Below are 268,898 nucleotides of genomic sequence, written 5' to 3'. Positions count from 1 at the left end.
CTTATTTTTTGGCCACGCTGTGTGGCATGCAGGATCTTAGTTCCCTGACCAGGGATTGAACTCATGCCCACTGCAGCGGCAGCGCAGAGTCCTAACCACTGGACTACCAGGGAAGTCCCATATTTTGCTTTCTTTTAATGAACCCCTGGGCTGCTTTGATGTTTTGCCGCCAGTGTTCAGGGGTAGGAAATAGTTTCAAGAGCTCAGACAAGTTCCCAGGCACCTTAGAATCGATTTGGCATATTCCTAAGACAGCTCCCAAGCCTGGCTGCGGGTCTGAATGTATTCCCCCAGAATGACCCACTGAATCAGAATCTCAGGGGCGGGAGTTAGAGGGTCAAGGAATTTACAGGGAGCACCCCCGGGGGTCCTGAGGCAGCAGGCTGTGGAAACCCTTGTCTTGAAGGGTCTGACGTCCACTGAGGGCATCTTTGTTCTCAGCTGTGCTGGCAGCTGGCTGGAGAGTTACAGTGCTGGGCACAGGCCTAGTGGACTCCAGGCCAGAGAGAGCACAGCAGTAGCCGGGGAGGGTCCATTGTGGCGTGCCTGAGGGTCCCTAGGACACTCTGAGCCATGTGAGTCCTGCCCACATTCGCCCTCCCTGTGGCCTTTGGATTTTTAAAAAATTTGTCACAAGCAGGTATCTTTTTAAATTTTATTTATTTAAATTTTTTTTTTTTTGGCCAGGCTGTGCAGCTTGCAGGATCTTAGTTCCCCGACCAGGGATTGAACCCAGGCTACAGCAGTGAAAGTGCCGAGTCCTAACCACTGGGCCACCGGGGAAGACCCACTGGTATCTATCTTTGCCCAGCATCCAGTCTGTCTTCTTTCAGTAACTTCCCTTCTTAGGCTGGGTCCCCTGGGAGCAGAACCTGACACTAGGATGTGAGGGCAAGTAGTTTATTTGGGAGGCGACCCCAGGAAGCCCTGCTGTGGGACAGAAAAGTGAGTCTGGGAAGGGAAGGCAGCCCGTACATGGTGCCTGAGTGAGCAGCTCCCACTGTGGGCGGCCAGGCTCAACCCCTGGGACCTTTGGGGGGTGGAGAGAACACCTCGGAGTTGGCCACCTGCTCACGGGGAACCGGGGGTGTTTATCAGCCTACATTCATTCATCAGGTTGAGAACTGCTCTTGGGGGTTAACTCCCTGGCACTTCCAGTCTGCCCTTCTCAGGGACGGGGGGATGCTCTAGCCACGAGAGGTAGCCATCAGAGAGAGAGTTGCAGGTTCATAGATCCAAATGTCCTCTGCCCAGGGAAGGTGGGCAGGGCATCGAGAGCCACAGCCGAGAGCCTCCCTCATGTTGCCTTTTGGTAATACCTCTCCCCCAGTCTCCATCCTTGTGGTTTGGCTGGCACTGTCACCTCCCTCCAAGTCCCAGGTGGTCTCAGTGGATGATTCAGAGATAGGCATCTGTCCCAATCGGCCAGTCAGAGCCCACCCTGGAACTTCTGCTGGAAGTGGGGGTGAGAAACTCTGCCAGGATTGTCCAGCATCCAGGGTGTGGGCCACATGGAGGAGAGTGATGCCAATATGGAGAAGAACCCAACCAAGAAAGGGGGATGTTTGATCCCCTGGATCCAGCTATACCTGAAGCATTCTTGGACTTCCCAGTTACATGGACCAGTAAATCCCCATTTTGCTTGAGAGAGTTTGTGTTGGATTTTGGGGTCTCTGGCAACCCCAAGAATCTGAAATTCATGACATGCCACCCCAGCAGGGGCACATTTTGGACTCGGGAATTTGCAGAGCTTAGATGGGACATGGAGCAGGAGGCAAAATAGTGTCTGAGATTCCAGTACCTACCTGTGGTGTTCGGGGAACACCTGTGACACGAATATACAGGAGCCTAAGTCATCGGTACTGCTGGTCGGGGGTTAATATGGACTAGTTATGGCAGTGCAAGTGTCCTTTCCCCACCCCATGGGAGTGATGGAAGACTCCCGGGCACAGAATGTGTACTAGAAGTCCTGGTGGCCTGACTTGGAACCCCAAGAGTTCTGTGTGTTGGGCAGTTGCCATGGTGACGTGTCTCAGCTGCTGCGCTGCTCCTTATCTAATTTTAGTATCTGGAAAGACCCCAGAAAAAGCTTCCAATCCTGGGGTCAACGGGTGGGCTCAGGGGCACTGAAATGGAAACGGGATTCAAGTGTGATGCCACAGCTTTCATTGGATTCTCGAAGGGTCTGTGTCCTGGCTCCAGGACTCTTAGGTCAGGGGTTTCAAATTGTGCCTTTTGAGGACCCGCATTTCTCAGCAGTGCCTTGGTGGGCACTGAAGGGAGGGGAGGGGAAATGGGCTGGGGAGAAGTTTGAGAGCCACCCCATGCCTTTCCTTCCCGCTCTTTCCAGCTCCTTCCAGGCTCTGCCCAAACTCCCACAAGAGCTGCTTGCACCCTGAGACCCGCCTCCTTTGCAGAGGCCCCCTGGCCTCAGAGGGAGACTTGGTCCCAGAGGAAGCCTCTGGGCCACAGGGAGGCTGTGTGTGTTGTGTTCTGCCCTCTCTGGACCGAAACCCCAAGGGGCCTCCCAGATGTCAGCAGTGGGACCTGACCCCAGCTCGCCTGCCGCAGGGAGCTCTTCGCCACAGAACAGCCATGGCGGCTGGCTGTTCTGAGAGCCCCTGCCCAACAGCTCCTGGGCAACCAGTGGAAAAGCAGCAGCTGATTGCTTCCTCTCGGGTGTGGGGGGGAGGGGATGGGGGGCGCCTAACGCAGCCACAGGAACTGCACCTCCTCTGCTCCCCCGACAGCCCTTGGCCTCCTGCCCCAAAACAAGGGACCCTTCCAGTGGTTAGGACTCAACGCTTTCACTGCTGGGGCCCCGGGTTCAATCCCTGGTTGGGGAGCTAAGATCCTGCAAGCTACACGGCTGCGGCCAAAAAGGGAATCCCACGATGCCTGTGACACCTTACTCCGTGTCCCAGGGGAGCTCGCAGGAAGGACAGGGGCCACCCCAGACAGGCCCCCGCCCCCTCCTGATGTCAGGACTTGGCTGTCCTCTGATGCAACTCTGGGACTTGGGTAAAACCCAGGGGAGAGGGCAGAGCAGCCCAGGAAGATGCACAGCAGGGCCCTCACCTTCACTTGGATACCTGGCAAGTAGAATCCAGGAGCCCACTCCCAAGACTCGGTGTTGGCAGTGATGAGTGGGGCCTAGAGGCCCACATTTAATACACTGAAAACTGCACGTGTGTCTGTTCATGCACTGTATGCATATGTGGTGGGTTGAATAGTGTCGCCCCAGAATTCGTGTCCACCCAGGACCTCAGAATGTGACCTTACATGGAAGCAGCATTCTTGCCAGTGTAATTGGTTAAGGGTCTTGAGATGAAATCATCCTGGATTTAATGGGCCCTAAATCCAATGACTGGGTGTCCTTATATAACAGGAGACACAAAGAGGTGACGGCCAGGTAAAGACAGAGGCAGAGACTGGAGTGATGTGGCCACAAGCCAAGGAACACCAGGAGACTCCAGAGGCTGGAAGAGGCAGGAAGGATCCTCCCCTAAAGCCTTAGGAGGGAACACAACCCTACCAACACCTTCATCTCAGACTTCTGCCCTCCGGACTGTGAGGGAATCAATTTCTACTGTTTGAAGGTACAACTTTGTGGTAATTTGGTACGGCAACCCTAGGAAACTAATACGCTATATTTGTGCTTTATATGTTAAAAACGTGATTTTTTTGTGCTCCCCTCTTCCCCCCCAAGAACCAATCTGCAGCCCCTTGAGGGTGTTGTCACCCGTGTTGAACACGCTCTTCAGTCTTTTAAACAACAGCTGAGTAATTCTTGAACAAACCCAGGGAAACCTCCAGGGTTCTAGGAAGTGGACAACAGAGGTATATCCAAATCTAAAACGTTTAATGCTTCTGGTTGGAGCAAACGGTCAGGTGAACAAGAAACATCGTGTTTTCCTGGCTGAAACAGACTGTGTGATCAGTTCATTTTACAGGGGGGAGAAATTCCAGACGCAGGGTAGGAAAAGTCTCAACCCATGGGGGGAACATTCTGTAGCTTGCTGAGGGAAATACCACTTGAAATGATGTTCTTACAGATGAGTGGATGTGCCCAGAGAACACAAGCAGTTTCTAAAAAGGGAAAGTCAGAGGTAACTAGTATCCCAATCTCCCACTTTTCTCCAGATGCACAGTGTGTAAAACAGTGACGGCTGTCCTCACAGGAAGTCTGGAGTCTTTGGATGAGAAGCATTAAATAATCAGAATAACCACTGACTCTTATCAAGAACTTTCCATGTGCCAGGCTGAGGACTTCACAGCCACTCTTGTTTCATCCTACTACAACCCACTGAATGAGGTAGGCACTGCTATCCCTATTTTACAGATAAGGATATTTAGGCAAAGAGAGGTTAAGTCACCTGCTGGAGGTCACACGGCTAGTGAAAGGATGGCTGGGGCTTGAACCCCACTTTGTCGAGATTTTACGACCCAGGCTCCTAAACCCAGTGCCTGGGCAGGTCCTATTGCTAATGGGCCATTTCTGTCCTGGCCACAATAGGTTAATGAACAAGATGGAGAAAGAAACCAAGCCAAGGAGCTTCCAGCCCTGGGGTCTGGGGAAATTTAGAAGCCAAGAGCTTGGCAGCGCTTCCTTGGATTTTTAACCCCAAGCCTCGCAAAGGTAAGAAGAATGGCTACTGATTGATGATGCTCCAACATGGGCCCCAGGGACCTCCAGCACAGAAGAACAACAGCAGATGCCACTGTGGTCACCTGCTGCTCCTGTGGCCCAGCTCCCTTTGTCCATTGGGTGACTGGCCCTCCCCTACTCCACTGTTGGCTTCTGGAGGGAATGTCGATCACAGGACCCCCAGCCTCTTGGCCAGTATGTCCACAAGAGTGAGCACGTGACTTGCCCAGGGCCAGTCAGAGCCTTCTCTGGGATTTGAGATGGAAAGAGTCTCTTTCTGGCTTAGAGATTGAGAGCCCTGTGGTTGTAGGCTAGGGGCTGCTGGCAGCCACCTTCCCCTGCAGGTGGAGGAGAGGACAGGCCAGCATGCAAAGTGATGCAGAACCAAGAGGCCTGGGTGAGGCTAAGGATCAGCACATGAGCCTGAGGACACTGGGCTCCGGGATGCAGCCATACCTGGAGCAAGCAAGCACCACCCTTGGCCATCCCAGTTACAGGAGCCAGGGAATTCCCTTTGTTGCTTAAACCTGTTTGAGCTGGGGCTTTCCCGAGGGAGGGAGGAGAGCAAACTCTCAAAAAGAGAGGGCTGAGGCTCCTTATCGCTGCTGCTAAGTCTGGACGGCTGATAGCCGACCTTCCTCTCTGGAATCAGCAGATCCAGGTACCACTTGTCAAAAGCCACTTATAACCTCAAGTGAAGGAAAGGCTTCTCCATCCTTCACTGGGGGCTAGTCCTAGACACTAAGTGTGCGGGGAGTGCCAGGGCAGCTTACCCCAAAATGCTTCTAGTTTGTAGAGACAAGCTAGAAATTCACCTAAAGATAGTTGAAAATACCGCAGATTGCTCCCAGCGATAAACGCCTGGTGACATGGGAGCAATTAGTTTTAAGAATGTCTCCAATCTTCCTCCCTCTCTCCCTCGTGCATGTACACATACACCTTAATGCAGGATGCAGAGTTTGGGATTTTGTTCCTATATCTGAGAAGTGAACTGAAAACCTTAAGGGTGGGCAAGGCTCCCTCTCTGCGGGGAGAAGGGGTTCTCTGAGGATGGCTCCTTCCCTCTCCTCCAGGTATGGGGTTGAGGGTGGCGTGGAAGTAGGTCCTTGCCCCGTCATGCCGAGCTTGCATGGAGGTGACATCCCCGTGGTTGTGAACTCACCCCTTGGGCAAGGTCCAGCGACTGGGTGTCAGCCAGAGACAACCCCAACTGTAAGCAAAGCTGTGAGATGAAAGTAACGCTGAGTCTCTCGCCCCAGACTGTGGAGCTATTTCATTGAAGTCCCTCCCAGGCAGATAATGCAAGTGAGTGATGTGGGCTAGGGGTGGGTTGATAGAGAGGGGTGGGGGCTGGGGTGGCCCCATCCAGGGGCGCAGCTGTGTTGTCTTTACACAGCAATAGTGGCTCTGTTTGGCCAACACTCCTATATGCCTAAGTGAAGCTGTAAATCCTGATTTCTGTGTGAAATGCCCCAATTTTTAAACCTTTTGTTTAGGCAAAAAACAAAAACACTAAAAGCAGGCCAGATCAGACTGCAGGCTGCCAGTAGTGACCTCTGACCTGTTGCCTTTTTGCAGGCCCAGGAAATGAAAGGAGAAATGTCCTCAGACCCCAAGGAGACCCACACCCCTCCCATGCAGGAACTTGGGGAAAGTCTTTCAATATTGGAGCTGGTTCTGGGGGTCAGATTTGCCCCAGGGCAGCTGCAGCAAAGTCATAGCCCTCACCCCACAGGGGAGTCCTGATGACACATTGAGAGCCTGGATCCAGCCTTACCTGAAGCAAGTCCTCCTACACTGGCCAGTTATATGCACCCATGAATGGTCACCCTTTTTTGTTTAAGCCACTGGGAGGTGACTTACAACCAAAAAAGTTACAATTAAACAGATTCCCAGGAGAGAAAGGGACCTCCAGAGAGTATAAAGATAGCCAGAGCTGCTTTATCACTGCCTGGAACTCAGCAGAAAAGCTGGGCCTTCCCACCCTCTTCAAGTCAGGGGTGGTCAGGGTTAGGCCTGCCCAGTGATGTGCTGGGAAAATGAATTTCAAGTCCAGGGTAGGCGGCTCCCCCACAAAGTGGAGCCTGTAACTCATATAACTGCTCACCAGCATATCTTGGGACCCAGGGCATCGCTACGGGTTTAGATGCTATGGTGAACACCCAACATTCCTGCTTCCTATGGGGGGAACCCCAATAGTCTTAGAAGGCCCCTGAGAAAGGAGGCTACCCCAGGGAATCAGAGCCAGAGGTGGCGGGGGGGGGGCACTGAGCCTGATGACATCCCTGAGCCCCCAAACCTGAACGTGGTTAGCCCACCCCTTGGCTTTTCGTACGCGAAGCCCCATCGGAGGTGATTCTGTTCTCACCACTTCAAGAGCCCACGGGGCTCCAGCCAACCCGACTTTGGCTATGTCCAGATCCAGGGCTGCAGCCCACACGGTCCCAGGCCTCGTGGATACTTGTGGATGTGGGAGGCGAGCAGGCTGCCCCACAGGGCTGGGTCCTGACTATCTGGAGACCAGGGAGCTGCTGTGGGACTGGCTGGAGGAGGAGGTGGTGCTGCTGAGCTGGGAGAAGCGGCTGCTGCAGGATTCCAGGCTGGACATGGAGCCCCTGGGGAGGGAGCACACAAAGGTTGCCTTCTGGTGGTGACACAGGCCTGGGTGCAAATGAGGCCCCAGGGCCCTTTCCACAAGGCTGGTAACCGCCCCAGGCACAGAGGGCAAGTGCAGAGGGAAAAGTAAGTGAAGCTGTGATGAGAAACGAAGCCCAGCCCATTTCCCTGCACCCCCTTCCCCGCAAGAAGAGCCCAGCCTTCCACCTACCATTCAGGGGCTTCCCTGACCCGGGGGCCTAGCATGGCCCAGAGGGGACCCCGTTATCTCCAGCCTCCCCTCTCCGCCTCCTTTCAGCTCCTCTGACACCTGCCTCCCATCTCGGGGCCTTGTGTGTCTGCACCTGCTGCCAGAAGCCTTTTTCTCCTGCCCAATTTGTCCAGTCAGATCCCACTCCAGACTACGGAGCAGCACTGTCCAGGAGACCTTTCTGCTATGACAAATAACAGATGTCCCATATCTGCGCCGTCCAACACGGCTGCCATTGGCCACATGGGGCTGCTGGGCATTCTAGATGTGGCTAGTGTGACCAGGAACCAAACTTTTAATTTTATTTAGTTCTAATCGCTATGTTTAAATTGTTACCTTTGGCTAGGAGCTACTGGGTTGGAGAGTGCAGCCTTAGGGCCCAGCTACTCAAAGCGTGGTCTGGGGACCAGCAGCACCAGTGTCTCTTGGAGCTTGTTGGAGCTGCAGATTCTCAGGCCCACCCCAGAGCTGCACAATCAGAGTCTGCATCTTGACGAGCCCTCCAGGTGATCGTGTGCACACTGCCTAGATCTCAACTCCAATGTCACTTCTCAGACACCTCCCCCACACCCCCGCACCCCTGCCCACCCTGTGCCAGGCCTGGTCCTGGGCTCTGACAGCGCCCTATGTTAAGGCCTCTAGCACCTCCTGGAGTGTGACCTTGAGCAAGGACCCCAGGCTGGAATAACTTCATGGCATCTATCGGTGCTCGGGTGTGGTTACATGGTCTCCTGCTCCATGATGGAAGACCCTATCTGTCTGGTCCCCCCCAGGGCCACTGGTTGCCCACTGAGAGCAGCCTTGAACTGGTTCTCTCTTGACACTACTGAAGGTCAGGGCAGCAAGGTTCCCCCACACTGACCAGACAAGACAGGCTGGCAAGCAGCATCTGGCCCACCCCTCAGCCTCCACCTGCCCTTCCGAAGGCAGCAGCCCCCAGATGCAGGTGTCTGTGTGTCTGAGTCCCTCTGGACCTGTCTCTCTCTCCCACACTGAGCCCCAATGGCCAAAACAGGCTGCTTCCCAAAGGGAATCACCACCCTCTGACACCCTGTTGGGTCTCCCTTTGGAGTAAAGATGCTGGCCCAGCATTTCTTTTCTTTTTTTGGGGGGGGGGGTGTGCTTACGGCTTGTGGGATCTTAGTTCCCCGACCAAGGATTGAACCCACATCCTCGGCAGTGAAAGCGCGGAGTCCTAACCACTGGACCGCCAGGGAATTCCCAGGTCCAGCATTTCCTGTGCCACCTGCATGTGCCCCTAGGATCCCTGGAGCTCTGCCTTGGATATGGGTCCAGACTCAATGCCCTCTTGGAGCCTCAAATTTACTCATTGGTAAAGAATTTAAAGCGTCATTTTTAGAAGGAAACTACACAGATATATCACGAAGCAGGATGCAAGATCACACTTGTTTTTAAAAGATAAAACACGAGGTCTGGAAGAAACCACTATTGAGTGCTTACTGTATGCTCAGGTGAAGGGCAGGCTTTCCCCAACCATCTCATCCTCAGCACAACCCCATGATGTAGGGGCTCCTATTTAACAGTTGGGGCTCAGAGAACTGAAGTGACTTGCCTGAGGTCACAGAGCAACCAGGAAGTGCTGGAGGTCTTAACCACTACACTTCCCTGTCCCTCTGACAGCAACACTTGGAGAGAGTCGTCTGTGAGGCATTATTCTAGAATGTTCTAGAGCAGTCCAAACCCAGTTTTATGGAATTCTAGGAGTGAGGGGAGGTACAAATCGGAGGGCTCAGGCTCCCCTTCTCCCCCCACCAATCAATCTGGTATGTTAGGCTTCTGTCCATCGTTTGATTTGAAGGGAAGGTTCTGCAGCTGAGGCTGAAGCAGCATAGTGATCTGATCGCTCATGAAAAGGTGCTGAGCCACTGGCAAGTTTAACAACACCCATGCCAGGGCCCCACCCCTGGAGAAGCTTGAGGGCAAGTAGAGGAGGTGAATCCAGTGTCCCTAGCCCAGAAGAAAGTGGCCTCAGGCGTGCTATGGGCCTGGCCTGGAGGGGAGTCCGGGGCCCCTCGTACCTGAAGTCCTCAGACGCCAGCACCTCGTAGTAGTAGAGGAGTTTGCACCTGGGGCCAGGGCTGTGCAGGGCCATCAGGACATCCTCCACGCCCGGGAGGCTGCAGGCCATGTGGCCAGGGGCGCTGTGCATTTGCCACTGGAGCAGGTAGACGCCAGGCCACTGGGTCACGTGGGAGCCCTGAAACACAGCAGCCACATGCCTGAGGCCCTGGTCCACCAGGAGACAGGAGCCCCTTTCTAAACCAGTCCACCAGCAAATCCTTCCTTTTGGGGTGTCCCAAAGCCACCTTTGCTTCCCCTCTGCTGTTACCCCATATCCCTGGCAATTGAGAGCCTTCCTCTTAATCGGGATGGGGGGTGGGGGTCAAGGCCTAGGGGGTGCGCCTATAGGACAACAGAGGTGTGGTTTGGTTAAACACCTGGATTTTGTTGGGCTCTTGTCCTGCCGAGTGGGATTTACAAATTGAGGAGACCTGGAAAGGGAGCTTAAATGTGCTTAGAGTTTGTTGAGGGCAGAGGGACAGCAAGAAAGGAGGGTGTTAGTTTTTATAAGAAGAGCAACTTTGAAAAAGGGCTGGGATGTTCAGTGGGACCCTGGGGCGGGGGTGCTGGTGTATGATGTGACAGCTGTCTGCTCAATTCCCTTAGGAAGCCTCCAGTAAGATGTGCACTGCTCGCCAGTGCGTGCATGTGTGCGTGTGTGTTTGAGGCCGGTGATGTTTGACCTGCAAGCACCGGCCTCATGGAGAATGTGGGGGTCAGCAGGGGTGGGTCATGTTCTGGTGACACGTCCGAGTGCTGTTCCCAGACCTACAGTTTCTCTGCTGCCTGGGTTCTGAAAACTTGTGCATAAGGAATCACGGTGAGAGGTGAGGGATACAGACACCAGGCCCCACGCCCAGAGGTTCTGAGCCGGCCCTCCTGCTGTGGGCCCCAGCAACCTGCATCTTTGACAAGAGTCTCGGGATTCTGAGGATGGGGTCCTGCCAGAATCTGTCTTTCTCCCCAGCTGTCCCGCAGGGTCTCTGAGGCCAGAGACCAGGTCCAGTTTGTCCATTGCTGTATCCCCAGAACCCAGCGCACAGTGGACACTCAGTCCTGAGTGATAAATGAACCAAAAAACAGAACCTGGGGACTTCCCTGGTGGCGCAGTGGTTAAGAGTCCACCTGCCAGTGCAGGGGACACGGGTTCGATCCCTGGTCCGGGAAGATCCCACATGCCTCGGAGCAACTAAGCCCGTGCGCCACAACTACTGAGCCTGCACTCTAGAGCCTGCGAGCCACAGCTAATGAAGCCCATGCGCCCTAGAGCCTGCACACTGCAACTACTGAAGCCCACGCACTCTAGGGCCCGTGCTCCGCAACAAGAGAAGCCACCACAATGAGAAGCCCGCGCACCGCAACGGAGGAGTAGCCCCCACTCGCCGCAACTAGAGACAAGCCGCGCACAGCAACGAACACCCAACACGGGCAAAAAAATAAATAAATAAATTAAATTAAAAAAAAAAAACACAGAACCTGGATGCTCTCCCCTTCCCGGCAGATGAGGGGGGCCTCCACACGGCTGTAATCTGCACCCAGGGCCCAGCCTTTGTCTGTCAGCTGCCCGCCAGCCCTGGCCCCAGGCTCCCAGGGGCCTGGCTTGGGCGCCTGGTTGGTGTGGTACAGACTGAACATCACGTCCCCTTGCAGGATGTCAAAGTCCCAGGTGATGACTGACTCCCTCTCCAGAATCTCCACTGCGACCTACATGGGGACAGGTGACAGGTGAGGTCTGAACGTCCAGTCTGGCGGGGGCTGGGGTGGGGAAGTGGGCTGCAGGGGTGTGGGTGCCCACCCCGGTCTCCATTCCCTCAGCCCCGACCCCAAGTCCAAGAATTGCTCTGGACAAACAGACCCACCTCTGTCTGAAATGCCCGGGAGGATCCACCCTGAAGCAGGGTGACCCACAGCCAATGACTGGCTGATGTGAGGGTACAAAAGCCTGGCCCCCTGCCATGCTCTCCTCGTGGATCAGGCTGGGCTAGACGGTGGCTGAAACCGTCTCTTGGCTTAGCTTCTGCCCCCGCCCTCCTTACAGGTTTCTCCTGAGCCCTCAGCCTCTGCAAATCACTGGCACAAGAACCCTCGTCTCAGACCCCACTTCGGGGTCCCTGACCTAAGATGACACCCAGCCCAGCAGGCCCTCCCAGGCCAGGACCCCGGCACCTCATGCGGGGCCGCACGGAGCACACTGGCCGCCTGGTAGGTCTCTCTCCACTGCCGCAGCTGGTCTCTGTGTTCCTGATCCTCTTCCGTCAGATAGAGGGACTTGGGGACCAGCCCTCCTTCAGGGACGTTACACTGGGGGACAAAGACACCAGAGACAGTCAGGGCCCAGCCAGGCCTGGCTGACCCACAGAAAGGTGCTCTGTGACCCCTGAAGCCACACTTATAACATGCATACATATCCTGACCATTGGGGAGGCCTGGGTAAGCTTGGCAAAATTCCTAGGAAACGTCTCTCTTTACCCTGAAATCATGAAAGCTTGCTGTTTGAGATTTCTGTTGGAGAAAGGAAAAGGCCTGCCCTCCCACAGTCATGAGATAGGGTCACCCCTGCCTATCATCTCACCCCCCAGGGCAGGCAATAAAAGTGGTCTGGGGGGAAAAAGGGGGTCTGGGGCCACCTCCCCTGGAAGCAGTTTCCTGATCATCGTCTGCCATGAGGCTGTGGGTTAGGGATAAGTCCCTTTGGGTACACCAGCTCTGGGGTTCAGGCCGCTGGGACATTTGAATCCCCTCCCCTTGCAGCAGAGGGTGCAAAGCCAGCAGCTAAACTCTAACTGCTGCCTAGCAACGTCCTGGATGGGAATACAGAGGGGTAAGCCTTTGCCTGGCCTGGTCTCTGAGCTTTTGGGAAACTTCTGTTTCGCTCACTATGTATGAAAGAACGAAGGTCAGGCCCCTCCTTCAGAGAGGACAAGCTCTGCCCCAAAGAGCCAGCAAGGCCCTCCCCAGGTCAGAGCACACACAAAGGGCCTGCCCTCCTCCCGCCTCCTTCCATCGGCAGCCCTGCGTCTCCCAGGCCACAGACCCTCCCCGTGCCGTAAGCACAGGGCCCGCTGGGGCCTTACCAGGCACTCTCCCCCGAGGAAGTCAGGGATCACTTCTTTGTCCAGGTAGTCGACAAGGCCTCCGGGGCCCTGATAATTGCTGCCGCTGTAGATGAGGAACTTGTGTCTGGTGTTCTCATTGATGAAGGGGCTGATCTGAGAGGGGGAGATGAGGCAAGATGGAACATGGTCTTTTTTTTAATTGAAGTGAAATTCACAGAACATAGAGTTAACCATTTTAAAATGAACAATTCGATGGCTTTTAGTTCTTTCACTATGTTGGGCAACCATCACCTCGAATTCCAAGACGTTTTCATCCCCCCAAAAGGAAACCTCAGACCCGTTAGCAGTCACTCCCCTTTCCTTTCTCCTCAGCCCCTGGAAACCACCAATATGCTTTTTTTTTTTTTTTTTTTTTGGCCTATTCTGGAGATTTCATAGAAATGGGATGACACAACATGTGGCCTTTTGTGACTGGCTTCTTTCACTGAGCGTCATGTTTTCAAGGTTCAACCACGTTGTGGCATGAGTCAGAACTCCCTTGTCACCTAGAGATTGTCATACTGAGTGAAGTAAGTCAGAGAGAAAGACAAATATATCACTTGTATGTGGAATCTAAAAATGTGGTACAGATGAACTTATTTACAAAACAGAAGCAGAGTCACAGATGTAGAAAACAAACTTACGGTTACGAAGGGGGAAATGGTGGGGGAGGGATAAATTGGGAGATTGGGATTGACATATACACATCACTATATATAAAATAGATAACTAATAAGAACCTACTGTATAGCACAGGGAACTCTACTCAATACTCTGTAAAGACCTATATGGGAAAAGAATCTAAAAAAGAGTGGATATACGTATATGTACAACTGATTCACTTTGCTGTACAGCAGAAACTAACACAACACTGTAAATCAACTATATTCCGATAAAAATTAATTAAAAACATAAAAAGAAAACAAAAGAACTCCCTTTTCATGGCTGAATAATATTCCATTGTGTGGATGACCATGTTTTGTTTATCCCAGATTGAAAGTATTTCAACACCAAGCTCTAAGCTGCACGTCAATCTGGTTTTTCATGGCATCCCAATACTGGGGTGGTGTCTGACTCAGGAAATAGTTGGGAAAGGAAGGAAGGAAGGAAGGAAGGAAGGAAGGGAGGGAGGGAGGGAGGGAGGGAGGCGGGAGGGAGGGAGGAAGGCACTTAGCACAGTAGAGCACAAGCCAATTCAGCAAGGAATGCCACAGGCAAAAGATCATTTAGGGGACTTCCCTGGTGGTGCAGTGGGTAAGACTCCGTGCTCCCAATGCAGGGGGCCTGGGCTCAATCCCTGGTCGGGGAACTAGATTCCACATGCATGCTGCAACTGAGAAGTCTGCATGCCGCAACTAAACATGCTGCAACAAAGACCCCGTGTGCTGCAGCTGAGACACGGTGCAGCCTAAACAAATAAATATTTTTAAAAAATCATTTGGGAACTAGAAATCCCACCTGCGTGGGTCACACTCCTTCAGCCCCCACCCCGGGAGGTGGTCCCTGTGGGCCTCAGCAACCTGGCTCTGTGCACTGGCTTTCATCTGGTGTGGGCAGTGGGGGAAAGGGGGCGGGGGCAGCAGGAGATGGGAAGTGGGTGCGTCTTCCCCGCTCCCTCCCTGCTCCAGTGCCCCTGGCAGCCGCCACCCTCACCTGCTGCAGCTCTCTCAGGGATCTGGTAACAAGGACATTCCCTCATGTCCCTCCAGCCCTGGGGTAGTCAGGGCTTATGGCAGCGGCCAGCCCCTGGGGCCTCCCCATCCTGCCCACACCCCTGCGAGGAGTTCTGGTGTGTCACACCCCCACTGGAGTCACCTGGGTGAATCTGTTTCTGTCCAGGACCCCGACCGACTGGCTCCCACCTGCACCTGATGTGCATCTTCTTAGGAAATCTCCAGACAGCAAAGAAACTTAGTTTTCACAAAGATCAGGATATTTCAAGATAAAATGCTACAGCAGCAGATCCTGCCTGTGCCTCCCACAGCTCCTGCTCCCCAGCCCATCCCCAGCAGAGCTGTAAAGCAGCCCAGAAGCTAGGGAACCTTCTGCCCCAGAAGTCTGCTCACGTCCTCTCCTCCAACAGTCCTGCCATGGCTCCCTACTGCCCCAGGACAAGGTCCCATCTTCGCCACAGCCTGGACTCAGCAGGCACTGGGCCCTGGGCATCTTCCCAGCCTCCTCTGGCCACTGGATTTTCAGTCCCTCAGAAGCACCCAGCCGGGTCCTGCCTCCAGGCCTTTCTTTGTCCGTGCTGTGCAGGTTACCCACCACACCCTTCCTCCCGCCCTTCTCCCGCTTGACTCCCACTCCTTCCTCAGGTCTCAACCCATGTCACCTTCTCAGTGGAAGCGTCTTCAGCTCCCCAATCTAAATTATACACCCCCATCGCCCCCTGACTTAGTCTCCCCAAGAACCCTGAACGTCCCCAAGCCCATGTCACAGGGCATCGTGAAGCAGTTACTCACATGGGGCTATCGGGTTTCTCTCCCACACACACCCCGTGACACAGGGGTACACACTCTGCATCCCCAGGGCCTGGAGAGGTGCCTGGCACACAGCAGGCGCTTAGTAAAACACTGAATCCATTTAACTTTCAACTCACAAATCTACCCTGATTGAACCTCTAGGTACAGCAGAGATTCTCAGGCTTTCCCAGGCACCGAATCCCGAGGGCACTCGGTAAGATGCTGACCCCGAGTCTGTAGGATGGAGAGGGACCTGACATTGCTCTGGCCTGCAGACCACACTTCGGGAGCAAGGCCTCGGGGCAGTGGTTTTCAGCTGCAAGTGACAACCCGGTAGTGGCTGTGAAATCAACTTGGTACTGTGACTAGCCTATCTGGAGTGGAGTGGACTAGAAAAGAACAGCGAAGAGCATGCTGTAAATAGTTACGATCACCGTCACTTGAGAATCTGTTGTTTCGGGTGTGTGTAGGCACGAGCCACACGAGGGGACCAGGTGGCAACATAAAGTGGGTTGTGGGCAAAAAGTTTTAAAATCCCAATAGCACAGGATCCCAACGCTCTTCGGAATCAGCTCCCAGGAGTCCCAGGAACGTTATACAATTCTAAGTGTGGCTCTCCCGTCCACGAAGCAGGACAGTAGATATGTAAAATGTGGTCCACCCATACAATGGAATATTATCCAGACATGAAAAGGAATGAAGAACTGATTCTTGCTACAACATGGATGAACCTGAAATCATTATGCTAAGTGAGAGAAATCAGACACAAAAAGCCTCATATTGTATGATTCCACTTACATGAAATAGCTAGAACAGGCAAATCCACAGAGACAGAAAGTAGATGAGTGGTTGCAGGGGGCTGGCGGGAGGAATGGGGAGGAACTGCTAATGGGGACGGGGCTTCCTTTTTGGGGTGATGAAAATGTTCTAGAACTATCTGGTGGTGATGGTTGACACAACTCTGTGAGTATACTAAAAACCACTGAATTCTATACTTTAAAAGGGTGAACTTTTTGTTTGTTTTTGATTTTTTTTTGGCTGCGCCACGTGGCTTACAGGATCTCAGTTACCCGACCAAGGACTGAACCCGGGTCAGGGCAGTGAAAGCCCAGAATCCTAACCACTAGGCCACCAGGGAACTCCCAAAAGGGTGAACTTTATGGGAAATGAATTATATCTCCATAAAGCTGGTCATTAGAGGAAACGATGCAGGATAATCGGGCGGAGCAGCTCACAGAGGGACCCCCTCCCGTCTCAGCCTCCTGCTCTCTCTTACCAGCGTCCAGAGCACAGGGAAGACGCGGGGGGCTCGCACGATGAGCAGCCGGCCCAGGGTCTCAGGATAATTGTCCTCCACCACCTCGATCATGCGCAGCAAGGCCTTTATCCCCGGCCGCCACAGGTGCCGCAGGCTGAGACCCTCCAGGTCCACCAGGCAGGTCCAGGAGCTGCGGCAAAGAGGCCCCCTCACTCCACCTCGCTCGGCCACCTCCCAGGGCCCCCAACACCATCCTCAGGGACCTGGGGGCCCACAGACAGGGATGGAGGGAGAGGCTCAGTAAGGCAGCGCTGGGAGCGGAAGGGGCAGGGACCACAGGGCACTCTTGTGGACCCTGCCACCATGGGGAGGCCACGTGGCATGGAGGTTCTGAGTGTGCACACCGAGGCTGAGCACCCAAATTCAAGTGCCTGAGAGCCATGTGACACGGGCAACTTCCTCATCAGGACAGCGGCAATCACAGTAACAGTCCCCATCTCATCCACTGTTAGGATTGAATGAGATGGTCTATGTAAAGCTCTCTGCAGAGACAGACACGTAGCACATGCTCATTAAAAGCCAGTTTTTACTACTAATTGCTGAGAAGATGCTGACTGCTAAATAGAGCACACACTCCAGAGCCAGATGGCCTGGGTTCAGATCCCAGCTCTGGCATGTGCTGTGTGGCTTTGGCTAAGTTACTTAACCTCTTTGTGCCTCCATTTCATTAGAACCAATTCATTAGGAAAAGGACTGCTTGGCTGCAGCAAGTGGTCCCTGGGAGCCTGTCTATCAGCTTCATTCCCTTCACCTTGCCCACCCACTCCTAGGAGTGCCTTCATGACACCCTGTCATCTGAGCCATCTGGGGGGCATTCCGCTTCTGGCCAGGATGCTGATGGATCGATTCCCCACTCCAACCCCAATGGACGCCCCTTTAGGAAAGCTCTAAATAGCAAAGGAACTTAATTTGCACAAAGGTCAGGATAGTTCAGGATAAAAACTTCAGTAGCAGGTCCTGCCTGTCCCTCCCTTGTAGGCTGTGGTAGGGTGACATGACTCAAGGAGCTTGGAAGAGTCCCTGCTACACAGGAAGTGCTATGTGGTGTTTGCATTACCTCTTAAAGTCATGGCTTGCGGGATCTTAGTTCCCTGACCAGGGATTGAAGCCGGGCCCCAGCACTGAAAGCGCCGAGTGCTAACCACTAGACTGCCAGGGAATTCCCATTAAGTCATTGTTTTTTGATAAGCCATAAAGGAACCCTAGGAAGGGTTTACAGAAGCGGAAGCCACAGCTCAGAAAGGTTAAGTGCCTTTGGGGGCAATGCCACCGTAAGGACTGGTGTGGGAAACTCAGCTCAGGAATAGGAGTTTGGGGCAGCCCGAGGAGGCGGTGGGTCACTGGATGTGCCATGACACCTGCGAGGTCCGCCTGCCTGGGAGACTGGCAGGGTGGCTCTTGGGGTGGGAGAGCTGGTCTCGAAAAGCCAAGTCCAGGAGGCTGCATGGCACGGGGAGAAAGTCCGTGAGCCCGAGCCAGATGGGACCAGGTTCAAACTCCAGCTCTGCCCCTTCCCCACTCAGCAGCCTTGGATGACCTCACCACTCCGAGCCTCAGTTTCCCCTCCATAAAGAACAGGGATGCTGAGAGTCCCTGCCTCGTAGGGTCACTGTAAGAACTAGGTGAGGACATTTCCGTAAAGCATCTAGCAGGCTGCCTGGCACGGCGTCCATGCCCAGTGCACTTTGGCTGTTTTTACTGTTTGGGGGAGTTTGCCTGGGTTCTTGCCTGATGGGACGGCCAAACTGTTTTGTGTTCCCTTCACACCGCTTCTGTCCTTCCTCATTGACGCAAAGAACCTGGAAGGCAGAGAAGGTGCTGGCGAATGTTCACTTGGCTGCTCCAGCCACAGGCAACCCCGGGGGCTCCCAGGAGCGGGGACCCCAACTCACATGCTGCAGCAGCACCTCCTCCCCCGCGGCCTTCATCAAGCCCTTGGTGTCCATGTGGCCCAGACGCAGGATGTACAGGGGGCGGCCATCTTTGGGGCGGGGCCGAGCAAGTGGAGGACAAAAGGGAAACAGAATTACATACTTTTACATAATCCTTCATATATATTATATATGTACCATCAATTCTTGTTATTTGCGGTAGTTAATTTCTATAAAGTCATCTCGAACACTGGATCGAGGAACTCAGAACCACTGCTTCTAAGGGGGGAGTAGGAGGTTAAGTTTCCGCCAGCCTCTGGTCGTGACATTTTTGTCAGTCGATCGATCAGTATGTAACTTTGTCCTGCGTGTGTTTCTATTTGAGGACACCTTGTTTAATTTACATTGTTGATTCATTAACATTGAACGCATGGCCAGCAGCAGTGTAACTCGTGCCTGAATGGAGTTTATCTGACATGAATTTTCTCCATAAGGTGCGTCACAGCCTTCTTGCACTTAGGAACACAGTGCTTCTGCACGATGCAAAATCAACGCAAAAAAGCACAAAATGCGAAAAAAAAATGGCACTAAATAGGCTGCAGAAAGGATACTCATTTACAGTAGGAGCTGAAACAAGGAGGCAGAAGGACACTTGTTCAACTTCAGCCGGGGATGGATGTGCACGTCGGGTGACACGGATTTTTCGTCACTCTGTCCGTGAAGGACAGTGAAAGCGCCCTGAGTATTGATTTGGGAGTTACAAATAAATTTTAGTGAGTAGGCAAATTCACAAATACAGAATCCATGAATAACACAGACCGACTGTATATTGAAAGCAAGTGTGTCAACCGGTTCTTCAGGAGACTCAAGCACTTGCCCTAATCAACACATATGAATTTTTAACTAAAGGACATTGAAAAGCATAACAGGCGCTGGCGTCAATGGCAGATTAATACAAAAATCCAGAGATGATATTTGTAGTGGGTTGAATAGTGTCCTCCCCAAAGTTCATGTCCATTCAGAACCTCAGAATGTGACCTTATTTGGAAATAGGGTCTTTGCTGATGTGATTACTTAAGGATCTCAAGATGAAATCATGCTGTATCAGTGTGGGCCCTAAATCCAGTGACCCGGGGTCTTTAAAAGATGAGGAGAGGACACAGAGAGATACCGAGAGGGGAGGCTGTGTGAAGACAGACGCAGAGATTGGGGTGACATGGCCACAAGCCAAGGAACACCTGAGGCCACCAGAAGCTGGAAGAGGCAGGAAGGATCTCCCCCAGAGCCTTCGGAGGGAGCACTGACTTGCTGACACTTTGATTTTGGACTTCTAGCCTCCAGAACAATGAGAGGATAAATTGCTATTGCTTTAAGCCACCCAGTTTGTGGTAATCTGCTAAGGCAGTCCCAGGACACTAATTCAGTCAGTATTAATGCAGCCCAAAAGTAATGGTGGGCTGACCCAGCCCCTGGGAGAAACAGCTTGTCTCCAGCCCAAACGTCTATTCCAGCTCCACCTTCACGGCTGGGTTGTCACCTCAAAGGCATCTCCAGATGCCCAGAAGAGCCAAAAGGAAAAATAATAAGATGCTAAGATGAAAAGGGGCATTCAACGTGCATTCGACCCAAGTGTACACTCCATGTTATGTAGGTAAAGAGAAGCACCTATGTCCTGGTAGTGCCAGCCCCCTGCATAGAACTCCTCCAGGAGGGCAGGGGGTCGCCAGGTCTGAAGGAGGAGGTCCACCTGGTGCCGCTTTCGCCAGCTCAAGGACTGGCACAGCATCTCCCGGGCCCTGTCCAGGTGGAAGTCTCGAGCCCGCAGGAACCTAAGGATGTGCTCGTCTTTGGGGATCTGAGAAGAGAAGGAGGAGAAAACCTTTAGCATGGAATTCCCTAAGCCGGGCGGTGAAACTGGAAAATGAGTCTCCTGTCTTATCTGACAAACACTTAGCTGGGAAAAGGACGTTACACTCAACCACGACGCAGCCAAGGGTGGACTGCAGTGAATGTCTGTGTTTGGGCTTCCTAACCTCCCCCTCCTGTGCTGGGGGTGACATCTCTTTTCTCTTGGGGAACTGCTTTTCCTGCCCCCTTCCCAACACCAACAGTGGTTTTAGTTAGCGTTGCCAATCACAGGACCCCACTCCCACGGCCTCCGGTGGACTAAATCCATGCCAGGCCAATCAGAGCGTTTAGACAATTTTCCATCTGAAGAGAGGGGCATGAATCCCTTTCTCTACGGAGGCAAAGGGGAGACTGAAAGCTGTAAGCAGTCACAGATCCAAGCTCAACAAGGAAGCGTGTCTGAGGGGATGAAGCAGACATAAACGGATACAAGAACTAAGGGGTCCCAACAGCATTTAAGTCCTGGTTTTGTGGGACTTCCCTGGTGGTCCAGTGGCTAAGACTCCGCACTCCCAATGCAGGGGGCCCGGGTTCGATCCCTAGTCAGGGAACTAGATCCCACATACTAAAGATCCCACGTGCCACAACTAACAAGATCCTGCATGCTGCAACCAAGACCCGGTGCAGCCAAATAAATAAATAAATATTTTTAAAAAAAAAGTCCTGGTTCGGGACATCCCTGAGACAGGCTGTGTGGTCAGCTGAATGGTGTCCCACCAAGAACATGTCCACCCAGAACCTCGGAATGTGACTTTATTTGGAGATAGGGTCTCTGTAGAAGTAATTAGTAAAGATGAGGTCATACTCTATTAGGGGGCGCCCTACTCCAATGTCTGCTGTCATTATAAGAGGGAAATTTGGACACAGACACAGAATGTAAAGAGGGGAGAAGGCCACGTGAAGACAAAGGCAGAGACCGGAAGTGACGTATCTACACGCCAAGGACTGCTGACAGCCATCAGAAGCCAGGAGAGAGGACTGGAACGGATTCCCCCCAACCCACCCAGCCTCCAGAAGGAACCAACCCTGTAGACACTTTGATTTCAGACATCTGGCCTTTAGAACTGTGAGAATAACTTTCTGTTGCTTTGAGCCACACAGTCTGTGGTATTTTGTTTCAGCAGCCCCAGGAAACTAACACACCCCACTTAACAGTTTGTTATATGAGCCAATTAAACCCCTACCCCTGCTTTTTTTGTCTGGTTGATTCAATCTGCATTCCTAACACATATAACCCAGACTCTAACTAATGTGCAGAGGTGACAAGCTAAAGCCCACCACTCTCCTTCCTTCCATCAGGCAAGTATCAACAGTCAAGGGAAAACCAGCCCCCATAAAAAGTGCACTTTCCTGAGTGCTGTGCTGAGCCAGACACGGAGTGGATTGTCCCTTGTAATTCACTCCGGGGGCAGGGGGTGTGCTCACATTGTACCCATTTTACAGGTGAGGAAACAGGCAAACAGGTTACATCCCAGCCCAACACTAAAGTAACTCCCTTGTCTGCCCCCCGGTGGGGGGAGGGGAGGAAGGGCAAGCAACTCACGACTAGGCTGGAAGCTCTTATTCAACAGAGCTGAAGGTCAGGCCCGTGATTGGGACCTCCATGCATGGTGGACACTCATGTGTGGGGCTTAGAGTCTAAAGGCAAAGTCCATGTGCAGTCAAGAATCAACCCTCGCAAATCATTAAATCTCTTAGAAAAGAACAGTATGCATGGTTTTGTGTGAACACGGTGACTGTGTGGTGACACGGTGACTGTGTGGTGACTGTGCTCCCCAGGGGACATTGGTGATGTCTGGAGCCACTTTTGGTTGTCACAGCTGGGGAAGAAGAGCTCCTGACCTCTCATGGTGGGGTCCAGGGACACTGCCCAATGCCCTATGGTGCACAGGACGGCCCCCCATAAAGAACTGTCCGTTCTCAAGTGTCAACTATGCCGAGGATGGGAAACCATGCTATCAGTGCTACGTACAGAATGCATGAGACAGGATATAATAAAAGAAGGCAAAATAGAAGTGTCCTGCATTGCTGATTACACAGACTTACTTACCTGGCCCTTCCTCCCCCCGTGCCTGAGGCTGAGTCGCTACAGCCCCAGCCCTGACCCACCTTGCCTCTGTGGGTCTCCTGCAACCAATGCCGCAGCTGGATCAGGCAGCTCTCCTGCATGGGTGTGAGATGGCCCAGGCACCTCTCAATGTAGTCCGCATCCAGCTTGTCCCCTGGAGGAGAAAAGGGGGTTCAGGACAAGCAGGAGATGCTGCATGGTCTACCCTTTCTGAAACCCTTGCCTTACTGGCCACCTTGAATCCAAAACGTAGCTCCAAGCGCACGGTGACCCTTTCACCAAATAGCCACTGGTCTTCAGATCATCTGGTGTTTCCAACCCATTTCCAAGGTGATTCTAAAAACTCATGCTGGGGCAAGCCTGGATCTCACTGTGCTGAGTGATATGTCCCTTTGACCCTCAGAAATCAAGATAATTCCTACCCTCTGGGAATGTAAGTTGATATAGCCACTATGGAAAACAGTATGGAGCTTCCTCAGAAAACTAAAAACAGAGTTATCATATGATCCAGCAATCCCACTCGTGGGCATATACCCAGACAAAACTGTAATTCAAAAAGATACATGCACCCCTATGTTCACAGCAGCACTATTCACAATAGCCAAGATATGGAAACAACCTAAATGTCCATCAATAGATGGTTGGATAAAGATGTGGTATATATATACAATGGAATATTACTCAGCCATAAAAAAGAACAAAATAATGCCATTTGCAGCAGCATGGATGCAACTAGAGATTATCTTACTAAGTGAAGTGAGTCAGAAAGAGAAAGAAAAATACCATATGATATCACTTATATGTGGAATCTAAAATATGACCCAAATGAACCTATCTACAAAACAGAAACAGACTCATAGACATAGAGAAAAGACTTGTGGTTGCCAGGGGGAGGGGGAAAGGGAGAGGGATAGACTGGGAATTTGGGGTTGGTAGATGCAAACTATTACATTTAGAATGGATAAACAACAAGGTCCTACTGTACAGCACAGGGAAGTATATCCAGTCTCCTAGGATAAACCATAATGGAGAAGAATATTAAAAAAAGAATTCATATGTGTATAACTGAGTCATTTTGCTGTACAGCAGCTTGGCAGTGTGACTCTTTCCTACTCCCGTGCTGTATTGAAATGATGGGGACTGGGCTGTGTTGCAAATAAATCATTTTTTGTTGTTAAAAAAAAATCATTGTAAAACATTGTAAATCAACTATACTGCAATTAAAAAAAAAATTCCCACCCTCTGAAGATTATTGACAATATGAGCTCATGTCTACTGACATGCGTCATCTGAGCCAGCTCCCAACAGCCCTGGGAGGCGGGTGTCACTATTGTTCCCACTTTAGAGAAGACAAAAACTGAGGCCAAGAGAGGTAAACAGGTAAATATGCCTGTGGTGTGCCCAGCATAAAGGAGGCAGCGGATAAGTACCAGTTCTGTTTGCCTTCCCACCTCCCAGCCCCCTTGTGGGGTTCGAGGTTTTGGGTAGACACAGCCCTGACTCCAAAATACAGCCTGGGAGCTGCATGGATCATGCCCACTGTTCAATCCCGTCTCGCACAATTGGGCTGTTTGAGGTCAGCATGTGCCGGCATTTAGAGGCGGGACTCGGAGCTGAGGTCCTGTTGCCCACTCTGAACTGCTGTGGTGGCAGAGGCTGGCATGGTGAGGCATCTCGGCATCTTAGCATCTCAGCCCTGGGTGCAGATGGTCCACAAAGAGCAGCCTTCATGGGTATAGACTGTTCTTTGTGTGCAGAAGGCACAATAAGAAAACAAATAGAATGTCTGCACATCCAGCAGCAGGACCCAGCGTTTCCCTCCAAAACAAAAAAAGCCCAGGACTGGTGGTCATGGCAACTGCACCAGTAGCCTCCTGGGTAAACAGAGTCAGGAGGAATGCTGTGGAGGGACCGCCCAGACCGTGCAACACCTCAGAGTGGTCAGAAGCGGAGATGCTGAAGACAGGGAGGGGGCAAGGAGGGGATGAGGGAGGAAACACGAGGGAGGCAGTAGACGCCAGCTTCCTTCCGGCCTCCAGGCAGATGTGAGGCCCCTTTCTCCTTCTGAGCACAAAGGCTCAGTGACACAGAGCAGGGTGGAAGGGGCATGATCCTGCCTCCCTCCAGCCATCCTGAGTACTGGCTCTGCTGGTGGACAGCACAGACAGAAAGGGAAGGGAAGGCCTAGTGCAAAATGGGGAGGGCACAGGGCATGACACGCAGAGTGTGCGCACAGAAAAGGGCAGAAGAAGTGCAGTAAAAAAAAAAAAAAAAATTTAATATTTTAAAAGCATATGTACAACAGCAGCCATCTAGTGCACATAGTTGGTGCAGAATAAATATTTGTTGAACAAATGAATTTTGTTCTCCCTAAACACAGCCCCAGATGTATTTTTGTGGCATATCTCTGTGTCAGGCAAGCGCTTACACTTCAGTGGTCCCAAAGAGAAAACAGTCATTGCGGGCATTAGTGCACATGGTTAAAACTGGATTCATGGGGCATGTGCAATTGTGTGTCCTAGGTTTTTTCCTTTATCACTATATTGTGAATATTTTCCATGTCGATGAGAGTCTGAAATATGACAAAGGGCTAATTGCCTTAATATGCAAAGAGCTCTTACAAGGCAATAAGAAATTGATGGAAAAACAGGAGAATGGACATGGGACAAGAACAGGAATTCACAGAGAAAAAAAAAAAAAAAGAAAGAAAAGAAAAAGCAGTTGCCAAACATGAAAAAATAAAACGACCTCACTCATAAAGAAAGAAATGGCCACTAATCTACCATTGGTCACTCTTTGCCCTTCAGAAGTTTAAGACATTTACTAATAGTCTCAGGGTAGCTGGGGTAAAGTCCGGCATAGATGCAGCTACACATTTTTGGTGGGAACATTAACTACTATACCTCTTTGCAGGCCTAATTGGTAAATCTACCAAAATTTTAGTTGCATATAACATTTGACTCAGCAAATCAACTCAAAATTAGGTGTTTTATATATATATGCTCATGAAAATATTTTTTAAAACCTTAAGTACAAAGAGGTACCACATTATTTGTATTTTAAAAAAGAATGGAAACAATCTACATGTCCATCAATTGGAGACTAGCTAAAAAAAAACTAAAATAATAAATCTTTATTAATAAATAAATAATGGTGCAACCACACCACAAAATAGTGCAAAGTGCCAAGACACATGCACTGATACAAAAAGCTGTTCAAGCAACATTAGTAAGTGAAAAAAAAGCAAAATATCGAATGGAAGGTATATATGCTCTTATTTGTTCAATGTAGGTTACACATGTGTGTATGAGTGTATACACGTGTGTGCATATTATGTACGTATATAGATAATTTCAGGAAAAACTGTAGTTGCCTCAAGTAAGAGGAAAGGAGTCTTACTTCCTACTTCACATCTTCTGAGCAGTTTCAGTTTTTTTTCTACCATGATCATGCATTACTCATTTAATATAGAATATTAATAAAACAGAGGAAAGGAATAAAACAGAGGAAAGCCCTGAGGCACCAGATCAGTCAATTCCTGATCTAGAAATAAGTCACTTCTGGCTCTTGGGCTGGAGCACAGAGAAGGCAAAGCAGCCCGGAGAGGGAGGAAGCTGAGTCCCAACACCAAGGGGACCCTTGGCAACTCTCCCCACCCCTACCTCCTCCCCCCAAGAGTGAGCAAACACGCTGCAGACCCCAGAACAGACCCGGCTGGCTGGCTGAGACCTACCATCAGTACTGACCATCTCGGGAGCAGGGCCCTGGGCGCTGCCAGGCCCGCAGACCTCCAGGGAGCCAGGATCCCTCAGCCCAGCCTGGGAGTGGGTGTCCTCCTCTGGGACTGGGGCAGGTGTCCACCGGGGAATGTGAGAGGTGCCCTGGGAGATGAGCTCGTTCAGGTAATGCTCGATCACCTCCTTCCCCTGGAGGTCAGAGAGACACATCAGTACCGCAGAGTTCAGCCTGGAAGTCGCCCCCACCTGGCTCCGGCCCCAGCCAGCCTGACATGTGGCTACTGAGCAGCTGAAATTCAGCCAGTCCAAAGGGACATGTGTTGGGAGTGTTAAATACACACCGGATTTCCAAGACATGGTACCAAACGAGGACTGTAAAATAGCGCGCGAATAAGTTTTATATTGATAACACGTGGATAAAATATATTATTATTAAAATGAAGTTCACCTGTTTCACTACACTAACAGGCCTCCACTCAGTGATGGGTCTGAGATCTTTAAACCAAGCAGCGCACAATGTCCCTCTGTCTAGATAGTTCACTGCCCAAGCCTAGGAGCTTTGGGACAATGACTATGGTGCCCCCATTATGGACCGGGTGTTTTCCATCCATTATCTCATATGATATGACTTTGATTAGAATACCCATTCTACGGATGAGGAGACTGAGGCTGAGGAAGGTTAAGGGTCTTGGGGTGGCAGATCGGGATCTGCAGGCTCTGAGGTCTGTGCACCTTCCTCTGCATGACCTATGGAACCCGTCTCTTACCCTCTTGACGTTGGCTGTGTACTGCTTCATGGCGATCTTCTCCAAGGCACTTTCGAAGCCAAAGAAGGACCGGATGTCGAGCGAGGCAGATTGCTCAAAGCATGTCCAGTCTTCATTCTCAGGGTGGACCTGAAAGCCAGGCAGGGGCAGTGACATGGTCTCAGTGTGGAAGACGCCATGCCCTCCCCAGGGGGCTCTCTTGGAGACCTGGACCAGCCAGAGCATGCAGTGGACAGCACGTCACAGCCTGGCAACACCCAAGGGCAGCAGCAGTACCAAAGGGCCCTGCCCAGAACAATGCAAGGTCTAAAGCCTTAGAGAACAGAGAGCCTTCTCAGGAGGGACCAGAAGAAAATGAGACCAATGTTCTCATCCCTTAAAAATTGTACATAGTGATACATTTAAATAACATATTTAATATATCATTATAAGTAAATTATACATAAATACTATATTTTAAAAATATGTATTTATATATCATATCTTTATTATAAATAAATATGCATATATATGTAAGCAAAGACAAATTTCATGGACAGAGCTACTGTGCAGACCCAGGCTCAGTGCCTCTCAAACTTCCGTGGGCAGAAGCATTAGCAGGGCATCTGTTAAATATGCAGATGCCTGGGCTGAACAGGTCCAAGGTAGGGCCTTAGAATCTGTATTTACAAGCAGCCTTGGTGATACTGCTCACCAGCTGTTGGCAGAACTCACTCTAAGAAACACTACACTAAAAGTGACTTATAAAAAACTACCACCAACACCTCCCCAGAGGTAAACATCCTGGACCCAGTTTCCAGGAGGCTCCAAGAGGAGCTGAAAATGTGGAAGGAAAAAGCAGTGTGAGCATTTACTGGATGCCTGCTGTATACGAGGCATCACACAAAGTGTCTAGGGACCAGACAGATGAATGAGGCAAGGTCTCCCGTACAGGAGGCTGGGCAAAGACACATCAAAAACACCCAGGGGACTTCCCTGGCGGTCCAGTGGTTAGAACTCCACGCTTCCACTGCAGGGGGCGCGGGTTTGATCCCTGTTCGGGGAACTAAGATCCCGCAAGCCACGCGGCACAACCAATTAAAAAAAAAAAAAAAACACCTGTAATGGGCCACATTTTTTACCCTGGAGTTACCACCTTGAGCCAACCATCTGGGATGTAGCGTCAGCTAAGGGGCTTCACCTGCGTTACCTCATTTGCTCCTCCCAGTGCCCAGTGACGCGGGTTCTGCTGCATTTTACAGATATGGAAGGGTGGCCCGGGGAGGGGAAGCAATTGCCCAGTGTCACTCAGCAAGAAAGTGGCAGAGCTGGGTTCATCCCAGCAAATGCCTCCAAACTCCTCACTGCAGCCCCGAGGCCAGCAGTACTCGGACCCCGCAGCCCCCATTCTCAGACCTCGCTCATCCACCTCAGGGTCTTCACACATGCTGTTTCCTCCTCCAGAACTCTGTTCCCAGCCCTCTCAACCTTCCGATCTCAGCTTCAACGGCATGTCCTCGGAGAGGCCTGGGGGACACTGTTACCTAAGACACTGTCACCTCCTCTTATTTTCTGTAATTCTGGATCCCTTCTTAGCACTGTGACAAAGTCGTAAGTATATATTGATTTTTTTTTCTCATCTGTGTCTCCCACTGGAATGGAAGTCCCGTGAAGGCAATGGTCAGGCAGATTGGTCCACTGCTGGGTGCACAGGACTTGTCAGGTTGCCTGGCATATAGTAGGTGCTCAATCAGTATGTACTGGGGAATAATAATTATCATTAATTATATTAAAAGTTAACATGAACTCTACTCATTACTCTGTAATGGCCTATATGGGAAAGAGTCTAAAAAAAAAAAAAAGAAGAGTGGATATATGTATAACTGATTCACTTTGCTGGACACCTTAAACTAACACAACGTTGTAAATCAACTATACTCCAGTAAAAATTTTTATAAAAAGTTAACACATATACAGGACTTAGTATGTGCCAGGCACTGCTCTAAGGGGTTCGGATATTTTACTTCATTTAATCCTCACCACAACCTATGTGGTAGGTACAATCATTAACCTCATTTTACAGGTGAAGAAACTGAGGCACAGTTTCATGAAGGGGGTGGGGAGGCAGGGTTGCCAGGTTTAGCCAATAAAATACAAGATGCCCAGTCACACTTGAATTTCAGATAAACACGAATAATATTTTAGTAAGTATGTCCCAAGCAGTTTTTGAGACTGCTTAAACTAATACATACATATACATGTGTATATCAGCTGTGTATGTGAACTGCTGATAGAAAGAGCTTCCCGCATCCTAGCTGACATCGCCGTGGAAGGGCGGAAGTGGGCGGAAGTGGGCGGGACCGCACGGACGTCAGCGCGCAGCCCGGTGCGGGCGCCGGGATTCCGGGCCTTCCAGCCCGCTGCTCACCGTGTAGCTGCAGTTCTCCTTGACCACCACGCGGCTGGCGAAGGTCTCGTTGTGTGCTTCGATGAGGAGAGTCCTCTCCTTCCAGTTCAAGACGTTTCTTTGCACGAAGACCACGTGCTCGACGCCTGCAATCTGCAGGGAAAGGGCAGCAGGGACGTGCGTGCTGGACGTGAGGTGGCAGCTGGGGGCGTGAACCCGGAGGGTTGGCCCCTGTCACCCTCGGACCCCGGGACCCCCGGGCCCCCGTCCCGCGCCTGCCCACCAGCCAGAGCCCGGATCCCCGACTTTTCCCCCTTCCCCCGACTTCCTGGACCCTGGGACTCCCTCTTGGCCCTGGTCCTCCTACAGTCTCAGCCCAGCCTCCCGGCCCTCATCTCTCCTGGACAGGGGAGGCCCCCAGCCCAGAGCGCCCTCCGGGTACCAATACACACTCACCCCAACGCCTGAAAGCACCCCCTGGTCCCAGGTCCCCCGCCCGCCATCCCCCACCACCCGTCCGGTCCCCTCCCCTGCGGGGTCCCTGGTTCTCCAGGACCCTCTCCGCGCCCACCTTCCGCAACAGCCGCGGGGCTTCCACGCGCAGCCGGCAGCTCCGCTCCACCAAGTGCACCGCCCCGTCGGCGCTGCGGGACTCGCGTAGGACCTCGCTGCCCAGGAAGACCGGGATCTGCGGGCAGGTGGGGAAGCGCTTCTCATAGGCCTGGGGACAGAGGGGCAGGGGTGAGCGCCAAGGGGGCTGGGGGCAGCCGGAGCACAACCCTTCTCCTTCCAGCCCTCCCTGGGCTGTTGTCTCAATTCCGAGAGGGGGTGTCCAGAGAAGAGAAGAGCGTCCTGGCCTGTGGAAAGAGCAGTGACCACTGCCTGTATTACCAAGACCACCGTCTTAACATCTGTTCTAGAGCAGTGACGCAGGAGTGCCTGAGCTATGACTTGGCAAATCACGTTTTGACTCTACATTTGAGTTTTTGCCCTGGGAAGGTAGAGTGGGCTAGCTTGGGGCATTTTATTTAATTTTTTGTCTTTTATTTTTTTATTTTATATTGGAGTATAGTTGATTAACAAAGCTGTGTTAGTTTCAGGTGTACAGCAAAGTGATTCAGTTATACATATACATGTATCTATTCTTTTTCAAATTCTTTTCCCATTTAGGTTATCACAGAATATTGAGCAGAGTTCCCTGTGCTATGCCGTAGGTCCTTGTTGGTTATCTATTTTAAATATGGCTTGGGGCATTTTAAAAGAAGATATCTTTTAGAAAAAAACAATCGACAAAACCAACACCCCTTCATGATTAAAAAAATAAAAAACAACACTCAACAAACTCGGAATAGAAGGGAACTTCCTCAGCCTGATAAAGGGCACCTACAAAAACCCCAGCTAACATCATACTCAATGGTGAAAGACTGACACTTTCCCCCTAAGATCAGGAACTAGGCAGGGATGTCTGCTCTGGCTGCTTCCATGCAACATTGTCCTGGAGGTTCTAGCCAGGGCAGTTAGGCAAGTAAAAGAAAGAAAAAGCATCCAGATTGGAGGATGAGAGCTCAATTCCAGAAGTGCCAGGGTCAGAGCCGCGGGGGGGCATACCAGCATCCGTAGCTGACTGTATTCAAGCGGGGTTTGCTCCAAGAGCCTGTCACAGCCACGGGACCCAGAATCAAGGATCAAAGTGAGCTCCAAAAGTAGTGCTGGCATCTGAGGACACACACCTCCTTCCCATCCCTCCTGGCTCCTGGCAGGGAGGTGGGACCACCCAGCTCAGAAGGGCAGAGGCGCGGGAGGAACAAGGAAGAAATGCTTGGTGCTCTTGGTGTCACTCAAGGCCCCACGAGGCCAGCCCAGCGCATCGTCCGCCAGGGTCAGGAGGACAGGGCTGCCTCCATGTGTAGAGGCTGGTTGCTTTGTACAAACACACCAGGGTTAGAATAACTCTCCTCAGGGGAGAATGCACAACGGCACTCCTGGGGGCCTAGTCTCAGGGCTGGCAAGGGAGGCCCCCTGAGAACTGTGTCTCCCCTACACATCTCAGGTTGCCTTGAACCCTCTTTCAAAGGAAGGCATTTCTCCACTGAGGAAGGAGCTGCATAGCAAAGTAAGCAGAGCTTGGGGTGGGGTCAGGCACCTGGCATGAAGCCCAGCTCCACCTCCAGGAGAAGCAAGTCCCTTCTTTTCTCTTAGCCGTTTCATCATCTGGAAAATGGGTATATACCAGGTTGAGTATCTCACGCAGAGCCTGGAGCATAGTAGGCACCCAGGGTTTTTATTCTCCAGGCAACAGGACTCAAATGGTGGCACAGTGCACATTTGCAAGAACTGCGAACAACTCCCTCCCAGCCCCTTCTGAGCAGAGGGAGCCAGAGGAGCTGGGCTCTGCCCCACCTCTGTGATGGGCAGAGGGATGCTGACATTTGTTTGAAGGTTTATGGAGGGAAAGGGGTGCATGTGTCAGAACTGGTCAGACTCAGTTTGAGTTCCTGCTACCTTCTCACTGCGTGACCTTAGGCAAGTCGCTTGCCCTCTCTGAGCCTCCGTCTCATCATCTATAAAATGGGCTGGTGGTAAGGATGTCACTAGATCACGTCTCAGAGCAGTTGGCACACAGTGAGGCCTCGACTCTGCTCCTCCAGCTGTGTGCCTTCTTCCATTTAATCCTCTGTATGGCGCCCCCATTTGACAAATGAGGAAACTGGAGCCCAGAGACACTAAGTAACTTACCCAATGTCACACAGTGCAAAATGGTGAACCTGGATTTAAATCCCAAGCCGGCCCAGCCCCTGCTCCCTCAGGAACCCCTTGCTCAGCAGCTTGGAAACAGCCCAGGCATTTTCCGCCGGGGCCATGTGGTCTTGATTTCTCCACCCTCAGTCCTTCAACTCCTGCCAAGCAGTGGCCACACTGCCCCTGAGCATCTCCAATTCCTCTGTTCTGCAGTCTCTCTCCTGCTCCCCAGATGGAACGACATACTCAGAACAGGCCTGGATGCCCGGAACAAATCCCACTCTTACCCTTTACACTCCTTACTCTGTGCCACCATCCCACCTCCCACTGCAGCCTCCTTTTCTCTGCTCCAGCCTTGCTGTTTTTGGAACATGCTGTCATAGGTTGAATTGTGTGTCATCCACCCCTAACAAAATTCATAGGTTGAAATCCTAACCCCCCCCCCAGTACCTCAAGATGTGACCTTATTTGGAAATAGGTCTGTTGTGGATGTAATTAATTAAGATGAAGTCATATTGGAGTAGGGGGGGGGCCCTAATCCAATAGGACTGGCGTCCTTTTAAAACAGGGAAATTTGGACACAAACACACACACACAGAGAATGCCACGTGAAGACGAAGGCACAGGTTGGGGTGAAGCCAAGGAACACCAAGGATTTCCAGCCACACCAGAAGCTAGGGGAGAGGCATGGAACAGATTCTCCCTCGCAGCCCTCAATAGGAACCAACTCTGCCGACACCTTGATCTCAGGCTTCCAGCCTCCAGGACTATGAGGTAAAAAACGTCTGCTGTTTAAGCCACCAGTACCAGTTTGTGGTACTTTGTTATGGCAGCCACAGGAAACAAATATACCCACCAAGCTTGTTCCTGCCACAGGGCCTTTGCACTTGCTGCTCCCTCTTCTTGGAACACTAATCAATCCACTTGACATCAAAGGGGGAGAGAGGTTTGAGTCACAGGGGCTTCCAGGAGGTAGGAGACCTGGATTGGAGGCTCAAGAGATGTTCTGGCTTCAGGGACTCATCTGTGCTGGCCCCCCTTCCTGGGACATCCTCCCCTACCTTCATCCCTGCAAGGCTGCCTCCTGTACTGTTCTCTGTCCTGTTCATTTTCTTGGTAGCACTTATGGCACCTTCTAACCATATACTTGCTTGCACATGGCATACCCAAGGCCTGGGCTATGTGTTTTTTTGCGGCACTGAACTCAGACCTGTGCCCATCTCAGTTCTTGGGCTAACTAGGGCTAAAAAAGAAAAGCCGATGGGCAAGGAAAGAAAGAATGCAAACTTGCCAATGGCCCAAAAAGCCCCAAGAAAGGGGTCCAGGGAGAGGAATGACAGGCCGTTAGCTCAGTGCACACAGCCAACCGAGCTTCACCAACTTCCTCTTGTTACAAACCTCTTGTTGGAAGAACCCTGTCTGGCACCCCCAGATAACGGCAGAGCTGATCAGCAGCAGACGGGCTCTTGGACCCAGCTTTCCCTGACTGTGTGAGGGAAGGCACTGCTGTTTCAACAATGGTGCCACCCCAAGCACTGAGGGGACCCCAGAGCCCAGGCTCCATCTGGAAGGCAGGGGGCCCCAAAATAAGGAGTCTACCCCAGTGCTAATTCTCCAGAGTCAGAGGCTGTCAGCCAGAGATTCCTTGGGGTTGTGAGGGCTGGTGTTGGACACTGTTGTTATGGTGACATTTACAGAGGGCTGACTGCACCATTTTGTCCTCATGACATCCTGTTGGGATGGAAACTCGTATTTCCCCATTTTACAGATGAGCAAGTTGAGGCTCGAGAAGGCAGAGTGACTTGCCTCTGGCATCACAGGGCCACTAAGTGGTGGGGTTGGATCGCAGGTCCATCTGACCCAGCCCCCAGCCCTGAACCTCCCAGTCCTGCCTCTCAGGGGACACTGGCTACATCACAAATATCAGTGTTTTGGAAATCCTGCATCCTGCTGGCCCAAAACCCTCAGATCAGGGCCCCTTTGCCTTTAGCAGGTGACAGGGTCTTACAGGATCATGTAGTTCATAGGACCCTCCCTGTGTTGGAAACCAGCTCACACAGCTAGTTTTATCCCTACCTGAGAGCCTCAGACACTGACTGCTATCCCCAAAAATCAGGCCTGAGCTTCTCCCAGTTGGACAAACACATGCTGTGGCCTCCTCAGGGACACAGGGTAGCAGAAGGATTCGGTTTCAGCCCTTCCGCCAAGTGATTGGAGAGGGACACCCACGCGTGCCAGCTCAGAAAGGGAGCTGGTCCAAGGCCCAGAACTTGCCCAGGCAGGGACAGGGCTGGGGCAGGCAGAGGCCAGTGGAAACTTCTATTGAAGGTCTCCTATGAGCTGCCCATCCTGCAAAAATCCACATCAACACACTAAGCATGTGGAAAGGGGAGCCTGGATTCCTAGCCAGACTTGCCCATCTCCAGGCTGGGTAACCTTGAGCACAGTACTTCCTGTTTCTCCCTGAGAACATGATTAGTCTATAACATGATTACTCTATAAAGGGGAGTAATCATGAAACCTCCCAATGAGTGCTCAGTTGTGCCTCTTTCCTTCTTTCCCGTGTCACAACTGCTGAAGTAAAAACTCATCAGCCCTGAATCCCTAGTGCTTAGCAAAATGCCTAGCGTGCAGTCGACACTCAATAGACATTACATGATAAAGGAGTGAATGACAGTGCAGCTTAGCCATGAAGGGTGTGGACTCTGGGGCTTGGGTTCGAATTTCTGCTCTGCTTACTACCAGCTCTGTAGCCTTGAACAAGTCATCAAGCTCTCAATTCCCTCCTTCCTTCATTTGTTAAAAGGAGAATAAGAAAAGTAGCTCTCTTACTGAGCCATCAGGGGAATAAAGGAGTCTGTTTTGGTTAAGAGCTGAGAACAGTGCCTGGCACATGGTTCGTTCTACATAAGCATTTGTTCAATAAATTTAAATTTTAAAAAAGAGTGAGATTCTATAAAGTACAGAAAAGCTATTTCTGCTAATCACTTGGCAGCTGCTCCCTCCTCCCCTCCCCTCCCTCCTTCCTTCCTGCTCTTCCTCATGCAAATTCAAAGGAAGCTGGAATGCTGCTTACCCCAAACCTTCCGCCAAAAGTGGGAAAAGAGTATCCAAACCACACCAACATATTCTAGCCCAACACTTCACCTTCTCTTTCCGTGCTGCAGGCTTGATTCGGCACTGACAACCGTGACCACTGCACAAAGTGTACCCTCCCTGTCACACTCCTCAGGGGACTTTCCTGTCCACCCCCAGCTTCCCCGGCAAGCCTGGGAGACCCCAGGACAGACGTATCAATCCTCTCAGCTCCCCCAACTCTTTTTTTAAATTGCGATATAATTCTCATACCATAAAATGCACTCTTAAAAAGTGTACAGTTCAGGGACTTCCTTGGTGGTCCAGTGGGTAAGACTCTGCGCTCCCAATGCAGGGGGCCCAGGTTCGATCCTGGTCAGGGAACTAGATCCCGCATGCCGCACCTAAGAGTCCGTATGCCACAACTAAAGATCCCGCATGCCGCAACAAAGATCCTGCGTGCCTCAACTAAGACCTGGCGCAGCCAAAATAAATAAATATATATATATGTATTTTTTAAAATAAAAATGTACAGTTCAGTGGATTTTAGAACATTCACAAAGTTTTGCAACCATCACCACTCTCTAACACCAAAACGTCTCATCACCCCACAGAAACCCCACACCCATCACAGTCACTCCCCTTTCCCCCCAACCCAGCCCTAGGCATCCACTAATCCACTTTCTCTCTCTATGGATTTGCCTTTTCTGGACATTTAATGCAAATGGAATCATATAATACGTGGCCTTTTGTGTCTGGCTTCTTTCACTGAGCATTATGTTTCTGAGGCTCATCCATGTTGTAGCCTGTGTCAATGCTTTATTCCTTTTCACAGCTGAATAATATTTCATTGTGTGGATCCCCCAGCTCTTGGCAGAGTTGCTCAGAGTTGCTGAAGGAGCCATCAGACACCCGATGGCAGTAGTTACATCCCCGCTGATGAAGGCAAGCAGACATGGGTGAACCAGGGCAACATCACTCTGGAACCTTTTGAAATGACTGCTGTATACAATCTATAGAAACAGCTGTACCCAGATGGCCCTGTAGCTGAGAAACCTGCTGCTATTCTAGTCAAAGGCAGCTCAGGAGACAAAACGATGGAGACAAAAAGTCAGAAGGACCCTGCAGGGGGCAAGGCTGGGATATGGTGAAGTGGCAGAGACAATGCATGGGGTTTAGATGCTGCCTCTGCCACCTGCCAGTGGGGTGATCTCACCTTAGCTTCTCTGAGACTCAGTTTCCTCAGAAAAAAAAGGATGATGATGATGACAATGATACCGACTCTGTAAGGGTTGCTGAAAAGATTAAAGGGAGATAAGATGTGTGAGACATTTAGCACAGTGCCAGTCACCACATAGTAGATTTCTTTTTTTTAATGGACAAGGGTAAACCAACAGGTTCTTGAATTGATATTTGTACACCCATGTTCACAGCAGCATTATTCACAGTAGCCAAAAAAGTGGAAACAACCCCAATATCCATTGACAAATGAATGGAAAAACAAAATATGGTCCAGCCATATAGGGGAATATTATGCAGCCATAAAAAGGAATGACATACTGACACACGCTACAACATGGATGAACCTCGAAAACATAATACTCAGTGAAAGAAGCCAGACACAAAAGGTCAAATACTGTATGATTCCACTTATATGAGGTCCCTAGAGTCGTCAAATTCATCGAGACAGAAAGTAGAATGGTGGTTACCAGGGACTGGGGGAGGGAGAGAACAGGGAGTTAGTGTTTAATGGGGACAGAGTTTCAGTACGGGAGGATGAAAAAGTTATGGCAATGGATGGCGGTGATGGTTGCACAACAATGTGAATGCACTTAATGCCACCAAACTGTACCCCTAAAAATGGTTAATTTTGTGTTATGTATATTTTACCACAGTTTTTTAAGAGGGTAAGCCATCTTCTGGATGGTTTATAGCCCTACCAGATCGTGATTTGGAATAGGGTATCATGTCTGTGTTTATTTGTTTATAGTCAATGCCTCTGTCTCTAGGTCTGTTTCCTTCCCCACTGGATTCCCCAGTGGCCTCGCAGCACACCTGGGACACCATAGACACCCAGCCAATATTTGCTTAAGGAGGGAAGGAAGGAAGGGAAGGAAGGAAGGAAGGAAGAGGAAGGAAGCTGGCCTCCCTTTGCCTGGCTGGGACCTGGTGTCCTCCTCGGGAGGTCATGCTAGGGGAACGTTTGGCCTCTTCGGCCCTGCGGGAATGTGCAGCCCATCGGCTGGGCCAGGGCACTGCACAAAAGCCTGCTGTGGCTTCTTACCCACTCGCGGGGAGCGGAGTGGGGAGCAACCCTCCTCTGAACATGCTCCGCACCCACGGACTTCCGGGATCAGCTGGTACCCCTGATGGTTCAGGGAGAGGCAGGGCGGCAGCGAGGCCAACCTAGAGTGTCTTGACACTTAGTGCTATGTCAGGATCATGATGGGAGGGAAATGCTATTTTATTTTTATTTTTATTTTTTTATATATTTATATATATATTTATTTATTTATTTATGGCTGCATTGGGTCTAGACAGCGGCGAGCAGGGGCTACTCTTCATTGCAGTGCGCGGACTTCTCATTGCGGTGGCTTCTCTTGTTGCAGGAGCACGTGCTCTAGGTGCGTGGACTTCAGTAGTTGTGGCACACGGGCTCAGTAGTTGTGGCTCACAGGCTCAGTAGTTGTGGCACATGGGCTTAGTTGCTCCGAGGCATGTGCGATCTCCCCGGACCAGGGCTCGAACCCGTGTCCCCTGCATTGGCAGGCAGATTCTTAACCACTGCGCCACCAGGGAAGTTCCGAAATGCTATTTTAGGTTTTCTAAGTGTCTCAGGAATGCACCCGGCCTTGGTTAACTCTGCTTCCCCAAGCTCTCCCCACCTCTGGGATGGAAATCCCCCCTCCAATCCACTTTCCACACCTTCCCAAGCTCCCAAAGTCCTTGAAGAAATGAACTGACCCCGCCAGCCACTTTCTAAATCACAGGGGCCCAACTAAGCCACATTCATTTCTTCAAAGAAACAAGTTCTGCCCCAATTACAAATCCTGCTACATGGCATTGCCTGGACTCTCTCTCTCTCTGTCTCACAAACACACACACACACACACTGCAAGCTCTATGAGGGCAGGAAGGGATCATGTCAGGAGAACCAGGTCAAGACAGAACGAGAACAAGACAGACCAGGTCTCCCCCTTTCTGAAGCTTAATGTAATGAAAAAGACCCATATAAACAAATAAACAAGCAAATTCCATATAAACAAGTAGGCAAGCAAATTAACAGAATAATGATGCATTTCAAAAAGTGCTAAGAATCACCTAGTCTGTAGCCCCTGCAACCTGGCACGGTGCTTGGCACACAGTGGAAACTCAATAAATATTTGTGGAATGCATACGTGCAAGAATTAACACATGCATAAACTAATGAATGAGGGCCTAAAGTTGATTTCAGGGCCCTCTGAAATCAGATTACTTTGCTGGGAAGTGGATCACCCCCGTTCTCCCAGCCCAGATCAGAGCCCGTCAGGGCCCTGTAAGAAATCCAGGGTGGAAAATGTTGCTTCCCTTAATCTGTTAGCAACAGGATCAGATGACAGGCTCCAGGGAACTAATTTAAACTCATTTAAATAAGGCCCCAGCTGCTTTATTAAAACCACATCCATAACAACGATTCCAACTTTAACTGCCTGCAGCTGGTCTGGGCTGCAAGGATTTACCTTCAGAGGCTGCTCCTTATTAATAACCCATCTGCTAAATTACAAGCTGTTCATCAATACAAAGTCCAGGTCTTTAAATATTTTAACACTTAATTGCACCAACAGCCCTCACCTCTATAACCGTTCCTCCGGATGAACAGCCAGCCTATTGCTTAGGAAATTCTACTCCGTGCCGTCTTCCTCCTTTAGGTTTGCAGAATCTGAGATGACCTGAAACCACAGGGCTTTGAGCCCCACAGGGACCCCTGGGCAGTGGACGGACAAGAGGCAGCCAGGTCATTTCTGAAGCCCCCTCAGCCACTGGCACACAGAGGTTTACTGAACGTCAGAGACAGAATCCAGAATGTCTGGCTGTGAGCTCAGGCTATGGGGTCAGATTCCCTAAATTCAAATCTCTGCCATTTACTAATGATGCCAGTGACTGAGAGTTATGGGCTGAATCGTGTCCCCCAAAAAAGCTATGTTGGATATCTAACCCTGGGTACATCAGAATGTGGCCTCATTTAGAAATAGTCTTTATATAGGTAATCAAGTTAAAATGAGGTCATTAGGGTGTCCTTATAAATCCAGGATGACTGCTGTCCTTGTAAAAAGGGGAAATTTAGGGAATTCGCTGGTGGTCCAGAGGTTAGGACTTTGCACTCTCACTGCTGAGGGCCCAGGTTCAGTCCTTGGTCAGGGAACTAGGCTCCTACTAGCTGCGAGGCGTGGTCAAAAAGAACAAAACAAAACAAAACAAAAAAAAAGAAATCTGAACATAGAGGTGCACACACACAGGGAACATACCATGTGAAAGTTGGAGTTATGCCGCCACAAGCCAAGGAGCTCCAGAAGCCAGGAGAGAAGGCTGGAGCAGATCCTTCCCAAGCACCTTCAGAGGGAACACGACCCTGCTGACACCTGGATCTTGGACTTCTGGCCTCGAGGACTGGGAGGCAATACATCTCCGTTGTTCTAAGCCACCCAGGTGCGATGCTTTGTTACGTGGCCTTAGCAAACAAGTACACTGACACAGGGACAGTCTCCTTAACCTCTCTAAGCCTCAGTTTCCTCTTCTGCTGCAGCTGAGGCTGCTATTAAAGTACTTGCCTCTGAGCTGGCCTGAGGGGGTGGGCACACAGAGTGTTCATTAAACCTTTCTGGGCTGTTGTGATCAGCTGCCCTCCAAGAAGCCAGGGACTGTAGGTTTTGGCTCTGCTCTCCTTTGCAGGGTTCTGATGGGGTGTGGACATTCCAGACACAATCCTGATGGTAACTGCCCCATGGGATGGCTTACTCGGCCCAGAGGCCACCCCAATAACTTCAGATCCTCAGCCCTGAGAAACAGCAGGGCTCATGGTTGGAGATGTAAACTCTGGAGCCAAACTGCCTGCAGTTAAGTCCACACCTGCCATGTGTTCGCTGTGTGGCCTTGGATAATCCATTCATCCTTTCTGTGCCTCAGTCTCCTCAACTGTAAAATGGGGCTACCCACCAAACCTAGCTCATGGGGTAGTTCTGAGAAGCACATGAGTTAATATTTGAATGAACTCAAAACTAGTAGGTGCTGTGTACATGTTTGTTAAATAAAATTTAAACTAGAATCTGCCTAAATATTCTAAATAATAACCACCATTCACAGCAGGGGTTTCTTTGGAAGGAATAGGTCCACACAAAAACTTGTGCATCAGTGTTCACAGCAATGTTATTCATAATAGCCCCAAATTTGAAACAATCTAAATGTCCATAGGCTTGTGAATGGATAAACAAATGTGGTCTATCCACATAATGTGAATATTATTCAGCCACAAAAAGGGTTGAAATACTGATAGATTCTACAACCTGGATGAACCTTGAAAATATTATGCTAAGTGAGGGAAGTCAGTCACAAAAGGCCACATAGTGTATGATTTCATTTATATGAAGTGTCCAAAATAGGCAAAACCATAGACAGAGAGTAGATTAGTGGTTGTCAAGGGCCAGGCGGGATGGGGAAGTTTAGGAGATAATGATTAAAGGGTATGGGGTTTCTTTCTGGGGTGATGAAAATGTTCTAAAACTGACAGTGGTGATGGTTGCACAACTCTATGAATATACTAAAGACCTTTGATTTGGACCCTTTAAATGGGTGAATTGTATGGTAGGTGAGTTATAGCTCAAAAAAGCTGTTAAAACAGTAAATGATAATAATACACTTAAGGGATATTTCATGAGCATTAAACAACGTGCCAGGCTCTGTCTGGGTACACATGTCCCTTCACTTAATCCTCACTTCAGCTCTCTGAGGAGCAGCGGCCTTTATTATCTCCATTTCACAGCTAAGAAATTGGAGCAGGGATCCGGCCTGGAGGGTCTGGCTTGTAACCTCCACCCATTCAGGAGAAGAGCCCAGATGAGCTGGAAATCATTCACAATGGGCTGTAGGCTGACCAGAGAGTGGCCTTCAGGGCTTAAGTAACCACAGTCCACAGTCCAAAACATGGTCTTTGTGCTCTACATACTGGGATCTCCACAAAGACCCCCCACCTTCGGGGACCCCACATTCAAAGGGACAAGGGATTCTCTCCAACCCTGGATAGGCAGCTGCCTCCATTGTCTTAATTGTATTCCTCTGCTTACCAAGATAATACAAGCTCATTGTTTTGAACCCAATAATACAGAATACTATCAAGAAAGGAGAAAGCAAAGGTCCCTAGAATTCCATCCTTCAGAAACAGAATTCATGTCAAGGAATTTGGCCCAAGGAGAGAGATACCCATTCAGTGGATTAGTTACATTTTTGAAATGAAAGAGAGAAATCATTTTTAAAAAAATTTAAGCTGGCTCTAGAAAGGTTGCCTTAGTACTATTTTATAACCAATTCCACAAACCCAGTTTCAGTGGTTTGTGAACTTCAGTGGTTTGGTGGATTTCTGAAGAAGTGAAGGGATGCTTTGATTCTCAAGTCAGTTTTGTTAAACAGAAAAACCAAAAGGCCAGCTTGTCTGGTCACTCGGATATGGTCAAAATAGCTGAGTTCATCCGAAACTTCCCTGGCATCTGACCCAAACTGAGGGCAAGTGTTTAGCTGAGAAACAAAGACCGACATTAAGTGCAGAAAAACCCTTTTGTGCCCACACAGCGAGCAAGTTATGTTGAGTTATGCAGCTATTCTGGGGACAATGCTGTTTTGTAAACAGTTGGCAAAGCGGCTTTGTCGACAATGTTGGGGCAGTTTGGGGCCCTTTCACCAACAAGGACTGTATGGAGATAAGGTGACATAGTATTTGAAAAATACAAATGACAAATTAGTACAATACAGATAATAAATATCTGAAAACTTTTGTTTCCTGTTGTACCCACAAGCATTTATCCATCAACCCCTAGAGATTGTTAACAGCTAGGGGAGTAAACTGAGTCAATTATGGAACTCAAAGCTGACAAAATACACTTCACATATTCCAACAGTCCTATTAATACAGTCTTAAGTGCTAAGTCTTAAGTCTTAGCAGGCATTTTTATTTTAAAATGCAATGATTGTAAATATTTTTTTGAGAATCCTAAACATACTAAATTAAATTTACATTTATTAAGCCCATGCAATAATAGAAATTTGCTAGTTTTCCATTCTATAGTCATTTGTCTCAGCTTCTTGGCTTCATGGCTCTCTGGGCCATAGGTTATCCCAGAAAAGTGGGGACAGTGTCTCTCTTCTATTGAGTGAATGAATGAATGAATGAGTCCTAGGGTCAGAATATGTGAGCTGTCTGGAGCCTTAGACAGAGGATGACTATTTATATTTAGCTGCCATTTATTGTCCACTAAGTATGGACCAGGCCCTGTGCTGGCCACCTCCCCTCCCCACCCCCCACCACACATGCACTCTAATCACCTTCAATCCTAATTACAACCTTATGAGGTGCATATAACCAGTCCTATTTCACAAAGGAAGAAATGGGGGCTCAGAGAAATTCAGTGACTTTCTAAAGACACACAGTCAGAGCACAGCCAGGCAACGGCAGGGACGCAGCACTTCTGACTGCACATCCCTAGGTCTCTGGGGTGTCCCACCCCCATTACAAATGAAGGAAAGTCACACAGCCACAGACAACAACACAATAACAGTAACAATAACAGTAATAGCATTTGGTCTGTGCCAGACCTTGTACCGGGAGCTTTACATGTGTTGACTCAATCCACAGCAGAACCCCAGATTTGGAAACCATGTAATCCTCATTTTAGAGATGGAAAGTGCAGGCTCAGAGAGGTTAAGTAACTTGCCCAAGGTCACCCAGCTTGTCAATACAAGCCCAGGCCTGCTCCTGCTTCTTTCCTGACCTGGAACCATCTACACATTACAGCACGACATGTATGGATTACTGCAATGATGCTTTTTCATCTTTTACGTGACTATAAACACATATGTAGGTAGATTCATAGAATAGGTTAGGGGAGGACACACACACAGAGCCGTCAACTGATATGAAAGTCCTCGGATAGTAGGCTGGGATTAAGCAACCAAGGGTGGGATGAGGACGATGGGGGTGGATTTTGGTGTTTCTTACACTTTCAGTACAATCATTTAAAACACCATGTGGTGTAATAACAGGGACAGCTGCATTTAGTGAGCACCTACTGTGTGCCAGGCACTGAGCCAGAGGCACCAGGCACTATTTCATTCACTCCTCACCACAGCCCCATAGCATTGCTTCTGTTTTACTGGGGAGGAAAGCTCTGAGAGGCAGAGTGATTGGCACCAAGAAGGAAACCCACGTCTGCCTGTCCCCCACACCTGCCCCACAGTGCACAGACCATTGATCCAGGAGGGCCTGGGAGACAGTTCTATGTTGCATAGTTAGACAACTGCTCCCAGACCCTTCCTGCCCACTCGCGCCCCCTCTCCCCCTGGTCTCAGCTTCCTTGAAGGGGAGGGGGGGGCGTGTGAGCAGAGGGAGGACATGGGGGGCGTTGTGGTCCTGGAATCCCCACCCCCACCCCCACCCCCGCCCACCGTGCAGATCCAAGCCTGGCTCTACCTCTTCCTGGCCACAGAACTTAAGGCCATTCCTTCACCTGTCCAAGCTTTGGTTTAATGCAGGTAAAATGAGAATAATAAGAGCTTCTGGGAATTAAACAAAACAACGTATGTAAATTTAGCAAACCCTCAGTGAATGGCTGCTGTCATCATCCTCATTAGAATATGTACCATTATTATTATTATTATTACTAACAGTACACAAAACGACAGCCAGCAAACAGCTCGGCCCTTGATAGCCTTGTTTTCTGACAAAGGAGACCAAGATGCAAACAGATAAGCTTCAGTAAGGAAAAGAAAGAAAGACCTTGTGTTTGGGTCAGTGGGCAAGCGTTCTAGAAGTTGTGGGGAAAGGTGGGATGGCCTGGTTAGAAGCTGGACCCACCAGGTTAGTGGAGTAGCTCATTAATTCCTTCTGATCTGGGGATCCGAGGGTCTCCGTCTCCCTCCCATCATAGCTGACCTCTTGTTTCCCTCCAACTGTTACACAAGGGGCCCTAGGGTCAGGGGTCACTCACCGCCATGACCAACTCAAATGGGTACTTGTAGACGCAGACAGGAGACTGGTACTTCTGCACCATGTTCTCGCAGGACCACCAGCGGAAGCCAGCCAGGCAGGAATGGGCACAGAGCCTGGGTGAGGGCATCTGGTGAGGGAGCAGCTCCCTGCACGGGAAGCAGGAACCCTGCCCACTGCACCCCAGCAAGGGGCAGGCCCATCCCTTTGGCCCCATCTGCACATCTCCCCAGCCCTCAAAGCAAAGAGGCCGATGTGATCCCCAAATTACTTTGGGCCATGCCCCAAACACTTGCCCTGTCCATTACTCAATGCCCCGGACCACACTCGCTCCTCAGGAGCAATCAGTACCCCCAAACGTTCCTCCATCCTCGTGCTGAGGGCCCCTGGAAAACCCCATAAAGCCACCCACCTGGAAACACACACATTCGCAATTCTTACACTCCCACAATTCATTCACCCACTGCACCCCACAGCTTACCATGGGCGTCCCGACCCTGCAGTCCCCCCAAGAATCATTGCACCTGCCCTCCCATTTTCCTCCAAGACACCCTAACATACGCACACAGTCTTCACCAAACTTCACACGCACTGTCTCTGCCACACACGCGCACACATGCACGACTCCCCTCCCACACGGGACCGCCCTTGCACACGCCCTCAACTTTGCACACAAGCCCAGCTCCCTGGAGCGCGCACCTACTCAACTCCATGCTCGCACATAGCTCCCCGGATGCGCATAGAGATGCACACACACGCACACACACTGATGCATGCGCCCACATGCATGCAGGCACAGGCCCCCCGAAGCCCCGCTCACCCTAGCCCTCGGAGTCTCCGGGACGCAGCCCCGCGGCAGCACGGAGCTGAGCCCGCCGGGATCCCCCGCGGCCGACTGGCCCAGAGCGCAGCACCGGGGCGGGGCGCAACCGCGGTCGCTGGACCCTGCAGTCCGGGCCGGCGATCGCCGAGCGTGGGGCGTCCTGACCTGCACACCCTGCGTCCGGGCCGGTCAGGGAGGGGCCTGCGGGAGGGGGGAGCGCTCCAGGACCCAGGACAGCGGAGATCCCGCCCTGGCCTGGCCCCGCCCCCGCCCTCCCACTCCGCTCAGCCCCGGCCCCGCCCAGATTTACCCTCTGGACAGGCCCCGCCCCAGACTGGCCCCACCCAGCCTTAGCCCCTCCCTTCATTTTATGCATCCTTGTTTGACCACGCCCCCACCCCGGCCCTTTCTCCAGACTGGCCACTCCTCATGCCCGCCACGCTTCCATAGGGTCCCGCCCCTAAAGCACGCAGCCTCGGGGGTGGCTCAGCCCCAGGAAGACCCCGCCCCAAGGCTCCAACCCCAGTGTAGCTCTGCTCCCAGGCGAACCCTTGCCCCGCCCAGCCCTGCTGGCCCTAGTACAGTTCACGTTTGGCCCCCTTCCCTAACTCGGGTCAACCCCCTCCGCCTGGGCTCTGAGTCTGCTCCCTCCACTGGCTACGCCCCAGAGCCCTTTTGGCCCTGCCCTAAGCCGCCAACGTGCATCTTTCACTCACATGCTTGCATTTACAGAGCTCCTGCTAAGTGTCAGGCCTTTCTAGGCGCTGGAGAGTCATCAGTGAACAGAACAGGTAAAAAATCCTTGCCCTCGTAGAGTTTACATTTCAGTGGGGGAGACAGACATTAAATAAATAAGGCAAATATATAGTACTATGTGAGATGGGGGAAAATACCAAGGTGAAAAAATAACCAGGGAAGGGATTCAAGAAGCGAGCGGAGTGAGGGTACAATTTAAAACAGGGTGGACTGGGGCTTCCCCGGGAGGGTGACGATTTCCCATCCTTCTCATTTTAGCTCACACGTAAACCCTCCCGGCCCTCCCAGGATCCCGGGGACCCAGCCTTCCTTCCATAGCCCTCCCTTCCCTCTCCGCATCTGTTTGTCCTGGAGGAGCCAAGAAGCTGGCTCTGGACAGCCTTGTCATCCGTGTATTCATTCACTTGACATTTACTAAGCACCTACTATGTGCCAGCACTGTGTGACTTCACCCATCTGCAAGAGAGAGTCAGACAAGCTGCCTGCCCTTGCGTGGCCCACAGTTCTGGGCAGGGAGACTGTGTACAGGGAGACAGACAGCGCTCTGTTTAGCAAATATATCGTTGCACCTTGTGATAACCAGCCTGTTTGCTTCCTTCCTAGCGTGTGTCACACTCTGTAATCACCTTATTTATTCATTCATTTTATTTATTTGTAGGTCTGACCCAGGAGACTGTGAGCTCCGCAAGGGCAAGAGACCATGTCTGTCTTATTCATCTGCCCCACGTTCGCAGGATCTTACTGGGGACATGGCACACGGTAAGTACTCAGTGCGTTTTCTTAAGGTTATCAAGAATTGAAATGGAGCGCACGGTTCCCATCCCTGCCACAAGGTGGCAGCAAACGACAGTCCATGGCTCCTGGGGTCGCCACCAAGGGGAATTGTCGCGCAACATGGGAGTCCGGGATGTATAGCTGGACCCGGGTTTCATCAGGGAAACTCATGCTCCTCCTGGGCGTCAGTGCAGGACGCGACACTGTTGGCTGTTGTTACAGCACGAAAGGCATTGAGTTGGCACAAAGTAACCACAAATTGGGATGTTTACACCTGGAAAGGTGGGGCGGAGCAATCTATCCCAAACTCTCCAGCTCCTAAGACTTCCCTCAGCAGGGTGCATGTTGAAATGCAGAGTCCCGTGCACTGCTCGAAGAGCCTGGGAACGTGCTTGTTTAACAAGCTCCCCAAGTGGTTCTTCTAAGTGGACAGGCCTGGCAGTGTGGGGGGATCTTGGAGGTCATTCCTAGCGCCTGGGGATCCCAGGATGTTTGGAGTAAATGCCAGCCCTGGGGAGGGAGCTGGTGCGCTCATAAGTGGGGGAGGTCCGCTCGCAAGAGCTCCTCCCAGTTGTGGGCGTGCTCACGCTCCTATTATTCTCTTCCACCCCGGCTGAATCATCCTGGCCACCCCACCCGTGTCTCCTTGGCCACAGAAGGTGGCAGCTTTGGGGAGTAGGAGCTGGCGTGGGAGATGCAGGGGTTGGGGGCAAGAAAAGTCACGAGGAGCAGAGGAGAGGCCCTGAGACTGCGGGGAGGCTCCAGGTCTCCTGGCTACCATCAGCGCCGCCCCTGCCCGCAACCGGTGAGGAGGCCACTGGGTGGGGGGGAAGGGGTGCGACCGCTGCGTGGGTACAGAGAGCTCAAAGTGGAAAATGGGGCCTAGAAGGGAGTGAGAGCCTAACTCCCTCCTCCTCCAGCCAAGGGAAGCGAATTAGTAAGAGCACCACATGCCACGTGCTTCCTATTCCGTTTTCCTATCAATCGCTCCTACAGTTTATTGAGCACTTACTTGGCACGTGCTGTATCAGGCACAGTTCGAAGGCTTTACAAACATTCACACATTTAATCCTCAAAAATAACCCCTGTAGTGATGAAAATGTTTTTGCACTCCACAGAGTTGGTGGTTGCACAACACTGCGAATGCGCTAAATAACACTAAATTGTACACATTAAAATGGTTAATTTTATGTTATATAACTATACCTAAATTAAAACAAACAAAGCAAAAAACCTTTTAAGGCCAAAACTGTTAATCCTCGTTTTAAAGACAAGGAAACTAAGGCACAGGGAGGTTGAGTAACTTGCCCTAGGTCACACAGCTAGTAAGGAACTCAAACCCAGGACTTCTTGCCCCAGGGCTGCAGCGGAAGTACCCAGAAGATGTTATTTCCCAGCCTGAGCTGCAAAGATATCCAGGCATCCTGGTTCGGGACTGAGGAGGTACCAAAAGAATGGGCTGATTCGATGGGAACACTGGAGGCATGAAGTCAGTCTCAGGGGCAAGACGTTCAGCCTCTATCTGCCGCTTCCTTCTTGCCCTGTGAGAATGACCGAGCCACAGCTGCCTTTTGGTATGGTGGGTTTTGAAGACTCCAGAAACCACCTCGCATGTTTGAATATCTTCCCACAGGTGGGCCACTGCCACAGGAAACTCAACCATCAGTAATGCATTTATTTGAGTAAAACACTGGGCCCGATCCAAACACAGATGCCCCCAGAAGGCATCCTGCAGGGAAATGTCCTCAGAAAGCTCAATGTGACACTGCGGGAAGGGGGCAGGGGAGCTGGTGGGGAGTGAGAGGGTCCAGAGTCCAGACCCTTGTGGGGACACAAGTGGCCCTTGATCTGGGCCCTAGAATACATAAAGGCCCTGGGAGGGTGCTGAAGCTGGAGAGAATGGGACATTTTTTTATTATGATAAAACATACATAACATAAAAATTACAAATTTTAACCATTTTCAAGTGTACAATTCAGTGGCTTTTAGTACATTCACAGGGCTTTGCATCCATCACTGCTATCTAGTTCCAGAACATTTTCATCACCCGAAAAGAAAACCAGTACCCATCAAGCAGTCACTCCTCCTTCCTCCCTCCCCCCAGCTCCAGCAACCCTCAGTCTGCTTTCTGCATCACATCTCATTTGTCCCGGGCTGCTCCTAATCCTGTTCCTTCTTTTTTTTTTTTTTCCCTGTTCCTTCTTCCTCCTCCCAAGAGCAGAGCGCAGAGACCTCCTAGATTGGGGACCTTCCAGGGCCATCAGGGTCATTGGCAGGGTGGCCATGTACAGGTGTACAGGTTGTAGCCTGCACAACTCTGTGTGGTTGTCCTGGTCATTGGGCAACTTTAACTGAGCGGAGGCTGAGTCCAGGGGAGCCTCACCCAGAGGGCCACACAGCCAGGCCCCACCCACCTCAACCCCCAGCCCACCCCCAAGTCCAGTCACTTCCATACACGCTTTGGGATTACAGCAAGCGCTACATGTGGAGTTGGGGTCCAAAGGCGAGTAAAGCCTCTGAGCCCCAGGAGCTCTCAGCGAGGAGGGGAGGAAGTGAAAGGAAGGTAGGATACCCCAGGGGAGTCAGCAGGGAGCTAGGGAGGGGGCTGGGTGGCAGAGTGGTGAGCGCTGGGTGCTGGAGTCAGGTTGGCCTGGGTGTGAGCTCTGGCTCTGTTACCTTCCTGTGTCCCTGCAGTGTATGTGGCTGCAGTGTCCCCTCCTATAAAATGGGGATAATGCGGAAATTATTCAGCCTTAAAAAAGGAAGGAAAGGTTCATGGATGAACCTTGAAGACATTATGCTCAGTGAAAGAAGCCAGACACAAAAGGACAAATATTATATGATCCCATTTATATGTGATACCTAGAGTTGTCAAGTTCACAGAGACAGAAAGTAGAAGGGTGGTTGCCAGGGCACGGAGAGGGGGAGTGAGGAGTTAATGTTTAATGGGTGCAGAGTTTCAGTTTTGCAAGATGAGAAAGTTGTGGAGATGGATAGTGGTGATGGTTGCACAGCAGTGTGAGTGTATTTAATGCCACTGAACTTGCACTTAAATATGGTTAAAATGGTAAATTTTATGTTATGTATATTTGATCACAATAATAAAAAAAATCACATTGGAAAAGTCTGAAACAAAATAGTGGTAAATAGTGCCAGCTTGGAGAGAGGGTCCATCTCCCACGAGACTCTGTTGAGAGCTTGGCGTTGAGATGGAAGAGGAAGGAGACACCCACTCCCCGACCCCCTACTCTCCCACCTCCGCCCATGACCTTCCTTTGGCCCAGAGTCACCATGATGGTGGCAGATAAAGTCCCCTGTGGGGAAGGGAAGAAGAGACCCCATGTATGAATTTCCCACTGCTGCTGTAACAGATCAGCACACTCTTTAGTGGCTTAAAAAACAACACAAATGTATTATCTTACAATTCTGGAGGTCAGAACCTGAAATCAGTCACGCTGGGCTACGATCAAGGTGTTGGCAGGGATGTGCTCCTTCTGGAGGCTCTGAGGGGAGAATCCGTTTCCTTGCCTTTTCCAGCTTCTGGAGCCTGTGTTCCTTGGCTTGTGGCCCCTTCCTCCTTCTTCAAGCCACATCTCTCTAATCTCTGCCTAAGTCGGGCATCCCATGGCCTTCTCTGCTGATGTGTCTCTGTCTCCAGTCTCCCTCTGCCTTTCTATTATAAGGACTCCTGTCATTGGATGCAGGGCCCATGGTAAATCCAGGATGATCTCATCTTGAGATCCTTAGTTTAATTACATCTGTAAAGACCCTTTTTCCAAATAAGTTCACATTCCCATGTTGCAGGGGGTTAGGACTTGGTCTTGTTGTCTTTGGGGGACCACCATCAGCCCACTGCAGGGCCCAGCTTGCGACTGTACCCTGGGTTGATTTGCCTCTCCTGGGGTGCTCTCCCCCATGTCCCGGCTCCTGTGCCTGAGGGTCACTTCCAAAAGCAAAGCCCCTGCACCCAAGCTCTGTGTTCAGGGGGACCTGGGCCAGGACCACTGTGGCCTCTGACTCCTCTAGGTTGAAAGGAGGAGTGTCGCTCTTGCCTTTCAGCAGATTAGATGTTATGCCAGCCCCCCATCCAAGTCAGAACAGCACCAGGGAGTAGGGACGAGCAGAGGGAGAGGTAGGGCTGCGATTGCGTTGAGTCAGAGGTCTGGGAGGGATGAAGGAGGCTGGCCCATGGTGCTGGAGACGGTACTCCAACATCAAGAGGTCAGCTCGGGTCATGATTCTGCCCCCCAAGCTGGGTCAGACCAAGGGGCTAGGGGCAGACAGCCTCAGGCTCCAAAAGCTAAACTTGGCCTCTTCAGCAGACCCCAAGTGACCCCCACAGCTCAGTCCCTGAGGCCCTAGCTGCCCAACCAGCCCCTACCCCAAGCTGCCCCTGCTTTGAGGAGAGGCCAGAGTTCCAGGCCATCCACTTCTCCCCTCTGCCTGGGGCCACCCAATGTGACAGTCACCAGTCACAGGCAGCTAGTTATTTATTTATTTGGCCACACTGCACAGCATGCGGGATCTTAATTCCCCAACCAGGGATCAAACCCACGCCCCTTGCAATGGAAGTGCAGATTCCTAACCACTGGACTGCCAGGGAAGTCCCAAAGGCAGCTATTTAAATTCATTAAATGGATATGAACATGTCATATATTCATGTAAATAAAAAAATATAAACAACAAAATTAAACATCCAGTTGCACAAGCCACGTTCCAAGTGCTCAATAGCTCCATGTGGCTCGTGCCTCCCTTAAAATACAGAATATTTCCAGCATTGCAGGAAGTTCCTTTGGCCGGGGCTGCTCCGAGTCATCCCTGGACCAGCAGAGGCTGGGCCCTTTCTTGGGAAGAGGATGAACTGGGTGGGTGTGGAGTAGGGACCCCAGGGCCAGGAGGAGGGGTGTTTGTCCAGAGCCGGCTTGTGTTGACTCATCGGTTCCGAGGCCTGAGCCCCGGTGAGGGATTAAGACTGAGCCAGTGACCAGAGAATGGCCCGGGAGGGCAGCCTGTGGTGACTGGGCCTCCTGGGTCCAGGGCAGGAATGTTTGACCTCAGCAGAGAGAGTGGACAAAGGGCCCGGGCAGGTCCAAACTGGGGTAGACAGGCAAACTCTCGGACATAGGGGCAGCTCTAGTTTAAATCACAAATGGCAAAAACACAGCACCTACTGGTTCACTGACTACAGCCTAGACTTCCTTTCCTGCAAGGCCTATGGACCCCCGCCTTCCTGACCCCCATCCGCCTTTCCAGAGCCTGATGCTTTCATCGTTCATCTGCCACTGCCCCGTGGATGGGCATTTAAGTCATTTCATTTATTTAAATGTGGTTGTTGGCTTGCTTTTCTATCCCTTTCTCTTCCCAGAATGGGGTATACAGGCTGTATCTTGTTAGCTGCTGTATCCCCAGGACGGGGTATACAGTAGGTGCTCCATAAATGGATGGGTGAACATGTGGGAGGCACTTTGGGGGCAAGAGGTCAAGATCCTCCCCTCGGGACAGGGAAACCTGATTCCCATGGAAACATCAGTGATGCTCAGGAGGGAGGAGAAGGAGGAGGGAGCCTGGGGTCCCTGCCTGCCTCCAGTGAGAGGCTCCAACCAGCCTCAGCCTGGGGTCTGGACACTTTCCTCACAGTATCCCCGGGACCCCCAGTCTGTGACTTTGCCTGGGGTGCTCCATCCTTGGGGACATGGGAGAGGTGCCATCATCCACCAGGGACCTCATACTTACACCGTCCCCCACCCCAATCCTCTGCCACCAACTCCCTGAAGGCAGGAACATGTGTCCATTGTATTCCACTTGTATCCTGAGTGCCTAGAGCAGGACTTGTTACATAGTAGGTGCTCAATAAATATTGGACGAATGGATGAATGACTCCCTTCTCTTCCACCATGGTCCTGACTCAGGACCTACTAGCCCTTGGTTGGTCCTCCTCTGGGGATCTTCCCCAGGACCATGGTGCAGTGACCCTCTCATTCACTCATTCATTCATTCATTCAACATGACACTGGGCACCTACTCTGTGCCTGGCACCTGCTGAATGGTGGTGGAGGTGGAGACAAGGGTGCTGGCTCAGACCACAGGGTTTAAATCCTGAGGCCCCTCCTGACCTTCCTGAGCAGGCATTGAATGCCTTGGAGCTTCAGTTTCCACATCTGAAAAATGGGGAGAGGAAGAGGGCCAGTTTGTCATCTTTGTTGTGGCGATGGTTTCACCATTGTGTGCTTGTGTCAAAACTCATCAGATGGTACACTTTAAATATACACACTCTGTTGTACGTCCATCACACCTCAATGAAGCTAGAAAACACAGTGCCGACCCTCTGAGCCAAGCACTTAGCACAGGGCCTGGCATATATTAAACGCTCAACAGAAGTTGTTATTATCTGTCATTGTTACGTGTCTTACTTCACTGAATCCTATTAAGACTCTATGGAGCAGGTGCCAGAGAGTCCCCATTTTGCAGATGGAGAAACCCAAGTTCAGAGAGTTGAAGACATTTCCCCAGGGTCACACAGCTAGGAAATGAAGAAGCTGGGATTTGACATCTTAGCTCCCTGGCTCTTCCCCATTTTACAGATGGAGAAATTGAGGTTCAGCGAGGTTAAGCCCCCTGCCTAAGATCACACAGCTGGGCGCATGGCAGAGCCAGGATTCAAATCCAGGTTGGCTTCAAGCTAAAACCTGACTTGATTTCATATTCTCTCCCCTGTGGCCTGGCCTGGCCAATACTCAGGCCCCCAGGCGCAGGAGGGAATGGGGTCCTGACCTCCTGACCTGGGCCATTCCCAGGGGCTGTAACACACTGGCCCCAGAAATGTAGCCCCACCGGTCCGGGCAGCATGAGCCCTGGCAGGCAGGGCAGGAGGAAGTAGGCTTGGTCGTGGGGAGGGGAGTTTTGGGGTTGGGTTGGGTAACCTGTCCTGCGAGGATCCCAGGCCTGGCAGAGCCTGTCTGGCCCCATGGCCCCACCCAGCTCCACTCTCTGCCTGACAGCGTGACCTACCTCCTCACTGGGTGGCCCTCACAGCTTGATCTGAGAGGCCCAGGGATGGGCTTGAAATGAGGTATCCAGAGATGTGGAGTAGGTTGTGCTGGAAAGCCACCCAGGGTTCAAGATGAAGCCTGGATCTGCAAGATGCGATGATGGGGCAGTCTGGCTGGGCCAGAGTGGATGCCAGCCTGTGGGTGAGGCCAGGTCCAAGAGTTCCCCTGCTGAGCAGAGGGTTAACCCCTCAGTGGCTGGGTCCTGGGGCAAGGGCCAGGGTGGGCAGGACCACTGGGGGCTCAGCGTAGCCCCTATTCAACCACTGGTCAGGAGCTGTTTGAATACTTTGACAGCAGACACAGGTGTACAGGTGCACACCTGCATCCAGAGAGGGCCAGCAGGAAGGTCATCTGAGCAGCGGCTCCCTTGGGGAGCAGCTGAGTGGGGCTGCCTGGCAGGCAGTGACGAGGTGGCCAGGCTGGGGCAGCCTTCCAGGGGCCCTGCGCCGGTGGGGGCCTGAGGCACATTCTTGGGGGATGACTCAGGGGCAGGCCGAGTGGGTGACTCACCACGGACCCTCTCCTGTCCCTGCTGCCAGGGCCCAGCCTCCCCTCTGGTCCCAGGGGGGCTGTGGGGAGCTCACCAGGCCCCCAGACCGGGGCTGAGTGTGAGTCAGCCCACGTGGGCTGGAGGGCCAACATGATTTTCCATCCCCTGCATTGTTTTGCAAGAAAAGTAGATACATGTTACAGAACACAGGGTGAAGCTGGGCCTGCCCACTCCTGTCCCCTTGGAGGGCAGGGAGGAGAGGGACCTCCATGCCAGGTGCTCTGCACACATCACCGAGCACTGGCTCATCCCCATTTTACAGATGGGGAAACCCGGTTCAGAGAGGTTAAGCCACCTACCCAAGGTCACACAGCTGGATGTATGGCAGAGCCAGGATTCAAACAGAGGTTGGCCTCAAGCTACAGCCTGTGGGTTCTTCCCAGGCAGGTATAGACCAGGGCCTGAGCATATGCTGCATCTCTTTCTGTTCACAGCTGTGTTTCTCACAGTGGCCCAGAAACCCACATGCTTCAGCATCCCAGGGACTAGGTGTTTGTTAACATGCAGATTCCTGGGCTCTACCAAGACCCACCCACCTGTAATCTCAGAAGACGGACCCTGGAATCTGCATTTTTAAATGCTCCCCAGATTGGGGTGAGGCCATACCACTGGAGATGGGAGAATGACTGTCTCCAGGAGAATGGGCTGGGCCTCCGCCCGGGGAGGAGAAGGCTCTGTGGTAAGGAGCAGGCCTCTGGTCCTGCACACCCCTCTCTCCAGAACTGGGGCAATGCTGCCCTTCTTGTTTCAAACTGGTTCACAGAAACACCCGAGCCAGCCAGGGAGTGAGTGAGCACCTCTCCAGCTGCTGGGGAAACAATGACAGCAAATAGGGAGGGTGTGGGTGACCCTTCAGAAGGTGGTGGCCTCCTGGGAGCTGGCAGCCTGGCCCAGCTGTAGGGAGGGGACAGAGTTCAGGGGCCAAGGATAGCCTGGTTGCCAGGGAACAGGATGGCCCTACAGGTACCATCTCCGTGAGGTTAACCATCACGTAAACCTCAGGAAAGCAAACACTCTCCCCGAGACCCCACCCCACGGCACAGGCAGAGCAGATGAGTCACTTGGCATAAGAGGGCTCCGTGGAAGCAAACAAATCCCATCTGCCCAGAGGAGGATTCACGGGGCCAGATCACAGCTCCCACCCCATCCGGCCTGCCCACAGAGCAGCGTGCACACGTGTGTACACACGTGCACACACACACACATACACAGCAGCACCAGCTCAGAAACCAGATTTTAGAGACTGGAGGGAGGAGGGATGGTGCAGCACAACTCAAATTCCTCCCTAAATCTGCTAATTCTCCCTGAAGCACCTGGGCTGGGCCCAGCCTAGTCAGCGGAAGCCTGGCCCCGATGCCCGAGCCCAGGAGGGTGGAGGCGGGTGGGGGTCTGAGAGCTCGGGGCCAGAGCAGGCTAATCCAGGAACCAGCCCAGCTGGGCACACGGCCTCTGAGTGCTCTTCCCTTGAACATGAGATAAGAGAGCTTCCTCCTGTGGGGGAGGGCTGGGAAGGCTTCACCGGTACGGGTCCCTGGGGAGAGTCAATCAGCTGAAGCATGTTGGCCACATGCCATGTTGCCTGGCACGGAGTTGGTCCTCAATAAACAAGAAATGGCATTAAATCATGTGTCACAGCTGTCACTCAGCAGCTGAGCTACAAGCCTGCTAACCTGAAGGTCCCTACTTAGGTTCCCTCCCAAAAGCCAAATTTCACTTTTCTAGGAGGTGTGGAGAAGGAAGATATGAAAGTTTGAAGTCGAGAGTTCTGACGCATTTTGGAGTTCCTGTAATTGCTTGTGACACTCAACCCCACGAGCATGAGCCTCCAGCTGCAGAGGTAATCCCCTCCCATTTGTGGAGCCCTCACTCAGTGCCAGGGGGCATACCAAGTGCTTAACACATGGGATCTCACCCTAGGAGGTGGATGCTATAGTTGTGCCCATTCCACAGATGAGGAAAACTGAGGCTCAGAGAGACAAAATGACCTACCCACAAGCTGTCCACATAGCTGAAAAGGACTGAGCGAGGACTCCACCCCAGGGCTCCCCAGGCTGCTCCCCCTCCTCCCCATCTTCAGAGCCCTGATAAGGCTCTTCTCCCCAGACTCATCCCAGTTGGTTTTGTTGTTGTTTTTTAATTAATTAATTGATTAATTAATTTGTCTGCATCGGGTCTTAGTTGCGGCATGTGGGATCTTCGCTGCGGCCTGCAGGGTCCTTCGTTGTGGTGCACAGGCTCAGTAGTTGCAGTGCGCAGGCTCTGTAGTTGTGGCGTGTGGGCTTAGTTGCCCCACGGCATGTGGGATCTTAGTTCCCTGACCAGGGATCGAACCCACGTCCCCTGCGGTGGAAGGCGGATTCTTAACCACTGGACCACCAGGGAAGTCTGGCTTTGTAGTTGTTGTATCTTTGTCTCTGGCCTTAGACTATCAGCAACTTGAAGGTAGAGAGGCTTCTTTCCTCAGCATGGGTTCTATTTTGCCCAAGTGTTATATCTTCCATAATCCTTATCAACCAGTATCTTTCAGTCCAGTCAGAAAGTCCGATTACCATAGAGTGTGGTACTGAGTGGGCACTGACAGAGGGGCACAAAGTGGGGAGGGGGCAGGGGAGGGGGCGGCAGGGAAGGCTCTGGGAAGAGGGAATGCCAGGCTTGGGTCATTTTGAAATGAGTTTTTAAAGAGTAGCTGAAAAAAGCCATTGGAAAAGCAATCTAAGCACATATAAAAATAATATCCAAAGGAAATTTTAAAAAATAAAATAAAATCCAAATACTATAAAAGAGCGTATAATGAAAATTCAGATTTCTCTCCAGAGGGGGCTGATGGCTAACAGTTTGTTGTGGATCCTTCCAGAAGTTTTCTGTGTGTATATGCACAACATTCCCTGCTTCTCTCTCACACTTTGCTGCTGGTGCCTGACTACATATCTGGCATCTCATTCTTTTCCAGCTGCATGGTCTTCCCGGTGTAGATATGCCCTGGGTTATTTAACCACCTGACCCTGATCCCAGTGGCCAGCAGGTTGTTTCCAGGGCCTCCTCCCTGGCAACACTACTGCCATGAACGTTCCCTAAGGTAGGTTTAGCCTCCAAGGGAAAGGTAATCAGGAGAAGGAAGGAAAAGGATTTCCACGCAGGGCTGTGCCATAAAGCAGGGTGATGGACAATGTTCCTTCCTGAGCCCTTTGGCTCACTTGGGGTGCAGGAAGGGGTCCTGGGTGAGCACGCTTTGTCCACAGTTCAGGCTTCTGTAGACCCCAGGTCCCTACGCCTGCCCAACCTGTGCTCTGAAGCCTGGGCTCCTCCCTGACACCTGCTCCCAATGTCGGCTGGCTGGACTTGCAGTCTCTAGGTGCCTGCCGAGCCCCATCCTAACCTCAGACTTGGGAAGGGAAGCCCCTTCAGGATGGAGGGAATTGCTCAAGCCTTCAGCTGCCTTGTGAGGAACTCCCCGCCTAGGAGGGGTGTCTGAGAGAGGAGCCAGGCAGAGCCAAGTTCAGAGGGGAAAGAAAGGTTAGGTTTGACTGGAAGGTCTGTTCCGGGTTCTCCACCGGAGCAGGTTGGGGGCTGCAGGCAGGATCCCTCAGTCCTGGCTTCTCATAAGAGGCCAGGGACCACCAGGGGGACTTGCTAAAAGTTCAGATTCCTGGGACCCTTCCTGCGCTCCCCAGTCAGGAGCTGGGGGTGTGTCAAGGCCCTGGAATCTGCATTTTACAAACACCCCTGGAGATCCTGAGCTGCGGCACCCCCCAGGGTCCTTTATCCTTTTTAGGTCCCCAGACCCTTTTGAAAAGTTAACAATTTGAGGTCGTCAGTTTATTATTACTATTATTATTAATATGTGTCGTTCCCCCTCCCTTAAGAGAAAGGCTCTTTGCTGTTTTTTTGGTTTTTCCCTTTCCTCATCAACGCAGCAGAACCAGGCAGCCAAGGCTGGGAGAGTGTTCATGTCTGTTGAATGAGTCAATGAATGAACCCGTTGAAAGAGATAGACCCTCCCCCCAAAAATGCACATTTGGACACACACATTTTGAAAGCAACTGTAGGAGGATCCACAGACCCGCTTAAGCCCATCTGCAGATGCCCCCTTAGGAATAAGGTTTTCCTAAAGTCTCTGTAACACTTCAAAACTGAAGTCCTTTGGTGGCAGGGACACTAGTGGCCTAAAGGACATTGTTCTCAGATGCTCTGGGGTCTGGGACAGGAAAAGCCTGTAGGCATCAACTTCCCCACCAACCTCCTTATTTTTAAAATAAAAAACAGCTGGGGAAGGGACTGCCCTGAGGACTCTGGATACCCAGTGGGGGCCCCTTTTTCCCTGCCCCTCAGACCTCATTGCTCCCCATTTGAGCCCTTTGGCCATAGCTTATCTCCGATGCCTTCTGGCATCTCCCGGGGGACTGTGTGCTCCTCCTTCCCAGCTGGGCTCAGAACCCCCAGCGCCCTCCAGAGTGGTGCTGAACCCTCCCCACTGCCAGGGCCCCACTCTGGCTCACCGCCAGACTCAGTTCACTGTCTGCTAACTGCAGCCTTCTCTACTGGCACAGGGCGCAACGGGGCCACGGTCTAACCTGGACTCGTGCTGGCACAGAGTCTAACTTGGCACTTCCGGCGCTGTGCTAAGTGCTTTGTGTGAATTAACTACAGGAACCTCCTATGGGATGGGGGCAGTTGTTATCACTGTTTGACAAATAAGGAAACTGAGGCTGGGAACGGCAAGAAGCCTTGCCAAGGAGTCAGCTGACTGTAGCGGCAGGATTTGAACTCAGGCAGGCGCACTCCAGAGCCCCCTTCTCTCAATTGCCATCGACACTGCTACCACCTGAATGTAATTCGCTAGCTATCCGAGGCATAGAGACCCATCCAGTGTCTGCCACACCTGGGAGGTGGGCACCCACCTGGGTTCAGCCAACGAGAAGGGAGCGCTGATGCCCAAGAGGGGCAGCAGAGAGCCAGATGGGGCCCTCAGTCAGGGGGGCGCCAGGCCAGGAGTCGGGGGATGAGGGGGTAATGAGCACGCTCGGGAAAGTGGCCAGTGAGCCCCCGCCCGCCTGCCCAGCATCTCGAATGTCCGTGCTGGGCGGTGGGCTGCGTCCTGACAAGACCCGGTGTCCCCACCCCCAGTCCAGAGCGGACGCCCTACTCGCTCTGGCCCGGCGCCGCACGAGCCTGGAAGCCCCGCCCACCTGGTGCCCCTCCTCCGGGAAGGTAAGCACCACCTTCTTGGGAGCGGCCGGGAGAGCCCGTGGCCTGCGAGCGCCCCGCCCCCCGCGAGTAGTGACCGCGCGACGCCGCCGCACAGCACTCGGGGCTCCACTATCGCCGCTCTCGCTCACCTGCGCCTGCTGCCCGCCCCTTGGTGCGCGCCGGGGCCTCCGCAGCCCAGTGCCCAGCCCGCCGCCGCGACCCGACGTCCCACCCGCCCACCCCGAGCGCCACCATGAACTCACTCTTCAGGAAGAGAAACAAAGGCAAATACAGCCCCACGGTTCGGACCCGCAGGTGAGGAGGCGCCCATGCGCAGCGCGCTTGGCGGCGCGCTGGGCCGGTATGCGCCGCCCAGGGCGTGGGGGGCACAGCCGGGCCTCGAGGGCTGAGGGGGATGGGGGCTGCGCAGGAAGCACTGCCCTGGGAGGCCCAGGGAGCTGGGAACCCAGCCAGGAGTGTGCGACTCGCGGGAACGCGGGGCCCGGGGGCCACCCTTGAGCTGGGAAGCACCGCCAAGGTGGGGATGCGGATGGGCTGGGGGAGCCGAGGGAAAACACGCTCTTTGGCACCGGAGAGTTCTGGCTTGGGTGCTTAGAGGGCGAGGAACTTAGCTGGAGGTACAGGGGACCTCGGTGTTGCGGGGTCGCCCTTGCGCCAAGGGTCCTCCTGGGCCAGGAAGCACCGCCAGGGTGGAGAGTGGTGTGTTCTCTGGAGGACGCTACACCCAAGGCCGGGGAGTGGGGTGCGCAGGGGACCTAAGAAGCATCGTCTAGGGGCGCACCCGGGCCGTGAAATTGAGCTGGAGCGTGAGGCGTTGAGTGGCGGGCGTTCACCAGTGCTTCTTGGAGAGCGCGCAGGTGCTCCTGGCGTCAGGCAGGCGTGTGGGGGGGGGGGGCGCCTGGTGGGGTTGTGCCACCTGCGGCAGCACTAACCAGCACCTGCCATCCTGCGCTCCAGAACCTGGTCCAGGGGAACCGGTGGGTGTGGGGTCGGGTTGGGGGAACCTGGGCTGAGGCACCCCTTGTCCACCACCCGCCCCGGGGTCTGCGCATCGGCTGAGAGACTATGGGGCCTTCTCCCTGCGTGATTTCTCAGGGGCGTGGCTGCCCCCTGAGAAATCACAAAGCCCCGAAACTGGCGGCGTCTCTAAGCCTCGGGTTCTCAGGGCTGCCTGGGAAGGGAATAACGTGTCTCAATGTGTTTGCTTTGAAACGGCAGTCCACGTCGGTTTTAAGCCTAGTGTATTCACTTCATAACTGGAGATGCTGAGATCGAGAGTGGGGGCAGAATCAGACCCTGCCTTGTCCTCTCTCTAAGGAAAATGGGGCGGGGCCTCCTAGCTGGGAGGGAGCCTTTACCAGACTTCTCTCGACAAGGGGCTTCAGGCAGGTGGGGAGCTCAGCAATTGCATAGCCCACCTGCCTGGGAGTATCCACGCCGAAGTGCCCTCACCTGAGACACCCCCTCCACCGGAAGCAGTCCCTCACTCCTTCCCAGGCCCCAGATGAAAGCAAGGACACTCTGGCCTGGGCTCCCACCCTGCCCCTGTGGTCCAGTCCAGGCAGACCTGTCTGACAGGTGCAGGTGGCCTGGGCACTGGCATGGGGAGTGTGGGCCTTCCATTTTTTGAGTTCCAGTCCTTTCAGAAACTCCCCTGTCCTGTGACCCCACTGCCCCCTCTCTCCTTTGCATTGTTTCAAGCTCAGAGACATTTCTTCCTCTCCCCTCCCAAGATTCCCGCCCCCCCCACACACACACATACACGTACACACAAGCCTCCCTGGTCTTTCACATCCACAGGGAATGGGCAGGACCCTGCACGCTGTTCCTCTGTGGCTGAGTCCAGCTGGCTCTCAAACCCAGCTGGGGTCCCGTCCAGTCCCTGAACTGTTCTTTCAGACGTTGCACAATCAAATGCTCCGTGCCAGGCACGGAGGACTATTCTGTTCTCCCCCCACCAAGACTGGGGCCCCTCCAGTCCTTCATACACGCACACACCCACACACCAGGAGATGGGCCAGCCTCGCCCTGCCCTCTGCCTCCCCCATCCCTCAAGCTCCCCCTTCCTCCAGCTCTCCATCCATCCAGTTCCCCAAGGGCTGGGCTTGGACCTAACAAAAGTTATAATGAATCCAGACAAGCTGGGAGGGTCTTGGCCTTCCCAGCAGAGGGAAAGAAGGAAGGAATTCCCATCCTTTACAGCTTCGGGGACTCAGGGTGGCAAGGACACAGGTCCTGCTCCTCTCAATACTCCTGGCCCAAAGCAGCCACCTTCTGCCCCTGGCTGAATGACTGATCTCAGCTTAGAGATCTCTTTCTCCAGGAAGCCTTTCTGATTCTCTCCCCAAGATGGGGTGAGAGACTCTTCCTTCACACCCCCATGGCCTCGCACAGTCACAGCCCTGGGTAGGAGCCAGGTGCCCATGGTCGTACCAGCCCAGCATGTCCCTCTGCCCCTTCCCCTTGGTGGGGACAAGTTCATGGACCAGATTGCGGGGTGGGGGGTTGCCTCTTGCCCAATTCTGTCAACAAGAATCTCTTGAGTGTTACCCAGTGCATAGCCCTGTACCTGTAACTCTAAGATGTGGTCGCTGGTCACAGGGTGCTGACCCCCAAGTTATTCTTGCATCCTGAATTTTCTGGGGCCCTCCTCCTCTGTCTGGGGGAAGGCGGGCGGGGTTGCCAGTGAGATTCAGTATTGAGGAGGGTAGGAGCTCCTCACCTCTGGTCCCAGCTCTGCTACATCTGCTGTGGGCAGAAACCTCTCTGAGCCTCAGTTTCCTCGTCTGCAAAGCAGGGATGGTGCTAATATCTTCTGCATAGGGTTGCTGGGAGGAGCACATGTAACAACGGAGAGAATGCCCCCAGCACATAGGAATTACCCAGGCTGAGGGTCAGCATCCCTGTCCCCAGCAAAGGGGATCCAGGAACCAGGACTTGCGACCTTCACACCCAGCAGTCACGGGCTTTGGACTGCACAAGTGAACAGAAATTAGTGAATGGAGAGCCCCCTTGGAGAAAACCACCCCTCCCTGTTTGTCAGCCTTTTAGCAGCTGAAACTGGGTGTGAACTCAGCTGCTCTCATTGCCCTGGTTCCTAATGACAGGTGTGGGAACTGGTGTGCACACCTGAACTAATGACAGGGTCAGGCCTGATGGTGCAGGTCACTGAGGATAGTATCCAGCTTAGCAGGGAGGGTCTCGAGGGGCCCTGGTCCTACCGCCCTGCTTTGTGGCTGAGAGTACAGCTCCAGCCAGCCCCTGCTTCCCGGCTGTGCGACCTAGGGAGAGCTGCTTGGCCTCTCTGAGCCTCTGTTTTCTCACCTGTAGAATGGGCATAAAAGTAGTACCTGCCTGGTGATATCGTTGGCATGAGGATTAAATGAAATAATGCAGGGAAGGGTTGAGAATTATAGGAAGCCTCAGTCCACGGCAGCTATGATGATTATAACTATTGAATAAATTCGAATAGGCACCTACTATGTGTCTGGGATTGAGCTGGATGCTGTGATGGACAGGCAGTGCACTGCACAACTCCAGGGGTACCATTCCCGGGCGGTGGGGGTGGATGTGGAAGAGACATTGACAGTCTCTCTGCACTTGATGGAATTTTGCTTAATTACTAGTGTGGTTACAGGACTGTGTTGTGGTGGTGATGGGAGCCTGGTGCGGGGAGACGTAGAGCTGGACAGATGAGGTCTCCAGCCTGATGGCTCTGGTTCTCCCTGACTGGTCTGAAGTGAGGGCTGTCAGGGTTACGGGGAGACCTGGGCTATCAGGGAGGACTTCCTGGGGAGGTGTCTGCCCTGTCATCAGGAGAAATGGAGTGGTTAGCTCCAGCTCTGGAGTTAGACTGAATTCTGCTTGTGTTTGATTTTGGCAAAGAAATTTGGCCTCACTGTGAGCTTCAGCTTCCCTATCTGTAAAATGGGGCTAATTTTGCCCCTCCACACAGGCCTGGGCCCCAATAAGCACCCAGCAGCCTCGCCTTGCTTCCTGACCTCACCTGGGCACAGTCCTGCAAGAATAGCCCAGTCCTAATGGGGGGGGGTGCCCTATGTGGGAGGCAGGGCCCAAGGCTTTGGAGGCTGGTGAAAGAGGTGCGTGTCCTCCTGGAAGCCAGCCGGGGTACCCTGAGCCTCTCGGTGGTTAAAAGCATAGAGTTTGATGCCATCCAGGTGTGAGTTGAAGCCCCAGCTCTGTCTCTCCTAAGCTGTGTGACCTTGGGCAGGTCAGGTAACACCTCTGAGTCTCAGTTTCCTCATCTGTGAAATGGGAGTGATGCAGGAACACCCAGCTGGTGAGGTCACTAGTGGATCAAGAGCAAGATAATGCATGTGATGGGCCCAGCCCCAGACCAGGGCTTACAGTGAGTGCTCAGTAAATCATGGCAGCCAATATTGGTAACCACACACTGCTATTAAAGATGAGGTTGGTGCTAAGACCAGAGGTGCCCAGGCAGCTGGTCTTCTTCCAGCTGTGGAGGCTGCAGCCCAAGTGGGGCAGGAGGTCAGCTGACTCTCATTCATTCACCCCAGCATTCACATGGACCCCCGCTTAAGAAGACACATGGAGGGGGATTTCCCTGGTGGCGCAGTGGTTAAGACTCTGAGCTCCCAATGCAGGGGGCCCGGGTTCGATCCCTGGTCAGGGAACTAGATCCCACATGCATGCCGCAACTAAGAGTTCGCATGCTGCAACTAAGGAGCCAGCGAGCTGCAACAAAGGAGCCCATGTGTCACAACTAAGACTTGGCGCAACCAAATAAATAAATAAAATATTTTTTTAAAAAAAGAAGATACATGGAGGGACTTCCCTGGCGGTCCAATGGTTAAGACTCTGGGCTTCCAATTCAGGGGGCGTGGGTTCAATCCCTGGTCATGGAACTAATCTCCCACATGCCGCGCAGCACAGCCAAAAAAAAAAAAGAAGACACATGGAGAGACACTCATGCACTGATCAGTGACAGTGGAAAGCTTGAACAGTTTGGGGGAGGGCCCGTCAGCAAAGCCCACCTCCCACCATGTGGGTGACCAGGACCGAGTGGTCCACGCAGCCATTTCTCAACACCTACTGTGCTCCCAGCATGGCCATGGACATTATAGCATCTCATTCTGACACTGAGCCTGCCAGGCTGGTGGTGGTGTCCCATTTCACAGAGGGTAGCACTGAGGCCAATAGTAAAGACACTCACCTTGGGCTTACAGCTCACAAATGGCTGATGCTGGAGGCTCAGGGCCCCTGAGGAGGGAAACTAGGTCTCCCCACCTGTACTTGGGGCTGGGGGCAGCTGTCTCTGGGGACTGCTGCAGGCCAGATGGTGGAGTCATTGGGTTTTGTATCCCTGACTCCGCCCAGCAGCCCTTTCCGCCTCTCCTCTCTCTGGCTTTGCCCTCACTTGCCCAGTTCGCTTGGCAGAAGGAACGAGACCTAGTAAATTAGATTCAGAACAGAACAGAGCTGAACCTATAACAATGGCTGCTAATGGTGGCATTTCAGGCACGGTCAGGGCACTCATCTGGGGACAGGGAGTTTTGTGCGGAGAGGCTGAGCTCAATTCATACCTTTTGGGCAATACTCTAAGGAGGCTGAGGGACCTCTGGAGGGCCCTGGGGGCTGGGGGAGAAGCTGCCTTTGGGAGTATTTCCAAGGCTCTTTGTCAAGGGAGGAGGACCCAGGAGTCCCAGCTCCTCTCCGCTCTAGGCAGGGCTGTGCGGGGCGTTGCCAGTGCCACCTGCCACTCTCCCAGCCTGCCTGCCCTGGCCTGTCTCAGGAGTGGGAAGACAGAAATGGTCCTTGATCTTTGTTCTCTCTGCTTTTGATGAGTCTTCTGTCTTCCATCCTCCTGAGCCTGGGGAGGGAGGCCCCAGGTACCCCTTCCTGCCTCCAGGCAGGTGGAGCCCTTCCCTTTCCTGCATGGGAGGGCCTGAGCAGAGAGTCCCCTGTCCCATCCCCCATCTTCTGTGTGCTCCATAAACAGGCTGCAAGGGCTTCCTTGGCGCAGTGGTTAAGAATCCGCCTGCCAATGCAGGGGACACGGGTTCGAGCCCTGGTCCGGGAAGATCCCACATGCCGCGAAGCAACTAAGCCCGTGCGCCACAACTACTGAGCCTGCGCTCTAGAGCCCGTGTGCCACAACTGCTGAGCCCACGTGCCACAACTACTGAAGCCCACGCGCCTAGAGCCCGTGCTCCGCAACAAGAGAAGCCACCGCAATGAGAAGCCCATGAACCGCAACAGAATGGCCCCTGCTCACCGCAGCTAGAGAAAACCCACGTGCAGCAGCGAAGACCCAACACAGCCAAAAATTAAATAAATAAATAAATTTATTTATTTATCTTTTTAAAAAATGGAGGGCAAGCCAGAGGGTTCTGGATGGAGAGACACACAGGGAGAGTCTCAGAAGTGGGAGAGGGGACAACAGGATGGGAACTGGGAAAGGTGTGAACACATGACAGCCTCTGAGGTTGAGTCCTAGCTTGGAACAACCTCCCTAAATTATGATTGTATTGTCTTTCTTAGGTAATACTACCCTCATCTCTCTTTTCCAGGTGAGGCTCAGAGTTTCAGAGTCTCAGCTGCTATGAGCTGGGAGCAGGCGAGCTGGCTGGTAGGGTGTCCCAGCTGGTCGCCAGCCCATCCTTTCCTGGGCAGAGGGTTTGTCAGGTCTTATATGATAAATGCACAATGGGCCGCTCGCTGGCCAGTAGCTCCACCCCATCAAGGCCTGCTGACCCTGGAAGGCTGAGCAGCTGCAGGAAAACAGTCACGTGCAGAATTCTTTGCTGCGCCAGCAGCCTGGGCTCAGATTTCAGACTCATGGCTTTTAAGGTTTTCACTTCTCCATCCTGGGCATGGAGACTTTTTGGTTCTAGTTGAAGGTTGAGGAAGGATTCTGAGTTTATGCCACCAAGAACAGAGAGGGCTGCAGTCCTGCTGCTCCGGATAAGGAGCTTGACTCTTCTCAACTATAAACTGGGCAACAAAACCCCCATGTTACTGAGAGGAAAGCTGAAGCTAAGGGCAGGGATGGAGGGCTTGGTGGGTAGAATAGAAAGAGCCTGGGTTTGGGAGATGCAGACCTGACTTCCAGGTCCAGCTGTGCCTCTTGTCAGCTGTGCTGCTGGCCACATTCCTGCCCCACTCTGGACTTCATGAAGGCAGGGGCTTTGCAGGCTGTGTGGTCACTGCCACATCCCTGGAACGATGCCTAGCACACAGCAGGTGCTCAGTAAGCAGTGGTGGGAGGTCTGTTTTTTTGTTCTTTTTTTTAATGAGGAGTCTTTTTTTTTTTATTGATTGATTGATTGATTGATTGCTATGTTGGGTCTTCGTTTCTGTGCTAGGGCTTTCTCTAGTTGCGGCAAGTGGGGGCCACTCTTCATCGCGGTGCGCGGGCCTCTCACTATCGTGGCCTCTCTTGTTGCGGAGCACAGGCTCCGCAGCTGTGGCTCCCGGGCCTAGTTGCTCCGCGGCATGTGGGATCTTCCCAGACGAGGGCTCGAACCCGTGTCCCCTGCATTAGCAGGCAGATTCTCAGCCACTGCGCCACCAGGGAAGCCCGGGAGGTCTGTTTTGAATCTGCAAATCAGAGGCATGTAGGATAATGGAGAGAACTGGAGGTGACATGTGTGAAGCATCAGGCACATAGTAGGTGCCTCATAAACCAAGGCCAGTACTCCTTGTCCACTGGTCTCAAACCCGGAATGACGTCGTAACAACCAGGAGTGTTGAGATTGGCTTGAGCCCCATTTAAACCTTGCAAAAATCTCCAAGACACGCCTTGGTGTTACCCAAAGTGGCTTGAACTTCTGTGTATGTGTCTGTAATGAGAGCCCAAAAGCACATGCTTTTGGGGAGGTCTTCCCTGGGCAGAAACAGATTGGGCCATGAAACGGAGCCGGAGTTACTATACCAGCAGCCCTCTCACTTTAGAACCTACTTCCCCAGGATTAATAGACAGTAAATTCATCCACACCCAGCTAATTACCATGGAAGTTTCTAGTAGGGAACCTATCAGTCAGTTGACCAGTCAATCTGGTATTTGTTGGGTGCTTCCTGGGTATTGCTTTCTACAAGACTTCCTTCCTGCAGAGACCTGGGGATTCTTCCTCAATCTGCTCCCCTAACCCTGTAACACAAGACCGTGATTCGTTCCCTTGTTCCCATCCCTGCCTCCACATTAGAATCATCTGAGCTTTGAAGGTGATGCCCAGGTCCTGTTGCAGACCAGTTAAGTCAGAATCAGTGAGGCAGGGCCCAGACTTCAGTCTTTTGATGTGCAGCCATCAAACCCCATGTTTTCACTGATTGTCTTAAGTATATGGGCAATATAACTTGTCCATAGAGTTATATGCACCTTGCTCTTCCTTTAAAAGAGCTAAAGCAGCAGTTGCCTAGTCTGTCGCACTCTATTCTTTTATTCTCAACCTTCCTGTGTTATTTTGCTTTAGGTACGTGCCTTATAAAATGGCATAGAGCTGGCTTTTTTTTTTGTTTTCCTGTTCTCACCTGAGAGTCTTATCTTTTAGCAGGTGAATTTAACTCATGCACATTTATTGTAATGAATGATGTGTTTGGACCTACTCCTGCCATATTATTTTGTATTTCCTATTGTCATGCTTTCTCTTTGATTCCTTCTTGCTCTTTCCCTGCATTTTATTGGACTGAGCTGTATTTTCACAATTAAGTTAAGATACAAGGCCTAAATGGGGTAGAATGGATGAAAATACCCTGACCCAGGCAATCTGAATCTTTGGAATTATAGTTATTGGTGTGCTTTTCTTAATCCTGCCTATTAGACCATAAACTTCTGGACAATAAGGACTTACTTATCTTTTGGTGGGGGCTCTTTCGTAGCCCTTAATTCCAGGCCTTGCATAGGCTTGGGGCTCAATAAATAGGTGTTGAATTGAGCAAACATTTTATATATTTATTTATTTATTTATTTTTGGCTGCACTGGGTCTTTGTTGCTGCGTGCGGGCTTTTCTCTAGTTGCAGTGAGTGGGGTCTACTCTTCGTTACGGTGTGCGGGCTTCTCATTGCAGTGGCTTCTCTTGTTGCGGAACATGGGCTCTAGGCGCACAGGCTTCAGTAGTTGTGGCACGACTTGGTAATGGAGAAGGGCCTATCCCCAGGACCTGTAAGAGGGGCAGAGAGAGGACAAGGATTGGGGGGTGGGGGTGAAAATTTATTCAGCAATTACTGAATATCTAGAAATATTGGCCATCTGGAAAACTGGCGGGGGGTGGGTGTGGCAGCAGTCACCAGCATAGATGCTGACCCTCTGGCTCCAGACAATTCTCCCTTCCTCCCCAGGCTCAGTTTCTTTATCTGCACTGCAAGCAATGATAGTACCAACCGTGATGATGGGTTGTTAGGATCAAAGCAGGACTGTGTGTTGGCACTGGGGGAAGGCGTAGCCCAGGGAGGGGTTTCTTCATACCATTTCATTCCCCACAATGGCCTGTTCAGAGGGACAGGCTGGGAGCCCCTTGTGGTGACATCTTAGGAGAATGACTCACCCTCAGCTACCACCACTGATTGTTACTCAGCCACTGGGTTTAATTATACTGATAAAGATGCCAACAAGATGTAAATCACCACACCTCCCCTGGGTGGTGCACGCCTTACTGCTTTGTCCCGCCTCCCCAATATCTCCCGTCACTTTGTTTGTGGAATAGTATTGACATCCCTCATGTTCTGAGGAGATGGCTCTGGCACCTGTTCAAATCTTGGCGTTACCATTTTTCAACTGTGTGACCTTGGGCAGGTTTCTTAACCCCTCTGAGCCTCAATTATCTTCATCTGGAAAATGGAGCAATAAGAATTGTTTACGTGCTATAAAATGTCTGCTCAATTCAACACCTATTTATTGAGCCCCAAGCCTGTGCAAGGCCTGGAATTAAAGGCTACAGAAGGGCCAACCCAAGAGATGAGTAAATCTTTTTTGTCCAAAAGTTTATAACCTAATACACAGAATTAAGAAAAGCGCCCCAATTACTATAAGGGTGCCCTTCTCCCAGGGCTGCGAGATTTCAGCAGATGTTGCAGGAAAGGGCTGAGTGGGTGACGGGCACCTAGTGAGTCCTCTCAGTGTTTGGTTGTTCATATTCAGCAATCATTTCTTGCACCTACTGTGTGTGCCTTTGTGGCAGGGACAGGGCAGGTGTCCTGGAGTGATAGCCTTCGCTCTCTCAGCCAGGCGGTGTTTAAAGGAGGTGGAGGCTGGGAGCCACCTAGCCCCCAAGATGAGCTTGGAGGTTGCCTGGGAGCCGCTTAGGGCCTGGCTGGCCCTGGAGGCAGCCTGCCTACATGGACGGTAGGAGGCCAGACCCCTTCTCTGGGCTCTAGGAGGGGCGAGGCTGGGGAGGCTGGTTCCTGGGAGAGGTGTGGGCTCCTGTGCATTCCAGGCATTCCGAGACTGATCCTCCCCGCTGGCACCTACAGAGACAGAATTAACCCCAAAAGGGAGGAACCATGGACATGATCAAGGGCCAGAACATGGGGATTGACTCAGGCCTGGAAGGTGAGGTGGCCCTGGCCAGGGAGGAAGGGCCGTCCCCATCAGACACACTCTTAACCTGCCAGTTCCCATCTCTACACCCGGAAAGAGAAAGCAAGTTGGGCTGTGACCGACGGGGCACGGTGACAGCTGGCGTGGGGGGTTATGGCAGAGCTGTGGCCTCTCCGTGGTGTCTGGGGTGTGAGCTGCTCCCTGGAGTGGCAGGTCAGGAAAGAGGCCGTTCTCTCAGGCAGGAGGGAGGGATGGCTGGAGCAGGCCACGTGCCCCTGGCTCTGCCCCATGGCCATGGGCAAGGATGCTACAGCTCCAGTGGCCTGGGAAAGGGTGTGGGGCTGTGGTCTGTGTGCCCTGGCACTGCACACCCAGGCATCATGCTCTGATGGGCACAGCTGGGAGCCCTGGATTGTTTTGAAGTCAGGCAGCCAGAGACCCATAGATGAGGCCTGGCCTTGGGCAGGTGTCTGGCCAGCCTGTGTGGGTCTGGTGGGAGAGTGGCAGGAAATGACCTTTTATTACATGTCCCTAGGTACCAGGCACTAAGTGAAGTGGATAGATGCTCTGAGCATCTATCAGCTTCATTATGGCAGAACTGATGGGCTGCAGTCACTATGGGCTTAGAGCAAAGCGGTCCAGAGGCCCCAGAACCACCCAGAACTGTGCTGTCCTATTTGTTAACCACCAGCCACATGAGATGTGCTTAGAACAAACTGAGATGTCCTGCAAGTGTATACCACATGCCAGACATTGAGGAACTTACTGTGAAAAAAAGAATGTAAACTATCTCACTAATAATGTTCTATTCACTAGCTGTCAAAATAACATTTTAGCTATATGTGGTTAAATAAAATGGTGTATAAAAGTTAAGTTCATCTGTTTCTTTTTATGTTTTTCATGTGGCTACTAGGAAGACTTAACTACAAATATACTCATATTCTGTTTTTATTGGGCAGCGATGGCCTTGAAAGCAAAGTGACATAGAGCCAACCCCACCTGCTTCTGTTTGCTACCCGGTCAGTAGATGCAATAACCTCATTGTGCGGACAAGGAAGTTAAGCGTAGGCAGGTGAAACAAACCTGAGCCTTCGTGGTGTGACAGCCACGTCCAAGGTCCAGAGTGCTTTACAAGGATCATCTCCTTGAATTGTCTCAGCCCTCTGGGTGGGGCTGATTCTTATACCCATTTTGCAGATGAGAAAACCAAGGCACAGAGAGACTAAGGAACCTGCCCAAGCCCAAACTCAGTCTATGTTCTTTCCCTGGTCCAGGCTGACTCAGTTTCCCTCCCTGCAGGCAGGATGGAGAGGAATGGGCCAGTTGGTACAAGGTGACCAGGAGAGGGAGAGCTGAAGGCAGCAAAGGTTGGGGCGGGAGAGGCAGGTCCTGGGCAGGAGAGTGAGCTCTCTTCTGAGAGTGTTTGGGAGCATTGGCAAGTTTGAGGCCGGACAATGGTGAGATCTGGTTGCATCGTTGAAAGATCTCTGATAAATGTGCCAAAGCTGGCTGGGGGCAGCGAGAGTCAGGGTGCAAGGAGATGGTTGGGGGTGGCTATTGCATTGGTCCAGGTGAGAGGTGATGCTCTTGATCAAGGTGAAGACCTTAGGGCCCGAGAGAGGATGGGAGCACAGGGGTCTGTTCCTAGGTAGAAGCAGGGGAGGGAGAGGCAGGGATCTGGGGTGGTTCTTGGGGTTCTGCTTAAACGACCTGGTAGATGAGGCCTCCCCACCCTTCCATCCTGTGGTTTCCCGGATGGAGACAGGGGAGAGTTCTCAGAGCAGCAAACTCATGGTAGAAACACCCTGAACCTCTCAAATCCCCAAACCTAGTGACCTGATCCTTAGTCCAAACCCAAGGTGGTTCAGCCAGACTGGGCCTGGGAGCTGCGTCCTCCTTTCAGCCTCATTACCTGTATATGTGCACAGCCTCTCCCTGCAGGAGTTGGAGGAGACATTTCCAAATATTGAGTTTACTTGTGAATTCTCCACGCCCGGGCGAGGTGACATCCACAAGGTGGAAGCAGAGTGCGTCTGGGCTTTTGCACAAGGATCTGTGTGGATGGTGTGGGTGGCCCGCGGTCTTTTTTTAGCTCTCCGTGCCCGTGGGTTCTCACATGGAGCCTTAGCTGCTGGCCTTTATCTCTCCTTAAAAGGAGCCCAAATCCCTGGGTGGTGACTCCGGGTGGAAGCAGAGAACCCCGGGCTCCCCCTGAGGCAGCACTTTGTATCCCCTCTCTCTTTTTTTTTTTTAATAAATATATTTGTTTATTTATTTATTTTTGGCTGCGTTGGGTCTTCGTTGCTGCAAGCGGGCTTTCTCTAGTTGCGGCAAGTGGGGGCTACTCTTCGTTGTGGTGTGCAGGCTTCTCATTGCGGTGGCTTCTCTTGTTGCGGAGCACGGGCTGTAGGCGCGCGGGCTTCAGTAGTTGTGGCGTGCGGGCTCAGTAGTTGTGGCTCGCGGGCTCTAGAGCGCAGGCTCAGCACAGGCTTAGTTGCTCCATGGCATGTGGGATCTTCCCAGACCAGGGCTTGAACCCGTGTCCCCTGCATTGGTAGGCAGATTCTTAACCACTGTGCCACTAGGGAAGTCCTCTATCCGCTCTCTCAATTAACCGCCCCAGCCCTGAGAGGTGTGGACTGCCATGACCCCCAGTGACAGATGGGGAACCTGAGGCCCAGAAAGGCTAAGTAACTGACAGCTTAACAAGGACTGAGTCAGGATCTGAATCTAGGCTGCCTGCCATTGGTCTGGGTGCTTAACCATCAGGTTATACTGCAGTACAGCTATATCGTGGGGAAGGGCCAGGGGCTCCCCACACAAACTATAGCAAGAAGAAGTGACTAGTGGTGGGTGGGGCTGAGGGTCCTCTGAGACGCCTGTGTTCTCTTTCTTTCTGCTCCATATGGAGCATCTACAGAGTCTGGGTGACCTGGAGTGCCACCTCTGTCCTCACTTCTCTAGTTGGCATCCCTGCTGGCCCGCTGACCAGACCACAGGCTGTCCTGGGCTGCCCCCTGGACATCACAGCACTGGGTTCCAGCCCCAGCTCCCCACTCTGCAGCTGACCTCCTGGGCTGTGAGTGGCCACCTGCAAAGCAGGTTGGGCTGTGGTTATTGAGTTTCTAACTCCCGGTGACAGAGCGAGCGTACCCGATGCCACTTGAGGCTCCCAGACCGTCTCCCCACAGTTCCAACACTCAGAGTACATCCTGAGATACAAAGAGACGTCTGTTCCAGGCTGGTGCCTGTGGGCTCAGACCCAGAAAGCAATTGTTTGTCCCTGAGTGTCCTCAAACCCACCCCGGGGCTCTGAGGCAGCCCCCTCGGGTGGCCTGCACCCCGTTTTCCCTCCTCTTACCAGGAGTCTCATACACAGACCAAGTAAACTGGGCCCCTTGTCGTGCCTTGGATGGGACCTCGACCCTCCTGGACCCTCGCCAGACTCCAACTTCCTCAGCCCTGGAAAAGAAAACAAGGGCAGGTTCTCTGGAGAAACAGCCCCAGTCTGCTGGGTGTGACCATACCTGGCTTGTGAAACCCACTCTCATCCCCTGACTGCAGCCTGGGCTGGGCTGAGAGGGCCGTTTCTGGGGACAGCCTAGTCTTGGGTCCCCGTCAGCTTTTACCAGATGGGGTGTCAGGCCGCAGCACCCACTGCCCTACCTGTCCAGGTGGGCATCCTGGACACACCATCACCCAGAAGCATCCGTTCCTATAGGGTTTTGCTGGAAAACCTGGAAATCTAGAAGGAACCTTTTCTTAGAAAACTGAGCTATGAACTTTGTTCTGCCTCCCCAGTTCCCCCCGATGCCCTCTCTGTTCCAGGACCCCAGGTTGCATTTAGTCGTCAGGTCTGTCATCTAACCCTTAGTCTGGTCTTTTGTGACCTTGATACTTTTGAAGAGGTCTGGTCAGGTGTTTTGTAGACCGTCCCGCATGTGCATTTGTCTGCTGGCTCCCAGCGATGACGTGGAGGTTGTGCGTTATTGAGGATTCCGAGGGAGTGCCGTGTCCTCCATGTAGACGCACCTTCTCCCTGGCATTGTTCACCTTACTGTCCCCAGCGCTGTGAAGTTACTGGTTTTTATTTTTATAAGAATTTTTTTTAACATTTACTTCTTTTTTTAAAATTAATTAATTAATTTATTTATTTATTTATTTATGGCTGCGTTGGGTCCTCGTTGCTGCGTGCAGGCTTCCTCTAGTTGCGGTGAGCAGGGGCTACTCTTCGTTGTGGTGCACGGGCTTCTCATTGCTGTGGCTTTTCTTCATTGCGGAGCACGGGCTCTAGGCACGTGGGCTTCAGCAGGTGTGGCACACGGGCTCTAGAGCGCAGGCTCAGTAGTTGTGGCGCACAGGCTTGGTTGCTCCGCGGCACGTGGGATCTTCCCAGACCAGGGATTGAACCCGTGTCCCCTGCATTGGCAGGTGGATTCTTAACCACTGCACCACCAGGAAAGCCCCCAAGTTACTGTTTTTTTAGAAGGAACCTATTTTACAGGACCAGGCACCACTGGCAGGAAGGGGTTCCCAGAAGAGAAAGGGGGTCCACAGGCAGAGCCCCATGCACAGATCAGGGAGCAGTGTAATGGCTCAGTCTCATTTGAATGGCAAGCCCTGCAGGGAGTAAAAGTGCAATGAATAGGTGTTTCATGAATAGTCTTTGTCACCATTTATGGGGCCCCTAAGCTAGGTGATTAGAATGGATATTTGTTTTTGTTTTTGTTTTTTTAATTTTTATTGGAGTGTAGTTGATTTACCATGTTGTTAGTTTCTGCTGTACAGCATAAGTATTTGTTGAGTGTCTCCTGTGTGCCAGGCACTGTTTTAGGCGCTGGTAAAACCGGTGACACTCCACTTGTGAGCTTACATGATGTCTAATCTGCTTATGGGCCCCCAGAGGCTGCTCCCAACCTCCAGCTCAGTCCTTGAACCCCAAAGTGGTCTTTGAAGCTTGAGATTCTGGTGTTTCCAGAAGTGACCCTGACCCTCCCTGCCCACCTCACTTACCTAAATAGGATGTATCTCGCCCATTTGACAAATGATAAAACCGAGGCCCAGAAATGTAAAGTAGCTCCTCCAAGGTTACACAAATGGATTTGAACCTTGTCTGACTAAGGACACTGGCTGCCCACCGTGTGACCTTGGGCGGGTGTGTTCGCTTCTGAGGGCCTCAGTTTGCTCACATATGTAATGAGCAGGTGGGGCTGGATGACTTCAGATGCAACTACCAGTGCCCATGGTCACTGCCCGCAGCACCTGTGTCCATGTTAAACTTCTGAGTAAGTGGAGGGAGGCTGGGCCTGTCCCTCTCTCAGCCTGTCACTCAGAGCCACTTCCCTGGTCCCTTCCCTTCTCTGGGTGGGTGGGGGCACCTCGGCTTTCCTGGCTCAGCCAGGAGATTTTCATCTCCGTGGGTGGGACCAGACTCAGAAGAGGTTGCTAGGGAAGGGCTGTATCTGGGCCTCCATCAGTTGGGCTGACAGCCCCCTGGTGCCACGTCTGGCTGCCTTAGTGTGGCTCATTAGCCAGATGAAAAGCTGGACCGGCCCAGCCAGTTCCCAGCCCTCTTGGGATCTGCACCCCCTCCCTGCGGATTCCCAACCCACCCACATTCCTGTACTACTGGTGTGGGGCTCTGCAGCTCTCAAGGGGACACACGTTTGCTCCCATGGCCAGCTAGATGGCAGGAGGAATGCAGGACCCTTTGGGGCCACTCATTCAGGACTCCAAACCCAAAAGGCAAACGTTCTCCAGAGGGCTGGATCGGAATCCCAGCTCCACCCTGCTTTCTGGCAGTGAGACTGTGGTCAAGTTATCTAACGGCTCTGTGCACTCAGAACAGTGCTACTTCGGGGGTGGTAGGATTAATGAGCTAATCTATATGTGATTTGCTTAGCACCAGCTGGGCACATGGTCATCCCTCTGTGAGTGTTTAACTAGCATCTTCCAGGCAGCTGGGCATAACCCAGAGCTGGCCCAGCCTCCATGGAAAACAGGATAAAAAGGCAGGGACCACTCGAGGTGGTGAAGGAAGAAGAAACAAACCCCTATCACTTACAAATGGCACTTGCCAATGTTTTCGATAACAGCTTTATTGAGATATAACTCACATATCATATAATTCACTCATTTAAAATGTACAATTCAGCCGTTCTGAGTATATTCACAGAATTATACAACCATCACCATAATCAATTTTAGAACATTTCATCACCTTAAAAAGAAACCCACACCCTTTAGCACTTGCTCCCCTTCTTCCTCCCCATCCCAGCCCCTCGCGACTACTAATCTACTTTCTGCTTCTAGGAATCTAGCTATTCTAGACATTTCATATAAGTGGATCTTTTGTGACTGTTTGTATCTGGCTTCTTTCACTTAGCCTAGTGGTTTCCGGGTTTCTCCCTACCGTAGCCTGTATTAGCGTTTCATTCCTTTTTTGGCTGAGCTGTATTCCATTGTATGGATATTCTGCATTTCATTTATCTATTCATTAGTTGAACATTTGTGTTATTTCCACTTTCTGCCTGTTGTAAATAGTGCTGCTATGAACATTTGTGTACAAGTTTTTGTGTGGACCTATGTTTTCATTTTTCTTGGTATCTATCAAGTAAAATTGCTGGTTTCCTCACTTGTAAAGGGGCACACAAACCTCCCCCAGGGGCTTAGGGTGAGGACGCTATCCAGGCAGTGCCTGTGAATGTGTCTGATGTCTGGTGAAGCGTGTGCACTAAGTGTCCAATTACCACGGTGACTCTGTGGTCATCCCCAGTCAACAGATGGAGAGACTGAGGCGCCTTGAGGGTAAGGTGCTTACCTGGGATGGTCCAAGCAGTAAGTGGTCCAACAGGACTTGGAACCCATGCCTGTCTGACCACAGCTCCCACTGAGCTGTCCTTTGTTCTCCACCAGGAGCACCAGGTCCCTGGGGCTGGCTGTCCCCCCAACCCCCACCCTGTGTCCCCTTCCAGTGCTGGGCTTCAGCTGGAGTAATGGGCTGGCCAGGGTGGGGTCCAGGAGGCACTTTCCTCGAACCTGCCCCAACCAGTGAAGGGGCTGGTTGAGAGCTGGCCCCATGCCCTGAGGTGGAGCTGCGTTGGACCTGACAGGGATGAGGCCCCCACCTAACCTACACTGCAGGTTCCCAGTGGTGGCCCCAACTGTCATGGGTTAAATATTGGGTTGAGACTCAACACGTCTGAGTGCTGAGGCCAGGCTGGGGTCAGTGGCTGGGGTAGGGCTGAGGGCAGAAGTGCTCGCATTCCCCATGTGCTCCACCCAGCCAGGGTGGGGGGCAGTGGGGGTCAGCCCATGACCTGGCAGCCTTATCCCTCCTTACCCAGATCCCCCACCCACAGTCCCCTCTTCTGAGCCTTCCTGGATGCTCCACTGAATGCCAGCTTTCTCCACTGCAGGACTTCTCAGAGCCTTTACTGGCTCCTGAACTTATTGAGGAGTTGGGTTTTCCTAACTGCCTAGACTGACAAAGCCTTCATTCCAGGAGTGATTTACAGGACTGGGGTTCCTGGGGCCCCACTTTGGGAAAGGCTGCCTCCTCGGTTGACTTTGCAGAGGGTGTGGCCTGGGTCTTATTCCCTAAGACCCTCCCCTCTTCCCCCTAGTTCCTGTGTGTCCAGACCTGGCACAGAGCAGGCCCTCAGGCAAGGTTTGGGACATGGTTGGACAGACTCACGGCTTCTGTTTGTATGCCTGTTTCCACCCCCCTCCAGCTTCCCCCCATGCCAGCAGTACCTGCGGTGTTGGACCTCAAACCCTGGAGGGTACCAGGGTCCCCTGGGGAACCTGTAAAAACAATAGTAGTAATAATACAGCTTCCTGGGTCCATCTCTGGAGATCCAGATTCAGAGGCTCTGGGTTAGTGCCTGGGAATCTGAATGTTTCATGCCACAATAGGTGGGTCCCAGGCCTTGATTTGAGGAATTCCACTCTGAAGAGCTGGCTGCCCTGTCTGCTTGACGGTCAAGAGCCCTGCCCTGGCCCACCCCAAGGGACACACCCAGGACCTGCCTCTTTTATGGCCTCTCTTCATTGGAGCCTTCTGCCCACAAACCCCAACTCCTCTTCATCCTTCAGAACCCAGCCACCACCACCTCCTCTAGGAAGCCTTCACTGACCACCCCCATTCCTACCAAGCTGGTCAGGAGGCTTGCCTGGTCATGCCTGCCTCAGTCTCGTGACTATTTCTATAAATGCTGATTTCCTCCCAGTCTGGGGGTGGCTGTGCCTGTGTGCATTACTGGGCCTGGCACATAGTAAGTGCTTGAGTGTGGGCAGAATGATGCTTCTGGGTGCTTAGCTTCTCAGGCCCCACTGTGGAGCTGGTATAAAAGGTCTTTGATGGAGATTAGAGGACTAAGTACTAATCTTGACCGTTGCTGGCCAGCTGGCTGGCTGGCTGTGTGACATTAACCAAGTTGCTTTCCCTCTCTGGTCTTTGTTTCTTCCTTTGTTTAAAGAAAACAAAGTCAGAGCTGGATCAGTAAGGCTCCTTAACGACTGTAATCATGAACCTTTGAACCTTTGTGAGATTTATTGGGCGCCCAGCTCTTTGCCTGCATAACCTCACTCCCATCCCTAACACCCCACTGGGAAAGGTCCATCTGACAGTGGGAAGCAGAGGCACAGAGAGGGACAGCAGCTTGGCCAAGTCGCACAGCGAGAACCCACATCTGAGTCCAAAGCCAAGGTCTTCAATCCCACAGTAGTGTTTGCCAGAGTGGTCTGTGGTGTGATTTCGGGGGGCAGACAGATGTGACAGGAGGACACACAGAAACACCAAGTGAGAAAGCCGTTCTGATTTCAGGTCTCTCTCAGGTGCTCTGAGAACACCCAGGAGGTCTCAGCCTGGTGCCAGCACAGCTCTAACTTGGCTGCAGTATGTGCCAAGCTCTGCTTTTAAGCAGGTGAGGGCAAGGCTCAGTTTCAACGTGTGCAGGCGGCCGAGTGTCTGGCTAGAACTTAATGCCGTCCTTTTATTTCTGTGGAATTTATTTTGGTGGTTACCTCCATTGATGGCAAGGACTTCTGGTTTTATGTTTGCAATGGGAAGAGCAAGTTCCCTTTTTTAGTAAATTTATTTAAATATAAAGAGTGAGTAGATTAAAAGTATCAGGTATTTAATAATGCCGCTTACACAAAAACTTGTACCGGAATGTTCATAGCAGCCTGATCAGTAATGACCAAAAGGTGGAAACAACCCAAATGTCTATCAGTGGGTGACTGGATATATAAAATGTGGGATATTCAAGCTGTGGAGTATTATGCAGCCATAAAAAGGAATGAAGCACTGACACATGCTGTAACATGAATGACCCTCAAAAATATTGTTAGGTGAAAGAAGTTAGACATGAAAGGCCTCACTCGTATGATTCCATTTCTATGAAATGTCCAGAATAGGCAAATCCATAGAGACAGAAAGTGGATTCGTGGTTGCCAGGGGCTGTAGGGCAGGATGGTGAGGAGTGAGTACTAAAGGATGCGGGGTTTCTTTTTGGGGGTGATGAAAACATTCTGGAATTACATAGTGATGATGGTTATACAACCTTGTGAATACACTAAAAACCACTGAATTATACACTTTAAAAGGGTGAATTTTACATCTCAGTAAAAAATGTGGAAAAAAAGGGTAAGTGTGCTCTGCCAACATGGTAAAATAGAAGCGTTAGAGTGATGGCCAGAGCGAGGGCTGATTCCCTGCCAGGTGCTGCCTCTTTTCTGTGCCTTTAGTGACGTAGCCCTGAGGGGACAACCAAGCTCCATCTGAGGCTCACTGGACAGCTCCTGCTCCGAGCCTGGGGCTGGGGACAGCCTGGGAGGCTGGGTGCTGGTGGGAACCCGGCCCTTGCCCTCTGACCCTCGGCCTACCTCCCTTCTTCCGCCTGCAGCATCTCTATCAAGGAGCTGTCAGAGCTGATTGAGCAGCTGCAGAAGAATGCCGACCAGGTGGAGAGGAACATCGTGGACACGGAGGCCAAGCTGCAGAGCGTGAGTGCCCCATCTCCCACCCCGGTGCCCCCTGTGCCACCAGCCCTGCTCAGGACCAGGGGCTTGTCTGACCCCGTGGTTCTCACCTGGGCGTGATTCTGCCCCCAGGGGACATGTGGTCACATCTGGAGACATTTTTAGCCGTCACAACTGGGGGAGTGCAGTGGGCGGGCGTCTAGTGGTGGAGTCCAGGGATGCTGCTATACACCCTGCAGTGCACAGAACAGCCCCGTACACGGAATGATCCAGCTGCAAATGTCAAAGTGCCCAGGTGGAGATGCACTGAAGAGGAACCTCATTATTGCTGGTAATAGCAGCTCCTCCACCCCGGGTACTAAGTTGCTGCAGCTGATTGGCCCCAGCTGGAGGAGAACCACAGACTCAGGATCCAGGCTCTGGTTAGGATCCCAGCTTTGCCACTTGCTGTGTGACCTTGAGGAAGTCACCTTACCTCTCTGTTCATGCGATTCCCTCTGAAAGGATAAGAGCGATTGTCCCCACCTGCCGGGCTGCTGTAAAGATTCGATCAGATTATGCAGTTGCAGTGCAGGGCTCACAATTATTATCAACATCATCATCCTTACTTCTCCTACCATTGCCACTACTCAGATGCAGGCTGGGCAGATCACTTTCCCTCTCTGTGCCTCAGTTTCCTCTCCTGTAACATGGGGATAACAACCGACCTGAGCCCAAAGGTTCTCCTGGGGATCCTGCACCGTGGGCCACACCGGAGCCCTGCTCACTCCTGTGAGCTGCTAAAATGACCATCTCCTCTCTGAACCCTCCACAGCCCAGTGCGGTTGAGTTTATATGTTTTTTTGTAGCTGGAGAAACTGAGGTTCAGAGAGGGCCAGGGCGGACTATGTCAGTGACAGAGCTGACCCCAGAGGCATCCCACAGGTGGGGTTGCCAGATTTAGCAAATAAAAATATAGGGTATCCAGTTAAGTTTGAATTTTAGAACACAATTTTTTTTTTTTTTTTTGTATAAGTATATCCCATGCACTACTTGAGATATAATAATATTATAAAATTATCCATTGTTAATCTGAAATTTGAATTTAACTGGGCATCTGTATTTCATCTGCATTCCAGGCATGACTAAGAGGCCGGTCCAGAGGAGTGGGTGGCTGAGGGTGGCCAGGTCACGAGAGAGGTCAAGGTCCGGCCGGCCCCGCTGCTGTCCCCAGGCCCAGACGTGGCTGCCACTCCTCTGACAGCCAAGGGATCCACCCACCTGAGGGCCAGTCCCCCTGAGACCTGAGGGACAGGGGTGGGCTGGGGATGGCACAGCTGGGAGGGTGAGAAGTGGGGACATGGGGAGAGTGGGGCAAGAAAGGCAAGAGGGTCCCCCCTCCCCCAGGGTCCCCCCTCCCCTCTCTCATTCCTTTCCTGCCTCCACCTCCCACCTTTCTTTCTGGCCTCAGCCGGCCCTGCCAGCATCCTTCCCTCTGGCCATGCCCTTGCCCTGGTACCTAGCTGCTTTGGCAATTTTTTTGTCCCCTCTCTTGTGACTGCCATGGTGGCGTGTGCTTTCCTAAATGAAAACAGCTTTTTGGAGTGTGTCCCTTTTTCCTCCTAATAAAAGTAATATGTGTTCGTTACAAACATTTCAGGACCGATAAACAAGTATAACGAAGCAAATTAAGATGGCGTATAATTCCACCACCAGAGAGAACGATCATCCATTAACCTTCTGGGGTATCTGTGACCTTTTCCTGTGTGTGTGCGTGTGTGTGAATAGCATCCAGCTCTCTCATTGTATTTGCTTAGAGTAATGACTCAAAGTAACAAGGATGTTTTAGGGAGATAATTTTGAACTATTTTCTTTTCATTCAAATGAACAAACTTAAAAAAAGAAACCACGCTTTGAAGACTGCATGGGCTAATCTTTCTGTCTTTTCTCTTCCTTCCTTCCTTCCTTTTTTTGGAAGGAAACATCATTATTAATTTTACTACCCAAATGTTCTCTTGAACTTTCCTATTTTTTTATGGAAGTGAGATTCACATAAGATAAAATTAACCACTTAAAGTGTACAGTTCCGTGGCATTTTGTACATTTACGATGTTGTGCGACCACTGCCTCTATCTGGTTCCAAGGCACTTTCATCGCCTCAAAGGGAAACTCCATGCCCATCAGCAGTCACTCCCCATCCTCCTCCCCACAGCCCCTGACAACCACTAATCTGCTTTCCGTCTCTTTGGATATACTTATTCTGGATATTTCATATAAACAGAATCATACAGTATGTGACCTTTTGTGTCTATCCCAATTTTTAAACGCCAGAAAAGTTGGAAGAATTGAGAATATCCATATCCTCACCACATCTCCTGGATCTGTACCAGTAACATCTCCTGGATTTGCTTTATCCCTCATCTGTCCATCAGTGTGTGTGTGTCATTTACAAGATATGTCAGTCCCTATGACTTTTTTTTTTTTTTTAACTTTAAAAAACTTGTCTATGGAAAGTGTCCAGATTTTAAGAGCTCACCCTTGTGAGTTTTTGCCTCAGTAGGTACCCATGAAACCATTACTCAGGTCAAGATAGAGGACATTTCCCGAAGGGTCCCAAGGGACCGTCCCAATCAATATCCCCCAGAGGTAACCACTGTGCTGACCTCTGTTCCCATTGATCAGTCTTGTCCAACTGTTGACTGTCGAACACCCACGTGGCATCTCTCCACTAGATGTTCTTTCTTGGCTGGAGAGGGCTTGCGTTCCCACACAGCACCTGCACCTGTGTGAATTAGGAAATGATTAATTTACTTCCTCCTTTTGCAAAATTAATCTTTGACACTATAACTGCCCAGCAGAGCTTCAGATCAGCTGGTGATGGTGGAGCTGATAAAATTCCACCCAAGCCAAGAACCATGACATTTTGTTGCAACTTTTTAACTGGCCAGACCCACCCATGGTGGGGCGATGGCCCAGCGCCATTGGACTTCTGCCATGTCGACCTCACCCCCAAGCCCCTCAGGGCGCTGGGCCCACTTGCTGCTCAGCCCTCCCGGCCCAGGAAAGACCTGGAAGAACGGGCTGGATACCTTCTCTTCCTCCGAGAGGAAGTTGAGTCGTTTGACACTGTACCAGGCACCACATCACTTCTGTTCACTTCTTTCTCCTTTTGCCATTTCTTCCTTTTTCTTTTTTAACATCTTTATTGAGGCATGTTTTACAGATGAGAAAAATGCACCCCCTTTAAACGTACAGTGCAATGATTTCTAGTAACATCACCAAGTGGTGCAGTCATTTCTATAGGTTGGTTTCAGAACTTTTTCATCCCTTCGTAAGATCTCCTGTGTCCATTGACTGCAGATTCCCACTCCCATCCAGCCCTTGGCAACCACTCATCTCCTTTCTGCCTGTGGATTAGCCGACTCGGGGCAGTTCCCGTAAACCAGTCCTGCGCAGCGTGGCCTTCCGTGTCCGGCTCCTCTCACTTGCATGGTTTCGAGGCTCGTCCCTGACGAGCCCGCGTCTGTGCTCCCACCTTCTCGCTGCCGAGGGAGAGTCCTTGGGTCACTTGGATGCCTCTTCTGAAGCAGGGGTTTCTCTTACTCCCATTGCAGAGATGGGGATGCCGAGACCCAGCGAGGGGAGGGGACTGGCCTCGCGAGTTCCCCCATGTGACCCCCGTCCAGTCTCTGGACCCCCAGTCCAGTCTCTGACTCATCCCCCCTGGGCCTGGGGTCCCCCGGGCCTGGCACAGTGCCCAGCCGTGCTCCCTGAAAGTCCACTAAGTGGATTCATGGGCTGTGTTTAGAAACCTGCTGTACCCGCTGCCCATTCATTGTTCTTCCCTAAATAAGCAGAGACCCTGGGCTCATCAGCGACTTATCGATTGTACCTCCCAGATGCCCACCCACTTTGTCCATTCTTGCCATTTCACTGGTGACACCCCAGCATGGGCCACCCTCAGCTCTCACCCGGGCCCTGTCACAACCCCTGACTGTACTCCCAGCTTGTACCCTGTTCCCTGCAGAGCCCCTGGAGGAATTGCCCTTTCAGGATAGGTGGGACCCCGTCTCCCACTTCCTCCCCCGTCCCTCCTTCTGGCCTCAATCACAGCCATCCTTTCCTCCCACAGGACCTTTGCACAGACTATTCCCTCTGTCCAGAGCACTCTTCCCTTTCTTCCTTCCTTCTTAGCCTGTGTCACCACCTCAGAGGGGCCTCACTGACCCCCAGAGCTCAAGCAGGTCCCCCATGTTCCACCTCTGCTGTGTTTCCTTGGTAAGCACCAACTTGTAGGAACTTGCAGTCACCTTTGTGAGGTTTATCTGTGACTTGCCTTTCTGGGGGTCTTCCTCTCCCCTGGGCTGGGCGGGGGCCATGTCTCTTTGTGCACAGCTGTGTCCCGCGCCGGCCACAGCAGGCACTTGAGCAGAGGCTGGGCAGGTCTGGGGGAGGCCATCGCTCGCCCTTCTCCTCCCATCCCTCCCATCCCAGCTGTGCCCACTGAGTCCCTGCCCACTCTCTCTCCCCTCCCCTTTCTTGTGACTCTCACAGGACCTGGCCCGGCTGCAGGAGGGCCGGCAGCCAGAGCACCGGGACTCGGCCCTGCAGAAGGTTTCAGACTCAGAGAAGCTGCTGTATGTGCTGGAGGCAGACGCGGCCATCGCCAAGCACATGAAGCACCCCCAGGGGGACATGATCGCCGAGGAGTAGGTCCCCTCCGCTTCGGGTCCTGAGGGACCTGCTCGGGGCCAGGGCAGGGGGGCTGCAGCCACTCAGCATTCAGGAACCCGAGTTGGGGTTTGTTGAGGGTTAACTGGATGCCAGCACGAGCCAAACACTTTATGTTATCCTCACGACAACCCATTTTTCAGTTGGGGAAACTGAGGCTCGGAGCGCTGGTGTCTCCTGTCCTGGTCAGAGTGTGACCACAGCCCCCTGACCTCCAAGCTTGTGAACACATTCTCTCCTGCCTAATGCCCAGCTGGCTTCCCGAGCGCCTGGCTCTCGCCTCAGCTTAGATGTGGACAAAGCACTCTCACTGTCACGGCCCCCACCACCCTGTAGCCCTGCTGGATGGTGGGCTCCAGAGAGCAGCAGATCTGCCTGTTTCTTCTGGAACCTCCTGTGGTTCTGGGCGCAGAGTAGGGCTCTCAGGAAACATTGGTGGGGGAAGGTAGAATGAAGGAAAGTGGACAGGAGCAGGGTGGGAGTGATTGCCTGGACCCAAGGCCACAGTCACCCTGTCCTACCAGGCCACTGAGCAGAAAGCTGAGGCCAGGGGCTGGGGTGGGAGGCCCCCCCTCGTGGCATGGGCAGTGCACCCGCCAACCAGCCCCACTAACCAGGGTGGCCACTCTCCCCGCTCAGCATCTGTCAGCTGAAGGAGCGTGTGACCAACCTCCGCGGGAAACACAAGCAGGTCTACAACCTGGCAGTGAAGGAGGTGGACCCGCAGGTCAACTGGGAGGCGCTGGTGGAGGAAAAGCTGGTATGGACCCGGGTTCAGCTGGGTGGGGCTGTGTGTGGGCCAGGGGGACCCCTACCATTGAACGGGCACCACAGTCCTGCCAGGGAGGGAGTTGTGTTCCCGGTGTTTCCTGATGTTTGTGTCAATGAGATGAGCAAGGCTCAGAGAGGTGCAGTGCCTAGCTGAGGGTCACACAGCAGAAGTGGTGGAGATTGGGACCCTCCCGGGCTCGTTGGAGCCCTGGCAGGCTGGGGGCAGTGGCCAGATTTCTGGCCGGCCACTGCCCTTCCTGTGCCCTCACCAGCCCATCTCCACCATGGAGAAGCCCGGGCACTGGGTGACCCCAAGCAAGTGACTCCCCCCGGCCGAGCCTCTGTTTCCCCATCTGTGAAATGGAAACAGTAACCGTGAGGGCCTCTGAGGTTGCTGTGAGATTAAATGAGTTGGGATGTGACAGCCTCTCTCTGCGTCCCTCCGGGGCCACTTCACTCACTCCTTGGCCGGCACCATGAGGAGGAGAGCCGAGGCTCCCGGGGTATGGGGTGCTGGGTAGGCTGCGAGTCCCGAGTCCCCGGCCCACCCCCATGCACGTTGTCCCTCCGCCCGCCCGGCCAGGACAAGCTGAGCAGCCAGAGCTTCGGGTCAGACCTGCCGCTGGTGGACCACCAGGTGGAGCAGCACAACATCTTCCACAATGAAGTCAAGGCCATCAGGCCCCACCTGACCAAGGACGGGGGCAAGGTACGTGCACGGGGGTGGAGGGGGCCCCGGGGAGGAGGGGCTCCCACCTGCACTCCCGCCCTAACCCATGCCCTCGGCTCCGTCCTCAGGAGCAGAACGGCGAACTCCAGGCCAAGTACCAGAAACTGCTGGTGAGACGCCCCCGGGCACGGGATGGGAGGGGATGGGAAGCCGGGCACGTGGGGACAGACGTGTGTGCAGTAAACACTTCAAACAGGATGGAGGGGGATGAAGTGGGAAGAGGCAGTACCCCGAGCCCCTACCTGAGAGGCGCCCCTGTTTGCCCTGTGCTCGTGGAAAACCCCAAGAGACCCCATGGATACAGTTCATCTTACTATTTGCTTCTTAATTATTTATTGAGCACCTACTGTGTGCCAGATACAATGCCACATGCTTAATAAATGGAAGTTTTTCTATTTCCTTTTTCAAAACCTTTAAAGAATGTCTTCTTTTTAAAACTGCACAAGTGATGCATAAATGTTGTGGACGTTGCAGACGCCTCAGATGTGAGAATGCAGGGACGGTGATAGTAGAGCCGGTAGGAGGCTCTGGAGCTGGGCTGCCTCCGCCCCTTTTGGTGGGGAAACCTTGAGCACAAGCTGCTGAGCCTCTGGGAGCCTCAGTTTCCTCATCTGTAAAGCAGTCACTTCCAGTCCCTGGCTCATAGGATGCTTTGAGGATGGCATGAGTTGATGCTGGAGAAGTCCTTAGCACAGTCCTGGCACGTGGTGGGCCCCATACGTGTGTTCACTGCTGTTCTCATTTGCAGAGTGGAACGCAGACATCCCTCCTCCTTCCCCTCCTCCTTGCCCTGTGGTAGTTTGCCACGATCCCCCTAGCACCATGACATGTTAAAGAAGAAAGTGGAAGTGTAGCTGCTGATGTTTATTGAGCACCAACTGTATGCCAGGGTTGGTGCCCTATGAGATCAGTGCTGTCGTTATTCCCATTTTGCAGACGAGTAAACTAACGTTCCACAAACATGTCAATTCTGTGAGGGTTTTGTTTTGTTCACTGCTGTATCCGCAGGGCCTGGAGCCGTGCCCAGCACTTAGTAGATTCTCAGAAAACATTTGCTGAACGAATGAAGGGGTTTCGGGGTGGGGGGGCGGTCAGGTGACTCATCCAAGGGAGTGCAGTGGAGCAGGAGGCGTGGAGGGAGGCTCTTGCCGGCAAGGCCACAGCCCTGTCCGTGCCCGCCCACAGGCGGCGTCTCAGGCACGGCAGCAGCACCTGAGCTCGCTGCAGGACTACATGCAGCGCTGCACCAATGAGCTGTACTGGCTGGACCAGCAGGCCCAGAGCCGCATGCAGTATGACTGGAGCGACTGCAACCTCGACTACCCCAGCCGCCGGCGCCAGTACGAGGTGAGCACTGGGCTCTGGGGGTGCAGGCCAGGGGGCTGGGAAGGAGCACGGGGCTGCCTGACTGGACAATGAGCCCCTCCACTGCCCCTGCTGCAGAATTTCATCAACCGGAACCTGGAGGCCAAAGAGGAGAGAATTAACAAGCTGCACGGCGAGGGTGACCAGCTGCTCGCCGCCAAGCACCCCGGAAGGAAATCCATTGAGGTACGTGAGCCCCGGGAAGGGACGCCTCCTCCAGGCTGCCCTCCGGGTGGCCTCTGCTCTGGGCCGCCTACACTCAGGCAGGCCCCAAGGTGGGTGTCCTGTGTCCATCTGTCTGTCTCTCCATTTTGCTGACTCCTCTTGCTCTGTCTGACCCTGCGTCCTCTCATTATCTAGATGCCCTGCCCTCAGTCCCTGGACTTCTGAAGCCCATGTGGTGCCCATATTAGTTTCCTATTGTGGCTGTAACAAATGACCACAAACTTGGTGGCTTTAAACAAAGGAAAGTTATTCTCTCATAGTTCTGAAGGCCGGAAATTCGAAATCAAGGTTTTGGCAGGCTTGTTTCCTCTGAGGTCTCTAGGGGAGAATCCTTCCTCATCTCTCCTTGCTTCTGGTAGTTGCTGGTAATCCTTGGCATTCCTTGGTTTGGAGCTGCATCACTCCTGTATCTGCCTCTGTGTCTTCACATGGCCTTCTCACCTGTGTGTCATCGCCTCTTCTCATGAGGACACCAGTCATTGGATTTCAGGCCCACCCTAAATCCAGAATGATTTCATCTTGAGATCCTTAACCAATTACATCTGCAAAGACCCTATTTCCAAATAAAGTCACATTCTGAGCTCTGGTGGACCTGAATTTGGGGAGTACCTTTGTGAGATTTTTTAAAAAGCACTACTTTGTCTGGGCAGACACAGCCCCTACTTGTCCCTTGTGCAGTGTACAACCTGAGCACCCGTACACAGCGGCCCTGCTTGGTGCCTCAACACGTTCCCCTCACTCCTCCTCCCACCCCTGGGCGGGAGGTGGCTGGGAGCCACACATACACAGAGGCCAGATACCCCCTCCTCTATCCTTTCCTGGTCTGGAATCCTGCCATCCCTCCCTTCGTGTCCCCGGTGCTTGGCCAGCAGCAGTCTGCCTCCTTTCTCCTGGCAGGCTCACATGGAGGCTGTGCATGCAGATTGGAAGGAGTACCTGAACCTGCTCATCTGTGAGGAGAGCCATCTGAAGTACATGGAAGAGTACCACCAGGTACCTGCCAGCCCAGGGCCCCATTGGTGGGAGCACCCAGTGCCTGCTTGGCTCACTCATGGCCTCAGTGCTACTTCCTCCAGGAGCCTTGCAGGGCTGCCTGCCCAGGCCTCCCAGTACTTACACTTCTGATGACGTGGGCGTGCCCCAAGCTTGCTGGGCCCTTGTCTGCCTTCCCTGGGGGCTGGGGCTGGAGAGTCTGACTCACCAGGATAGCGTAGGCACAGGAGTAGGTGTGTGGAGTTTTAATTTTGGTAAAATATATATAATATGAAATTTGCCATTTTAGGCTTTTTTAAGTGTACAATCCAGTGCATTCATTACATTCACAAAGTTGTGCAACCATTGCCACTGTCTTTCCAAAACTTCTTCATCACCCCAAATAGGAATTCTGTACCCAATGAACAATCACTCCCCATTCCAACCCCTGGTAACCTCTCATCTACTTTCTGTCTCTTTGGATTTGCCTATTTTAGATATTTCATAGAAGTGGAATCACATGATATGTGGCCTTTTGTATCTGGCTCTTTCACTGAACATAATGTTTTCAAGGTTCATCATGTTGTAGCATGAACCAGAACTTCATTCTTTTTCATGGCTGAATAATATTCCATTGTATGCATGGACCACATTGTGTTTATCCATTCACCTGTTGATGGATGCTGCATTGTTTCCACAGGAATTTGTGTTTTTAACAAGAGAGCTGCACGTGATTCTTATGAGTAGGTGGTTTGGGGACACTTGAACTCAGACGATACTATTGTAACTAACTCCTGGTTCAGTGTCAGCCCTTCTGGGCTATGAGCTTCACAGGGATCCCAAAGTCATGTTCATAGCTGCAGCCCAGGGGACGGCTGACAATGAATGATTCCAGAGCTAATGGGCTGAAGAATGGGCAAGAGAGTTTTCTAGAACCAAGTGGGGAGGCTTATCTTCCATGTACTAAGACTTAGAATAAGTCAGGGTGTCCCTAGCACAAAGAGAAGAGTGGAATAGAGACGAACCCTAAGCTTACTGGTGTATACACATGAAAACAATACGTCATAGAGGTGGCATTGCATGGATTGATGGGAAGGGACCTGGTTTTTCCCTGTGAAGCCCCCCAGGAAGCTGGGCTGGGGAGGGTTGTGGGTGTCCCCAGGTGGCAGAGCCCATGGATTCAGGGTGAGTGGGAGGCCCAGCCCCACCTGGGAATGGGCTTAAAGTCACAGCCAGGATTAGCCCCAGGTGTCCTAGCACTGTCCTGTCCGTGACAGGGCCCCCCTGGTCTCCTCTAGTTCCACAAAGACGTGAAGGATGCCCAGGAGCTGCTGCGCAAGGTGGACTCAGACCTGAACCAGAAATACAGCCCCGACTTCAAAGACCAATACCAGATTGAGTTGATGCTGCGGGAGCTGGACGTGAGTGATGCCTGAGCAGGCCCCTCCCCAGCTCCCTGCCTGCTGACCGGGGGAGGCTGCGTGATCTCACCTGGGCACTCCCCCCCATGTTTAGGACCAGGAGAAGGCTCTGGACAAGTACGAGCACGAGGTGCAGGGCCTGCAGAAGCGAGGGCAGCAGGTGGTACCCCTCAAGTACCGCCGGGAGACACCATTCAAGCCCATCTCCGTGGAGGCGCTCTGTGACTTTGAGAGTGACCAGGTGAGCCCCTGCCTGGTGCTCCAGGTGCCTCAGGCAGGCTGGGCCCAGATCTGCCTCTTCTCATGTCACTGAAAGGCCTTAGGAGTGACATGGCTGGATGCAGGGTCTCAAATATTTCAGGAGCCTGTGTTCATCTCCATCATGGGGTCCTCTCTGCCAATGCCCCTGCATCACCCCACCTGCTGCCCTGGCCTTTTCTGTCCTACCAGCTTAGTGGCCCCAGTCATTCCAGCAGAAGTCCCAGGGAAGGTTCTCACTGGCCCGCTTTGAATCATGTGTCCAGCCTAAACCAATCACTGTGGCCAGGGATGCCATTCTCTCATTGGCCAGACCTGAGTCACATGTCCACCCCCAGAAGTCAGGGAATGGAGGGACGAGAACACATGGGCTGGGACTGCACGGGGGCTCCCCAAAGGGAAATCCAGGTGGGTGCTCGGCCGGCAGACCCGACACATGTTCTCTTGGTGCTGGCCCCTCTCAACTCTCTATGATGGAACCTCTTGGGGAGGGTCTGAGAAACACACTAAGACTCCCCAGGTCCCAGAGTTAGGGGTGGGGCTGAGATGGTGACTGGGCTCCTGGCCACCAGGTGGGGCAGGTCTCTCCATGTGTTCTGACTGGCCTGTCCCCACCAGGGCCTAATCTCTCGGGGCTACAGCTACACCCTGCAGAGGAACAACGGGGAGAGCTGGGACCTCACGGACAGCGCAGGGAATGAGCTGACTGCCCCAGCTGTCTGCTTCATGATCCCTCCCACCGACCCTGAGGCCGTGGCTCTGGCCGACAGGTACAGGGGCAAAGGAAGGAGCCAGCATGGACTGGCCGCACCCCCTGGGCCCCTCAGGCCACGTTCACAGCCCTGGGCACCCCAACTCAACCTCAGGGTGCCACTAACATCCCCAAACCTGCGCCCCCTTGGAGGCTCAAGTGGGACAGCAGCAGATCCCGTTGGCCGAGCTGACTTGTGTGTGAATCTCTGGCTCTGGGCACACATCAGGGAGTGGTTTTTCTGCAAGGGCATCTGGGCCTTTGCACATACTGCTCCCTCTACCTGCACACAAACCCACCACCTGTTGGCTCAGGCCTCTTGGTTTGAAGACCCAGCCTGGGGGTCACCTCTTCTGTGAAGCCTTCCCTGATTGCCCCCTCATCCTCCACCCTGGCTCCAGGAAAAGGGCTGCTGCTTCTTTCTCAAGCACCTTCTCCCACTGCTCATGCTGCTCTCATTAGGGTGCTTTGCATCTGTGTCAGTTTCATTGGGCAGGGGCTCCTTGAGATTTACTCTTTTCAGGGCCTTGTTCAGTACCTGGTGCAAAGCAAGTACCCAAGAACTCTTGTTGAATGAGTGATTCAAGGAATTCCTTCATTTATTCATTCAGCAAATATGTATTGAGCACGTACTGTGTACTGCTCCCTCAGGGGTAACATCTTGGTGGGGAAAACAAATGAGCAAACAAGATTATTTTATAAATTTATTTATTTGTTTTTATTTTTGGCTGTATTAGGTCTTTGTTGCTGTGCGCGGGCTTTCTCTGGTTGTGGCGAGTGGGGGCTACTCTTTGTTGTGGTGCGTGGGCTTCTCGTCGTGGCTTCTCTTGTTGCAGAGCACGGGCTCTAGGCTCGCGGGCTTCAGTAGTTGTGGCACATGGGCTCAGTAGTTGTGGCTTGCAGGCTTTAGAGCGCAGGCTCAGTAGTTGTGGCGCACGGGCTTAGTTGCTCCGCAGCATGTGGGATCTTCCCGGGCCATGGATCGAACCCGTGTCCCCTGCATTGGCAGGCAGATTCTTAACCACTGTGGCACCAGGGAAGCCCAAGATAATTTTAGACAGTAAGACTTGCTATTGAAGAAAAGAGAGACAAAGAAAGGAAGGAGGGAAAGAAGGGGTCCGTTGAACCCAAGAGCAAAGAAAGACCAGCGTTTCAGCAAATCCTTCCTACGTGTGTCGTGTTAACTTTTCAAAGCATTTTGATGAGCTTCCCGACTCCTCGAGGCGTCTGTCTAGCCAGAGGCCAGGGTCCTGTGTCAGTGGGCAGTAGGGGCAGTGGGCTGCCCCAGGTCCCCAGCCCGTTTTTGCTGTCACAGCCTGGGCAGCCAGTACCAGAGCCTGCGGCAGAAGGCAGCTGGGAGCAGAAGGGCGCTCCAGCAGCGGCATGAGGTGCTGAAGGCAGAGAACTCTGGAGGTGGGTACCAGACGCTGCCTGAGGCTCTGGGGGGACAGGGAGGTGGGGCCGGGCCCAGGGTCTGTGCTGCAGATGGGACAGTGGAGGTGGGGAGGCTGGCCCTCCTACGCCCCCTCCCTGGGCCTCAGGATCCCCACTGCCACCCGACTCTGATTTCCCTCCGGCAGATGCCTCTGACCTGCAGGGCCGGCAGCTGCTGGCCGGCTTGGACAAGGTGGCCAGCGACCTGGACCGGCAGGAGAAGGCCATCACAGGGATCCTGCGGCCGCCACTGGAGCAGGGCCGGGCCGTGCAGGACAGTGCTGAGCGGGCCGAGGACCTCAAGGTACCCCAGGCTGGGGGCACAGGCTGGCCCGCTGGCTCCCCGGGGCCCCTCCTCAAGGTCTCATCCCCATGGGGTGTCTTGGCGCTCAAAAGGGACCACTTGCCACGTGTAACAGGAAGTCGTGAGTCGTGGGGACGGGGGCTGCTCTAGGCCGAAGACTGAGGAGGTCCCTGAGGCCTGGTGCCCCCAAGACACACCCCCAGGAAAAAGGGCTCGTGGCAGAGCTGACAACAGCAGGACTGCAACCCGAGCAGATCAGCACTGAGCTGAGTGAGAGGCCGCGGTGCCCGGCAGCACATGGGCTCTGGGGCGACAGGGCCGGCTCACTCGCCTTGAGCACAGACACACCATTCAAGCCCAAACCTCAGTGTCTTCAGTAAAATGGGCTGATCCGCACTCAGGGGGCCTCAACAGGATGGGGCAAGATGAGCGGCATGGACACCATCTACTCCTCGCCTCTTTTACACACACACACAGTTTCCCGGGTCCTCGGCGCCCTCCACGATGGGCGTGACCGTTCCCGGTTCACAGGAGAGGAACGGGGCTTGGAGAAGTGCCATGGCCCTTGGCGGGGCTCACACCAGGGCTGGTCTGGTTGGAGCCGAACCAAGGCCAGAGGACGCCTGATACAGGGGTGGGGTTGGGGCTAGGCCCCACCATGTCCCCTCCTAAGCTGCTTGGAGTCGCACCCACCTCATTGGAGTTGTCCCCAAAGATGAGTAAAGCTGTGTGAAGCAGTGGGAACAGGAACCTATTCATATTCATCACTCATGAGTCACCATCCAGTGTGTCAGAATTCCCAGGGATGCTCATTACAAACACGGCTTTACCCAGATCCCCAGTCAGGCCCCCCAGGGGAGGACATCCCTGGGTGGGGGTGGCTGCCGGCCGTGGTCAACGCGAGGGGCTCTGGTCCCCACAGAGCATCACCAAGGAGCTGCTGCGCATCGAGCCCGAGAAGGCGAGCAGCACAGCCGAGGGCGAGGCGTTCGTGCAGGCCCTCCCGGGCAGTGGCAGTGCGGCCCTGCTGAGGACGCGGGTGGAGGACACCCAGCGCAGATACGAGCGCCTGGTGCAGCTGCTGGACGCGGCCCAGGAGAAGTGGGTGCAGGCGGGCAGTGGGGAGGCTGGGCGGGGTCAAGGGCCGGCACCGCCCCCCAACTCCTGACTCGTGTCCTCAGGGTTGACGTCGCCAACCGCCTGGAGAAGAGCCTGCAGCAGGGCCGGGAGGTGCTGGCCTCATACGAAAACCAGCTGGCCCAGGAGGACACGGTGCCCAAGAGTGGCCATGCCCTGGACAGCAAGAGGCAGGAGCTGGCAGTGAGTGTGGGGACCCTGCGCCTCAGGAGCCTTTCTCTGAGCTGGGCGTGGGCTCCAGGCGCCCCTGCCACCCCACCTGTGGACAGTCGAGGGGCCCGAGGCCCAGGGCAGCAAGTCTCTCCAGGTTTGGAGTCCCAGCCGTACACAGGGTTTCTGTGGCCTGTGGAAATCAGGTGCTGTTATCTTAAAATCGAATGTCCACATAATCCCCCCAGATTCCCAGTGTCTCTGGACAAGCAGATCTGGCCACCTGGGCCCACATGCCTGCACAGCGCGTCCGCTGAGCACAGGAGCCTCTGCCCCAGCCCAGCATCTGCCCTCTTCACCATTGCCGCTGGGCCCGCTCTAAGCATTGGGGTCTGTGAGCCCGCGGGAGGCCCCTTATTCACAAAGCACCTCACAAAACCCTTGCCCTTTGTGGTGAGGGCCTCACCTCAGAGCCCAGGAAACGGGCTCAGAGACCAGAGCCTTCTCCAAGGCCACTCCAGTCCCGGGCACGGCGTCATAGGCACGTGCCGTGTGCCGCAGGGTTTTAGAAGCTAGTTTTCCCAGGGTACTGGTCATTGTAACAAAATGGAAGCTGCAGAAATGACCACGGGTTTGAGGAGAAACTCAGAGGCAAAGCGCCGGTCCCCGCCCAGGTCCAGGCCTGCCACCCGCTAAAAGCAGGCAGCCCCAAGAGCTCTGGGTAGCGCCATCCCGGGCCCCGGGGCTCTGGCCACAGCACCTGCCATCTGCCTCTCCGCCCCGGCAGGCCATGGCCTCCGAGCTGCAGGCCCGGAAGGCCCTCCTCAGCGAGGTGGAACAGAATCTGCAGGCCGCCAAGCGGTGCTCTGGCTCGCTGGCCAGCCGCTTCCAGGAGCACTGCCCGGACCTGGAGCGCCAGGAGGCCGAGGTGCACAAGCTGCACCAGCGCTTTGACAGCCTCTGCCAGCAGGCGGAGCGCAGGTGAGGGGGCGGCGGGGGGCCTCGGCTTAGTCTGCCTTAAGGCACCAAAGTGGGATTTCTGTGGACAACACTGAAGGCTGTTTGATTTCTAAAGAATTTCCTCTTTCTGAAAAAAGCAGTACATATACAAGATAAAAAACACAAAGGGATTATAATGACCAAACCCTTCCCCCAAGATCAGCACTGCTACCAGTTTCTTGTGTGTCCTTTCAAAAACATTCTCTATGAGCTGGGGTAGGTGATTGACGTACGAATGACAACACACCACATACAGTGTGTCTTGCTATTTTCCCTGTCATATATTTTCCTGGCCTGATGAGTCAGTAAGTGTTCCCTCCTCCTCTTCTGTTTTCTGGAAGAGTTTGTGTAGACTGGGTGTTAATTCCTTAAATGCTTGGAAGAATTCACCACTGAAGCCATCTGGGCCTGCAACTTGTTTTTTTGTGTGTAAGAGGGTTTTTAACTACAAATTCAACCTCTTTAATAGATATTGGACCATTTGGGTTATCTAATGCTTGAGCAACTTCAGAAGTTTGTGTCTTTCAAGGACACATTGTCCATCTCATCAAGTTGAGTTTATTGGCATAAAATTGTTCATAGTATTCTCTTATCCTTGACTATCTGCAGGATCTGAGGGAACGTCCTCTCTCTCATTCCTGATGTTGTATCTTCTTCTGTTGTATCTGTTTATTCTTCTTGCCCCCCCTGATCATTATGTCTGAGGTTTATCACGTCATCGACAGTTTCAATGAACCAGCTTTGGTTGCGGTGATCTTTCTCCTGTTTTCCTGTTTCCTGTTTCACTGACATCTGCTCATTATTATTTCCTACTGCTGCTTACATTAAGTCCAATTTGCTCTTCTTTTTCTTTCTTAAGGTAGGAGCTTAGATTGTTGATTTGAAAGCTTTCTTTTTTTTCTAATCTAAGCATTTAAAACTACATACTTCCCACTAAGCACTGCTTTCGTTGTGTCCCACAAATTTTGATGTTTTTATTTTCAGTGAGTTCAAAAGATTTCCTCACCTCCCTTGTGATTTCCCCTTGGATCCATGAGTTATTTAGGTCCTAGAATTCACAGTGGGCATCCCTGTGAGTCCACACAGGCGGGCCTTCCTGCGTTTTACAGAGGCCGCACAGTATTCCAACACAATATTCTGTAATTTACCTAACTACTCCCTTCCTGGTGAACGTTTAGGTTATTTCCACTTAAATTACTTTTGATGACCTCTTTAAAAAGGGATGGCAGGCAGCTCTCAGTGAGACCTGAGAGCTCAAAGGCCTGACGGGCTTTGCCCCGCAGGGTCCAGAGCCTGCAGAGCACCCGGGCTGCTCATGACGCCTTCTGTAGTGGCCGCGACCACCTGCTGCAGTTCCTGTCCCACATCCCCAGCTACGAGCCCCAGGAGACAGACGGCCTCGGCCAGATGGAGACCAAGCTGAACAACCAGAAGGTGAGAAGGCCACTTCCACGTTCACAGGAGGATGGTCACAAGGCGGGGTCGGAGGTTAGCAAGCCCCTTCGTGGATGGGGGCCTGGCAGCGGTCCTGGCCAGGCGGGCTCCCAGCACCCGAGTCTCTGACAACAAGGACGGGGTCTCCCTCACCTCTCCGTCCTCAGTGCCCAGCACAGGGCCTGGCCCAGAGTGGACACTCCGTGCAAGCCAGCTAAATAAGCAAATAGCTACAGGGACACAGGGGAGCCCTCAGGGGGAAAAACCCATTTCCAAAGCCCGGAGTCCTGGCTCTGCAGAAGGCAGCAGGGCCTTGGGGTGAAGGCGAGGAACGGGAAGCCCAACAGCCTGGTCTCAAATCCTGCTCCCACCCCCATTAGCCATGAGCCCACGGGCCAGTCACTGCGCCGCACTGTGCCTGGGTTTCCTCGTTCATAAACTGGAGGTGAGGACGGTGCCTACCGCACAGGATGTTGGGAGATTCAGTGAGATAATCTAAGAAAGATACTAGAACAGTGCCTGACATTTCGATGCACTCAATAAACACAACTTTCCTGCCAAAGATAATTATCTTCTTGGCCCTTCTTCACAGGGCCTTAGAATTGCCTTTTGTAACAAACAAATGTAAACAAGGAAGCCATTTGTTATACTTTGTGCTACGGAAGAATTCCAGACTCCCAAGGAATCCAGCTACTCTATCTAGGTTTTGGATTTTTTTTTTTTTTTTTTTAATTTTTGGTTTTCAAAGTCTCTGTTGTTTTACAGAACCTGCTAGATGAGATAGCAAGAAGGGAAGAGGAAGTACAGAAAGTCTACGCCCACTCCCAGCAGTACCAGCAAGCTGTCAAGGTGAGACGTGACACCCTGCCCGGAGTGTAAAGCAGCAGGGCCTCTTCCCACCAGCTGGTCCGGCGGGGGTGTCCTCAGGCACTGCTGGCGGCCACGCAAACCGGCACAGGCCTTTGGGAAACAAGATGGTACTGGGCATCGAATACCAGAAAAGGATTTTCTACTGTTTAAAGCAGTAACTGGGGGAATTTATCCTAAAAGAAAAAATATGAAAGAATAATAACGTGGGATTAACAAAATCACTGTACAACAGAATTATTTACAATAGCAAAACAGACAAACTAGAAATAACCTAAATGTCCAATAGCAGAGGAACGGCTAGTAAATTATCATCTAACCACACAATGGATGTTAAAGTCATCAAACTGATCCACAGGAGGATTAGGAGGAGGCAACGTGAGAAAAGCCATAACTCTTATGGTACGGAGTTAAATGAAGAAAGCAGAATGCCATGGTCTCTAGGCCAGGGAGGGCCTGGAAGGAGCATGCTTTGGGGATGGAGGGGGATTGTGGGCCTACTTTTTCTCATCGCACATGTTATTCAGGGATGTAGATATGTACCACTGATGGATCTATGGTTCTCAAAACCTCCTGGCAGTCAGAACAGGGTATGGCTGAGCGGAAGACCTTTGCAGTCAGCTGGAAGGGGTATAAGAACATTTCGGTCTCACCTGCTCTTGTCTGCCCTCTGCCACGTCTCTCTCACACAGGACTATGAGTTGGAAGCAGAGAAACTCAGGTCCCTCCTTGACTTGGAGAATGGAAGAAGCAGCCACATGAGCAAGAGGGCCAGGCTCCAGTCCCCTGCCGCCAAAGTGAGGGAAGAGGTGAGCTCTGCAGGCCAGGCCTTCTCGGGGTTCCCTCGCTCCAGAGAGCATGGCATGCAGGCCTCAGAGACGCACACACAATAGGGAAACTGGCCCAAGAGCCCTCCTGGGTGCCAACAGGTTCAGTAAGAGGAGATAACAACTTATTCTGGGGTGGCGACATTGATATGCCTAGAAAGACAGCCTGCTGGGCTTATCTGAGCCAGAGCCACGGACTCCCCCTGCGCCCCGTAAGTAAGTACACACACACAGAGGGCCGATGTTATCAGCTCCTTCCATACACGAACGCGCTAAGGCTCAGAGACAGACTTGCTCAAGGTCACTCGCTGGGGTTTAGGCTTCTGACTCTAAATCTAGTTTTCTCTCCTGTAGATGAGACTGTAGTAGAACTCCAGGTAGGAAGGGGCAAGAAGGTACCCTCTCTCCCCAAATGTCAGACTTTTCAAACACCGTCCAGCTCACCTTTGCTTAGTCTGTTGACTCCTGTCTGCTCTCCTGTAGGAAACAGCTCTTGCTGCCAAGTTCACGGAAGTTAATGCCATCAACAGACAGAGGCTGCAGAATCTGGAGTTTGCTCTGAATCTCCTGAGACAGGTAATGGATCTCAGTAAGGCATTCTACTCAAAACTATCCCAAGAGCTGAGAAATAAGACTCATTGTGCCTCAGAGAAACAGCCTGTGAACCAGTGGGCGTGTCCCCCTGCGAACAGGGTTGGGTGGCACCAGTGCAGACGCCAGCCCATGCCTGTGCCCCTGTGGACATGAGTCCAACCTACGTGTCCCATCCCTCAAACATTTGCTGAGTACCCAGAAAAAGGTAACTTATTTTTAAAAGCCCAAAATGTTAACGACAACATTGTAATAGTTAAGAAAGTGGAAGCAACTCAATATTCACCAGCAATGGGTGTGCGACTGAGCCAGGGTCTGTCCACACAATGGAAAATGACGAAGCTGTCACACGACGGGGTGGCGCTCTCTGTGCCGCTGCAGATTCTCCCATAAGTGCAACAAGCAGTGTGCAGAACAGGCATCACCGTTAGTGTGGAAAAAATAAATACGTGTCACACGCAAAAACATACGTGTCTCAAAGGTGATAGTATCCTGTAGGAACAGGACCAGAGGTGACAGACAGCCTCTGCTTCACACTCTTCTGTGGTTTTAAAATATTTTCCCAGATGCATTTAAACTAGTTGTTTTACCATTTTCAAAAGGAAGCCTAGGACTCCAGTGAACCCGGCACTGAGCGGGTCTCCTAGGGACCGCAGGACAAGCAGTCTGACCTCTGGCGGGTGGCCAGGTGGGGTCGGGCCGTGCAGAGTCCGGCATTAACCCTGCGCTGTCTCCTCCTTCCCAGCAGCCTGAGGCAGGCATGAGCCATGAGGCCCTGCCCGGGAGCAAGCCGGGCTCCGGAGCAGAGGAGACGTGGAAGATTCAGAAGGAGCTGGACGAGGAGGCGGAGCGGAGGCAGCAGCTGGAGAATGAGGTCAGGAGCGCCCAGGAGGAGATCCGGACCCTGCAGAACCAGAGCCCGCAGAATGCGGTGGTGAGGAAGGAGGTGCTCAAGAAGGTGCCAGACCCCATGCTGGAGGAGAGCCTCCGGCAGACGCAGCAGACCCTGGTGGAGGAGCAGCGCAAGAACCAGCTGCTTCAGGAGGAGCTGGAGGCGCTGCAGCTGCGGCTGCGCGCCCTGGAGCAGGAGGCCAGGGACGGGGGGCAGGAGTACACGGTCAAGGAGGTTCTGCGCATCGAGCCGGACCAGACCCAGGCCAGCGAGGTCCTGAGGCTGCGGGAGGAGCTGGAGGAGCTGCGGCGGCAGAAGGGCAGCCAGGAGGCAGAGGCGCTCCTCCTGCAGCAGCGCATCGCAGCCCTGGCCCAGGAGAAGAACCAGGTGCGGGAGAAGGTCACTGAGAAGGAGGTGGTGAAACTGCAGAATGACCCCCAGCTGGAGGCAGAGTTCCGGAAGCTGCAGGAGGACGGGCAGCGGGAGCAGCAGCTCAGGGAGAAGCAGGAGGAGGAGCTGAGCTTCCTCCAGGACAAGCTGAAGAGGCTGGAGAAGGAGCGGGCCATGGCCGAGGGCAAGATCACCATCAAGGAGGTGCTCAAGGTGGAGAAGGATGTGGCAACCGAGAGGGAGGTGAGTGACCTCACACGCCAGTATGAGGACGAGGCCGCCAAGGCTCGTGCCAACAAGAGGGAGAAAACAGGGCTGCTCCGAAAGATCTGGGCCTTGGAGGAGGAAAACGCCAAAGTGGTCGTGCAGGAGAAAGTGCGGGAGATCGTCCGGCCAGACCCCAAGGCAGAGAGTGAGGTGGCCAACCTCCGCCTGGAGCTGGTCGAGCAGGAGTGCAAGTACCGGGGGGCCGAGGAGCAGCTGAAGGGCTACCAGAGCGAGCTGGAGGTGCTCCGGAGGCGGGGCCCCCAGGTGGAGGTCAAGGAAGTGACGAAGGAGGTCATCAAGTACAAGACCGACCCCGAGATGGAGAAAGAGCTTCAGAGGCTCAGGGAGGAGATCATCGACAAGACCAGACTCATCGAAAGGTGTGACCTGGAGATCTACCAGCTGAAGCAGGAGATCCAGTCCCTGAAAGAGGCCAAACCCCAGGTGCAGACCAAGGAGGTGGTCCAGGAGATCCTGCAGTTCCAGGAAGACCCCCAGACCAAAGAGGAAGTGGAGTCTCTGAGGGCCCAGCTGTCCGAGGAACAGAAGAAGCAAGTGGATCTGGAGAGAGAGAGGGCGTCCCAGGAGGATAAAATCAAACAGAAGGAGGAAGAGCTTTCCCAGGTGAAGGAGAAGACGGTGCAGCAGGAGGTCGTCAGGTACGAGGAGGAGCCGGGCCTGCAGGCCGAGGTGAACGCCTTCACCGAGAGCATCGACGCTGAGCTGCAGCAGATCGATGGCCTCCGCGGGGAGCTGCAGCAGCTGCAGCGCAGGCGAGCGGAGCTGGGGCGCCAGCTGGAGGAGCTGCAGTGCGAGCGGCAGGCACGCAGGGAGGCCGAGCTGGAGGTGCAGCACCTGAAGCAGCGGCTGGCCCAGCTGGAGGAGGAGGCGGGGGAGGCCCGGGAAAAGGTGACCCTCAAGCAGAAGGTGGTGCTGCAGCAGGACCCCCAGCAGGCCCGGGAGCACACCCTGCTTGCGCTGCAGCTGGAGGAAGAGCGGCACCGGCGGCAGGTCCTGGAGCGTGAGCTCGAGACCCTGAAGAAAAAGCTGGAGCACCTGGAGAAGATGGAGGTCAAGGAGAAGGTGGTCTTCTCCAAGAGCATCCAGGTGGAGAGGGGCGACACCGAGCAGGAGATTCAGAAGCTGAAGAGCAGCATGGAGGCGGAGAGCCAGAGCAAGAGGGCGCTGGACGCGGAGGTGAACCGGCTGGAGGCCAAGCTGTCGGAGCTGGAGTTCTGTAACTCCAAGTCATCCAAGGAGCTGGATTTCCTGAGGGAAGAGAACCACAAACTGCAGCTGGAGAGGCAGAGCCTGCAGCTCGAGGCCCGCAGGCTCCAGTCCGAAATCGAGATGGCGGTGGCGGAGACGCGGGGCCTAAGGAGCATGCCGGTGGCAGCGGATCCCGGGGCGCAGCTCGACTGCCGCCTCCGGTCCCTGGAGCAGGAGCTGGACGACCTCAGGCAGCTCTCCAGAGACAAAGACCTGGAGATCGATGAGCTGCAGCGGCGCCTGGGCTCCGTGGCCATCAAGCGGGAGCAAAGGGAGAACCACCTGCGGCGCTCCATCGTGGTCATCGACCCCGACTCGGGCCGCGAACTGTCCCCAGAGGAAGCCCACCGGGCCGGCCTCATCGACTGGAACATGTTTGTGAAACTCAGGAACCAGGAGTGCGACTGGGAGGAAATCTCCGTCAAGGGTCCCAACGGGGAGTCCTCCGTGATCCATGACAGGAAGTCTGGCAAGAAGTTCTCCATCGAAGAGGCCCTGCAGAACGGAAGGCTGACCCCTGCCCAGTACGACCGCTACGTCAACAAGGATATGTCCATCCAGGAGCTGGCCGTCCTGGTGTCCGGGGAGAAGTAGGCACGGCCCCACCCTCACCTTCCTGGAAGCAGATGCTGGCTCTCTCTCCTGCCCAGTACTCTCCTCGGTATCTTTTCTCCCTGGCCCCGTGCAGCTCTTAATCCGTGCAGAACCAACCCCGTGTGTCCCCCAGCTGCTCAGAGCACAGCTCAACCACAAGCGGGACAGGCACCTGCTGAACCGTCATCCAACCAGGTGAGTGACCTGCTTCATCTCCCGATGATTCAAACCCGCAGTGCCCTTCTCCTTTCTCCTTTTCCCACACAGTCCCATAAACAGACTCCTTGTGTGATACCTGGAAGCAACTGAAAACTACTAAAGCACACGACGACCAACAACTGGGGTGGACAAGCCCGCTCCATGCAGCACTGGCCTCCACACCCCAGCAGGGGAAACTCTAGGGCAGAAAGGCCTCCCTTCAGCAAAGCAACAGCTCCCCGGGCCTGTGACCTGCATTCACACCCCTCGGGATTCTGGCTCAGCCGACTCTTCGTCAGAGGCCTTCTGGGGAGACGGATCTGGGCTCTATGCCAGAAAAGGTGCAAAGAAACCAGAACAGCATCTGACCCTGGTGCTCGAATGAAGCTTAACTGTCAAGCCAGACTGTCCCAAGAAAACGCACCATCAGGGAACGTTTCATGTTCTGAAATTAAAGTACTTTCCTAGTGGACTGTGTTGCTGTTAGCCTTAGATTTGGTGCCTAGTCCTGCTTCTTATCTCACTGCCATTTAGTAAACTCCACGGTTGATTTTCTACCAAACAAATTTCGGGCCCTCTGTATCTCACGTATTATGTAAGAAAATGGGAAGTAATAGGGAATTCTATTTATAGCGCAAAAATAAACAAACACCTGGTGGCTTGATTCTAATTTCATGGTAAGTGTGTTTCTTCCTCTTTTGCATGTGAGGCTTATTCTCCAACACCCTCTTGGCTTTTAGCCAAAATGAATGTTCCCTACATACCAGCTCCTAAGGGAGAAAGAATTACTTGCAAATATGGTAAAAGGAAATAAATGAGAAACGATGTTTTGGAAACCTTGAAACAATTTATTGGGTGGTTTTATACAAGATTAACAATTTCCACACCACCCCCAACACCAACATAGTCGCTGCATGAAAGCCACAGCCCTTTCACACCCAAGAAACGCCGGCAAGGAAAGCCCTGCAGCGCCGTGGCCCATGAGCCTGCTCCGCCAACAGACCTGCCTTGCCGTGGCTCTTCAAGTCATTCACTCCTTCGTTACCACAAATAAAGCATCCACAAGGAAAAGAAACCTCATAAACTCCCCATCAAAGAAACGTTTCCCTGAGGCAAGAGGCATCACTAGATTCCTAAGAAATGAGGGTACTGCTCCAGCCGCACACTCAGTGGTGCTCGGGGAGGAGGGAGCACTGCAGGGAAGGGAACCGGGGTGTTCTCCTGCTGCTCAGTGTTCACGGACGGCCTCTGCGCGGCTCTGAGCTCAGCAATACAAATCTCTTCTTTGGCTCTTTTGCTACTACCTAAGACTATTCTGTAAACTGGAAATCCAAGTTGCAAAAAATAGATATAATAAAGGGATAAGGAATCCACTTAGCCCAATGTGAAACATATGTTGGTTTTTATGTAAAAAAGAGCACAGGCCTGGCCGACTAGCTGGCAGAGGTCTTGCTCCCCCTGGAAACCAGGCAACCTCTGTGTGAATCGTGAGTTACCAAGCATTGTATCCTGGGAGTCAGGAACCAAGAGAGCTGCCCGTGTCTCCACACAGGCGTACATTCTGAGGAGGCTGTTTACTCTCAACGTATCAGAAGTCACTTAGCTAGAGCAGTCAGTTCAGACTGCACAGGACAGGCAAGCGCCGTAAAATCTTTGTGAAGCAGCCACTGGGTGAGTGGGAACAGTGGGATGACTTGAGCTCTGGGGTAACTGTCCCAATCTGTCTCTGACGTGCTCTCCAAGCTCGTCAGCATGTCACCCTGAAGTCAATGCATAGCCCTGCTGCCTGGAGAGCCAGGACCTCCAGGCCTGTTTCTACACGGCAGATGCTTCACAGAGGCCTGTTCCTGCAGCTCTGCCTGAGAATGGTTTTTAAATAAACTGGAATGTCTACCTGTGACTTGGAACCCCTCATATCCTTGGCCCTCGAAGAGATGAAGAAGGGCTCTGGGGCTCTGCAGTCCACCTGTATGAACTCTGGAAAAACAAAGTGGGGGCCCTGGCTGAACTGGGGCCTGGGATTTGTGGGCCCAGATGACCTTCAAGTCAGGATGGCACAGATTATGATGTGCAACCATAAAAAACTCAAACTGGCTATGTCTTAAATACAGACATCTCTTTAAAAAAGGTCTTCATCTGAGATCCACTCAGAGGGCTGAATGGATGTGTGTCTAATTCTGCTCCACCATAAAGGCACTGGAATTATGTCTTCCTAGGAACAACATGACTTGCGAAGAATAGTCCCATTCTATCCAATGCATTTAATGGTAAGGATGAAAACTGAGCCAAAAATAAGTGTCTTTAAAAATCCTACCACAATTGTTGAATCTACAAAGGTCTTTTCTCTAAAAGAGCTTCATTGTCATGTTCAGTGGAGAGATGGGCCCCCACGATGAGCACACATTGGGTGTATTTTTCAAAGAACAAGGTACATCTCCCAGCTGTGATGTTAGCTGGGTTTGTCCTGTTGAGCACACAGCCTGAGGATGGACGGACACCGTGACCATCCAGGGAGCCCACTGTGGCCAGAAGGAGCCCGGACCAGTAGGGTGCCATGAGGTACTCTGACCAAATGTGAGGGGGGTCGGGCAGATGTGAAGCACAGGTGCGCCACCTGCTCTGCCCCGCCACCAGAGCTCTGAACACGACCCGGCACACTCCCCAGCCTAGCGCTGCCCCTCCGACGATTGTCTGCAACAGAGCTGAGAGGCCTGGAGCACCAGGCTGGTCAGGGCCTCCAGAGAAGCACGGGGCTGCTCCCCTAACTGAAGGCACATCACACGTGCCAAGAGACGCTCCACTTAGCACTCATGCCTTCTCCAGAAGAAAATCAATGGCAGAAAGAGCATAGTTATTATCCGACTTCCGAGACCTACTCGTTCAGCTTCCAGCCTTTCCCTTGAAAGTCACAATTTCCGTGGTACACTGGGCCCTTTCCCATGAAGCTGAGAAGCATCTGAAAAAGAGTAAGCAAAAACAGAGCATAAGATTTTCAGGAGCTCTGATTCCCTTAAGGCACCAGTAACCAAACCTCAAGGGGATCACTTCTTAAATAGCAAAAGCCCCTGAACACTGAATGTTCTAAGGCTCAAAGGAGCCGGACACACTGGCAGGTTATCTGAGTGTGCTGCTCCTTGCGGTGCGTGCAGAGTGCCACGCGCTGGGAGGGCAGCTGCTGGCTGAGCACCGTGTTCACAGAACCGCGGCTCTGCTGTGCAACACGGGCCACTCCAGTTCTCAGCCACAGCTGTCATCCCCGGGCAGAGCCGGACTCCATGGTGAGGACTGAAAAGCACAGTGAGCAACCACACCATCAAAGACCCTCAGGTCCTAAAAGGACAAGCTCAAAGGCACTGGCATTCTGAGTCCACGTGGGAAAGAAAGCAAAGCAGATACAAGTCACAGCTGGAACAAGCAGACAGCTTTTCACTGACAATCACTCAATGTAATCCTACAACGCAAAGAATGTCTAAAAGAGAGATATTCAAATAGCCTGTTTTAGCATAGATGCTTTTCAGATAGCGTTTCAACACCCAGAGGAAAAACAGGTAGGAAATGGTACAAGAAAACGCTTTTCCCTTTTTTGCTGAAAATACCACAGACCAATGGTCATGTTTTCAATGGCTCTTCAATTATTTTCTGTTTGAAAGAGTGTTCTGGAAAGCAGAAAAAGTGCAATCTTTCAACAGCCACAAGCTCTCGCCTGGATGGCTCTGTGACCACCAGCTTGTGGAATGAGTCCCTGCATCTGACTGCTTCTCCAGAGGAAAACAGAGTTTAACTGCTGATACAGGCTTAGCCCCCCACTTTCTTTCTCTGAAAAAGCAACATTTCCATCTTGGGGATTTACAGTCCATTCTTGCACCCAGCTGGCCTCTGGCAGTCACTATGAACATGTCAGCCTCAGGACACAGGGCCAGGGACCCACAGCACATCTGGAGGCGGACACGGGGCCAGGGACCCACGGCACATCTGGAGGCGGACACGGGGCCAAAGCTCTCAGCACGGCAGGTCCCAGGCACGTCCAGCTGGGCAGCTCCCCGCCTCACATCTACCCAGGACCCGTCCACCAGGGCTACCCAGGTTCAGCTTCCTCAAGAATGGCTCTCCCCTGAGCAATGTAGCCCCCAGGTCGTTTCTGGAACAGGTCTAGAGTAGTAAGAAGAGCAGCAGGCCAAAACCAAGATCCCGTGAGGGTTCCCAGCAGCACTGCATTACGTGTGCCTAAGGGCCAAGGTCCCAGGACAGGGCAAGGCAGACCACTCACTGTGCAGGTGCTGGCTCAGGGCTCTCTTCTCACAGCTATGAACCTAGGGCCGTAGGCCAGTCCCTGTCTGAAAGCCACTGCTCTATGGAGAGGAGACCCAGGGAAGACAGGGAACGCTGCCTCAGTCGTGTCGTGATCCCAAATCTCTGTGTTGACACCTGGACTGAAGTGAAAGCTGCTCCTCTCCTGGACACATGCTGACACCAGGGATAAGGGTCCCTCCCGAAGCCTTGCCACTGTCACCTGCTGCTGCTACTTGGACTTTCCCTTTTACTTAAACTAAATTTAGAGTCTTCTGTTAGCTGGTACCCCCTAGAAGGGGTAGCAGTGTGAACCTAAAGGCCGGTAGTGCCCCAACTAGCCCTTGGGAAATCAGCACCATTACCCTTCTAGTTTTTGTTAATTAAAGAGGAAATGCTGAGCTATGGGTGGGAAACTCCTCAGCCTTGTACACAGGCCATCATGACTTCCTCTGTGATCAGAGAGGGCAAGGCTGACCCGGGAGATATCACAGCAGTAGACAGAGCCTGTGTACCTCAGTCTGAGTACCCACAGAGCCGAGCCTCAGAGGACAAACCCACACAACATGGTGACAATGAGAGGCAGACACTTACGTCCTTGGCAGCAGACAAGGCCTCTGATGGGGGAGGGGAATGGCCCACAGTGCATGTGGCACTCTGACCACCTGGAAATTACCTGGCAGACTCTGCGGGATGTGGGTAGACACGGCAGCGTGTGGGAGAGGCGCTGCGCGGGGCGGGCTGGAGTGCAAGCCAGCCAGGAGACCTGAGAGGAAACAGGAAGGGAGAGAAGAACGAAGCACACATATTGAAGACAGGAGTGGAAAGCATCCTCGGCGCTCCAGAGCCCCAGGCGACCTACTGCACTGGTTCTGGATGGAAACCCCTAGGGGGTGGCTCAGCAGGGTCCCCGGGAAGGCTGCCCACGGTCACACACCAGACAAACACAGGAACCCAGCACATGACAACAGAACCTGTGGGTCACACAGAGGCACTGGGGCACCTTCTTTACCTCCAGTGTGGGGAGGAAGGAGACACTTACTGTGGCCGAGGCCGTGGTGGAACGTCCCAGGGGCAGGGCCTGTGACGATGGCATCCTTGGAGACCCCTGCTTTAGCGGAGGAGTCAGCACTAAAGGAGATTACGTGGAGGGGGAGCTGGGAGATAATCCCCAAGGGGTTCGAGTTCAAGGCCCCAGGCAGCTTTGGGCTGCCTGCCTTGTAGGATGAAGACAGTAGATTTAAGGGTGAGGAGCTGGTCAGCAGCACAGCCCCACTCGTTCCTTTCTGGGGAGGAAGCACACAAAGGGATCAGCACTCCAGCCCCATCCAGAGCTCACTCACAAACCAAACCTGTTACCATACCTGGGGGGACACATGCACGTCAGCCGCCCCTTGTGAAGGAACCCCCTCCACTGCAGCCCCAAAGGGAGGAGGAAGACAGTCTCTGTGAACTGGCATGGAAGGGCTCCCAGAACAGAATTCATTTTAAAAAGCAGGTGTTAAATATGCCTTCCTTGTGCAAGAAAGAAAGGGAAGGATACCCACAAATATAAGTATATAGGAATATGTGTATGTGTATACTTATATCCATAAAACATACACACATACACATTTGTAAGTATTAATCTTTGTTTTTAGAAAGAAACAGGAAAAACCTGGAAACTAAGGAACAGTTACAGGGGGTGTAGGAGGAGGGCACAGGCAAGTGAAACTTTGCTCAACACACCTTTCTACAGTTTTGTCCTTTCCAACCACATGGTTGTCTTATATATTGGAAAAATGGAGAAAAAAATAAGCTCGCTCTCATTTCCCCAACCTGCATCCAAACTTCTTGTAATCACCTACAGGCAAACCTCATTAACCACTGGACTCTGTCAAATCGCCTTTGTCTGACCTACAGAGTCTTTCCAAACCCAATCAAAGGATCATTCTTAGAAGGTACTGATCTTCCTAGGGCATGAATATCTCCACATAACTAATGATCTGAGAGACAGTATGCATTTCATTTACTTGCTTGGAGAGATGGACAGGCAGGAGGCTATGAAAGGAAAGTTTTCTAGCTCATTCTATGCCACCCAGATCCATAGCCTCCCTGCAAACATGGTGCTGACCAGTCCTTTCCCTCCACTTGTCCTCCCAAGGAGAAGTTTCAGGCTCTACTGGGAGTCCTGCCACCAGAAAAGTAGAAACCTGGAAACAGGAAGCCCGGTCCTCCTTCCAATTTCCGGGCTCTGTTCCTACCTGACCTTCAGCGTCAGATCTCACTCTCTGACCAGAACAAGGCCAGCGGCCCTGCCCACAAGGCCCACGAGGAGAGGGCTGCTTCAAGATACTCACTGGCAAGGAGGTAGACGATGTCACGCTGCTCACCGCACTGGGCTTCAGGGAGGAGGTCAGTAACTTGGCCACTCCCTGGGTCCCCCCACTAGAATCTCCATTTGGACCACCTGGAGGGGCCACCAGGGTCAACTTCTGGGAAATAGGTGGTTTTTTCACTGCAGAGCCTGGGATGGGCCGGCTGGCGGACTGTCCTGTGGAGGGAGGCTGCACAGCAGGGAGCAAGCTCCCGGAAGCAGAGCTCTGGACTGGTGCTCCTCCAGAGGAAGAGCTGCCAGAAGAAACCCCGTGCTTGGAGACAGAGCCGGCAAAGGGACTGTTCTTGTAAGACGGCCCTGAAGAGCTGGCTGAGTGCTGTTTTGCTGGATGGCTCAGGGCAGTGGAGGATGAGGCTGGGGTCTTATGAGAGCTGCTGCTGGAGGCTGGTGTGCCTCCTGAAGACACTGGCGTGGAAGGATGGAAGCTCTGGCTTTTGGTAGCTGTCTTGACGAGCTGGAGGAGGGAACGGTGACACTGAGGGGAGGCAGGCTTTGGGCCCTGAAGCTTATTGACAAACGGAGCTGGCGGGGTGAAGCTCTTCTGCTGTTGAGCGCCTGCATGAAAGACTTTGACCTGGGGGCTGGGCACAGGAGCTCCTGCCTGGGGTGCGTGAGACGTCCGTGGCAAACTGTGGTGCTTTGCTTTGGACTGCTGCACTTCTGGCAGGCCCTTGCTGAGGGTAGCCTGACAGGACAGTTCTTTGTAGCCAGAACTCTCTGGTTTTTTCTCCTGAGAGGACTGCCCCAGTGCCAGAGCCTGTTCAGCCAGAAAATTGAGGGGTGACTGCAGGGAGCTAGAGGGTGGTGGGGCAGAAGAAGGGCTGGGCTTCGGAAAGTTCCTTTTTTCTTCCGTACATAAAACACCTGCGACTTTCTCTGCAGGCACTTTTGAGGGTGCAGGCAGTGTGAACTCAGAGCTCCCGCTGGCTCTGCTGTTCAGTACAGCCAGTTCCTTGGACACAGCCTCCAACGAGGAGGCCGAATTACGGATCAAGTCTCCATCCAACGAGTCCTCCACGTTGATAGGAGCAGGATTAGCAAGGCTGCCAGATGCCTGGGATGAGAGCTCCCTGTTTGCAGCCCCAATGCTCAGGCCTCCTCCCAGGTGTTCTGAAGGCAAAGCAAGGGGGCTGCCAATCTGGCCTGATGGGACGGAAACCTTTTTATCAGGCTTAGTCAATGATTCCTAAAGGAAAGCAGAAAGGCCGATGTTTACAAATGTCCAAAGATGCCAACACTGGCCCTCCTGACAGGACATACGCATGAGAATACAAGACAAAGCAGCAGGCTTTCCTGTGGATCACAAAGCCAGGGAAGAAAGGAGCAGGTGCCAAGCATGTGTGAACTTGGAAATGCTGCAACCCCGCCACCCTCTGCCCATGCCTGGGGCTGGGGCTGGGCTGACCCAGGCACACACACACACCTCCAAAGGGAAACTCTTTGCTCTGTTTCTGAAAAACTACAAGACTCGAGCAAAGAGATGTTCTCCTTATTGGCCCTCATACTACCTCAGTGCTCCTAGCCACAATCAGAAAATGACGTGGGGCAGGGGAACTGCCTTAGTTTTCTTTCCCTCCTTGGTTTCCCGGCACCTGTCTCCTCCGTGGGCTCAGGAACAGGGTCTGTCCTGTCACTCCCGCCTCCCGAGCACTTGGTGCAGTGAGTCTTAAGGATGTTGGAGGAGCTCAACAGACTCTTAGGAATAACTAATCTGCATGCTTGTTCCCTCGGACTGTTCAGGTATGGTGAAGTGCACTACAAAGCCTCAGGAACTGGCAAGAGTTTTGGTGAAATGGCAATTTTTACTACACTGAGATCTCTGCCACATCAAAGTCGTCTCACAGTCTCTAATTTCCAACCGTCGCGGTCCCCTCCGCGTCTGCTAGCCAACTGGACAAAGCCTCCCGCCCTGCCCGGGGCAGATCCAGGCTCACCTGCTCTTCACCAGGATGGTGCTCCTCCATAAGAGATTCGGACAATTCACACTGTGACGCTTTCACATTTGCAAAGGCTCACCACTCCTCAGAGGGCTGTCAGGAGGACCTCACCTGACCCCCAACGACCCCAGGAACTGGCCAGGTGGGTGCTGTTTCCTAGAACTGGGGCTGAAGGGCACTAGTGGCCCGACTCAGGTCTCTGCCCTGCCGACCCCAGGCCACTCCTGTGGGCCAGGCTGCCTCTTGGTACAACCTAATCCCAAAGAGCTATCCCCACAAGACCAGCAAAGTTCAATGAGCTGCCAGGAGCATGGCTGCAGAGAGATGAGAAAAGATGACATGTGACCTGGGCAGGCTGACTCACCTTCACCTTCATTTTGGAAGAGGCCATTACTTTCTTCTTGGCCCTGTTCAAAGGAATGAACACAGGAAAGGTTCAGAGGAGATCCACGAAGGAGATAAAAATGCCAGTAGTCCTGACAAGTGAAAAAACACTGAGACACTCACAGGATTGACGTCAGGTGCCCGTGGCCTCGTCTGCTCTCCTTAAACAGAGTCCTGGAACAAACAGAGAACACTGGGAAGTGTGCACCAGCCCCCTGAAAGCAGACTCTGCTTTCAGAGCCTTGTCACCTCCCTGGTACTCAGCGGCTGTCACTCATTAAATGTCAGTGGGCTGGTGACAGGGCCTTAGTAGCTGCACTGGCCACCTGAAAGCCAAGGAGCTAGAATTCACCAAAACAAGCTATGGGTCTGCCCCCAAACCTCTCACAGTGATTTTTCCCTAAAGTCAGGAGCACTTTCCTTACTGCCTATTCTCATCCCTCTCCAAAAGTAGAAATGTGAAGTGACCCATGGCATTATCTTTTCCCAGAGAAACAACAAAAATTTCTTTACGCCCTCCCCTATGTACCTTCAGGAGTCCAATCTATAAGTGACAAGAGCAATTCTATTTACAGGGACACTGAGACAAGAAAAGGCCTGCCCAACCAAGAACACTCACTAGCTCCAAGAGGAGGGTGCTGGGAACACGGCTGAGTAGGAAGCACCAGGAATGGTCTGCCCACCTGGACAACACTACCCTGGCAGAATCCACCTGACGGAACTATTCTGTAACTCTAGAGGCTGTTCAAGGCTTACAACTTCCAGGGGAAGACTTAGATGAGTAAACTGTGGTTAATTTCAGGTCTCAACACAGTAGCAGCTGCCCATCCCCCACCCAGCGGCCTGTGCAGGTGTTCCTGGAGCAGCGTGCACACAGCTTGTGGAAACAAGCATGGGCAAAAAGGACCCTGGTCTCCAAAGATGAGGGATCTGTGCTCTGATGGCTGATCACTGCTTCTGATCACAGAGGTGGGAGGTGCACTCAGCTGTTGTTGTTGCACCTCGGGCTGAAGTGACTGCCAGGGGATTTAAAGGGCTGGCACCACCTTTTAACCTCCTCTTTTTCTGATTTTCCCCTTTCTGGTGTCAGACATTAAAGAAAAAAAAAAAAAAAAAAAAACTACCTACATGGGAAAAATTAGAAAGTGACTGCATGTACCAGCAAAAAGCTCAGAAATGACCTAAGAGTAACACACTAAGTTCACACATCAGGCTGATCCTCAACACAGCGACAACCTACAACAACAACAACAACAACCGATGAGCAAAAACAGTATATAAAAAAAAGCAATCCCTATAGAAGTGGGAGAATCTGATTTCCAGAGTTACCACAATATTAGATTCAAATGTCTGGTGTTCAACAAAAAATCACAAGGCACACAAACAAACAGGAAATATGGCCTGTTCAAAGGAAAAAAAACAAATCAACAGAAACTGTCCCTGAAAAAGACCAAATGGCAGCACGGAGCAACTAAGCCTGTGTGCCACAACTGCTGTGCCTGTGCTCTAGAGCCCGTGAGCCACACTATAGAGCCCGTGTGCTGCAACTACTGAAGCCCACGTGCCTAGAGCGCGTGCTCTGCAACAAGAGAAGCCCCAGCAATGGCCCCAGCAATGAGAAGCCCGCACACCGCAATGAAGAGTAGCCCCCACTCGCCACAGCTAGAGAAAGCTCTCGCGCAGCAACGAAGACCCAATGCAGCCAAAAATAAATAAATAAAATTAATTTAAAAAAAAAAAAAAAAAGACCAAATGGCAGATACACTAGACAAAAACAACTGTATTAAAGATGCTCAAAGAACTAAAGGAAGATGTGGAGAAAGTCAAGAAAATAACACATGAACAAAATGGAAATATCCATAAAGAGACGGGAAACCTGAAAAGAAACCAAAAAGAAATTCTGGAGCTGAAAAGTACAGTAACTGAAGTGAAAAATTCAGTAGAGGGGACTTCCCTGGTGGTCCAGTGGTAGAGAATCCACCTTCCAATGCAGGGGACGCAGGTTTGATCCCTGATCAGGGAACTAAGATCCCACATGCCACGGGGCAACTAAGGCCGTGTGCCACAACTAATGAGCATGCAAGCCGCAACTAGAGAGCCCGTGTGCCGCAACTACAGAGCCCACACGCTGTGGAGCCTGTGCGCCACAAACAGAGAGCCTGTGTGCTGCAACTACTGAGCCTGCTCGCCACAACTAGACAGAAGCCCGTGGTGCATCAAAGATCCCGTGTACCGCAAAGAAGATCCCACGTGCTGCAACTAAGACCCAATGCAGCCAAAAATAAAATAAATAAAACAAATAAATATTAAAAAAAAAAATTCAGGGCTTCCCTGGTGGCACAGTGGTTAAGAATCAGCCTACCAATGCAAGGGACACAGGTTCGAGCCCTGGTCCAGGAAGATCCCACATGCCGCAGAGCAACTAAGCCCGTGCGCCGCAACTACTGAGCCTGTGCTCTAGAGCCCGTGAGCCACAACTACTGAGCCCACGCGCCTAGAGCCTGTGCTCTGCAACAAGAGGAACCACTGCAGTGAGAAGCCTGCACACCACAACAAAAGAGTAGCCCCTGCTCACCACAACTAGAGAAAGCCCGTGCACAGCAATGAAGACCCAACGCAGCCAAAAATAAATAAAATTAATTAACAAAAAAAATTCAGGAGAGGGATTCAAAGGCAGTTTTGAGCAGGCAGAAAAAAGAAACAGTGAACGTGAAACAGGACAATGAAGATTATCGAGTTTGAGGAACAGAAAGAAAAGACTGAAGAAAAGTGAACAGAGTCAAGGGAACTGTGGGACAGCATCAAGCAGACAAGCACACACCAGCACAGCGTGGATGTCCCAGAAGGAGGACAGAGAAAGGGGCACAGAGAATAGTGAAGAAATAATGGCTGATAACTTTCCAAATGTGAAAGCAAACAATGTAAGTGTAAATACATGAATATAAACACCCAAGAAGCTTAAAAAACTCCAAGTAAGATGAACTCAAAGAGACCCACACCAAAACACATGATAATCAAACTTTCAAAAGCCAGAGGCAAAGAGAGAATATTGAAAGCACCCAGATATTATTGAATCATCACACACAAGGGATCCTCAACAAGATTATCAGCAGATTTCTCATCAGAAACTCTGAAGACCAGAAGACAGTGGGCTGATATATTCAAAGTACTAAAAGAAAAATACTGTCAACCAAGAATCCTATATCTGACAAAACTGACCTTCAAGAGTGGGGGAGATATAAATCAACTATACTTCAATTAAAAAAAAAGTGGGGGACAAATTAAGACATTCCCAGATAGATAAAAGCTGAAGGAGTTCATGATCAAAAACTTACCCTGTAGGGCTTCCCTGGTGGCGCAGTGGTTAAGAATCTGCCTGCCAATGCAGGGGACACGGGTTCGAGCCCTGGTCCGGGAAGATCCCACATGCCATGGAGCAACTATGCCCATGCGCCACAACTACTGAGCCTGCGCTCTAGAGCCCGCAAGCCACAACTACTGAGCCCGCGTGCCACATCTATTGAAGCCCGCGCGCCAAGAGCCCGTGCTCTGCAACAAGAGAAGCGACCGCAATGAGGAGCCCGCACACCACAAGGAAGAGTAGCCCCCGCTCACCACAACTAGAGAAAGCCCGCGTGCAGCAACGAACACCCAACACAGCCAAAAGTAAAAATAAATAAATAAATTTATTAAAAAAAAAAAAAAACTTACCCTGTAAGAAATGCTCAAGGGTCCTAAAGGTGAAATGAAAGGACACCAGACAGCACCTCAAGGCTACATGCACAAATAAAGGTCTCAAAAAGGTGAATACATGACCATTAGAAAAGCTAGTGTTATAACAACAATGGTTTGTAACCACACTTTTTGTTTTCTACATCATTTAAGAGACTAATACATTTAAAGAAAAAAAATTAGTTTAAGGGACTTCCCTGGTGGTACAGTGGTTAAGAATCTACCTGCCAGTGGAGGGGACGCAGGTGCGATCCCTGGTGGGGGAACTAAGATCCCACATGCCACAGGGCAACTAAGCCAGCATGCTGCAACTACTGAGCCCGTGTGCCTCAACTAGACAGCCCGCGGTGCCACAAACTACAGAGCCCACGTGCTCTGGAGCCTGCGTGCCACAATTAGAGAGAAGCCCATAGGCCACAACTAGAGAGACGCCCTCGTGCCGCAACAAAGAGCCCGCGCGCTGCAACGAAAGATCCCGCATGCCACGAGGATCCCGTGTGCCACAACTAAGACCCGACGCAGCCAATAAATAAAATAAATATTTTTTTAAAAAAAATTAGTTTAAAAGCTATTATTACTGTAACTTTGGTTTGTAACTCCAAATCTTGTCTTCTACAAAACTTAGGAGGCATTTAAAAAACTATTAGTTTGGGCTTCCCTGGTGGCACAGTGGTTAAGAATCTGCCTGCCAATGCAGGGGACACGGGTTCGAGCCCTGGTCTGGGAAGATCCCACATGCCGCGGAGCAACTAAGCCCGTGAGCCACAACTACTGACCCTGCGCGTCTGGAGCCTGTGCTCCGCAACGGGAGAGGCCGCGACAGTGAGAGGCCCGCGCAGCGCGATGAAGAGTGGCCCCCGCTCACCGCAACTGGAGAAAGCCCTCGCACAGAAACGAAGACCCAACACAGCCATAAATAAATAAATAAATTAATTAATTAATTAATTTAAAAAAACTATTAGTTTATGTTTTGGGGCACACAATGTATAAAAATGTACTTTTGTGACAGCAGCAGAGCTGTTAAGGGGGCAGAGTTTTTGTATGTTGATCAACTTACAGAAGTAAGTCCCTTCTTATCAGTAATTACTTTAAATGTAAATGATTCAACACTCCAATCAAAAGACAGGGACTGGCAGAATAGGTAAAACGCATGATCTAACTATATGCTATCTACAAGAGCCAAAGACCTGGGACTTCCCTGGTGGCGCAGTAGTTAAAAATCCGCCTGCCAATGCAGGGAACATGGGTTCGATCCCTAGTCCTGGAAGATCCCACATGCCATGGAGCGACTAAGCCTGTGTGCCACAACTACTGAGCCTGCACTCTAGAGCCTGTAAGCCACAACTACTGAGCCCGCGCACCCTAGAGCCCATGTGCCACAACTACTGAGCCCACACGCCGCAACTACTGAAGCCCACATGCTCTAGGGCCTGTGTGCCGCAACTAATAAGCCTGCATGCCCCAACTAATAAGCCCACATGCTGCAACTACTGAAGCCCACGCACCTCACAAGAGAAGCCACTGCAGTGAGAAGCCTGCACACTGCAACCAAGAGTAGCCCCTGCTCACCAGAACTAGAGAAAGCCTACGTGCAGCAATGAAGACCCAATGCAGCCAAAAAAAAAAAAAAAAAAAAAAAAAGAGCCAAAGACCTGAGATCCAAAGACAAGAACAGATTAAAAGTAAAAGGATGGAAAAAGATACTCCATGCAAATAATAACCAAGAGAGCAGAGGTGGCTATCTTAATATCAGACAAAGTAGACTTTAAATCAAGAAAGGTTACAGGGCTTCCCTGGTGGCGCAGTGGTTGAGAATCTGCCTGCCAATGCAGGGGATACGGGTTCGAGCCCTGGCCTGGGAAGATCCCACATGCCGCGGAGCAACTAGGCCCGTGAGCCACAACTACTGAGCCTGCGCGTCTGGAGCCTGTGCCCCGCAACAAGAGAGGCCGCGATAGTGAAAGGCCCACGCACCGCGATGAAGAGCGGCCCCCGCTTGCCGCAACTAGAGAAAGCCCTCGCACGAAACGAAGACCCAACACAGCCAAAAATAAATAAATAAATAAATAATCCTTCCCTCTACTTAAAAAAAAAAAAAAGTTACAAAAGATAAAGAAGAATATTATATATTAATAAAAAGTTCAATACAGCAAGAAGATATAACAATTATAAACATTCATGCACCTGACGGACCATTAAAATACAATATATGAAGCAAAAACTGACGGAACTGAAGGGAGAAATAAACAGTTCTACAATAAAAGCTGGACAGATACAGACAGATAGAGAACATTCTACCCAACAACAACAGCACACACATTCTCAAGTGCACATGGGACATTTCCCAGCATAAACAATATGTTAGGCCACAAATGAACTCTCAATAGATTTTAAAAGATAGCTATCCACTGGGAAATCAGCTCGGTGCTTTGTGACCACCTAGAGGGGTGGGATAGGGAGGGTGGGAGGGAGATGCAAGAGGGAGAGGATATGGGGATATGTGTATACATATAGCTGATTCACTTTGTTATACAGCAGACACTAACACAACACTGTAAAGCAATTATACTCTAATAAAGATGCTAAAAATAAATAAATAAATAAATAAATAAATAAAAGAAAGCTATCACAAAAAGTATCTTCTCTGTCCACAAAGGGATGAAGTTAGAAATCAATAACAAAAGGAAAACTGGAAAACTAACAAAATTGTGAGGAAAAAACAAATGGCAGATACACTAGACAAAAACAACTTTTAAGAACACACTTTTAAACAATCAATGGATCAAAGAAGAAATCACAAGGAATATTAGAAAATACTTAAAAGACAAATGAAAATAAGAACACAACATACTAAAACCTATGGGACAAAGTGAAAAGTGGTGATAAGAGGGGAAATTTAGGGACTTCCCTGGTGGCACAGTGGTTAAGAATCCGCCTGCCAATGCAGGGGACACAGGTTCAAGCCCTGGTCCAGGAAGATCCCATATGCCACGGAGCAACTAAGCCTGTGCGCCACAACTACTGAGCCCGCATGCCACAACTACTGAAGCCCGCACGCCTAGAGCCTGTGCTCCGCAACAAGAGAAGCCACCACAATGAGAAGCCCACACACTGCAATGAAGAGTAGCCCCTGCTCGCCACAATTAGAGAAAAAGCCCGTGCGCAGCAATGAAGACCCAATGCAGCCAAAAATTAATTAATTAATTAATTTTTAAAAGAAAAAAAAAAAGAAACAAGAAAGGTCTCAAATCAACAACCTAACTTACAACTTAAGGGAGTGGAAAAAGAACTAAACCTAAAGCTAGCAGAATGAAGGATATAATAAAGATTAAAGCAGAAATAAGCAAACTAGAGAATAAACAATAAACATAGTTATAGGTCTATTCAGATTTGCTATTTCTTTGTGATTTAGTCCTGGTAAGTTTTGTGTTTCTAGGAACTTGTCCATTTCATCTAGGTTGAAAGACACTATCCAAAGAGTAAAAATGCAACCCACAGAACAGAGAAATATTTGGTAATTATGTATCTGATAAGGGATTAATATCCAGAATATAAAGTGAACTCCTAAAACTCAACAACAAAAAAACAAGCAAACCAATTAGAAAATGGGCAAAGGACTTGAATAGACATTTCTCCAAAGAAGATATACAAATGTCCAGTAAGTACATGAAAAGATGCTCAACATCACTAATCATTAGCAAAGCGCAAATCGAAACTACGAGACACCACCTCATACCCATTAGGATGGCTACTACCAAAAAAACAGAAAAAAGTATTGGTGAGGATGTGGAGAAATTGGAACCCTGTGCACTGGTGGTGGGAATGTAACAAGATAACAGCTGCTATGAAAAACATTATGATGAGGCCTCAAAATATTAAACACAACATCACCATATGATCCAGTAATTCCAGTTCTGGGTATATATGTAAAAGAACTGAAAGCAGGGTCTAGAAGAGATATTTGTATGCCCATGTTCATAGCAGCATTATTCACAATAGCTTAAATGTGGAAGCAACACAAGTACTATCAACAGATGAATGGATAAGCAAAACGTATACATACAGTAAACATTATTCAGCTTTAAAAAGGAAGAACATTCTGACACATGCTGTAACATGGATGAACTCTGAGGACATTATGCTAAGTGGAGTAGCCAGACACAAAGACAAACACTTTGTATAATTCCACTTATATGAGGTACTTAAAGTAGTCAAAATCATAGAAACAGAAGAATGGTGGCTGCCACCATCTGTGGGGAGAGGGAAATGTGGAGTTAGTGTTTAATGGGTACAGAGTTTGTTTTACAAGTTGAAAAAAGTGATGGAGATGATGGTGGTGACGGTTGCATACCAAGGTGAGTGTATTTAATACCACTGAACTGTGCAATTAAAGATGCTAAACTTACATTAAGTGTATTTTACCACCAAAAAAAAAAAAATTTTTTTTTTCTAAAGAACACTAGTTCCAGGTAACTTTCTCTGTGTATTGCAGACATAGTCCATTCGTGGGAAGCTATATAACACAAAGTAGCCTGTGAGGAAAGTCTGGCACTTAACTCTAAGAAGTAGTCACCCCTGCCAGTTGCAAATAAGAATTCTGTTCAGAACATTAAAATGTTCCTAACATGAATCTGTCTCTCAACTTCTTCTAGTAGGAGCCATTATCTCAGGAAAGGGCAGGTTGAAGTGGGATAAGCATACAGCCAACTTTGAACTGAAGTGGGATAAAGAATGACAAAGACAAAACCCCACAGATAACTTCCCTCTTCTAAGGGAGACGGAGAAGCCCCCAGTCGCTCAGGTGAAATCAGAGTCGAGTCCACTAGCTGGTGACTCTCTGAGGGTGGGGCTCTGGGGCCTGGTGCAAAAGAATCACTCAGACATCTCTTTACTGCAAGAACGCTCCACCCTATGGTCACACTGACCACACTGGCTGCTCGTGGGCCCTCACCTGGCCTGCATCCAGCCTTTGGGCCAGAGAGGTTTGACCTCAGCATCCAGAAACGCCTTCACGTAGTCCTCCCAGGATTGGGCCTTGTTCCTCTCCAGGTCATAGCTCTCCAGTTTGATCTTCACCACCTGACAGAGTAGCTCCCTGAAGAGTGGGCAGAAGTCAGAACCTTTAAACTACCCCAAATGCTTCTTCAAGGTTTCAATCATGTGCTTTCACCAGCCCTGATTAAAGTAAATGATTCTAACCTTCATTAGAAATACGGGAACATGCTCAGACACTGGCCCCACAAACCCTCCACTGAGGCAAGGTCCCAGTTTGGGCACACCTGATTTCATCATTCCACTGGAATTTCTTCCGGGGTCCCATTATCCTCCTGCCCCCCTTTTCTTCATCTTCTTCCTCATCAGAACAAACCCGTTCTCTCTGCTCCTTGTCTTTCTCCTCTTCCAGCATCCTAGGAGGTAGAAAGAATTAGGCGGGACTCTAAGGTCACTGCAGAACTGTTTCCTTCTGCCCACCATCTCCCCCCACCCCCCAGGACTTCTAAGAAAAGGAGGTCAGAATGCTGCAGGGAGTGATGGGACACACTTACTTAGCGACCTTGGCTTGCGTGTGTGCCTGGCATTCATCCTGGTACTTGGCCATCTGTTCTGGCATTGCCCTGCCAATGGCTTCCTTAAGCTTCTGGAGAGGCTCCTTCAGACGCCCCCCCTGCGGAGAGCAGGACATATCATAAGTCTGGTTTATGCATCACTTCTTACACTGAGCACACACTATAGGAATAATCGCACGGAGGCAGCGCAGCAGCAGATGTGGCATCTATGAAGACTCCATCACCCACTCCGCTGCACCCCGAAGCCAAGGGGCTCCACTGCAAAGTCACCCACCTGTTCACAGAGGTGAAGTTTTCGTGCGCGCTTGACCAAGGTGTCTTTGCTGCAGGGCAGGAAGGAAGCAAGGTAGGCGTATACCCCGGAACGGGTCTGGCTGCTCAGCTCCCGGGTCTGCGCCTCTATGCTGAAGAACAGAGCAGAGTTATTCACCGCAGCTCCTTTCGTCTGCAGGAGCCAAGAGCAAGCCAAGCCTTATCTCGCCTGTCACAGTGTAAATGAGCAGCCAGCACAACAGACCTCCAGCAGTCACCAGACCCAATAAGCTTGGTTAGGTAGAGTGGGTCAGGCTCTCAGGTCAAAGACAAGACCAAGTCAAAGGTGTCAAGAAAACAGAGCCTAAAAGAACAAGGTCTGAATTTCTGAGTTTCATAAATAAAGAAAGCATAAATGCTTTCAAACTGGAAGGTAATTGAGTTACTTGGGGTCAACAGGAAATACCTTCCAGCAGAGTTTCTTTTTTTTTCCATTTCCAAGTTCTGTCCCTGACTAGGTGGTCAGGGAAATCCTCATCCCTCCAGTGTCCCCAACTAGATGAGCAGAACACAGTCTGTCTTCAATCCCTTGAGTTCTCTGTATCTGGCACGCTCCAGGAGACAAACCCCTCATCTGTGCTGACTCTCAGGTGCTCCCTGACCCAAGTGGCCAGTCTCCATTCTGGGTAGGCAAGGTCCTTTGCTAGAACGTTCCCTAGTCTTGACAACTGTTCTTACATGTGCAAAATCCTCAGCTGTTGAGCAATAAGCTTCCTCTGCTACATGATGCAACCAGGAGAGAAGGTGGCAAAGCTGGAGGGCCAGGTACAAAGAATCTGGTTTGGATTTATACACGTGGAGGTTTTTTTTGTTTTTGTTTTTGTTTTCTTTTTAATCCAATTCATACAGTGTGATGTCTCCGAGGTTGGGGTGTTTGTTAGACGGGCTACGGGATGATGAGCACTGGCCTTGGGAGCAAAAGTGAGAATAAGAGGAGAATGACCAGGTATGCTGAGGAGTGCCCCAGGAGGGCAGGGCCTTGCCTGCACCAAGCTGTCTCTTACTTTTCCCAGAGATGGGCAAGCAACACCTTCTCTCTCCTCTCATCTCACGCGTAGCACAAAATCCTCTTCCAGCACACCATGACTATTATGTACAGTGTTCTAATAATGTCTGCTGCCTAAGATTAGTATGGTCTATCATTTCCTAGAGACAAACATTTGATGTCCCCCGCCACTGACCTTTTTTATTTTTGTATTTATGTATGTATGTATGTATGTATTTATTTTTTGGTCTTGCCTAGCGGCATGCGGGATTTTAGTTCCCCAACCAGGGATCGAACCCATGCCCTCTGCAGTAGAAGCTCAGAGCCCTAACCACTGGACTGCCAGGGAATTCCCCCGACCCTTTTTAAAAGAATAAGAATAAATAAAAACCAATTTTTAAAACTCTCATCAGTGCTTTCCTATCCCATACATAGTTGAATCGTACTCCCAATTTCCCCCAGACTGCTGAACCCAGGCATGGTAACAGCAGATACAAAGAAACAAGATACTCACTCTAAGAGGATGCCATTAATATCCTGGGTGAAGAACTTCTGTCTGCTTTCTCCCTCAGCAGCTCTGGCAGCCTGGTTCACAGTAGACAGTAACATCCGTTAGTGCACTTTCCCCGCAAGGCCCTCACCCTCACCCACAGGCCTACAGAACACCTGATGATAAAATCCTCACCATGCCCTTCCCTACTGAGCCCTAATCCCAGATTAAGTTCACCTATGATCTCTGTATGCTCCAGAAGTGGTACATCCAGCTCTTTTCACATGCTGCTGAAGCATCTACGGACTGTCCCTTCTTCCCAGGACTTGAAACAACAGTCACATAAAAGAAAATCAGAGTCAAGGGAATCATGAAGCATCTGATGCAGCCAGCAAGCTAACTCCTGTGCCCAGCACTCTATCATCTAAACTGTGAGCTGGAATCTCCATACATCTACAGTACCAAACAATCAAGAACTTTAACAAACCTGCAGTATTTGAAGGTCTTTAGCAAACAAAATAATGATAATAGTAATAATAGCAACAATAATAATATGCTGCTTTGGCATTTAAGGACTATAATTCTTTGAAAATTCATAATCTAATTAGGGTATATCATGAACTCTATTACTCAGACCACTGGAATGACTAACATACCTGACTACCTATTAACACAAGATAGAGCAGGTTGCTATACAGTGTTTTGCTTCCCATGAGTACACAGTTAATAACACCCTGGATGGCAAGCCTGGAGACTCCTGAAGCAACCACAGTGGGCAACCAGGGCACCAAATGCACAAGTGAGGAAAGCAAACTGCAAAAGCCTGAACCAGTGGTTCTCTATTTGGCTGCACACTGGAAGTACCTGGCAGCTTTCCCCACCCTAGACCCATCACATCAGAATCTCTGGGGAATAATGTATTCCTTAAAAGAGGCCTAAGCATCAGTACTTTTTAAAAAGTAACTCTGGTGACTAGCATGCAGAGGATCGAGAACCACTGATCTAAACCCAAGAGTTGCTGGTCCAAAGTCTTTAAGCAAAATAAAATTTCAGGCTTGATATATAACAATGATGGCAAACAAAGACAATAAGGTGATTGTCTTAAATGAAATGATCAATCCTGATCAACCCTCTGAAACACCCACCTTCCTCTGGCCCCACTGGCCTTCCTCTCACTGCATCCTCTGGGTCCTCTCCTGACCTCTTGACTGCACCCTGTCTCCTCCACTAGCTCCTTAGCTGCAGATGGGCTCCCAGGTTCTATCTAGAACCCTCTTCACCTGATAATGTCTCCCCCTCAGCTTCAAAATAACATAAACACACACAGGTCTCTCAAATCTAAACCTACTCTATACACTTTTTTCTAAGCTCTGGACCAGAATCTTCAATTACTTCTATGAATGAATGACCCTCTAGTATACAAACTTGACTTGTCCAAAACCTAACCTACTAGTTTCTGCTCTTCCTCCTCCTGTGTCTCTACTTCTAATAACAGCACTCCACCCTTCTTAAATCCTTCCACTCTTCTTTAGAACCCTTTGGCAGCCCTTCCCAAGCCTAGAATCAAACCCAAACTCCTCCACCTGGTATTTAGGGTCCTTTAGGATCTGGCCCCAGCCATCCACTCCAGCCCCTCCCACCACATACCAGGAGTCTTCATTATCCAACAACTTGCCCATCCTCAGCCCTGTGCCCTGGCTTACTATAAGGCCTTCTCTCCCATGAGGCTGGCCAAGCCTGCTGCCTCCAGTCCGATTCCTATGTACCCCCAAGAGCTCCTCTTTCACTTCCTCAAGTCTGGCTGTTCACCTGACCATCTAGTTGGCCATCCAAACACGACAGAGCTTGTTTCATCCTACTCTGTCCCACAGCCCGTTGTTTACATGGCTACCAATCCATCTGTATAACAAGCTCATGGAGAAGGACAACTGCATCTTACTCATCAATATATTTCCCACAGCTGCCTATCACATAATGGCTACTTAGTAAATGTGAGCTGAGTGGATGAATGAACAAACAAATGAACAGATTATCACTGAAAGAATGAAAACTCGAGGAAGAAAAGCTTAGTACCAAACAAAACTTGCAGAGGATATGCAAAACTCAAGCATGGCTAGAGGAGAGCGCAGAGGCCTGAGATAGCAGGTGGAAAGGGAAGAAAGAAAGGGTGTCACTGTAACCCATTCACTTGCCCTTTCTTATACTGTCAGAGGATTCGGAATCCACTGTGGCACCTTTAGTGTACTGGGATTATGACTTCAGTTTGAGAGAAAACAAAACTGAGTCTTTCTGTTGCTTTAGCTTATACACTGCTAGTTATAAGATGCAGAAGCACCTTCATGTTAATTCAGCCTAATTAACACGTATTTCAAATACCTGTTTGTCAGACCCATCAACAGCTCAGGTTTCCAATCAATTTTTTTTTTTTTTTGGCCGCACTGTTTGGCTTGTGGGATCCTGGTTCCCTGACCAGGGACTGATCCCGGGCCCTTGGCAGTGAAAGCGAAGAGTCCTAACCACTGGACCTCCAGGGCATTCCCGCCAATCAAATTTTATCTTTAGATATCAGCCATATCAGAAGCTTTCTGGCTGTAAAATTTTTTTAAGTTTTTTTTTTTCCTGATGCCTTTTGAAATGTGTTTTTTTTTTTTTTCTGATGCCTTTTGAATCCTGTAGACCAGTATCTCTGAGGATTTGGTTTTATACTGAAGATAATTAGTCAAGTATAAAACAAAATCCTCAGAGATAAAATTTAAAATAAATCTAATTAAAAGAGCAATTGGATATATATTTGATAGTCTGCCAGAAAGAAGTGACATCCCTCAACCCTAAAGACAGACACCCTTGCCCAAGGAGTTGTATGAATCAATCAATCCTAGATTAACTAGGAAATGAAGTTAAACCAAACAGCCAGATCATGCTGATTTACAATAGTTCCAATAGCCTTTTAATGAGCTCTTTTATTCATTATAAGAAGAGCCACTTGTAGCCTTTCAGCACTGAGATCACAACCTTATATACTGTACCTGTTTTTGCTGAACAGAATGAAATCTGGCATGATTTTCTTTTTTAAAAAGACCAAACAAGTTGTTATTTTTTTTCTACCTTATTCTCCTTGGATCCATGTCTCCCTGGTTTTGCAATGCAAGGGTTCTAACTGTATAGGAGGGTAAGCAGTGAGCAGGTAGAATGGTGGGTGACATGGGGTCTCTGTTTCTTTTCTATTTTTAGTATCAGTATCATTTCCATTTTATGCTGGATTGACGAGGACCAAAACAGAGCTGGGTCATCTGTATGGAGCAGGCTGAGTAACTGCCAAACCACATCACGACAGTAAACTGAAGGCGCAACATACCTGAACTTTTCAACAATCAAGACAAAAAACACAACCAATACATATTAAGAGAAGACAGGGGTAAGGCCATCAAATCAAACCACTGGGTTCCCTGGGGCCCATAAAAATGTACAGTACAAGAAAGTAAGAAGTGGAAAATGAGCTAATATGAGAAGAAAACAGTAACATTTCTGGAGTATCCAAGGTCGCCCTCTTGGAGTACCTCTTTAACATACATAAATTTTCAAATGTTTTTTTAAAAGTTTTAAGTATCACATCTACTTAGAAGTCAAATCTAACTTTTGTTTCCAACAGCAAAAACTTCTCCCAGGGAGACTGATACACGTAAGAATAGAATCTGCTTAAGTACAGTGGTGGACTGCAAACAGGACCACAGATTCCTCGCCTCCCAGTACATGCATTCCCCCATGGAGAGGTGGCCTCTATAGTTGGTGACTTGCTTTACCAATACACTGTGGCAGAAGAGATGTGGTGCATACCACTTCTAAGGCTAGATCATGAGGGCCTTACAGCTTCCACCTTACAGCTCCCTCCTGAAATGCTGCCCTGAGACTGTCGTGCCCTGAAAAAGCCCAGGATGAAAGACGGGAGGAGAGAGAGGCCCTGCCATCCTGGCTGTCCCAGCGCCAGCCCCCATCTTGCCCGATGAACACAGCCCCGAGAGCGAGTCCAGGCAGGACCAGAAGACAAACCGCCGGCCAACCCACAGTCAGGAGAAATGAGTCACTGTTTGAAGCCACCAAGTTTGGGGGCGGGGGGGGTAGATTTTTAGACAGTGGTAGAAACTGATACATGTATCCTCTAGGGCCAAGATTTAAAATCTAAACAAACTATTACAAAAATAAAAGAGGGTAAAAAAGAAAAAGAAGGGGAGTGAAATATAAAGTGAGAAACACATAAACACTGCTAATGTTATAGTTATATACATCAAGTTTCATTTAAAATTTAAAAATGCAATGTCCAGTTCAAGATCTAGGACAGGGCCTCTTATTAAGGATCCAAATATCCATGCGTGGCTTTTGAAATTATATGCAATTTTTGTGTACATAGGTGTTTCTTCCCTGGGAGGAATCTCTTTGCCAGAAGACTCTCAACAGGGTCTGGGTCTAGAGCACTCATGCACACATGCAGGAGGCTCCAAGTGCCCCAAGCGGAGGGCCCTGGTGGGAACGGAGCAGCTGGGGATCTTTTAGAGTGGCATTAAGTAACTTTCTAAATTAAGCCTTCTTTTTCATGCAACCATTAAAAGTAATGAGGGCTTTATAAATAATATTTATTAAGTGAAAAAAACAGGAAATTATTCACAACTATAATTACAACTGCATGAATACATATATACAGAGACTAGAAAAGAATATGTAAATTGAAAATAGTTTTCAGATTGGCGGGATGGTGGGTAATACCCACTTCCCACTTCATTTCCCAAATTTCTTAATGCTGTTATAGGAGAAGGGGCAGGTGATGACTGAAGTATCAATTTCACATTTGAACATATTTTCAAGCCAGTATGCCTCCTGGTCACCACCTCCTCACCAGGACCCGAGCCTATCTTACCTATGGCATCCTGAACCCTGTCTCCACCGTGCCCAAGAGACAACCAAGACCTGGCAGTCACTGAGGAAGGACAGCTTGCTCACTGTCCCCCCAACAGACTCCAGAAAGCGAGGTTTTCGCAAATCACAACCCAACGCCATTTCACATTAAACCACTGTTTCCACTAGATTTGTCCATCTTTCCCAAGAAAATGAAATAATGAGTCTAAGTTATCAGACTAGAACACAGTCTTTGGTGGGAATAGGGACACATCCAAGAGCCATTTTTACTTTTCTCTAAAAAATGACTGGCTACTGCCACATAGATCTTAGCTCACTCAACAAGGCTTTCAGAAGCTACAAAATAATTTGATTACAAACCAGAGGACTGAAAAGAATAAGGAGTAATGTTTTCTAACATAAATTCTGAGAGAGAGCACAGGACAGTATGCTCAAACATGCCAAGTTCAGATTCAACTATTTCCACCTTAACATCCTGTTAAGATATACTCTGAATCCTGACATGGCATAATTCATTTAAATGGTTATGTTCAAACAGAATACTGTGCATGTTCTACAAGGATGAACTAGAGCTCTGAATAAGACATTTGAATTATTTCACATGTTGTGTTCAAGTGTTTTTTGGAAGTGAGAAAATCATTTGTAGCAGTGGTTAACATTTCACCCTGCCCTAAAACACAAGGGATATTATACACAACAGAGATTCTGAATCACTGGTTTAAAACTTAAGCTATAGAGTGTAAGTACCACCAGAGTTGTGTCACAAGTCATGATGTCCACGGTAAAATGGTATTTTAACTAAAAGTCATCATAACTAACGACCCGTGCTTGGTTTATAGTCAGTATTCATGTATCACTGAATTGACAGTCCTTAGTGCTCTAGGGATCAATTCCCAATCACCAGGGGGAAAACAGGAGCAGTGTCTGCTATTTTCTGAAGACTGTTATTGTTTTTAACATGGGGCATGGACAGCATTTATGGTTCAGCTCATTCTTATTTAGCACAATTTAGGATTCCTGTAATCACTACCTAACACTGGTGACGTGCAAGTCCAGGGAGCAATTAAACCCAGTGGCAACTAAGCATTGCCCCACGTCCAACATATGACTGCAAACTTCTGTGAATTTTCAAAACCTTCAGAAGATTACTAAAAATATGGATCTCTGCCTCAGCTGCCTGCTGCCAACATTAGTGTCAGTCTATCATACAAAAGGAAAGATACTCTGACAGGCAGAAAGTAGGAAAAGAGAAAATCTCTCCAGAAGACAGTAAATTCTCCAGGAGTGAAGGAACCATGAAAGGCTGAGAAATGATGCCTGACAGGCAGAGCTTCCACTGTTCCCTCACTTGGGATAAGAAGAAAGCTTGGAAGAGCTGACACTGGAACTGCCCACTGACTAAGGGTTGCTCTAGGCCACGAGCTTCGAGTGGTTCGGGACCAGCATCAACTGCCCAAACTGCTTCCAGGAGAGCCCGGCCATTCCATGTCACCATACCTGAGCCAGCTCCTTAACGCGCTTCTCCAGGGGCGCAGGCAGGCCTTCGGGAAGGGAAGAGGGCTGCCTGAATTCCTGGTCCAGTCCCACCCCAAGGGAATCGCTTTCATCATCCATATCGCGGAAGGGGCTTCCTTCTGGAGACTCACTGAGCAGCTGCTCCAAGTCCAAATCAGTCAGCGAGTCCATGGCGGTGGCCGCCTGCAGCAAGTCGTTATCAGAAGTGGAGCCGAAGAGCGAGAGCAAAGGGTCAGAGGTGCCCTCCAATTCCCGCAGGCCCTGAGCTTCCACCGACGAGACTGCTACGGGCTTATGCTCTTCGTCCCTCTTCCTCTGAGCCTCTTTCTCCTTCTGAAATTTCTTCAGCATCTCTTTAACGCTCAAAGCCCCAGAATACTTCTTTTTCTTCTTCTCCTTACTGGCATTGAGGGCTGTGAAGCTGCAAGCAAGGGGGAAGTCAGTTACTAAGGCTGCAGTACACCTCAAAAGGGAAATTCAGAGGGGCTTCAGCCCTTCTCCCAGCGCAATGGTCTCCAGGAACCTCAGTCACAAGTCCACCCTGTTACTCCTCCTCCCTCCTCTTGGCATACGGAGCTCCTTCTTGCTGGGACCAAAGCTTGAGATTTAATATAGGTTAGCAAAACAGTATCACAAAATGCTACATATCCGATGGGTTTTTAAAAACCACTGCCAGGCTGAAATAAAAGGTTGCAAAAGAGGGGGGGGGTAAGAAAAATATTTAAAGGGAGAAAGCAGGAGCAGCAGAGAGCAGCAGCAACTTGAAGGGTGACTGGGGTGAGACCAAGTGAGGCAAAGGAAGCAGGACCGGAGAAGACAAAGGGGGAACACAGACAGGAGAACTGGGGCAGAGGAGGGGTGCCCAAGAGAACAGGAAACATCAGCAATCACACACTGACAGAAATAGCTGCCAACACTGACAGTGGGACAGAGAGAACTCTGATGTCTGACACACAGAGATGTGAGAGTACAGACTATGCCCACATGGCACCGTGGGAGGCATGACGGGGAACGCAAGGCCAGGCCCTGCTGCCTCTTCTGAAGCTGTGAGGAGGAGGGCGAGTCAGCTCCCAGGTGTCCTGCCCTAACAGTTCAGACGTCATCCTAGCAAAGAAGCTGCTGCCTCTCACCCGGCTTTGGAAAACTTGGACTTTTTCGATTTCTTCTCCTTGTCATAAGTGTCATCTTTTTTCTTCTTCTTTATCTTCTCACCACCTTCCTTCAACTTCCGCTTCTGAGAATTAAAGACAAGGCACAGTTACACAGCTCCCTAACTCTGGGAGCAAGTGCACTACACAGCACCGGCCTTGCTCCGCCCAGGGTACATCCTGAGAGCTGTCTTACTTCCTTCACGAACAAAAGCTTTCCGCTCAGTCCTTGGACCACAGACCCACAGGTCAGGACAGCATTCCCACTGACAGCGGCTTCTGGGAAACCCGGGCCTGAGGCAACAGAGGCCATTCTGCAGCCTGAACAGTTTCTGGTTTAAAATGAGCTATGTGTGGGCCTACCTTGCATTTTAAACACACAGGCAGTGGTAGGTAGCTTTCAAAATAAACTTATCTTAGGGCTGACTTGTTTTCGTTGGGGTGACAGCCCTGGGAACTGAAGTCCTCTACATGTCCACAGAAGAGACACAGCAAGCTGGTGCAAACGCCCCTCACTCCACACCCTTCATTGCCCTCGTCCCCGCCCTGGGACCACCTCGAGGAATGAATCCCTGCTGAGCCTGCAAGGACACAGGCATGGATACAATGACCGAGACCTCCAGGTTCACGGCACCTCGCCACAGCACACGTGTGAGAAGGGAACCGCCAACCTCGGCACAGCTGGTGCCTTTCCGCCAATCTCCTGAGTCATCCTAAACCAGCACGTATTCTGACAAGTCACCTACTGATCTCATAAGGTCATGTAAAAAAGCACTTCTGAAATCCAAAAGCGAGCAACGTTCTAACCTTTGGAGATTTTTTCTTCTTTTCTTTAATGAAGTCATCCTCAGATTCCGACGCCTGTCTAAACTGCAGCGTTCCCGAGTTAATGTAAAATCCTCCATACTTTGTAGTCAAAGAAGCAGGAACAAGCTCATCGTACTGAAGGGGGGAAAACACACGGTCAGCTCCAAGGTCTGTACTACAGTCCAAAGGTGCAGAGCGCGTCTCGAAAGAGCAGATGTGACCATGTTTCTCTGTCACATTTCAGGCAGCATGCTAAGACATGTTTCTGGTCAATCACCAATGTCCGAGTCAGAAGGTGTTTTGGACATCTCTGATCACCGTTTTCATAAAGGGAACCAAGGCCCAGATCAAGGTGTCACTTCCTCTCCCTTCAGTGAAGCTCTTTCCTCGTGCTAAGGGCACATCCACTGACTCCACCCCCAGCCTCCAGGCGCTGTCGGTAGATGCTAGGGTGCAGTGGTTCTGGTGGTCTCAGAGGTTTCATTAAGTACTTACCGCCTCAGAGTTATCGATGAAGGAATCAGATTCATCATAACCATAACCCATATCAATCAAGTCCTGTATTCGGTCTTTTCTACGTTTCTTTCCACCCTAAAATTTAAAATTGATCACATGCTTTTTTGTACTTGTGGTAAGAACACATAACATGACCCTTTTAACAAATTTCTAGGTCTAGGGTCACAGGGTTTTTTTTAATACACAGAATTAATTGTTGCCTTGAACTCCATCAGCTAATGACTAAAGGTTATAAAGCACTGGAACAGTCTCATACACACACACACACCAAAACCTCATTCCCTGAAGACCTTTCAAAATAGGACAGATTTGTAAATGCATAGAGTGGCCTAAGACAGAAGAAAGAACTAAATGGCTTCATATGCTCTGCACCAAAATGTTATTCTCAGGATAAATTCTAAGGGTAAAAGCCCCTTATTTATTCATCCGTTTAGCTCCACACATGAGTTCCTGCCGTATGCGTTTTCTTATCTTAATGCATTTGTTTAGTAACTTCATTCTGTTCTCTCCAAGGTCTACACTTGTTTCCACATCAGTGTTGATTAGATGATAAACCACTAAAGGAATATGGAAATGTCTGAAAACCTCTCCCACCCAACAAGGTTGTTTTGTTATCCAACAGAGAAATCTTACATATTTTTCTTCAAATTTCCGGGCAAGGGCCTCCACTTTATGCCTTTCCTTTTCTTCATCATTGAAAGGATCCGAGAGATCTTTCTTCTGTAAAGAGACCATTCCACAAAAATAGGAGTCACAAAAAAATTCCCACAATGCTATTCCTAGTGCCTGCACTGACTCAACACCTATAAACTGCATAATAAAAACAATTGTTTTTCAGAAAAGACAAGGTAGAATACATGTTACCTTCCCATCAGTGTTTACCTTAGCTGTGTAAGAAAGTAAAATTTCCATTCACAAGATTCAAGAGAACTTGACTAAATGCCTACAATCGCCCATCACACGCAGCACTAGGTCCTATAGGGCTCCAAATATGGCAAAGGGACTTTAGTCAGGGGATGCTCAACCCGTGTAGAACTGTGTTCCAATATAACTGATTTCCTTTGTAATCCTAAAAATTATTTTATGCATTTAAAAACATTATTCTAAGAAGGGGTCCATAGGCTTCACCAGACTTCCAAAGCAGTCAATGGCTCAAAAAGGTTAAGAACCCACTGAGCATAGGACAAGCTCTTGACAGCTATTCAGCCTTATTGGTTAGAAGAGTGGTATGAACTTGCACTTCTCTCAGAGCTACAAACAGTCAAACCCAAGTTCATGGCATTACCTTTCCTTGGAAGCCTATCTTGAAGGATCAATAACCTCCCTTCCCTCCCAATCTCAATACTCCCTCCAGATACTTTCATGCGGTTTTCCAAAGTTTATTTATATTCCATAAACTTACTCTTAGATTTTTCTTGAGAAAAATTTTCAGAGTTGGACCTTAAGCTTCCATGGTAAGGAATCTTAATTTTAATAAAAAACTCCTGTACCAAATACACTTAAGACTTTGGAGTCCAAAAACACTAAAGATCAGATGCTTGTTTGAAAACAAAATTCTCCCATCTCACCCTCCCATCTCTGCCTACTGAAACTCCACTTACCCATAAAGGATCAGTTAAATGATTTAGGACACACACGTACAATGGGACGTTACAGAACATGTACATACCATAAATGGGTGGTCTTTAAAACAGCTTGTCTGTATCTTCTAATTTTTCTACAATGATCACATGTAACCTAAGTAGTTCAAATAATTTTAAGAAAACCCACCCACCTAGAGCAGCGCTGGATTTAATGCATACTCCTTAATGCCCTGCAAACAGCAGTCATCCACTATTTCCTGAATGTATGAAGGTCCAGCTCTGTCTCAACACAGCATCTGGAATGTAAGCTCCTCTCTGTCTAAGCCCTCCGGGGCCTGTATTTGTACCAGACTTAAACCATTACCACATTGTGACTTCTGCTACCTGTGCTGGTGTAATCCTCCTAAAACATCTACAAGAGCGCAAAGTTCCTGTAAGGTTGGGATGACAACTTCCCCACGTTTACATAGTCCTCAGCGTAGCACAGTGCCTTCACTTTCTAAGATATACATGCTAAGTGAGTTAATACATGAATGTGTCAGATTACATTATGCTTTGAACACTGCAGAGTAGACATGTTAATTCAGGAGTTCTGAATCTGAAGGCCAGGAGTGAATCCCCTGAAATTGGATCCAAAGTTCTCTGTGTAAGCCCCATGCATTTTTCTGCAATTGAGGAGGGCATGTGAACCCCCAAAAAGGTGAAATCAGAGCACTGGAGTTCAAATTTCAGTTGACCTACTAATTTGGTTTGAGCCCGTAAATAAATACTTTAACCAATCCCTGCTACTCTGTATTCCTCTCAAGGAAGAAAATCCTGTTCCTACTTTGGAAAAGAGTTTATGAATGGATATGAAATTACTTTTTCTCATCCTGACCACTGGCCCTCATACAACAGGCTGACCCTTGGCACAGACTGAACTGGTTTCCATTCAGCCAATCAGATCTTTACCAAGGAAACACATTTTTATCTGAGTAAAGAAAAGTGGATAATCCTTCTAACCAAAGGCACTCACTCCAAACAGCACAACCATGGATTAGACTGCTGGAGCACTGGCTCTGAGGCAATCTGCTAGAAATCATGCACCTGCATGATCTCATCCACACACCCCGCCCCCCTACCCCGCAGACACACTGTGGGCCAGGTACTAGCCTAATCCCCATTTCACTGAGAGCCACTCTAGAGATCCAAATGCTGCAAATGCAGGACCCTACTCACCTTTCCCTCAGAGGCCAGCCTAGCACACAGGTATACAGTAGGTGCTTATAAATAAATGCTCTTGACCTAGCTCCTACTCAAATTGTATGATTCCATTTATATGAAATACAAAAACATGCAAAACTGATCTCAGCTGTTAGAAATCAGAACAGTTGTTACCCTTGAGGGCTGAGGCAGTATTTTGGGAGGGCAGAAGGAGGGTTTCTAGTGTCCTGGAAAATGTTATATTTTGTAATCCAGGTGCAGATTACATGGGTGTTTGTTAAAATCCATCAAACTGTATATTTATCATATGTGCACTTTCCTTATGTACATAATTCAGTTAAAAAGTTTATAAAAAATTTTTACAATGTTAACGAATTGCCAAAGTATCAGTAATAACTGAAGCTGGGTAATGGGTACATGGGGGCTTGTTATACTATTCTCTCTACACTGTACATGTTTGAAACATTCCATACTAAAAAAGTAAAACAGTCTGCCAGGAAAATAAATAGATCGTTTAAAAAACATTTAAGAAATCAAACTGGGACTTCCCTGGTGGTGCAGTGGTTGGGAATCCGTCTGCCAATGCAGGGAACACGGGCTCAAGCCCTGGTCCGGGAAGATCCCACATGCTGCGGAGCAACTAAGCCCGTGCGTCACAACTACTGAGCCTGAACTCTAGAGTCCGAGAGCCTCAGCTACTGAAGTCCACACGCCTAGAGCCCGTGCTCCACAACAAGAGAAGCCACCGCAATGAGAAGCCCGCACACCGCAACGAAGAGTAGCCCCAGCTCGCTGCAACTAGAGAAAGCCCGTGCGCAGCAACAAAGACCCAATGCAGCCAAAAATAAATAAATAAATAAACTAATTAATTAATTAATTAAAAATCAAACTGATTCTCAAAAGCCCTAAAGGCTGCCCAATTCCAGTGGGGAGTGGGGGATAAGAAATCCCAACAAAAACAAAACCCACAAAAATAGGATTCTATCCATCCAGGTAAAGAAACTATCCAGAATATTACTTTTCAAAAGAGATGAGCAGGCTGTGTCTTTTGCTTGCCCTCATATTAGGCACAGTGAGATTCCCTTGGAAAAGAAAAATATCCAGCATGAAATTCCAGCACTGGAAAAGCCAGGGACTAGTCACACTTACATGTAACATTTATAGACTTGGTATGAAAAAATTTGGTATTTATTCATATTAGTTAGCCATAATTCAAATTAGCCTTGGATGTGCCATACATTTTCTCTAGCATAAATCAGGAGAATGGTTCTAGAAACAATTCTATCCCTTCCTGCCAGAGGAAAAACCAGCAGACCTTGTACTTGCTTTGGGGGGGAGCCCAAAGCCTCTCTAGTACTGCTTCCACCCTCCGGAAGCCCCATCCACACACGCTGTCCAGAGCATTAGATCTGCAGAGTGAGCTGGGGTCACTCGGGTATACCTTGTCTGCAGGCTGAGGTCCTTTCACCTTCCCTCGTAAGTTCTTCACCAGCTCTGGGTAGAAGAACTCTGGGCAGCGCTTGTGATCTGGCTCAAAGAGAGTAAGTGTGATCCGAACAGCTGCTGCAGCCGGCTCAGAGTCCTGATGCTGTTCTGCTCCCCCAACCTCCTCTTTCCGGGATTTCTTCAAAAATGCAGGATTCAAAGAACCTGGGAGAGAGGTGAACTGGACCCTGTGGGGCTCCGACATGGCTACCAACAAGTCTTACCAGGTGTCACTGCATGGCTTCTGTTAACATTGAAAAGAAGAGCCAGGTCAAACCGAGATGATAAAAATGGTGATTTTTCTTGTTCAGTTACACCGATTTAAGTTTAGAAAAAAAATTTCACTGTCAAGAAGAATCACTGTTAAATTTATCTTATCATTTACTGCTTTTTTCTTCTTAAATACTATTTATTTTAAATATAAAAAATTTTATATAGATATGAAAAGCACCCCAAATCCTATCATTCAGAGATAATCACTGTTTAGCATACTTCCTTCCAGTCTTTTTTTTCTATGTATATTCACTAGATTCTCGACACTAGAGAACCCATGCTGATAGAGCCTTAAAGAATCCTCAGAATTGCAAAGAATCCTAGAGAAAATTGGTTTTCATTTAATTTATCCAATACATTTTTTTTTACTCCTGGCTGAGAATAACCTCTTTCTTAATACCTCTTTATTTTCATCACCAGCAGTTTACTTTCATGTAGGGCCATTCTTCACAATGACAGTTTTCATCAGTTCAGAGAAGTACTGCCTACCCCAGGATAAGTAAGACTGCTGTCTCAGAAGCAGTATGGCTAGGCTCACTTCTGAACACCAGCCTCTCACGACCCAAACTTGGGCCTCAGCAAAGTGACAAATTATCACAGGCCAAAGACCTTCAAAGTTGCTTGGAAATGATCAAAGTATATTGTGAACTCCAGAATTCCAAGGATTTACAGAATATAAACATGTAAATCACACCATATATTGTGTGTGTGTGCTTTATGTGTAATTTTGTGTCCTACCTTTTAAAACCCACATTCTACCACACCAATAAGAATATTCATTGTAGCCTTGTTTGTATATGAAAAATGATAGAAGCAACCTGAGTGTCCAACATTAAGGGAATGGTTGAAAAAATCGCAGCTTCTTTATTGATTTGTAAGGGCTTTTGACTTGTTATAGATATATAAATAATAAATATGTCATGCCTGTCATATCTCTCATACTTTCTCCTGCTTTGCTATTTACTGTTTAATTTTGCATAGAGTGAGGTATGATGAAAGAAATTTTAGCTTTTTATGCAGTTAAAACTAGGCTCTTTTCCCTTATGGCTTCTTCCATTTCTTTCATGCCTAGAATGTCCTCCTCCAACCAAGTAATTCTTGTAAAAGAATTTACCCATTCTTGTTTTATAGATGCATTTTTCACATTGAGCTCTTTAACCTAAACTGAATTTACTATAAGGTGAGAGGTGAGGCCCTAACCTGGTTTCTCCCCAGCATCAATCACCAAATAATCCCTCTTTTCCCTGCTGATTTGGCATATATTATACATGTCTTTAGTATCTTAAGGTCTATTTCTGAAATTCATCCTGTTATATCCATCTAGTATCTAGATTCCTGAACCAGTACAGCACTGATTTGAAAAATTCTATGGTATATTTCAACAACTTAAAGATTCATTTTTATTATTCTTTTAAAAGTAATACTTTGCTATTCTAGCCTATTAATTATTTCAGATCAATTTAAAAATCATTTTGATAAGTTCCCCCAAAAAGCTCACTGCATTTTGAATGTAAATGAATCATAAATGTGAATTAGTTCAGGAAGATTTATATATATCTTATATATCCATATACATCATGTGTATCTGTATACACGCAATATTCACTTCTTCTATCATGACCATAAAATTGTGATCTATAAGACCAGGTAAGGGAGTAAAATATCTAAAAATGAAGAGTTAAAATAATTCTAATTAGAAAACAAAGCAACTGGCAGCAAAACAGGTTGGTGATGCAAAAGACCATCATGCACTAAGATGTCAAAAGAAATTCCCCTAAAAGAAACTTTCAAGGCCCCCACAACAGTCGTGATTCTCTGGATTGTGGAAATAAATCCCAGCTGAAAGGGATTTCATAAAGGTCCCCCACTCATAAAAGCAGGCAAAGTGAAGGTGAAGGTGAAGGTATAAAGGTCCCCCACTCATAAATGCAGGCAAACTCTCACTGTAAGAAGAGAATCTGCATGTTAACTGATGGGATGCAGAAAGGTCATCTTAGAAGTGGGAACTAGGTCCCTGCCCTTGACCAGGCAGTAATTTTAAAATGTAACCTTATCTCGGCCCAAATTTTAGATAGTGTAACTTCAATCAACCCAGATGGTAAAAATTCATCTCTTGGTTGTGTAAGTGACTTTGCAGGCCTGAGAAATTACAGTAGTAAGACTAGAAAATAAAGTAAATCAAACCTACAGCATATTAACACTTAGATTTTGGTTTAAGTTTTACAGTCATCGTGATAATTGCTGTTGCTTGTTACTAAGTCATTTCAAACATTTAAGAGAATCAGACATTTTAATGAATGATGTTAGACTTACAATTTTAATCTGAAATGCTTAAGGGAACATAACTAAATTTGAAAGTGTGCTTTTAAAAGACCTTACATTTACACGTTTATTAGACTTAAAAGAGTTAAGTCCTTGGAAAGATTTAACTTCTAGGTTTACAAGTTCACTGTTTTAGAATTTTGAAGTATTTGAGAGAACAAGCATATAAAGCTTTAAATGCAGTGTAAAACATTTAAGGGAATTTAATTTCGTAAAAAAGAGCTCATTGTTTATGGGAATTTAATCTATTAAACTGTTGCCTTAATTGAAACTTTGTCAAAAATCAAACATTTATTTTTACGTAAACATTCTTAGATTTATAAATAAAAGATCTGTCGACAAAGCTTAAAAGGCTTTAAAAAAGCTAAGCATTTAAATACTCAATTTTAATGAATTGACCATTAATTCTAAATATTTATTTATTTATTTATTTATTGTTGGCTGTGTTGGGTCTTCGTTGCTGTGCGCGGGCTTTCTCTAGTTGCGGCAAGTGGGGGCTACTCTTCATTGCGGCGCGTGGGCTTCTCATTACGGTGGCTTCTCTTTGTTGCAGAGCACGGGCTCTAGGCGTGCAGGCTTCAGTAGCTGCGGTGTACAGGCTTCAGTAGTTGTGGCTCACGGGCTCTAGAGTGCAGGCTCAGTAGTTGCGGCACACGGGCTTAGCTGCTCCGCAGCATGTGGGATCTTCCTGGACCAGGGCTCGAACCCGTGTCCCCTGCATTGGCAGGTGGATTCTTAACCACTGCGCCACCAGGGAAGTCCCCATTAATTCTAAATAAAAGTACAGTATTCTACAAACAAAAGCATCCCTCTTAAAAAACTTCAAGTGATGTTATCCAAGAAATACTAGTCTCCTTTTCCATCTCAGGTTATTCCCAGGAATAGTACTTTTTGTTGTTGTTACATATCCTCTTAATCATATATTCAAAATGATTATTGGTGAAACGTAGAAAAACTGAATTTTGTATGCTGATTTTATAATTAGTCTGTTCAATGAACTCTTATTTATTTTAATGGTTTTCCCTTAACTTTGTTTTTTAAAAATAGGCTGTCCCATCATTCACAGACATGAGAATTTTGTCTTCTCCTTTCTGAAAAATTATGTTTTATTTTTGTTTCATGTCTTATTGCATTGGCTAGAACTGCCAGGATATCAGACAATATATTCTTTACCATGTTCCTGACTCTAACGGAAATGTCTCTAGGTCCAGTGTGAAGCTGATTTAAGATTCATGTATTTTATGAAGTCATTCAAGTATGCTTCAATTCCTCAAAAATTAAGAATTTCTAAACTAAGAGAGTGTGCTGAATTTTATTAAGGTATATCCTGGAAACTCAAATACGCTTTAAATGACCAACTCGTCTTTAAAAAAACACAAAATAGTTAACAGTAAATGACAGTTCCTGAAAACAGCTGACGGTACTTCAGGGAAACTGAACTCCAAAGAGAAACCAGACTGCGGACAAGCCAGTTCGCTAAAAACCCGCTTACAACCAGTCTCCCTGTAACAAAACGCCCATAGGAAACGGCGTGTGGACCTGCCACCTTTTCAAGCAGGCGGTGACTCAAGAAAAGTCCGGTTCTAAGTTAAGTCAACACCTGACTTAACTGTTTGGGTTCTGGAACTGGGATTGGGACCTTTAAATTTTTTTATTTTCTACCTGGGATGTTGACGTTTAGGCAGACGCTGTGTTGAACTGCTGTTCACAGTTCCCCATTCAATGGTTTAGTTTTAACGTACTGAAACTACGCCTAGCATCTGCCTTCCTGCTGTCACAACAGCCTGCTCCCAACTTCCCTAAAAGTGTCAAACTACAACAAGGCTTACATGAGAGCCCGGTCCCGACAAACACACGCACCTTTGTCACCGGCGCAATGCAGGCTACGGCCCCGCGGGCCGCACTCGTCCCCCCGCGGCCGTCCTCATGCCGGCCCGGGAGCCCGGGCTGCGGCGCTGCTAGCGGCCGGCCCCCGAGCCATGCCTCCCGGCGGGCGGCCGGCCCGCGTCGCGGCCCATGGCCGGGTCCCCGCGCGCCCGGGGGGAGCTTCGCCGGCCGTGCCGCCGCGCCGACCCAAGAGGAAGCGGAGAGACGCCGGCTCCACGCCGGCCAGACAACTCGGAGCCTCGGGGCGGGCAGCACTTCGCCCCTGGAGAACTTGGGGCGCGGACGCAGGCTCGGAGTGGCTCCCCGGACGCCGGCCTTTAGAAAGCGCGCTCCGAAGGACCTGTCCGCCGCCCGGGGGCGACCACGCAGAGCCCGCCAGGTGCGGGGCCCCGGACGCGGGCGGAGGCTGTCTTCCAGGCCGCGCTGAAGTCCGTCAGGGCAGCTGCCGGCGCGGCAACACGGCCGGCCCCGGGGCCCGCGAGGGACTAACGGCCGTAACGGAAGCGCCGAGGGGGAGGGAGCTGGAGGCCAGGGCCCGGGGGCGGGGCGGCCACAGGGCCGGGTCCCTAGCTCGTTTGGCCGGCCGCACCGTCGCCGCCGCCTCAGACCCCGGCGCTTCGTTGTCACAAGCCGGAAGGAGGGGGAAGGAGCCGGGAGTCTCCGGGATCCGGCGCGCGGAGACCGCTGCTCCCGAGTCACGTGCTGCTCGACCGGCCAATAAGTCCCGACGGGCGCGGTGACGTCAAAGCAGCGGCGTGGCCGGTTACGGCCGGCCCCCGTCATGTGACAGGGCTCACTCCAATGGGCGGCGCCGGGGCGACCTGATGTTCCCGACGGCCCGTGCGTCGGCGGTGGTTGGGTGGTAAGATGGCGGCTGTGAGTCTGCGGCTTGGCGATTTGGTGTGGTGAGTCCGGGCTGCCAGGGCCAAGCGAGGTTCGCGGGGAGCTGCTTCCCTAGGCGTGAGGTGCACGGCCCGCCTCGAGGCTGCTTTTCTATGCGCTCCAGGTCGTGGAGAGAGGGCGAGACAGGTGCCGGCGCTGGGAACGAAGCCGGGCGGAAGGGGCAGCCTGGCCCCGGGGGACTGAGCCCGAGGCTGGCCGCAGCGGGCCCGGCTCTGAGCTCCGAGGCTGCCCGGGGAGGGCTGCGCTCCGGACCCGGACGCCGGCGGCCACCGTGCGGGGAATGCCCGGTGCCGTGCGGCTCCGGGGGACGCCCGGTTCTCGCCTCGGGGTCTGGCTGGGGCTCCCGGGAAAGGAGGAGAGCCGGAGAGCCCGCGGGGCCATCTCGTCCGGGCAAGCCCGTCGAAACCTGCGTTGCGATGGAACTGACCTGTGCGGGCGGCTCAGCCGGGGGTGTCGAAACCGGACTGCTGGCGCTGCCCTGTGAAGAAATGGAAGGGGGAGTTTTCCTTTACAACCGAAGGGTTGGCAGTGACCAGTACCTTCTTGGGTGCCTCTCGTGGTCTGCTTCTGTGTCCCAGACAACCGCCCGAACCGAGACTGACTGTCGCCGCCTCCCTCGAGCTGCGTAGCTCGTTTCTCGACCCAGAGGAAGGGCTTCCATAAGCATTTGTCAAAGCCGGGCTGGTGAATTAAACCAGACTTTGTAAGGGGAAGTCTGTGTTTACAGAGCGAACTGCCCCCCCACCCCCGTCACGTCACGGAGAGGCTCTAGACAAACGACTCTTGGTGGTTTTGTTTTTCTGTGTTCCTTCTCACCAGCAGAATGCCCATACCTTATGCACATAAGTCTACAATTTTGCATTGCATTTCTAAGGGACTTGGGCCTCTTGGGCCTAGCTGTGGAAGTCACGTTAAGAACTCCGGGTTGCCAGCTTTTGATCTGGCACTTGAGGGTGGAAGTGGAGATTTAGGAAAATAAATTGCATGTTGAGTGAGTTGAAGATGGACTGGCTTTTCCAGGGCAAATGCTGACTCTCTGTGTTTTCTCTAGGGGGAAACTCGGCCGGTATCCTCCTTGGCCGGGAAAGGTGAGTGTCTTGCTACTAAGACGTCTGAAGTCGGGTTTGAGGAAGGGGAGAATGTAAGATGTATTCCCCCTCAGTTACTAGCATTGAGTTAAACTGGACTTATTTAAATAACACTCGGAATTTTTTTTTCTTTAGTATCAGTTTATTTAGAAACGACAGTATAATATAAACCAGGTCCTTTAATCTGCAGTAAGTTATTATTTCTTGAATCAGAGGTGGTTTGTGATAAAGTCTTTTAACCCTGAAAATCCATTCTAACTTGAATTTAGCTTTGCACTTAAATCTAACAAAAGGAGAAGCAAATAAATTTTCCAGGAAGAAAAATCTAAATGTAGGTTAGTGAAAAGTCAAAGTATTTTTGTCCCAACTAAGTTTAAATCTTTTTTCCATTTTACCATATGTGCTACTCCAGTGCATCTTTGCAGAAGTTGGCATTCCACATTTTGCATGAGGCAAGCCCTCATAGCTTTCCAAATGTTCTGTTTTTATATTCTTGCTAGGAGCCCAGGAAATGTCTTTAGACTGTCTCTTTGCAATATGGCATTTTCAGTGCCTCAGTTGTTCTTCATTGTCGCTGTTACCTGTCTCAACTCTTCCTGCACAGAAGTATTTTTAAGAGTATTCTCTATGTTTCTTCAGTGATGACAGGCTCACATTGCAGGGGGTAATGACGTTGGCCTTAGTTTTAACTGCTTTTAAAACAGGGTCATTTTAGTAAAAAGTATATTGTATCTGCTGAACACTGTAGATCATAGTAGATGTAGGGAACTCCTAGAATATTTGCACATTTCCACATATCTCAGTAGAAAAATGACAGATTTGGACATAAACTAGGCCCTGTGTTTGGCTTTGTTTTTTAAAATGTATTTCTTTTGTTTTATTTCATTTTTTTTCTTACCAACTTATACTTGTGGAAAAAAGCCTTTTTTTCCCTTTCATCCTCTAGATTGTTAACCCACCCAAGGACTTAAAGAAACCGCGTGGGAAGAAATGCTTCTTTGTAAAGTTTTTTGGAACAGAAGATCAGTGAGTAGTGCTCACCAACAGTTTCACTTTCCCTACGTTTGGGAGTTGCCCTGGGTTGAAGCTGCCTTGTGAATATTCTATGGATCCTAGTTCAGTCTCATTGTAGTCTATAAGAATGGCATATCATTCTGGCTTCATACCTAAGTAAAAGGTGCTATTCTTATCTCCCAGAAATTGTCCTGGGACCAATAACAATGTCAGTCAGGTGGGAAGTGGAGTGCCACCTTCCAAATATGATAACCTCATTGAGATCAGTTCTCACGTCTCTTTACCCAACCCCACAGGCAGTTCCTTTTATCAGGAACTGTTTGGTTCTCTTTTAATGGTTGTTTATCGTGGCTCAGGCATGAGGTATACAGTGAAAGCTAAAATTTCATTCATCTTAAAGTAATTGTTTAGTCTTGTTCTTGTAAAACTAGATGATTTGATCTAGCGTTCTAACAATAAAGCTTTTTTTTTTAATCTTTACTGGAGTATAATTGCTTCACAATACTGTGTTAGTTTCTGTTGTACACCAAAGTGAATCAGCCATATGCATACATATGCCCCCATATCCCCTCCCTCTTGAGCCTCCCTCTCATCCTCCCTATCATCCTCCCTATCCCACCCCTCTAGGTCATCGGAAAGCACCGAGCCCATCTCCCTGTGCTATGCTGCAGCTTCCCACCAGCCAACTGTTTTACATTCGATAGTGATATATGTCGATGCTACTCTCACTTTGCCCCAGCTTCCCCCTCCACCCCATGTCCTCAAGTCCATTCTCTATGTCTACATCTTTATTCCTGCCCTGCAACTAGGTTCATCAGTACCATTTTTTTTTTTTTTTTTTGGTTTCATATATATGTGTTAGCATACGGTATTTGTTTTTCTTTTTCTGACTGACTTCACTCTGTATGACAGACTCTAGGTCCATCCACCTCACTACAAATAACTCAATTTCGTTTCTTTTGATGGCTGAGTAATATTCTATTGTATATATGTGACACATCTTCTTTATCCATTCATCTGTCAATGGACATTTAGGTTGGTTCTGTGTCCTGGCTATTGTAAATAGTGCTGCAATGAACATTGTGGTACATGTCTCTTTTTGAATTATGGTCTTCTCAGGGTATATGCCCAGTAGTGGGATTGCTGGGTCATACGGTAGTTCTATTTTTAGTTTTTTAAGGAACCTCCATACTGTTCTCCATAGTGGCTGTATCAGTTTACATTCCCACCAACAGTACAGGAGGGTTCCCTTTTCACCACACCCTTTCCAGCATTTATTGTTTCTAGATTTTTTGATAACGGCCATTCTGACCAGTGTGAGGTGATACCTCATTGTAGTTTTGATTTGCATTTCTTTAATAATTAGTGATGTTGAGCATCTTTTCATGTGCCTCTTGGCCATCTGTATGTCTTCCTTGATGAAATGTCTATTTAGGTCTTCCGCCCATTTCTTAACTGGATTGTTTGTTTTTTTGATATTGAGCTCCATGAGCTGTTTGTATATTTTGGAGATTAATCCTTTGTTTGTTGTTTCATTTGCAAATATTTTCTCCCATTCTGAGGGTTGTCTTTTTGTCTTGTTTATGGTTTTCTCTGCTGTGCAAAAGCTTTTAAGTTTAATTAAGTCCCATTTGTTTATTTTTGTTTTTATTTCTGTTATTCTAGGAAGTGGGTCAAAAAAGATCTTGCTGTGGTTTATGTCAAAGAGTGTTTTTCCTATGTTTCCCTCTAAGAGGTTTATAGTGTCTGGTCTTATATTTAGGTCTTTAATCCATTTGGAGTTTATTTTTGTGTATGGTGTTAGGTAGTGTTCTAATTTCATTCTTTTACATGTAGCTGTCCAGTTTTCCCAGCACCACTTATTGAAGAGGCTGTCTTTTCTCCGTTGTATGTCCTCACCTCCGTTGTCATAAATTAGGTGACCATATGTGCGTGGGTTTATCTCTGAGCATTCTATCCTGTACCATTGATCTGTGTTTCTGTTTTTGTGCCAGTACCATACTGTCTTGATTACTGTAGCTTTGTGGTATAGTTTGAAGTCAGGGAGCCTGATTCCTCCAACTCCGTTTTTCTGTCTCAAGATTGCTTTGGCTGTTCGGGGTCTTTTGTAACAGTAAAGCTTTTTAACCAGATCTGTTTTAGAGTTGAAATCAGGACTATTAATTTGAGATTCTTCAATAGGCCATATAAGAAGTCACAGTGAAACGAAGAATGTATATTTGAGTTTCCAGCAACTTGTTTAGCTTTCTCATCACTCCATCAAGTTGATTGCCTGGGTCTCGCTAGATGGTTTGATTTAAGTAGTTGTGTTTCTATTTATGATTCTTACAGGAAAACGTAGCTTTGGGTTTGAAAAATGTCTGTGACTTTTCGGATATATCTAATACCAACATTTAAAATATACATTTCTAGAAAGCGATATATAATATTCCATAGGAAAATCTCTTACAACAGTATTTTTCACTGGCAAGCTTATGTGTCAGAGTGCTCATCCTGGTTTAGAGTTTGCATGGCATGTCTGTTTTCACCAAAAACATATACAGACATACCCAGCCCCAGTTCTTGTCACAAACCAACTCAGCAGCCTTTTGGTGGCAATATTTCAAGGGAGTCACTGGCCCAGAGCTGTGAGAGCAAGAGACAGTCTGGAAGAGGGAATGTTCTGGTAATGCCTTGAATTTCACAGCAAAGATTGTCTGGATGCAAACAAGTATGATTGTACAGCCACACTCCACATTGCTGGACACCAAAGGGAACTCCCAGGAAAGCAAATGCTGTGGTCCCCATCTTCCAGGAACTCAGGACAAGACATAAACTCAGGTGACGAGACATAAACATTTTAGATGGGATTAAGTGCAGAATGAGTGATGTGTAGAATTATTGTTAAAGGGTTCTAGAACAAGGAGAGATTGGCGGAGAACAGCTAGGTCAAAGAAGGTTGCTGGAGAGATGGGATTTAGGTCAAACTCTGGAGGATGGCTAGAATTTGGACAGGCAAGAATAGTAAAGGCATTCCAGGCGGTGGGGCTACTGTAAACCACTGGGAGTTAAGTTGGATGTGTGGACAGAGAGAGCCTTCCTGTGTGAGGTAAAGAACTTGTGCTTGGGGAGAACAGGGGCAACGTGGTTGGCCCAGCTTGGTTAGCTAACTGAAGAAGTACACAAGTCTGAAACACATATGGGACCTCATAGAAAGTGGGGAGTTAATCAGCTTACAGGAGACCTGAAAGCTATTGTGTTTTTATGATAATTTTTTAAATGCTGGAAGGCTAGAAGAATAAACTGTCGTCCCTATGTATACGAAATACTACAAATAGGACACAGGAAATTGGAGCTGAGGGAATCTCAGCACTCAAGCACTCAACCAGGCAAACCTTTGAAGCCAGTGAAAAGGATGAGTTTCCTGGACACAAAAATAACGTGTTGGTGGTGGTGATGATGTGATTTCTAACTAAAGTTCTTTGAGGAGATTCGTAAGCAAGTGGATACACAGCAGTGGCTAGATATAATATCTTTAGTCTTCTAAACCTCCTTGACAGTGTTCGTAAAAAACCATTTAAAAATTAAGCTACCAGGGAACTAACATGTTAACTTTTTGTGGCTAAGCAGTTGCCTTCATGAAAGGAAACAAAGGGTAAGGATCTGCAGTATGTCTCTAAAGGGAGAAGGGTTCTTAGTGATCAGTGTTAGGCAGATTTTATTTAGAATCTTTGTATTAACTGAAGGCAAAATCGCCAGATTGTTTGGTAGCAGCGAATTACTTTGGGGAAAGAGCTCTGGCTTGTTACCAGCCTAATGTATATTCAGATACCACTTTTGCGTGCTCTGTGATTTGGGCTGCTTCACTTTTCTAAGACTCTGTGTCCTCATCCACATGTGGGGATAACACCCCCTACCTTGTAGTTATGAAGAAGTAGCATCACTTACTCATAATATTGGTTGGCAAGAGCAGGTGTTCGACAAACATCAGGTCGGGGTATAGATCTGTTACGAAAGAAGAAAGCTGATAAGAAGCAGGTGGCTTTAAGGAAAATGTGTGAGAGAGAGAGACAGACAGACCCTGCCCATGGTAGGGCAGAGTGGGAAGGATCTGTGTTTGAAAAGAAAGGCATCTGGGAGTTGGAGATTCCTAAGGATGTCAGCCAGGTCTGTTCTTTTGACCATAAAGGCTTTGAACACAAAACAGTACATTGTTCCACCTTTTTTTGTTTGGTTGGTTTTGTTTTTTCCTTGTTACTCTTTTTTCTTATTTTTACATCGTTCCACCTTTATGTAAAAACTGTATCGTGCCTCACCAGGAGTACTATGTGCTGTCTAATCTATCATCCTAATGGGATCTGTTGGAACTAGTCAGCATCGGGAAAGGGGACTGAATCAGGTGAAAGAGAGGACTCTTTAATGTGAAAAAGCGAAGACCAAGAAAAAAACACCATCAGAACTGGTGAAATAATGAGCGGCCTTAAAGAGATAAACACTGACTTGTTCATAAATCCTCAGGTGTTTTGACAAGGGGCACCGTGAGTAGAATAAATGTTGTGTGACCTGTGTTTAGGACATATATAAGGAGAACTGTGTGAGACGTGGTTTAGACAGGAAATGCAAGTGGATTTTTTAGGGATGAGAATGACTTTCTATGGGCAAAGCTGTAAGTGGCTACAGCAGAGGCTGGACTCTACCTCACCTTTAACGCTTGATGCCAGGGAGAGGGTCGTGTGCTCCTGGCACGTTCTAGGGGCTCCGTTGGTCACTGGGCCCTGACCTCGGTGGACATGTTCTGACCCAGTGAGGCTGTTCTTGTATTCCTGAGGAACATAGGATTCAGTCAGGGATGTTCAGTTTCAAAGCTGACATGCTACTTAAAATACAGAGAGAGATGTGATTTTTTTATGTTAAGCAGGGACTTTTATTAAAGAGTAAAAAGGGCAGCTTCTTAAGATCAATGGTGATTTCAGTCTTTTAGAAACCTGATTTTTCTCTCTTCCTCTTCCAAAACATCTAGCAAATTATGTTGACTTCCCACTGGAAGAGGGAACCAGGAAGAGAGGGCCAGGGGTGATGTCACCTGGATGGCAACATAGTTCGTTCCTGACTTTGCTCCCCCTCACAAAAAGGAAGTGAGGAATAGACCTTCCCAACCAGCCTCCCCTGTGAGGGGAAGGACTTAATATAAAATGGCTGGATTCAGCTGAGCCTAGGTGGCTACATGGGAACTGCCCACAGTCCATTTCTATTTTGCAAAAATTCAGAGGGGAAAATAACTTCAGTGTAATTTTGCCAACTCCACCACATGACCACAACCAAAGATTAAGTCTCAGGCACATGATGGCCCACTTCGAACAGGTGGCTGCTCATCAGAGAAGAAACTGAGCTCAGGGTTTAAAAGTTTCATCAGTGGCCGTGAATGGCAGAATGGAGGGAGTTCATTTAGTTTGCAGGTGCTCAAGAAACCACCAGAAACAAACCAGTTCAAAGAATACCGTGGGCAAACAATGGGTAAATCCCAAACAAGAGTTTCTATAGCAGTCTTTGCATCTGATCCTCACAATAGCTCTTTCAGGAAACGTAGTTTTTCTGGTTCTTATTTTTCAACAGATGTAGAAACTAAGAGTCAGGAAACATAAGGATTTAAGTGATAAGATGTCCAAGGTCCCAGCTTGAGGTACTTTTTACATCAAGCTAGATATAAGGTGGGACAGCCTGGTTGTGAGGTGTCTGAGTGAGTGCTAAAGTAACTTCTAGAGGGAATGCCCTGGCGGTCCAGTGGTTAGGACTCCTCGCTCTCACTGCCGAGGGCCTGGGCTCAGTCCCTGGTCGGGGACCTAAGATCCCACAAGCCTCGAGGTGCGGCCAAAAAATTTTTTTAAATAATAATGACGTAACTTCTAGAAAAGTTTGTGGCTCGTAATTAGAAGCACAGCAGATTGGAACCATCTGAGCATCCCCTTTTCTTTTCACCTGGCACCTGATTGACCCACTTTCCCTGCATCCAACACATGCAATGGTTGGAGAATTGAGCCAAGCAGATAGTGAGAGCCACTGCTCCAGTATCTGGAGTGAGCCAGCAGTGTCCCTCTGCCAGAGCTGAACAGTAGTTATCCTAGAGAGCTCTGAGCAGATTCTCCCCTCCCAGTGCCAACAGCAGCTCCTGTCCTACAGGTGACTCCCTTCGTGGCTGAGGCAGTGGACCCCAGGAATAGGTGTCATGCATGAAAAGAAGTGGCTGGCCATGTTGGTGTTGGCAGTGCAGCTTGAGAGCCTTATCCAGCATTTGGGAATGTTTTCAAGTTTTGGAAACAAAAATCTTCTAAATCTATTTTCTCTGCTAGTCTTTGTTTTTTGGGGGGTTTTTTTAACTTTTTTTTTTTAATTTATTTTGGCTGCGTTGGGTCTTCATTGCTGCACACGGGCTTTCTCTAGTTGTGGCAAGCGGGCTTATTGCTGTGGCTTCTCGTTGCAGAGCACAGGCTCTAGGCGCACGGGCTTCAGTAGTTGCAGCACGCAGGCTCAGTAGTTGTGGCACACGGGCTTAGTTGCTCCGCGGCATGTGAGATCTTCTCGGACCAGGGCTCGAACCCGTGTCCCCTGCATTGGCAGGCAGACTCTCAACCAGTGCGCCACCAGGGAAGCCCGGCAGGCGGATTCTTAACCACTGCGCCACCAGGGAAATCCCTGCAAGTCTTTGTTGATGTCTGTATGATAATCAGTTGCTTGAAATTAACTGAAATTGTTAGTTATTTGTTTTGTGGCTTTTTTGGTTGTTTTGTTTTTTGATTTGCATTTTTTTGGGTGTCTTGATTTCTGAATAGCTTAGACTTGGACCTGTAACACTTCAGTAATCCTCAACCTCTTTCATTGGTTTAAGTGGGGAGGGGGCAAGCATAGAAATTATTTATTAAGTACTACGGTACTCACCAAATCCAGGTGGAGAGGTGAACACACATCTCTGACCTCATCCTTGTTCTCACCTGTGGGCTGTGCTTGCGTGTGTGTACTCTCTCTCTCCCGCCCAGGTTATTGTTGCTGTGAAGTCTGAGACACATAGACGAGGGTGCCTGAGATTGTTCATAGACTGGCTTCTTTACTATGATATCATAGTTTAGTTTTAATTTAAGGGGAAGGCAGGTCAGAATTATGGAAGTGTTTGAAAATGTGAAATTTTAAAATTTATTTTGAGTGTATGATCGGAAGGTGGCTTAGTGGAAGTTTTATATTCTCAAATGGAAGGCATTTGTAGGAGGTGTATCAGAATACCAGGGTAAGTTTGCTGCTCTTGGCCGTGTTACAGGTGCTGTTACACAGGCAGCCAGGCAGTAGCTACCCACCTGAGCAGACCTACACAAGGAAGTCATGGGGGAGAACCCTCTGGGCAGTCAGAGTAGCCCATGTGCTACAGCAGAGGCCTGTATCGTTGATACGTTGTTTTTTAGGAGTAATAGATATTCATGGTTTCCCCGCAAATCAAGCTGTAAACCGTTGAAACAATTCCATTCATCCTCATCCCTCAGACAGCCAGTTTCTGGCCCATAGGCATCCAATTATACTAGTTTCTTATGGCGAGTCCCTCCAGAGACACTGCACATCATCAGGAAGTTACATGTTCCTTTTTCCTCGTCTTTACACAAGTGCTTGTATACTACACACACTGTTGTGTATCTTGCTGTTTTCCACTTAGCCAAGTATCTTAAGGGACCTTCCATTTCATTCTTTGTAATGATCTCACTGATTGCCAGTTAGCTTGTTTTCGAGCATTTACTTCTACAAACAACGTGTAATTAACTTCTTTGTATATAGAAGCAAAGCCGGTTGGTTAGACACAACTTGACTAAGCCTGATTTTTTTGACTTCCCAGCCCACAGCAAATTGGTTGGAAAAGGTACAGCTCCACCTAGGCATTGGGAGCTCATTAAGAGGGAAATCACAAATTACAGCTTATATCAAGCAAAGAAACAGAACAGTCACTTTAAAAACATACAAACAACAGCAACAACTACAAAAAGCCTCTGCAACCATACATTATTTAACCCAGAGGTCGGCAATCCAGCCCCCCTGAACGTGCCTAGAAGGTGTCATTTACTAGGTGATTATTGAGCACCAGTTGCATGCCAGGCCCCACCTGATGGGCCTCAGTGGATGAAGAGTGGGGCTTATTGAAGCTCCAGCTGAAATTCAAGCTTGCCCTTTTTAAGGAGAGAGAGTTTTGCAGTATAGCCTTCAGAGAGAAAATTATTGAGATGGCCAGAGTGAATTTCAATTCACCTTGCTTTCAAGAGATAATCTTCCTAGGGCTCCAGTGGGCTGGCTTTTTTTTTTTTTTTTTAATTTATTTATTTATTTATTTATTTTTATTTTTGGCTGTGTTGGGTCTTCGTTTCTGTGCGAGGGCTTTCTCTAGTTGCGGCGAGCGGGGGCCACTCTTCATCGCGGTGCACGGGCCTCTCACTATCGCGGCCTCTCTTGTTGCGGAGCACAGGCTCCAGACGTGCAGGCTCAGTAATTGTGGCTCACGGGCTTAGTTGCTCCGCGGCATGTGGGATCTTCCCAGACCAGGCCTCGAACCCGTGTCTCCTGCATTAGCAGGCAGATTCTCAACCACTGCGCCACCAGGGAAGCCCCCTTTTCTGGCTTTTTATTTACTGTTTTTCTGACGTGACAGGATGTTTCTCCAACAAGAGGTTGATTTCTTAAGTAGATTAACATTTCTTGCATTTATCCTATTGAAGTCCTATTTATACTGTCAGTTCTTTTAGCAAACTATTTTCACTTTTCAAAGATGGTCATAAGAGGAAAATTTTAGTATCTCAAATGCCAGTCTTTATTTAGGATGAGTGAATTTTGACTATACTGTTCTCCTGGCAGAAGTCAGTAATGCACTTAAAATGCTTCAACTAACAGGCATGGATTTTTTTTTTTAATTAATTAATTAATGTATTTATTTATTTACTTTTGGCTGTGTTGGGTCTTCATTTCTGTGTGAGGGCTTTCTCTAGTTGCGGCGAGCGGGGGCCACCCTTCATCGCGGTGCGCGGGCCTCTCACTATCGTGGCCTCTCTTGTTGCGGAGCACGGGCTCCAGACGCGCAGGCTCAGTAGTTGTGGCTCACGGGCCCAGTTGCTCTGCGGCATGTGGGATCTTCCCAGACCAGGGCTCGAACCCGTGTCCCCTGCATTAGCAGGCAGATTCTCAACCACTGCGCCACCAGGGAAGCCCGATAGGCATGGATTTATTAGTGCTTCCTCCACAGATGTTCTCACCTTTCCACTTGAATCAGAGGTTCAAGTGAGGGGGTTGAGGAAGAGGGAGTTAGGGGTTCTTAGAGTCTCTTGTCCCATCTCAAGGGACTCAATGAAAACCACCCAGTCTTTCTTATGCTAGGAACTTGGGCAGGTCTCAGCTTCTGACCTGAAGCTCGGAGAGGGTTGAGGCTTCTCCTGAGGACTGTGGGACTTTAAGCTTCATCACTGATACTTGTGTCACCTTAGAGCTGCCATTTAATCTGAAAGTTTGACTTGCTTTTCAGGGTGTGTCTGGCTTTTCTTCTGATTGCTCTGGTGGTTTGTCCTTAGAAATGCTACAAACGCACTTGCTAAATAATGTGGGGTCAAAATTTAATTCCATTTTTCCTCCTTGTAGATCAGACCCATTGGGTCTGTTGTGTCCAATTTCAAACCTCAAGATGAGTTGGTCACTAGGAAGGTACCTGCTTACTTCATCTCACTGGAGCTCTGTGCAATAAGACCAGCGTCTGAGTGCCCGTTCACTGTTTCATTCTCTCTAGTCTTGTTTACTCATAGATAACATGCCTAGTCCTAGTTTGCAGACTGATGGTTCCAGAGATTGTGCTTGTGCAGACCCATCATCACAGCCATTAGCACAACCACTCAAAGCACAGGTGGCTGTTGCTGGGTTGGTAGCTCTATTTTTATGTGCAGAGGTTAGCACTTTTACTGTTATTAGTGAATATTCTCTAGCTTTCTCTAAAGGAAAGAATCCTAAGTTAGTGTGATAGCCCAGTTTCTATATCCTTGACTTGACCCACTTTTTCTGAAGGTTATGCTATGAAACCTCTGAGTATTACATGGTAAAATATGTAAATCAACTCTTACCTTGCCAAGCCTATAAAATTCTCTCCATTATTACTGGTGTTCTGGAAACTGAATGTCATTTAGAAAAACCACAAAAGCCAGCTGGGGCAGATTTATGCAGGTTAGTGTGGTAGGCCAGTTATTCCAGAGTTGATGGCTTTTTTCATTTTCATGTGTTTTGCATTGGTGGTAAGAATTAAAAATCGGAAGAGTATGTTCCCCTTCCTTTAATCTCAAGTAGAATCTTGTTTTTAAAAGCCTGCTTTTGTGACTACTGCCCTTGTTCCAATGTGTCACAAGTTTTGTGTGGTTTAGTAGCCCTGGGTACAATCATTTATGAACAAATATAGGCTCCAAGGCTGCAAACATTTGTAGAAGCAGCAGATTTTTGAAGATGTTGCCTTTCTTTAGCCCTCGTAGCATCCCACGTTCTCAGTGGATTGACAGGTCATCGTTCTGGCTCAGGCTCTTGACGGACAGTGATGCTGCCGTGGTTGATAACGCTTCCAAGAGCCCTGATTCCCTGGGATCCACGTGGGGCCATTTGTACTGTGTAGTGAGAATGGGAGCACATCTACAGGTTTCCTCTGCCCTGAGCTAGTGGCAGAGTGTGTGTGTTTCAGTGTGGAAGGCTGGTGAATAAGAGTGGAAATAACCTGCAGTGCAGTGATTTTATTTGGAGGATGCTGATTTTGGTGGTGGTGGTTTGACTTGTTTCAAGAAAACATACTTTTAGGCTCAAGAGTTTGGGGTGGTCAATAGCATGTTTTGAAAAAAAATGGCAGGCCTGTTTCAAAGTCCAGTTAAACCAAACAGGTATTTGCATTCTGCTGGGGTGAGGTCTTTGATACTTTTGGGCATAGGCAGTGTGGATCATATCCTTTCTCTATGTTTTCTGCCAGTGCCTGGATCAAAGTGGAACAGCTCAAGCCATATCATGCACATAAGGAGGAAATGATAAAGATTAACAAGGGGAAACGATTCCAGCAAGCTGTGGATGCCGTAGAAGAGTTCCTCAGGAGAGCCAAAGGGAAAGACCAGGTGAGAGGCTCCACAATTCTCACTTTATGCCGACTCCAGACTAGTTATTTTTGCATAGTAACTGACAGATTAAATATCGCCCGAACCCGAAACTATTCTTAATGCAATGCCAGTGGAGAGAGAGCTACTTCAATTCTAAGGTATCAGCGTTTTGCTAATCAACTTGAAACTCCACGCATGTGGCTGACCTTTCTGGAATAGATTGTTGCTCTTAGGAAAGTCTCTTGGACCCAGGAGAAATATCTCAGCTTTTGAGTATAGCACAGGCCTTCTCCCTTTTATAGCATGGAGATTAGGAGCACGGCCTCTGGGCTATATCCACTCCCTGGATGTAAATCCAGTTTGGGGACTGTGGGCAAGTGACTTGAATTTCTTTTTCAATCCACTTCCGCAAATATAAGTGGAGTTGACAGCAGAGCCTACTTCATAGGGTTGTTGTGTGGGTAACACACGTAAAGCACTTATCACAGGGTGTGGCTCCTGTAAATCGTGGTAGTGATGGTGGCGGCTGTTGTGGTGGTTATCATTATTATTATTAAACTTTCAGACATCATCCCACAGTTCTGCTGATGACAAGAATCGGCGTAATTCCAGTGAGGAGAGAAGTAGGCCAAACTCAGGTGATGAGAAGCGCAAGCTTAGCCTGTCTGAAGGGAAGGTGAAGAAGAACATGGGAGAAGGAAAGAAGAGGGTGTCTTCAGGCTCTTCAGAGAGAGGCTCCAAGTCCCCTCTGAAAAGAGCCCAAGAGCAAAGTCCCCGGAAGCGGGGTCGGCCCCCAAAGGATGAGAAGGTTTGTTTTATCTCTGTAGCTTCTGGGGTTAGTGACTTTCTTTTGTATACCGGAGAGCTGAGCTCTACGGTATGCTTCAGCTCCCTGAATGGACATAGAGTCCTCTGCTATGTGCTGCCCTAAAGAATTCTGCAGACCAGGGGAGGGGCACGGCCTGGATGCACGGGTGGACCAGATGGTCGAGGGAGGAGAAGAGTCCACCTGAGCCAGCGTGCAAGGGCTGGCACTGGAAAGGGCTGAGCAGGAAAGAAGGGAAGGCCTTCCATACATGAAGGGCACAGCCCACCTGGGCTAGATGTTGGCATGCAGAGTCTCAGTACTGGTAGAAGAGCTGACAGGTAAAGATAGGTTGTCACCCGATTGTGAAGAGCCTTGAGGTCTACTTAAGCAGTGTTATACTATCATGGAGTCAGTAGGGGGCCGTGAAGGTGTTTGAGCTGGATGTGGAGGTGGCAGTGTGCGCCCAGCTGTGTGTTAGGGATCATGGCGGGCAGAGAAGAAAGGCTCAAAGCCAACGAGAAGGGTAACTTCAGGTGTGCGTTCATAAGGAGCTTTCCTTGGCGGGGGTGGGTGGTGGGTGGGATAGCAAATATTGAAAGGAACTGTGTGAGAGGCACTTCAGAGGAAGAGTTCATAAGATTTGGTAACTGGTTACATATAGGGGATGATGGAAAAAAGGGAAGGGAGATGATTTCAAGTCTGTGCCTGGGGAAATGATGATGCCTTTTTTCTGAGCAGAGGAGTAAGGAGAGGAGCTGGCTTACGGGGCAAGAGGACCAGTTCTGTTTTGAGTGTGATGCATTTGGAGTGATGTCTGGACTGCCAGGGAGGCTTCCAATAACATAGGATGGAAATGTAGCTGTGGAGGAGCGAATATCTAGAGAGGACGTTGGATCCATGAGACCAGATAGGGATTGTCTTCGGGGGAAGCAAGGAGAGAGAAGAGTGAAGGGCAGAAGTTGGCTTTGCAGAGAGAATGCACACAGCTCAGGGTTGGAAGAAGTGGGCAGAGCCGGCAAAGTAAAGTAAAGCAGAAATAATATACCTCTCACCTTCTTCCCAAAAAGATTTGTGTATGAGTCTTAGAAGCCAAGGGAGGAGAATTTGAGGTGAAGAGGGTAGTCTGTCAAAACACAGGGGAAGATTGTTAGAGCAGGATCAAGGGGTTAGAAGCCAGATGGCTGGCACAGACGGGTGATGAGGCTGTGATGAAACGCTGAATGTCAGATCAAAACTTGCAAGTTCAGACACCAGTGAGACCAGGCAGGGAAGGGAGAGAGTGCTCAAGCAGGAGGTTGGGCCGAGAGCATTAGGGGTGGCAGCGGCTGCTGTCTGGGGAGGCCAAGGCGCCCCCCTCAGGGTTACAGCCAACTTTTGCCAAATCGTCTGGTTTTTCTCAAGAGAAGCTGGAAATACAGATTTTTTTTTTTTAAGTGAAATGTTCCAGTTTTAAATGTTAGAAGCTAACTCAAATTTTTAAAACACTTTTAGGTCCAAAGGAACATCTCTCTGGACTAGATTCAGCCTGTCAGCTGCCACTGTGCAATCTCTGCGTTAGAGAAGGTCCTTCTCGCTGTTAGATGACCTAAGACAGAGAGTAGATGAGAGCAACTGTAGCGGTGGGGACAGCCCGGGTGACCATGAGTGCAGGGAACCTCCAGCCAAAGGTGGAAAAAGTTTAGAAATTGCCAGGAGCAGTGCGTGAAGAATTTTTCAGGGGGTATGATCTGATTTGATCCAATTGAATTCATTTCCTGGGGACCCACAGAAATCTGGGCTATCAGGTTTTATACTGTTCTCCAAATTCATGCTGTCTGGTATCTTAAGCCATGGATCTCACCAACTCCTGTGCTCGCCCTGGAGAGAAACAACTTCTTTTTGGATAAAGGGAAGTATAAAGGAGAGGTTAGGAGGAGGACCTAGAGTTTGAATCATGACTCCGTGACTTGTTACAGCTGTACAACCTTGGCCAACTACCTTTGCCTCAGTTTCCTTGTCTGGTCATTGAAAATAATAAAGCCTCTTAGGTTTAAGAATTAAATGAGTAACACAAGCCAAGTACTTAGTGCCTGCGACACTATACATTTGATGAACATTGTACATTTATTATTTTTTAGCAGTAGCCTGTTGTGCAGTGAGAGTGTGGTGGTTTTAGTGCAACCCCAGGGGCTGCTGCCAGGCTTACTTGTAGGGACTCCTCACAAAAGAGTGTGTGTTGCTATAGTAATTGTCATTTGGCTGGCGAGCTCCTCTCTGGAACAGCACAGTAGCCTAGCTTATAACTGGGCGGAGCCCCAGATGATTGCCGTTCTGGGCCATAATTCTCTGTCCCATGAGGATTAACTGAAAAGCCTGACCTTGATGGCAGGGGTGTCGATTCTGTGCGGGAAGGCGAAGGCTGGGTTTGTGTCTAGACTCTGTGTGGGAGCCGTGTGACGGGTGCACACTCACCCTCTCTCTGGGGCTCTTATTTCTGAGTCCTGAGCTGAGAACTGCAACTCTGGGCACGAACCATCCGGACAGGACAGAACTGTCCGTGGCTCTCCTAAGATCCAGACTTGTGCAGAGAGCAAGGAGCCAGGAGTCGAGGCCTTTGGTCAGTACTGGACAGAGAGCTGTGTTCTCGCCTTACTCCCTTCTGTTGTTGTGGCCTTAGACCAGTCACTAGGCTGGTGACCATTGACATTTAAATTAATTTACATTAAACCCAAATTAAAATCCAGTTTCTTAGTCACACTAGCAGGTGCTCCATAATGACATGTGACTTGTGGCTACTGCACTAGATACAGTGGAGTCAGAACGTGTCCGTCATGACAGAAACTTCTCTGAGACAGTACTGCACTGGGCCTCTTTTTTTTTTTTTTTTTTTTGAGCGTCTCCACTGCGGGCCAGGTGTCTAGGGATAAAGCTCTACAGCTGATCTGCTCTTGCCTCTCCACCACAGATTTGACCTCATGTCCCTCTCCCCGTTTGCTGTCTTCCAGCCTCGGTGGCCCTCCTTGCATTTCCCCTCGGCTGTCTAGTGGAGATCTCAACATGCCCCACTGAGCTCTTGACTCCCCCACCCAAATGGTTCCTACCTTCTGTCTGGGGAGAGAGCAGGCTCCTGGCTCCTGACCATCCTGGGTTCTAATTCTGGCTTTGTCACTTAGCAGCTGTAAAAAGTTGGGCAGATCTCCTCACTGCTCCATGTGGCTTTCTTAGTTTTTTTTGAGATATGGTGGATTCCTTCTGAAGCCAGTACTGTTGTCTTAATGTTCATTATTTGTCATAAGGAATTTTCTCTGTGACCTGCTGACCACACTACAGACCACAATTGGGCTTTCTCGTTACCTCCATCCTTATGAAATTTTGGCACAGGAACACATTTGTTACTTCCAGAACAGAGAAGAAGAAAGGCTCCCTCTGTGTTGACAAGAACTTGCCCTGTTTCTCCCGATGGACAGTCATCAGAGCCGTGCCTGGGGAGACCGTGGAGCCGGCAGGGCTGGTTCGGGGTGGAGTGTGACTCAAGGGAGCAAAACAGTGAAGAGGTGCTCCCCACGTTAGGCGGGAAGACACCTGCTCCTGAGGCGCCACAGCGCTTTGACCATCTGCCTTTCCCTCTGTAGGACCTCACCATCCCCGAGTCTAGTACTGTGAAGGGGATGATGGCCGGACCCATGGCCGCGTTTAAATGGCAGCCAACCGTGAGCGAGGTAATAACCTCTCCCGTGGGCCAGGAAAAGCCCAGCCTCGGAGCTGGTTTCCTGGCCTGACTGTGTGATGTGCTTTTCCTTTCCCCCACTTTTCTTGTGTATGAGGCTTTTTTTTTTTTTTTTAATTGCCAAACAGTACAGAAGTGAATGAGTTAAAAAGCACAGGTCTCCACCCTGGGGCATCCTGACTGTTAAGCTTGATGTAACTCACTCCAAACCCTTTGGCGCACCCACTTAACCATCATTTATATAATCACATACCCATGTTACAGTTTTTACTTTCGGGAGTAGTGTTGGTTTTCACAAAAGTGGGATCATTCTGCAGATTTTTTCCACTTGGTACTTTATAAACACCCTTTCACTGTTTATACAGCTTTGATGTTTGGTAGCTGCACACTACCTTATCCTTGGGGTGGATGCACTGTCCCCCTGTTGCTGGGCCTACTTAGGAAAAGCCCTTGACAGTCCTGCAGTTGTTGTCTCATTTCTGTTAATACTGATCCTCAGTGAGTCAAGACACTCAAGGGTCTGGCACCAGGCACAAGTGGGCCAAAATCCTAAGATCAGAAAAGTCTGAGAATTTGGTTTGGTCTGCTGGGTCATCCGAAGTGACTGGTGGATGATGGATTTAAAAAATAGTATGCTTTTTAAATATTATTCCAGTGTTTGGGAATAACTTATCCACCAACCTGGCAGAAACGTTCATTCTTTTCCACTTGAAACTTATCCACCAACCTGGCAGAAACGTTCATTCTTTTCCACTTGAAACCAGTTTTCCTCCAGGTAGAATGGGCATCATTTATGAAAGGCTTAGACCAGCAATGGGAGAAGAGTTTCCAGGCAGTTGTAAGAATGAGCCCAGCTCCCAGAGGTGTTTCAGCCAGAGGAGAAGCTGGTTATCAGGTAGAAGGAGGTGACCTTTGTTGGAAGATAACTTGTTTTATTAAGTCATTTTCTGGTTTCAGCCTGTTAAAGATGCAGACCCTCATTTCCATCACTTCCTGCTCAGCCAAACCGAGAAGGTAAGTTGTTCTTTGAGGTTCTTCATCCTTGGTCAGGAGCTGGCCTGAGGGGAGAGTCCTGCTCCTTTGGAACCTCACCCTAGTCTGAAAAGTTAGACTCTACCTGTACTGCTGCCCAGAGCAACTAGTTAAGTTTAAAAGTTACATAGAGGACCACTCGTGAATCAGGCACTGTTAAGATTAAAAATGAACCCAAAAAAGCTTTTAAAACTTAGTGGCTGTGTGGTTGAGACATTTGCGGTTGCCTTCAGAGTCTAGGATGGAAATGAAACCTCAGGAGATGTCGACCACGCACAAGGTAGCCAGTGCTGCTGGATGAAGGCAGTCTCCATGAGCCCTGAGAGTGTGGGAGGAGTTTCCCCAAGTGTCTACAGGGCTATCGGTTAGGCTGAGCCCTGATAGGATCTGCTGCTGGTATGTGGCCTTGGAGTTGGACAGATCTGTATTCCAGGCCCAGTTATACTGACCAGGTCTGTAATTCTGGGCACATGACTTAACACCTCTGATTTTCAACGTCATGATCAGCAAAAGCATCTTGTAGAGCTGCGTGAGAGCTGAATGAAGTGACGCAAGTTAACTTTTCATGTGTGGTTTGGAATTCAGTAAGGTTGGAAACCAAATAAGTTTTTGTTTTTTTTTTTCCCAAATAAGTTTTTGATGTTAACTTCCCGCTTTGGACCTAACCTTAATAGGGAAATCGTAATGAAGACCGGTTAAATGTTCAGTTTAATAAGTGGTTTTCTCACTTCTTCTTTATTAGCCAGCTGTCTGTTACCAGGCAATCACAAAGAAATTGAAAATATGTGAAGAGGTACGTAGGTTCCATGCCTCCTCATTTTTATTTTCATCAGGGCCTCACATGGACAGGCTGACCTGACGACTTGTGCTTCCTTCCCCTAGGAGACTGGGTCCACCTCCATCCAGGCAGCAGACAGCACGGCTGTGAATGGCAGCATCACACCCACAGACAAAAAGTAGGACCTTTGATGAAGAGGCTTCCTGTGCCTCTGGTTCTGCTGGGGCCAGAGGGTGACCTCAAGGTGGCTTGTTAAGGGTTGTGTCCCAACCGTTGCTGGGACTAAATGGAAAGAGAAAGGGAAAGTTGTAATTCTTACGACTTGCCTAGGAGTAATTTGACTTGTGGGAGACAGAAGCTGCCCTATAAATGTACTGTGGATTTGGCTTCGTGCTCACTGGTGAGTCTCCAAGCAGGGAACACTTGGATCAGTGCTTCTCAGACTTTCCTGTGCCTCAGAATCACCTTGGGGAATTCCCTGGCGGTCCAGTGGTTAGGACTCCGAGCTCTCACTGCCAAGGGCCCAGGTTTGATCCCTAGTAGGGGAAGTAAGATCCCACAAGCCTTGCAGCATGGCCAAAAAAATAAATAAATAAAACAGCTAACTTAAAAAAAAAAAAAAAGAAACACCTGGAAGGCCGCTCGTAAAGCACCGATTGCTTGACTCCACCCCTAGGGTTTCTTGATCAGTAGTTCTGGGGTGGACAGATTCCCAGATAGCTGCTGGTGCTCATCAGGAGACCACACTCTCAGAACCACTGTCCTTGGTCCTGGTGGGGGCAAAAGATGAAGGCAGCGCGTTGTCCTGCCTTCCCTGGCTCTCCCTGCTGTCACCTCCCTGTCCGTCCTGCGCACCTGCCTGCTGCCCTCCGCCTCAGCCAGACAGGTGGGGGGCTTGACTGTGGTCCCCAGGCCTTAGCTTGCATCCACACTCGCCTTTCCCTCGATTCTCACAGCCAGTTTTGTTGATGGAAAGGGTTCTTGAAGAAGGAGCATTCTCTTGAAGTACGTAGCTAAGTCTGAATCTCCCATCTGAGTCTTCTGTAGGGTTCTTTCTCAGACTGAAAACAGTGTCTTTTACATTATTCATCACTTTTTGTACTGTTGAAGTCACTTGTTCTGTCAATTATACTTAGTGAACTTCTGTAGTGGAATGAAGGAGCTAGAGGCATGTTATATGCTAATAAAAAGAGGAATGGGTATTGCCCATTAAATTAATGAGGATTTTGTTGGCTTTTTAAAAAAATCCAACTCTAGGCCAAGGACAGAGTCCAGTGTTTTCTCCCATCCGTCAAACCCTTTGTTAACATGAGTGTAAAGCCAACTGCAGAGCCGACCAGCTGCATCGTACCCAGTCCACCTGGTCCACATTGTCCATCTTGCCTCAAGGACACCATGAGGGGCTGTCAGCTGCTGTGTTTAAAATGCATAAACTTGGGCTTCCCTGGTGGCGCAGTGGTTGAGAGTCCACCTGCCAGTGCAGGGCACACGGGTTCGAGCCCTGGTCTGGGAAGATCCCACGTGCCGCGGAGCAACTGGGCCCGTGAGCCACAACTGCTGAGCCTGCGCGTCTGGAGCCTGTGCTCCGCAACAGGAGAGGCCGCGATAGTGAGAGGCCCGCGCACCGCGATGAAGAGTGGCCCCTGCTTGCCGCAATTGGAGAAAGCCCTCGCACAGAAACGAAGACCCAACACAGCCATAAATAAATAAATAAATAAATAAAAGCTTAAAAAAAAAAAAATGCATAAACTTTATCCCCAGGTCTTCTCGGTGTCCTGGAACACCAAGAAAAGGAAAGAGAATTAGTCTGTCATGATTTAGAATCATAGGGAAAACTTGTACTACCCAGATAGCTGTGAATGACAAAAGATACCTCCTTGTTTTTAAGCTTTGGCTTGAAACTTAGTGGTCAAGGGTGCCATTTGGTGAGGAAGGTGGTGGGTTCCATTTTCAGCATTTGATTCAAATGACTTAGAGCAGGCTGGGACAGAGTATGAGAGTGCATATTCCAGCAAGGATAGGGGAACCTCTGAGCCAATTTGCAAAGGTGGCTGCAGATATGACTTCCAGGAGACTGAAAATACTGAAAGGATAAGACAGGTCAAAGTGGAGAAGCTGCAGAGGATCCTAGAGCTGAGAGAAACACAAGCTGAAAACAAGAACATGAGGTAATAAATGAAAGAGGGCTTCCCTGGTGGCGCAGTGGTTAAGAATCCGCCTGCCAATGCAGGGGACATGGGTTCGAGCCCTGGTCCGGGAAGATCCCACATGCTGTGGAGCAGCTGAGCCCGTGCGCCTTAGAGCCTGCGAGCCACAACTGCTGAGCCCACGTGCCGCAACTACTGAAGCCCGCGCCCTCTAGGGCCCACGTGCTGCAACTACTGAGCCCATGTGCTGCAACTACTGAAGCCCACGTGCTGCAACTACTGAAGCCCACGTGCTGCAACTACTGAAGCCCACGTGCTGCAACTACTGAAGCCCACGTGCTGCAACTACTGAAGCCCACGCACCTAGAGCCCATGCTCCACAACAAGAGAAGCCACCGCAATGAGAATCCCGCACTGCAACAAAGAGTAGCCCTGGCTCGCAGCAACTAGGGAAAGCCCACGTGCAGCAACGAAGACCCAACGCGGCCAAAAAATTAATTAATTAAATGAAGAAAGAGGTATTGTTTAGCCATGTCTCATGCAAGGAGAGTTACAGAAGTGCAAGAACCAAGAAGAGACATTTGGGCAAGGTAAAATCATCTATAAAAGCATGTAGCAGCTCATAGCCCCCAAGTTCTAGGGGTTGTAGGAAGGAGCAAGCTGTAGGAAGTGAAGGTAAGCCAAACATACTGTCCACCTGAGTGCTTCAGTCACAGAAGGATCATGATGGGCCTGCAGTTAGAAGGCGTGGTGGAGAGAAGGACGGGCCAGGGTAGAGCAGCAACGGGGGGAAAGAGGTTCAGGAGAAGAATCCATGCACTGAAAAAGATTGGTTCCAAAGCTCAGGTGAGGCTTTGAAGAAGCGGGGCAAGCCCTGTCCCTGCTGACGGCAAGAGGAGTGCAAAGGTGGTGCAGGGCGTGGAGCTGGAAGGGGAGGTGAGCACCAGGATGCCGACTCCTGCAGTCGAGGAAGGTGGCTGGCTCCGCACTTATTGCTCCTGTTACTTGTCATGGATCCCAAGGTGCTTTAAATTGGCATCTCAAGGCCTAGGACTCGAGGTGGCTGATCGGGAACTGTTGCAGGATCTGAAGATAAATGTCTGCCTTCTCACTGTAATGGAATTGTAAGCTCAGACCTTCTATCAAAGCAACAAGGAAATGATTTGGAAGATTTGCCATAAACCGTATGAGTCATACTTCTTGCAGTGGCAGTTGAGGATTTAAAAATGCCTGTTTAAACTTATGAACAGTTTTGAACAGTGGCATAATAAGAAAAGGCACACTTTGCCTGCACTACCTCTGGCTCTGCAGTGGTGGTGTCAGCACACCACAGAGCAGTGTTCCTGTGGTCTGAGGTGAGGCTCCCCAGGTTTATGAGGAAGCGGAGCCTGTGTGGCATTCAGGATCTCACCCTGTCCTCCCCCACCCCACCCCCCACCTTGAACTGATCAGTCTCTCTCTTTTTCAGGATAGGATTTTTGGGCCTTGGCCTCATGGGAAGTGGCATCGTCTCCAACTTGCTAAAAATGGGTCACACGGTGACTGTCTGGAACCGGACTGCAGAGAAAGTAAGCATTCATAGTGGTGCTTGTTGGGTGGGGTGGGACAGAGCCTTGACCCTTGGGGTAACTGAGGATAGGAATCTCGCTCCTGTGCTCTCTTCATCGTTCTGCATGCCATGGAGTAGAAGCCAAGCTCTTAGTTCAGGCAGGTGGGGATGTAGATATACCAGTGTAGGATGTTATCATAAAAACTAAACGTTTAAAACACCCAGGGGTATAAAATGAAGTGGAAATTTTCCTCTCTCTGCCAGTACCTGAAATAAGTAATAGGAAAAAAACCTGTCAGGTTTTTCCATGCACATGCAAGAGTTTGTGTGTGTGTGTGTGTGTGTGTGTGTGTGTGTGTGTGTGTGTGTAATGAATTCATTGATATGGAGAGTGTGTTATCAACAGATCTCCTTCGTCCTTGTTAATGGCTGCACTATGTTCTGTGTTTGGATTGTATTAACAGCACCGTGCCGTAGAACATTCTGTGGTGAAGGAGATGTCCTATATCTGCACTGGCCTGTGTGGTAGCCACTGGCCACATGTGGCTCTTGAACACTTGATTCATGGCTAGTAGACTGAAGAATTTTAAATTTTGTTTCACTTAAAAATAAGCAGTCTCCTGTGGCTAGTGGCTACCATATGGGACAGGACAGGTTTAGAAGTTCTTAACCTAAGGTGGTCCATGGATTCAAGGGGTCTGTGCATGCCCTGAAATGGAATTCCAAGTCTTTTGTAATGGAGAGAGGCCATGGCTCCCATCAAGTTCCCATCCAGGAAAAGGTAAAGAACCATAGTCTAGGACTTACCTGGTTGTGCAGTGGTTAAGAAACCACCTGCCAACGCAAGGGACATGGGTTTGATCCCTGGTCCGGGAAGATCCCACATGCCTCGGAGCAACTAAGCCCATGCGCCACAACTACTGAGCCTGTGCTCTAGAGCCCACGAGCCACAACTACTGAAGCCCGCACGCCTAGAGCCCGTGCTCTGCAACAAGGGAAGCTACCACAATGAGAAGCCCGTGCACCACAAAGAGTAACCCCCACTCGACGCAACTAGAGAAAGCCCATGCGCAACAATGAAGACCCAACACAGCCAAATAAAATAATAAATAAATAAGTAAAATTAAAGAAAATAAAGAACCATTGTCTAAGTACCAGAAAACTAAAGCACTGTACTTGCCAGGAACAAAGAGACCAAGAAAGAACCAGCCTCTTGAGGAACAAGGTGTGGCTAAGCATGTATTTGTGAAATGATGGGGTGAGCATCCTGTGTGTGCAGCAAGGTGAGAGCTGGAATGAAGGGAGGTAGTAGAGCTGGTGGATTTGAATTAACAAAAATGTTCTAGGCAAAGTAAGAAGTTCACTTTGTTAAAACAGTCCTTTTCAAGAATAATAAGGAACTGGTTGGAGAGTTGAGGGAGCCTGGGAGAAAGGAGACTGAAGGCCATGCTAAGAGATGTGGGCTTCAGGTGCTGGGCATTGGGTAGGTGCTGCGGGGCCCTGAGTCAGGAGTGAGATCTCAGGGGCCCTGTCGGCAGATATTTCTGATTCAAGGCCAGGGTAACCAGGAAATCTAGACATGCATACTTGCAGAACATCGGTAGAATTTAAGGGTTTGCATTATAAGTATGTTCCCATTTGATAGAAGTGCCTCCGGTCATCCTGTTTTCTTGATTGGAAAGCTTAATTGTTATAAACATGGCCATTCTTTCCAGATTAATTTATGGGAAGACAGTAGAGCAAAGCAATTATGAACTTGGGCTTGGAATCAGACAGCTCTGCTGCTTACCGTCCTATTTCTTTCAAAAGGAAAAATCAGAAGAAAACAAAATTAAATATTAACATAGATCTTTTAAGTCTATCTTTTTAAGTCACCAAAGAAAAAGGTGAATTTTTTTTTAATAAATTTATTTATTTACTTATTTTTTATTTTGGCTGCATTGGGTCTTCATTGTTGCACACAGGCTTTCTTTTAGTTGCGGCAAGCGGGGACTACTCTTCGTTGCGGTGTGCAGGCTTCTCATTGCGGTGGCTTCTCTTGTTGCCGGACCACAGGCTCTAGGCGCACGGGCTTCAGTAGTTGTGGCTCACGTGCTCTAGAGCTCAGGCTCAGTAGTTGTGGCGCATGGGCTTAGTTGCTCCATGGTATGGAGGATCTTCCCGGACCAGGGCTCGGACCCATGTCCCCTACATTGGCAGGCAGATTCTTTTTTTTATTATTTATTTATTTATTTTTGGCTGAGTTGGGTCTTTGTTGCTGCATACAGGCTTTCTCTAGTTATGGCGAACAGGGGCTACTCTTCGTTGTGGTGCGCGGGCTTCTCATTGCAGTGGCTTCTCTTGTTGCGGAGCACGGGCTCTAGGCATACAGGCTTCAGTAGTTGTGGCTCGCAGGCCCTAGAGCGCAGGTGTAGTAGTTGTGGTGCACGGGCTTAGTTGCTCCGTGGCATGTGGGATCTTCCCCAACCAGGGCTTGAACCCCTGTCTCCTACATTGGCAAGAGGATTCTTAACCACTGCACCACCAGGGAAGCCCAAGATGAATTTTTTTTTAATTAATTTTTATTGGAGTATAGTTGTTTTACAATGTTGTATTAGTTTCTGCTGTACAGCAAAGTGAATTAGCTGTATGTATACATATATCCTCTATTTTTGGATTTCTTTCCCATTTAGGTCACCACAGAGCATTGAGTATAGTTCCCTGTGCTATACAGTAGGTTCTTATTAGCTGTTTGTTTTATACATAGTAGTGTATATATGTCAGTCCCATTCTCCCAATTCATCCCAGCACCCCCATGAATAGTTTTTGATAATACTCCTCACAACAACAACAACAACAACAACAAAAATGAAAGGTACGCCAACTAGTTTATTTTTTATTTTTTGGAATTTAAAAATTTTTTATTTCTAAAAATTTCCCACTACCCTAACAATTTTTGTGTATTTTTCCCTAGTTTTTGTGGGGGGTTTTGGGGGTTTTGTTTGTTTGGTTTTGGTTTTTTTGAAGTATAGTTGATTTACATTAGTACATTAGTTTCAGGTGTACAGCATAGTGATTCAGTATTTTTATGGGTTATATTTCATTTAAGTTATTATAAAATGATGGCTATATTTTTCTATGCTGCACAATATATCCTTGTAGCTTATTTAGTTTATATATAGCAGTTTGTACTGTCCCCTACTCCTATTTTGCCCCTCTCCAATTCCCTCTCCTCACTGGTAACCACTAGTTTGTTCTATGAGTCTTGTTTCTTTTATTTATATTCATTTATTTGTTTGTTTTTTAGGTTGCACATATAAGTGATAGTGTAGCGTATTTGTCTTTCTCTGACTTATTTCACTAAGCATAATAATACCCTCTAGGTCCACCCATGTTGTTGCAAATGGCAGAATTTCATTCTTTTTATGGCTGACTAATACTCCTCTATGTCTGTGTCTCTGTGTGTACATCTTTTTTTTTTTTTTTTTAATCAGTCATCAGTTTTATACACATCAGTGTATACATGTCAATCCCAATCACCCAATTCAGCACACCACCATCCCCACCCCACCGCGGTTTTCCCCCCTTGGTGTCCATACGTTTGTTCTCTACATCTGTGTCTCAACTTCTGCCCTGCAAAGCGGTTTGTACCACATCTTCTTTATTCATTCATCTGTTGATGGACACTTAGGTTGCTTCCATATTTTGGCTGTTGTAATGCTGCTATGAACATTTGGGGTGTGTGTATCTTTTCGAATTAGTGTTTTTGTTTTCTTTAGGTATAAAACCAGGAGTGGAATTTCTTGTTAAAGAAATAGTATAGTAATGATTTAAAGATTTTTAAGTAGCTCACAAAGAGGAAACAATGAATAAACAGAGGTATTAAAGAGATTCAGTAATCAGGAGTAATCAAAATATATCAAGCAGAAAGTTGCCATTTTTGTCTTGTTAAATCATCTAGTAGGACAAATTCTTAATGTATTTTTGTGTACTTATTTGTTGTTTTTAAAAAATGTGCTCTGTGTTGGTGATTTGAGACTTTGCCAGAGATCATTATAAATGGACACAGCCCTATTCGAAAGCCATTTGTCTACATTTTTTAAAACCATTTTCGGAGCCTGTTATATTCTACTTACAGAGATCTAAATTCAAAAAATAGAAGAGATGTATATTTGTTGGGGTCATTTATAATTAAAATCAGGCCAGATATTGAACTGCAGGAGAGCCATTAGGTAAATTCAGGTATATCTCTCAGTGGAGTATCCTGCAGCCATGCATTATAAACAATAATTATGAAAGTCTATAATATTGATAGATGTAATCATATAAAATATTAAAAGTTAGATGCAAAATAATAGGTCCAAATTATTCTAAATACTTTTTTTAATGCCTTTAGAAAAAGGAAATACAGCAAAATGTTAATGATGTATTTTTGTTATGAGATGTTCTGGGTGATTTTAATTTTCAGAAAAGAAAAGTTAGTGCTTATAGACCGCCCCCAGAAACAATTCAGTAAGGAATGGCAACCTGTTAGCCCCAACCCTGCTTCCCCAGCTCACAGGGCACTGTGTAGATTTCACCACAGCCAAGATAGCGACAGCCACAAAGAGCTGCAGACAAGTACTATTCACATCCTGTTCTTCATTCAGGAAACCTTCAGCAGACGTTTGTTTTGTGCTTCCTGTGAAGTAGAACATGGAACATCCTCCTAGGCAAGACTGGGGACTTCCCTGGCAGTCCAGTGGTTAAGACTCTGCGCTTCCACTGCAGGGGCGCGGGTTCAATCCCTGGTCAGGGAACTAAGATCTCACATGAGCGCGGCCAAAAAAAAAAAAAAACACAAGACTGTGCTTTAGCGGCTCCCGTCCACTTCCCTGAGCAGTCAGACTACCCGCTGGGGTCCCCGGCTCACAGTCTCAGCCTCCTGCCTTGGAAGGCCACTCAGGAGGACTGGGCACTGCATCTCTGGCCTGGCTGGTGTGTGTGTTGTGCACTGCCTGCAGCTCACATTAGGATCTGTGACTTTTGCAGTGTGATTTGTTCATCCAGGAGGGGGCCCGCCTAGGAAGAACCCCCGCTGAAGTCGTTTCAACTTGTGACATCACGTTTGCCTGCGTGTCGGATCCAAAGGCAGCCAAGGACGTAAGGATCCCCTCCCTCCCCTCAGCGTCTCAGGTTGTGGCTGGGAAAACTGGCTGGCCTCCTCCCCTTCTCCCCTGAGCACTGAGTGAGTGTCTGCATTGGGGGAGGGGTGGGCGGTGGATTTCCTATTTGGGGGCCATCTCCCATTGTGAAGGGTGTTTGCATGGATTGAATACAGACTTCCTTTAATTCAGAACAAAGAATGAAACTGACTAGGGTCCCTGAGGTCTGTGCTGAAACGTGAAATGGTTCCTCACAGGCTCATGTATTCCTGTTGAGCTGGAAGCTTTGGTGTGCCTGTGGTCCATGTGACAAGTTCCTATGTTTAGCTATCGCTGTATTTGTATGCTTTAAAAGTTCAAGTGCAGTAGTCATCTTGTTAACTCATGACTGGACTAATCCAAGTAAATCCAAAGAAGCCAAAAAAAATAAATACTGAGGTTCCATCTTTTCAATGGGAGGTTTTTAATAAAAAGAAACACATGTTCTTTTTGAAGATAAATGGGAGCATACCATAAATTCTCCTCTTTCCCTTGCTTATTTACATGCTCTTCCCTTTTGAGCCTTAATATTTAGCTTCTATTTGGGAAATGAGCCAAAAAATCAACAGGACACTGACCTTAGGTCTAAGGGGCTCCTGGGTGTCTGGCTGGGAGCCTGGGCTATTGCTTCTCCCTTGTGTCCCCACAGCTGGTGCTGGGCCCCAGTGGTGTGCTGCAAGGGATCCGCCCCGGGAAGTGCTACGTGGACATGTCAACAGTGGATGCTGACACAGTCACCGAGCTGGCCCAGGTAGCGGCCTCATTCGGGCTGGCCCTCCAGCATCCTTTCAGTTGGAGCCCAAGACCCAGGCTAACCATGCCGAAGTGTGGGCAACTTAGTTACTCTAGAGCCAAAGCCAGAGACTTTGGGACTAGCCTGTCTTCACTCTCTGCCTTCAAATCTACAGCTAGTCTGGGTGGCTGTGAAAGGAGACTTGTTTCCTGGCTGGGATGGGCATCGGGTCCTATAGCTGCCAGCCTCTCAGAAGCAATCTAGGCTGCCAGCAGGGCCTTTTTGATTTAAGCAGCTTTCTACAGATACTAGCAGAGTATTCCACCACGCTGAGCCACTGGGCCCAAGTGAGGGGGTGGTGATTTGTGGCCCATGTGCCTTCTAAGGGTGGCTGAAATCAAGGTAGGACAGTGTCTGTAGGAAGTGTGGTCGACCACGCCATTGGCGTTGTCAACGTTGGTTGTAGTCTTTGGTCTTTGTGAGAAACTCCGAGTAAATGGGAGCCTGTGAGGACACCCCAGCTTCTCTCTGTCTACCGCATGTGATTCAGGCACCTGGTGGAGGACAGTCTGCTGACCCTCCCAGTGTCAGTCCAGCACCTTGGTACGGGCGTCAGCTTTGGGGCCTCGGCGTGGAGGGTCAAGTGCTCCTGCCCCAGTATGCTCCTTGCTTCCTGCCCAAGACCTTCGTGAGAGGCAAGGTCTCCAGAAGCTGTGACTTTCCTTTCCAGGTGATTGTGTCCAGGGGGGGCCGCTTTCTGGAAGCCCCGGTCTCAGGGAATCAGCAGCTATCTAATGATGGGATGTTGGTGATCTTAGCGGCCGGAGACAGGGGCTTATATGAGGACTGCAGCAGCTGCTTCCAGGCAATGGGGAAGACCTCCTTCTTTCTAGGTAACATGCCTGCCCACCTGTCGGGCCACTTCAGGCCTGGAGGCTGGGTGGGCCACATCCCCTCTAGACCGCCCTGATGACACCGTCAGTCCCGCACGGCCTCTCTGCCTGGGGCCCCCGTGGGAAGGTTTCCTTTGACTTGCACAGTCAGTGCCTGGAAGGAGGAAGAGCCAGAAGGGTCAGAGCCAGTTCTGTCAGGGGCAGGTGAATGGGGCCTCCCCTGGGTGTAGAGGTGGGTCCAAGCAGGGGTGAGGGTGGGCAGAAAGTCCCTCCCCACGGGATTCTTGGGACGTGACCACGATGCTTTGCCCTGGGCAGGTGAGGTTGGCAACGCAGCTAAGATGATGCTGATCGTGAACATGGTCCAGGGGAGCTTCATGGCCACCATCGCTGAGGGGCTCACCCTGGCCCAAGTGACAGGCCAGTCCCAGCAGACACTCTTGGACATCCTCAATCAGGGACAGTTGGCCAGCATCTTCCTGGACCAGAAGTGCCAAAGTAAGTTGCCTTTGGCCTCTCTTTTTGTGTTGTAGTTTTGGTTGAAGCTGGGAACTGGGTCAGGCAGATGTCACAGAACAGTGTCTTCTTCAGGGACTCGTTGTGTGTGAATGATGCACCCACTCCAGTCAGTCCAGGCCCCCAGTCAGAGAGCATCCAGAGACATGGTAGATAGGATTTGGGGCTACAGGCTGGGAACTTGTCTCTTGGGTGTCCGAGGGGGAGGAAATGCTAGGTATTGACCTCTGACAGGACTCCAGGTGGTTTCTTATTTAGGATCCTTTCAGTTCTTCTGATGAATGACTTTCCCTCCTCAGATATCCTGCAAGGAAACTTTAAGCCTGATTTCTACCTGAAATACATACAGAAGGATCTCCGTCTAGCCATTGCGCTGGGTGATGCCGTCAACCATCCGACTCCTATGGCAGCTGCAGCCAATGAGGTAACAGCAGGAAGCCTCGGTGCTAGTCCCAGCAGCCCTCCTTTGTTTCCCTTGCACTCCTCCCTCTGCTTACTTTGGCTTGGCTTGGCTCTGTGTCTAACCTCTCAAGGTGGAATCTTAGGTTGTTGATTTTAGACCTTTCCTAAGTATGTTTCCTCCGAGCCATGCTTACTTCCCTGGGAGTTCTTCTTTGACCTGTGGATTATTTGTCAAATACAAATAAAAACCCTGAAGGGTTTCCTAGATACCTAATGGTTATTGATTTCCAATGTATCTCTGTGATCCAAAAAAATATACTACATATGGCTTTTAACTGTTTGCATTGATTCAGACTTGTTTTGTGGCTCAGCAGATGATCTGTCTTGGTGGGTGTGCCATGTTCACTTAAGAAGACTGCGTGTTCTGCAGTTGGGTGCTGTGTTCTGCACATATCAATTAGGTCGAGATGGTTGGTAGTATTTTTTTAGATTATCTTTACTGACCTTTTTCTCTAGTTCTTTCAATTGCTAAGAAAGGGATGTTAAAATCTCCAGCTGTGACTGTGGGATCATCTGTTTCTCCCTTTAATTCTGTCCATTCTGCTTGATGTCTTTGTTATTGGGCCGTTAGCCGTTTATGATTGTTATGTCTTCCTGATGAATTTGCTCTTTCGTTATTAAGAAATGTCCATCTTGATCTTTGTCTTGAAGTCTGTTGTCTGATTTTCATATGGCTGCTGTAGTCTTCTCATGCTTACGGTTTCCATGTGATGTATTTTTTTCCATCCATTTATTTTCAACCTTTGTTTTAAAATTGTGTCTGTTGTAGACAGTCTATAATTGGGGCTTGCATTTTTATCCATTCTGACAGTGTCTGCCTATTAATTGGATTGTTTAGTCCTTAACATTTTTTTTGAATGACGTTTATTAAGCACCTACATAGGTACTTTTTGGAAACAGTTTTTTAGAAGTTCAGTTTTCTTATCTCAATCTGATAGAAGTATAAGCTTAAAAAAAAAAACAGCTGAGCAATATTTGTCTTTACCATAGAATTACAATAAAAACTACATTTTGGGCTTCCCTGGTGGTGCAGTTTTTAAGAATCTGCCTGCCAATGCGGGGGGCACGGGTTCGAGCCCTGGTCCGGGAAGATCCCACATACCGCAGAGCCTCTAAGCCCGTGTGCCACAACTACTGAGCCTGTGCTCTAGAGCCCGCGAGCCACAACTACTGAAGCCCGCACGCCTAGAGCCCGTGCTCTGCAACAAGAGAAGCCACCGCAATGAGAAGCCCACGCACCGCAAGAAAGAGTAGCCCCCGCTCGCCGCAACCAGAGAAAAGCCTGCACACAGCAACGAAGACCCAACGCAGCCAAAAAATAAAATAATAAAATAAATTTTTAAAAAACTACATTTTGTGAAACACGTACATACATGAATCACACAGATTCATTTATTTTAGAGACTCTGTCTTCCAAGTGCTATAAGCTATATGCATTTTTATTCAGGTTAAATAGAGGTCTCAAGTGGCTTGTTCTATAGAGACAAGAAGTAAAAATACACAGTACTGGGGAATTCCCTGGCTGTCCAGTGGTTAGGACTCCTTGCTTCCACTGCTGGAGGCCCAGGTTCCATCCCTGGCTGGGGAACTAAGATCCCGCAAGCCACACAACGCAGCCAAAACTAAATAAATAAAAAATACACAGTACTGTTCTTTTCAGACCTGCCTTTTCATAGTTTATAATCTTCTGTCCTTGAATTCTGTGTCTCTGTCCTTCCTTCGTGTGTCTGAACATCTCAGAGTACTTGTTTCACTTCCCAGTTTGCAGTACAATTTCAGGTTCCTCCTTTCTTACATTCAGGTTCTCTCTTGGCAGTGGAATTCCTCGTGTGTTATATAATTTTTCGTTGATGAGTTTGTTTGTAACTGTGGTTACTTCTGAAGGGTTCCATGGTGGCTTGTGTTGGGAGCACTTCTCTGTGAGGTGATTTCCACTTGCCTCTCCCCTGACTACAGGATTCGTTGGCTTGGAAACAGACATTTTGGTTAATTTCTTGATGGAGCACAGCACTTTCTGGCCACTGTTTGGAGTTCAGGATCTTGAGGTTAACTGGTCCATTAACATTTAGTCTTTGTCTTGAAGTCTATTGATATGTGGTTGGATTTAGAGCTACTCTTTTATCATTTGATTGCCATTTGTCCCCTCTGGCTTTTGTTTGTTTCTCCTTTCTTTTGGGATATCCTTTTTTTGGGATATTTGAATATATTTTAGAATTCCATTTTATCGGGACTTCCCTTGCGGTCCAGTGGTTAAGACCCCGCCCTCCCAATGCAGGAGGCCCGGGTTCAATCCCTGGTCAGGGAACTAGATCCCACATGTCGCAACGAAGATCCCGAGATCCTGTGTGCCACAACTAAGACCCAGCGCAGCCAAATAAATAAATAAATATATTTTTTTAAAATTCCATTTTATCTATTGGCTTTTTAACAGTGCATCGTTTTTCTTTTGTCTTTGCTCTAAGGATTGCTATACGCATCCTTAATTTCACATCCTAGATTAGACCTCTTTACATAAAATGTAGATCCATTTACCTCTCCCTCCCTCATCCTTTAAGGCAGAGTTTCTCAACCTGGGCACTATTGACATTTTGATGTGGGTGCTGTCCGGTGCATTGCAGGATGTTTAGCAGCATTCCTGTCCTCTACCCACTAGATGCCGGTTGCACCCCCTCAGTTCATAGAAGGTGTCTCCAGACATTACCAAATGTCACTCCAGGTGGGGAGCAAAATGACCCCAGGTTGAGAACCCCTGCTTTAGGGTACAAATGTCCTATGTGTTACATTTGTCTTTGTTTTAAACCCACCGTTGTCAGAATGTCTTGCTTTAAGTAGTCATATGTATTTTAAAGAAATTAAGAGAAAAAATAAGTTCATATTTCTCTAATTTACCATTTCCAGTGCTTTCTTTTCCTTTCTGAAGAATTGAATTTCTCTCTGGTATTGTTTTCCTTTCAGCTGGAAGAACTTGCTTTAGCATTTCCTGAATGCAGGTTTGCTGGCAATGATGAAGTTCTCTTTTATCTCAAAAGGTCTTTATTTAGTCTTCATTCTGAGTTGACAGCTACACCTGAGCTGTAGTGGACATCATGTTTAGAAAAAGAAAAAAATGCAGCCGGCCAACTGTGTGGGAGGAACCTGTGTCCAGCTGCATTTTTTCAACATGACTGGATGTTGTGCTGCCCTTGTTGAACGATGGCTTTTTAATTTTTCTCACACTCTTTCATATTCATCTAGTACCTTTGGGGTGGCTGTTAATTGCCAAGCACCATTCTAGGCTCTGGGGACACAGGGTGCAGCCCCTTCTTTTCCTTGTAGAGCTTACATTTTAATGGAAGGAGGCACAAAGTAAGCACATAAATGTTTAAACAAGTAAGAATTGCAGAAGGTTAGAATTATGAATAAAGTGGAACAGAGTAAAGGGATGGAGGTGGCTGGGTAAAGTGGTGTAGCCGCTGCTTCAGATGGGATGGTCAGGAAAGGCCTTGGAGCTGATTGGGAAGGAGCCAGCCAATGCCTGAGGGAAGGACAGGGACAGTGGCCCAGAGAATAACATGGGAAGTCCTTGGGGCAGGAAGGAACATGATTATAACTACTAACAATGCTGAGCCCTGCCTCTGAGCACTTTACATTCCTCACTCCATTAATCCTCACAATAACCCTGTTACCTTCTCCATAAAGTCAAGAAGCAGTAGTGAAGGCACAGAGAAACTGAGGCACTTTGTCCAAAGTTAGGCCAGTCAGTGGGGAATCCAGGAGTCACACCCAGACAGCCTAGACTCCAGAACCTACCTACCTAACCACATCGAGGACTGCCTCTCGGAAGCAGATCTGTGTCTCTAAGTCAGCTTTGTGGCCAGACTAAGCCCATGTCATTTTTTTCCAGGTGTACAAAAGAGCCAAGGCACTGGACCAGTCTGACAATGACATGTCTGCCGTGTACCGAGCCTATATACACTAAGCCCTTGACCCCACCCCCACCCCCCATCTTCCCTCTGACCCCCTCTTCCTCACATGGAGTTGGGGTCCTGGGACTTAACTCTGGACCAGTCCACCTGTCTCCATCTTCTTTTTTACAGACTTTGAGACTTGCCATCAGCACAGCACACAGCATCGCTCCTCCCCTGGAGGTTCTGGAGAGGGGAGGGGTGTCAGCAGGATTGGCCTGTGGGAAAGCTCTTGAGCTGGGCACCGGCCTTGGACTAGGTGGCTGTGTGTTCACACACACACACACACACACACACACACACATACATACACACACACAACCCACCATACTGGCTCTCGCCCCAGGATAGAAGCTGCCCAGAAACTGCTGCCTGGCTTTTTTTTTTTTCCCTTCTTCCAAGCTGTCTTATCTCAAACCCCTTCCAGTTGAGGAACTAGAATCAGCAGTGAGAAGTGGAAGCTTTCCCACTGCTTCCCTCACAACGAAGAGGCTGTGGTTCTGTCCACTGTCCCCCACTGGATCCCACGCAGGGAGAGGCTCTGGGCCAAGATGAGCCAGCAGACTGTAAACGGAGGGTCCCATGGGCCCTCCCACCTCAGGTGACCAGCTGATGAGGATTGTCATGTTTAAGCTACCAATGTGCAACCAACTCTCCATAAATGCCTTTGTGAGCTGAAAAGGGATTGGCAGAGTCAAGCGAAGACAGGGCTCTGGCTTTCCAGGGAAAGCAGCAAACAGCCCGCCCCTAGGTGAGCTTCACAGAAGCCCTCTCTCCTCGCTGCTGTTCAGCACCTGCCCAGAAGTCACCGCGACTGTGGAGCCTGGGCTGGGATCAGACTTCCTTGCTTTGGTGTAAGGGTGCTCACTCCTCACTAGGCTGTTGTAGTATTTGGATTTGCATTCCAGGCCTTGGGAAGGGGGTCCTGAGGGTCACCACTGAGGATTGAAGAGGGAGGGGGTATGGGGTTCCTTCCTGTTTCCGTTACGCCACAGACCCTTCACCTGGTTCTGAAGAGCCATTCTGACCCACATCCCCTCACAGCAGTCCCACCTTCTCCAGCCCATCCCTGCACAAGTCCCCTGCATGCCCACCTCTCTCCATTCTCCTTCCCTCCCCCTTTTCCTCTTATGGAGACAGTATTGCTTTCTGTCTCTTCCTTCTTTGGTCCAGACCCAACCTGACCAACGATGACCATTTCTTAGGCTCAGCTCTTGAAACAGGAATGAGTGTCTGCACTTCAGCCAGCAGCTTGGTTTTCGGTGCTTTCAGGGTCCTGGGGTCTGTCGGGAGGGAAGAGGAGAACTAGGCCTGACTGAACCAGAGCTACCTGACCCTCAAGAGGCAGATCTAAGACATCCTCGAGACCCTAGCATTTCTCCTTGGATAGGGGACCAAAGGGGCTTAGAATGTGGCATAAGAACAAGGAGAAGTTACCTAAAGGATGTCAGTGTTTTCTCCCTCTGCATGGGTTGGATTTTCCAAAGTCACACTGCAGAAGGTCAGCAATTATAGTGAATATGTGATGATAAACATAACGAGGTGGCCACGCTGTTGTGGGGCCCCTCCCCCTCACAAGCTTGGCCCTTTTCCACTGATCAGAACCCAGGTCAGGGGATCTCAGAAGACATGGGTGGAGGGCAGGGGAGATGCCCGTGGTTTTTGGCACAGTTGTTAATTTCACTGGGATTTTGAATTCTTTTCTGTCTGAAAACAAAGCCTGTTCTAGTCCTAGCCGGACACTGGGGGGTGGGGGTGGGGGAAGATGCTGTAATGAAACTGGTTAGTCAATGTTGTCTTAATATTGTTGACAATTCTGTAAAGTTCCTTTTTATGAATATTTGTTTAAGCTATTTCACCTTTGTTTTGAAATCCTTCCCTTTTAAGGAGAAAATGTGACACTTGTGAAAAAGCTTGTAAGAAAGCCCCTCCTCCACCACCCTTTTTTTTTTCCTTTAAACCTCCTTTAAATGACAAATCTAGGTAATTAAGGTTGTGAATTTTTATTTTTGCTTTGTTTTTAATGAACATTTGTCTTTCAGAATAGGACTGTGTGATAATGTTTAAATGGCAAAAACAAAACATGATTTTGTGCAATTAACAAAAAGCTACTGCAAGCAAAATAAAAACGTTTCTTGGTAACACAACTGTGACCTTGGCGGTGGTCTGCGCCCAGACATGGAGCGCCGTGCGGTGGTGGGAGGGGTAGGGCCAGGCGTGGAGCGGAGCGGCGGCCTCTTCTGCACGGCCATGGGACTGTAGGGTCCGCGCGTTAGTCCCTCCCGGACCGACGGAACTAGTGAGCCGTAGGCGAGATCGGGCGGAAACAAGGTGCCCCGTCGGCCAATCGCCGGGCGCGGCGAGAGCAAGCTATCGGGCCGGCCAATCGGTGAGTGCGCACGGAGCAGGGCGCCCTATCAGGGCCGAGAAGGGGCGGGACGAGCAGCCCTGGCGCTGCGGCCCGAGAGTAGCGATGGATACGGCGCCGGAGTACTCAGCGCCCGCGGCTGGTGAGGGCGGTGTCCGGGGTGAGCCGGAGCGGGCGGGTTCCGGGGCGTTCACAGTGTCGCGAGCTGGAGGCGGGGCGGGCGCCCGCGCAGCCAATCGGCGGCGGGGGGGGGGGGGTGGGCCCGGGCGCGACGGAGGACTGAGCGGGGAGCGGACGGCGGGCCGGTGATGGTCGCTGGGCAGCGAGCGGCGGCGATGGCGACCGTGATGGCAGCGACGGCGGCGGAGCGGGCGGTGCTGGTGAGGCGCGCGGGCGGGGCGGGGTGGGGCGGGGGGCGGCGGGCCCGGGCGGCTGACTGCGGGCCTGTTCCCGCAGGAGGAGGAGTTTCGCTGGCTATTGCATGACGAGGTGCACGCAGTGCTGAGGCAGCTGCAGGACATCCTCAAGGTAACGCGCCTTGAGGGCCTGTGCGGGCGCCCACCCTCCCTACCCTCCCCCAGCGTGGCTCCTTCCCCGGCCTCCCGCGGCTGCCGCCCGAGCGCCGACTGTGTACGCGATGCGCCGTGTTCAGACCAGGCCCTGCCCTCAGAGGACTTAGAGTCTAGCCGGGGGGCAGTAGCAGATAATTACCCAATCCACAAACAGCCCTGTGAGCGCGGCGGGCCTGGATTGAGCCCGGGGGTCGGAGAAGGCCTCCTTTGAAATTGACATTTAACCTCAGATCTGGACCCAGCATTTTGACCTCAGCCAAGTACTCGATCTCTCTGGGCCTTCCCTTTGCAAAAAGAAGATACTAGTACCGGCCTCAGGGCTGTTGTGATAAAAAAAAAAAAGACCATAGAATCACAAAAAAATGTCCAGGCAGTGCCTAGTAAAGCCAAAATTGCGGGTTGCCATGACTACTGTCTCCCCTGACTTTGCTCCCCACTTCCGAACCTTACCCAAGCCGGGAGGGTATCTCTCGGTTCTCTCTCCCGGGTTGGGCACACAGTAAGCTCCCAGGGAGTGTGGAAGGAGCAGGTATCGGCTCAGGTAGGACCTGAAACTCAGGCTGTGGGGGAGGGGCCCTGGGAGTGGGGCTTCTGGACACATGGCTAGGCTGGGGTGGGTGAACTCTACCCCACTCCCCTCTGCCCCGCAGGAGGCCTCTCTCCGCTTCACTTTGCCGGGCTCAGGCACCGAGGGGCCCACAAAGCAGGAGAACTTCATCCTGGGCAGCTGTGGGTGAGCCTGGGCTGGGTTGGGGAGGGGGGACACTTGGGATACCCTCTAGGACAGGTGGCACGGCCTTGCCCTGCAGACTGATTTCAGCTCCAACGTCCAGAGGGTATGCAGTGGGACAGGCTGGACCATCCTGTGACAGCCAGGGACAGCCTGTTGGGAGGATGGGGTGGTGGGAGGGGCAGCTGCAGGCGCTTCTCTGACCCCCACGTGTTGTAGCACAGACCAGGTGAAGGGCGTGCTGACTCTGCAAGGGGATGCACTGAGCCAGGCGGTGAGTCTCCGGGCCCCTCTCCCCTTCCCATGCTGCCACAGGACCCAGTGGGGAAAAGCGTGGGGCCTCCTGCTTATCCCAGCTCTGCCGCCAGCCAGCTGTGTGACTCTGGGCAGGATCCTTGACCTCTCTGGGCCTCAGTTTCCTTGTTTGTAAAATGACACCCTCCCTAACCCGCTCATGAGATTGGTGTGTGGCTTCAGTGACAGGTGCAGGAAGGGGGGAGGAATGCTTTGCACACAGCGCTACCCGGCCCTACCTGGATTCTGGGCCCCAGGAAGCGTGGGCATTGGCAGGATTAGGCTAGCCCCAGATCAAAGTGCAATCAGCCAACATCTGAGCTCCAGCTGCACTTGACCCTGTGGCAGGTGCCAAGGCCTGGGGGAAGGTCCCTCTCCTCGGGTGGGCGTTCCGTCCCTTGGCATGTATACATGTTCCCCGTTTGCCCACAACTACACGCCTCCTCCCAGACAAAGCCGCCTTCCCTTTCTTGGCTCTTTTCCCTTTCACTTCTCTGTGGTTCCTCTTGGGCCTGAGTTCCTGTTTCCTGACCTCCCTGTTCACTCCCCAAATGGCCAGGGTGTTGAGAGGCCCTCTGCCCCATGGAGTGGCTGTGGCCTGAGCCACCGTACACACCCCGTTTCTGCCCCCGGCTCAAGGGCTGAGTGGCCAAAAGCAGGAGGGCATCCTTCTGCCCAGCTTATCCCGCTCTTGCCCATCAGGACGTGAACCTGAAGATGCCCAGGAACAACCAGCTGCTGCACTTTGCCTTCAGGGAGGACAAGCAGTGGAAGCTGCAGCAGGTAACCGGGCCCTTCCCCGGCCAGGGCTCAGGGGCACAAGGGCAGGCAGGGGCAGTCCCTTGCAGCGCTGAGGCCTCCTGGGCTGGCCACTGTGGGGACCTGCAGCCGCAGCAGGCTTGGGAAGGTGTTTCCTAGCAGCACAGCTGTGGTGGGCAGTGCCTGGTCTCCTAGCCTGTCCTATGTGTAGGCCCCCAGCCCAGCGGGAGCCACAGGGATGCCCTGAACAAGTCACTCCCTGCCCAGAGCTTCCAGGGGCTTCCGCTGGCTCTTGGAGACCAAGTCCATGCTTCCTAACAACACCTATGTGATTGGGCCTGGCTTCTGCCCCCTCCCTCTCTCCTCTCACTGGTCACCAGCTGTTTCCACCTCAGGGCCTTTGCTCGGGCTTGTCCCTCTGCCTGGAGTCCACTCCCTCAGCTTTTCTCATCACACGAGCGTCAGCTCAAGAGTCGCTTCCCTGGAGCCTCCCCCTCACCGCCCTCATCACCCTGTTTGTTTCCTTGTGCAAGTTGCACAGTCTGTTACCTTGTGCCTTTACTCTATTACTCTCTGTCCTCCTTTGGAAAGTGAGCCACATGAGGCCAGGGACCAAGCCTGACTCACAGCACGCAGCCAGGGCCTGGCCCGCAGGCGGCACCCACCCTGCCCCTCCTAGGAGGATAGGCCCTCAGGGTGGGGGCCCGTAGGCTGGGGCCCCCAGGGACCGTGGCTGCTGTGAAGCTGGCTCCTCTCCCTGCCGAGGCCCAGCCCACTAACCGCTCATTGGGTGCTGTTTTTAGATCCAGGACGCCAGGAACCACGTGAGCCAAGCCATTTACCTCCTTGCCAACCGGGACGAGAGCTACCAGTTCAGGACAGGAGCAGAGGTCCTCAAGGTGAGCTTCCCGCAGGGATGGGAGAGCCAGGTTCCCTGACCTCTGACTGGGCCCCTGGAAAGCTCTGCCCCCACATTCTCAGGTGTAGCCGATGGTTGACCCTTCACCTCTCAGTGTATACATGTCCATCCAGCCACAGTTGAAAGGCTCACAGCCCAGGCTCCAGAAACAGACCTGGGCTCTGATCCCAGGGCCCCCACTATGAGCTGTGCAACCTCAAGTCACTTACTTAGCCACTCTGTGCCTCAGTAGCCTCACCTGTAAAAGGGGGACAAGCTGTAGTGACTGCCAATCGTGATGATGCAGGTAAAGTGGTCTCTAGTAAGCCCTTGGTAAACAGTAGCTACAGGTTTTAGTACCAGCAACAGAAAAACTTTTGTAATTAACAAAATGAATTCATGTGCTGTGGAGGGACAAGATAAAGCTCAGATGCCCTGAGTTCATGCTTTAGCTCTGCCCCTGACTTGCTGTGTGTCCTCAGGTGGTTCACCTATCCTCTCTGGACCTCATGAAAATTTGAAACCAGATGGACTAAGGTCTCTCTCAGAACTGTGACTGCCCTCTGGGGTGTAATGTGCAGCCCCCATGCCTCCACCCAGTAATTCTGCCTTTCCCTGGAGCCATGTGACCCCAGCGCCATGGCAACAGCTGGATGAATAGCTGGAAGCAGTGGAAACTGGGGCTCTGAGTTCGAGCCAAAGCTTTGCTCCTTGGCAAAGGGAAGGGATGAGTGCAGATGGTTCCACCGTTCCCTAGCTGTGTGACCTTAACCCTTTGGAGCTTCAGTTTCCTCACCTGTGAAAATGGGGCTGGTGTCCACCATAAGGCCTCAACTTAGCCATCCCAGTTCTTCCTTGAGGAAGCCCTCCCTGGCCCCTTGCACCCAAGCTGAATTAGGATCCCTTCTTCTAAGCTCCTTCATTGCCTGTACTCTCATCCACAACGCCCTCATGCCCCTGGGACTAACTTCTGGGATCTTCTATTCCCCATTGGACCAATACCCAGGATCCCATGCAGTAGAACCTTCTGTCCTGCCCCTGACCCCCAGCTGGAGCGCAATTACCTGCATCTTTAACAAGCCTCCTGCTGCAGGGGTTCGGGCCCTGAGACTGTGACCCTCCAGGGAAGGAGCTAGGAGCTACCATAACTTTGTTGCTACTGATACGGGCGTGGGGAGGGGGATGGGATCAGGACCAGGCCCCGCTGCCCTCACAGCAGCTATGACCAGCCCCCTTCTCCCAGCTGATGGATGCCGTGATGCTGCAGCTGACCAGAGCCCGAAACCGGCTCACCACTCCAGCCACCCTCACTCTGCCTGAGATCGCTGCCAGCGGGCTTACGGTCAGTGGTGCCTCAGGCCAGCCCCTGCTCCAGGAGAGGCGGTCCCCACAGAGGGGCCCAGCTCGCACCCGGGAGGGACACAGCGGTGCCAGGAGGTCCTGCAAGCCCCAAATTGTCGACAGAGTCCTATGTGCAGTTTTCTGGGATGGAGTCCTTGGCTTCCATTCTGCATCCCCCAGATACGTACCCCCCTGATCTGGATCAGTGGGTCCCAAGCCCAGTGGTGCAGGAAGCTAGCTGGGGTACCTGAGAAGACTCTGGAAGCCCCAGTCCATGGGATGGGGACTGGGAGTCCCCCAGGGTGGTTGGAGGGGCGGGCGTGGGATGTGCCTGCCCGGCCTCCCTCCCCACAGCGGATGTTCGCCCCTGCCCTGCCTTCTGACCTGCTGGTCAACGTCTACATCAACCTCAACAAGCTCTGCCTCACCGTGTACCAGCTGCATGCCCTGCAGCCCAATTCCACCAAGGTGAGCACCCCGCCCCCCCACCCCACCCCTGCCCGCCCCAGGCCCCAGGCCTGATCCAGTCTGATGTTCTTCTGCCTAGAACTTCCGCCCAGCCGGAGGTGCCGTGCTTCACAGCCCTGGGGCCATGTTGTAAGTACGCTGCCTGGGAGAGGTCCCTGGAGCACCCTCGCAAGTCTGCAACTCAGGGGATGGGGTCCTGGCCGGCTGAACTGCCCTCAGGGACACTCCCATCTCCCCGCAGCGAGTGGGGTGCACAGCGTCTGGAGGTGAGCCACGTGCACAAGGTGGAGTGTGTGATCCCGTGGCTGAACGATGCCCTCGTCTTCTTCACCGTCTCCCTGCAGCTCTGCCAGCAGCTCAAGGATAAGGTGGGGACATGGGGGGTCAGGGCCGGGCTGGGCCTCACGCAGATTAGGCCAGCCAAACAGCAGGTTGTTTAGCCCCTTCTTTTTTTGGGCGGCACATCTCTAAAGCGCCCCCTAATCTTAAGATCTGTCGTACCCTCTGCACACCCCAAACACGTGGGCCATGGTGTTGCTTGGCAACAGTATCCTTTTCCTGACACATGGCCCTTGGATGACCTTCAAATCTCACCTGGGTCACAGAGGGTGCAGCAGGGGCCAGATCCCCTAGCACCACCACTCACCATGTCCCCCCATCTCCCTCCTTCCCCAGATCTCCGTGTTCTCCAGCTACTGGAGCTACAGGCCTTTCTGAACAGAGCACCCAAGAGCCTGTCTCCCTCGGAATGGCCCCTGCCCAAGGAGTCCCTGTTCCCCCGCCCCACACACACACACACACACACACCCACACACACACCTACACACACAAAGTGCCGGCCAGAGCTCGGCACTGCGGCCTATTTATTTCCCTCTTCACCCTGCCCTGCCTGTCAACACTGGACACACCGGGAAGAAGGAACACTGGCGTGCTTTTTGTTTTGAATGGGGGAGGTCAGGAAGGCGGGGCTTCGAGGTAGCCTATAGTCCAAGCCCTGCCTTCCCCCCAAGGCAGGAACCTTTGGACTCTGGCTGGGGCCAGGCCCAGGGCTCTCCTTCCTCCCCTCTTCGCAGCCTGTCGAGCTCCTCCAGGATGGCAAGGGGCAGCCACACACCCCCTCCCACTGGAGCCTGAGGGGTGGGTGGTGGCCCTAAGCTCTGAGTTGGGAGGGAAGGACAGAAGCTACCCACCACGAGCTGTAGTGCCCTTGACTGTGTTCGCTCGGCAACCCTGACTGGGCCTTCAAGAAATAAAAATCATCCGACTTTGCCTGGAGCCCTTCTGTCTGTCTGTCTGTCTGAGTAGGGACCTGGCCAGGGGTCCCTGATAGTCAGGAGCTGGGCCGAGTACCCAGTGACTGAACCCCTGGCCTCCGAGGGGTCAAATGGGATGGTGAATGGGCAGCGGCTGGGTGGCTGCAGCACGTCACCCGAGGTCTCCTGGTGACAGTCATGCCATCTGAAGGCTGTGAGGGACACAGGGGTCATCTGGATGAAGCAGTGGGGGCCTACACTGCCCACCCTGACGGGAGGCTCAGAATACACTCCAGACTCAGGCTTTGGCTGAACAAGGCGTTGTTATTGCTGCCCAGCAGGACAAAGGCAGGGGAGCAAGGACTCTCCGCATTAAGGCTCCAGGGCAAGGTTATCAAATCCCACGGAGTGTTTCTGCAAGAGAGGCACAGAGGGGCTGGTGGCTTCACTCCTCGGCCCCCGGCCCGCCCCACCGCCACCTTCTCGGCCTGGCCCTGGTGCTCCGGGCTCACCTTCCGGGACCTGGAGGAGCGGCTTTGGCAGCAGCCACAGCAGCAGCAATGGATGCAGACGACCAGCAGCAGGAGTGCCACGACGCCTGCGGGCAGGGTGGGTATCCAGATATGGCCCTCGGCCTGGGAGGCTGACGGGGGCCAGAGGCCAAGCCACACTCACCGAGGAAGACGAGGAAGATGATGAAGGCACCGGTGTCCCACTTGGACTGGAACAGCTGGTGGCTCCACAGTTTCCCCAGCACTTGCTGGGCTGTGGCGCTCAGCTCCTGCTCCACATCCTCCGTTAACGAGGCCATCTCAGCTGGATGGTCCTGGGTACCACCTGCTCCAGCCCCCCAGAGGGCCACCTCAGAACCCTGGGCTCCTCTGGGGCTGCCACATCCCTGCCCTCCCACACCACCCCTCTTGGCCCCAGCCCCTACCCCAGCCTCGCTTCCACTTCTCTCCTGGCCCTGGCCTGAGCAAGCCCCTCCCCGCCCACTCCCCCCAGCAGCCCCACCCCTGGGCCCCCACCTGCCTTGGAAATCTCCCAGCCAAGCAGGTACTAGGTCCTGGGAATACAGACTACTTCCTGCTTCCGGGTCCACACCACCCGAGGCCTTGGCAATCAGCCCCGCCCCCCACCAGTCCCCCAGGGCCCGTGGGGGTGCTGACGGAGCTCCGGTGAGGGCGGGGCCTGTGCCCCGCAGGTGTACTTACTGCCTCCCAACCTCAGCAGGTGCGGCGGAAGGAGGAGGCCACAGGCCTCTTGGCCTCTTCATTCCAGGGATTTTTCACTTTTTCTCAATAGACCAGACAGCCAACCTGGAACACAGCAGACACTCAGCCGCTGTTGACTTCATGAATGAAGAAAAGACAGAAGAAAAATGGTGGCAGGTTGGAGGGAGGGAGGGAGGGAGGTGAAAAAGAAGAAAGGAGGGGAGGGGAGGGAGAAGTTTCTGTACCACCGCCCTTGCCTGGGCAGCGACTGTGTGCCTGGCAGCGCAGCAGCAGCCTTTGGGGTCCTTCTCTATTCTAATCCTCACAGTGACCCTTGTGAGACGATGGTTATGGTCGCTCAAATGAGCTCTCTCCCCAGAACTTGGAGCCGGGGGCCCCTGACACAGCACCTGGAGCTGCCTCGCCTCCCCCCTTCCCCCCAGAGCAGGGCCCAGGCCTGCTAGGCCCTTGGGACCGGCTGTAAATCAGGTGGACACACCTTCTTGTCCTTGTGGGGCTTACGGTCTCGCTGGGAAAACATGTTGGCTAATGTTAGGCTCTGTGCCTGACGCTATACAGGCACACTTTTCTTTACTGCACTTCACAGATGTTGCGTTTTTGATAAATTTAAGGTTTGTGGAACCTTGAGTTGAGCAAGTCTATCGGTACCATTTTCCAGCAGCATTTGGAAACTTTTTCATTTTTATTATATCTGTTATGGCAATCTGTGAGTGGTGATCTTTGATGTTATTATTGTAATTATTTTGGCAATTTTTAGCAAAGTATTTTTTAGTCAAGGTACGTACGTTGTCTTTTTTAGATACAATGCTATTGCCCACTTAATAGACTACAATATAGTGTAAACAACTTTTACATGCACTGGGAAAGCCATGTGACTCACTTTTTTGCAATATTCGCTTTATTGTGGCGGTCTGGAACTGTACCCACAATATCCCTGAAGGATGCGTGTACATACATACCTCCTGTATTCCTCATGGCAATCCTAAAGTGGGTATTATTGCTATTCCCATTTTACAGATGTGAAAACTGAGGCCTTGAGAAGTTTAGCAACTAGCTCAGGTCACACATGTATTCATTTCCTGTTCTTGCTATAACATACTACCACAAACTTAGTGGCTTAAAACAATGCAAGTTTATTATCTTACAGTTCTGGAGGTCAGAGTCTAAAATGAGTGGGCAGGGCTGTGTTCCTCCTGAAAGTCCTAGGGGAGAATCAATTCCTCAGCTTTTTTTTTTCTTTTAATTTATTTAATTTATTTATTTTTGGCTGCATTGGGTTTTCACTGCTGCGCGCAGGCTTTCTCCAGTTGCAGCAAGCGGGGGCTACTCTGCGTTGCGGTACATGGGCTTCTCATTGCAGTGGCTTTTCTTGTTGCGTAGCACGGGCTCTAGGCGCGCTGGTTTCAGTAATTGTGGCACTCGGGCTCAGCAGTTGTGGCTTGCGGGCTCTAGAGCGCGGGCTCAGTAGTTGTGGCGCACGGGCTTAGTTGCTCCACAGTACGTGGGATCTTCCCGGACCAGGGATCGAACCCGTGTTCCCTGCATTGGCAGACAGATTCTTTTTTTTTTTTTTTTAACATCTTTATTGGAGTATAATTGCTTTACATTGTTGTGCTAGTCTCTGCTGTACAACAAAGTGAATCAGCCACACACATACTTATAGCCCCATATCCCCTCCCTCTTGCGTCTCCCTCCCACCCTCCCTATCCCACCCCTCTAGGTGGTCACAAAGCACCGAGCTGATCTCCCTGTGCTATGGGGCTGCTTCCCACTAGCTATCTGTTTTACATTTGGTAGTGTATATATGTCAGTGCTACTCTCTCACTTTGTCCCAGCTTACCCTTCCCCCTCCCAATGTCCTTAAGTCTACTCTCTACATCTGCGTCTTTACTCCTGTCCTGCCCCTAGGTTCTACAGAACCATTTTTTTTTTTTAGATTCCATATATATGTGTTAGCATACGGTATTTGTTTTTCCCTTTCTGACTTACTTCACTCTGTATGACAGATTCTACGTCCATCCATCTCACTACAAATAACTCAATTTCATTTCTTTTTATGGCTGAGTAATATTCCATTGTATATATGTGGTAGGCAGATGCTTAACCACTGTGCCACCAGGGAAGTCCCAGTTCCTCGGCTTTTCCAGCTTTTAGAGGCCACACACCCACATTCCTTCGTTCATGCCCCACCCCCATCACTTCCACTTCTGCTTCCATCCTCACACCTTCTCTGGCTCTGCTCTTCCTGCCTCCCTCTTATAAGGACCCCTGTGATTACACTGGCCCACAGGATAATCTCCCCATCAGAATCCTTAATCACATCTGCAAAGTCCCTTTTGCCACATAAGGTAACATATTCACAGGTTCCCGGGGATTCGGATGGGAACTCTTTGCGCACCATGATTCTTCCATCCACACCTAGTGAGCAGAGAAGTCAGAACTGGAACCCAGGCATCAGATCCCAGAGCCCTTGACCACCATGTAATACAGTCTCCTGTGCTGGGATCCCCATCTTACACCCTCCATCCCCTCCATCCTGTTCTGAGATCTCAGATTTCTGTTGCCCAGGGAGGGTAACTTTGAAATGACTGTTCTATTGCAAAAGGGGGTAGGGACGCAGCCACTGGGGAAAACGGTCCCTTGAAAAGTTATGCATAGTGTTATCATAAGACCCAACAATTCCACTCCTAGATATATATACCCAAGAGATTAAATCATGTCCACACCGAAACTTGTACACAAATGTTCACAGCAGCAGTTTTCATAATAGCCAAAAAGTGGAAACACCCCAAAATATCCACAAACTGATGAATGAATAAACACATTATGGTCTCTCCTTGTGGTGGAATATTATTCAGCCATGAAAAGGAACAAAGCACCGACATATGCTACAAAGTGGATGAACCTTGAAAACATGATGCTCAGTGAAAGAAGGACAAAAGGCCACATAGTATGTGACTCCGTTTATATGAAATGTCCAGAATAGTCAAATCCATAGAGACAGAAAGTAGTGTTTGCCAGGGGCAGGGGGATGGGGATAGGGTGCTTAGTGGTAATGGAATTTCCTTTAGGGGTGATGAACATGTCTTGGAACTAGGTATCGGTGGTAGATTTGCAACATTGTGAACGTATCAATACTAAATGCCACTGATCTGTTCACATTAAAATGGCTAGCAGTTAATTTTATGTTCTGTGAATTTTACCTCAATTGAAAAAAAAAAGCGGGGAGGGGGGATGGTTTAACGACTGTGGCCCCTGCCCACCCCTTGGCCTGGCCCAGTGGGCAGGAGCCAGTCCTCTCCTCTCCCCACTGACCCTCTGTTTATCTGTCCAGACGCCCAGGTGCCTCATTTCTTGTTTATTCTCATTAAAGAAAATCTGGGATATTCCAAGTCATTAAAAGACAAAAAGCACCCTTAGAGCCCCTTGGACCTAAGCAGAGCAATGATGGGATAGAGGCCATGGCAGGATGCATTTCAGGCCGGTCAGACCTCGGACTCGGGTCTTGCTCCCAGCCCTTAACACCCACCCATGTGTGACCGGAGGCCCACCCCCTGACCCCTCTCTGCCTCAGTTTCCTCATCTGTAAAGTGGGTGTATGGAGAGTATCCCCCTCCTCAGGCTGCTGAGGATTGAATGGAATAATCGATGTAAACACTCCCTTGGCACAATGAATGCACTAAATGGTTGTGTATTACTCTCACCCAACCTGTGGGTACGATTCCCTCCAGTCTTGATTCTTTGGATACATTGGGCTCACCTGCCATCCGCACTCTGCTCTGATGACTTTACCCTTGGCTTTCCCCAGTCCACATGGCCAAGAGCGCCTTGAATGGTCCTGCTTTCTGCAGACCTGATCCTCCAGTCCGCAGTCCCCGTGGGCATCATCCCCCCAGGTTTCCAGACTCCTACATCACTCACGCGTGACACCTCTCCTGGAGAAAGTGTTTTCTGGGCATAGAGGCTTATTTCCTTAGGAGACATTCCCAGAGACAGAGTCTCCTCCCGTGCAAGGTGGGTCTCCATGTCAGCAGCGCTGTTTGGTCATCCGCACAGAACGTTCTCATCTGTGTTGATGAGGAGGCCAGCCTCTCCATGTCCCTCAAGAGCTGTGGCGTAGCTTGAGAGAGTTCTCCAGCAGGAATGGCACGCGTTCAGGGCAGGCTCTGCCTCCAAGCCTGGAAAGTGAAGTTTAAGCCTTTGTCTTCAGATGTGTAGAAAGTGGGGGAGCAGAAGGGCATGGGCAGGGAGGGACAGAGGCTTCTGGGGCTCAGGACAGTTGAGCTGAGCAGATCGGGCAGAGTTGCTGAGTCCTGGTGGGCAGAGTGGGGGCGGCAAACCACCACCTGCTTTTGTAAATAGTCTGACACGCAGCCACTCCTGTCCATCTACTTGTGGCTGCTTTCCCACTGCAACGGCAGAGCCAAAGAGTAGTTGCAACAGAGATGATTGGCAAAACTTAAAATCTATACTATCTGGCCTTTTACAGAAAATATTTGCCAACATCGGAGACAGAGGATTGCTTAGAGCTTGCAAACTCAGGTGCCAGGAAACAGGTGAGAAAGAAATAACTGAATGAGATGAACTTGGTATAGGAAACATCTTATTGGGGAGACATTAGGGAGGGGTGAGGACTTTGGCAAACTGGAGAGCACGTATCCCATCTAAAAAGGGCAGCTAGGGAGTTCCCGGGTGGTCCAGTGGTTAGGACTTGGCACTTTCACTGCCAGGGCCCGGGTTCAATCCCTGGTCAGCAAACTTAAGATCCTGCAAGCTGCGTGACATGGCCAAAAAAGAAAAGAAAAGAGGGCAGCTTGAGTCAGCTGTAGGCTGGACCCAGAGTTGCCAAGGCTTATAATCTCTAAGATACACCAGAAATCTAGAGGTTTGTGTGAACAAGGAAAGAGGCCACAGAGGGTGAGCATGTGGACACAGATCCCAGCCCTGCCACTTCCTCACTGTGTGACCTTGAACCACTCACTGGACTCTCTGATCTGGAAACTGGGGGTAATAACAGCACTTACTTCACAGGGCTCTGATGATTATTAACAAGTTAACATCCTAGGCCTCCTAAAACTGTGTTGTGCACAGACAAAACTCTGGCTATATTGGCAATTTAAAACACTACGATGCCAACAATGGACGGACCAAAGAAAACACATGGATGTTGTACTTTCTGGCCATGGGCCACAGGTTTGCTTCCCCAACAGAGTGGTTAAGGGGCATGAACTTGGAAGCAGAGGGACTGGCTGCTGCCCAGGGCTACCACTTACCAGCTAAGTGACCTTGGGCAAAGGCGCTTCCCCGGGGCGGGGGCAGGGGGTTCCTGTCTATAGAACTAGGCCGGGGTCATTGTGAGGGTTATAGGGCAGTGACCCAAAAGGGCCTGGTGGAGTAGCTTACCTGTCCCTGTTCTCAGCCCCCTGCTGCAGAGGAGCCCCCAGGTGGGGTCACAGGAAGGGGGTGGAGCTCAGGTTCTGCAGTTAACTGTCACCCTCTCCCCTCCCCCTCAGCACATAACCAGGGTCTGCCAGGACAGGACAGCCCCCCAAGGCTCCCACAGGGATCCAAGGCCACCAGGTGCCACATGAGGCTGCTTCTCTCCTTCTCTGTCCCCCATGGGTCCAGCCCCTGTGTTTTGACAGGCTGGCCACACTCTGCTGCGGGAGAGTCTGAGTGGGGAGAGACAGATCCCTGGGGCTGGTGCATATCAGAAAGCGGGTTCAGTCTCCCCTGAGAGGCAGCTCCCCCAGGCACCCCTCAACAAACCCCGTGGGCAGTGGGGACTTGTGGTGTGCATAGGTGAAGGGGCATGAAGTACGGGAGTGCCTGGGAGCAGGTCTCAGGAGTCAGGGTTCAGAAATGAGAACTCGGGTGGTCCCCCTCTGGAGCCCCAGTGACCCCCTTCTCCCCACCCCACCCGGATGACAGGAATCGTTGTTCCTCGGCCCCATGGACCCCCTGAGGCAGTCCCCCTCCCCCAGCTCGTCACGGGCCTCCAGCCCGAGGACCCTACCCTGCGAGATGCTTGGTTACGTGGGCATCGAGGCTGTGCTGGACCAACTGAAGATCAAGGCCATGAAGATGGGATTTGAGTTCAACATCATGGTCGTTGGTGAGTGAAGGGCCTCGGGCTCACAGGAGGACAGACCAATGGACGCCACCCTGTGGGCCTGGACCTGTCGCCTCTCAGAGCCTCAGTCTCCCCATCTGTAAAGTGGGCCTGATAGTCGTACCTCACAAGAGTGTTGTAGGTGGAAATCTGGGAAACTGAATTGTGAAAAGACAAAAATCACCGTGAAGCCCCAACCAAACGCAAACAAAGCAATAAAAAGGGAGGCCATGTGTGGCAGGAAGTAGGGAACACCGGACTCAGATCCTGGTCCCAGGCCTTAACGACCCCCAGTGTGTGACCTGGGGCAGGGCCTCTGACCCCTCGCTGCCTCAGTTTCCTCATATGGCTTAGCACAGTGCCTGGCATCTAGGAGGTTCCCCATGGGTCAGTTTTATCCGGAATTGCATTTTTGTATATGCAAAATTAATGTTGTAGGTCAAAAACTACACTTCTCACAAAATAAACTGTATATAATGGAACATAAAATGTCAGAGTGTGTAGCACCAATTAAGGGCATTATTCTAAGGTGGAGGTACCCGATAGAAATGTCATAGGAGGGGACTTCCCTGGCAGTCCAGTGGTTAAGACTCTGCACTTCCATTTCTGGAGGCCCGGGTTCAATCCCTGGTCAGGGAACTAGGATCCCGCATGCCACGTAGCACGGCCAAAAAAAATGAAATGTCATAGGAGCCACATACATAATTTTAAATTCCCTAGTAGCTTCCTTTAGAAAAGTAAAGAGAAACAGGACAACTTACTTTTTTTTTTTTTTTTAGGACAACTTACTTTTAATCGTCTTTTTTACTTAAACCAATACATTCCAAAAATACTATCAACTCGACATATAATCCATATAAAACATTATTCATCAGATCATTTACATTGTTTTTGTCATAACAAGTCTGTAAAATATGGTTTGTTCTTTTACACCGACAGCACATCTCAGTTCAGATTGGTGTATGGCCGTACTGCCAGTGGCAATAGCCAGGTGTGGCTCCCATATTGGATAGCACAGCCCAAAGGACAATTTCAGTTCTTCTTTAATTTTTTAAATTTTATTTATTTGTTTATTTTTGGCTGCATTGTGTCCTCATTGCTGCGTGTGGGCTTTCTCTCTGGTTGCGGTGAGCAGGGGCTACTCTTCGTTGAGGTGCGCGGGCTTCTCATTGCGGTGGCTTCTCTTTGTTGTGGAGCACGGACTCTAGGCACATGGGCTTCAGTAGTTGTGGCTCGCGGGCTCTAGAACGCAGGCTCAGTAGTTGTGGCGCACTGGCTTAGTTGCTCCGCGGGAGGTGGGATCTTCCCAGACCAGGGCTTGAACCCCTGTTGCCTGCATTGGCAGGCGGATTCTTAACCACTGCACCACCAGGGAAGTCCCAGTTTCAGTTTTAGACACAAAAGTGTGTCCTGCCCTGTGATGTAGGATGTTTCCTACTCCAGGGTGTGGTCCTCGGAGTTTGAGAAGCCTGCAAAGCAGGGAGAATGGACCACCTACAAGCTCAGGCAGCATAGAGGAATCTCACTAAAAGAAGCCAGACATGAAAGAGCACGTGCTGTGTGATTCCCCAAGTAGAGGGTGGGCAGCGCTGCTCCCTACTGATGAGGTCAGGAGAGTGGCTGTCCCTGGGGCTGTGTTAACAGTTACTGCGAGGAGGCAGGAGTGGTCTTGGGCGGAGCTGTGTGTTCTGTCTCTTTATCTGGTGCTGCATACATGGGTGGTTTAATTTATAAAAATGCATTGACCTGCCCATCAACAGATGAATGGATAAACACAGTGTGGTCTATCCATCTGATGGAATATTATTTAGCCATGAAAAAGTATGAAGTTCTGGCACATGCAACAGTGTGGCTGACCCTTGAAAGCATTATGCTGAGTGGGAGCAGCCAGATACAAAAGGACAAATATTGCGAGATTCCATTTATATGAAATGTCCAGGGAATTCCCCAAAGGTCCAGTAGTTAGGACTCAGCACTTTCACTGCCTAGGGCCCGGGTTCCATCCCTGGTCGGGGAACTAAGATCCCATAAGCCGAGTGCCGCGGCCAAAAAGAAAAAAGAAATGTCCAGAATAGGCAAATCCATAGATAGAAAGCAGATTAGTGGTTGCCAGAGGTTGGGGGGGAGGGGGAATGGGGAGTGAGTGCCTAATGGATATAGAGTTTCTTGCTGGGGTGATGAAAATGTTTTGGAACTAGATAGGGGTAGTGGTTGCACAACATTGTGCATGTACCCAATGCCACTGAATTGTACACTTTCAATGGTTAATGTTAATTTTTTATTATACGAATTTTGCCTCAATAAAAAATAGGGGAAGGCATTGGGCTGGAGACATGATAATACGTGCTTTTCTGTATTTGCTATACTTAGAAAACAGTTTACTTTCTAAAACAATTTATTTAAGAATTTCAGAAACATGCCTAACGCATCCACCATTGTTGCTGCCGTGTGATTACTCACAGGACAGAGCGGGCTGGGCAAGTCCACCATGGTGAACACACTCTTCAAGTCCAAGATGTGCAAGTCCACCATGCCGGGCCTGGGGGTGCCCACACCCCAGACGCTGCAGCTGCAGTCTGTGACCCACGGTGAGAGAGCACCCCCTCACCCCACCCCACCCACCCAGGCCCACTCTCAGCCCTCTGCTCTCCCCCTACAGTCATCGAGGAGAGCGGCGTGAAGCTTAAGCTGACCGTGACCGACACGCCCGGCTTCGGGGACCAGATCAACAACGACAAGTGGTGGGTCCTGGCGGGGAGGTGGGGAGGGCAGAGCCCTGGCTGCCCTGCCCCTGCCCCTCCAGTCTCTGGGAAACATCCTGGCCTGGAGCCACCTGGCTGTGGCATCTTTGAGGCTCAGTTTATTCGCCTGTACAATGGGTGTGTGCAACTGTCCCCCCCAAGATCAAAGGGAGTCAAGTATGTAAAGGTCTTTGCTTGCTGCCTGGAAGCACTCGATAGAGGCTATGGTATGGCAGGGGGATAGAAGCCCACACTCCAGAGTCAGGACCCCTGGGTTTGACCACTTCCCAGCTGCATAACCTGAGCCTGGCCACGCAAGCTCTCTGAGCCTCCTCTTCCTTCTTCGTAACTTGGGGATGACGACATCCCCCTTGCAGAGTTGTTCTAGGCTCTCAAGGAGATGAAACACACACACACACACACACACACACACACACACACACACATATAATCGGGACTGGCTGCACAACTTGTGGGACCCAGTGCAATGAAAATGTGGGGCCCTTATTTAAAAATTACTAAGAATTGTAAGACCACACCCGCAGAGCATTCAGCCCTGCGTGGGCCCTTCTTGGTTCAGAGCCCTGAGTGCCGGCTCCATCCACACTCCCGTGAAGCCAGCCCAGCACACAGCACCTCACCGAGCACTTAGTATGTGCAAGCTCTGTTCTAGACACAGGGATACAGCAATGAACAGAACTGATGAACATCTTTGTCTCCATGAAATGTATATTGTCATGGGTGTGGGGAGGCAAACAGTGAACAAAATTAATCAGTTATGTGGAGGGTGAACCTGAACTCTTTATCACCAACACAGGACACTTCTGGGAGTGAAAGGGGGATGGAGCTGTAGTTGGTGGGGGAGTGCAGTTTTAAGCAGAGTGATCAAGGCAGAGGGCGGCAGGTGCAAAAGCCATGAAGTGGGGTTGGGGTGGGGAGGGGAGGCAGAGCTCAGCAGTGGGATGGGGTAGGGACTTGTAGGGCAACATAAGGACTTTGGCTTTTCTTTGGCCACTGGAGGCTGAGCAGGAAAAGGATCTTTTTGGCCGCTGTGTTGACAATAGTCCTGTGGGGGGAAGGGACCCTGGCAACAATTGGGCGAGAGTCCCTGGTGGTTTGAACCAGGCTGCGGCAATTTCTCTCCTTTAATGCTCACTCCTCCCCTACAAAGTAGGCGCTCTCTTACTGTCCTCATTTTACGGAAGAGGAAGCAGGGGTCTCTCTGAAGATGCAAGGGTGTGGGGGGATGGTACTTGGGTGACCAAGGGCCTCAGGTTGTGTGGGACTGAAATTCCTGTGTCCCAGGCAAACGGGGCGATTGGTCATCCTAAGGGGAGAGCACCCAGAGGACCTAGGTTGAGGGGGGCTCCTGGCGAGGTTCTGAGGCTGAGCCATCTCCCACCCCAGCTGGGACCCCATCCTGGGCTACATCAGTGAGCAGTATGAGAAGTACCTGCAGGAGGAGATCCTCATTACCCGGCAGAGACACATCCCCGACACCCGAGTGCACTGCTGCGTGTACTTCGTGCCGCCCACCGGGCACTGGTGAGGTGGCTGAGCCGGCGGGCAGAGGGCCACCTGCGTGGGGAGAAGAAGAGGAGGAGGAGGGACCCCCAGGGTGGGCTGTGGGCTGCCACCCACTCATCGTATGCTCACTGCCATCGCTGCCCCGCCTGAGCAGCCTGCGGCCCCTGGACATTGAGTTCCTGCAGCGGCTCTGCCGGACTGTGAACGTGGTGCCTGTGATCGCCCGGGCCGACAGCCTAACCATTGAGGAGCGAGAAGCCTTCAGGCACAGGGTGATCTGGGCACCTGGGACAAGTCTGAGGTCAGTGGGGGTGTGGAGGCGGGGGAGAGTGCATAGGTGGGCTGAGGTCACCTGTGTGTGGTCCCCAGATCCAGGAAAACCTGAAGACTCACGGCATAGAGGTGTATCCACAGAAGTGCTTTGATGAGGACATCAATGACAAGATCCTCAACAGCAAGATCCGGGTAGGAGGCCATGGGAGGTGGGGAGGCTGGTGGGACCGAGGCTGGGTGATGTGCTTTCCACTCATCCTTTCCATCTGAAGATTCGTCTCTCTCTGCAACTTGGGGAAAGTTCATATATTTCTAGCAGGTATGAATCTCCACTCATCCACAAACTCAAGGTGAGCAAGAAATAGGTCATATCAACAACCCCCAGAATGGGAGAAAATGTTTGCAAATGATATATCTGATAAGGGACTTGTATCCTGAATATATAAAGAACGCTTACAAATCAACAATAAAAGACAAGTACCCCAAGTTAAAAATGGGCAAAGGATTTGAATAGACATTTCCCCAAAGAATTTATACAAATGGCCACTAAGCATATGAAAAATTGTTCAACATCATCAGTCATGAGGGAAATGCAAATCAAAACCACAATAAGACACCACCTCACACCCACTAGGGTAGTTAGTATCAAAATGACACACAATGACAAGTGTTAGTAAGGATGTGGAGAAATTGGAACTTTCACACACTTCTTGTGGAAGTGTCAAAGGGTGCAGCCATTTTGGAAAACAGTCTGGCAATTCTTCAAGGTTAGACACTAAGTTACTATATGACCCAACAATTCCACTCCCCAAAGAAATGAAAACCTATGTTGACATAAAAACTCATACACAAATGTTCATAGTAGAATTATTTGTAATAGCCAAAAAGTGGAAACATTCCAAATGTCCATTAACTTGTGAATGGATAAACAAATGTGGTCTATCCATACAAGGGAATATTACTTAGCCATAAAAAGGAATAAAGTTCTGATAGATCCTACCCTAACCCTAACCCTAACCCAATGTGGATAAACCTTGAAAATGTGATGCTAAGTGAAAGGAGCCAGACACAAAAGGCCAAATATTATATGACTCCATTACATGAAATGTCCAGAATAGGCAAATCTATAGAGACAGAAAATAGACTCGTGGTTGCCAGGGGCTGGCAGGTTTAGGGGGAAATGGGGAGTGACTGCTAAAGGGTACGGGCTTTCATTTTGGGGTGATGAAAGTGCTCTGGAGTTAGATTTTGGTGATGGTTGCACAACTTGTGAGAATACTGAAAACTACTGAACTGTACTTCTAAAAGGGCGAATTTTGTGGTATGTAAATTATACTCAGTAAAGTTGAAGAAAGAGAGAGGAAGGAAGGAAGGAAAGGAGGAAGGAAGGGAGGGAGGAAGGGAGAAAGAAAGAAAGAAAGGGGGAGGGGAAGAAAGAAAGGAAATAGCTCACATCTTCATTTTCTCTGAATCAACTGAATTTCACCTCCAAGCCCCCATCTTCCTGTCGTTGTGGTACATTCAATGTCAGTCTGTCTGGATCCTGCAAAGCACCTGGGTGAGGCCTGGGATTCTTCATCCATAGACACCTGGCCTCCACTCCCTCCCCCAGGGACCCTGCTAACCTACACAGCACTTTAGCTTGAATTAGAAAAAGGCAGTAGCTTCCTTCACAGAAGGGAGCCTGCATGGGATTTCAGCCCTACACAGCCTCATGGTGGGTTACGTTTGTGCAGTACACAAACTGCACATCTGTACATGGAAGCCCTGCTTCTTGTCTGGCATCCAATTTCTCCACACATTCCCTCTTTCCGCTCCCCATTGGAGCAATGAACAGTATTTCCTGTGAAAGATTCAAAGAGCCTTGACCTTCTGCTTTCTGTCCTGAGGCCAGCAAGGACAGCAGCCTGGTCACAGCTGGAACAGTGCTGGGGGAAATAAAGGAGAATGTATTCAAATTAACCTCTCAATAAATCATCCAGATATATAACATCTATTGAGGGTCACATACGGGCTGATGCATAATAAGTGTGCAAGAGACAGTTATTATTATTAGCATCAGTTTATTCCCCATCACAACATAATTCTTAGAAAAACAAACCTAACATGCAGCACTTGTGTGTTTAATCTCCACTTCCTGTGATGAATAAGTAAACAACCAGAATTTACAACAGGGCTCAGCAAACTTTTTTTGTGAAGGGCCAGACTATGGTAAGTATTTTAGACTTTGTTGCAATTACTCAACTCTGCTGTAGTAGAATGAAAGCAACATAGACAAGAGTAAATGAATGGCGGGGGCTGTATGCCAACGAACTTGCCTGCTTTGGCCCAGGAACCATAGGTTGCCAGCCCTTGGTTTACAGAATTCTCTCTGTTTTTTTTTTTCTTTTTAATTTTTTGACCGGTCCCCGCGGCATGTGGGATCTTCCCCCACCAGGGATCGAACACATGTCCCCTGTAGTGGAAGGGCAGAGTCTTAACCCCTGGACGGGCAGGGACGTCCTCTCTCTCTCTTTTTAAAGTTCTTCTATTGAAGTATAGTTGATTTACAATGTTGTCTTAGTTTCTGGTGTACACCAACTGATTCAGTTATATATATATATATATATATATATATATATATATATATACACATATATATATATAATGTATATGTATATATATATATTTATATATACATATTTATAAATATATATATATGTTCCTTTTCATATTCTTTTCCATTATGGTTTATTACAGGATTTTGAATATAGCTCCCTGTGCTCTACAGTAAGACTTTTTTTTTTTTTTTAATAAGATATTTTTTTAATTTTTATTTATTTATTTATGGCTGTGTTGGGTCTTTGTTTCTGCGCGAGGGCCTTCTCCAGTTGTGGCAAGCGGGGGCCACTCTTCATCGCGGTGCGCGGGCCTCTCACCATCGCGGCCTCTCTTGTTGCGGAGCACAGGCTCCAGACGCGCAGGCTCAGCAATTATGGCTCACGGGCTCAGCCGCTCCGCGGCATGTGGGATCCTCCCAGACCAGGGCTCGAACCCGTGTCCCCTGCATCGGCAGGCGGGCTCTCAACCACTACGCCACCAGGGAAGCCCAAGACCTTGTTTTTTATCCAGTCTCTATATAGTAGTTTGTATCTGCTAATCCCAAACTCCCAGTCCATCCCTCCCCCACCCCACCCCCTTGGCAACCGCAAATCTGTTCTCTATGTCTGTGAATCTGTTTCTGTTTTGTAGATAGGTTCATTTGTATCATATTTTAGATTCCCACATATAAGTGATATCATATAGTATTTGTCTTTCTCTTTCATTTTTTAATAAATTTATTTATTTATTTATTTTTGGCTGCATTGGGTCTCCATTGCTGTGCGCGGGCTTTCTCTAGTTGCCCCGAGCGGGGGCTACTCTTGGTTGCGGTGCGCGTGCTTCTCATTGCGGTGGCTTCTCTTGTTGGGGAGCATGGGCTCTAGGCACACAGGCTTCAGTAGCTGTGGCACACAGGCTCAGTAGTTGTGGCTCGCAGGCTAAGAGCGCAGGCTCAGTAGTTGTGGCGCACAGGCTTAGTTGCTCCATGGCATATGGGTTCTTCCTGGACCAGGGCTTGAACCCATGTCCTCTGCATTGGCAGGCGGATTCTTAACCACTGCGCCACCAGGGAAGTCCCTGTCTTTCTCTTTCTGATTTACTTCAATTAGTATGATAATCTCTAAGTCCATCCATGTTGCTGCAAGTGGCATTATTTCATTCTTTTTTATGGCTGAGTAATATTCCAGTGTTCGTGTGTGTATATGCCATATCTTTTTTATCCATTCAGCTGTCAATGGACATTTAGGTTATTTCCATGTCTTGGCTATTGTAAATAGTGCTGCTATGAACTAAGAAGTGCATGTATCTTTTCGAATTATAGTACAAAATTATCTCTTAACCCTCATGATAATGGTTGAAGGTGGTAAGAAACTGGGCATGAGCAGAATTATATCACTAGTATAGCTCTGAGTAACACTTGGTTTCCAAGACTTGTTCTGCTAACCCCTTCATTATGCTAAGCCCAAAATTATGCTTCCCAAACATTCACAGAGCCCTGCATCAGTATTGTCATGACTCCCATTTTACAGATGAGGAAACCGAGGCACTGATTAGACTTTGTGTCTTCTGGCTTCAGATATCTGGGTTCCTTCTATCACTTTCTCTCCCCACAAAGGACAGCATCCTACAGGTTCCTATCTCAGTGTCTTCTCTCTCTACTTCCCAGGTGGGGCCAACCCTCCGATCTTGTCCCTTCCCTGCAGGAACGTATCCCCTTCGCTGTGGTCGGGGCTGACCGAGAGCACATTGTGAATGGGAGGTGTGTCCTGGGCCGGAAGACGAAGTGGGGCATCATTGAAGGTCAGTGCAGGGGCCCTGGCGAGGGCTCAGGGGAGAACATGTTGAAAAGCGGGGCACGCCCTGTTGCCTTGGGCATCCTTACACCCACCACAGAGCCCGGCACAGGAAACAGACAGACCTGGGATCAAGTTCCTTTGTGCAGCTCGGAAGCCCCGGGCAAGTTCCCCGACCCCCTGGGCCTCAGTTTCCTCACAGTCAAATGGGTATCACTATAACATCAACCTCATAGGGTGGTTGGAGGGGGCAGAGCCTCCGCTTTGCATGATACCTGGCACCCAGGAGGCACCCTATTCATTCACTAGAATTGATTGTGGGCCTACTATGTGCCAGGCATGCTATGTGGAATTCCTGAAGGGATACAGTGAAAGCGGGACCAATAATATCCCTGTGCCCACAGAGCTGACCAGACAAGGACAGGTGGGAAAAGCACAGTGAAGGAAATGTGGGATGGGAGGGGGGTACCTGAGGGAGCAGAGGAAGGCCCTGCAGATTCAACAACTGTTTATAGGAGCCACCTGTACCAGGGGCTGGGACACAGCCGTGATGAATGAATGAACTAACAAACAAACGGGAGGTGGGCTAACACAGGGAAAAATGGGGGGAAGGGCTGGCGGTGGCAGGGGGTGTGCAGCATACAGCAGGCACTTACTCGGTGCTGGCCGAGGGCAGGACGTGGAACAGAGCCTGTGCTCAGGGGTTTGGTGCCGTATCTTGCAGTGGAGAACATGGCTCACTGTGAGTTCCCCCTCCTGAGAGACCTGCTCATCCGGTGAGCATGTGGGGAGCCCGGGGGGCTGTGGGGGCCCTGGAGGATGCCCTGGAAGTCCTGCTGACCTGCCGCCCATCTTCCAGCTCCCACCTCCAAGACCTGAAGGACATCACACACAACGTCCACTATGAGAACTACCGCATCTTCAGACTGAATGAAAGCCACGTGCTGCCCCGAGGGCCCGGCTGGGTGAACCTGGCCCCAGCCCCGGCCTCCATCCCTGCCCCCGCTGGCCCCCAGGCCAGCCCCAGACCCCCAAAGGTCTGCTGGTGGGCGAAGGACAACTCAGATGAGGAATGCTGAGCACCGGCACATCCCGGGCCCGCGGAGCTCCCCAAGTCCTGGGCAGCCCCCTGACACACACCTGTGTACTAGAGCATGTATTAAAGGGTGGACATTGCTTTTTATGAAAAGCTGTGCTTTGAAAACAAAAGGCGTTTTGTAAATGACTTCTTTGAGCTATCCTCAAATAAAAGTATTGTTCTTTTTAAAATAGTGTGAGACTCTCAGGCCCTCAGGGGTCTTGAAGACCTGGGAGGGCCTGCCTTGGACGACCAGCGCCTTCTGCCCCAGAACCAGAGTCAAGTTCCAAATCATGCTCTGCTGTCCGTATCAGGCTCTGCCGTCTGTCCCAAAGCCTCCCTCCTGCACGGGGCGTCGTAAACACTTAAAAACTCCTCATCTTTGCCATCTTCCCCAAACTCTGTGCCCCACACTCCTGCCTTCCCTTTTGCCCCACCCTGGCAGACCAGAATGGTGAGAAAACAACTCCAACTTTGGAGTCTGGCGAAGCTGATGTGAAAATCCCCGCCCTGCCACTGACCTTGTGCGATGTGACCTTGGGCAAGTCACTTACTCTTGTGGGCCTCAGTTTCCTCATCTATAAAACTGGGGTGATACTATCGCTCCCACAGTGTTGTTGTGTGGACAAAACGGAGTGATTCAGGGAATGTGCCTGCCACCCCTGGAGAAACAGTTCTCAGAGATGACAGGAACAGCAGAGACCACGGGTACAGGGCAGAGGCTGTGCCCACAGGGTGTGTGAGCACTTCCCAGGACTCTCTGGAACCCTCGAAAGGAAATGGACTTCACAGAAGCCCACATGGTACACCCAAGCTCCCCTAGGGCGCAAGCAGGCGGTGAGCATTCGGGAAGTGACCACGGGGAGCAGCAGTGGTATCCTAGCTGCCGGCCTGCACGCTCCTGGTCACTGGGGCAATCTTTTTTTTGGGGGGTGGGTATTCCAAGGACAGCTGGTCCTGCTCTCTGCTGATGACTTTACCTCCAGTTCTGGAAGCTCTTGCCACGCCCACAGTGATGCTGCAGCCCATGCTTGGCACAGATTCAGTTGTGTCCCCAGTAACAGCCGTGCACCGATTTCTTCTGCATTTCCTGACCTGGGTCAGCTGGGTGAGGGTGAAGGCCTCAGCTGACACATCTTGGGATTCCCCAGGCCCAGCAAGCACGGATTACAACTCCAGCTCTGCCGCTTTTTAACTGCAGGACTTTAGGACTTTAGACAAGTCACCTGACATCCCAGAATGCACTTCCTCCTTTGGAAAACAGGGACAGCATCGCTGACCTCCTACTTCAGGGTGTGTGAAGACAAGCCTGTTCACAGATGCCCGGGTCCCATAAGGAGCCATTTTACTGATTGTTTTGTTCCGTTTTGTAGGCACGGAGGGGGGCGGTGGTTTCTTTTATGTGGTACACTAATCAGGTTCATGTCATAATGATACAGTCATCGTATTAACAATAGTAGGCATCTTTTAAAATGGGGAATCACAAAATGAATTCCCATGTACCTGGTATAATAAAATATTCCCCCGATTTCACGCACGAGAATGTTCATAGCAGCTTAATTCATGATAGCCTATAACCGGAAACTGCAAATGTTGGGTGGCAGGAGAGTGGATAAGCTATGGTAGAGTCACACAATGCACCGCTCCTGGGCAATAAAAATGAACCTACTACTGATAAACACAACAGTATGGGTGAGTTTCACAGACCTAATGGAGAGTGAAAGAAGCCAGCCAGCAAAGAGAATGCACCCTGTGGATGCCCTTTTACAGAGTTCAAGAACAGGAAAAATCAATTGAAGGTGATGGAAATCAGATTTGTGCTTTTGGGCAAGGGCTGGGAGTGCCGACTGGGGTGGGGCATGAGGGAGCCTTCAAAGAATTGAAAATGACCTATATTTTGATCTGGGCGAGGTTACACAGGTGTACAGCTTTGTAAGGTTCTTTGAGACATACCCTTCAGATTTGTGCACGTTACCATAGCCAAGTTATACTGCAAGTATAAAAATCTTAGATGGTGAAGAGAAATTTTAAAAAATTAAAATAGGAACAGTATACAACCAATAATGCCTGCTTAAAAATTAGTACTGCAGTTATTTAAAATTATTTATGAGAATATTTGCTAGGTTTCAATATTTCAAGAATGCAAATTCCCAATAATGGCTATTTTGTTGTTGTTGTTGCTGCTGCTGTTAAAAAAGCACATTAGGGGCTTCCCTGGTGGCGCAGTGCTGAAGAATCCGCCTACCAGTGCAGGGGACATGGGTTCCAGCCCTGGTCCGGGAAGATCCCACATGCCGCGGAGGAACTAAGCCCGTGCGCCACAACTACTGAACCCGTGTGCCACAACTACTGAAGCCCGTGCGCCTAGAGCCCGTGCTCCACAGCAAGAGAAGCCACCACAATGAGAAGCCCCCACTCGTTGCAACTAGAGAAAGCCCGCACGCAGCAACGAAGACCTAATGCAGCCAAAAATAAATAAATAAATAGGGGGAAAAAAGCACATTAAGGGACTTCACTGGTAGTCCAGGGGTTAAGACTCTGTGCTCCCAATTCAGGAGGCCCAGGTTCAATCCCTGGTCAGGGAACTAGATCCCGCATGCCGCAACTAAAAGCCTGCATGCCTACACTAAAGATCCCGCATGCTGCAACGACGATCTAGCACGCGGCAACAAAGATCCCGTGTGCCGCAACTAAGACCCAGCGCAGACAAATAAATTAATTAAAAAAAACAAACAATCTCTGTGAGATTTATCCCTCCATCATTCTGTTGATCGACATTGAAACTGTTTTTAGGTTTTATCATTACAAAGAACACTGCTCTGAACAGAGAGGCAGTCTTTATTATTTACAAAATTAGCATATATTAAGCCTTTATTATGTGTCAGGCATTCTATTGCCTATTTAAATCACAACAGTACCTTTCCCAGGTGTTACTATCCTCATTTTACTAATCTGTTATTCTTACCTTCTCCCTCCTTCACCCCAACCGAATCAACCCCAGGGCCCTGTGTCTTCTGCTTTAGGAATCTGGGTCAGATCCCTCCTTCTATGACTACCACCATCACTAGTATTACCTCAACTCCGGGCCCCAGGAGCTTCCAGCTGCTCTCACTGCTCCCGTCTGGTCTCCCTGAGATCTGTACTCCACAAAGCTTCCTCTCCTGTCAGGACACTATCCTGCTTAAAACCCCAAACTCTATTGGTTTCCCCTTGCTCTTAGGATATAACCCTCAATCCTCACAGGAGCCGCCCAGGCCCTCCTGCTTGGTCTCACCTCTCCAGCCTCATCTCCCAAGCTTGGCCCCCTGCACCAGGGCCACACTGGTCTCCTTTCTGTCCCGCAAATGCACCCCGATCTCTTGGGCCTCAGGACCTTCACACCTGCGGTTCCTTCTGTGTGGACCCCTCTTCCCCCATTCCCCAGGCTAACTCTAAGATACCTTCCTTCCTCTGCTCAACTGTCACGTCCATCCTAAGAGGGACAGGTCCCCTCTTCTCTATCCGTTTGGCAGCATTTACCAAAGAGGTGACTAAACAATTATTTGTGCAATTATTTGTCCGCTGTATGCCTCTCTTTGTAGAACGTAAGTTCCATGAAAGAAAGCACCTGCTCACCACCGCCGCCGAAACCCCAGCACCTAGCAGAGCTGGCAGAAGTGATAGCTCATATGTGGCTTTAAAAAATGTATGTATGAAAAAAAAAAATGTATGTATGAACGGATGAAAGGATTTTGAACGACTTAACCTCCCCCATTCACACATGTGGAAACTGAGGCTAAGAGCACACAAGGGACTGGCCTGTGGCCTCGGCAACGACAAAGCCATGCCCAGAGGCTAACGCCCCTTCTCCCCAGCCCCTCGCAAGGACACCTCCAGGAAAGACCCTCAAGGCAACGTGACCCCGCCCCGCCCCAAGGAGTCCCCGGGGTATCTGCCAGTCTGACGCGGCGCGGAACGCTGGGAAAGTAATGCGGCCCGCTCCCCGATTCCGGCGCCGGCGACTTCCGCTTCCGGCGGGCACAGTCCTCGCGCGAGGCTTTGGGAAATACGCGCGAGACTGCGGTGGTGGGTCCGTTCTTGGTCTTGGTCGCTGCGCAAGGGACGCTGTCCTTGATTGTGCGCTTACTGCGTGTGGTGAGCTGCTGCTCCTTCCCGGGGGCGGAGGTTGAAACTCGGGGAAGGGCGGTGACTTGCGTGCGGCCGCAGCCTTTGGGGCAGAGGCGGGACTCGAATACGGACTGCCTCCCCTTCCCGGCCTCTTTTCTCTGTGGCGTCACCGGGCGCGCTACAGAGCGAGTTCAGCCAAAAGGACAGGAAGAGAGTCAAGTGTAGCCGACTGAGTCAGGCCTTAGGATGTCTGCGATATTATTACTGGCTAGGGTGGATTAACCCGGGACTTAGGAGCTGTAGTTCTGGAATCAAGAATTTGTGTTCCAGGGACTTCCCTGGTGGCGCAGTGGTTAAGAATCCGCCTGCCATTGCAGGGGACACGGGTCTGATCCCTGGTCCGGGAAGATCCCACATGCCGCGGAGCGATTAAGCCCGTGCAGCACAACTACTGAGCCTGCGCTTTAGAGCCCGCGAGCCACAACTACTGAAGCCCGAGTGCCTGGAGCCCGAACTCTGCAGTAAGAGAAGCCACCGCAATGAGAAGCCCACGCACCGCAGCGAAGAGTAGCCCCCGCTCGCCGTAACTAGAGAAAGCCCGCACGCAGCAGCAAAGACCCAAAGCAGCCAAAAATAAATAAATAAATTTATTTAAAAAAAAATTATGTTCCAATCCCATTGCTGTCACTTCCTAGCCATATGATCCCCCGTGGGTTCAATACCTAAAACTCAGAGATTAAGGATTGTTTTTTTTTAACCTGTAGAGATACAGTACCTCTGGCGTTACTAAATTAGGAACAAACGGAGTGCGAATGCGTACTGCCTGGCGATCAGAAATTGGTGGCCATTATTATTGTATCAGGAAGAAGCAGGCAGGACAAGGAATTGGGGTTAGAAGTTGTTGGGGTTTTGAGGAGGGAGGGCTAGGCCTTGACATGGGAGGCCTTTATCTCCCAGGCAGAGTGTAGGCAAAGGCACTTGGCCTCTCTTTTACAGTTTTATTGTGGACAACTTCTGCCTTTGGAACCCCCAAAGGGCACATCCTGCTTCTCCAGAGCACTCTTCTCTGTCAGGGATAGGGAGCCGGGTTACCCCTGGAAGTGGTGGCAAAGATTCTTTTCTCGATCAGACTCTATTCAGGCTCCTTTGAACTCTCTTCTCAACTAGGCCCTGACTTTTGGGCTTCCATGTTCATCTCTGCATTATTCACTTGTAGCCAGTTTAGCCAGAACCACCTGCCCCCACCCCAACTGGGTTCCTTATCCTCCCGCATCCCTCAGGTGATTGATGTCTGATCACCCTGGCCTTCCTTCAACAAGAAACCCCTCTTACCCTGATGCTTCCTTTTGTTAATTTTCCGATGCCTCCCCCCAGCCCTGCACCTTGGCTCTAAGTTCCCACCTTTCCTTGTTGTATTCAGAGTTGAACCTGATCTCTCTCCACTGCAAAATCCCACTGCAGTGTAACAGGCGAGAACCTTTGTATTCTATTACAGGTTAATCACTAAAGGGATGATGCCTATAAGCTTAAATTATCCATAATGGCCCATCTCTAGGAACCCTGCCTCCCAGGTAATGAGCATTAAGCTAAAATACCTTTGTTTAGCTCACAGGAAACATTCCTCACCAGACCCACCTGTGAATGACTGAAAGAAATTAATACATCCCCTCCGGAGGCTAGCCAGAACCAGGAAATTTTGACTTTACTCCCTCTCCTTTTAGTGTAAAAGAAGTCTGAATTCTAACTCAGGCAAGATGGTTCTTTGGGACACGAGTCCACCATCTTCTCAGTCTGCCAGCTTTCTGAATAAAGTCGCTGTTCCTTGCCCCAACAACTCGTCTCTTGATTTACTGGCCTGTTGTTCAACAAGCAGTACAAGCTTGGACTCAGTAACCTCAGTGGTCCCTAACAAGTGCCATGAATAATTTTTTTCTTTAGAAGTGGTGAAAGAAGCCCATTCCTCAGCTGTGCCTCTCGCTGTGTGTCTGTCTCTGTCTCTCCTCTGTGTGGTTGGCTTCAGCCCACAGCAGATTTCTTGGAGGAAGCTGGACATTTTATTTCTCTTCTCTTAGCTCTGGCCTCCTCCCCTTTTAAGAAAGCCTTTGGAGAAAGTACTGAAGCCAAGGAGATGCTGGCTTCCCTTCCTGAGATGGAGCCCAGGTGAATGAATGGTCCTTTGTCTAGATATTTTCTACCCAAAAGAGCAACTGCATTGCTCTTTCCCCTCCCCTGGTGTGTTTTTCTTCATGGCACTATTACCACCTGCATCATTTTTTGTCTATGTATACAGGCATACCTTGGAGATATTGCCAGTTTGGTCCCAGACCACCACAAAGAGGAGAATATCACAATAAAGTGAGTCACGTGAATTTTTGGTTTCCCAGTGCATATAAAAGTTAGATTTACATTATACTATAGTCTGTTGAGTGTGCAATAGCATTATGTCTAAAAAAATGTACATACCTTAATTTAAAAATACTTTATTGCTAAAATATGCTAACCATCATCTGACAATGCAGGGTGGCCACAAACCTTCAATGTGTAAAAAATGCAATACCCTGCGAGCAGGGGAGTTTAGCATACGTCATCCCCACGGGTAAGGATTTCTGAGCATGCCTGGTGGGCCTTGATTCCCCTTCTTCCTCCACACTCTAGCCTTTCTCCGTGATGCCTTCATCCTACAGGCAGCTCTCCCTCAAAGGAATCATCATGTTTTGCACGCCTGTTCTTACCCATCTGCTTCTTTTTTTTTTCTTTTTTAACGATTTATTTATTTATTTTTTGGCTGCGAAGGGTCTTCATTGCTGCACGTGGGCTTTCTCTAGTTGTGGCGAGCAGGGGCTACTCTTCATTGCGGTGCGCAGGCTTCTCATTGTGGTGGCTTCTCTTGTTGTGGAGCATGGGCTGTAGGTGCACGGGCTTCAGTAGTTGCAGCACATGGGCTCAGTAGTTGCGGCACACGGGCTCCAGAGCACAGGCTCAGTAGTTGTGGCGCACGGGCTTAGTTGCTCTGAGGCATGTGGGATCTTCCAGGACCAGGGAATTGAACCTGTGTCCCCTGCATTGGCAGGCAGATTCTTAACCACTGTGCCACCAGGGAAGTCCTACCCATCTACTTCTCATTTAACTCGCTGGCTGCAGGGAAAAGACAGATAAAGTTTCAAATGCTGAGTGGTTCGAGGTGTAGACAATGGCTATCTCCTGCCTCCCTGTTAATTGATGTATCCAAATGTAAATGTAAATGTAATCCAAATGTAAATCAATAAATTGATTTATTGTCTAAAATTGAATAATGGAACCAAAACGCAGCCAGACTCCAAGGAGAGATTTCACAGCATTGCACAGCAAGCCCTCTTATCCTTCATCCTTTCTGTTGATGAAAATAATAACAAAACGACTACTGTTTACTGAGTGCTCCTATGTTTCACCCTAGAGCAAAGTATTTTAATGTGCTGTGTCACTTAACTGTAGTAAGTATCCTCTGGGAAATAGGTACTATTAACCCCCATTTATATTATTGTCGGAATCAAGTTTGTGATAAGGTTGGGCAGCAGAGTTAAGTGTCTGAAGAACAAATTACACCCCATTATTTATTCAGTCGTTCAGCAAATATTTACCGAGCATCTACTATATGCCAAGCAGATCTGCCTAGTGTGCCGAGAAAACCAGAGGGGCCCTGGTTGCCCACCTCAAAGGAGAATCTTGGGACAAGACCAGAGTCTTCCAAGATACAGTTTGGATATTTACTCCAAGACAGAGCTGTGATTACCTGGCTGGCATTCAAGTTTGCGTTCAGGGGAGTGGCCTGAGCAGCAGGCTCTGGAGCGTACGTGCCCAAGTCTGTCTTGGCTGTTCTACTTTCCTAACTGTGTGGCCTTGGGCAGGGCTCTGCCCCTCTCTGAGCCTCAGTTTACTCATCTAAAACGTGCATCATAATGATATCTACACGATTGTCATTGTGAGGATTTAAGTAGCACAGTAAAAACACAAGCACCATGGACCTAGGAAGTACTTAAAAAACATTAGCTTTTATTGTTAGCTCACAAAGGCCTTAGAAAAAGTGTAAAAAGCACCCATTACATATCAGGTTTTGAAAACTGTAGTTCTCTGATGACTCTTCTAGATAATTTAGTCAAATTAGCTAAACTGTTTGACTTGTACTGAATTGTTGGTTCTCAGTCATTTGGACTTTGGGAAATTGCTACCAAAGATGGCCCACACTTGTAAAGTGCTTGATGGTAGACCATCTCTTCCCAGCCATAATTAAGTCATAAGAGTAACTGTGAGCTGAACCAACACCCAGTATGTGATTATGGATTATGTACCATCAGCCTGGAGATGATCTTCCCCTCTGTCTTCAGAGGAGGATCTACGTGTGCCTCTCAGTTGTTTGCCAACTTCTGTGAGTGTGAGGCTGCCATTTTAACTCGAACTGTTTTGTAAACTCCATAAATGCTATGAAAACAAGCTACATTTATAAGAATAAACAGTGGCATGTGATTATACATATATATACATATATATATATAACTGTAAATACTTTTAATTCAGACTGTAAACGATGCTTGGCACCTGAATGAGTTGTGGACCTCTTACAGAAACTTCACGGGCCCAGGCATCCAAGATCCACAAATCTTGAGGCCTGCAGACTTCATCCCAGTGTGGTTACAGGTCATGAGCTGATGTTTATGGAGCATCTGTTACGTGCTAGACATCATCATAGGTCCTTTACAAACATAATCTCATCGAAGCCTGTCTGTCAGCTCTCAGAAGTTGGAGCTATGACAATCCCCATTTTACAGACGAGGCAAAGGTAAGGCTTACCCAGTTAGTAAGTGGTGGTTCTGAAGCACTGGTTTGGGTGTACGTCAGGGTAGGCCCAAATTCATCCTGGTGTATGCTGGTTATGGACTGAATGTCTGTGTCCCCCTCAAAACAGAATTAAGAAAGAAATCCTGGGCAAAGTAGAAGTTTAACCTTTAAATCTCTGTTGGCTCTACTCACTGAAAACTGCCCAGAGAGGAGAGGGCCAGGACTACGTTAGTCAGGCCTTGGTCACTTCATGGACTTGCTAACTTGTGTATATCTGGCCCCGAGGAGATGATAAGAGTCGCAAGGCCAGGGCCCCACCGCTAACCAGGAGGCAGTTAGAAACAGGAAGTTGTGCGGCAGCTTTGAAAATGCTGGTGTCCCCACACCTGTCTGCCCCTCCAGACGGAGCCGAGAGTGTCTCTTCTGTTTTCCTCCTTTTCCCTCTTCCACTTCTGTCTATCTCTCTTCTTCCTCCCCCACTACATACCCATCTGTGACTTCTTCAAATTACCCCTTTCCACGCCCTCCTCCTGAGGACGATGGAATGGCAGGCTTCTTGTGTTTGGCTTGAGTGCCAGTGCTCTGAATGGCTCCGCACCTTGGTTCCCTCTAAGATCCCGGCTCTCCTGACCCGTTAACTGATGTATCCTCTTGTCTGTCTAAAATTTAATAATGGACCCAAAACACAGGTTCCAAGGAGAGATTTCACAGCATTGCACAGCAGCCCAAGATTATAAGGCAAAAATGAGGCATATGTGGTCCTGCCTTTCCTCAAGCCCCACCACAAGGCTGTCCTGAAATCTGGCATCTTCCCTTAAAAAGGTCCTGCCTTCCACCGGGGGTGTGTGTGGGGGGGTGTCTCCAGAACAGTGGTGGGCAGCCCGGTTTCTTGTTCTGCCTGTGTGCTCACAAGAAAAACTGGATATTGGATGTAGGGGGAAAAGTGGGATGCGAGAGAGAATGAAGAGTAGAAATGGAAGGAAAGAAAGAAGCCGGTGGGAGGGTTGATTGAGGCGCTAGGCCTGAGGATGCCAAAGCTGAAAAACTCAGGGGTTGTCTGGTTGTTAGTGATGATGTTTATGGAGCTCTCACCACTAGGCACACAGCTCTCACCATGACCCTCTTCCTGCTCAGACCTCCCTACCTGCCTACACCTCCCTCCCCCAGGCTCCACAGGGACACCAAGGACTGACTGTCCAGTTCACCTCCTGCTCATCGTGCCTGCTTGGCACAAAGCAGAGCCCAATAAATACATATTTGTTGATCAAATTAACAAATGAAGAAATAAGCAATTGATAACGAAGATGCACCCAGCAAGAACTTTGTGAGTCTTCATTTTCCAGTCTCTAAAATTGGACCAAGACAGACACCTGGGTTCCAACCTCACCCCAGTTCTGCACTTACTGGGTGTTTGTGAACTTGGGCAGGTCATTGAACCTCTCTGCACCTCGGTTTTCTCACCTATAAAATAGGGATAATAGTACCCCCTTTGTTTCAAAGATGAACTGATTTAATAATTGCAAATCGCTTAGAACAGAGCCTGGCACATACATAGTACTATGTAAGTAAAAAAGTAAATTTCCAGGGTCCCTTCCACCGTGGAGTTCCTCAGGCCTGGGAGGGTGGATGGAAGAGAAACAGGGAGAAAAGCCCAGAAACTGCGGAGCCTCGCGCATGCGCACTGAAGTTGAAGGAACAACCGTCTCCTGCAACTCCTCCCAGGACCCATCTATCCCGGGCCGCGGCTCAGCCAGGGGATGACTACGTTACCCACAGTGCATCTCGCAGACTCGCTACGTATCTCGTTTCTATGCCTGACAGTCGGTTCAACCAGTAGTACGAGGACCCACAATGTGAGTAGTTACCCACAATGGCTCCCATGGACCCGCCTACCCAGGCCCTTCTCACTCTCCACAGCCGGCCAAAGGTGCGAGGACTACATTACCCACAATGCTTCTAGTGGGACGCCCACGCGGCCTCGTTCTCGAGCTCGACGCCGGCTCAGCCTGTGGTCGCCGCTGACTGTCCCGCTTCTGCGTTCTAAGGGTTTTGGTCCTCGCTTCTGGCCCGCCGAGCCCTCCACGTCCACTGTCCCGCTCCCGTCCCAACCTGCCGCTCGCCCCGAACCCCCCCACGAGTCTCAGCGCTGCCGGTGAGTGCGGGCGCGGGCGCAGGGTCCCAGCTCGAGCTTCTTTCCGCGGCCCTCGCCCGCCGGAGCCTAGTTTGTGCCCGGCCTCGGTCACCGCTTTTCCTCCAGCTGAGGGGACGAGACGGGAGAGCAGCCCAGCCGGGGAATCCTGACCCTCACAAGACCCTGGAGTTGGAGAGGCCTTGGTGACCATCCATTTGGTGGGGCCCGCGGATGGGCTTCAGGCTCCCGAAGCCCGAAATCGGGGGTCAGATTGGGACAGAATCTGCGTCCTCCTGGGCAGAGGGGGCTCTGGTTCTCATCATATTTCCAAACGGACCTCATCCAAAAATGGCCAACTGTAATATTGAAAACTCAGCGTTTCTAGAACTCTGACCGCGTTCCAGGCACTGTGCTAAAATAAACTATTTTCCCGTTTAGTTCTCTAAGCAACCTGTGTGTAGGTGGTGTCAGCATTTCTTCCTTCACATGAGGAACTGAGACCCAGAGATTAAGTACCTCTCCTGGGAATTAGAGGGTTAGTAGCAAAGACAGTTGGATTTACTTTAACTGTTTCTTTCTGCCAGTGAGGGCACGTTGGCCTTGGGGCTAGGGCAGGGCCTTATGGGTTTCAGACGCTTATCCAGCCCCAGTGCTGCACCCTGCATGACTTTATTGTCTCTCCACAGAGCCCTGGAAACATCTTCCCCAGTGTCTGGCCAGAGGTATAGGGAGAGACAGGTGAGAGCTCCAGGCCAGAGAAGGAGCAAGGCCCACCAGGAGCAATGGCGACCTCTCCCGGCTTCCAGCACCCGCCACCCCTGGAGCAGGATGAGATCCTGATCGTGAAGGTGGAAGAGGACTGCTGCTGGGAAGAGGAGCCCTCCCTGGAGATTGAAGACCCTAGCCCTGAGACCTTCCGCCAGCTTTTCCGGCTCTTCTGCTACCAGGAGGTGGCCGGACCTCGGGAGGCCCTGAGCCGCCTCTGGGAGCTCTGCTGCCGCTGGCTGCGGCCTGAGCTGCGCACCAAGGAGCAGATCCTGGAGCTGCTGGTGCTGGAGCAGTTCCTGACGGTGCTGCCAGGGGAGATCCAGGCCCGGGTGCGGGAGCAGCAGCCAGAGAGCGGTGAGGAGGCCGTGGTCCTCGTGGAAGGGCTGCAGCGGGAGCCCAGGAAACAAAGGCAGCGGGTGAGGTGGGGGGCATTTTAGCCCTGAGGTGAGAAAACGGGGCCCTGCTGCTGAGGTCTGTGTTTGTAGATTCCTTGGGCTCCGGAGCCGTGGCCAGCCTCGGTCACTGGGAGTACCTGGGGCTGGCCAGACACTGAATTGAAGAAGGCAACTGCAGAGTGTTTCTCAACGTTGGCCAGCGTGTGTCCACCCGTTGATTAACCACTGTAGCCCCGCTAGCCCTTTCTAAGCTGTGTGGATTGGTTTGTTAACACCATCCCAATGTAGGCCAGATGCAGGTTTTGATGGGAGAGAGTTTGGAGACCTTCTAAGGCAGGACCTTGGGAGTTGAAGAGATCCCCAAAGAAGGAGAAGCACTGGGAAGAAAGACCAGGTGCTGGTGGGTGCCCTGGTTAGAGCCCGCAGGTGTTCCTCAATCTCTCTGGGGCTGCGCCATTCAATACAGTAGCTACTAGCCATGTGTGTTTTTTTTAATTAAAATTAAATAAAATTTAAAATGTAGTTCTTAAGTCACACTGACCACATTCCAAAGGCTGTCATCACACATGGTCAGTGGCTATGCCCTGGACAAGGACAGTGCAGGTATGGGGCACTTCCATCATTCTACAGAGAGTGCCACTCTAGAGCAAACTCAGCTCCTTCTAACCACATCTGCGGAGTGCGAAGTCTTTTACAGATTTCTCCTGCTTGGGTCAGATTAATTCCTACTGATTAGATATTTGGCAAATTCTGCAGGTCACCTTTCTCCCTGTGGCAGTGTCACTGGCCACACAGTGCTGTTCTTTTGCATCTGGCAGGATAGACCCCCCCCAACCCTCCCCGCCAAAAAAAACCCCCAAAAAACTTGACCATAAGGTGAGTTGAATGCATTAAGCACATCCTGCCTTCGTGGTGGCCAACAAGAACCCAGGAGCCCTTCTCAGCCCTGCCAGCCTTGGCGTTTGGGGTTCCTGTCATGGCTTTCCTCTGTCACTGGGCACCCTGTAACCTCCGGGGACTGTCTCCTCTCAGAGGTGTGGAATTTTGAGCCTTAGACAGGGTCCCTGGTGCTGGTTTCAGTTCCCCAGGGATGTATCTTGTCCCTAGTACTGTTACAGACGTCAGTAAACTCTGAGACTAAGTTTTTCTGATTCACCTTCACTGAAATTAGGAAATAGATGATTCCAGAGGGTTTGTAGATGATTTCAAAAAATGTAGCAAGTGCAGTAACTCAGGCTTCCAAAATGAGACCTGATTTGGGGCCCTTCTGGCCCAGGTCTTTCAGGAGCACTAAGGAAGGAAGGGTGAGAGTGTGACGGTGACAGCAACACAGTGTGTTGGGGAGAGACCGCAGAGTCTCAGGAGTGGAGCAGGCCTCCCTTTCCCCAGGTTGGGAGCCTGACCTCTTCCTGGGTCACATGCCTTCTCCCTGGGGTCTGACTGGAGGGAGGTGCTTGGAGGGTCGCAGAGGCCATCAGACACGACAAGGTGGCCCGGTGGTAAGGCAGAGCCTGGCAACAGGGTGGCCAGGGTGCCCGAGACAGGAGGAATGGGGAACCCTGTGGGTTTCCTCCTGACCTTCTGGGAGCTAGTGGGCAGATCTCTGTCTGTATGCAGGATCCGGAGGTACTCCCTGATGACGCACTGGCCCACGGGACAGGGGAGTGGTTCTTGAAATGCCAGGTGGAGGCCCAGCCAGCAGAGCTGTCTCTGGAGGAAGGGGCTCAGCACTCCAGCCAGCAGTCCCCAGCCCAGCTGAGCCACAGACCAAAAAGAGGCCCCCAGCTCTGGCCAAAGACGGGTGAGTAGCTGCCCCTCTTGAGGAAAGAGACGCCCTGCACTGGGGAAGGGAAGGGAAAGGAAAGGAGTGTGGCAGGGGGTCAGGCTTGTGTGCCTGTGGGGTGGGCAGGCTCCCGGCCGGGTGAGTGTTGATGGGGAGCAGCTGGACGTGTCCAGCCTTCACCTCCATGTGCACGGGTGGGTGACTCTGTGCTCTTTCCCCAGGCCCAGCGGCCTCCCAGTGTCAGGAGACGGCGGCACTGGCCACATCCTTCCTTTCAGCCTGGTCCCAGGTGAGTGGCATTCCTGATCTGCAGCATCCCCGTGTGTCCGGTGCTCTTGTTACGGGGACACTTCTCTTGCGTGGTCAGGTCTGTGGGTTTCCAAGACGGATCTTCACCTCCTGGGAAATCCTCCCTGTTCTCAGATGCCACCTGAGTATCAGGTGTGCCCTGGAGGATCCTGGATTCTCAATGGTGAGTTAGGGCAGTCACTTCAAACCCAGCTGTATGTTAAAATCTCCTGGCATCTGGGTAAAAATAGATTTTTCCCCCAGCCCTGGCCTGGAAGCAGAATCTCCTTTGCTTGTTTGTTTCAACTGCAGCTTTATTGAGATATAATGCACTTACCATACAATTCTCTCATTTAAAGTATACAGTGTTTAATATATTTACAGAGTTGTGCAGTCATCACCATAATCAAATCAATTTTAGAACATTTTCATCACCTCCCCAAAATACCCGACACCCATTAGCAGTCACTCCCCCCTCCCCCTCCCTCAGCCCCCTGGCAGTCACCAGTCTGTCTCTGTGGATTTGCCTTTTCTGGATATTGTTTTCTTGGGTGTTAATCGTGCTCCCAGGTCAGTCTGGTGCTAGATTTGGGAACCACTGGCCTAGAGGCATTCTGAAGTCCCCAGGTCACCCCATTTGGGTCCTGGGGCTGGCTTGAGCTGAGGCAGGGCATGCTAACTCGTGTCCTCAAGGAGCATGGGCCCCAGTGGCTGGGATCTCAGCAGATCCAGATGTTCCACGCAGCACATCTGTCCACACAGTCTCTGGCCCTGCAGCAGTTGGGGCAGAGCTTGGTGGTGACGGTGTCCTCCCAAAGAGCAGGATCCAGCTGTGTCTGAGCCAAGCTTGGAAGGAAGGGGTGCATAACAACATACGGAAAGGGAAAGGTTGGGGAGGGGAAGAAGTAGGGGGAGGTAAGCAGGACCTGCCATCATCACACAAGTGGAGGGGACAGTGAGCCCACCAGGCTCTGAGTGAGCTGCGTTCCAGCAGGTGCCGGTGACCTTGGAGGACGTGGCCGTGTACCTGTCCCAGGAGGAGTGGGGGTGCTTGGACCTGGCTCAGCAGGACCACAGCTGCGACATGCTGCTGGAGGATGAGGGTATGTGCAGGGAGACCCTGGCTGTTGTCTGTCAGACACCGGCTTGTGTCTCTGATGTGGGTGAGTGTCAGGGAGGGTGGCTGCTTCTCTCGGGCTGGCTGTGGTGTGTGCTGGCCTCCAGGACCCGAGGCCCAGGCCACCTCCCTGCTCAGCACCTTCCCTGGCTCCCCCCGCCTACAGGAGCTGCTCCAGCAGGTCTCAGACTTTAGTGGCCAGAGGAATCACTGGGCAGCATATTAAAAATAGGAACTTGTGGGCCTTGTGCCCAGGGGTTGCTTTAGTGAGCCGGGGGCATTCCCTGGTGAGTCCTAGCGCTGGGCAGCCCTGCACTGCCAAGGTTGCTAGTGTCCCATCAGTGTCCCATCTGCAGTGGGGGCAGTGTGGCTGCTTGCCCACATCCCAGGCAGATGCCCAGAGCTGTCCCGAGTTCCTTCTTTCACTCTTTACCCACACGGTTGTCCAGTGTCAGTTCAGCCTTTGTGCCGTCCTTGGCCCCCGTGGGCAGAGCTGCTCTTGGCAAGGCCCTGCCTGTCTACGGCCTCTCCTCACCACCCCACGCTGTCCCTTCTCAGCTCATCCTGCCACTTTTGACAGTTGTTCACTCCCTGAAATGTTTTTTAAAGGAGTTGAGATCCTGCTTTGTATCAGTTGGGGTTCTCCAGAGGAAAAGAACCATTAGGATATGTGTGTGTAGAGAGAGATTTATTTTAAGGAATTGGCTCTCATAGTTGTGGAGGCTAGCAAGTCTGAAATCCATACAGCAAGCCAGTTGGCTGGAAACCCAGGCAGGATTTCTAGGCTGCCGTCTCGAGGCAGAATTCCTTCTTCAGGAAACCTCAAGTTTTCTCTTAAGGCCTTCAACTGATTTGGTGGGGCCCACCCCCCAGCGTGGAGGGTAATCTGCTCTCCTTACAGTCACCTGATTGTAGATGTTAATTACATCTACAAAATAACCTCCACAGCAACATCTAGACTGGTATTTAGGGAATTCCCTGGCGGTCCAGTGGTTAGGACTCTGTGCTTTCACTGCTGAGGGTGCGGGTTTGATCCCTGGTCAGGGAACTAAGATCTGGGAAGCCGTGCAGCGCGGTCAAAAAATAAAGATAAAAAATTGATTGAGGGCTTCCCTGGTGGTGCAGTGGTTAAGAATCCGCCTGCCAATGCAGGGGACACAGGTTTGAGCCCTGGTCCGGGAAGATCCCACATGCCGCGGAGCAACTAAGCCCGTATGCGGCACAACTACTGAGCCTGCGCTCTAGAGCCCGTGCCACCGCGGTGAGAAGCCCACGCACCGCAATGAAGAGTAGCCCCTGCTCTCTTCAACTAGAGAAAGCCCACTAACAGCAATGAAGACCCAATGCAGCCAAAAAAAAAAAAAAAAATTGACTGGTATTTAACCAAACAACAACACTGTAGCCTGGCCAGTTTGGCACAGAAAATTAATGATCACGTACTTTCTTTTACATCTTCATTTATTCCAAACTAAGTGTCTGTAGAACAAATGAAGATGAAACCTTTCTATTGCCGCGAATACTGGCTTGCTGTGTGCACTGTTGCTGTCCCACTGCTCTGTGCTCTGTCCTGCTGTGTGTTGTAACTCTTGGCTACTTATCTCTGTTGTGATGAAATTCTGACCCCTCGGGGCATCTGGTTTCCCTCCCAGAGCCGGGGAGAGCCTTGGGCCCTGTTTTTCCTCACTTCCTCTCTCTCTCAGGAAGCAGTCTGCACAGAAGTAGAGCGCCCCCCACCTCTGTTGCGGCATGGAGTTTTTCCCCGCAGGTTCTCCGGATGCCCCTTTGCCCTCACGAGGAGGAGGTTGCAGTCCTGTGTTCTGTCCCGGCCACACTCACACCCTCTCTTCTCTTTCCCCATGAGCAGGACTCCCCACTCCTGGGCCCTGTCTGACTGCCCAGGAGGGGCGAGGGCAAGGCCTGCGGGACCCAGCTTGTGCGGCCTCGGGGCTGAGGGAAGTCTCTGGCAGTGCTGGCTCAGGTGAGGGGGTCTGGGAGGAGACGGATGTCCCAGATGAGATTCTCCCCTCTCCTGGGCTTAGACCTCGGCGACTGTGTTTGTGGAGTTCAGGCTCAAGGGCTTAGAGCAAGGGTTGGCAGATTTTTTCTGAAAAGGGCCAGATAGTAAATAGTTCAGGTTTTATGGACCGTATGGTCTCCCTGGTGATGCCTCAGCTCTGCTGTCCTGGCACAAAAGCAGCCACAAAAGCAGTCACACAGTATGAAAAGACACGGGCGTGGCCATGAAACTTCATTTACAAAGGCAGGCTCACCCGCCCTGAAGGAAAGGTGAGGGAGACAGGTGGCTTTAAGAAAGGTTTGGGGCTTGAGCAGCAAGAGAGTCCTACCACCTTGAGCTGGGACATGGCGCTGCACGCAGGCACCATAGGGAAGCCGCTCCCGAGGGAGACACGAGGGGCTGGGCATGGGGTCCTCAGGACGCCCTGAGTGTCACCCAGCCAGTGGCACTCACTCTCTTGGGCCTACACCTGGGATGGAGTTGCTCAGTCACGTCACTCTGTGACCGTTGGAGGAACTGCCAGACTCAGTTCCTTTGTAAAAACTCTTACCAAAGGCCAGGGGTCTGGTACCATCCTGTCTCAGTTGTACAGATGAGGTGGATGTGAGCTCGAGCCCATGCCTGGCTTCCTGGACAAGCCAGTGTGGAGGCAGGAGGGGGCTGCATGGGGGTGTGGGGTGGACAGCACCTCGGCAGGGACAGTTCCCGGCGCTGGGAGGGCCTGTCCTTCCCCCATCAGGTCAGTGGGCCTCAGCATCCTCGTGTAAATGGGACTGTCACAGTACCACCTCACGGCCTTGTGAGTCTGCCTGTGGTTCTAGTTCCCGGAATCAGGCTCTGACTGATGCATCCTGCGGAGAGTGTGGAGGGGGAATTTGAAGGCACTTCTCTGTGTCAGGGGCCGCCCCACCCTGCCTCCCCTTTTCCCTCTCCCCCTCTCCGTGGAGCCCTCAGCGACTGTGCTTTCTCTGTCTCAGAGCTTGGGAGGCAGTTTGAGGATGGAGAGTACGCCAGGGCGGACGCGTCGATGAGAACACGGTGGGGCCAGGTGCTCCCGGGTCCGGGTCAGGGGCCCGGTCCGACCAGACCCCAGCGGCCTCCGGACAGAGGGGGGCCCCTTGGGGTCCGGAAGCCGCACACGTGCCCCGAGTGTGGCAAGGCCTTTAGTAAGACGTCCCACCTGACCAAGCACCAGCGCACGCACACCGGGGAGCGACCCTACCAGTGCCAGGTATGCGGGAAGCGCTTCGGCGACCGCTCCAACTGCAGCACGCACCAGCGGGTGCACACAGGCGAGAAGCCCTACGCCTGCGCCCAGTGCGGGAAGCGCTTCAGCCAGAGCTCCAGCCTGGTCATCCACCGCAGGACACACACCGGGGAGCGGCCCTACGCCTGCACCGAGTGCGGGAAGCGCTTCAACAACAGCTCGCACTTCAGTGCGCACCGCAGGACGCACACAGGCGAGAAGCCCCACACCTGCCCGGCCTGTGGCAGGGGCTTCCGCCGGGGTACCGACCTCCGCAAGCACCAGCGCACGCACGGCGGGGAGCAGCCGCTTCACAGACCCCAGAGGCTCCAGGACGCCCCCGGGGCCCGAGCCTGACAATTCGGGAAGCTGCCAGAGTCGTTTCTGTCCCGGAGCCAGAGACTGGTCTTCAGGCATCTTCAGACTCCGTTTGCTCCCGTAGGCCTCGGCATGAGGACACGCGGTGGGACATTTGGGGGGCCCAGGCCGAGGAAGGAAGCTGGGCCCTGCAGGTGTATTAGGGTCTGGGGCAGCCACACAAAGGACCACAGCAGCAGGGCCGCTTACAGCAGCAGGAATTCTCTCACAGTTCAGGAGGCCAGAGTCTAAAATCAGGGTGTCTGCAGGGCTGGGTCCTTCCTGCAGCTCTGATGGAGGATCTGTCCCAGGGCACTCCTGGCTCCTGGCGCTGCCAGCTGTCCTTGGTGCACCTGGGCTCGTGGCCACGTCACTCTGCTTCGCCTCCCCACGGCCTCTTCCGTGTGTGTCTCCATGTGTCATCTCCTCTTGTAAGGACGCAGTTGTTGGATTTAACTAATTACATCTGCAGAGACCTTGTTTCCAAGTAAGGTCACCTTTTGAGAGTCTGGGTATGAATTTGGGGGGACACTTTTCTGCCCACTTCGGGGGAAGCCTCAATGGCTGTGGTCTCTTGCAGCTTTATGTACCCCAGCCTTACCTGGGCTTGGTCTCCTGTCTTCCCCCCCGAACCTTGCTGTACTTTGAAAATGTAGCCTGTTGGGGGCGGTTTCCAGTATCACAGTGGTTGTGGGTCACCTTCGCAGAGCCACGGCTGTTCTGTAGGATGGATGGCTGGTGCGGGAATGCTTCCCCGAGATCCCATCTTTCAACCTCCCCCAGCCCATCAGGAAGTCCCCAGGGTAGAGTGCCAGGGCTACCTTTGTTCCGGCCCAAGTGGCCGTGTCCCAGGAGGCAGGCCGGCCTTGGTTGCCCCACTTTGAATTTCTGAGGTGGATGTGCCTCTCTGATCTGTTCACATCCATGGTCTCATAGTGGCTGAGGGGAGCAGTAAGAGGCCTTGTTTGCTTTAGTCATTAGTAAAGTTGTGGGGCAGCTCTGAAACCACTGGGTTCTGGAATGTTCCATCCAATTGCTAGACATATTTTTACCTTTCCACACAACCCAGGTTCCAGGGTGTGTGACCTGCTCTTCTCTGTTCCCTTAATAAATGACGTCAGTCCTTCTGGCCCCTGTGCTGTGTCCTGTGTATTCTCTGGAGAATGGGGCCGCCCAGTTTAGGGATGGTTTTTAACCTTGCGGGGCACGTACTATCCAGCCAGATCCAGCCAGGCCAGTGTCACCAACCACCCGTGAATGCTGGAACATGTGCCCAAATGCCAAGGACCCTGCTGGGCTGCCTGATCCCATGGCCTGGGGAGCCCGAGGTGATTGCTCTGTTTTTCCCATTGGCAGACAGGGCAGATGGGCGCTGAGACTCTGAGACCTTGGAAACAAGTTGGAGAGAGAACAGAGGTGCTGCAGATCAGGGCTTCAGCCTGTTGGGAGCAGGTGGGCTGAGAACAACAGTTATGGAAGGACTCTGAACATCGGGGCCGGAGGTGGGAGGTCGGGGGGATAATTCTAGGAAAGTAGACGGCAGAGCTGCCTGCGGCCCCCAGGTCTTGCTGGTTGTCCACGGAGACAGTTTCAGGTGTTAGAACATTCACATTCTATCTATATTTAAAAGTCCATCCACCTTTACTTTGGAAGGACCCTAAAACATATACGTACATGCCTTTGTGTCTTGGTTGAAGAAAAAAAAAGCGAATTTCAATCTGCCCCTCTATCAAAAAGTCCAGTTGGTCCGTGTGTGTGTGTGTGTGGTGGTGTGTTAATTTAGGAACACAAAAGAGCAAACATCCAGGACTCAGAAAATGAAGCTAAATTTTTCAAGACCTTTTCAACCCTGAAATTCTCTAAAGGAGTTTTACTTCAGTTTTGTGGTTAAAAAGAAATAATAATAATAGATGCACATTAAAGAGAAAAAAACGCAGAAATGGAAAAAGGTGAAAAAGCCTCGAAGTCCCACTATCAGAACAAAACTGTTGTCTTCGCGGTGTTTCCTTCTGGTCCATTTTCAGAGGATTTGGGGCCATTTGATTTATCGTGCTACACGTACAAGTTTGCACTGGCATCTTTGCTCTCAGTGCATGAAGATGTTCTGACTGAATTCTAGCAGAGGGCTGGCAGCAGATCCTCAGTTGGAGGGTCCCTGTGCTGCAAAGGCACATTCTGATGGAGACGGGGGAGCGAGGGGACCACTAGGGCCTTGGGTGTCGATGGAAAGTCAGATTATCCATTTATTCACCTCAGATTATTCACCTTTTCAGATCCGTTACCGGAGGCATCTACAATTGGCCTGGAGGAGGCACCAGGGCCTCCCTGGCTGTCCCTGGCCCAAGAGGGTCCCCCAGGGCCCTGGGACTTCCTCCTGGGGGTCTGGCCTGGGCACTCTGTCTCTCAGCCCAGAGTGTTACATGTTGCTTCCCCCCGGGGCTGGATCCAGCCGTATCTCCAGGGGCCTGAGCCTTCTGGCTTCCGGGACCCTCGCCAGCTGGCAGCTTGGGCTGAGCCGATGCCTTCCGAAAGGCCCGGAGCTGTTGGAGGAGCTGACTCTTCCCCGTGCAGTCCCTGTGACACAAGAGAAGCAACCTCCGTCAGCACCCAGTGGAGCCAACCTCCCAATACTTTGCCACCGAAACAGGATACAGAGGAAAACCAGAGCGCTTCCGGAGCGTGTGCCTGGCTCTCAAGACACTAAAAAGTCAGGATTGCGGCCTTCCGGCCCTCGCCGATTCACAGAGCGTGTCAGCATGTTAAAGGCTTCTGGGAGGAAACCTGTGAGACACTTCTCAACCCAAGTTTGTTTCCCTCTTTAATCCTATAATGCCTAGCTACATGCCACATTGGGGAAAAGCTGCATTAGACTCTGACGTTCCCAAAGGATGGGATCTTCAGGCTCTGTAATTCCAAAAATGATGGAGACTGCCAGAGCATATAATGCGAACTCACCCCACGACCACGGGGTGGCCTCCGCATGTCAGAGACCTGAACCTTCCCTGAATTTGACATTTCACTTAATTGACTCAAGCCTTTCATTTCTGGCTGACAGCCATCACTTTATTCCATCCCTTCACTTTCTCTTCACTTTTATTGCCGTCACTAGTAGGGAGCAAATCAAATTGGGGGGCAATTTTTCAGAAAGAAAACGTAATCCCTTCTCAAGACCAAGCTAAGCATCCTTGGGGATGTCTGGAGAACAGGCCAGGCCAGATGTTGCTGGGCTCCCCTGCCCGCCTCCCAGACCCGCCCCCCAGACCCGCTCCCACCCTCCTGTGCTAGCCCTGTGGGTGCCAGACAGCTGAAAGCACCGATGTTAACATGCGGGCCGCGGCTTGCTGCTGAGGCCGAGGTGAGCATCTCAGGCGGCGAGAGCCCCCTTGTGGTTACCGTAGCCTGGCTGGGCCCTGCTGGTCTCGCCGAGCTGCTGTCTCCTCTTCCCCCTCATCCTCGCTGTCAGAGGAGCTGGAGCTGCAGCCGGAGTGGGAGCTGGAGCTGGAGCTGGAGCTGCAGCTGCGGGGACAGGAAAGGTGGGTTCCTCTGGACATAACCAGTCCACTCCAGGCGTGGTTCCCACCAGGGACTTGGAGCGCCCAGGTCTCCCTGGTGACCCAGGGCAGGAGGATGGGCAGGCCAGCCAAAGCCCAGCCAGCCAAAACCAAAGGGCCACTGCAAGTGGTGGAGGGACGCAGCCAGGGCCAGGTACCCCTGCCTAGGCTAAGTCTGCTTAGGACTCCGGCAGGAAAGGATAACCCTTGGCCCCAGCTTCCTCCCAACCTGCGGGGAGAGCCTGCTGCTGGGACCCAGTGGGACTGTGGGCCAAGCTCAGTTCTTGGCTAAAAGCACTTCTCAAGTGAGCAGTGCCCCCAGGACCCGCCTGTCCAAGTCCCCCTTCCTCCTGAGGCCAACGTGGCAACCCGAAGCAGCAGGTTTGCGGCAGGGCTGTCACTGCTCCCTGTACCTTTCCGAGGGCCCCTGGTCTGATGGCTTTGTCGGCCGCAGGTCAATGAAGACGGTGGGAGGCTCCGCTGGGCTCCTTAGCCGCGTGTCCATGGCCAGCGCCTGGAAGCCCAGCTCCTTGGAAGCGCATCTGGGGTGAGAGGAGAGGGGTGGCTGAGTCACTTCCCGGTGATCACTGTGTGACCTGTGCAGGGTGGCTTCCTGCCACCAGCTGGGTGCCCCCGTGCAGGACACTGAGGCAGGTCCTGAGAACAACCCTCAAGATTTAGGCCAGCGCTGTCCAATAGAACTTGCCACGATGATTAATTGTTCTGTATCTGCACTTTCCAGTATGGCAGACACTTGCCAGAAGTAGCTATTTAAATTTACATTTAAGCTAATTTAAATTAGAAATTCAGCTCCTCAGCTGCACTAGCCACACGTAGCCAGTGGCCACTGACTGGACAGTGCAGTGTCCTTTCTACTGGACACGGGTTGTCAGGGACAGACGCCCACTCCAACTAGCTCGGGCGAGAAAGGGAATTACTGGCTTTCAGATTCCTAAAAAGGGTGGACAACCAGAGTGTGGGAAGAGTCGGGGTACAGCTGGGCCTTAAGGGACCCCAGGGCCCTGTCCCCACCTCTGCCTACCCCATACCCCAGCTTCAGCCTTTCTCACCACAGCTGGCCTGGCTGGGGTCAGATGCCCAGGGCTGGCCCAATCAATGGTGGCCAGAGGGGCAGGGTCCTCCTCTGGGGAGGCCGTGTGGATGGTGAAAGGAGGATTCCCATGGGGTGGGGAAAGAGCAGGTGCTTTGGGGCTTGAGTCCCAGCTCTGCCACTTATGTCCTGGGCAAGGCAACCTCTCTGAGCCTCAGTTTCCCTGTTTGTAAAATGGGGGTAATGTTAGCACCTACCTGATCATATTCTTGAGATGAAAGAGAAATACACATCAAGTGCCCCACCCATAAATCAAGGCCCAATAAATGCTGAGAGAAGCCAGTTCTAGAGAGGACAGGGGCCATGCGTGGTCCCACCTGCTTCCGGCCTCCTGCGGCTTGATGTCCTGGGGCGTGTCAGAAGGCACCCTCCAGGCAGAGGAAAAGGCTCTGGACTGCGTGGCACACAGGAGCGTGAGTTGTTCCATGAGCCTGTCCTGGGTGCTCGGCTTGGCATGGTCTGTGGGGAGGGGGGAGGCAGCTTAGTGGGGATGCAGCCCCCTTTGACTCACAGCAGCCTGAGCCTCAGGACCCCTCGTGTGGACATGCCTGGGCTTGTGCTCGGAGAAGGGCTGGGGGCCAGCAGAGGCCCAGCCCACCCTCTGCTGCTCAGAGCTTTTGTGTCGCCCCCCTCCAGCTCAGCAGGGCGAGGGGCGCTGTCTTCTTGAGCAGGGAGCCGTGTGTGAGCCCGGGAAGCAGGGGTGACGTCCTGTTAACCGTGTAGTCCACGTTCTCACTCCGGTCCCACTTGTCAGAGGGAACCATCAATAACAGTTCTGCGTATTTGCTTTGCTTTTTCTTTTTAAATAGCAACGGGATCATCCTCTATAGACTTTTTTTTTTTTACTGAATATATTTTACATTTTTCTGTGTTGAGAGAAATGAATAGATAGATAGATTCCATTTGTTGAGCTGCAGAGAATTCTCTGGTTGACTGATTAGCTAGACTCCTTCTGAATATTGAATGTGGTTTGTTTCCAGTTTTTCACAAGTATGAACAATGTTGCAATGAACATCTGTGAGGGTGTGTTTAGGACAGACTTTAGAAGTGGAATGAATAGCTTAATTAAAGGCTTATGTGCCTTTAAATGGAGAACAGATTCTGCCACATTGCCCGCCAAAAGGGGGCACCAACTACAGCCCCCCAGCCCTGCCCCACCTTGTAGGAGAGTGAGTTTCTCCATATCCTGCTCTAAGGGGTTAAATTCCAAACAAAATCCTTTTTAAAATAGCACCAGTGGCCCTTGGCTACAAAGGAGCCTTTGCTCTGGAACCGGAGGCCAGAACCCCTGCAGCTCCTTTGCCTCAGACCTGCCTCCACTCACCTTTGTGGGCCAGAGTGGCCAGGAGGGGACAGGGAACTTTTTTACGAAACTGCCCAGAGCGAGGCCACAAGTGCAATGAAGGAATCATCCCTGGCTTTGTTTGGTAAACGTGGAGGCAGTGGAAACAGGATTCTGTTTAGGAGCGGGCTGAAGGGGTACCAAATGCAGGATTACTTTGCTCCCAGAAAGAAAGAGACGCAGGTCCGAGGAGGTGGGGGGGAAGAAAAGGCAGGGACCCTGTCTGAAGGGCTTCCTCTCGTATCCCCAAGGCCTGGTCCACCCCAGGAACATAGCAGGCAGTCACATATGTAATGGATGAATGAATGTCAGTGAGTGAATGGATGGGTGGATAAAGTCTTGCATCCTGGGTGTGCAGGACAGCGAGGGCCGAGCAGCAGAGAGGCGCAGCAGATGTGGCGAGCTGCTGGGCTGACTGTGCCCAGCCCACTGCCCTATTTTACTGGGAGGCCCTGGAAGGAGCCACTTGTGGGGATGCACTTGGGCCCTAGCGCTCAAGTTCAGACCTCGGCCCTGGAGGCGGTCCGCTGCCCACCACGCGGCTCCAGAAGCGTAATCTCCCGGGTCCTCTTCTCGCCCTGTCAGACTCTGAAGGACTTGATCCAAATCCCACTCTTCAAGTTGCTGAAATAATTAAAGTGGTGATTATGAGGCTGCTGTGGGGTGCCAGGGACAGGAGCACCAGATTTCACAGCTGCCGTGACCCACACAGGCAGTCCTGGGATGTCTTGGGCAGAAACCAGGGCTGAGATGAGGCAGCTCGCTCACCCACCCCCACTCACCCACCCCGTGTGGGTTGCAGAATGAGCTGCCTCCGTGAAGGCTGGTGAGGCCACCCACCTTCCTACGCAATACTTTTATTTCTGGCACAAAGACGTTGTCTGACTCGGAGGAAACTCAGTGTCGTATTAAAACTATTTAGGTTCATGCAGGTTTAGAATTGGGAGGTTAAAACGTTTTGCTCTTTTAAGAAACAGATTGTTCCAGGCAGGTGCTAGGACTGGAGGGCTTGGAAGAGGGGTGTGGAGGCAGTGGTGTGATGAGGGGGGAAGACGTTAATCAGGAATTACTGTGTCTTGTGTATGGCCTTGCAGCTCCTTGTAGCCCCATAGGGGAATGAAGATAAAGGGGTTCAAGGAAAGAATGGAATTGATAGGATGGAATTGGTGAAAGTGACCTCCATGTACACCTTGATGCCAGTTTTCTCTAAGTTGTTAAGAAAATTTATCAAGTAAGGCAAAAACGAGTTTTGTGATGTTTCAGTGTCATGTGGGAGCATCTTCCAAGGAACCCATCTTTCTAGGGGAGGGCTGGTGTGCACAGTTGACCAGGGCTCACCTGTTTGACAACTTCGTAAAACTGAGAAGTGTGACGGTTTTCTTTTCCGTCCATTGGAGCAGCTAACCCCAAAGGTACCAGTTCTGTTGCCCTGTAGGTGCTGACCTATTGTACTTAATGTAGCAATTTAATCTCCGCGTTCCTTCCCCCCTCCCCACCCCACCATGTACAAAATGCCAGTTTCTCATAATCTCTTTGAACCGGCTTTGTCATCCTGCTGGTCCCCTTGTTAATGAGCTAAATACAGGGGCTCACCATTTGTATGAGAACAAGGGCTTGAACATTTTGAGATTATGCTTTGTCAAATCTGTTACCTATCTCATATATCTTCATGATCATGCTTGGGATTGGTTTTCTTTTTTCTTTTTTTAAAGAAGGCTGGGGTCTCCTTGCTCTTCCTTGTTCACTTTAACTCTACCTGAGGATGGTCTGTCGGATAGGTAGGACTGCCTGCCTGATGGTGGGCCTGGTGCCATGGGCCTAAGGTTGTTGCTATAGACTGAGTCTCTTTGTCCTTCCAAATTCACGTGTTGAAATTCTAACCCCCAATGTGATGGTATTTGGAGGTGATTAAGTCATGAGGGTGGAACTCTCATGAATGGGATTAGTGCCCTTAAAAAGGAGACCCCAGAGAGCTCCCTCACCCCTTACAAATGAACCAGGAAGCATGCTCTCACCAGACACCAAATGTGATGGAGCCTTGACCTTGGACTTCCAGCCTCCAGACTGTGAAAAATGAATTTCTGTTGTTTAAGCCCCCCAGTCTATGGGATTTTTGTTACCGTGGCCCAAAGAGACTAAGACAGGCGTAGTGGGCCAGCCCTCGAGCTGGCCTGGGGAGGACCATCGCCCCGGGGAAGGCTGGGCTAGGGGGACGCCTACCTGGAGGGAGAGCAAGGGCAGTCCCCCCTGGGGCCCCTCCGGCAGCGTTTCCGCAGCATCACAGGGCGTCTCCTTCACTCCACTCAGGTCCTGGTAGGCTGGGTCCTGGGCATCCCAGGTGACTTTGTGAAGTATGTCTTTCTTGATCATCTTCCTTCTCTCCCTCCGGAGGGCTCTGCGGTTTGCAGAGTCTGAGCCTTCCTGGGCCCATGAGGCAGCGCCTGGGGGCTCTGTCTGCAGGCCTGCTTCCTGAGGGGAGAGAGTGGCCTCTCCCTGTGGCCCCTGGCAAGGACTCTGTGATGTACTGGTGTTGAAGGCTGTGCGCCCATTGTCATCCTGCCACGTGGGGGTCTCTGCAGGCATCCTGAGAAGAGAGCTGCTCTCGTCACAGCTCTGCAAAGGCCTGCCAGGGGCCCTTCCTTCCAGAGAGGCTGACTTCTGGGGCTGGGCCCCAGCGTTCCACTCTCCCCAGGGTTCTCCGGCAGATTCCACAGGCACTACAGCTGGCTAGGGGGGAAACAAGCGTCCTCGGTTAGCAGCCTCAAAACATACCTTGGGGAGTTTTTGCATGTGGTAAGATGTGTATAGAACATAAAATCTGCCATGTGAACCATTTTTAAATGTACAGTTCAGTGGCATTGAGTATATTCATAATGTTGTGCAGCCATCACCACTGGCTATTTACAAAGCTTTTTCATCACCCTGAACAGAAACTCTGTACCTCCCCTCCCCCAGCCCCTGGTAAACGCTCATCTACTTCTTGTCTCTTTGGGTTTGCCTGTTCAAGATATTTCATAGGCGTGGAATCACACAATACTTGTCTCTTGTGTCCTTCCATTTAGCTTAGTGTTTCCAAGTTTCACCCATGTTGCGGCATGTGTTAGAACTGCATTCCTTTTCATGGATGAATAATATTCTGTTGTATGGATGGTCCTCATTGTGTTTAACCATTCTGTCTGTTGATGGATACTCAGGTTGTTCCCTGCTTTTGGCCATTGTGAACAGGCACACAGCAGTTAGAGGTGGACAAGATGAGACCCAGGCCCTTTGTCTCCAGAGTGAGCCCACGGCCTCAACCCCTGTGAGTTGGTATAGACTTTCCCATCCCAGGTTAAAAAATAATTGTCCAGAAGAGTTGCCGAGGTAATTGCAGAAATGAAGAAAACACAAAATAAAGTGACATGGACATGGTTCCAACTGAACTAATCAGGGGACTTCGCAGCCCTGGCAATTCTCCTGTTTGAGGTTATTTCAGATATATTTCTAGGCATGGCTGAGGGTGTGGGTGATTTCTGTCATGGTGCTGGGAGGGGACACGCCCTGGCTCTGTAAGATGACCCTGTGTCAGTGCTTGCACTCAGAACTGCAGAGTCTCGGCATGTACCCACTCTGTCCAAATACCAAACTCCAGCATGGCTTCTGGCAGCGTAAGCCTGTGCCCCTAGGATTACCCCAGCGCCCCATTAAAATGCCTGCCTGAGAAAGCTCCATGCTGCCAGAATTTACTATTTGTTCTAGCCAACACCTGATGATAGGCCCCTGACCTCCCTTTCTTAGAGCACTTACTAAAAAGGGCTTATAATTGTGAATATGTGTCTCTTACAACCCAGAAGCATCTGTCACTGACCTGAGAGCCATTCCCTTGAAATGTACTCATCAGGAAGGACAGGGCCTCTGCCTCCCTTCTCTGTGGGAGGATAGGCTCCTGCCTCCCACACCTGCCAGGTAGCAGACACACCTGGCCTAATTGCAGCTTCACTGACCGGCTCTTTGTGATTTTTCACTTTTCTGACTCCACTGAGCCCTCCTCACCCCCTCCCTCAGTCTTCCTTTGAAACACCCATCACCTCTGCACAAATCAGACGGAGCTCAGCTCTTTCCCCTGCTGTCAGTAGTTACCGAATAAAATCTCCTTCCACTGCTTTAACTAAGCATCAAGACATTAACTTTAGATTTAAGAGTTCTTGATCTTACCTGGGACCCTGGGAAATGGGGAGACAAGAGGATGGAAAATTCCCTCTGACATTTGGCAATGACCGCAACTACGATACATAATTACTGAGCGTTCTGTGGCATTTGCTAATTGTTTTCTGTATTCATCTCACCTCCCCAGTGAGGGGCACCTCTTACCTCTGAATCCCCACTGTTGCCCTTATTCAATCAACAGATGTTTAGGGAGGGCAGGATTTTGTGAGAAGCCGGATAGTGCTGAAGCCAGCTGGGTTAAGGGGAGGCATTTATGACAACAAATTGTGACAATGGTCAGACAGCTCAGGTGGAAATAGGACAGCTGGGAGGTGTGTGTGTGTGTGTGTGTGTGTGTGTGTGTGTGTGTGTGTGTGGTGAGGGGTCAAAGGTAAGAGCAGGGGGCAAAATCAGATAGAAAATCTAGTCCCCACCTCCCCCCAGCTCTAAGTGTTCTGGGCTCCTGGGAGCATGACGTGCACAAGGCCATTAGATATTTGGTGTCTGAACTCCTTGGGTTATACCTGGAGAAAGGCTTGGGTGTGCAGAGATGCTATACCAAGGGCTTTAACCTCTTTAGACCCACATTGCTGTTAGAGTCTAGCGAGGGCCATGGACACCCAGACCCACACCCACACCCTATTGTGCTTAAAGGGTCCTGGCTTCGTGGATCCCTGGATCCTGCATTCCACAGACCTCAGGAGGAGACCCAGAGGAAGTGACCCAGGCCCCGTCAGGGTCTTTGGCCAGTTCTTCTGACAAGTCTGGAATCAGGGCGGTTTGATTTCGCTGGAAGATGATCAGCTCCTCTTCCTCGCAGTTTGACTGCGGACAAATGAGAGTTCTCTGGATTATATGGCAGCAGGCAGGGCCAGGTGCGCCTCAGCTTCCACCCACCCTCCCTGCCCCTCTGCTCTCCAGCTGTCTGGGAAGACCAGTTCTCTTCCGAAGGGACTCGCCATGGCTGGTTCCTGCCGCTGACTTAGAAATGGGCTTGGCAGCACCACCTGGTGAAGGTGAGATCCAGGGCGCCCAGTTCTGCACGTACCTGCCACCCCTAAGACTTTGCGTACAGCAGGTGCTCACTTAGTGCCTGGCACTGAATGAACAGAGCAGTGAGGTGACAGCTGAAAGAGCAGAGTCTGGCCCTCCCCGTCCTCTGCAACAGGGAACCTTGGTGCTTCACTTACATGACATTGAGCTGATAAGCTCCAAAGCGGTCCTTGGTCAGCATCATGTTTGTCACGGGAAGAAAGTGCATTGGGGGCCTAGGAAGATGTAGGAAGAAGGTGCTCGCTTACCGAGGAGGAATCTGAGTCCAGAGATGGGAGCTGCTCCTTGACGGCCTCAAGGATGGCATCCCAGGGATTGGGCAGTAAGGGCCCCACATCTTTGTCATGGGATGCCATGGGATGCTTCTCAGCGTGCCATCATCCAAGGAACCTTGCAGAGGACATGGACTGAGGTGAGAGGGTCCAGGAGCAAAGGGTCAAGAGCTCAGGGGGCTGCCTTTTCAAAGCATAGACCATCCCTTGCCTTGGGGGATGAAAACAGATTGGGAGACCACCCACCCCTTCTCCCTTCTAGTCTGCAGGTTCCTGTTACTGAGGGCCAGGCACTGTGCCCTGCATTGTGTGTGTGTGTGTGTGTGTGTGTGCGCACAAGTGTGTATGTGTGTGTAGTGCAGTATGGAGCCTGCAGATGTACGTACATAGTGATATTTTATGGTAATATATAGATATATGTATTGATATATAATGATATATGTACTTGATGTGTAGGTATATGGATGGTATACAGAATGATACATGTGTATGACATACAGATATTTGTAAACTATGTATATCCCATACAACAGACACTATTATTATCTACATTTTATAGGCTCAGAGAGGTTATATCATTAGTAAAGACAAAGACAGAATTTGTATCAAAGTCAGAGGGGATTTCAAGCCCCACTACTCTTTACTGCCCCCTTACAAAGGAACAGACTAGAGACATTTTGGAGTCCCGCGGACACTTTTTTTGGAGTTGACAGTCAACCCCTTATACCCAGGCACTTAGGCAACACGTCCCAGAGTCTAACAGAAGGCCCAGTCCCTCAGGGGTCAAGGGGGCTTAGAAATGTGGGGCGATGGTACTTCAGAGCCAGTGTCTGGAGAATACTTGAAGCCTGAGAGGCCTCTGTAACCATGAAATGGGAAAAGAACACTCCTGCCCCAGCCCTGGTTCCCATCAGGAAAGCAGCAGGTGAGTGGGGGCTTCTTACTTCTTCTTTGCTCACAGGAGTGGGGTTAGGAGCTTGGTGCACCTGACCTGGGAACAGCAGAGTGGGGACATATCTGGTATATACATCACGGGATATTCTCCGGCTGCAGGTCAGATCAGAGGGCAACAGAATCACCCGGGTGAAGGGGACTACCAGAGACTCTAAGTTCTCCAGGAGGACAAGGCAATAGGGGAGGAAAAGGCATTACAGGCTGCGGGAAGAGCACGTAAGAGCTCAGAAGAGTGAAAAGTGCCCAACATGTGGGGGAAGAAGTTTTCAGTTCCTGGAATATACGGTGCAAACGGACAAGATCGTGAAGGGTCCTGAACGCCAAGTTGAGGAGCTTGGCTCACCCAGCAGACGAGGTTTACGCTAAACGCTGCACGAAACAGCAGGTCCCCCCGAATCCTGACTGGCTCCACGTCCGTTTCTTGGCTGCAGCCCGTTAGCTCCGCCCAAACCTCCGACCCCGACCCCCTCCTGCCGCCGGTCAGCCGGTTGTTATGACAACTAGACGCCAAAGTCCTCCTGGGTCAGGCTTTTAAATTCTAAAGGTCGGAAACAGGAAACCCATCGTGCGTCCTCCCACCGATCCCCAGCTCGTTTCCTCAGCCCCCACCCCGTCCAACTCCCAACATTTATCTCCGCAGCTGAGGCAAGCCCGAGGCCGTTCACCTCGGCCTCAGCCTCCCCTCCTGGCGCGGTCCCGACAGGGATATAAACAGGCTCTAGCGCGTCCCTCCGGTTGTGTTCTCCCTTTTGGGCCGCGGCGCAATTACTGAGGCTATCGCCGCCTTCGGAATCCCCTCTCAGCAGAGTCTTACATTACTGGACTGCCAACTCCCTCCCACCCCCCGCTCTTCTTTCGGGACTTGGCGCGTCCTGTCTCTCCTGAAACACGATTGGTTTCCCTGGCCAGAGGCGGGGCGGGGTAGGGCGAATCCCTCCTGCTCATTGGCTTCCGCCGACGTCACACAGCGAGCCGGGCGAGCTGACCGGAAGGTCCGGGTGCGGGACGGACGAATTCCACAGCGCTCGGGGGACCCGCGAGCGTCCCGGCGTGCTCCGCGCTTCTCGCAACCACTTCCGGGGCGGGAGCGGGGCCGCTGGGTCCGCGCGCTGTGGCGGCGGCCGGCGCGGAGAGACCGCGGACGGGCGCGGCCGAGGGAGCCCGGCGGCAAGGGGGCAGGGGTAGGCGGCGGCGGCGGCGGCAGCGGCAGCGGCAGCCCCAGGGCTGCCCGCGGCCCGAGGCCCAGCGCAGGTAGGCTCCGCGGCGGCCCTGCCCCGCCTGGTGTCCTCACCTGCTGCGCACTCTCGGGGCGTCCTAGCAGTGCAGCTGGCTCGCCGCTTGAGTTTATGACTCCGAGCGTCCGCTTTGCCGCTGGGGAGCGGGGACGATAAAGCCACGTGCGGTGTAGGGTTACTGGGAGGAGATGTCAGTGCTAGGGTAGTTCCCTAGGTTACCCTCCCCAGGGCCTGAGAACGAGGTTGGGATACCCCGGGCCAGCGGAAGGCCCACGCCCCGGGGCGGGACGCGGTGCCCTCCGGCTTTAACAGACCACCTCCCTGTGGATGCCACGGTCAGCAGCAACGTCATTTTTTTTGTTATTGTTGTTAATTTTGTTTGTTTTTTGTTTTGCTTTAAAAGTAACGAATACTTAGCATTTTACAGAAGGGACAGAACACAAAGGTAAAAGGAAAATCAGAGGGTTGCGTTCCTAGTGCTACTTCCTGGAAATAAATCTTGGAAGCGATATGCAAAAGATTTTCTACAAGTATACGTGATGTATGTGTGAATACAATTTTGTTCGTAAGGAATACCGCATCATCGTAGAGCATCTGGCATGCGGCAGGGTGATAAAGGAAGTAATAGTATTGGGTTGGCCAAAACGTTCTTTCGGGTTTTAAGTAAAAATAAAAGACACATTTTTCATTTTCACCAAGAACTTTATTGAACAACGTATTCACTGTTTCATTCTACTACCTTCTGCCATTTTTCAGGTAGCTTCATAATTCCATCTTCCCAAAACTTTTTATCTTTTGAGCAAAGAACTGTTCCAGATGCCTTTTAGTCTTCCAGGGAATTGAAATTTTTTCCCGTTATGAGAATTTTGTAAAGACTGAAATAAATAGAAATCTGAAGATGCGATGTCTGGTGAATATGGTGGATGAATCAGAACTTCCTAGCCAAGCTGTAACAGTTTTTGCCTGGTCATCAGAGAAATGAATGGTCATGTGGTATCCTGATAGAAGATTATGCGTTTTCTGTTGACTGATTCTAGACGCTTTCGTAGAGTGCTGCTTTCAGTTGGTCTAATTGGGAGCAGAGCTTGTAGGAATAAATCGTTTGGTTTTCCAGAAGGAGCTCATAATAGAGGACTCCCTTCCAATCCCACCATATACACAACATCACCTTCTTTGGATGAAGACCGGCCTTTGGTGTGGTTGGTGGTGGTTCATTTCGCTTGCCCCACGATCTCTTCCGTTCCACATTATTGTACAGTGTCCACTTTTCATCGCCTGTCACAATTTTTTTTTTTTAATTTTGTAAAAATATTTATTTTTGGCTGCATCAGGTCTTAGTTGCGGCATGTGGGATCTTTCATTGTGGCACGTGGGCTCTGTAGTTGCATCATGCGGGTTCTTTAGTTGTGGTGCATGGGCTTAGTTGCCCTGTGCGGCATATGGGATCTTAGTTCCCCGACCAGGGATGGAACCTGCATCTCCAGCATTGGAAGGCAGATTCTCAACCACTGGACCACCAGGGAAGTCCCCACAATTTGTTTTAAAAATGGAACGTTTTAGTTATGTTTAAGTAGAGAATCACATGTGGAAATACAGTCAAGAAGGTTTTTTTTGCTTAACTTATGTGGAACCCAAACATCAAAGCAATTAACATAACCAATCTGGTGCAAATGATTTTCAGTGCTTGATTTGGATACTTTGAGTATGTCGGCTATCTCCCACGTGGTATAACGTTGATCATTCTCAATTAATGTCTTGATTTGATCACCATCAACTTCAACTGGTCTACCTGACCTTGGAGCATCATCCAGTGAGAAATCTCCAGCACGAAACTTCTCAAACCACTTTTGACATGTTCGATCAGTCACAGCACCTTTTCCATACACTGCAGTGTTTCGGTTGTGTTTTTACCTTTCTTGAAATAATAAAGCATAATATGCTGAAAATGTTGCTTTTTTGTTTTCCATCTTCATTGTTAAAACGGCTACACAAAAATTCACCAATTTTGATAAGTTTTTTTTAAATGCACGCTGATACGGCAGCTGTCACAATACAATCTAACAAAATTGTTTCAAATGAAGTTAAAGACAACTAAGCTCTACTAGAGCCATCTTATGGAAAAAAACCAAACGAACATTTTGGCCAACCCAATAGCTTTATGGTCTCTTGGCATCCGAGTTCTCCCTCCATGGGCTCCTGGAGTGGGGGTCTGATTCTGATTGCTCCTCAGCGTTCTGGAGGGTGTCAGACAGGTGAGCCTCCAATAAAAGGAGAGAGAACATGGGTCCCACCCTGGAGGAGGCATTTGGAGTAGAAGAAACACACCCAAAAAAGGCTTGAGGGGTGTATTGAAAGGAGTGCTGAACTGACACTCAGCTTATTTGGATTCTTATCCAGGCTCTGTGGCCTGGACTGTTCAGCTTGGGGGTTCCCGCCTGAAAAGTGAGAGAGCTGGTTGCTCTCAGGCCCTTCCAGTGTGGACAGGTGGTTCCAGGAAGCAGGGCTTTGCTCTGAACTTTGTTACACATACTCTGGCCAAGGGCCGACGGATTCTTTGTCCCCCAAATTGGTGGCTTGTTTGTTGTTTGGCCATCTTGGCTGTATCTCATGCTTGGAAGCATTCATTAGTAGAGATTGACGTGCTAATGGCATCTGTGAACCGCTGTGGTACCTTTAGGCCATCTGAACTGGAAGTGGTTTTCTTTGTTTTCTCCTTCTCTTCCTTTTCTACACTTTGGTCTTTGTTCTTTCCCACCCAGAGTAGAACAGGAGACAGTTGTCACTCCTGGACTAAGGGTTCTACTAGGAAGCTGATGACTTGGGCTTGATGGGTTAGGATTCCTAGAATGAAGGGCTCTTCATCCTGCTGTTGTCCCATCTTGGGGAAAGTGTCACCCCACAAATTAACCAGTCTATCCCATTCCCCCTCGTCTCTCCCACATTCAATGGATGCATAGGTAGATTCCTAGTCAGTTAACACTGGTCACACCCTGGTTTCTGTGTTGGAGCTTTCTTTCCATTTGTTTCAAAATTTGTTTTTAAAATTTATATACAGTAAATTTACTCATTTTGGTGTTCAGGTTTATGAGTTTTGATAAATGTATAGAGTCATATGTCCATCAATCAAGATACAGAACAGGTCCATGATCCCCAAATTCCCTCTTGCAGTCCCTTTGTGGGCCCCCCACCCCTAACCCTTATTACCAGTCATCTATCCTCCTTTAGTTTTATCCTTTTTTTAATTAAAAAAAATTTTTTTTAAACACATGCACTTGTATTGTTTATTTATTTATTTATTTTGACCACGCCACATGGCATGTGGGATCTTAGTTCCCCGACCAGGGATCAAACCCGCGACCCCTGCATTGGAAGCACGGAGTCCTAACCACTGGACCGCCAGGGAAGTCCCCCCTTTAGTTTTATCTTTTCTAGAAAGTCCTGTAAATGGAATCATACAGTAGGCAGCGTTTTGAGTCTGGCTTACACTTGGCATGATGCGTTTGAGATTCGTTCATGTGTTGTGTGTATCACCTGTTTATTCCTTCTGCTTATGGCTGAGTAGTGTTCCGTTGTGTGGACGTGCCACTGTTTGTCCATTCTGCCATGTGTTTTTAACTGCAGTCCTTGGAAATATCATGTCCCCATTAAAGAGTAAGGAACTAGGGGTTGGAGATGCTAAGTAGCAGAGCTAAATTTTGATCTAATTCCAAGTCCAGGACTCCTTATTTTTTTAAATTTTATGTATTTATTTTTGGCTGCGTTGGGTCTTCCCTGCTGCATGCAGGCCCCTCCTAGTTGCGGCGAGCGGGGGCCACTCCCCGCCGCAGTGTACGGGCCTCCCACCGTGGCGGAGCCTCCCGCTCCCGCTGCAGAGCACGGCCTCCAGGCACGTGGGCCTCAGCAGCTGTGGCACGCAGGCCCAGCAGCTGTGGCCCACAGGCTCAGTTGCTCTGTGGCATGCGGGATCCTCCCAGACCAGGGATTGAACCTGTGTCCCCCGCGTTGGCAGGTGGACTCTCAACCACTGTGCCACCAGGAAGCCCCAGGGTTCTTTTTCACCACATCTGAGAGCTGATTTGGTCCACTGACCTAATTACCATTTCTCTGCTTCCCATCCAAGAGGTTGTCAGGCTCCTTGAGTTGCCTTTCTAGAATGTGGGGCCTGGGGGTCGATAAAGGAAAATATATGCCACAGTTTATGACACATGTGCTCCTCTTTTTCTGCCTAGTGACAAGCTCACCAGTACTAGCATGATGGAGCTGCCCGAACCATACAATTTTTTTTCTTTTTGGCTGCACTGCAGGGCTTGCGGGATCTTAGATCCCTGACCAGGGATCGAATCTGGGCCCCCTGCATTGGGAGCGTGGAAACTTAACCGCTGGACCACCAGGGAATTACCACATATGATATTTATTGAAAGGAAGTTGTCTGGTCAGTCCCAGGAGTTGGGTACATTGGGCAACAGTCTGTCAGGGCAGTGACATAGCCGCCTGCTGTGGGCAGGAGTGTGACCATGCCGTTTTCACTCCGTGTAGCTACCAGGAAGGAAAGACCTAACGACCCCAGTGCCTCCCTCCACAGCGATGTCGGAGCTCAGCGATGAAGCCAGCGAGCCAGAGCTGCTGAGCCGCAGCTTGTCTATGTGGCACGGGCTGGGTGCGCAGGTCAGCCGGGAGGAGCTGGCCGTCCCCTTGGATCTTCACACAGCTGCCTCCATTGGCCAGTATGAAGTGGTGAAGGAATGTGTGCAGCGGTAAGAGATCTTGGGAAATGTTCCTTCCTCTTGGATTTTTGAGCTCCATGGTTCAGCTCTCAGGTGGAGCCATCAGGAAGCTAGCGGGGGCCTTGCCCGCAGCTGTAGACATTTAATCCTTGGGTAGATCAACTGCTGCTTCTCTTGGGCTGTTGTCAGTGATGATTTATGCTGGATGCCGATAAGGAAAGCAGTTTTGATTCCGAGGAAGAAAAAGGCAGCTTAAACTTTTTTCATAGGCTTAGAAATTGTTCATCTCAGGCTTACTTTAACCAGAGTAATTTTACGGTTTTCACTAATTGCAGAAATGCTCAAACAAAACAAAAATAAAGATTGAAAGCAACGCCCTATGGCCTTCTTTCCCCAGAAGCTTCATTTTAATCCCTCCTGCCACCCTCTCCCCTTTAGCTTCTGCCATAGAGGAGGAGGTGGGGTTATCCCCACCTGGAGGATTGCACCTTACTCACTGCCCACATGCCGTTTTCACTGATCTTACATGCATATTAGGTCCCCCTAAACAGCACTGCTTCTTAGCGCCTTCTTGTTTGAAGTACGGTTTGATACTCAGTGTAATTTTTGGAAAGGGATCCATCTTCTCATCTCTTCCCACTTTGTCTGCCACACTTTGTGCTCACCGTTATCATCTCATCGATAACTTAGAGAAGCAACCTATGTCCATACCTACCTGGGCCTTTTCCAGTTCCAGTTTGGGGAGTTAAAGCAGAGCCTCGTGGAAGCCCCGTTTCTGGCTCCCAGGTCATAGCCATCACTTATGAGCATCTGGCCAGTTGGTACTCCTGTACCGGGTGGGTGTGCAGGCAGCACATCCCCCGACAGGGTCACCACGACCCCACCTATAGTTCTGCTCCTTTAACATTCACAGGCTTTTAAGCCTTCGGGTGTGCTGTTAAAATGCACAGTCCAGAACGGCTCTAGGAAGTGTTTGTGTTCTGATTGGGGTTGTGACACCTGCTGAGACCGAGGCTGGTGCACAGTAAACACACACTGGGGACCCGAGGGGGATTTGGAGGGGTCAGAAGGGAGGATTCGGCTGAAGGGGGTTGCCAGAACCCCAGGGCCGCTCTGCTAAGCGGTGGGGGTGGGGGGCGCCTCCCTGTCCATGTGGGCGGGCGTGTGGTGAGAATGGGCTGGTCTCCAGGCGGCTCTCCCAGCCAGTGGCTACCCCTGCATTCCTGGGATCAGGACCTGGGAAATGGCTGCCTGGGTCCAAGGCCAGGGTCAGTAGAACGTGCTGGTGAATGGAAACTAACTGTGTGGTGTAGCTTAGTGTGTGTACCTAGGAGAGGCACGAACTGCATGGGTTGATTGTCACTTGGTACCTCCACTGGAGGCAAGGATTGTGGAGGAGGAAAGACTGGGGCGTGAAACAGGCAGGATGCTCCTGGAAGTGGGTCTTACTTCCACCCCCTGACCCCAAACTCTGGGTTGGGAAGCCTGCATTGTTTTTCCTGTAGGAAACACTTTTCCAGAATTGTAATGGAAATCAGTGAGAAAGACAGGATTCTTTGGTCATGGATTTTTCCAAGAATGTTTCTGTAGGGTAGGACAACAAAGGAGAAATCGTCCACTGTCTGAGTCCCCTCCTCTTTCCTCTCCCCTTGGTGCTGGACTAGCAGACTGGTCTGTTGGCGGGAGGTAGTCAAGGCTGCAGGTCGGGGTTTCTTGGCCTCGGCACTGCTGACAGCCTGGGCCGGCTCATTCTGTGTTGTGAGGGGCGTCCTGTGCACTGTAAGATGTTGGGCAGCGTCCCTGGCCTCCACCCACCAGATGCCAGTAGCTTTTCCCTCCCCAGGTGTGACAACCAAAAATGTCTCCAGACTTTGCCAACTGTCCCCTGGGGGCAGAATCTCCCGTGGTTGAGAACCGTCTATGTAGCTGGTGGTAGCAAAAAAGAGAATTGCTGGCCTTAGGGTAGGAGGAGGGTGCAGATGAGAACGAAAAATCAGAGGAGGGAGGCAAACTTGAGGAAGTTTGCAAAGGCAGTTGTCCGGCAAGTGTAGTCACTCCCCCCCCCCTCCCCCGCCAGTGACATCCAGGGTGGCATGTGACTGCTTCCTGTCAGCATGTCAGCACTTCCTGCTCTTTCTCTTGGCCTGGCCTGGCCACCGGCTTTGGTAAACCCCACCTATGAGATGGCTGGCGTGTCTAGCATGTCTTGCGTTTGTTTAGGAGAGAGTTAGATTTGAATAAGAAGAATGGTGGTGGCTGGACCCCGCTGATGTATGCCTCCTACATTGGACACGATACCATCGTGCACCTGCTGCTCGAGGCGGGGGTGAGTGTGAATGTGCCGACCCCGGAAGGGCAGACTCCGCTGATGCTGGCTTCCAGCTGTGGCAACGAGAGCATCGCCTATTTCCTCCTCCAGGTGAGCTACGAGGGCCTCAGGCCAGAAACCTGAGGGGCCCCCGGCCGCTCTGCAGAGACGTGAACCACTGCAGGCCCCTGTGTGCGTGCGTGTGCTCGGGTAATCACTTCGATTCTTTCAGCGTGATGGCTTGGAGGGCGCCCACCCTGTGCAGAGGAGACGCGGCCTTAACGAGCATTCTGTGTTCTCTTGAAGCAAGGTGCTGAGCTAGAAATGAAGGACATTCAAGGCTGGACTGCCCTCTTCCACTGCACCAGTGCTGGGCACCAGCAGATGGTCAAGTTCCTTTTGGACAGTGGAGCGAACGCCAATGTGAGGTGATTACGAGGTCTTAAGTGGCCGCAGGAGGGGGGTGGTCATGTCTGACTCTGAGGAGGGCAACTGACAAGGCAGCTAGAGGCTGGAGTGCAGGGAGCCCCTGCCTTGGTTTGACAGGCTCAAGACAAAGGGACAGAGGGGACAGTCCCGCCTAGGCGTGGAGGCATGGGGATCGTCCTAGCTTTCTCATGCATCTGTCAGGTGGCATTGTGTGCAGCATTTTAAGTTCTCTGTGCCTTATTTCCTTTATCTGAAAACAGGATGGCAATGCCCATGTCATAGAACTGTTAGAAGAATTACATGTTCTGTCATATAACAGGGGCCTAACATAGTGCGTGGCACTGAATTGACATGCATTAAATGCTAAATCCCTATAGCTTTCTTGCCTTTTCTATATATCAGGTGAGGTGATACTTTGAAAACAGTCATAAGTTTTAAATATAAGCTGGAAGTAGGGTTGTTGTCTAAAGCTTGTCACCATGATAATCCTCTTCAACCCAGCATTCACCTGACACTGCACACCCTGGCTGGTGTCAGCCGTTTTAACACACTGTAGGTTTACAGGCCACTAAGAAAGAAAAAAAATGCTTCTAATTAAAATGTATTTCGTTTATTGACATTCTGACTTCAGCGATGCATGTGAAAACCGTGTGTCTTCGAACGGATGAAAACCAGTGGTTAGCTTGCTTCCTGTCTTCTAGCCCAGGTGAACCAGTGAGGACCTGGGTGGGGGGCACTCGGAAGAGGGCGCTGAGTTAACCGTAAGCAAGCATTAGGTGTAGTGAGGGCAGGAGATCGTTAGTCCTGGAGCTCCTGGAAGGGTTCCTGGAGGATGTTGATCTCAAAATGTAGGATATCTGGATAGGTGGAGAGGAGGTGCTAGCTGTCTGTGAGCAGTGAAGGGCGACAGCTGCTTTTTGCTGTGATTAAGTGGAGATTCAGGCCATAGCAGGGGGAAACAGCCAAGGAGGAGTGAAGATGGGAGACACATTGTCTTAGGAACAAAAGACTAGACCTGGGGTAGAAACCACGGGACTGATATGTTGATACTCACTTTCTCATCTCTCCCCATTCAGGGAGCCCTCTGGGCCTGGGGATGGGTGGCTTTGCGTCGCTGAGGTTTTGTCTGCAGCAGGCACGCTTCCGCCCCTGAGAGCTTCCTCTGCTCACCATCTGACTGCAGTCTCCATCTTGCAGGGATCCTGTATATGGATTCACTCCTCTGATGGAAGCGGCTGCCGCTGGCCATGAAATAATTGTGCAGTATTTTCTGAATCATGTAAGTGACCCTGTTGATTAGCTTATAATTTAGTCACAGCAAGTGAGGCATCATATCACTGAAGAATAAACTATAACAGAACTTTCTCCTACACAGAAATAACTGCTCTTCATCGGTTTATTCAACACATTTTCATTGAGTATCTGTTGATGCCAAGTGCTGAGTGGTGCTTAGGCATTAGGGGTACAGTGGTGAGCAACTATAGACACCTATTCCTGTAATAATTTAAAAAATACTATTATTTGAAAAGTATGGAAAAAATTTTAAAACAGTAAATAGCACTCATCATCCTATCACTTAAAAAAATTTATATAGAATAAGGAGGCAAATATCTTCCTTCATTTTCCACCCACCCCCTGTTCCCCCACAAAATGCCCAGTTGGTTGATAAAGAGACCCAGGATTTTCCTCTGCTGAGAAAGTATGTCTGTAGACACCTGCAAACACATACATGGCTTTTTGTTTTGAACAAAGTGGGATTCTACTGTGTATTTGATCTGCAGCTTCTAAAAAATAATATGCCATAGACATCTTACCCTTATATGGTATTCCATGCAGTATCCATGCCATAGTTAGTTCAGTCAGTTCCTTATTAGTAGAAATTTAGGTTTCTAACAATTTGCAATTATAAGCAGTGCTCCAGGGAATATCTTGGCACACACAGCTTTAGCATGCATGCAGTTATTTCTACATGCTGTATTTCTACAAGAGGGATTGCTGGTGCTCACATTTTGAACTTAATAGGTCCTAATAAAAAGGCAATTAGGGGGCTTCCCTGGTGGCGCAGTGGTTAATAAGAATGCGCCTGCCAATGCAGGGGACACCGGTTCGAGCCCTGGTCTGGGAAGGTCCCACGTGCCACGGAGCAACTGGGCCCGTGCACCACAACTACTGAGCCTGCGCGTCTGGAGCCTGTGCTCCGCAACAAGAGAGGCCGTGATGGTGAGAGGCCCGCGCACCGCGATGAAGAGTGGTCCCCACTTGCCGCAACTAGAGAAAGCCCTCGCACAGAAACGAAGAACACAGTCATAAATAAATAAATAAATAAATAAAAGAACATGAATTTCTTTAAAAAAAAAAAAAAAAAAAGGCAATTAGGGCTTCCCTGGTGGTGCAGTGGTTAATAAGAATGCGCCTGCCAATGCAGGGGACACCAGTTTGAGCCCTGGTCTGGGAAGGTCCCACGTGCCACGGAGCAACTAAGCCCGTGCACCACAACTACTGAGCCTACGCTCTAGAGCCCGCGAAGCCACAGCTACTGAGCGTGCGTGCCACAACTGCTGAAACCCACGTGCTTAGAGCCCGTGTTCCGCAACAAGAGAAGCCACCGCGGTGAGAAGCACGCGCACCGCAATGAAGAGTAGCCCCCGCTCTTTGCAACTAGAGAAAGCCCACGCGCAGCAACGAAGACCCCAAGCAGCCAAAAATAAATAAATTAATTAATTTAAGAAAAAAAACAGGGCAGTTAAAAGACAATGAAAAAATGGGCAAAGGATCTGAAAAGATACATCTCCAAAGAAGATACACAAATGGCCAATAAGCACATGGAAAAATGCTTGACATCATTAGTCATCAGGGAAAATGGCAAATCAAAACAACCAGGAAAATAATAATATAATAAAAAAAGACAATAACAAGAGGTGGTAATGACGTGGAGAAATTGGAACCCTCATACACTGCTGTAAATGAAAAATGATGCAGCCTCTTTGGAAAACATTCTGGTAGTTCCTCAAACAGTTAAGCATAGAGTTACCATATGACCCAGCACTTGGATATATACCACTCCTAGGTATATACCCAAGAGAACTGAAAACAGGTCCAGGCAGAATCCTGTACATAAATGTCCATAACAGTGTTGTTTGTAATAGCCAAACAGTGAAAAGAACCCAAATGTCCATAAGCGGATAAATAAAATTATTACATGCATACAATGGAATATTAATTGGCCATAAGAAGGAGTGAAGTACTTCCCTGTGCTACAACCTGGATGGACTTTGAAAATATGCTAGGTGAGAGAAGCCAGATACAAAGGCTGAATATTGTATGATTCCTTTTGTATGAAATCTTCAGAATAAGCATATCTGTGGAAACCAGTAGATTAGTGGTTGCCTAGGGCTGGGGGGAGGTACAGGATTTCTTTTCAGGGTGATGAAGACGTTCTGAAATTGTGGTGGTGGTTGTCCACCATTGAAGTGTAAACTGTAAGTGGATGAATTGCATGGTAGAAGAATTATATCTTAATAAAGTTGTTTAAAAAGTTCAACGGGGGAAATATTTAGTAAGTTCTAACAAATTCCCACTAAAAAGGATGTCTCTCTTGTCCTTTCCACCAGTAATACATGACGATGCCCATTTTCTCACATCCTCACCAGCCCTAGATGTTACCATCGTAAAGTTTTGCCAGTTTGGTAGGAGAAAAGTGGCATCTCGTTTTGGTTTGTACTTATTAGTGAGATTGAACATTTTAAAACCTATTTATTGACGATTTGTATTTCTTTTATGAATTGTCTTATTTATTTATTTATTTATGGCTGTGTTGGGTCTTAGTTGCGGCACGTGGGCTTCTCTCTAGTTGTGGCGCATGGGCTCCAGAGTGCACGGGCTCAGTAGTTGTGGTGTGAGGGCTCTCCAGTTGTGGCGCACGGGCTCAGTAGTTGTGGCTCACAGGCTTAGTAGTTGCGGCACGTGGGCTTAGTTGCTCCGTGGCATGTGGGATCTTAGTTCCCTGACCAGGGAGTGAACCTGCGTCCCCTGCTTTGGCAGGTGGATTCTTAACCACTGCGCCACCAGGGAAATCCTGTTTGTTTTTTTTTAAACTTGTCTATCCTGGATTGTTCTATATCAGTAGATATAAAGCTCTCTTGTCTCTTGTATGGCAGCATAGCACTCCCTTGTAGGGATGAATCAGTTTCTCTAACAGTGGTCTGCAGATAGAATCAAGTTGTATTTGCCTTCATGCACAGTGCTGTGTGGGATATCTGCACACATACTTCTCCACACACTTGTGCGATCACATTTGTACAGTTCGGTACTAAAGGTAGAAGTTTTGGATGTAGCCTAAGTACAGCCATAACGTGGATGTTGCCAAATTGCTATCCAAAGAGCAAGTTGTACCAACTTGAACGCTGTCCACAGCAGTAAGCATTATGACTCTTAAATTATGAAGTACTTTAAACATTTAAAATAGTACAGAAGATAATATTAATACAACTAATCCACATGAATCCAGAGGTAACCACTATCCAGATGTTGGTCTGTACCTTTCCTGTCCCTGACTTTATACTCTCATCACATGCTGTGTCCTTAAGCAGCATGTAGACTTGTTTTATATATTTTAAAGATTTATGTAAATAATATATTTATTTATATGTTATATATTTATATAATGACTGTGTCATTTAACACAGTGTGGTACATGTAGACGGGGTTCACTCATTTTATCACCTCTGTATTTATTGAATGTATGAATACGGTATATTTTCCATTCCTTTGTCAGTGGACCCCTAAGTCATGTCCACCTTGCTATTCCCATCAGTGCTGCAGTTAGCATTTTCTACCTGTCCTCTTGAGCATATGTGAAGGGATTTCTTTAGGAGATCAGGATGTGTTCTTCAAAGCAGAATTTTGGGTGTGTAGGCTGGGTGCATATTCACTAGAGAGTGTACCTTGCTCTCCCCCGTAGGTGTCCCAGTTTGCACACTTCCGACAGCGTTTCATAGCTTGCATCTCCTGTCCCCTCAAAACCCTTGGTACCTGCTATCAGCTGAGTGGTCTCCTGTTGATTTTTGCCTTTCCCTGATTTCTCGTGAGGTTGAGCATCTTTTTCATATATCTATTTGCCATCTGCGCTTCCTTTTCTGAACATAATTATTCTTTGAAGGTAATTCCACTCACACGAACTAGGCCTCCTTAAGACGTAGCAAAGGGACAGGCGTTGATGCAGGGCAGGGAGCCCTGGCTGTGAAAAGCATAACTTCTGCCTCTGAGCTTAGAGCCTGATCTTAAATAAGGTAGAACTGGAGACCATAAGGGACAGTTACTGTTACAATTTTTTAAAAGGAAAACGTATTAGAGAATCAGACTTTTGATCATTTATGTACCGTGCAGATTACACCCTCACTTGGTGCCTTTACTCTCCGGCTGGGTCTGAGATTGTATGTGGGTGACTCGTATGTAGGGAAAACAAATTGTATTGGATTTATTTTGGAAAATTTTCTAAATTTTAAACTTTGAAACAATTCAGACTTAAAGAAATGTTATAAAATAGTACAGAGAATTTGCATACCTTCACTGAATTCCCCAAATGTTAACATTTCACTTCATTTTCTGTATCAGTCTCTATATACCTATTATCTTTCTTGGAACCATTTGAAAGTAAGTTGCTGACATAATGCCCTTTTCCTCCTAAATACTTTTTTTTTTTTTTTAAAGAAACCATTTTCTTTTTTTCTTTTTCTTTATTTGTTGGCTGCATTGGGTCTTCGTTGCTGCGCACGGATTTTCTCTAGTTGTGGCAAGCGGGGCTTCTCATTGTGGTGGCATCTCTTGTTGCGGAGCATGGGCTCTAGGCGCCCCGGCTTCAGTAGTTGTGGCATGTGGGCTCAGTAGTTGTGGCTCGCATGCTCTAGAGCGCAGGCTCAGTAGTTGTGGCACACGGGCTTAGCTGCTCCACGGCATGTGGGATCTTCCCGGGACCAGGGATCTAACCCATGTCCCCTGCATGGGCAGGCGGATTCTTAACCACTTTGCCACCAGGGAAGTCCCCCTCCTAAATACTTTAGTATGTTTTTCTTAAAACAAGAATTTTCTCTTTCATTATCACATACAGTTATCAAACTCAGGAAATCAACAGTGAACCTCCCCAATGCACTAATCAGGAGTGGAAGGGGCTGGTCAGTTCTGGCGGTTGCTTTTTGGCTGATGGGCCGGGTCATTCCTTTGCTAGGGAGGCCGTCTGGCTGTCCCTATGTGGATGCTCCTCATTGCCTGCAGATTTCCTCCTGCTCAGTCATGGGTGAGCCCACCCAGTCCCCTGACCTGCCCCCTTAGCCAGGCTCCACACTTGGAGGCCGGGCACCCCGTGCTCTTTGCCAGGGGAGGAAGGGGCTGCAGCCACTTCCCTCGTACCCCATGTCCCTCCTTCCAGTAGGACCATGTAGGGTGGGCTGGGCCTCTCCTAGGAGGGAGCTGAGGGTGCTATGGCCTCCTTATGGGGAGTAACCCCCCCCATCACGCTGGTTCACGTCCTCTCAGCTTTGTGATCCCACCTTCCTGTCAGTTAAATGAACTCATTTTCCTGTCAGTTAAAATGAACTTCTATCATGTTCTTCTCTAGTTACATATTATGTACATTATAAAATAGAAAAACAAAAAAATTTAAAGGATAAATAAATTGATGGAAATTCTAATATTTTCTTCCCTCACCTTTGGAGCCTTCTTGTTGTCAGTTCTGTTTTCTTCCTCACTAAGGAATAGTGTTACTACTCTTTTTTCCCTTTAGTATAATCTGAAGCTGAAGTCTTCCAGGCTTAAAAATAGATATTAGTTAAAATCCTTCAGGGACTTCCCTGGCGGTCCAGTGGTTAAGACTCTGCGCTTCCAATGCAGGGGGTGCGGGTTCGATCCCTGGTCGAGGAACTAAGAGGATCCCACATGCCCCGTGGTGCAGCCAAAAAAAAGAAAAAATCCTTCAGTAAAGATGGTATTGTTGGGCTTCCCTGGTGGCGCAGTGGTTGAGAATCTGCCTGCCAATGCAGGGGACACGGGTTCGAGCCCTGATCTGGGAAGATCCCACATGCTGCAGAGCGGCTGGGCCCGTGAGCCACAATTACTGAGCCTGCGCGTCTGGAGCCTGTGCTCCGCAACAAGAGAGGCCGCGATAGTGAGAGGCCCGTGCACCGTGATGAAGAGTGGCCCCCGCTTGCCACAACTAGAGAAAGCCCTCGCACAGAAACGAAGACCTAACACAGCCATAAATAAATAAATAAATAAATAAATAAATAAATAAAAAATATCATGTCCTTAGGGAGACCTCTTAAAAAAAAAAAAAAAAGAATGGTTAATTACACAGAAATAGATAAGTGAATTTGGACAAAATCGCTTTATTTGTTTAAAAAAAAAAAAAAAGATGGTATTGTTTTTCTGGTTGAAACCTTTGGGTCCTTCTATCAAACTGAAACTAGAAATTATCTTTTTTTCAGCTCTATTGAGATATAATTGATATACATCACTGTTTAAGGTGTACAGCATAATTATTTGACCTCTGTATATCAAGAAATGCTTACCACAGTAAGTTTAGTTTATATCCATAATCTCCTATAGATACAAATATCTATATACATATATCTCCTTGTGATGATAACTCTTTTGGATTTACTCTCTTAACTTTCCTATATAACACATAGCAGTGTTAACCGTGGTCATCATGTTGTACATTACATCCCTAGTTTCTACTTACAACTGGAAGTTTGTGCCTTTTTAAAAATTTTCATTGAGATGTAGTTGATGTACAATATTATATGTTACAGGTATACAACATAGTGATTCGCAATTTTTTAAGGTTATACTGCATTTAGGGACTTCCCTGGCAGTCCAGTAGTTAGGACTCCGTCCTTCCACTGCCAGGGGCCCCGCTTCAATCCCTGGTCAGAGAACTAAGATCCCTCAAGCTGCGAGGTATAGCCAAAAAAACCCAAAAAGTTATATCCATTTATAGTTATAAAATATTGGTTACATTCCCTGTTTGTACAATATATCCTTGTAGCTTATTTATTTTTACATAATAGTTTATACCTCTTAATCCGCTACCCCTATTTTGCCCCTCCCCCCAGGATGTTGTGCCTTTTGGCCACCTTCATCCAATTTTCTCTCCTGCCACCCCCCTAGAAATGATCTTTTAAGGCTGAAGGTTTCATTGCTGATTTCTAACCAGAGCTCTGGAAAGTTGGGGATTATAGAAAGTAAAGCTCAATTAGGCTCTTGTACAAATGCGTTTTTTTTCCTAGCAGTGGGAAGTGTGATAATCACCTTCTGTACTGGGCTCAACCAAGACTGTCAGTTGATCATAGTTTTCTAAAGTAGGGGAAAAAAAGTACATATGTAAATATTTATTATACAAGCGATATATACTTGCTATAAAAGAATTAGAAAGTATATTTAAGCAAACAGAAAGCAAAAATCACTCATAATCCCATCACCCAGAGATAGCACACATTAACACATTGTTGAGTGTCCTAGTTTTTTTTTTTTTCCACACCATGCAGCTTATGGGATCTTAGTTCCCCAACCAGGGATCGAACCCAGGTCCGCGGCACTGAAAGCCCAAGTCTTAACCACTGGACTGTGAGGGAATTCCCAAGTATCCTAGTTTTTTATGGATAAATATTTTAAGTCAAAGTGGAATTCCATTATACAGGATGTTTTGTAATGTGCTTTTTTTCTCTTAATGATGTCTTGTGCACACCTGCCCAGGTTTCTACATACACTTGGCCCCGTCATGTAAGTGGGTGGGTGGTGTTCCATTTTATGTGTTCTCACTTATTTCACTAATCCCCTAGTGAACTAGTTCTTTTTAGTTCTCACTATGCTAAATGCTTCAGGGAAGATCCTAAATGTTAGTGTATATCCTTCATTATTTCCTGAGGTTAAATTTCCAGAAGTGGAATTTCTGGGTCGGAGGGCGTGCACACTTTTCAGGTTTCAGCTATCTCTTGCTGACTTGCCCTCCAGAGCACGGGCTCGTAGTCCCACCATCAACTACGAGGCTGCATGGTTGAAGCTTTCAAAATGGAAAGCTTATTGGGCTTTTCCAGTTTCAAAAGTAAACGTGCTCATAGTAGTAAATTTAGAAAATATAGAAGATTAGGAAGATGTGAAAATCCCCATTATCTTATTGCTTAAAAATAATACTAACAGTTTGGGCATATTTCCTTCCAGTATTACTTTCTATATACTTTTTTGTTTTGTCGCAGTTGTAATGTATATATACAGTTTTGTATCGTGGTCCTTTTTAAATCTTGGTTATAATTTTGTTATTTGTAAATACCAGCACTTATGGCAGTAATATAGCTGACTCTCCACCCCCCTGAGCATTTAAGTTGTCTCTGGGTTTTTGTTATTGCAGATATGTGGTGTGGAAGTGGAACTGTTGTGCTGAAGACGATAAGTACTTTTTAGGGCTTTGGGTAAAAGTTACCAAATTCTGTTTCAGAAGGGTGGTGCTCCCAATCTGATTATGGTTTTTAAAGGCTGGCCCTCCAGTGAATCTGTTGTCTCCAGTTTTCTCTGTTTGAAGAGAGGTGCAGCGAGTGGGACACATGCTCCCCATTTAGTGTGTGTCTGCAGCGTCAGAGCCAGCCGGGCGCCTCACACTCTTGTCACTAAGAAGCGCCTTCCCAGGGCTGCCCTGGTGGTGCAGTGGTTAAGTGCCTGCCAATGCAGGGGAGACGAGTTCGAGCCCTGGTCTGGGAAGATCCCACATGCTGTGGAGCAACTAAGCCCGTGCACCACAACTACTGAGCTGGCACTCTAGAGCCCGCGAGCCACAACTACTGAGCCCATGTACCACAACTACTGAAGCCTGTGCACCTAGAGCCCATGCTCCACAACAAGAGAAGCCACCTTAATGAGAGGCCTGCACACTGCAACGAAGAGTAGCCCCTGCTCGCTGCAACTAAAAAGAAAGCCCGTGCAGCAACGAAGACCCAACGCAGCCATAGATAGATAGATAGATAGATAGATAGATAGATAGATAGCCTTCCCCACTTTCTCGCAGGGATGTGGGCTTGTCAGGAAGATGCCGGCGCCCTCCCTCTCCTCCAGGGTCTGCAGCCCCGAAGCCAGGCTGCTTTGTGGGCGAGGTTCCTAACTCTTCTTCTTTCACAAACTTTCACAGGGAGTCAAAGTGGACACGAGAGACCACAGTGGAGCCACAGCCCGGATGCTGGCCAAGCAGTATGGACACATGAAGATTGTGGGGCTGATAGACACTCACTCACCTTCTCTGCCCAAGAGCCTCTACCGGAGCCCAGGTACCTGCGTCTGCGGCCAGGCCTCTGCTGGCGTCCCCTCCTCCCCTTTGGCTCCTGGAGCCTCGCCGGGACCCGGGCTGAGGGGAGAGGGTGTAGAATGTAGGGCGGGACTGCCAGGCTGAGGATGGGCAGGACAGGGAGGAGGAGGGCAGCTCACAGAGGGGATCACTCTGGTTTTTGTTTCTTGACTTTGCTTGTGCTGTTTGTTGCCATGCAGATGTTTTAATTTTATGTAGTCAAATTCATCGTTTATTGCCTCTGGGTTTTAAGTCACAGAAAATCTTGCCCTATGCCCTGGTTGTACAACAAATTGCCCATGTTTTTCTCTAGTATGTGTATGGTTTCATTTCTCCATGTAGATCTCTGATCCATTCACAATGTATTTTCACGGATGGTTTTTTCCAAACAGCTGCCCCGTTGTTCTAGTATCATGTGTTTAGAAGTCCATTTTTGACCTAGTGATCTTTACCATATATTCTGAATTTCTGTTTGCATTCAGGTCTGTTTCTGGACTGCCTGTTCTGTTCCACTGGACTCTGCACACACAGACCCACCCTGTGTAAATGACAGAGGCTTTCTCTGACATGTGTTGCCACCTGGTGGGGCCGGCCCTCCTCATAGCTTTCCTTCTCCAGTGTTTCCTGGCACTTGCTTTTCTGTGTGAACTTGAGCATCAGCTTGTCTAGCTGCTTAAAAACAGCGTGCTGATATTTTTGTGACTGTGGCAAATGTACAAATGAACTGCTTCTCTGTGTTGTTGAGTCGCCCTAAGACCAAGGGACGTCCTTTTGTTCAAGTGTACTTTCGTGTCTTGCAAGAGGGTTTTAAATTTTTCCTCAAATACATTTTGCATATAACTGAAGTTTATTCCTGAGGGTCTGATTTTCGTCATTGCTGTTGTAAACGCATTATCCCTCTTAATGCTGCCATCATAGCCTTGAACGGCTTGTTGTCTGTGCAGAGGAAGGCGACTGCTGTCTGTCCACAGTTCTACCGCCTGCTGCCTTATTGAGTTCTTTCATTGTCTGAATTCGTTTTATTTATCTGTTCTCTAGGGTTTTCCAGGTACGCTGCCATAAAACCTGCAAATAGAGACAGATTTACTACTTTTTTCCTGATTTTTGTACCTCAGATTTCTTTGCTTTCATCGCACTCACTAATCCCTCTAGTTCCCCGTTGAATGAGATGAGGTAGTGAGCATTCACTTTGGTCCTGATCTTAGCAGAAATGCCACGTTAAGTATGATGCTGGCTTGGGACTTCCCTGGCAGTCCAGTGGTTAAGACTCCACACTTCTACTGCAGGGGGCGCGGGTTCAATCCCTGTTTGGGGAACTAAGATCCCGTGTGCTGTGTGGTGCGGCCAAAAAATAAAAAATATAAATGAAAATAAATAAAGAATAAAAAATAAATGTTTTTTTAAAAAAAGTAAGATGTTGGCTTGCAGAGTAAGGTCTGCATATATGTTATCATGTTAAGAAAGTATTTGTCATTTCCTGTATTCTTGAATGTTTTTATAGGGTAAGTGCTGAATTTTGTCAAAGGTGTTTTCAACATCTATGGAGATGATTGTGAATTTTCTCCTTAGACCTATTAACACAGTATATTATGTTAATGAATTTCTTAATAATGAACCAACTTTACATTCTTGGCATAAATCCCACTTGGTGTACTCTTTTCTTAATGTGGTTCTAGATTCTGTTTGCTAATGTTTATTAATTTTGTATGGATATTCATAAGTGATGTTGGTCTGTGATTTTCCTTTGTCTATCTTTATCAGTTATAGGTCTCAATATTATACTTCATTAAAAGAACTGGAAAGTTTCCCTTCCTTTCTGTGCTCTAGAACAATTTATGTAGCATTGGTCCCATGTGGTCTTTTTTTTTTTTTGGTGGTGCATCGGGCCTTAGTTGTGGCACGTGGGATCTGTCATTGCAACACACGGGCTTCTCTCTAGTTGTGGTGCGTGGGCTCCAGGGCGCGTAGGCTCTGTAGTTTGCAGCACGCAAGTGCGGGCTCAGTAGTTGAGGCGCATGGGCTTAGCTGCCCCGCAGCACGTGGGATCTTAGTTCCCCGACCAGGGATCAAACCCCCATCCCCTGTGTTGGAAGGCGGATTCTTTACCACTGGACCACCAGGGAAGTCCCCCATGTGGTCTTTGAAGGATTCTCCTGTGAAACCATCTGGGCCTGGTCTTTACCCACGTCTCTCTTCTGTGTGGTGTGTTTCCTAGACCCACTAGTCTCTCTGCAGAGAATGGGGTGAGTGCTGAGTCTCTGCTGGAGCGGGTGCTCGCCTCCTCCCGGGCATCAGGGATGCTGGCGTCTGTGGGGCTCCCTGCCACCTGGGCCATGTTGGGGTGTGGGGTTCGTGTGGTTCTGTCTGTTCTGCCAGCTGTATGGGATCAAGGGGCCACGTCAGGAGGTTCAGACTCGTGGAGCCACCTTTTCCTTGGTTCCCCTGCCTGAACATTTATTTTTTATGACTCCTTCAGCTTCTGCTTGGATAGACCCCAGTCTCTTCCTGGCGGCATGGATCCTGGAGTGTGAGGGAGGGGTCCACTCGGCGTCACTGGCCTGGGCTTGGAAACCGGGCCAGTGACTCTCTTGTTCTTGGGCAGTGGCTGGGCTGAGCCTTCAGTTCACGTCTGAGTGAGCCGCTCCCTTCCTGGCCTCAGGACTGCTTTGTAACAGACACCAGCACACAGGGGATACAGTGGTAATGAGGGGCTTCTCTGCATGTCACCACCCCAGTTCACCAACTCCAAAGTGAGATCTTACCCAATGGGTACCTTCTACAAATAAACCCCTGAATTTTGTCTTCTAGGTGTAATGAAATATGGAAAACAATGAAAAGCTATAAAATGACAGCTGTGGGCACACTGAGCTCTTCAGCTCAGACGGGTCGTAAAACAGCACACAGAGCTGTCATGTGGCACTTGTTTCCTAAGAGATTGTTCAGGTTGAGAATATAAAATGGTTTAAGAAGTTGTGACTGCCATTGCCATATGTTTATGAAGAGATGGATCTTACTTGTCACCTCAGCTTAGAACAGAATGTATTTCTGACTGTTAACATACTTACATGTTGTAAAAAATTCTGGAAACTCAGCGAGAGGGATGAGTTGGATCCGCTCACCATACTTAGCAATTTTACTCCCCCCCCCGCCCCATGTCCCTGTGGCCCATCTGAGCAGTGGACCCGCCCATTGTGGCATTTCTTACAGGTGACATCCTGGGAACACTTTTCTTAATTTAGGAAAAGGAAAAAAGCAATTACAATGATCTTTATTTCAGTTCATTATGAGGATTAGTAAATTAGTCCATCACTGAACATACTGTCTAAATTTTGGTGTTTGACCCACAGAAAAATACGAAGATCTGAGCTCTTCAGATGAATCCTGCCCCGTCCCTCAGAGACAGAGGCCCTGTCGGAAGAAGGGCCTCAGCATCCACGAGGGGCCGCGAGCCTTGGCCAGGCTCACAGCTATTGGACTCGGAGGCAGGATGCAGCAGCCTTGCTATGGTGAGTGCCCCACGATCCCGGTGGCTTCGACACCGTAGTCTAGGATTCTGTCTGAGAGAACGAGTGACTCTCAGGCTCCTGGCGGGGGGGCCGCCTGGGCTGCCGGGTGGGAGCAGCGGCTCAAGGACTCAGAGTCCATCACAGGGATGGAGACAAGTCAGACAGTGGCTCGCTCTTGGGTTTCGGTTCGTCCTTTGAGTTTCCTTTCTGTTGGTTAAAACTACAAATAGAACATTCTCTCCTGTAGGAGAGATATAGCTGAGCTCGGATCCATTCCTCACGTGGGTGGGTCAGCCCAGCAGGGAGGACGTGACCGTTGAGTCCCCTTCCTGTCTCTGCCACATCTCCTGGGGAGGACTCTGCCCTCGTGCTCTTTTCTCAGGGTGTGGATTTGAGAACTGCCCACCAGACACCTGGTGGGCCAGAACCCTAGACCCTGAGTTTCCAGATGGCCTGAGTTTTTGTCAGACCGTCAGCTCCTGAGTGTTGAGTGCAATGCTCTTGGGGAGCACAGGCGCTGAGTTCTTGGGGCGAATTGGGCTTGACGCTGTCTCTTGTGCTGGCCTGACTAAGTGACCAGACTCCAGTGTGGGTCTCGCCCATCAGTGGCAAGGCCGCTGGTCTAGCGAGAAGCCCTCAGAACCCCCTCCCAGCCAGGAGACCATGTGAGGACTTGATTCCCTTCTCAGACCCTTGGAAGGGGTCCTGGCGCTGGCTGGTAACCAGGCCTGCTTCCTCCCACGTCCGGGGGGCTGACTGGTGAGCCGGTGCTGCGGGCGAGGACACGGGCGTCTGGTCTGGCAGCTGGGAGCTCGGGGCTCTGGGATGAGGGGCAGAGTCTGTTCCTTTGGAGGAGCCCAGGCCACCTGTCCCGCCTGAGCTGTGGCCGGGGCATAGGAAGGAGTGTTCACCAGCCTCTCAGCTCCGGCCTTTCAGGAGATTGTTTTTCTTCTTACACTGTGTGAAAGTTTAATTTTCTGTAAGTGCATATATGCTCTTTGCCAAAAGTTAAAAAACATTTTTGAATGATAAATGGCATGTGCTGATGTAAAAAATCTCTAACTTCAGAAAGGTATAAAGAAGAAAATAAGTTACCTGTGGTCCCACCAGCCAGGCTCTTTCATGCAAATACACGTACTTTCTGTGGGGCAGAGGCAGGGGCAAAGGCGGAATTAAACACTCTGGTTTGTGTTCTGCCTCTTCTCCTTGTTTTCTCGCAGGCAGACATTCAGAGGTTATATAATTCATTGTCACTGCCGTTAATGTTTAGCCAGGGCCTCTTACCTTCCTGTTCAGCTGGATCTTCTTGACTGGGGTTGACTGGCCCCTGTGCTGGAAAGTCGCAGGGGCCATGCAGGCCCATGTGTGTATGAGAGTAGATGTTTCCAGCTGCGGGAACACCTTGTAGTATAGTTTTCCTTTGGCTCAGGAATCTGTAAATACAGCTTACCGTCTCCTACTTTGTCCTCTTGGCAAAGCAACAGCGTGGTGTGATAGAGAGGCTGCCACTGCCAGGCCTGGCTCCACGTGCACCCGCTGCTGGGCACAAGCTGGTCACTAACCCCTTGGAGCCTGTTTCCTCACCTGCAGACGGCATGGCTCTGTCCAGGTTACCGTGGCGAGTAGAGAATGCTGTCCTGGGGCTCCCCTCACCGAGACCCCTCTGAGGAGGTGGTTGCGTGTGGAAGGAAGAACTTGTCCTTCCTTATGCATGCGTGAGGATTTACGTGCCCCATTCTGTCCACAGAGCAGGTGCCTCCACGGGGCTATGTCACCTTCAACAGCAGCGATGAGAACCCCCTGGAAGAGGGGGGCCTCTGCTACAGGGACGTCACCTCCCCCATCAATGAGCGGGACGTGGAGAGCAGCAGCGGCAGCAGCCGGGGTACGCACCCCCCCGCCACCAGTCCGGCTGGGCCGTGGCCCTGTGATGGGTCCATCCGGCAGAGGACAGGGTGAAGGTTAGAGAAGGTTCTGGCTCTTGTGAGGAGAGTCATAATCTGGCGTGGGGACAGGTGAGACTTCTCGCCCAGGGTCTCTCTGAGCAGGATCTGGGAGTCAGTCCAGACAGACAGGCTTAGCCTCTTGACTGGTAAGTCCTTAGGAAATGTCTTCGTATGTTATGTGCATCGTCCATTCCACAGCTGTTTACCGAGTGTCCTGTGTGCCAAGCACTGGATAGATGCTTGCATTTATCGGTGAACAGAGCAGACAAACGCTGCCGAGCCTAGAAAGGAAGGGCCTGGCCCGGCAGTCGGCGTGAAGCAGAAGCAAACAGTGAACGATTGGAGGGGCCGGGGAGCGCTGTGGCTGAAGCCGCTCGGGGACAGGGCTCTGGGGAGTCGCCACGGGCGAGGCCTGTGGTCAGGCGTCCTCGTCTTCGCCATTGTCAGAAGAGCACGCCTTCTGTGCCCGCCTTGGGGCCGCGCGGAGCAGCAGCAGCAGTGAGGGCCTGGCCCGGGCCCCGGAACTCAGCAGCGAGGCCTCCCTGGAGAGCAACGAGGTGACCCTCCCCCCCGCCCCCCGCCCCCGGCGTCGCGGGGGCTGCCTAGCCGTTCACTTCAGGGGAGCGTGTCCATGCAGGGCCGCGCGGGCCGCCCCCGGGGAGGCCTCTGGCAGGCGGGGCAGTTTCGGGAAGTTTCAGGCCTTCCCCACCGTGAGGGGAGCGTGCAGATGAAGCCGCATACACTGGCGGTGGGGCAGGGAGCAGAGCCTGGATGCAGCACGTCAGCTGCCGGCCCCGCAGTTGCTTTAAACACACACCTCTCACCACAGGATTCGGATCATGCGCGGAAAAGCTCGGTTCGCAAACAAACTAAAAGCTACGTGAAGACCAAGAATCGTTACAGCAGCAGCGACAGCCAGTGGCCTCCTGGCACCGGGACTTCCTGTGCCCCAGGATTGATCCCCCAGACTGACAGGTCCCCCTATTCAGGACCCCAGGTAAGACCGTGGGGCTTCTCGTGATTTGTGAGGCATTTATTTGTACTTCCCATGGGGCCGGCACTGTTGAGAGAAAAGAGTGGGATGGTTTTCTCCACACGACCTAGAAAGCTGCTCGGGCTGAGAGGATTCCTAATGGTGAGAGGAGCCAGTTGCCGGGCCTCTGTTCATCCCTTTCCATGGAGGGATCCGTCTCTCCCCCTGGTTTCCATGCTCAGCTCAGCCTCCCTGAGCCTGGGGAGGAGAAACACAGGACCAGCATCACAGAGCTGCTTTCAGGTGACAGTGACAAGCTGCATGGGAAGCAGAGGCAAAGTGGCACTTAGTCGGGACTTAATGAGAACTTAATTGCTGCCTTTCTCATCGTGGCTGCTCTGACTGAGCAGTTTGTCCAGGATTACAGGTGCAGCAGCAGCGCCACTGCCTAGTGTGTTCTCCCACCCTCTGTGGGCATAAGTGGTACGAAGGTGGAAGAGAAGTCAGTATTTGCCATTTATTAAAGTCACAGCTCTGCTCTTCACTAAAAGCCTGTAATTTTGCTGGTTTCTCCTCGCAGCCCCTTTGGGGAGCTCTCTCCAGCGCCTGTGTTCCCAGGCTCGGTGAGCAGCTGACCTCTCGATACCTTAAACACATGCCGATTGGAGCCTTTAAATCAGCTTCTTTAAATATGTTCCAAGATTTGGTGTATATGCTTGGCAGAGGAGCCGGTGGGGCGAAGCTACCTGCTTCTGGGTCGGGGTTTCCTATGTAGCAGAGCAGCTCCATCACTGCCACCTCCTGAAAGTCAGCCCTTGACACAGGGTTTGTAAAACAGAAACGAAAAAAAGAATAAAATATGTTCCAAGAGCTAAAGGAAACCATGTCTAAATACGGAATATCAATAAAGTGATAGAAATAAAAATGAACCAAATAGAAATTTTGGAACTGAAAGTACAATAACTGAGATGAAAATTTCACTAGAGGGGCTCAATAGCAGGTTTGAGCACACAGAAGAAAGAACCAGAAAACTTAACATAGATCACTTGAGGTTATCCAATCCGATAAAGAAGAATGAGGAAAAATGAACAGAAACCTGTGAGACACCAGCAAGTGTAACAGCGTGCACGTAATGGTGTTCCTGGGGAGGAGGGAGGGAAAAGTAGAAAAAATGTTTTAAAATAGCCAAATCTTATCAGGGGAAATGAAAAGACTGCCGTCCACCGCACAGTCCGTGGGGCCAAGGCAGAAGAAATCCTGGAGAAACGTCTAAAGGTGCGAGAATGCAAGTTAAGAAAAAATAATCTCTCAGATAACTGGAAATTTTGGTTTGGGGATCCAAGAACATGTCGATCTGGGGATCAAACACCAGGCATTGGTACCTACAGCCTGGACCTCTACGTGGTGCTGGGGAGGCCAGGTTTCAGCATCGCAGACAAGAAGTGCAGGGCAGGCTGCATCGTGGTCAAACACAGAATTAGCAAAGAGGAGGCCCTGCACTGGTCCCATGGGATCATCCTTCCTGGCAAATAAATTCCCATTTCTATCCAAATGGCCAAAAAAAAAAAAAGTTTTCAGTGAAAAAAAAAAAAAGCCAAATCTTCTCAGATTTGATCAGAAAATGAATCTGCACATCCAAGAAGCTGAATGAGCTCTAAGTTGGTTAAATTCACAGCCACACCTGGACACATCACAATCAGAGTGTCACTAAACAAAGAATCTTGGAGCAAGAGACAAGTGGCTCAGCACATACAAGGGGATCTCCAGACGATTAACAGCGTATTTCTCATCAGAAACCACAGGGATCAGAAGACATGGGACGACATGTTAACCAACAGTGCGACGTCCGGCCAAGACTGCCCCCCAGAGTGAAGGAGAAATGAAGAGAGTCCCGGGTCAGCAGAGACCGAGAGGAGCTGCTGCCGCAGACCTGCCACAGGGTGTGCTTCCTGCTGCAGTGAAGACACTGGTCCAGAGACGCCCTGCCTGCCCTGTCTGAGGACACACAGGGGGCAGCCCAGGCTCTCTGCCGAACTTGGGAGTCAGCAGAGCTCAGGACAGGCCAGGTGCTCAGCAGGAGAAAGGCAGCTCTGTGTGCAGCATGGGGCTTTTCCTGCCCCCACGTCTTCATGGCCTGCCTGTCCTCTGACCTGCCCTGGCTCCTCACCCTCTAGGACCTCGCCACGCTGCTGGAGCAGATCGGCTGCCTCAAATACCTGCAGGTGTTTGAGGAGCAGGACGTGGACCTCCGCATCTTTCTGACCCTCACTGAGAGCGACCTGAAGGAAATCGGCATCACGTGAGTCCCAGGGCCTCTGTGGCCACGATGCCCAGGAACCAGCTGAGGTGCAGCTCCCAGCATTTGGGTGGAGAGCCTCCCTGTCCAGTGGCCGGCTTTCTCCCTTCTGTCAGCTGTCCACTCCTGCAGCTGCTCCCAGCCCAGGTGCAGGCAGCCTGGGTCCCGAGGCCCCGAGCTGGCCCAGCGGACACTGCTGTGCTCAGGGCACCTTGACATTTTCCACTGTCCACCTTTGAGAGCACCCCTAGCAGGCCCAGCTCCCTGTCCAGTGAAACCAGCAGCCAGGCAGGGTGGGAAGGTCACGACTCCTTACGACGCTTTCTGTCTTCTGTCCCAGGATCCTGGGGGCTCCTCTCCCCCTTCAAAGCTGGGATCTTTCTAGCAGACAGTCTTGGTAGAAGGACGGCCCATGGAGCCTCCACGTAGAGCAGGTGCTGATCCGTGTCCTCTCACTCCCTGCTGTAGGTTGTTTGGGCCCAAGAGAAAGATGACCTCTGCCATCGCCCGCTGGCACAGCAGCGCCCGCCCCCCCAGTGATGCCTTGGAGCTGGCCTACGCCGACCGGCTTGAAGCCGAGATGCAGGAGCTCGCCATCCAGTTGCACAAAGTAAGTAGAGAGCTGGGGCAGGGGATGTGCAGAGAAGGACACAGCGTGGAGACAGATGCCCAGAATCAGCGGAGAGCAGCAGCCAGGGCGGGTGACAGGACAGCGAGGCCGGGAAGCATCATGGCTCGGATGCAGTGGGGCGCACAGGTGGGCACAGGGGGGAGAAAGGGTGTCAGCAGCGCACACCGCAGGGCTTGCAGGAAGGGGCCCAGGCCGGGGGGGCTCCAAGGTGGAGACAGGTCCCCCCAGGCCAGGAGAGGAGGAGGCAGTCTGACGGCGGAGATGGAACCTGGGGTGGGGGACCCCTGCCCGAGTGGTCATTCCCCACCCCTGAACCGGCCTGCTGCATCTGCTGCCTCTCCCGCTGCAGCGCTGTGAGGAGGTGGAGGCCATGCGGGGCCTGGTGTCGCAGGAGCAGGAGCTGCGGGCTGTGGTGGAGAGCTGCCTCCTGGAACAGGACGGCGCCCGCAAGGACGTCCATGCACAGTTGCAGGAGGCCTGGGCCCTCGCCCGGGACGCCGCACTCGTCCTGGACCAGCTGCAGTAAGTGGGTGTCCGAGCTGCCCCCGGGCCAGGGCCAGGCCAAGTCAGTTTCCTCCAGATTCTTCCAAGAATGGGTCGTTTTCAGGGCCTCCTGGAGTCACCGCCACCCCAATTTCATCTGGCTGTCCCTCCTTGCAGGGCAGACCAGGCAGCAGAGGGGCCCCGTGTGGGTCTTTTCTCTGCCCGGGCCGCACAGGCACAGGCTGGCAGGGCGCACAGGGCAGAGCCCCTCCTTACACTTGGGGAGAAGGGTGTCTGCGCTCGCCTGGCCTCTCCCCTCACCAGCGATTGGTTCTCGTGTCCGGCAGAGCCTGTCAAGCTGAGCTGTCCACCCGAGTGCAGCAGGATGAATCCCCGCTCGAGGCCACGCTGGGCCCAGGCCTCCCCACAGCTGGTAAGGAGAGCAGTGTCCTGGACCCAGAACAGGTAGACAAAGAGGGCAGGGACGCCTCCCCAGGCTGGGTTTTCCCACTTGTCTCAGTGCGGTTATCACACTGACACCACCCCACCCCAGATCCTCTCACGTGCCCAAGCCCATGTCCTCACTGTCCCTCCAGGTGGCCTTTGGGCCATGGCTGCCTCCACTGTCCAAGACCTCAAGTGACTTCTGCAGCCCCTGGCTGGGGCCCCCCAGGGCATAGCCCAGCAGTAGGCAGGGGCCCTCACACACATTCCTGGGGCTGAGCCCTGACTGGCCGTCAGCGCTTTGCTCCACAAGTGGGAGAACACTCTGATGTAATGAGGGGGACGTATGCCACCAAAGGTTTGGGGGGCATCCCCTGGTCGCAGTGGCTCAGGACGAAGAGGCAGGGCCTGTGGGCACAGACACCCCAGGCCTACTCAGCTCTCTGCCCTACAGACTCCAAAGGCTGGCAGGCCGCCTTGCAGGCCCTGAGCCTCCCTCAGCTGTCGGGAGCCCTGGAGGATCAAGTCCGGGAGATGGGTGAGTCCAGGGGGCCGGACAGCCCACCAGCCCTCAAGGTCATACATTCCTGTGCCCTCGAGCCCTCCAGACTGCGAAGCAGTAACTCTCTGCCCCCGTTCTTAGGGCGAGTGCTGTGCTTAGTGACCCAGAGCCTGGAGAAGCTGCAAGTGCTGAACGGGAAGGAGAACTGGCGGGAGCCTTAGCCAGGGGGACGGTGAGCGTCTGTCCGCCCAGGACCTCGGCCCCGAGAGCAGGGCAGCTGACAGCGCAGCCGAGCGAGCGCCCCCCCCTCAGTCTTCTCTTTCCCCTCTCAGAATCTGACGTGGGGTGACTGATCCACCCTGAAGCTGTGTGCCCGGAGGACAGGAGGCCAGCGAGCGGGCAGCTGCAGTGGCCAGGGCCAGAGGATCGGGCCCCAGGAGCAGCTGGCAGACAGGACGGGGCTGTGGCCGGTGCGAGGGCAGCAAGGCCCGCACTGAGGCAAGACGAGGGTCTCTTGTCCAGACCCGGGAGTGGGGCCCAGAGCAGGCAGGGCCTTGGGGAGAGCGCGTCCCCACACACCACAGGCGCCACACTGAGGTTCGCCCAGATGGGTGAGGACTGAGGCGGCGTGCCTGGGCAGCATATGTCATTTGCTGGAAAATAAAGTTTAAGATTGGCTGGTGAGGGGTTCAGTTCTGGTCCCACGGCCTGAGGTACTGGCTGATGATAAACCACAGCAAGAGGAAAGCTGTGCCAGGGCCCTCGCCCAGAGCACCATGCTCAGGGCAGGACCGACTGGGTGATCCCTGCTGCCCCATCCCTCTGTTGCCTGTAGCTAGGGCCACCTTTGCATCAGAAACCCCATGATTCTACAGAGCTACCTGGAGAGCGAAGCAGGCCCCAGAAATAAGAGAGGAGTACAGGTGTTTTATTTACAGAGCAGAGTGTCCTTGCCCACATGTGCCAGCCACTTCATCGAGGCTCTAAGATGGGACACCCAGGCTGGGCCGGGAGCATTGCTTTCCTTACCAGGCCGGCGCTGTGGAAACTGTGAGCTTCGCTGAGGAGTCTTTCCAGACGTAGGGCCATAGGAGACCGCCAGTGGTGACCTTCCTGTCCTGTGGTGGCTCTGCTGTTGTCATTGTGCACGCTTGGCCAGTGCTGCCAGACTGTTTCCTGGAGGTTCCTGCAGACTGTGCTGGGAACAGAGAGAGGGAGGCTCTCAAAGGAAGAAGCAGTGGGCTCAGCCCAGGCACCACCAGAGCCACCAGGATCAGGGAGGGGCCTCACACTGTCAGTCTCAGTGAAGAAACCACCAGACCAGGCCCATAGCCCAGAGAGTCCACGGCTGGCAGTGCCACCATCAACACGGGGAGGTGGCTGGCACCCCCACCTGGGAGGGGAGGCCTGCATCAGCTCCACCTGAATGGTGCCCAGAGCCCCGCTCTTAGGCCCGGCCCCTGCCCTCAGGTCCCTGGGTGGCGGGGAAGGGGACACCCTCCTGCGTCCACCCCTAGGCCTGTAGCCAGGACCGAAGAACACACAGAACAGCGGAGGCATGACTTTACTGTCCTTTCTCCAGCAGCTCCCTGTACACCTGGGCCCCACGGCCCTGACTCTTTGCAGGGACAGGGACCAAGACAGGGTAAAGCTGCTTTGAAAACTCACCACAAATAAAGCTAACAACCAAAATTCATAACATAATCTCCTATCCTGGGCTGGCCTTTCTCCAGACCCTGGGGCTGGCTCGGGGCACGACGCAGGACGGAGTCAACCCAAAGTTGGCCTCCACAAGAACAAAACTGCCACGAGAACAAAGCAACTTCTCCAGGGTTCAAGTGCATGCGCACTTACCCACTGAGGCTATCAGGCAACACCTGGGGCTCCACCAGCCCACGACACGCGCGCAGAGAGCTCGTTTCAGAGTGGGTGTACCCAGGTCACCACCCAGTAACTGCTCTGGGCAGTGGAGATGACGAGGTGCCCCCCCCCCCGCCCCCCCCAGAATGGGTCAAGCACAGAACATGCTAGAAGACACACTCCCACACTGAGGCTGGAGGGCCCAGCCTCAGCCCACGGGCACAGAGAGCCAGGGGGAGGGCGACAGACACAAGGCACAGCAGCAACCTCAGGAGGAAGATGGGAGCAGCTTCTCTAGGGCCTTCTTCTGCTTTTCCGTGGCCGCAGCCAAAGCTTCAGCCAGCTTCTCCTCGGGCATCATGTTGAGCACCTTGAGGGCAAAGAGGAGCTGGTATTTGGCTGTGCTGATGAAAGCGTTGCTCAGGAAGTTGGGAAAGCCACCGACTCGGTCCTTCTGGGTGTACAGTGGGACGCGTACGAGCCCCAGCACCTGCGTGGAGAGGAGACCAGGATTGGGACCAGGCCCCCACACGGATGGCATGGCCTTGGCAGGAGGGGCTTGTGAGCTGCTAGGCCACGGGAAGGACAGCCAGGTTGCCAAGGACATAATGGGAGACCCGGGTAGGGTTGGGTGAGGTAGAAGCCAGCCAGCTCCCTTGGTGCGGTGCAGCCCCTCTCTTCCCCAAGCAAGTTTCAAGGCCATCCCCATGCACATCCCACTCTCAAATCCCAGCCCTCATCCACTGGCAGGAAGCCCCGCAGTCCACACCCCCATGCTCCCTCTTTCACCTGGTGAATCCCAAATACCTCAAGTGTCACTCCCAGTCTTCCAGACTATAAAACCCATTAGTAGAGCCTTCATCCCCCACACCATGAACCCAGACCTACAAGATCCTCTTTTTCCTCTGCAGTTTCACACCTCCCGGAGCAGGCACCGCCCCTTCCCATCCTCCCACCGATCCCACTCCCCATTCCCAGGATTGGCAATGGCAGGCAGCAAGGCAGATGGAACACAGCCCCGAGGGAGCCCCAGCCCCGGCCCGCCTCCCACCCTAGCCGACCCCTGGTCCCTCTCCCCACCCCAAAGCTGGAGACAGCGACACCCTCCCAAACTGTCCAGGGGACCCTCAGGGGAACGTGTTACCCATCGGTGCCTTCCGCGGGGCCAGAGCCAAACCCCGGGGCGGGGGGCGGGGCCCGGACAGCGGCCCCCACCTCCAGGCCGTGATCCCGCGAGTGCACCGCGCTGATCTCCACAGCATGCAGCTGCTCCAGCGTGAGCTGCCGCGCGTACAGGTGCGCCACGACGCGGTGCGGGCCCTCGGTCAGATGCGAGCTCAAGTAGTCGGCCTCCGTGAGGCGCAGGCAGCCCAGGCCCAGGCCCAGAACCCGATTCAGTCCGTCCTCCAGCGACCAGAAGCGCCGGTCCACGAAGCCCCCGGGGAAGCCCAGCAGCCCGTCGAAGCGCATCTGCATCTGCAAGGGAGCGCCGGGTCACGGGCGCAGGTCCGAGTAGCGTCCCGTACCCGCCCGCCCGCGTCCTCCCGCGTCCTCACCAGCACCGAGAAGCGCATGGGGATGCGGCCGAAGAGTTGCCCGGGGTTTGCGGCGTACAGCATGGCGTGGCACGAGTGACTCCAGCCCGGCCCCAGACGCATCGCCTCCACCCGGCTGATTTGCTTCAGCTCAGGAACCGCCGCCGCCGACATCTTGGCACTACCCACCGCGACCCGGGCACCGCCCTTACGTGCATGCGCGGGCCCGCCCCCGCCGCGCCCGAGCAATCCGCGGACAGCCGCGCCCCTGGGCCCCGCCCCCCCGCCAATCGCTGACGCGTACCAGGTCAGAGCCCGTCACGGCTCTCCGACGCGCCGTTGCGGGGCGGAAGGGGCGGGCACAAAGGGAATGGCTGCTGGCGCCCCAGCCGTCACCCAATAGCCGCGCACCCCGAGCGGGCCCCGCCCACGGTCCTCGAAAACCACAGAGCCCAGGATGCAACGCGACAGCCGAGCTCGCAGGAGTGGAGCGCGGACTCCTGGTTCTCGGGCGCGCGGCGCTTGCGGGGTGGGAGCGGTGCTTGCGGAGTCACGGCTCAGACTGCCCGCCCCGAAGAGGGCAGGAGAAGCCCCAACGATCTCTTTGCCCTCGGCCCTCCCCCAGCGCCTGCCTGGGAGCGCCGCCCCGCGGGCTTCCCACCGCCAGCTCCAGGCCTGGCCGGCTCCAGCTTCTGGGCGCGAGGGCGCCTCCTGCCTCCCCTAGGGGGCTCAGCTGAGCCCTGGGATCAGAGGACACAACCCTCCCCTGCACGCACGCCAGCCCTATCGTTCTGCTGCCGGCTAAGCACTGGAATCCAAGGTCACTGCTGGTCTGCCTGACTAGAATAGCAGGAAAGCAGGGTCTGGCAAAGCTCCAACTGCCCTCACAGTACGAGTCCACGCCCAGCACTGAACTGGGTGCATGGTGAGGAGCCCTGGGGCTCCCTAAGCCCGGCCTGCTGGGGCAGAAGTGATTTAAATCCCGGGGCAGGGAGCTTCCCAGCCCAGTGCACCAAGTACCCTGCCTGTCAGACACCATATGCCAGGTACTGTTAGAGGAAATAGGGTCTCCCCCACTTTACTCCGAGGAGGAACCTGGGGCTCAGATGAATGGGACTTGCCTGAGGGCACCCAGCAGTTGGTGAGAGCCAGGATCCCACCCAAGATTCCCACTGTCTCCTACCCAGTGTACACAACAGAAAACCGTGAAGCTTCAGCAAAAGGGGGCCTGAGTTACTTACCAGGTGTCTGTACTGGAGAAGGAAGTCGTTAGGGCTCGGAAGCGTCAGAAACAGCATCGGAGGGAGAGTAGTGGGGCTCCCCTGGACCCTATGGTGCCACTCGCTCCACCAGCTGGCCCAAGCTCCATTTTTCTCCCACCGTGGACATGGATTTGCTGAGTGAAGGCACCACAGCCTGTGCTCATAGGATGGGTGCCATGGCACAGCCTCAGGAGAGCCATGCAGCCGAGGGCAAGTTCCGTGCCCTGAGAGGGGCTGAGAAGGAGAGGGGCAGAGGGCAGGCGAGGGTTGGCAGGATCCGCCAGAAACTCATTCACGTTGGGTCCTCGGTGGTGTTCTGTCAGACGTGGGGAGTAAGGACCCAAAGAGAGAGGCTCTCCGCCACCATGGCCCTCTGCCAGGGGTCAGGGCTCAGGTGGGGCAGCCACAGCTGGCAAGGGGAAACCAGATTCCAGGGCAAGTAACCGTGTCTGAAGGGGGAGATTATCAAGGGGAAGGGCCAATTCAGAGAGGACCCCACCTCCAGGCCGCAGACATTAAGAAAGGAGGTGTGGGTTGGTTTGGGGGCAGTGTGGAGGGAGATCCAGTGCAGCCCATGCAAGAACCCTTGTGACACTGAACGCCCTTCCCCCACACTGGGACCATGCCAGACCCAGGCACGACCGAGGGTGGCAAGCCTTCCTTGGGGCAGGGACAGGCTGCCTGAGTCAGAGCGGACCAGAGGAGGCTACTTGGAACTGTGTCTACAAAGGAGCCAGGGCCCTACTGGTGGGTGGTGGTTCAGGCAGTGCTGCAGTGGGTGTTCTGGAGCCCCAGCCTTTCCCTACGGGGAGGCTGCTCACTGGGCAGGGGAGCTCAGACCAAGCAGAGGGCCCTGGCTGGGCTCCAGCATCCTGGCAGCCAAACCTGCCCCTCCAATCC

At 50.6% G+C, this 268,898-nt stretch overlaps 11 protein-coding genes and 1 long non-coding RNA gene across 33 annotated transcripts; 7 read left to right on the top strand and 5 right to left on the bottom strand.

Moving 5' to 3' along the window:
* Window positions 1-3,845: 3,845 nt before the first annotated feature.
* On the bottom strand, window positions 3,846-45,508 carry SEC14L5 (SEC14 like lipid binding 5). The gene is made up of 16 exons (XM_059898693.1): window positions 45,476-45,508; window positions 45,075-45,251; window positions 29,783-29,932; window positions 29,233-29,364; window positions 26,826-26,954; window positions 26,055-26,247; window positions 22,363-22,475; window positions 20,011-20,200; window positions 18,367-18,455; window positions 18,203-18,273; window positions 16,433-16,604; window positions 12,671-12,805; window positions 11,763-11,897; window positions 11,073-11,300; window positions 9,554-9,732; window positions 3,846-7,263 (listed from the first exon to the last, which is right to left on the bottom strand). The coding sequence occupies exons 1-16, from the start codon at window positions 45,506-45,508 to the stop codon at window positions 7,158-7,160; spliced, it is 2,232 nt and encodes a 743-aa protein (XP_059754676.1). The 3' UTR covers window positions 3,846-7,157.
* A 13,956-nt stretch (window positions 45,509-59,464) lies between these two features.
* On the top strand, window positions 59,465-103,141 carry PPL (periplakin). 3 transcript variants are annotated; one of them, XM_059898197.1, is made up of 23 exons: window positions 59,465-59,708; window positions 79,840-79,939; window positions 84,089-84,172; window positions 84,449-84,603; window positions 85,265-85,385; window positions 85,980-86,105; window positions 86,195-86,236; window positions 87,312-87,473; window positions 87,570-87,677; window positions 88,614-88,709; window positions 89,987-90,109; window positions 90,204-90,350; window positions 90,986-91,137; window positions 92,434-92,531; window positions 92,699-92,856; window positions 93,779-93,957; window positions 94,038-94,176; window positions 94,931-95,124; window positions 96,426-96,576; window positions 97,342-97,425; window positions 98,136-98,252; window positions 98,754-98,846; window positions 99,610-103,141. In XM_059898197.1, the coding sequence occupies exons 1-23, from the start codon at window positions 59,647-59,649 to the stop codon at window positions 102,271-102,273; spliced, it is 5,355 nt and encodes a 1,784-aa protein (XP_059754180.1). In that variant the 5' UTR covers window positions 59,465-59,646; the 3' UTR covers window positions 102,274-103,141. The 3 variants fall into 3 exon arrangements, with proteins under 3 accessions (XP_059754180.1, XP_059754179.1, XP_059754181.1); XM_059898196.1 differs by having other exon boundaries at window positions 59,466-59,708; window positions 99,607-103,141; XM_059898198.1 differs by lacking the exon at window positions 84,089-84,172 and having other exon boundaries at window positions 59,466-59,708; window positions 99,607-103,141.
* Window positions 103,142-103,298: 157 nt separating this feature from the next.
* Window positions 103,299-140,870, bottom strand: UBN1 (ubinuclein 1). Of its 3 annotated transcripts, XM_059898201.1 has the most exons (18): window positions 140,163-140,870; window positions 135,664-135,951; window positions 132,070-132,156; window positions 131,416-131,511; window positions 130,921-131,055; window positions 130,096-130,199; window positions 128,948-129,386; window positions 122,567-122,637; window positions 121,030-121,159; window positions 120,735-120,853; window positions 120,468-120,596; window positions 120,140-120,283; window positions 111,580-111,630; window positions 111,437-111,479; window positions 109,098-110,321; window positions 107,801-108,044; window positions 107,435-107,524; window positions 103,299-105,427 (listed from the first exon to the last, which is right to left on the bottom strand). In XM_059898201.1, the coding sequence occupies exons 2-18, from the start codon at window positions 135,910-135,912 to the stop codon at window positions 105,378-105,380; spliced, it is 3,405 nt and encodes a 1,134-aa protein (XP_059754184.1). In that variant the 5' UTR covers window positions 135,913-135,951; window positions 140,163-140,870; the 3' UTR covers window positions 103,299-105,377. The 3 variants fall into 3 exon arrangements, with proteins under 3 accessions (XP_059754184.1, XP_059754185.1, XP_059754182.1); XM_059898202.1 differs by lacking the exon at window positions 107,435-107,524; XM_059898199.1 differs by lacking the exon at window positions 103,299-105,427 and having other exon boundaries at window positions 105,497-107,524.
* Window positions 140,871-141,015: 145 nt separating this feature from the next.
* Window positions 141,016-178,176, top strand: GLYR1 (glyoxylate reductase 1 homolog). Of its 3 annotated transcripts, none has more exons than XM_059896105.1 (16): window positions 141,016-141,094; window positions 142,144-142,180; window positions 143,127-143,206; window positions 154,179-154,317; window positions 154,865-155,107; window positions 158,719-158,805; window positions 159,771-159,827; window positions 160,588-160,638; window positions 160,728-160,801; window positions 164,239-164,338; window positions 169,348-169,440; window positions 170,131-170,232; window positions 170,945-171,107; window positions 171,426-171,605; window positions 171,923-172,047; window positions 175,969-178,176. In XM_059896105.1, exons 1-16 carry the CDS (start codon window positions 141,057-141,059, stop codon window positions 176,041-176,043), a joined length of 1,644 nt encoding a protein of 547 aa, XP_059752088.1. In that variant the 5' UTR covers window positions 141,016-141,056; the 3' UTR covers window positions 176,044-178,176. The 3 variants fall into 3 exon arrangements, with proteins under 3 accessions (XP_059752088.1, XP_059752086.1, XP_059752087.1); XM_059896103.1 differs by having other exon boundaries at window positions 169,330-169,440; XM_059896104.1 differs by having other exon boundaries at window positions 169,330-169,442; window positions 170,136-170,232.
* A 342-nt stretch (window positions 178,177-178,518) lies between these two features.
* On the top strand, window positions 178,519-184,734 carry ROGDI (rogdi atypical leucine zipper). Of its 3 annotated transcripts, none has more exons than XM_059897524.1 (11): window positions 178,519-178,539; window positions 178,854-178,925; window positions 179,620-179,702; window positions 179,919-179,973; window positions 180,696-180,776; window positions 181,556-181,651; window positions 182,894-182,992; window positions 183,346-183,459; window positions 183,539-183,588; window positions 183,701-183,827; window positions 184,135-184,734. In XM_059897524.1, exons 5-11 carry the CDS (start codon window positions 180,711-180,713, stop codon window positions 184,174-184,176), a joined length of 594 nt encoding a protein of 197 aa, XP_059753507.1. In that variant the 5' UTR covers window positions 178,519-178,539; window positions 178,854-178,925; window positions 179,620-179,702; window positions 179,919-179,973; window positions 180,696-180,710; the 3' UTR covers window positions 184,177-184,734. The 3 variants fall into 3 exon arrangements, with proteins under 3 accessions (XP_059753507.1, XP_059753506.1, XP_059753505.1); XM_059897523.1 differs by having other exon boundaries at window positions 178,538-178,557; XM_059897522.1 differs by lacking the exon at window positions 178,519-178,539 and adding an exon at window positions 178,646-178,777.
* Window positions 184,735-185,016: 282 nt separating this feature from the next.
* On the bottom strand, window positions 185,017-186,067 carry SMIM22 (small integral membrane protein 22). 4 transcript variants are annotated; one of them, XM_059897537.1, is made up of 4 exons: window positions 185,927-186,067; window positions 185,388-185,549; window positions 185,225-185,310; window positions 185,017-185,126 (listed from the first exon to the last, which is right to left on the bottom strand). In XM_059897537.1, exons 2-4 carry the CDS (start codon window positions 185,521-185,523, stop codon window positions 185,085-185,087), a joined length of 264 nt encoding a protein of 87 aa, XP_059753520.1. In that variant the 5' UTR covers window positions 185,524-185,549; window positions 185,927-186,067; the 3' UTR covers window positions 185,017-185,084. The 4 variants fall into 4 exon arrangements, with proteins under 4 accessions (XP_059753520.1, XP_059753519.1, XP_059753521.1 ...); XM_059897536.1 differs by lacking the exon at window positions 185,927-186,067 and adding an exon at window positions 185,745-185,853; XM_059897538.1 differs by lacking the exon at window positions 185,927-186,067 and adding an exon at window positions 185,741-185,825.
* SEPTIN12 (septin 12) lies at window positions 185,102-202,242 on the top strand. 3 transcript variants are annotated; one of them, XM_059897533.1, is made up of 11 exons: window positions 185,102-185,321; window positions 186,018-186,103; window positions 191,879-192,062; window positions 194,522-194,647; window positions 194,719-194,800; window positions 196,208-196,345; window positions 196,482-196,599; window positions 196,697-196,792; window positions 200,884-200,980; window positions 201,698-201,749; window positions 201,833-202,242. In XM_059897533.1, exons 1-11 carry the CDS (start codon window positions 185,273-185,275, stop codon window positions 202,050-202,052), a joined length of 1,248 nt encoding a protein of 415 aa, XP_059753516.1. In that variant the 5' UTR covers window positions 185,102-185,272; the 3' UTR covers window positions 202,053-202,242. The 3 variants fall into 3 exon arrangements, with proteins under 3 accessions (XP_059753516.1, XP_059753518.1, XP_059753517.1); XM_059897534.1 differs by lacking the exons at window positions 185,102-185,321; window positions 186,018-186,103 and adding an exon at window positions 190,405-190,503 and having other exon boundaries at window positions 191,932-192,062; XM_059897535.1 differs by lacking the exons at window positions 185,102-185,321; window positions 191,879-192,062 and having other exon boundaries at window positions 185,521-186,103.
* A 3,832-nt stretch (window positions 202,243-206,074) lies between these two features.
* LOC132349144 (uncharacterized) lies at window positions 206,075-206,820 on the top strand. Its single transcript, XR_009497625.1, has 2 exons — window positions 206,075-206,185; window positions 206,536-206,820. It is a non-coding gene; the product is annotated as an uncharacterized LOC132349144 (long non-coding RNA).
* Window positions 206,821-212,908: 6,088 nt separating this feature from the next.
* ZNF500 (zinc finger protein 500) lies at window positions 212,909-222,208 on the top strand. Of its 2 annotated transcripts, none has more exons than XM_059897226.1 (7): window positions 212,909-213,122; window positions 213,788-214,285; window positions 215,882-216,065; window positions 216,269-216,336; window positions 217,330-217,438; window positions 219,317-219,430; window positions 220,447-222,208. In XM_059897226.1, the coding sequence occupies exons 2-7, from the start codon at window positions 213,884-213,886 to the stop codon at window positions 221,070-221,072; spliced, it is 1,503 nt and encodes a 500-aa protein (XP_059753209.1). In that variant the 5' UTR covers window positions 212,909-213,122; window positions 213,788-213,883; the 3' UTR covers window positions 221,073-222,208. The 2 variants fall into 2 exon arrangements, with proteins under 2 accessions (XP_059753209.1, XP_059753208.1); XM_059897225.1 differs by having other exon boundaries at window positions 217,327-217,438.
* A 756-nt stretch (window positions 222,209-222,964) lies between these two features.
* On the bottom strand, window positions 222,965-233,985 carry DNAAF8 (dynein axonemal assembly factor 8). Its single transcript, XM_059896595.1, has 9 exons — window positions 233,884-233,985; window positions 232,563-232,704; window positions 231,958-232,086; window positions 229,297-229,803; window positions 227,583-227,700; window positions 226,052-226,193; window positions 225,037-225,165; window positions 224,466-224,588; window positions 222,965-223,646 (listed from the first exon to the last, which is right to left on the bottom strand). Exons 2-9 carry the CDS (start codon window positions 232,668-232,670, stop codon window positions 223,364-223,366), a joined length of 1,539 nt encoding a protein of 512 aa, XP_059752578.1. The 5' UTR covers window positions 232,671-232,704; window positions 233,884-233,985; the 3' UTR covers window positions 222,965-223,363.
* A 665-nt stretch (window positions 233,986-234,650) lies between these two features.
* ANKS3 (ankyrin repeat and sterile alpha motif domain containing 3) lies at window positions 234,651-264,019 on the top strand. 6 transcript variants are annotated; one of them, XM_059895979.1, is made up of 17 exons: window positions 234,651-234,791; window positions 239,312-239,529; window positions 241,720-241,918; window positions 242,114-242,235; window positions 243,434-243,515; window positions 252,408-252,543; window positions 255,908-256,066; window positions 257,814-257,951; window positions 258,460-258,569; window positions 258,842-259,009; window positions 261,160-261,284; window positions 261,750-261,891; window positions 262,262-262,434; window positions 262,743-262,828; window positions 263,294-263,377; window positions 263,483-263,573; window positions 263,654-264,019. In XM_059895979.1, the coding sequence occupies exons 2-16, from the start codon at window positions 239,360-239,362 to the stop codon at window positions 263,560-263,562; spliced, it is 1,974 nt and encodes a 657-aa protein (XP_059751962.1). In that variant the 5' UTR covers window positions 234,651-234,791; window positions 239,312-239,359; the 3' UTR covers window positions 263,563-263,573; window positions 263,654-264,019. The 6 variants fall into 6 exon arrangements, with proteins under 6 accessions (XP_059751962.1, XP_059751960.1, XP_059751959.1 ...); XM_059895977.1 differs by having other exon boundaries at window positions 234,652-234,791; window positions 263,674-264,019; XM_059895976.1 differs by having other exon boundaries at window positions 234,652-234,791; window positions 263,483-264,019.
* Window positions 264,020-264,248: 229 nt separating this feature from the next.
* NUDT16L1 (nudix hydrolase 16 like 1) lies at window positions 264,249-267,221 on the bottom strand. 3 transcript variants are annotated; one of them, XM_059895989.1, is made up of 4 exons: window positions 266,758-266,958; window positions 266,417-266,677; window positions 265,469-265,691; window positions 264,249-264,534 (listed from the first exon to the last, which is right to left on the bottom strand). In XM_059895989.1, the coding sequence occupies exons 1-3, from the start codon at window positions 266,908-266,910 to the stop codon at window positions 265,470-265,472; spliced, it is 636 nt and encodes a 211-aa protein (XP_059751972.1). In that variant the 5' UTR covers window positions 266,911-266,958; the 3' UTR covers window positions 264,249-264,534; window position 265,469. The 3 variants fall into 3 exon arrangements, with proteins under 3 accessions (XP_059751972.1, XP_059751971.1, XP_059751974.1); XM_059895988.1 differs by having other exon boundaries at window positions 264,249-264,539; window positions 266,758-266,955; XM_059895991.1 differs by lacking the exon at window positions 264,249-264,534 and having other exon boundaries at window positions 265,533-265,691; window positions 266,346-266,677; window positions 266,758-267,221.
* Between the last annotated feature and the right edge of the window lie 1,677 nt (window positions 267,222-268,898).

The sequence above is a fragment of the Balaenoptera ricei genome, chromosome 15 (genome assembly GCF_028023285.1).
Source record: "Balaenoptera ricei isolate mBalRic1 chromosome 15, mBalRic1.hap2, whole genome shotgun sequence".
NCBI classification, from domain to species: domain Eukaryota; kingdom Metazoa; phylum Chordata; class Mammalia; order Artiodactyla; family Balaenopteridae; genus Balaenoptera; species Balaenoptera ricei.
Note: the sequence above shows the minus strand (reverse complement) of the source record. Positions and strands in the feature narration are given on the sequence as shown.

Bases quoted from the DNA above. Each gene is read 5' to 3' on its own strand.
- SEC14L5 (XM_059898693.1), bottom strand. From the start codon at position 45,508: ATGAGGAGTGGCCAGTCTGGAGAAAGGGCCGGG. The intron at 45,252-45,475 runs GTGGGGGCGTGG...GCCCGGACGCAG, and splicing joins AGTCTGGAGAAAGGGCCGGG to GGTGTGCAGGTCAGGACGCC. The intron at 20,201-22,362 runs GTGGGTCAGGGC...TTCTCTTCTCAG, and splicing joins AGGAGACCCACAGAGGCAAG to ATCCCCAAAGACGAGCACAT.
- PPL (XM_059898196.1), top strand. From the start codon at position 59,647: ATGAACTCACTCTTCAGGAAGAGAAACAAAGGCAAATACAGCCCCACG. The intron at 79,940-84,088 runs GTGAGTGCCCCA...CTTCCTTCTTAG, and splicing joins CGGAGGCCAAGCTGCAGAGC to CCTGTGTCACCACCTCAGAG. The intron at 91,138-92,433 runs GTACAGGGGCAA...TTGCTGTCACAG, and splicing joins GCCGTGGCTCTGGCCGACAG to CCTGGGCAGCCAGTACCAGA.
- UBN1 (XM_059898199.1), bottom strand. From the start codon at position 135,912: ATGTCGGAGCCCCACAGGGTCCAGTTCACCTCTCTCCCAGGTTCTTTG. The intron at 132,157-135,663 runs GTATACCCGAGT...GTCTCTTTACAG, and splicing joins GACCTCAGCCTGCAGACAAG to AAGAAAGATCTCTCGGATCC. The intron at 111,480-111,579 runs GTGAGTGTCTCA...TCCTTTGAACAG, and splicing joins GGGCACCTGACGTCAATCCT to GGCCAAGAAGAAAGTAATGG.
- GLYR1 (XM_059896103.1), top strand. From the start codon at position 141,057: ATGGCGGCTGTGAGTCTGCGGCTTGGCGATTTGGTGTG. The intron at 155,108-158,718 runs GTTTGTTTTATC...TTCCCTCTGTAG, and splicing joins GGCCCCCAAAGGATGAGAAG to GACCTCACCATCCCCGAGTC. The intron at 158,806-159,770 runs GTAATAACCTCT...TTCTGGTTTCAG, and splicing joins GGCAGCCAACCGTGAGCGAG to CCTGTTAAAGATGCAGACCC.
- ROGDI (XM_059897522.1), top strand. From the start codon at position 178,706: ATGGTCGCTGGGCAGCGAGCGGCGGCGATGGCGACCGTGATGGCAGCG. The intron at 179,703-179,918 runs GTGAGCCTGGGC...CACGTGTTGTAG, and splicing joins TTCATCCTGGGCAGCTGTGG to CACAGACCAGGTGAAGGGCG. The intron at 179,974-180,695 runs GTGAGTCTCCGG...CTTGCCCATCAG, and splicing joins GGGATGCACTGAGCCAGGCG to GACGTGAACCTGAAGATGCC.
- SEPTIN12 (XM_059897533.1), top strand. From the start codon at position 185,273: ATGGATGCAGACGACCAGCAGCAGGAGTGCCACGACGCCTGCGGGCAG. The intron at 194,801-196,207 runs GTGGGTCCTGGC...CTCCCACCCCAG, and splicing joins CAGATCAACAACGACAAGTG to CTGGGACCCCATCCTGGGCT. The intron at 201,750-201,832 runs GTGAGCATGTGG...CCCATCTTCCAG, and splicing joins CTGAGAGACCTGCTCATCCG to CTCCCACCTCCAAGACCTGA.
- SMIM22 (XM_059897537.1), bottom strand. From the start codon at position 185,523: ATGGCCTCGTTAACGGAGGATGTGGAGCAGGAGCTGAGCGCCACAGCC. The intron at 185,311-185,387 runs GTGAGTGTGGCT...CCCTGCCCGCAG, and splicing joins CATCTTCCTCGTCTTCCTCG to GCGTCGTGGCACTCCTGCTG. The intron at 185,127-185,224 runs GTGAGCCCGGAG...CCTCTCTTGCAG, and splicing joins GCTCCTCCAGGTCCCGGAAG to AAACACTCCGTGGGATTTGA.
- ZNF500 (XM_059897225.1), top strand. From the start codon at position 213,884: ATGGCGACCTCTCCCGGCTTCCAGCACCCGCCACCCCTGGAGCAGGAT. The intron at 216,337-217,326 runs GTGAGTGGCATT...GCTGCGTTCCAG, and splicing joins TCCTTTCAGCCTGGTCCCAG to CAGGTGCCGGTGACCTTGGA. The intron at 217,439-219,316 runs GTATGTGCAGGG...CCCCATGAGCAG, and splicing joins CATGCTGCTGGAGGATGAGG to GACTCCCCACTCCTGGGCCC.
- DNAAF8 (XM_059896595.1), bottom strand. From the start codon at position 232,670: ATGGCATCCCATGACAAAGATGTGGGGCCCTTACTGCCCAATCCCTGG. The intron at 232,087-232,562 runs GTAAGCGAGCAC...ATTTGTCCGCAG, and splicing joins TGGACTCAGATTCCTCCTCG to TCAAACTGCGAGGAAGAGGA. The intron at 223,647-224,465 runs GTAACCACAAGG...CTTGTGTCACAG, and splicing joins CAGGGCCCAGCCAGGCTACG to GGACTGCACGGGGAAGAGTC.
- ANKS3 (XM_059895979.1), top strand. From the start codon at position 239,360: ATGTCGGAGCTCAGCGATGAAGCCAGCGAGCCAGAGCTGCTGAGCCGC. The intron at 241,919-242,113 runs GTGAGCTACGAG...GTTCTCTTGAAG, and splicing joins TCGCCTATTTCCTCCTCCAG to CAAGGTGCTGAGCTAGAAAT. The intron at 262,829-263,293 runs GTAAGGAGAGCA...TCTGCCCTACAG, and splicing joins CCCAGGCCTCCCCACAGCTG to ACTCCAAAGGCTGGCAGGCC.
- NUDT16L1 (XM_059895989.1), bottom strand. From the start codon at position 266,910: ATGTCGGCGGCGGCGGTTCCTGAGCTGAAGCAAATCAGCCGGGTGGAG. The intron at 266,678-266,757 runs GTGAGGACGCGG...GCTCCCTTGCAG, and splicing joins CCATGCGCTTCTCGGTGCTG to ATGCAGATGCGCTTCGACGG. The intron at 265,692-266,416 runs GTGGGGGCCGCT...CTCTCCACGCAG, and splicing joins CGCGGGATCACGGCCTGGAG to GTGCTGGGGCTCGTACGCGT.